The 288,358-nt window shown below is 42.1% G+C and overlaps 2 long non-coding RNA genes across 5 annotated transcripts; one reads left to right on the forward strand and one right to left on the reverse strand.

Annotated features, from left to right (window-relative positions):
- Positions 1–10,679: 10,679 nt before the first annotated feature.
- LOC132209496 (uncharacterized) lies at positions 10,680–167,109 on the forward strand. The gene is made up of 3 exons (XR_009445608.1): positions 10,680–10,791; positions 35,481–35,560; positions 165,182–167,109. It is a non-coding gene; the product is annotated as an uncharacterized LOC132209496 (long non-coding RNA).
- On the reverse strand, positions 81,123–213,250 carry LOC125459377 (uncharacterized). Of its 4 annotated transcripts, XR_007249004.2 has the most exons (7): positions 212,792–213,250; positions 184,472–184,692; positions 170,078–170,162; positions 145,889–146,034; positions 130,124–130,170; positions 89,000–89,258; positions 81,123–81,839 (listed from the first exon to the last, which is right to left on the reverse strand). It is a non-coding gene; the product is annotated as an uncharacterized LOC125459377 (long non-coding RNA). The 4 variants fall into 4 exon arrangements; XR_009445605.1 differs by lacking the exon at positions 130,124–130,170; XR_009445607.1 differs by lacking the exons at positions 130,124–130,170; positions 184,472–184,692.
- Positions 213,251–288,358: the final 75,108 nt, after the last annotated feature.

Here is a 288,358-nt window from a genome sequence, read left to right on the forward strand (position 1 = left end):
CAGGAACAGCAACTCATATTCCACTTGGGAACCCTGCAGCCCAATGGTATCAATGTGGATTTCACCAGCTTCAAAATCTCCCCTTCCCCCACCGCATCCCAAAACCAACCCAGTTTGTCCCCTCCCCCCATTGCACCACACAACCAGCCCAGCTCTTCCCCTCCACCCACTGCATCCCAAAACCAGTCCAACCTGTCTCTGCCTCCCTAACCTGTTCTTCCTCTCACCCATCCCTTCCTCCCACCCCAAGCCGCACCTCCATCTCCTACCTACTAACCTCATCCCACCTCCTTGACCTGTCCGTCTTCCTGGACTGACCTATCCCCTCCCTACCTCCCCACCTATACTCTCCTCTCCACCTATCTTCTTTTCTCTCCATCTTCGGTCCGCCTCCCCCTCTTTCCCTATTAATTCCAGAACCCTCACCCCGTCCCCCTCTCTGATGAAGGGTCTCGGCCCGAAACGTCAGCTTTTGTGCTCCTGAGATGCTGCTGGGCCTGTTGTGTTCATCCAGCCTCACATTTTATTATCAACTACAAAGTAAGTGACTGATCTTTTTAAAGAAGAATTGAGACTAAATGTATCACAAGTTCTTGTGATTACTTTCGGAGATAATTCTTGAAAACGTCACTTTAATATATATTTGAAACATATTTTAATATTTTTGACCAGTCTCTGCTGTGACTGTTTTCTCTTGTATGGAACCATCTATCTGCACTTGAGCTATTTTTTGCACTTCTTGGACACCGACATTCATATAATATCATAATTACCCTGTAGATGCAGATAGAGTAAAAAGCTAAGAAAATTCATCCAGTTTGTCTTTAATTCACCAACTTAAATGCCAATTTTGTTTTTCTGATGATGACCTGAAAGCAATTTTTTAGGTTGGAATTTTTAAAAAATAATGTGACTTATTTATTCAGTTGGATTCATGCCTTAGCTGCTGACAGGTTGCGTTGATAACCTGCATCCAGATTCAACATCAATGTTCCCTTTAGATGGTTGCTAGGAGATATATTTCAGTATCAAAGCTGATCTGATTTCCCTTCCTCCGCCTTGGCATACACAGCTCTGCTTGATACTTCCCCATTGCATGTCTTTCAAGTTGAAAACTGATTAGACCTACAGCCGCCATGATAACAAACATTGGCACAGCACACGTTACCTTCACCCAAACCACCAAACCGCGCAGCAATTTGCAGCTTAAGTATAAAAACTTCCAGTTTTTTGTGCTTGCTAAAAATTGCTTTGTAAATGCTTAGATAGAATCACTGCATTTGAAATAGTGAATGCCACTTCATTGGTATATTTGCTATTCCTTAGATTCACTTTTATTGAGAGCTGTGGCTAGAATGCACTTATTTGAGGCTAGAATTTTCTGTACATTCCAATGTAGGCAGGAAACAAGAATCATGAAAATTTGAAGACTGCTTCTTGTTGCAGGTGTTCTGTGGAAAATTCTATCTGCTCTTAATGAGCCATGTTTTCCCAAAGTAATTTGCAAAGTTGAAAAGTAAGAATTTTCATTGTGGATTTTGTGTCCTTTCACCACAATAATCATAAAACATATTCAGAAATATCTACAAGATGCTCATAATAAAATATAAGAAGTTAGGGTGGGCAGAGGCTTACAGACTTTTCTGACACACCAGATTAAGAAAAAAATCATAGGGAAAATGCTGGAGAGAGATAAAATAACTGCACAACTTCAAATAGGCATCAATATGATTCACATGTGTAGAGATCAGTTGAACATTTGGTAATATTGTTTGACTAACTTGGGATTTTTAGTTTTGGGAGGGTATTTGCTATGTACTGACTTCACCACTTCCTGACAACAATAACAATAAGATATCTGATATCATTTTGTAAGAGGTAAGATACTTTAATCTCAATATAAATTTTATGTTAGAAAAAAATTACAAAATTAATTGATTAAATGAATGGCTAATGCTAACATTTTGAATTGAGTTTTGGAAATGTGAAATTTGTGTTGCAAGATATAAAAAATAGATCTGAATATTTTCCAATTGGCGAGAAGATTGAAATTGTGGAGAGGCAAAAAGATTTATGGGTTCAACTTTAGAAATTATTAAAAATATTGGATAGCCACAAAATATCTTTAAAATGGCAAATAAAATGTTGGCCTTTATCGCAAAGGGCAGAATATAAGATGTTAGGGAGAAATTCAAAGGCATTTAACAAATACATTATGGACAAAAGAGAACCAAAGGAGAGAATAGGGTTTCTTAAAGATCAGCACAACCCCTGTGTATGGAACTGCAGGAGATGGAGGAGATCCTAAACAAATATTTTGTATCAGTGTTTACTACAGAGAAGAATATCGAAGACATGGGGAAATAGATAACAACATCTTGAAAAATGTCCATATCACACAGGAGGAGGTTCTGGATGTCTTAGAATTCTTAAAGGTGGATAAACCCCCTGGACCTGATCAGGTGTAGACTAGAACTATGGGAAGCTAGGGAAGTGATTGCTGGGCCCCTTGCTGAGATATTTGTATTATCAATAGCCACAGGCGAGGTGCTGGAAAACTGGGCATTGTTTATGGGCAACACGGTGGCTCAGTGGTTAGCACTGCAGCCTCACAAGGCCAGGAGCCCGGGTTTGATTCCAGCCTTGGGCAAATGTCTGTGTGGAGTCTGTACATTCTCCCTGTGTCTGAGTGGGTTTTCACCAGGTGCTGCGGTTTCCTCCCACAGTCCAAAGATGTGCAAGCTAGGTGGATTGGCCATGCTAAAAATTGCCCGTAGTGTTCAGGGGTGTGTAGGTTATAGAGGGATGGTTCTGGGTGGGATGTTCTAAGGGGCAGGGTAGACTTGTTGGGCCAAAGGGCCTGTTCCCACGCTGTAGGGAATCTAATCTAATGTGGAGCCACTATTTACGAAAGGTGGTAAGGAAAAGCCAGATAACTCTAGACTGATGAGCCTGACATCATTGGTGGGCAGATTATTAAAGGGGTTCCTGAGGGACATGATTTACATATATTTGGAAAGGCAAGGACTGATTATGGATAGTCAACATGGCTTTGTGCATGGCAAATTGTGTCTCACTAACTTGATCGAGTTTTTTGAAGAAATAATGATGAGGATTGATGAAGGCAGAGTAGTGGATGTGATCTACATGGACTTCAGTGAGGCATTTGACAAGATTCCTCATGGTAGAACTGGTTCAGCACAATGGGCTGAATGCCCTTCTGCTGTGTTGTACCATTTCTGTGATTCTGTGAGCACTGTGGAACAACCTATACCAAATGCAGTGTTTCAAAAAAGCAGCTCACACCATCGTGTGAAGGAGAATTTAGGGGGTGAGCACCAAGTGCTGGTCTAGCTTACAATGCCTTTCCTCCCCTAAAAAAGCTTAAGAAAATGGACAATGCAGCAAAATTGAAATATGAACTGCAGGGAGAGTTTGGGAAAAACAATGCGGTGGAAAATTGGATCCTGAACGGAAACAAATAAGTAGTGTGCATGTATGGATTCATTCCCTAGAACAAAACAAACCAAGTTAAGAATATATATATTTAATGTTCAGTGGCATAAATAGAAAATCACACAATACGTTCAGATTGTTGCATAGCTTTGGGGAATTGCATTCTTAAATTGCTCATCCTGGTATTCCACAAACAAACTTGTTGATATATTTTGTCAAACGTTGCAGAATTACAGGCAGCATGCTTCTCAAGGGTTAAGATATGAAAACATGTATAATAGCTTTCACAATTTTACAACAGTTGTTCTGTTTCAGCATTTAAATCCTATCAATCACTTTCCTCTGAGTGGTGGGCACAATTTTTTTTTGCCTAAGTGAGGATTGTGTGCAAAAAAAACACTATTTAATGGAGCTATATAGCCTTGCCACATTGCATAACCAGGCTATGTGAAAAGTCAAAGTGGCTCCTTATGCTTCTCAAACACTTTAATTGCCCAATTATTTTTGACCATCTCATTCACAATTCGAAAGAGGACAAAACTGCTTTGCATAGGCACAGTTATTACAAAGACATGATCGTTACACTGGGAAGATAAATCAAGCTAAAAATATTGCAATGTACAGAAATTGTATTTGCTCTGTGGATGATGAAAATTGAACATGTGTCACCACGGCAGCAACTCCTGCAAATTGATTTACATTGGCTGTAAGCAGGATTTCATTGTAATGTGGAATACTTAAACATTTGTTATCTTCATTTAATCAACAATTTTTTTTGCTTGTATTGAATGCACAGAACAACAGAAATAATGGGTGGAATTTAATGGGCTCTCCAACCATTCGGAGCCAGGGTGGATTTACTAGGCATAGAGACCTCTCTATGGTCTCTATGTCAATCCCTCTCTCTAACAGATGTGTTGTTTTTGATATGTTTGAAGGGGTTTGCAATTTCTCAAAGGATAGCAAAGACAAGCTGAGTCCATGATACCATGTGTGGCTCTGGTGCAGAAGATGGGAGGAAGAAGTGCGAACTGGGCCAAAGCGATAGTGGAGTTAATTGTAAGCAGAACAGACAGTGGAGACTCCAACAGCTACCCAGAATACACCTCCTCTCACCCACCTTCCTGCACGAATGCCATCCCCTATTCCCACTTACTTCAGCTCCGCCACATCTGCTCCCAAGATGAGGCGTTTCACTCCCGGACACCCCAGATGTCCTCGTTTTTCCAGGACCGCAATTTCTCCTCCACAGTGATTGAAATGTCCTCGACCGCATCTCTTGCCTTTCCCGCACCTCAGCCCTCACAACCACTGCCTGCAATAACAATGAAGACAGAATTCCCCTTGTCCTCATGTATCACCCCATCAACCTCTGGATTCAACACATCATTCTCCCCCACTTCTGCAATCTGACCCCACTACCAAGGATATATTTCCATCCCTACCCTTATCTGCCTTCCAGAGGGACCGCTCTCTTTGTGATTCCCTCATCCGCTCCACACTTTCCATTAGCCCCACCACCCTTGGCACTTTTCCCTGCAACTGCAGGAGGTGCTACACCTGCCTCCTCACCTCCATCCCAGGCCCCAAGAAAGCCTTCCACATTAAACAGATTTTCACCTGCACATCTGCTGTTGTGCTATATTGTATCCGCTGTTCCTGATGTGGCCTCCTCTACATCGGAGAAACCAAGCGGAGGCTTGAGGACCACATTGTGCAGCACCTATGCTTGGTTTGTGACAAACAATAATACCTTCCAGTCACAAACCACTTCAACACCCCTTCCCATTCCTTGGAGGACATGTCCATCCCGGGCCTCCTCCGGTGCCACAACACTGCCACCCAAAGTCTGGAGGAACTGCACCTCATATTCTGCCTGGGAACCCTGTAGCCCAATGGTCTAAATGTAGATTTTATAAGCTTCAAAATATCCCCGCCCCGACCTCATCCCTCGGCCACCCCTGCCTCCTTGACCTGTCCTTCTTTTCTCCCACCTATCTGCTCCTCCCACCTCACTGACCAACCCCCACCCCAACCTCACTTTCTACTATTAGCCTCATCCCCACCTCCTTGACCTGTCCTTCTTTTCTCCCACCTATCTGCTCCTCCCACCTCACTGACCAACCCCCACCCCCAATCCCACTTCCTACTATTAGCCTCATCCCCACCTCCTTGACCTGTCCGTCTTCCCTTCCACATACCCACCCCTCCCTCCTCACTGACCAACCCCCAACCAAACTCCCTACGTACACTCACCTTTACTGGCTCCATCCCCACCTCCTTGACCTGTCCGTCTTCTCTCCACCTATCTGCTCCTCAATCCACCTTCTATCATTGCCTCCCATCTGTCTATTTATTTCAGAGACCCCTTCTCCTCGCCCATTTCTGAAGAAGTATCCAGACCTGAATTGTCAGCTTTCCTGCTCCTCTGATGCTGCCTGGCCTGCTGTGTTCATCCAGCTCTACACCTTGTTATCACAAGAATGGTAAGTTGCCTTAAAAAGTTTACCTCAAAGATAGTACTCTCAGTATTATTACTGGTACCATGTGCAGGTGAGAATAGAAATAATGGGATAAACCAGACAAATACATGTCTGGAGAAATGGTACAGGAGGGAAGGAGGGATCACCACAATTAAGTGTTGTATCTGGCTTGGGGAGATTGGGGTGGGTGATGAATCTACTAGTGCTGTTAGGGAAGTTTTAAACTAAAGTATGTTTTCGGGGAGGAAATGGTATTTTTGCACCTATCTCTGCATTCCTACAGCAAATTATGTGTGTCAGTGTATATTCAAATATAAGACCATGTTTTACACTTGCCTCTTTTTCTTACATTTCTTTTAATCATTTCCATGGAGCAAAATATCAACCCTTTTTTGGGAAATGGGAATGAGTCTGATTTGGGGATATGGGCACATTTTGGTTCAACAATTATTTTGTTTTATGTAGTGAATAGTTTGTAGACTCATCTAGAAATTGATGCTCTTTAATAGAAAACTCTGTTTCTTGCTCTTTCGGTAGAATTTAAGGATGATTTTTGATGCCTCGATGCTGCAAGCTTTTTAAATTTTGAAATTTTCCATGAACAATGAATAGCTTGGTCTATGAAGGTAAAAAAGCAGGATAGTGGGCTTTCGCATAGCTACCACTGGCATTTCCCCAGAATCAATTCTTGGCCACTTCTAATTTTTGATCTCCATGTTGGATCTTTGCAACATTATCTGAAAGTATGTTTCTACATGCATGCTGAGACACCCAGCTCTACCTCACTTCTAACTCCAACATGATTCCATCACTGGCAAATTCTTGATGTTGAACCAGACAGTTCATAATGTCACATTTGTAATCCGACTGGAAGCGAACTTCCTCCTACATTTTCAATATCATTATAGGTGGTATGGTAGCACTGCTGCTGTACAGCATCAGGCTCCCAGGTTTGATTTTGCCCTCGTGTGACCGTCTGTGTGAATTTTGCACATTCTCTCTTTGTCTGCGTGGGTTTCTGCTGGGTGCTCTGGTTTCCTCCCACAGCCCAAAGATGTGCAGGTCAAGTGGATTGGCCATGCTAAATTGCCCATAATTTCAGGTTCGGTGGGTTAGCCGTGGGAAGTGCAGGGTTACAGGGATAGGTTATGGGGTTGGGTCTGCGTGGGAAGCTCTTTAGAGGGTCAGTGTGGACTCGATGGGCCAAATGGGTTGCTTCCACACTGCAGGGGTTCTATGATTCTAATTGTTGGAGCTGTGGTCGATAAAGTCCCCAATTCCTGTCGGATTCCATTGTAGGATCTTAAAAAAAGTGACTTGTGAGATAAATTAAAATTTTCTAAAACTCCTTTGATTTGGAGAAAACCCTACTAGATTGGATAGAAGGTGTAACTCCTTTGTTCAAAAAGGGAGGGAGACAGAAGGCAGGAAACTACAGATGAACTAGATTACCACCAGTCATTGCAAAAATGTTAGAAGCCTTTATTAAAGAAATTGCAGTAGGCACCTGAACAAGACGATTAGGCAATGAAGATAATCAGGCAGAGTTAGCATCTAACAACCAATCTACCCGAATTATTTGAACAAGCAGCGTGCCGTGGAACTGGTATATGTACTGTACTTAGATATCAAAAAGGCACTTGATGAAGTATTACAGAAATGCTATTGGGAAAAACAAAATGGTGTGGGAGTTGCAACTTGTAATGGATGGAAGATTGGCTGACTGACAGGAAGCTAAGGTAGGTATAGGTCTTCTTCAAATTTGTAAGATATAACAAGTGATATACTACCAGGAACAATGTTGGACAATGTTGAACAAGGAATTCAACTGTTTACAATTTATATAAATGACCTGGGTGAAAGAATGGAAGATACAATTGTCACATTTTCTGATGACACAAGTTGGGCAAGAAAGTAAACTATGACGATGATATAGGAGGCAAAAATTTATAAATTAATGTTGAATAGGTGATAAATTAAAAAGCAGTGTTGGCTTGAAAGGCCGAATAACCTAATCAGAAACCTTGTATATATGTTTGTATGGTCTTGCCCCTCTTACCTCTGCAATTTTCCAACCCCTTTACCTACACATAAATAAACATTTCTGATTCTGCACCAAAGAATTGCGGGTCAGGTGCTAAATACTTCATTACAAGTATACTTGAAAGATGAAGAAGGAAAGGCAGTGTACTGATTGTAATGAGGTCAGCCTGTTGGACAGTGTAGAATATGAGTTCCTGATTGGATCTGTTAATCTCGTCCAATCAGGGAGATCTGGCTGACATAAACAGGTTGAATATCAAAAATACTGATACTCTAGTGCCTGACTTCATATAGTCTATAGTCAAGGACTGTTGATATATGTTTCTGTGGAGTTATTTTAGTCAGGTTTCATGAATGATTCAGAATGTTAACATTGTTGATTACAGAGGATGTCCCGGAGGATGAAGTCCATTTGTTTAAGCTAAGAAGCAAAATAGGTGCATTACATTGCTAGGTATATTCAACAGCCTACAAAGGAGTGGAAGTCACATGTAGGTCAGACCAGGTATAGATGGCAGAGATAGTAAGAACTGCCAATGCTAGAGACTGAGATAACACAGTGAGGAACTGGAGGAACACAGCAGGCCAGGCAGCATCAGAGGAGCAGGAAAGCTGACACTTCAGGTCAGGACCCTTCTTCAGAAAATGCTGAGTTTCTCCAGCACCACACTGTTATCTCAGGTATGTTTGGAAGATCTCCTTTCCTAAAGGACATTAGTGAATCAGCTGGGCTTTTAAGTCATTCAGTAATAGTTTCATGGTCACCTTAATAGAAGTCGGGGTGGTTACAATTTCAAAATGGAATTAATTGCAATGATGGAATAATAATACCCATCTGTCTCACCTACCAACCTCAAAAGTTATGATAGAGTAATAGGACATGGAAATAAGCCCCTTCAGCCCAAACTGGTCCATGCTGACCATGGCGCCTACTCAGCTAGTTCCAATTATCCGTATTTGGTCCATATCACTCTGAACCATTCCCATCCATGTACCTATCCAAATATTTCTTAAATAAGGCATGTACAATAACAACATTTTAGGAAAAATCATTTGGATAGGTACATGGATGGTTAGGGTTTAGAGAGATAAGGATCAAATGCAGGCAATTGGAAATAGCTGAGTGGGCACCATGGTCAGCATGGACCAGTTGGGGCCTAACAGCCTGTTTCCATGCTGTACTACTCTATAATAACTTCTGAGGTTGGTAACTGAGACAGATGGGTATATGACTTCAATGAGATGAGAATGAGTGGAGCGGTGGCAGTTCAGTGGGATGTGGAGATGTGTCTTAAGAGGAAAGAATAGGTGAAGCTGCAAGATGTGTTTGTCTGTAAAATACTCCACATGATTCTGATCAAAGTACTGTATGGAAAAATCTTCCTTAAATTTGCATTCATTCTGACACTAATATTAAGAGTGCATTGATAAATCAAACTTCATGACTCCAAAAGCCATACCAAAAGTGCAAGTGTCTTATTTAATCATCAAAATGATCTTTCTCTATATCACTGTTAGCTAGAACCAAAAGACTTTTACAGGTTTATTCAAGTAATTTAAAAATTATCGACAAAACATGTTACATTGTACATGGATGTGAGGCTGGAAAAGCCCAGCAGGTCACACAGCTTCTCAGGACCTCAGATGCTGTCTGACCTGCTGTGCTTTTTCATTTTCACATCTATAGACTCTAGCTTCCAGTATCTGTAGTCATTATTGTCTCCATGTTGCATTATACACCTCTCTATCTCTTCTTTCAGTTCTCAATTTAGTATGCTTCTTGTTGTCAGCCTGCATTGCAGAGTAAATCCCACAGTCTAATCCACTCTAATTTTCAGATATTAAATTAAAAAGTCAAATGCATTGTATAAAACAAAAATTGGACATATTACTTTAAAATGAAGATAGAATTATCCCAAGATAATAAAATGTGAGGCTGGATGAACACAGCAGGCCAAGCAGCATCTCAGGAGCACAAAAGCTGACGTTTCGGGCCTAGACCCTTCATCAGAAAACCAGTCCAACCTGTCTCTGCCTCCCTAACCGGTTCTTCCTCTCACCCATCCCTTCCTCCCACCCCCAGCCGCACCCCCAGCTACCTACTAACCTCATCCCACCTCCTTGACCTGTCCGTCTTCCCTGGACTGACCTATCCCCTCCCTACCTCCCCACCTACACTCTCTCCACCTATCTTCTTTGCTCTCCATCTTCGGTCCGCCTCCCCCTCTCTCCCTATTTATTCCAGTTCCCTCCCCCCATCCCCCTCTCTGATGAAGGGTCTAGGCCCGAAACGTCAGCTTTTGTGCTCCTGAGATGCTGCTTGGCCTGCTGTGTTCATCCAGCCTCACATTTTATTATCTTGGAATCTCCAGCATCTGCAGTTCCCATTATCTCTGATAGAATTATCCCTTTGCTTTCTGATTGACTAACTGCCCACTTCACCTCAAAACAACACTCAGTGTGCTAAGTGACAAGAACTACTAACAATGCATGAGGTTCCTTGCATCTATTACATTATCCTGCTTGTTAAATATATTTTCTGCACCGTGTTTCTTCCCCTGAGTCTGTCACTGTCTGTCACGTCTGAGTCACAAAAACAGAAAACTCTCAATTCTGTATGTAACACTAGGTGGCAATGTTTCACCTCAAAATTTCAACAATAGCTCTGGTTTTTACTGAGAAAACACTGTGGAGCTGGAGGAACACAACATGCCAGACAGCATCAGAGGAGCGGGAGATTACTAGAGGGTTGCAGTGGGAGACAGATTCACTGAGGACTTTCTGGAGGGAGGAAGACAACTTCTTCAAGGTGGGCATACTTTGAGGAGACTTTGCAGTGGGGTTATAAATTACTCAGAGACAGTAAGAACTGCAGATCCTGAAGTCAGAGATGCTGCCAGGCCTGTTGCGTTCCTCCAGCTCCACACTGTGTTGTCTCTGACTCCAGCATCTGCAGTTCCTGCTATCTCTGGTTTTTACTGAGTTTTTTTTAATTAACAAGACAGCTTTTAGTGGGTGTAAGATTTGCTTAAGTTAAAATTTGGGATTATAAGTAATCTTTTCAGTTTAATGCTGGTTCCTACAACAGGAAACAACATTTCTGCTTATCTTATTCCCCTGAGGTCAGGTTGGATTTGAGGCTTTTAGCTAATGTGGATTTTCTCTTCTCATGTCTGATTTCTCATTTTTGTCAATCATGACAGCCGCTGCCTCTAACCATCTACCTGCTTCATTTAACAATTCTCAGTTTTACAGCAATATGTTTGCTGCCACTGAGACAAGCTTTGGGCTCCCAACTTCAGATTATCCATTGATAGCAAGGTGTAGAGCTGGATAAACACAGCAGGCCAAACAGCATCAGAGGAGCAGGAAGGCTCACATTTTGGGCCTAGACCCTTCTTCAGAAAGAATTCTGAAGAAGGATCTAGGCCCCAAATGTCAGCCTTCCTGCTTCTCTAGTGCTGCTTGTCCTGGTGTGTTCATCCAGCTCTACACCTTGTTATCTCAGATTCTCCAGCATCTGCAGTTCCTACTTACTTCAGATTATTCATTGTCATCTTTGCTCTCTTAGCAATGTTATGCCAGTTGTAATTAGGACTTATATGTTGTATTGCCATGTGAGGCTTTGGACTTCTCACTTTGGTCCATCTTTCCAACTTCCAGAAAACAAAATTCAATAGTGCTGGTGTCAGCCATTTATTTAGATATTAGAACATAAGATGTATGAACTGATGGAGTCCATTCAACCTATTGAGGTCAAAACTAATGTGTTTGCATTACATAGTACAAAGCTAGAATATTTAGGTCATGCAGTTACCACCCTTTTATTTACTGCATCTCAGATCTCATTCTCAGATTTTAACAATTCACGGAGTGTTATTACAAATAGCATCCACTACATTTGCCACAGGTATAGTAGCTCTGAACATACACAGCCTCAAGCTAGAGATTCCACATTAATATGCAAATAATTCATTATCTTAGTCATTTCCCCGTTTCTAATTAGTGAGTAATTTTAGTTGACTGGTTTAAAAATGTTCAATCATTTTTTCTAGCTTTCATTTTCCTACACCCCAAACTTGCAACGTTCCTCTCAACTTCCACCTTGTCTTGCAGCCTTGTTACATACTTCAGTCTCTCTCTCTCTAGCTTGCAACCTTATCACTCTGCATCGTTGCAATGTCTGTCTCTCACTCGTTCCCTTGCAACTCCTGTTCTAATTTTTCCCCACCCCACACCATGTAGCCTCTCTCTCTCTTCCCCTCCTTGCAGCCTTTCTCTCTTTCTTCGTTTACAGCCTTACTCCTTCTCTCTCCTTCCCTGCAGCCTTCCTTATTTTTACCCTTGTTACCTGAAAAGAAGTGCTCAAACATTTTACCCCAGGCATTGCTCCCTTGTGAGATAGACAAAAGACAGGGAGTCGACTCAGATTTTAATTAAATAAAATCTTTTTTATTAAGCTTTTTAGGTTACAATACTCAATATAAAACTTACATTCATTGCAACATATTTTTTTCCTTTACATTCAACAAATGTGGGTGTCACTGGCAAGGCCAGCATTTATTGCCTATCCCTAATTGTCCAGAAAACAGTTAAGAGTCAATCACATTGCTGTGGGTCTGGAATCATATGTAGGCAGACCAGATGATCTAGTTGTCTTTTTCGGACAATCAACAATAATTTTGTGGTTATTCTTAATTCCAGATTTTTTTCATTGAAGTCAAATCCCCTACAATCTGCCATGGTAGGATTTGAACTCTTATCCCAAGAACTTTAGCTGAGTTTCTGGATTAATAGTCTAATGATAATACCATACACCTTTGCCTCCCTGTTGCCTCTGCATTTCATTTATCTTAACTTCAACTTTAACTCACTTCATTTAACTTCTGCTTACCTTACATTAACTTAATTCACATTTAACTCTAACACTAACTTTAATCCTGTAAGTTTGGCTTGAAACAAACGCCATCCCAATTCAAGGGAAATGGCCAATTTTTGTTCCTGATGTAGATCTTGCCTTGTGCTCTTCATCTCTCTGAAGATAATTTCAAACCTCTCAAATCTTGATCTCAAATGGTTGCTCCTACAAAATTCTTTGTGCTGTTAACTTCTATCCCAAAGTCTGGTCATTTCACAGAACCTTCTCTGGCACTCAGCCAAGGAATTGACCAAAACCTGATCAGGTTTGATTCCAGCCAATGCAGTTCACTGGTAAACAATTTGCAAATGTTTATATGCAGTTATAAACATCCACATACCATGGTCCATATAATGTAATAGTGGTGCCAATATGTCGAACAGACAACCATGACACCTCCCTTATTTAGTCAACACAGGAAATCAAAAGTCACAGCTTACAGGACAGGTCACAACATGTCTTGGTTGCAGTTTTAGCCTAGGTCAGAGTTTTAACCAGCTTGATCAACGATTCCAATATGCCCTCATGGGCCCTAGTTATGCCTGTCTCTTTGTGGGGTATGTGGAACATTCCTTGTTCCAGTCCTATTCCGACCACCACCCACAACTCTTTCTCCGATGCATCGATGATATCATCGGCGCTGCTCCCCTTTCTCGTCTGGAATTGGAAAACGTCATCAATTTTGCCTCCAGTTTCCATCTGCCCTCACTTTTACCTGGTCTGTCTCTGACTCCTTCCTTTCCTTCCTCTACATTTCTGTTTCCATTTCTGGGGATAGCCTAGCCACTAATATCCATTACAAATCAACTGACTCCCACAGCTACCTGGACTATACATCCTCACACCCCACTTCCTGTAAAGACTCCATCCCAGTCTCTCAGATCCTCTGTTTCTGTCACATATGTTCAGATGAGGCCAACTTTGACAAGGGAGCCCCCCAAATGTCCATCTTTTTCCTCAACCAAGGATTCCCAACTCCCTCGTCGACAGGACCCTTAACCAGGTCCGACCCATCTGCTGCACTTCCACCCTCACCCCTTCTCTTCCCCCCCCGCAACAGCGATAGGGTTCGCCTTATCCTCACCTAGCATCTCACCAGCATCCACATCCAGAAGATCATCAGACACCATTTCTGCCACCTCCAGCAAGATTCCACCACCAGACATGTATTTTCCTCCCCTTCCTTGCCCGCCTTCCATAGGGACTGTTCCCTCTGGGACACCCTGGTCCACACTTCCTTCACTCCCAACACCTCCCCGCAGCCCTAAGGTACCTTGCCCTGTAACTGGCGAAGGTGCAACACCTGCCCATGTACCTCCTCCCTTCCCAGTATCCAAGGGCCCAAACATACCTTTCAGGTGAAGCAACACTTCACCTGCACTTCCCAGAATCTAGTCTACTACATTCACTGCTCACGGTATGCTTTCCTCTACATTGGGCAACCGCTTTGCACAACATCTACGTTCTGCTCGCAAAAAAGACCCTGAACTACTTGTTTCCTGCCACTTAAATGCACCACCCTGTTCCCTAGCCAACATCTCTGTCTCTGGCTAGCTGCAGTGTTCCAGTGAAGCCCAACACAAGCTGGAGGAACAACACCTCATTTTCTGCTTGGGGATCCAACTGCCCTCCAGACTCAAAATTGAGATCAATAATTTTTGTGCCTAAACTCTCGCTTGTCCCAGGCCCCTACCCCACATACCTCACCTTGTTACCACAAAGCCTTGCCATTACACACCCCTGTTGTTAGTCACTAACAGTCCTCATTAATAACTATTCACCCTCCCAGCCTGATCGTTAGTTTGTCTATCCAACTGTCTTTCTCTCTCTTTGGGCTCTATCCTATCGTTTACTCCCTACCTCACTCACCTTCCTATTTTCTGCATATAAACTGACGTTTTCCCAGCCACCATCAGTTCTGAGGAAGGGTCACTGGACCCAAAATGTTAACTTTGTTTTCTCCTTCACAGATGCTGCCAGACCTGCTGAGCTTTTCCAGTAACTTTGTTCTTGTTCCCAATATGCTTGATTGTAGCTCTTAATCAGTCTCGTAGCCATTTCCAATGCTGGCCAGAGACTATATCTTCTCTTTCTTCCCTGTAGCCTTTGTCCAATCCATTTTCTGCCCTTCTGCAAGCTTCCCCTTCTGTCAGTCTTCCCCCTTCCTGACCCTCTTAGCATCCTTTTCTCTTCTACTCCACCCTGCGGCTAACCTGTCTCTTAGATGGAATAGTGAACGTACTGTACAGGAACAAGCCTTTTGGCCCACCATGTCTGTCCCGTCCATGATGCTATTCTAAACTGTACCCATCTGCCTTCACATGGTCCATATGCCTATTTTCTCTGCCTGTTCATACATCTGTCTAAATGCCTCTTAAATTTTGCTGATGTTTCTTCTTTTACCACCTCCCCTTAACACCTTCTATGTAAAAATCCTCCCTCTCAACTCCTTTAAACTTTTCTCCTCTCACCATGAACCTATGTCCCCTATCCAGCCTATCACTGCCTCTCATATTTTGTACACATATCAGGTCACCCCTCACCCTCAAAGCTCTGGAAAAAAAGACTATCCAAGTTTGTCCAGACTCTCTTTTTAGATAATACACTCTCTTCCCCAAATATAGCTGATCTATAGCACTGGTTACATCCCACATTTGCTGCTGATAAGTGCAGGAGTGAATATATCGCAGCAAGCAGTCTCTGATATAAGGGGAAGTTCCTCAGAGATTTTATCCATGCAACCAATGGGACCCCATAATTATATTTTCCTGGGCTTTTCATGGCAAATTTGACTTCTGTCCCCATATGTTTTAAGAGCTGCTCTGCAGGCTATAGCATGGGTCTCAGCAATAGACATGTTATCACCCTCTTTTCAAGGCCCTGTGCCTGATCCTCGGATCCTTTATCGGACAAGAAGAATCACATTAAGAATCACCACAGTTTGAGCTCTTCATGTTTCATTATTCCCAACCTGTGTGCACATGTGACACCAATAGGACAGTTGTCACTTTCTCTTTATAGCTAGACTGCCCAGCCCTCATCAGCTTTCACTGGTCATTCTACCGCTTCTCCAGGGATCTCCATTGCCTCATCTTTGACTGCTGTGGGAGATCTGAGGTCAGGTGATTCTCCTTCTACGTTTCTTTTCTCCTAGATATGAAAGTGCAGAGTTAATGACATGTCCACTAAAACCTAATTCACATGTCTGCGTTGCATCCCAGCTCAAACATGGTCTTATCAATCATACGTTATATTTAAGTGCACACAAAAAGCAAACTTCCACATGCACTGGCCTCAATTGCCATGTGGCCTTAAAGCTGATACACATTTACTTCTGTGGCATAGCTGCTCACTTGCACATGCACATTTTTGATGACCACACATGAGGCACTCCTGTTAAAGACGCAACTGTTCCGACTACAGTTCCATGTTAAAGTGGGTCATTGATGCTCTTCCTACACAGGATCCAGCTTTAACATATTACTCCACAATTACTATCCTCTACTGCTCTCTCTACCTGGGCTGCTTTAGTCTGGTGAGACAGCCACATGATGTCACTTTCAGCAAAGAGCATTTCCCACCATCCAGTCACAGCCTGGGAGGAGAATGTTCAGGAAGACATCACCGAGCCATAGGATATAGGAACATAGGAGTTAGGAGCTGGAGTAGGCAATTCATCCATTTGAACCTGCTCCACCATTTAGCATGATCATGGCTGACCTTATCCTTGTCTCAACTCCACTTTCCCATCTACACCCCGAAGTCTTTTATCCTGCTTTTCATCAGAAACATACCTATTTCTTTCTTGAATCTGTTGATTCTGTCTCCTCTGCACTCTGGGGTAATGAATTTCACAGATTCATAGCCCTCTGAAAGTAGTTTCTCCTCATCTCTTTGGGGTGGCACAGTGGCTCAGTGGTTAGCATTGCAGCCTCACAGTGCTAGGGACCTGGGTTCAATTCCAGCCTTGGGCAACTGTCTGTGTGGAATTTTCACGTTTTTCCTGTGCCTGCATGGGTTTCCTCCAGGTGCTCCAGTTTCCTCCCACAGTCCAAAGATGTGCAGGCTAGGTGGATTGGCCATGCTAAATTGCATGTAGTGTTCAGGGGTTTGTGGGTTATAGGGGGATGGATCTGGGTGGGATGCTTCAATGGGTGGTGTGGACTTGTTAGGCCAAAGGGCCTGTTTCCACACTGTAGGGAATTGAATTGAGTTGAATCCAATCTAATCTCAGTTTTGAACCTACCTCCTCTCACTCTGTATCAATGACCTCTTGTTCTAGATTGCCCCACAAAGAGGAACAACTGTCCAACATCTAACTTATAAATCTCCTTTAGTGTTTCATACACCTCAATCAGATCCCTCCTCATTTTTCTGAACTCCTGCAAGTACAAGCCCAAGCTATTCAACAGCTTCACCTATGACAGCATTTGCATCCCTGGAATTAATCTGGTGAACCACCGCTGAACTGCTTCCAGTACCACAACATCTTTCCTCAAATAAGGGGACCAAAACTGGACACAATATTCCAGGTGTGGTCTCACCAACACCTTATGTAATTGCAACAACACTTCTTTACATCTATAATTGAGACTTTTGCAATAAATGCCAAGATTCCATTTGCGTTTCTCATGCTGAAAAGTTCTAACCTGATGGGCAATCATCTCTTCTAATGGTTGTGGAGCATCCTGGCAGTGAAAGCAGCCTCCCTGTTTGACCAGGGGATTCTTTAATAAGCATAGATGCAACATGATCAGCTGATAGCAGGTTTCACTGGTGAAAAGTTTGCACTGTTGCTAAGTCAAACTGGCATGCCACTGGCACTTAGAATTTTAATAATAAACACTTGGAAAAGGACAAAAGGAAAGAAAGCAGAGGGGTGCACAGTTTTGATTATATTGGGAGTGATACACCTTTGCAAAATTTAAATACGCAAAATATCCACATGAATGAAAAAATAAGTTCCATATTCTGCTTCTTATTTGAACAAACCAACATCAAATATATGCATATGTAAAGTCCATGTGCAAAAGCTGTGAGAATATGGCCACTGAAATCACATACCCAATGATGGCGTTGAGTACTTGTTCCTATTAATCAGAAATGTAATACGTCGCATCTGGATTCCTGGTTATTGGCAAACATATGACATCACATAAAAACCAAAAGAACTGTGGATGCTGTTCTGAGGAAGGGTGACCAGACCCGAAACATTAACTCTGTTTTCTCCTCCACAGATGCTGCCAGATCTGCTGAGTTTTCCAGCAACATTGTTTTTGATACGACATCACACATTATAATGAGGAATGGTGCATGAGAAATGAATTGTCACTTCTTTTGATGATTTATTTCTCCTTGTTTATAAAAAGACATCAGGGCAGTGAGTGATGCCACCTCAACTTAAATTGATAAAGCCAGAAACTATCATACATTAGAATTGGAGTGGAGCACAAATCTTCTAAAATTGTATAAGAGTTTGTGTTGTCCAGCAGTGGGTCATTCAGCCTGTCTTGTTCAGATCAGCTTTCTGTAACAGCAAACCAATGAGTTCCACACTCCCAGCTCTTTCTCATTGCCTGCAAATTTTCTTTATTTTGGTGTTTATCCAGTTTCCTTTCTAAAACCAGGATTGAATTTGTCTCTATTACACATACTGTGAGTGTGTTCCACATTTCAACTATTCACTGGTTTGATTTTTCACGCCTCTAATGGTTTTTTAAAAGAAAATCATTTGTGGGATGTGGGTGTCGATGGCTGACCAGCTTTATTGCCCATCTCTAGTTGCCCTTGAGAAGGTGGTGGTATGCTGCCGTCTTGAACCATTGCAGTCCACCTGCTGTGGATAGATCCACAATTCCACAAAGGAGGAATTCCAGGATACTAACCAACGACAGGAATGGTGATATATTTCCAAGTCAGGTTGGTGAGTTGTTCGGATGGGGTCTTGAAGGTGGTAGTATTCCCATATATTTGCTGCCCTTCTCCTTCTAGATGGAACTGGTCATGCGCTTCAAAGGTGCTGTCTGAGACTATTTGACATATTTAGAATTTGCAACAGTGTGTCATTCCCAATGTAGCCAGAACTGTGTACCTCTCTGTTTTCTTTTTTCTTTGTCCTTTTCCGAGTGATTATTATTAAAGTTCTAAATGCCAGTGGCATGAAAGTATGATTTAGCAGCAGGGCAAGCTTTTGGTGAATTTCTGATGTGCATCTTGTAGATATGGAGCGTTAGTGGTGGAGGGAATGGATGCTTATGGATGTGGTGCCAATTATGCATGTTGCTTTATGATGAATGGTGTCAAGCTTCTTGACTGTTATTGGAGCTTCACCCATCCAGGTAAGTGGGGAGTATTCCATTATACTCCTCACTTGTGCCTTATAGATAGTGGACAGGCTTTTGGGATTTAGGAGGTGAGTTACTCAGCACAGTATTCCTAACCTTTTACCTGCTCTTGTAGCCACTGTGTTTATGTGGCAAGTCCACTTCTGGTCAATGGTAACCCCCTGGATCTTGATAGAGGGGGATTCAGTGTTGTGGCAGGACTGCAAAACTTTGATCTGATCTCTTAGCTCTATCACTTGCTGCTTCTGTTGTTTGGCAGGTAAGTAGTCCTGTTTGGTAGCTTCACCAAGTTAACAGTTCATTTTTAGCTATGCTTGGTGCTGCTCCTGCCATGCCTCTTGCACCCTCCATTGAACCAAGGTTGATCCCCTGGCTTAATGGTAATGCTTGAGTAGGGATAGACCAGGCCATGAGGTTACAGATTGTGCTGGAGTACTTTTCTGCTGCTGTTGATGGCCCACGGTGCCCAGTCTTGAGTTGCTGGATCTGTTTAAAGTCTGGAGCTGGAGGAACACAGCAGGCCAGGCAGCATCTGAGGAGCAGAAAAGCTGACATTTCAGGTCAGGACCCGTCTTCAGAAATGGGGGAGGGGAAAGGGACCTCTGAAATAACTAGAGAGAGGAGGGGTGGAGCAGGAGAAGGTAGGTAGGCTGGTGATAAGTGAGTGCAGGTAGACAGTGGTGGAGATTGGTCAGTGAGGTGGGAGGAGCAGATAGGTGGGAGAGAAGATGGACAGGTTGTGTCAGGCCAAGAACGTGAGGATGAGAGGGAGGGTTGTTCATGGGATGAGGCTGGGGGTGGGGAGAGGTTTCAGTGTGAACTTTACTAGCTTCAAAATCTCCCCATCCTGGCCTCATCCCAACGCTCTGTCTCATTCCCCCCTCCTTGACCTGCCTGTCTTCTCTCCCAACTATCCGTTCCTCCCACTGAACTGACCAATCCCCACCACTACCTACCTGCACTCACCTATCGCCGTCCCACCCAACTTCCCCAGCCCCTCTCATCCCCACCTCCTTGATCTGTCCCGCCTATCTGGTCTTCCGACCTCATTGACCAATCCCCACCACTGCCTACCTGCACTCACCTATCACCATCCCACCCACCTTCCCCAGCCCAACCCCTCCTCTCTCTATTTCAAAGTTCCTTTCCCTGTTCCCCATTTCTGAAGAAGGACCTGACCTGAAGTGTTAGCTTTCCTGCTTCTCTGATGTTGCCTGACCTGCTGTGTTATTTCTGACTTCAGCATCACCAGTTCTTACTATGTCTGTTTGAGGTCTGCCCCTTTTGGCACAGTGATAGTACCATGCAACATTATTGAGAGTTTTCTCAATATGAAGGTAGGACTTCATTTCCACAAGGACTGTGTGGTGGTCACTTTTACCAATTCATTCATGAACAGATACATCTGCAGCTGGCAGATTGGTGAGGATGAAGTCAAGTATGTTTTTCTGTCTTTTGGCTGCATCACCACCAGTTGCAGACCCAGTCAAACATGTTTCCCCTTTAGGACCTGACCAGCTCGATTCGTAATACTGCTGCTGAGCCACTCTTGGTGGTGGGCTTTGAAATCTCCTACCCAGAGTACTTGTTGTGCCCTTGCACTCTTCAGTGCTACCTCCAACTGTTGTTCAACATGGAAGAGTTTAAATTCATCAGTTGATGAATGATGATGCATGGTAATCAGCAGGAAGTTTCCTTTCCGTTGTTTAACCTGGAGCCATATGACTTCACAGGGTCTGGGTTCAATGTTGAAGACCCCCAGAGCAACTCCCTCCTGACTGTGTACTACTGTGCAGCCACCTCTGCCGGCTCTGTCATGTTAGTGGGACTGGACATATCCATGGATGGTGATGGTAGTGTCTGGGACATTGACTGTAAGATATAATTCTGTGATTATAATTATGTTAGGCTGTTGTTTGACTAGCCTGTGAGACACCTGTCCCAATTTTGGCACATCCCCCCCCCAAATGTTGGTTAAGTGGACTTTGTCGTGTTGACAGGTCTGTTTCTACCATTGTCTTTTCTGATGCCTAGTTTGCTGTCAGGTGATCCATCTGGTTTCATTTATCTGTCTTTTTGCCATTCATCTTATACCTGTGGTCTTCACCCTTGCAACAATGGGAACAGTTATCATCTTGTATTTTGTGTGGACCATTCATGATTTCTTCTTGGTGTTCTTTTCTATTTGAAGGATATTCCTTATCCCTGAAATCATGCTTGTTTATAATTCCCTAGAATTAGCCACAATTCTTGTGTTGAAAATGAACCAGTTTTTCACAACAGGTTATCATAACTTCCCTGATTTTGCCTGATGCCCTTATTTATAAAACCCAGGATCCCATGTACCTTTCTTACCACTCTCTCAAACTGCCCTGCCACCTACAATTATTTGTGTGCATACATTCCCAAATCTCTCTGTTTCGGCAGCCCATTACAAATCATATCCTTCATTTTTGTAATGCCTGTCCTCATTCTGTCGTAGATTTAATCAGCCATGTGTCCACCAATCAGTCCAACTATCACCTTGAGAAGTCTATCGCTATCCTCCACATAGTTCACAATACTTCTGAATATTATGTCAACAGCTAACTTTAAAATTGTGCCCTACAGATTCAAGTCTAAGCAGTTAATAGAAATAGTGCTCCTTGTTTTTGCAGCTGGGATACTCTTGCTTTGATTCCTCCATTCAGAAAAAACGACAACTGTTTACCACTGTTACTCAACCTGTTACTGTATCTATTCAGCCACTGTCCCTTTTGTTCCATCAGCTTTAATTTTGCTGGCCAGCACATTAATTCGTACTAATTAAGTACTTTTATTATAGATTGATCCCTGTTGTTAACTACAAGTTATGAAAATCCCTTGACTAGACTTCAAATAATGATCCCTGCAGTTGACATTTCGTTACAACTCTGCCTTTCTGGGACTTGAAGCTTGACCTAAGGAAAAACCCGGCAGTGGGGAATACTAGCATTATTGTATTTAACAACAAGCCTCTGTATGCTATTTTAATGCAGGTGTTAATCCTATTCATATCTCCCATTCCTTTTTATTGTAGATCCATTTCATCAACACTAACTATAAAGGTGACTATGTAAACCTGGACTCCACTGCTGCCTAAACAACAAATAATTTAAAATGATTTCTAGATTTTCTTAAACAAACTAAATGTAGTTGGTGCTGAGGGCTATTCTCTATTCCTAAACTCTCGTACCCAGGGTATTTATTGAACAGCACTTTTTTAGATTCTGTATTGAACCCAATTTTAGTGAAACCAGTTCAACCTCAATCCTTTCTCATTTAATTTTGCATATCATAGCACTAAAATATTATGTGCAATAGCAAGAAGTAATTAACCAGAGCAGGAGAATGTATAAGAAGAATTAAGATTGAATCTCATGATAGGAGATTGACGTCACTGGCAAATATTTATAGCAAACAATCAGAATGAAAGGTGCAGGGACAAACTCAATTAATAGCCTTAACTTTGCAAGAGGTCATTTATTGACAAACACATAAAGATCCCCCAAGAAAATTATCTAACAAACTGGTGAGGAAAATAAAGACGAATTGTAAAGTATTCTTTAGGTATGTGTTCAGGAAAATATTAGCCAGGGAAGATGTGCGGATAATAGGACAGGTGGGGACAACAGAATTTTATCGTGGAGATTGGTAAACAGTGGAGAAACAGAACAATTTCTTTGCAATTGTGGCATGGATGAGTGGGACCGAAGGTTTTGTTTCCATGTTGTTTGACTTTATGACTCCATAAATATTGGGCAACAAAGAGATTTGTTAAAGTGAGGAACTGAAATAAATTAGTTTCAGTAAAGAGATAGCATTTGAAAAGTTAAATGGATTAAAGTTTGATGAATCCTCTGGACCAGCTGTGCTTTATCCTAGATTTTTGCAGGAGGTAGCTAGGGAGGCAATGGTCATGTTGATGGTTATCTTTCAACATCCTGTAGATTGTGGGAAGATTCTCACTGTCTATAATTAGGAAATGTAACTCCACTATTTAAGAAGGCGGGGGGGGGTACGTGTGGTGTGTACGGCCAGGCATTGGTTTGGGGGGAGAAGGAGAATGAAACATTTCAGACTTGCTAATTTGATGTCAGTCAGAGGGAGTGTGTTGAAAAATGTTTACAGCAACAATCAGAATGAAAGGTGCAGGACCATACTCAATTAATAGCCTTAACTTTCCAAGAGGATAAAGGACTCGACGTTTGGAAAACAATGGTAAAATTAGCAATGTTGACACAGAGTTCTGAAAGAAAATCATTTTTGACAATTTGTTGGAGTTGTTTTGAGGATATTAGCACTGATACAGTGAACCAGTCTAAGTGGAAATGGTGCATTGGATTTTCGGGAGGCTTTTCATAAGGTCCTATGCAGGACAAAGGGATTTTTTGTGCTGTGGGGAAAATATAATGGTATGGATTGAGTATCAGTTACCAGGCTCAGAGGTGAGGTTATGAATAAATTGAACATTCTCAGGATGGCTGGTTGTTACTAATGGGGTGGTGAGATGTTATTGGGATAACATCCCATTGATTTCTATACGTCTATAAATCAATGCCCTTTACCTGCTCACACAGAGGTATGCAGACACTGCCTTAAAACTTCCTGCCCAACTAGAATTAGTTGTAAAACTTTGAAACTCCTTATCTTCCTGCACATAGGTATGCAGACATTGCCTTAAGCTTCCTGCCTGAATAGAATTAGAGATAAACTGTGCAAATCTTTATCTTCCTGCATGGGGGTATGTGGAAACTGTCTCAAATAAGGTTAAGTGAGGAGCATTTGTAAAGGTGGTAGACTTCTGAAGTAAATAACTCCTGTTCTGAGAAAGGGGCCGGAGCACTGACTTTTGTTTAAGCTACACACTTCGGCGGCTTGAAATTACATTCTGCCACTTTGGCGACTTGAAATCGCCTCCTGTCATTAGCAGTCACATTGTGAACAATCGATACTTTATACTGCTGTCTTTATGTTTTCGATGTAGTAATTGTTTTGTATCATGTCATTGTCTGTTGTAGTGATTGTTTCATGAATCATGTCATTGTGAGATGTAAAATCGCTTTATGTATTATGCACTTGATAAGATGTAAAAAGTGGGGACTGTCCGCTGCTTGGGGAGAATTGCTTACGAGACTCTGCACTCTGTGCCAGGTTGAGTACAGTGATCCTCCACAGTTTGTACTTGCTTTGTAATAAAGGATTTGTGTTTTTCTAAACAGGTCAGTGTCTTGTTATTGCAGCAAGTCCGTGAGGGTCTCTGAAAACGACTCTAACAGTGGCACTAAGAAAAATTGTTCAATTAATCTATGTAAATAGTTATCATGCAGGTGCATCAAACATTGATAATAACAAAGGTTATGTAATCCTATATTGCAAGGAGATTTGAGTACGGTGCAAAGGTGTCTTTCTGCAGCTGTTTCGAGCTTTTGTGAGACCTTGTCCGGGGTATTCTGTGCAGATGTGGTCCCCTTATTTAAGGAACAATAAATTTGATATGAAGATTTTGAACCGAGGTTCATCAGATTATCCCTGGGATGGTGGGAGATTGAGGACACTTGGTGCATGTTGTCCAGAGTTTCAAGAATGACCTCATTGAAACCTACAGAATTCTTAAAAGGCATGGCGGTGTGGATATAGATAAGATGTATTCTCTGGCTGTTGAGTTCAGAGCCAGTGGACATGATCTCAGGATAAGGAATACATCAATTAAGGCTGAGACGAAAAGGACTTTCTTCCCATCAGAGTGTGGTGAATCTTTGAAATTTTTGACCCTGTGGACCTTACAAGCTCAATAATTGAGCAGGTTTACATATGGTCAATTTGAATCACTATGTGAACTCTGTCAGAAGACCCAAGGCCTTTACTTGCATTCAAGTGGTATGTCCCAAAAGGAATGGACAACATGCATTGTATTTCAAAATTTGACATTAATGCAAATATCAATCCTTTTAAATCAAATAGCTCAATTTGAAATATGCTGTTCATTGACTATTTCATGATTGATTTTCCTTACAAATGTTGCTGACTCTCATAGTCTGAGCAGTCTTCATGTATTGATTACCATAGAAAGCATTTGTACCAAACATTTTCAGTCACAAGTTCACATTTCATTGACAATGTGAAACATATTTCTTATGCCAACATAACCAATTCTGTTACAGTGGATTCTGATTTTTGTTTAGGTTCCACTATTAGTGTAGAGAGCCCCATGAAATCTTCTACTTCACCCTACCACCTTCAATAATACACTCTTGAGGGAGAAAATATTGAAATCCTATGAGGAAACGGCATGAGAATGCAACCAACTAAATTATGTTTGATGGGACAGTGTACATGCAATGGACCAAAATGGTCTCCTCTCTTATTTTATGATTCAATGAGGCATATCTCAACTTTCAGATAATTTTGTTCCATTTTTATGCTTTCCATAAGCGATGTGGCAAGATTCTAGGAGTCTTTTAACACAGACACAAAGGCAAGCAGCTTGTCATGCTTGTCAGTATTGAGTATTCCAGTGAGCTCAGGAGGCATCTTGCTGTTTGGCACACAGCAATAACAATGTAACACCAAAAGCATGTCCCAGAGTGTAGCAAATACTGCATACACATACACAATACTGCAGCACAAGCAGTCTTGTGTATCATCAGCTGCTAATACAATGATTAGGGGCCTGGTCAGTCATGTTTTTCTGCCAATTATTGAAGTTTATCAGAGAACTGGGGAAATGCAGTCAATCAATATTTCAGAAGGCTTCATGGTTGAAGGCCTGTATGAGTGCTGGGGCGATTATCACTGATAGAAGGGGCAAGGGAGATAGGCTTGGGGAGGCAAACAGAGACTTTGATATTGATGAGGATAAGGCTTGCAATGGGGTTAGGTGGAGAATCTCAAGATGAATGGGGAAGTTTAGAGCAGTGTCAGGGCAAGATAGGCTATAGGAGGGGTTTATTGACTCTGACTACTACCGTGGCCTCAACACAACTCAAATTTAGCCAAAAGAAAATGTAAGATTCAACCTATATAAGCAACTGGGACCCAAATATGCCAATATTCCTCTCATCACAGGTAACCCGTGAGTATCTTATTGTAACTAACAAGTTGCAGCTTGCCAGAGCAAGAACAACGAGCTTATTCCTACTCTGTTTTCTGCCTCTTTGCCAAAGCTTAATCCATGGCAGTGCATCACCTCCTATACCATGTTCTTCAATTTTGCTAACAAACCTCCTGTGGAGGATATTATGGAAAGCCCTCTGACAACCCAAATACATACTTTCCATCAATTACCCTTTTTTGATTTTAGTAATATCCTGAATAAACTCGAAGTTACGCAAACATAATTTCCCATTTGCAATTCTATACTGACTGTGGCCAATCAAATAATTATCCAAGTGTTTATTTATCACTTTGTTTATAATGGATTCAAACATTTCCCCCAGTGCTGATGTAAGGATGGCAGGTCTGTTATTTCCTCTTCCTTTCTCACTTCCTTCTGAAATAATTGGAAGACATTTGCAAGCTTCCAGTCTACAGGAATCATTCCAGAATCGAAACAATTATGAATGATTACCTATTTTCTCTAAAACCTTCTCCTTCACTCTTTTTAATGTAAAATATTAAATCTTGGGGATGAATCAACTTTCAGCCCCATTAATTTCTTCAAAGTTATCTTCTTACTAATGCTAATTACCCTTACCTCCTCTATCTCCCTAGTCACTTCGATGTCTAATTCTGGAAGACTTTTTGTATTTTCCACAACAAAACATTTTAATGCATTTTCTAATTTCACCTTTCATGAGATCAACCTCCTCTCAGCCCACTTACGGACTATATGACTGAACAAACTGTAATCAGCCTCTGCAACAATTTGAAAGAATTGTGCATCTTCAATTGACAGCTTTCGAAAATGTTTCAGTGCAGTTTGCTGTGAGTGGTGAAGTGGACTGCACTCAGTTCTGAATCAGAACATTGTGGGTTGATCTCAAAATACCACAGTAAACAATATGCTGCATAGTGTCAGAGCTGCTGTCTTTTGAATGAAACTTAAAATGGAAGCTCCCTCTGACCTCTCCGTTAGCTGTAAATATCCTGAAGTGCTCATTAGAACAAAAGCTTTAGGTTCTCTGATGTCCTCGCCAATATTGTTCCTTCAATAACATTGCTAAAAAAATATATTAGACCATTATCAAATTGTTATTTTTGGTATCTTGCTGTGTACAAGTTATCTTTTTTTCCAATATTATGAGATTGACTACATTTCAAAAGTTTAATTGGCTGTACTGAGGTTTGGGTTATCCTGAGGTCATGAAAGGAATTATGGTTTATGTAATGTTTTTGTTTGATTTTAGTAATGTTTTCATCAAGGCCCCTTATGGCTGGCTCATCCAGAAGATTAAGATGCATGGGATCCACAGTGACTTTGTCACATGGATTCAGAATTGACTTGCCTATAGAAGGCAGAGGGTAGTACAGAAGAGTGTTTTTCTAGCTAGAGGTCCATGATTAGTGGTATTCTGCAGGCAGCTATACTGGGACCTCTGCTGTTTGTGATACTTATAAATGACTTGGCTGAATATGTAGACAGATGGATTAGTAAGTTTGCAGATGATACAAAGGTCAGTGGAATTGTGGACAACTTAAAAGGTTGACAAAGGATACAGCAGGAAATAGATCAGTTGCAGATATAGGCAGAAAATGGCAGATGGAGTTTAATCTGGGTAAGTGTGAGTTGCTGCATTTTGGGAGATCAAATGTTAAGGAAAAGTGTACAGTTAATGGCAGGACCCTGAACAACATTGATGTACAGAGGGATCTTGGGATCCAAGCCTATATCTCCCTGAAAGTGTCCACGCAAGTAGATAGGGTGGTAAAGAAGACATTGGCATGCTCGCATTTATTGGTCAGGAATTGAGTGCCAGAGTCAGGGTGTCATGTTGCAGCTTTATAAGACTTTAGTTAGACCACGCTTAGGGTATTGTGTTCAATTCTGATTGCCACATTACAGGAAGGATGTGGAGGCTTTGGAGAGGGTGCAGAAGAGGTTTACCAGGATGCTGCCTGGATTAGAGGGTATGAGCTACAAGGAGAGGCTAGAAAAACCTGGGTTCTTTTCTCTGGAGTGGCTGAGGCTGAGGGGAGACTTGATAAAAGTCTATAAAATTATAAGATGCGCAAATAGGGTTGATTGTCAGAATCTTTTTCCCAGGGTTGAAATGTCTAAAACTAGGAGGCATACATTTAAGGGAAGGTAGGGGGATGTTTAAAGGAGATTTGAGGGGCAAGAGAGTGTTAGGAGTCTAGAACATGCTGCCAAGGGCAGTAGTGAAGGAAGATATGATGTTCAAGGGACTCCTAGATAAGCACATGAATATTCAAGGAATGGAGGGTTATGGACCAAGGGCAGACAGAAGGGATTAGTTTAATTTAGTGCCATGCTCAGCACAACATAGTGGGCCAAAGGGCCTGTTCCTGTGCTGTTCAGTTTTATGTCCTATGTTAATAGGAAGTGTGAAAATCAATGTTATACTTATCTCAATGATGAAGATGGCACAACACAGTCCACTGCTGTGATGCTCACAGCTATCAATAGTTGCTTTAATGAACTGTGCATGAACATTGTCTGCAAAAGTGATAACAAAAGTTTCCATTGATAAGACCAGATGTTGCATAAAGAATTTTCTTTGAGCATTAATGAAACCATTGTTTAAAAAAAATACATAGATGACATCTTGGACTTAAATATATTGACTGCCTGGATTGCTAAGATTTGAATGGATGCTGAATAATTGGATGTACTATTTAATACATTTTCCTTTTAAACAACACTTCAATACTTTTTCTCACCTACTTTTTGCGTTTACTCCCACACACTACGTTCACTGTACGGGTCACCAGGCAACCATTGATTTTCAAACTTTCCAAGAGGAACAAACTTTGACATTTACCAGCGCTTACTTCTGTTATATTCCGTTTCTCCCATCACCCACTGCCATTTTCTCCAATTCGACTAAACAACTGATTCTGACTGGTAGTTCGTTCTGATGGGAATTGAGAGCACTTGCCTGTGTGAAACATATCTCATAATGAGATATGGTGAGGTCTTTTGCACAATTAAGTTTTAAAAATTGTATTGTTCAGAGTGAGAATTGATTAGAAATCCTTTGATTGTATATTTTACATGTAACTAGTTATGTCACAATTATTTAATGAGATCACGTTTTGACAATATAGTTTAATTTAAAAATGGCTCAATTATTATTGGGAATCTGATATTTTGTGAGGTGATGACTTACTCTGTATTAAACATGGCTGACACATTCAGGAGCACCACACTAGTCAGGCAGTCTCTGCAGATTTGGAGTCAGTCAGCTGTGCAAGTAAAGGATTTGCTGGCTCCTGTTTTCTCTGGGAGACCCCTTAGCAGGCTGAGCTCTCCGTTTCTCCTTGTCCCTTCCAATATTCTTCTAAACAGTCAGTCTTTGCAGTTCACTGCTATCAGCAATGGTCTCCCAGGTGTCTGTGTTGATGTCTGTCATCTTATGTTTCATTTCTGGGTGTTCTTGTCACCAGTGGCCAGTTCATTTCACAGTTGGATAGTTGTCATATATCTGATGAAAATGGCTGAGCCAGTGTCAATGTCATCAGCTTACAATGAGTGCATGCTGATGGAATTAAATACCCAAGATCTCTGATTTGAAGACTTTGCCTGCTAAGATTCAGTGAAGGCAAAGACAGTGAATGTGGAAATTCAGTCTTTTCAATCTTTTCTCCTGATTAACGTTAGCAAGCAAGACTTCCTACCAAAAAGGAATATTGAGGATTCAGCATGGTAGGTTCACAGATCGATATTCTCAGTAAATTTGTAATTGTTCCACTCTTTCTTTCTTAGCTGTACCTAGAGCAGCACCTTTTTCAATGCATGTGTAATTTCAGTGTCAAGTGATAGAACATTAGTCGTTGTGGAGCTTAGATGTGTGTCAGTATCACATTGACAATGCTGATTGATAGTGACATTGCAATGTCCTGGACCTTTACCTTCTTTATGTTGTTGCTGAAACCAAACTCATTATAATCATGAGAATCTATTCATTTGATGCCAAAGCATCCCTAGTTATGAAATATTAGTAATGTCATGAAAATAAGCTTGTATCAAATAAGTTTTTAATCCATCAGTTGATAACATAAATTGAGCACTTCAGAAAAAAGACTTTTAAACTTATGGAGTAAAGTGACTGAAACCATATTTAACAATGTAATGACCAATTTTTTTGCATGTTGCTCAATGAGGGATAGATATTTGTCCAAGAAATTTGCAATTTGCCAGTGCAGTAAACAGCCTCTGAAATTTTGTATACTTATGCAAGTCTATGGAGATGAACTGAAATCCTCTGATTACTTATGATGATTTCTAGTTTTATTTCTAGCAGTCACTCTATTTTACTTCTGTGTTTATATTTTGCTTATTACTGATATAAGACCTGATCTTGTAATTGTCCTTCTTTGGGCATATATCACCATTTACTGGTTCAGTGTGTAGACATTAGCTATCTACCTGTATTGTTGCAGCATTATTATAGAATCATCTAGCAATAAATGCAATAAATGTGGCCTTGTTAATATCACTGAAATCTTGAACTCCAGAAAGAATGTATGGGGGTAAGAATTATACAGACTAACTAAAATACAGTTTCAAGGCCTATCTACTTTTCAACTTTCCAAATATATCCTTTAAATGATTTTGATTTCAACTTGGAGATAATGGTGCATTTCTGCATAAAACAGAGTTGACAGTTGTGGTTTTGAATGTCCCATTACTTCAATCTACTGGTACAAATGGAAAACACTTGCACATTACCTTTGACAATTTCAGGTCTGGCAGAAACACTTTACAATCAATGAGTATTTCTTAAAAGAAATCACTGTTGCAAAGAATTTTGTTTGCAGCAATTTCACAAAAGTAGGATTGAAATAAATGATGAGGTGATAAGAAAATATTAAGCATGATAAACACTGGCAGGACACTGAGAAAAGTTACCCTTTTTTTCTGAATATTACTATGGCAATTTAAGTTTCCACTTGCGAAAATCAAAAATCAAAGAATGGTTACACAGTCGGTCAGAAAGAAATCTCATTGAAAAAAAATAACTCTCACTTCTGTACACTGACTACATTGAGGATGACTAGGTAACCAACAGGACACTTCATAACTCTAAGAGGCCCTTGACCCTAACTCTCAGAAGGACCAAGATCAGTTTGATGAAAGTGATGAGGGAATCCAGAGGCAGAGACATTGTTTCTACAAGTCATCACAATCCAAACACAATTTCAACAAATGTCCACAGGACTGTCCAATGCAAGCTCAGAGAATTGCAAAACATTTGGTTAAATCAGAAAACAGATAAACCTCAGGCATTTGCAACTCATAAAGGCTCTCAAATCTGTTTATGAGAATAAATCTGTTGGGTCATCATCAATCTTTGATGCTGACAGATGCTGACCTTGAGACAAAAGCCAATTCTAGAAAAATAGAGTATTTTAATCATCTGTTCACTTTGCCTTCGTCTCTCAATGAAGAAACAATCCACAAGATGGAACAGGTTGGAATCAACTGCTCTCTTGATGACCTTTCTTCAGGAACTGATGCTATTCCAACTGATTTCTACAAAGCCAGAATTCAATACTTGGTCAGGAAGTTCACTGAATTCATTCAATTTGCATGGGAGCAAGAACACAAAGATGTTTCCACTGTCAACCTGTTCAACAGAAAGGAATTCGCTAATCCTGCAACAATCATGGAGGACTCCCAATCCTCTCCATTGTCAGCAATTACTTTGCCTGAATCCTTCTGAAACACCTACGGTAAAATTTCAACCCAGGCCTGCTGCAAAAGAGTCAAGACGGTTTCAGAAAAGGTTGAGGAACTACTGACCTAATGTTTGTGGTTATAGAGCTCCAAAGAAAATGCGAAGAACAGAACATGGACCTCTGCACCAAGTTTTTGACTATGCCAAGGACTTTGTCTCAGTCTCTCTAAGAACTTTTGAAAGCTAATGAACAATTCGGCCTCCCTGAGAAACCTATCACAATGTGCTGACAATTCCTTGACAGCATGCTCATACTTCTCCTGCATGGTGGTGAGCCTTCTGGCCCATTCCAGGTCACTGTTGGTGTTAAAAAGATCTAAGTGCAAGCACCAACCCCTTTTAGCATGTATTTTCTCTACTATGCTCTCCAATGCATTTCATAATTCTGATGCTGGCATCAAAATCAGATATCAAATGGTCAGAAAACTGCTTAGTCTGAGTCGACTCAAAACAAAGTCTCCAAGGACATACGTACAATTTATTGATTGCCATTGACTATGCACTAGCTGCTGGTTCAGTGCTGGACGTGCAATATAACATGGATTGATTCTCCAGTTAATGGGACATCTTCAACCTTACAATTAGTACAAACATACCTGAAGTAATGTACCAGCCTGCCCTATGAAAGCCCATCATAATGCTAAGACTTCAGTCCACGTACAGAACATTATCTCAATATCACATTCTCTTGATGTCTTTGATGACACCTATGCAAGAACTGTCAAATTAAGTGTAGCCTTCAATAGGCATCAAACACCAATCTTGGAACGAAGGTAAATAAGACTATGTTGACATGAAAGTCTATGAAGCAAAAATATCGCCCACTGTGTCGACATGAAAGTCTATGAAGCAAAAATATCGCCCACTGTGATTGGATTGCTGACCAACATCTTGCCAAGCAGCAGCTCAGTTAATTACAATTTAGCTGCCTTCAGAAGCTTCTGATAATCAAATAACAGAATAAAACCAAAAACAAACTTTAGGAAAATAATTAACTGAGGAATACCAAAGATTGTCCTTTGGACTCAATTGGCTAACTGGCTCTGAAGTCAGTCTATAAATAGAAACCGGAACAAAAGTTCCATGCTGGCTGTTATGTTCTGGAAATACATTGTGAATCATTCTGAATTTTGACAACAGTACTTCATTTCGATGGAGATGCTTTATAGGTGGCTGAATTCCAATGAATTACATTATCACCAAAAGTCAAATTACCCTCATTCATCCTGATATGCTTTCTATCCTATTATTAACAGCTTAAAAAAAACCTACCACTCCTGGAAGGATCTGGTTTTCCAGTGTTTACACTGTGGACAAAATAATCATTATCTTCATGTTGTAATACAAAAAAGAATTGTGATTTTAAAAATAAAGCAAGACATTGTCAAACATTGGAAGAATCATAGTATTATAAAAGCTGGATGTTGCTGGGTGTGAAGGTTTGAGTTATAAGGACAGGTTGGATAGGCTTGGACTTTTTTCGCTGGAGCATAAGAGGTTGAAAAGTGACTCGTTAGAAGTTTAGAACAATGAGGGATACAGATAGAGTTGAGGGTAGTTGTCTTTTCCCTAAAATGGGAAATTTCAAGATTAGGGGACATATTTTTAAGATGAGATGAGAGATTTTAAAAAAGACGTAAGAGTCAAACTTTTTACACCTAGGGTAGTTTGTGTGTTTAATGAACTTCCGGATGAAAACAGTGGATCCGGGTACAATTACAATATTTAAAAGACATTTGGATGGATATAGGCCAGGAACAGGCAGGTGAATCTAGTTTAGTTTGGGATTATGCTCAGCATGGACTATTGGACAAAAGGGTCTGTTTCCATGCTGTATGCCTTTATAACTCTCTGACCGTATAAACTAACACAGAAACAACATTGGCCATTATGCCTCAGTTGACTACCACAGTACCTCAGAGCAGATTTCAACTCTCTTTTTTTACTCTTCCCCCATCCCAATTTTGCTTGTAGTCTCTATTTTAAATATTTAAAGATTCATTTCTCTGATATGAATCAATTGTTTCTATCCTTTCAAAACCATTTTCACTCTCTGTCCCTGAAATCTTGCTCCCATATCCAAGTTTCCTTTCCCCTCCGATGACCTTGAAATATTGTTGTCTACCTAGTCCTAGCTCATCTTTCCTGCAACTTCATCCTTAAATCTCTTCAATTTGATTACTTCTCTTATCATAGCTCTGATTGGCCTCCAGTCAAAATCACAAATCAGAGTTGCTCCAGTGCAAACAGATGCCGTTCAGCCAATTGTGTCTGCACTGACTCTCTGATCATTTTGACTTAGTGTCAATCTATTACCTTTTCCTCAAACCATTGCACATTGTTTATATTTAAATAGTTATTCAAAAGCCTTCTGGAATACCTCAATTGAAGTTGCTTCCACCACTGCTGGTTGGTTAGAAAATATCAAAAAATTTCCAGGTTAGATCCTAGTGTGTTCTGTTGGTAAAAGGCATAGGTAGAATAGACCTCAAAGTAAGAGAAAACTTCTCACATTTCCCTCCTGTTTACTGCCATGAGTAACTTCTGCTACCAATGTGTTTATTCTGAAACCAAATTGGAATGAGATTAGGATCAATTAGGATCAGTCTGTTTAAGTGAGCTGAAATTCATAGCGTATAGGCTCACAAATGAAAATTGACCACTTGAGTAATGTGCAAGAGAATAACAAAAGCACACATCAGCAAGAAATCACACATCTCAGGAGCACAATGCTGCTTGGCCTGCTGTGTCATCCAGCTTCACACTTTATTATCTTGGATTCTCCAGCATCTGCAGTTCCCATTATCACTTATATCTTTACTAGTCTCTTTGGCACCCTCTTACATCTCTACCTCTAGGCCTTGTGATATAGAGGACCTGGGTTCAAATCTCACCTGCTCCAGAGTTCTGTCATAACATGCCTGAACAAGTTGATTAAAACTAATTACATTCCTACTTAGAGTTGTATCATCATTAAGCTTAGATATATTATTCCCTTGCTCTTCTTCAGAGCCATGAATATTTAGGACATATAACCGTGGCCCCTGCATGGTCCTGTGGCACTTTACTTGTCATAGTCCGCCAATCAGACCCCGCAAGCAGCTCTTTATCCATGTCAACTTATTGCCACAAACTCATTAGCCCTCATCTCGCATATTAGCATTTTGATCTTATTGACCATTTGCTTGGTACGTTACTGACCATCTTTTGAAAATTCAGGTATACTACATTTGCTGGTTCCCCTTTATCTGCCTCATTTGTTGCATCTTTAAAAACATTCAATAAATGTGTTCATTATTTTTAATCATACTGTGATTAATTCCCTGCTTTCTCTCTTCCTCCTTTTCTTTGGCAGTAATGGATTTGCTAACTTTCAAACCTGTTCCAGAATCCAGGAGAATTTTGCAAAATTATTGACAGTGTACTCAATTCAAGGTAAGGATGTGCAGAGTTTGTAATGCTTACTGTAACCCCTGCTCAGCATCATTGTTGTCACCTTAGTTTCATGGATGCTTGGCAAACAGTCCTTACCTTGTTTGTGTGTGGAGGAGCCCGAGCCATTTTGTTGTAGATGCATTGCTTGAGACATTGTGGGGGTATCAATTGACTATTATGTCTGTAGGAGAACCAAATGACTAGCTTTAGCACATTGACAATGACAATTTAGTTTAAAATAATTTAAGAAATTAAAGTTGTTTTATCCTGTGAATAAATATATAATGTTCTCATTCAGTTGTAAGGGTGGCCGGAACAGTTTGGGTCTAAGGGCTTTGGGTAACATCACTGATAAAAACTTCAGTTTTAGCTGTTGATTATCAAGGGGATTGAGGGTTATGGGGAGAAAGTTGGAGAATGGGGTTGAGGAAGTTATCAGCCATGATTGAATGGGAGAGCAGACTCAATGGGCCGATTGGCCTAATTTCTGCTCCTATGACTTATGGTCTTATTCCCATTGTAGATCAAAGACAGTAAATAGCAGCCCTATGTACAAGCTGCTGTTGACCAGCCAGTGGCAAAGAACATTTGCAGTTGTGAAAAGACTTCATAATGTCTCGCAATAATTTAAATTGCAGCAGGATGGACAAAGTGTGGGACATCTTTTGGTCTGTCTGCATCAGTGATGTAAAATGAGTCAAAACAAATTGACAGCCTGGTTTAAGTCCCCCAAGAAAACTAGGTAGAATGTCAAATGCACTAGTAATTCATCATGACCAGAGACCACTTTCATCCTTAACATGTCACTGGAGGAGCATTGATAATATCAAATGTACGTGCCCAGAATACTAAAGAAGAAAGTTGCACTGAATGCTACAGAATAACAGTGTAACAAGGTCACTTGTTTTCTAATGTGTTATCAGATGACTCTTGAACCTGAGTTGGCAATATTTTAAAATTTATCATTGCTCCCAATGACTAGCATAACAATTATTTAGTTTTTGTAGTCCTCTCAAAAATATTAATTTCTCAAGACATTCAGTAGAACTTGATAGAATTACCATAACAAGGAATGAAACCCTAAATAAGGCAAAATAATCCCTTAGTACTTTATCCAATCAACTTAATAGAAAAGAGACGTCATGTTTTTTCAAAAACTGAAATTTCACCTTTGGCCCTTTGTTGTGCCTTAATCTAAAGCTCACATACACATCTTTCTTTGAGCTATTTGAAACCTTATGTCATAACTACTCAGGAACTGATCTAATGGCTACAGAGGTAATTTCAGAGGGTTAAGCTCAGAGAGAATGGCATTTGAAAACTCAAAGACCAGTTGTTGACATAATTTCACCCTGAACAGCTATGATTTGTGTTTGCTTCTCTTCTAATTCTTTTGTGATTGGATTATTTCTTCAGTGTATTTAGAGCACGTATAAAGGTTGTGCTTGTTCATGAATCGGTCATCATATTTATTACACGAGTATTTCAATAATTTTTGCATCAAGGTCTAAGGCTGATACAAGCCAAAGATTTGTTGCTGACATCTTGTTCTTTTTGGTCTGAAAGAAATTCACACTCATTGTAGGAATATTTATTGAACAGAAGATTTCCCTGGTGCCTTTGTTAGTCACTGGGAAACAAATTACATAATGTTTTCACAATAGCTAACTAACGGAAGAGAAGATGAGAATACTTTGCTGCCAAAGAGTTATAGGCATTAGGCCTTATTTCATGTCAGTACTAGTCAAAGCTGCCCTACTTTCCTCATCACTGGCTCTGTCCTTGAGATCAGTTCCAAAAATAAATAGTAAATGGGTTAATATACCCACTTAGGCAATGGGAAATAGGGAATAAGAAATGCAAGCTTGTGATTTATAGGCCAGCAGTCTCAATAGAGATTTAGATGACCAAATTTCTAGGAATTTGTAATATTATCTAATTCTTCAGATGAAATTACAGTCCCTTGTAATAACTTTAAGCAGTCTATTGCTTTGATATAAAATAGAAAACAACCTGGAAAACCGGCAAAAACTGAACAGCAATTTCAAACAAGCTGACACAGCTCGAAAATTGCTCATAAATCAGTGACAGCCTTGATCATCAGCCTCTAACTGAAAAAACAAATAACTAACCAGGACTGTTACATAAACTGTAGTTATGTATAAGAACCCCAAAAATCCACAGAGCTAATAACAAGATTGTGCTTTAGGTTAGGACATTAGGCAGTCAGCGATCAATACTTCTGATACCACCATGAGAATATACATAATTTTACTTACATTGTGAATAGTCTTTGAAGCAAAGGGAACTAATATTTTACTAGACGTATAGCTCTTAAGCAGGAGTGTGAGAAGCTTAGTGATGGCAGGTTACATGGAATTGGAACCTGGGTCTGTTCCAGAAGATGTCCTCTCTTTCTTTTCCTTGTATGTGGCCCTGTTCAACAAAACCTGTTAGTATTCACTCATCAGAGTGTAGACCAGATCTTACTACATGATGGCAATAGCAACTAGATGCAGGAATGAAGGCAGGAGGGAAGTAGCACATAAAGTGAAGTCTGACAGTGCTACAAGTGAAAGGTAAAGCCAAGCCTGCAATCAAACCAAGGAAAATTGATATAAAATTGAAACCAGCCGAGTGACAGTAAAGTTGAAAGGGCAAAGGGCTTTATGGCCAATCTGATCGCTGGGCCAGACTACAAAATCTACCACTGCAGATAGTGCTGTGAGAAACAGACTTTAACTTGAGTAAGCCATGAATTCTGCCCTAACCCACCCCAGACCTTCTAGCTGATACATACTGAATGAACAAGAACAGAGTTGCCATAGAGGATACAAAACTTAAGGGGTACTCTGACAGCAATATGGGGATGCCACTAGCTGTCATTTTGCAGACCTCCCTAGGTGGCATGAAGAAAGTCCACGGGTTGGAAGATGACTTCACATAAATGATAGCCAGTTTTCATAGAATCCCTACAGTGTGGAAACAGGCTGTTTGGCCCAATGAGTCCACACCGACCCTCAGAGCATCCCAACTAATCTATACATCCATGAACAAAACAGGAAATTTATATGACCAATCCACATAGCCTGCACATCTTTGGACTGTGGGAGGAAACCAGAACACCCAGAGGAAATCCACGCAGTCACAGAGAATGTGCAAACTCCACACAGACAGTTGCTGGAGAGTGGAATCTTACCTGGGCCCCTGGCACCATAAGGCAGCAGTGCTAACCACTGAGCCACTGTGCCGTAAAAGACAATGCTTCTTTTTCATTACAGAAGAAAGTATGATGGAAAGAAAACTTTGTATCAAAGGCAAACTGGAACTGCAAGACGTTTCTCTTAGTGAAATCATAGTCAAGGATGGTTAATACTGAAACATTGCCATCACTGTCAATGGCTCCTGCCTACACGTTAAACTCTACACAGGGGCTGTAGTCATGGTTCTGTCAGAGAGCCTTGGATAGCTGTAGACGTTTACCCCCCAGCCTTCACCTATCCAGCTGCAGTGCCCGAGAAAACCAGCCTCAAGGTCAAAGCCCACCTGCAGACAATATTAAGGTACAGACAAAGAAATTGGTGAAATGCTATATGCTAAGAAAATATATGATGGCACTTTTAAAAGGTATGCATGGAAATGCAAGAAGTACAGCAAATAAAACTGAGCTGAGGGGACAGATGCTTATGACTGCACATGACAGTATGACATTACTACAAAATGAGAAATTAGCTTGTATACAGCCAAAAATAGCAGCTTAATAGCTCTAGATTTTCAGGCAGGATAGAGAGTGGGATAAAAAGGTGGGGACTCATTATTGTTTAAGAAACCAATTACACCTGTGGGGAGGGATTATCTATTAAATGATTCATCAAGCGAGCTTATATGGATTGAGCTCAGAAATAAATAGAGAGCCAAATGTTAGAAGTATACGATGGACACCCAATTAATAGAAGGGAAATAGAACAGCAAATATTTAGGCACATGTCTGAGTTCATAAACAATAATAATTAGTCATTTCAATTATCCTAATGAGCAGGATTTTCTGAGGAGAGCTAACTGTTGTGATTGTAACAAAATCAGCCAGATGGACCTCGTAGAATGTGTTTTCCGAGTGGGTATACTGATCGGACAGATTGGACTGCACTCTAGAGAACTGCTTTAAGCCAACACAGAATAAGCCTCATGAAAGGGGCTTTAGGAAGTGAAACTGAACAAGTGAATGAAGTGGCTGTGGATGACTATCATGGTGATAGTGTCCATAATAGGATCAATCACAGAATCCCTACAGCGTGGAAACAGGCCTTTTGGCCCAGTAAGTCCACACCAATCCTCAGAGCATTCCATCCAGACCTATCCCCCTATAACCCACCTAAGCTACACATCCCTGAACACTATGGGCAATTTAGCATGGCCAATCCACCTAACCTGCACATCTTTGGACTGTGGGAGGAAACCAGAGCACTTGGAGGGAACCCACACAGACAGGGAGAAGAATGTGCAAACTCCACACAGACAGGTGGCTGAGGGTGGAATTGTACCCTGGTCCCTGGTGCTGTGGGGCAACAGTGCTAACCACTGAGCCACCATGCTCTTGTATCATTATGGAAAAAGATATAGCGGGAAGACAAATTTTATGAAAATGATCCTCCGCGTTAGTTTCTCAAAAAAATTCAGTTTAATAATACATACTTCCCTTTACAAAATCAGATTGATTATCCTTGATCAACCTATCCTTTCGAAGTAATAAAAGTGTTTCTCAGAATTGATTCTCATGATTTGCCCACCACTGAAATCAGTGATCTGGTGAAATTGGATTGGTTAGGATTGCTTGAAGGAAAATCAGTAATAAATCAGTGGGAGGTATTCAAAGGTGGGATTCTATAGTCAGACAAATCACCACAATGAATATGAATGGTACAGACAAATGTGGAGTTTGCTGGTTGTCCAGAAGCATATAGGATAAGATAGAATCACAATCACAAAATATTATAGAAAGCTGAAGGAATATAGAAAGATACTGAGTTGAAATAATAAGGAAGGTAGGAAGGCAAAAGGACGATATATAAAACAAAACTGCAAAGTAAAATCAATGAAAACCCAAAGATGTTTTATCAGTCCATCAAGAACAGAGGACAACTGGAAAAAAGGTAGGGTCCTTATCAGTAGTGTGCACCATAATTTGTGCATGAAAGCAGAATATATAAGTTATGTTCCTAATGAGCACTTTGCATCTGTCTGCACAAAGCAGTTAAATGATGCAGACTTTCTAGTTAAAGGGGAGGATTGTGAAATAGTATCTATGATAAGCTTAATGTGAGAATAAACACTGGAGGGACCAACCTCCTTAAAGGCGGATTAAATATAGAGCTGAATGGCTTCTATCCCAAGCTGTTCAAGGAACCATGGAGGAAATGATAGATGCTCTGAGAATAATTGTAGGTCTGCAATCATTGCACCATTTAAAAAAAGAACTGAGGTATAGGTCAAATAATTATTAGCTTGACAATCTGACTTCCAAATTTTCCAGTATCACATCTATTTTGGTTTTGCTATCATTGACAATTTGATTCATGATTTTGTTACACAACCTAAGTACACTAAGGTATCATCTGGTGAAAGCTGTGAAACCACACAAAATGATCCAGCACACAACTTCGCAGTGGAGCCTGCACATAAAGATTCATTGCCATCTGCCTAGTATTACACAAACCCATCAATAGTGGTATGGTGACCAGCTGAGAACAAGAAGGGGAAGGAGGATGAAGAGGATGCAGGAGCAATCAAGACAATTCCTTCTGCTCACACTGTCTGTGAATGCCTCATGCAGCTGAATCTTTTACTACACAATTAGCCTCTCCAGGCTATTTAGCATTTAATGAAATTATGGCTGACCTGTAATCTATTTCTCTTAACTTGCCTTGGTCCCATATCCCCTACTAACTTTTGTTAATGAAATTCTGTTTATCTTGTCCTTAAAAATAATTGAATTAACACCAATTCTTATTTGGAGAAGAGCACTACAAAATGCCATGACCCTTTGAACTTTAAGATTTTCCTGTTTTCATTCTTGTCATGTCTAATTCCACATTTTAGACAATGCTCCCTCATCCTTGACTGCCCAACGAGCACAAGCAATTTCTTTTCCTATTTTATCTATACCCTGCAATATCTCAAACTTTGATCAAGTCACTTCTAAACTAGCTAAATTCCAGGGAATAGAGCTCACATTTTTCTAACCTTCCCTCAGTTTAATTCACAGAATCCAGGCATCATCTTGGAGCCCTAAGCCCCTCTGAGGTCACCATATTCTTCCAAACATATGGTGCCCAGAGTACTCTAGATGATATCCAACCAGTGTTTGTAATACTGCAACATGACTACTGTTTTGATCTTCAAGGCATGTTCATGATGTGTGAAACCTGGACAGCCAAGAGTCTTCAGAAGTCCACTGTTTCTAACATTTCAGTTTTTTATGAAATGTCCCATTCTATTCTTTTTAGGTCCAATGTGAACCACCTCATATTTTCCTACATTGTAATGTAATTACTAGTCTTGTCCATTAACATACCTTTTTAATCTCCAATTGCAAAGCTGCTCTTTCATCTAGATTGAACAAAGGTAGTTGGCATCTTTGACAATTGGCAAATTTGGACATGCAGCTTTTTAATCTCATCAGTGTTGATAAATATAGTGAGCATTTAATTTCACTGCTTTTTGTCAATTATACATATGATTTGTATGTGAATATAAGATGAAGAGTTAATATGTTCGCAGATGACATCAAAATTGGTGGTGGAGTGGACAGTGAGGAAGTTTATTTCAAAGTACAGTGGTACCTTGATCAAATGTGCTGATGGGCTAAGGAATGGCAGATGGAGTTTTATTCAGATAAATGAGGTGTTGCATTTAGAGAAGACAAATTAGGGCAAGATGTAGACACTTAATGATAAGGTCCTGGGGAGTGTTGCTGATGAGCAAATAAACGTTGGGGTACAGGTTTATAGTTCCTTGAAATTGGAGTTGCGGGTAGACAGGGTGGTGAAGAAGGCATTTGGTATACTTGCCTATCTTGGACAGTGCATTGAGTATAATAGTTGGAATGTCATGTTGTAGCTGTACAGGACATTGGTTAAGCCACTTTTGGAAAATTGCGTTCAATTCTGGTCTCCCTGCTAAGGGAAAGATGTTGTTATAACTTAAAAGGATTCAGAAAAGATTTACTAGGATGTTGCTGGGGTTGGATGGTTTGAGTTCTGGGGAAAGACTGAATAGACTGGGCTACTTTCTCTGGAATATCAGAGGCTGCGGGGTGACCTTAGGGAGATTTATAAAATCATGAGGGGCATGGACAGGGTGAATAGCCAAGGTCTTTTTATAAGGGTTGGTGAGCCCGAAATTAGACAGTATAGGTTTAAGGTGAGAGGGGAAAGATGTAAAAAGAGGCCTGAGTGGTAATCTTATCATGCAGAGGATGGTGCATGTATAAAACAAGCTGCCAGAGGAAGTGGTGGAGGCTGGTACAACTACAACATTTAAAAACCACCTATATGGGCACATTAATAAAAAGGGCTCAGAGAGATATGGGCTAAATGCTGGCAAATGGGACCAAATTAATTTAGGACAGCTGGTCAGTGTGGATGAGTTGGACCAAAGGTTCTGTTTCCATAGTGTGCATTTCTATTCTCAACGTGCTTAGTTGCAACATACGGTGTGTCCTTTCCTGCAACTGGAGTATTTGCCCATTTTCTCTACTCTTTATACAGCTGCTCAATTACATTTCTAACCCAGGTCAATCAGATGATCTCAGTTTTTCAGAGTTGGAACAGCCAGTTGTATGACTTTATCAAACCTCTTCTAAAGTCCACTTGAAAGAACAGCTGTAAACATTCCACAGTCCATTCCTTTAGTCATCTGTTTAGATGCAACTCAACCACATTCATCAGGCATAATCTATCTTTTAGAAATCCATACTGGTTTTCTATAAAAGCTTGAAGTTTGAGAACGTTCAGACATCCTATTCTTAATAATTGATTCTAATAATTCTCCAAAAGCAGATGTTTAGCTAACTGCTCTGTAATTCCCTTGTATGTTCTTTGTTTAACCTTGTGATGAATAATGGTCTGCTATGCGTGATATTCCAGATTAAAAAGAACAGTCGCTAAACTACGAGAACTTTGGAAGATTATCATAGAATGCCTTACAGTGTGGAAATAGGCCCTTCGGCCCAACAAATCCACACTGACCCTCAGAGTATCCCACCCTGACCCATACTACTCCAACTCACCTAATCTACACATTCCCGAACACTACGGGCAATTTAACCTGACCAATTCACCTAGCCTACACATCTTTGAACTGTGGGAGGAAACTGGAGCATCCAGAAAAAACCCATGCAGACCCAGGGAGGAGGCCCCTGGCACTATGAGGCAGCAGTGCGAACCTCTGAGCCACTGTCCTGCCCCTAATTATAGTCAGCATATCTGTGTTGTCCCCCCTGCTTTCTATAAAAGCCAGGAAATAAACCATTTATTTGATGTGAAGATTCACAGAATGTTAGCGCTATTATTGTCTACATGCATTAATTTGCGTGAGTTCAAGATGTTTCTTTATTTTCGCTTATCATATCTGCTCTGATTCATTCTCCATTATGTAATGTATTACTGAATTCTTCTTCATTGTCCTTCTTGTTAACCAGATTATAAAAGCCCGATACACGTTGTTTGAATTTTATTTCTTTTTCCATTTTGTCAATAGTTTCTGACTAGTTTGTTTTGAGGCACTTGAAATCCCTATGGTTTTTAACATATTCAATTCATGAATTTATTTGCATATTTCATCCTCTTCTTCCAGTCACTGTTAGTTATTCTATAAATTATCCCTAAGATTTCTCCTTTGTTGTCTCTTACACATGGATCTATTTCTGTGTTACTGATAGCTGTCTTACTTTTTCTGCTGCCTGCATGTTATCTCATATACGAACTGTCCACTGCCCTGTCTTCTTTTACAATCCTTTTTATATTATGCAATTGTTAATTCTCAGATTTCAAAGTCACCAATGTTGGGTTGACCTAAAAAACACAGAGCTGGGAAGTATGAGACTAATTGCAAGCAATTAACCATCAACTTCCTGTCACTGTGAAAGACATGGTGGACCAATGGCTTCACGTTGGCAGAAGTCATGGAGCAGTGCTTGCCCTCTCCACTGCCTTAATCCTTTGAGGAACGCTGGTTCATGATTAACCTTCCAGCCTCTTGCCTGACCTTTGTAGAATAGCATGTGGACAAAATATGTTTTTCTCAAATTTGGATGCTCGATTACAGTAGTAGACAGTGATACCGCAGTACAGTACAGTGTGATATCAAGATTGCACTGATTGAAAGCCTTTTTTTTTAATTTTAAAAACATACTTTGTTCTTAAAAATATCTCTTTGTATAGATACATAGTCACAAGTGCAGTTTGGTTCTGTACAATAGCATATCCAGGCTAAGCAATCTGGTACAATCTGGACAATTGCAGTGTGTATATTTGATGCATTGAACCCTCAGAAAGGAGTTCTAATTCTCTGTAATGCCATCAAGGTTAGGATGACCGGCCTATAATTGCATTTGTCCATTTCTCCTTTTTGTTTTGAACAACAATATGACACATGCTAATCTCCAGACCTCTGGCATCATCCAATTTTCAAACAGGATTGAAAGGTTGTGGTCAAAGCCTGAAATAATTTGCACCCTTACCTCCCTCATTAATTTACGCAATACAGCGATGACTTTCCTACTTTGAATATGTCCAACCTTTATGTACGTCCTGTTTATGGAATTCTGATGCATTCAATGTCATTGTGAACTTCTTTGGAGCAATTTTGCAAAATACTTGTCTTGAGTGGAGACGGATGCATGTTTTCATTTCATACCACAGTGCAAGTAGTTTTAGTTTCTATAATGAGAAATTTTGTTTGACATGGATAACAAGTTCGTCAATTATTCTTAGAATGACTAAAATACACCTGACTCAATTATGCAAGTCATGACTGTGGGTTTTAAAATAATTTCAACACATCTAAAAACAATATTCAGCACCCAGATGACCAAAATCTCTTTTTTGTATTCAAGTAGTGTCGTAGAAACAGGAATATTCTGCTTTGTGTGATAAAATCTGAATATGTTGTACTTTATTTCTAATTATTTAATAAAAATATTGAGATCATTTATTTATTAAAGCAAAAAGCTGATGAAATACTTGATACGAAAATAAATTGTCAATGTTACATGGTCTCCTTTCGAGATCATTATTAATGATTGGTGACATAAATTGTCATCTAGTAACAGGATAAACTGATCATCTCTGAAATTTCTTTTAAAAGGGATTAGCAAACGCTTTACTTTAAGATTAAAATGAATGCTTTCCAGATTGTTTTCCATCACTTACTAAACTGCCTTTGATAATTAATTCTGAGTCACCAGACAACTATATATAATAGAGAAAGAGAGAGAGCACAAACCAAATAGATATATCTCTTGTTAACTGAAGTGGTTATGTAGTGCTGGTAGTATTATCTATCAGATCAGACATTAAACTGAGGCCCTGTCTGCTCTCCCAGGTGGACTCAACCAGCTCAGTTAGAAATACTGCTGCCAAGCCACACTCGGTGGTAAACATTTAAATCCCCCACTCAGAGTACATTTGGTGCCCCTGCAACCTCTGCTGGGTCTAACCTGCCAATGGGACAGCAAAAATTCAGGGAGCGTAATGGTGGTGTCTGGGGCATTGTCTGTAAATTATGAGTCCATGAGTATGACTATGACTAATCTGTGACAAAGTTCTCCCAACTTTGGCACAATACCCCAAATGTTAGCCAGGAGGATATTGTAGGGTTAACAGAACCATTTTTTGGCATTATCATTTTCAGTGCTTAGGTTATGTCAGATGACCCATCCAGTTTACTTTTAAAACATTTTTAGACAACGGATTTCAGATTTCAGTTTACATCTGAAATACACAAAAGCACACTATGATGGCATAGTGGCTTAGTGGTTGGCAACAGTTGCCTCACAGTGCCAGGGACTTGGGTTCAATTCCACCTTTGGATGATTGTCAGTGTGGACTTTACACATTTTCCCTGTCTGTGTGAGTTATCTTGCAGAGTCCAAAGAGATGGAGGTTAGGTGAGTTGGTCATACTAAATTGTCTGCAGTGTCCAGGGATTTGTAAGTTAAGTGGATTGGCTATGGGGCATGTTGGGTTACAGGGAGGGGTAGGTCTGCGTGTGAAGTCAGTATGAACTTGATGGGCTGAATGGCCTGATTCTATGCTGTAGGGATTCTATGATTGAGCTGCAATCTCCCTTTTATGTGCTTTAGAATTACAGTAATCCTCTGTGGACTGTAAATGAGTGTACCTACCTCCTGATAACAAAATATACTTTACATCCTCAACTTACTGCATTGTCCTTCTAATTCTGAAGGTTTCTTTATGACATACTTTTTGAAAATACAGTAGACTTTCCAAACAATTTACTTCTATCTGGAATCTGATTTCACACCTGAGTTAAGAAAATTATGTGAAGAATGCTTACAAAGAATATGCCACTTCATGATTTCCATGTATTATATCTTTTGCTTTTTAAAGTGTCTCATTAAATCATACTCCATATGTTCCACTGTTGATAAAATATTATTGGACCCATTTATTTCTGTCTATAGCCTAAAGTTACCATGAAATAACACCATGAATACCAGTATCCCATTGTCAAGTCACTCTTTATTTGCACATGCACTGTACATGACACAGACCCAACTAGTTCAGAGCACGATCCTGGAGTGAACAGAACTCCTGACACTGCTGTTTGTATCTGTCAGCCAGTACTCCCTGATTGGACCAGTTTAACAGCCCCAATCGGGAAACTCGTATTCTAGGCAGTTCACCTGGCTGTCTTGTTCCAGTCACAATATCCCTCCCTCTCTAAGTCCTGGGATGTAGACCCATTCTTTTTCCTGTAGCTTATTTTGTGGCTTTCTCGCACCAAGTCCGGTTCCTTCGACTCTGCCTCGGTTACTGACGGTTTGTACCTGACCCTAACCTGCCTCTTGCACCAGGAGCATCTCTGCAAAAATTCATCTTCTTCAAGCAGTAATGGCATAGAGTCTGTGAAATTTGTCATATCCATTTTCTCTTCAGAAGTTTCTTCAATGCTAGACAGAGGTGTAGATAACCCACGGATTTTGACAGCCTTGCTGGATATTCTAAGGGATCAGGTACATTTTGCTGGTGTCCCATTTGCAAGGTTGAAACTTTCAAGTTGTCTACATCCTTATTCAGGACTGTCTCTCATACAAGAACTTCGCACATTATGGGACCAGACCTAGTGTCAACCATGTCATTTACCCATGTAGTGCTATTCTTGTGGTTTTGACACCAAATTTTGTTCCCTGAAGTAAACTGCCCTGTCTCACTTTGAGGCGTCTTGTGTCTGGTGGTGGGATTCCAGATGTTGTTTCACTCTCCTCCCCAGGTATGGGAATATGAGATTTAATCTGGTACAGAGTCTGTTCTCTGTGAGCAACCCTGCTGGAGTTGTCTCTGTAGTTGTGAGAGGTGATCCTTTCATCAAACAGGAACTGGACAGCCTGGTATCAAGTGAAGCTGTAGGCTGCTTCTTTAAGCATGTCTTCAAAGCTTGGACTGCTCTTTCTACCAGACCATTAGACGATGGATGATACAGTGCTGTCCTTGCATGCCAAATGCCATTCAACTTTAGGAAATACTCAAATTCCCTTCTGGTAAATGATGGACTTTTAGTATGTAACCAACACCTCTGGGAGATTGTATATTGCCAAAGGTCTCAAATTTTCGATCCATCCCAAGTTGGATGAATTAACTCTATGCAAATGCAATTGCTTCGAATGGGCGTCCACAATGATTAAAAACATGGAGTCTATGAAAGGACTGGCACAGACAACGTGTAACTGAGTCCAGGGTTTACCTGGTCATTCCCACGAATGTCGGAAACTGCTAGTGGTAATTTTTGTCCATGTTGGCACTCTCAGCACAGCCCTACCAATGTGTTTATGTCTGCATGCAATCCTGACACTAGACAGAACTTCTGACCAACATTGTCATTTTGGGAAACTCCTGGATGAACCTGTAGATTTCATCCAGTATTGGCAGCCACCTTCACTTGGTGCAATCGTTCGTGCTCCCACTATGGTGATCTGGCCTCGCCAGGTCCAGAAAACTTTCAATCCTAATGTGATGTCCCATTTGTTTTCATCACCATCAGCTGTTTTAGTTTTGCCAAGACAGGATCTTTTTGTGTTGACAGCCTGCTCTTGTCAGCAGTGACCAGAAAGATGTCTCAAGTGTCAAACTAGAAAAACCTCACCTAGGAGATGACACCACCAGTGGTGTATCTGCCAGTGGGAGGCAGGTCAAGACTTCCACATTTGCCACATAGCTGTCGGATGGTGTTCCAACTTGTAATTGTATGCACTCGGAATGAGAGCCTACCATTGAATTTGATCTGAAGTATGGAAGGGCAGCACATCTCTGTCCTCTTTAAATAGCCCTAGCATGGATTTGTACTATTACAACTTACATATGTAAAGGTATTGGTGGAACTTTCTCACACTAAAGATGACTGCCAAACTTTCCTTCACTGTCTTGGCGTGCCTTCGGCATCAGCCAAAGCCCAGGAAGCATACATTATCGGGCATCCCTCTCTACTAGGCCACCAGTGAGCCACCTCTACCCAGTACCCTATGAGGAAGCATCGCATATCAGCACCGAATCTCACTTGGGACTGTGGTGTGCCATTACCTCAGTCAAAGGTAACTGCTTCTTTGACTACTCTAATGGCTAGATCATGGCTGCGAGATCATTTCCAAGGCTGACACTTTCTCAACAGCACATGCAAGCATACCATTTTCTGTGACAATTCACCCACTTAAGGAAAGGTGTGGGAGACAGGACACCTTTGATCAGCCTCACTTTATCTTCCAATGGATGTAACCCAGTCTTTTTGACTCACTTGGGGTTCCTGGAACACATTTTTCTCTCCTAAGGTGTATACCTGCCTTGGAAAAATGTTTAAGCACTGTGTCCAAGTTCTCTAAATGCTCTTTATTGGTCTTCTGGTTATTAGCACATCCTTCAAATAAATGGTGACCTGGGTAGACCTTGTAAAATGTTCTCCATTGTCTGCTGGAAAAAGGCACAGGCTGACTATACCTCAAATGGTGGTCTTATATATTGGTTCAAACTGTTTGTGTATTAATTGTGGCATACTTTTGGGAATCCTCATCCAGACATAATTGCAAGTTCACATAGTTCATGTCCAGCTTCGTGAAGGACAGTCTCCCTGCCAGTTTAGTGTATGAGTCCTCTATGTGAGACATGTAGCTGAGAGAAATGGTTTACCATTTTTCTGAAATCCCCTCAAAAGTTAACCAACCCATCAAGCTTCATAATTGGTATGACCAATGTCCATTCCGCAAACTGTACTGGTTTGATTTTTTTTTCACTTTCCACCCTCCTGATTTCTGCCCCTGTTTTTGCACGTAAATCCAATGGCATTGGACAGGCCTAGCAGAATCATGGAATTACTTCTTGGTCATAATGTAAGAGGGCTTTGTCCCCTTTGATAGTCCTGAGACCTTCCTGAAAAACCTGTAGGTATTTGTTTAGGACATGACTCAAACGACATTTTCTGATCGAAATATGTTGAGCCAATCAAATTGAATCTTTCTCAGAAAATAAGGTGTAGAGCTGGATGAACATAGCAGGCCAAGCAGCATCAGAGGTGCAGGAAAGCTGACGTTTCGGGCCTAGACCCTTCTTCAGAGATTTAGGCCTGAAACGTCAGCCTTCCTGCTCTTCTGATGCTACTTGGCCTGCTATGTTCATCCAGTTCTACAACTTGTTGTCTCAGAGTCTCCAGCATCTGCAGTTCCTACCATCTTTGAATCTTTCTCAACCAGTTTTGTCCTAGCAAACTTGGGCCTAAATCTTTTACTACAAACAGCAGTAACTAAACTAGCTGCTTCTCATAAGAGACCAGAACCAAAGTTGTAGCCTTTAGGGGTTTCCCCAGTAAAGGTTGTCAGTCTGGCTAAGGTCTTGCACAAACTTAAGGGTTGGAGTCCAGAGTGAATTTTTGTCAAAAACTTGTACTATAATCACTGATACAGCCTCACTGGTATCGACCTCTATTAGGACTGGATGACTATTTAACCAGGCATTTATTTTGACTGGTTCTGATTTGGATGTTGCTAAGTAATTTAAATGTTCTAAACCAGGTGTAGGTGGACTTTCCAGGGTGGGTGCTGTCCTGGATACCGGCCCATGAGTTCTCTTCCTCAATTCAGGCCTAGAGGGACACTTTTGCTGTCTTGAATCCCCATACCCATAACAAGTATAATGTCCTGCTGGAGCAGATCCTCAAGACCCTTTTGGCTGAGGCTTGGCTTTGTTTTGGGGTTTTGTTGTGGACTGACCTAGAGTCCCTCTGTACAGGCTATGTCCAAGTTCAGTCCTGATGAGGATGTCCAATTCCATTGAAGTTCCACTTGCTGCATTTTCTATTGACAAAGCCTATTTAAAACCCAGGTGGGCTTCAGCTAGTAGGAATTTTTGAATGGTCACATCAATAATCTCATGTACCAAATAATCTCTTAGCATCTCACTTAGGGTTAAACAAAAATCACATATCTCTGCCAGTCATCTTAACCTTGTTAATAATCCCAAAAAATATTCCCCTGGTTCTGAAATGTCAAGCAAATCCGATTGAATTAGAGGAAGATTACCTGGCTGATCGCATTCCAAACACTGCAATCCATTCACTCTTATCATGACTTTTCTTAATCTTTTCTAAATTCCAATTTGTTTCCAAACTTCTTCAAGAAAATGATCTTGCTTAGCCTGAGGGTTATTTTTGATGTCATATTCTTGACATTTTTGTGGGTTTTTCCACATTATCTTAGGAAAATTAATTAAGGGCTCAGAATAAATCAAAAACAACTGTCCTTCTTATAGTTTTTAGATCATTACAAGCCAATAAGAAATAATCACAGTTATGGTTTGTTGAATGCAATACTGCTTCGACATCACCAGAAGTTCATGGTTTCCATTAAGTATTTGTTAAGGGCAGCAGTAGATTGTTTGTTTATTGAAAAACTGAAAGGATCAAAATTTAAAGTAAACTTTGGCATTTTTTGCAACAAAAATGTTATTATTTAGAATGAAATAGAGCATTTTTTAAATGCTTCTTCATTCATGTGTATATTCTTTGCTGTCTGCACAGCATTCACTTGACTTGGCCATGCATAAATATATCAAAATCTGTCTTGTAAGAAATCAAAGATCCAGCCAGTACACGCACATGCACACATACACATACCTGGTTCACTAACACCCTATATGGTGGAAACTGTCTCATTTCCCTGGTCTGTCCTACATGTGAATCCAGACCCACAGAAATGTGGGAGCAAATTACTGCAGATGCTGGAATCTGTACTGAAAACAATAAATGTAGGAGATCACAATGGGTCAGACCGCATCCATGGAGAGAGGCCAAGTTAATGTTTTGAGTCTAGATGACTCTTCATCAGGTATGTGGTTGATTTTGGCCCTGGGAAATCAGAAATAGCTAGCCAGTCATGCCCTCATCCTATGAATTGATAGTTTGAAAAATTAGCTTCATTACTAATGATATATTAATATCTAGAAATACATAAAAGTATCACTTTAACAAATGAGAATGAAGCACTTTGTATTTGTTAATTATTCAAATAAATGTCATATAATGTGAGATGATATTCTTGCCGATGGTAAATTACAAAAAAACTAAACTCAACTTTTCTTTAAGATCACTAAACATAATGAACCAGTCTCTGAAATTCAAGGATCCATATTGACATAAAATTGATATTGTTCATCATAGCTGCATGAATTTATGCAAAGATTTTACATTTGAAGACATTGAAAACAAATTCTAAGATATCAGAAAATGAATTACTTCTGGCAAGGCAAAAGTGAAGGTGAAGGCAAAGTAGCATATAATAAAATGAGGTCCAAATATGTTACGGAAATCCTGAGAAACTGAAAAATTTACTCCCAGAGATTCAATGTACAATGACCAAAACAGGGTTACGTGTACATGTAAACTCAAATTAAGCTGTCGTTTTGTGGAAATACATTAGATACATTTGAATATGTTGTTCATGGCATTTTGTTTCTTCATCACCTTACAAATAAGTGTATAATATCATTAATTCACCTAAAGAAACAACAGGTTACTTAGTCCCAGCATCTTCCTTTGTTGAGTGCGATACATCCCATATATCACAGGCAATATGTTTATGCGGCAGTTTCAAGATCGGCTGTGGTTGCCATGGTGTGATAGCGAGCACGCTGATTTCTGAACCCTGTGATCTGAGTTGAAGTCTAAGTGAAGCCTTCTTTATGCCTCACAGTGCCAGGGACCCGGGTTCAATTCCATCCTTGGGCGACTGTCTGTGTGGAGTTTGTACATTCTCCCTGTCTCTTTGTGGGTTTCCTCCGGGTACTCCGATTTCCCCCCACAGTCCAAAGATATGCAGGTTAGGTGGATTGGCTAAGCTAAATTTCCCACAGTGTTCAGGGAAGTGTAGAATAGGTGGGTTATAGGGGAATGGATCTGGGTGGGATGCTCCAAGGGTCAGTGTGGACTTGCTGGGCTGAAGAACCTGTTTCCACACTGTAGGGATTCTATGATTAGTCTGGACCTTTCACAGCCCACGATTATCCCAGATTCTAACAATGGTAAATATCTTCATTTGTACATTAGTAATTTAAAATAAATCCGTTGGATATTTGGGAATTCTAATATCTAGCACATTTGGCAGCACACTATAGCTTTATCTGCATATCAAACTAATGCAGGTAAAATGTTGCCTGAAGTGTGACTTAGAATATAACTGCTCAGGTTGCTCAAGATATCTGCAGAATTTTGTAAAAATGTATAAGGAAATCTGGAGTCTGTGTCAATGCACTGAACTATCTACAGTTGTTAGGTTATTATTATTATTTGATTATTGCTCATTTTTCTGACCTGAAAGTTTGAAAATGCAAAGCCGTAAACAGGATGTGTGAATATTGGTTAACACAGTCATTAATGAGGTGGGAAATGTAATTTGTGCAGAACAATATGATGACGCATTTAGGACAAAAGGCAATGAATGGGACTGTATACTCATTGAAAAGGTTTTGAAGAATGTGATTGTTCAAGTCTTAGATTCTCAGTCCTTATGCTTTATGCTATTTGTGGTGTTGTGAAGATGAGTGTAAAGTATACAAAAAAGTTTGGAATGTTAAGTTTGCAGAGAACAATTGTTAGGTCACAGTTGGAATATTGAGTGAAATTTGGTCACCTTACTCCAAAAAAACCATTGACAGATTTGAGTGAGTATTAAAATTATGAAGGATTTAGGTAGACACTTACCTTTAATTGAGGATATAGTGTTGATGAAGCTTTAATTTATAATAAGCACTAATAGCATGTGGAATGAGGCTGGGAAAGAAAAAGATTTGTATCTAAGATGTAACTTCATGTCCGTAGGAAATCGTTAAGAGCTTTAAAACTAATCAAATATTTCTGAAATATAGGTTCTGCCATAGTGTATAAAAATGGGGCAATCATTGTGTGCACAAGGAGGTGAATAGCATCCAAAACAGATTTGTCTGTTCCTGCATCCACTTTGAAATTGTATCCCTTTATATATGTTAACTCTCATCTTCCAATCAAAATGTATCACATAAATTTTGATCTGTCAAATATCATCCCAACTCACTGCTGCAATTTTTAATTTTGCTTCATCACTAATCTTCAAAATGATACCGGCATATTTAATTCAGGTCATGAAATCCAGGTCATAAACAAAGTGATTTATGGTAATCCTGGAGAAAGCAAGAACTGCAGATGCCGGAATCAGAGACAACAGTGTGGAGTTGGAGGAGGACAGCAGGCCAGGCAGCATCAGAGGAGCTGGAAAGTTGACGTCTCAGGTCGGGTACATTCTTTCCTGCTCATTTTGATGCTGCCTGGCCTGTTGTGTTCTCCAGCTCCACCTGTGTCTCGGGGTGATCCACTTAGTTTCAGAAAAGTAATTGTCTACCACTTCCTTTTCATTGATGAAAATTTTATGTACTTACATTTCGTTCCCCTTCTTAATTTTATGGGCTTCAGTTTGCTGACAAGCCTATCATGTGATATTTATTCATGTGCATTTTGAAAGTCATATATGCAATATCAATTGCACTACCCTCATCGATTCTTCGAGTTTGTCTGATGTAATTTGCTTTCAACAAACTGAACCATCATTTATTAACTCATGCTTCTCCATGTGATAATTAATCTTGTCCTTGATTGTGGAGCTGGATTTTAATTTTCAAGAATGCATAGATTGAACCAAATAAAGACCATGAATATCTGCAAGATTGAAAGTGCATTGAAAATTCAGCAGCTAGCTGCCAAGCCTTGGGCTTTGTTGTAGTGTGTTAGGTTGTGTGTACCAAATACCCTCAAGAAGTGTGTTATTGATTAATAGATATGAATCATTCAATTAACATTGATTTTTCACTTGAAAGCAATACAAGAAATTTTGCAGCATTTGAGGCAATCTGATATTTGCAACACATAATCAATTCTCCCAGGTTCTCTTTCAAATGTTAATGAACACTGTGATGGTGCACCCTCAGACATTTGACTTCTTGGGAGGAGTCAACTTCAACAACCTCAAGCACACGAGACTGGCCATGTGGGTGTTAAATCTTATTATCTCCAAGCAGCCTGTGTTGTAACTTTTAGGAGCATTGGAAATTAAGCAGGAGTAGGCCTGTTCTGTCAATCTTTTGTTTTTTATTCACTTGTGGGAACATCGACATTATCGACTGGCTAGCGTTTAGTTCCCTTCCCTAGTTGCCCTTGAGATGGTGGTGGTCAGCTGCCTTCTTGAACTATTGCAGCTTACATGTTGTAGGTTGACCCACAATGTCCATAAGGAGGAAATTCCAGGATATTGACCTAGCAAAACAGTGATATATTTTCAAGTTAGAATGGCTTGGGGGCGATGCTTGCAGCTGGTGATGTTCCCAGAGATCTGCTGCCCTTGGAAGTGGAAGTGGTTGAGTGTTTGGAAAGTGCTGTCGAAAGAGCCTTGGTGAGTTTCTGTATTGCATCTTAAAGATAGTACACATTGCCACTACTGAGTGTCAGCAGTGGTAGGAGTGGATGTGGTGCCAATCAAATGGATTGCATTGTCCTGGATGATGTCAAGCTTCTTGAGTGTCCTTGGAGCTGCACCCATTCACACAAGTGAGAGTGCTGATTTGTGCCTTGTAATAGTGCATAGGCTTTTGGGGGGTGGGGGTGGGGTGTGGTTAGGAGATGTGTTACACACTGCAGTATTCCTAGCCTCTGACCAGCTCTTGTACTTCTCTGGTGAGTCCAGTTGAGCTTTTGGTCATTGGTAACCCAAAGGAGGTTGATAGTGGGGGATTCAGTGATGGTAAAACCATTGAATGTCAAGGGATGGGTTTAAGTGACTCTTATTTAAGATGGTCATTGCTTAGAATTTCTGTGGTGCATAGATTAGCTTGATCATAGCGATCATCTACTTCAATGTCTTTGTCTTTTTCCCCACATTATTCCTGTATTCTTTTAAGGCATTCCTATTTTGAAATATGCAAATCTCAGCTTTAAACGTTTTGAATAGCTGAGCTTCCACAGCATTGTAGGTAAGGAATTTCAAAAATTCATAACTCTCTTAGTAACAAGGTTTCTCCTCATTGTGGTCCTAAGTGGCTTTCCCTTATTTTGAAATTGTGATTTGGTAGTGCAGAACTTAATTATTACCGAAAAAAGCAGATTTTGTTGAAAATTTTCATTTGTACTCATTGTCACAATGTGAAACAACACCAATTCAAGGGATAACCAACATTCATACTGAATGTGAGAAGAATACTGATGAGTTGGCAAAGTGGATTCAGATTGATCAGGAAGTTGCCATGGAGAATGCAATAATTAATGATGACTGACAGTTTAACGGTTGGGCTTTGTTTAAATTTTGAATAAAGGCTGGTTAACCCTGATTTATTTGGGAATTGTCCTGAGTGATGAACCAGTGAATGACTATTTTGTTGAGCTGAAATTGTCCCACAGTCCAAAGATGTGCAGGGTAGGTGGATTGGCCATGGTAAATTGCCCATAGTGTTCAGGGATGTGTAGATTAGGTGGGTTATAGGGAAATGGGTCTAGGTGGGATGCTCTGATGTTCGGTGTGGACTTGTTGGGCTGAAGGGTTTGTTTCCACACTGTAGGGATTCAATTGCAATGCATGTACATGTTCTTTCTGTCTCCCAGGCCCTTTTATTTGCAAGTAGACTCCAGTTGTCAGAAGTCCCTTTGTATACCTGCACTTTGTAAACATTTACCATTTAAGAAGTACTCTGCACATCTAATCCTCCTACCAATATGGATAATCTTACATTTTTCCACAATACATTCTATTACTATGTTCTTGTCCAATCAATAAGTCTATCCAAATTCTCTTGAAGATTCTGTGCATCTGCCGCACAGCACATATTCCAAATTAGATTTGTGTCATCTGTGAATTTTGAAATATTACATTTGGTCCCCACAAACAAATCATTGGTATGTATCATGAATAGTTTGTGCTGATTCTTGTGGTACAGCAAAATTACAGCATGCCAACGTGAGAATGGCTGATTTATTCATATGTTTGTTTTCCATCCATTAGTCAACTATTAATCTATGTCACTGCGTTACCTGATGACCCAAGTAGCTTAATTCTTCTGAACAACATCATGTGAGGGACTTTATCAAGAGACTTCTGAAAATCCAAATATGCTAATCCACCAATTGATTTTGTTAGTAACATCCTCAAAAAATCTCCAACAGGTTTGTCAGTTCACAGATGTATTATAATCATGAATATGATCATATCTAACTTGCTGTTGACGTTAAGTCACTGTGACTGAATGTTGCATGACATACAACTGTCTGATATTTACTTCAGTCACTGGATAGCTGGGAATTTCCCTTTGTTCATCCCCAGTGGCCGGGGTACTGAGAATCTGCCAATTTCCAAATCCTCTCCCTGCCCACTGTGAATAAATGTTAGAGGTTCAGTGTTTAAAAATCAGGATTGTCCATTTAAAATGGAGGTGAGTCGTCTTTTTCTTTCCTGATGGTTGAGTCTTTGAAACTCTCTTCTCAAAAAAAAGATCAAAGCAGAAGCCTTGCGTATAAATTTTAAAGCAAAGGTAGGTAGATTCTTGTTAAGCCAGGGTGAAAGGTTTTCAGGGGAAGGGGGAAACTGCAGGATTGAAAATAAAATCAGATCAGCCATGATCTTATTGAAGGGGATTCAAGAAGCTGAATAGCCTTCTCCTGGTCCTAATTTTTATGCTTGTATGTTATCACTTGATCTCCATCTTTTCTTTTTCTATCTTCTCTTCTGCTAGGAGAGAAAGGAATCTGCATGCGAGCATAATGACATATTTATCTAATACGTGGAGAACATTTATTAGTGATGACTGTAGGATGGGTATTGTCATGAATAAGGTCAAGTGCGAGTAGGAGTGATAGAATAGACACCTGTAAGAAAGTGCATAACAGAAGGGAAAATTGCACTTTTGAGGTAAGGGTTTGAGGATTGGTGTACTGAATTTGTCCTGAGAAGACACTGCGAAGGAATAGGAGCAACATGCGCGTTAGGTTGTAGGTGAAATGCTGTCCCCTTTCATGCCTTTGTTCCTTCACCAAACACCTTCTTAAATTGGGCTCAGTAAGCTTCCAATGATGGCTTCTTCTGTGGCATCTTCTTGATTTCCCAAATAGGTTTCTTCCTCCTTTTTGGTGTGGAAGGAGTTGAAAGGGTAGAGATTTTGGGGTCTCACAGCTGCAATAGTATATGCAGGAAGGCACCTGGGAAGTTGGGCAGAGCCTTTGAACGCCTCCCTTCCATTTCTGATTGCCTCTCTTCCTTCCAACTTCAGCTCCTTTAACTTGTGAATTTGGATTGTGCTTTTAAACATCAGAGTTCAGATCACATTGTATATTAGATTGACATACCTGACAACACTGGTTATGCAGAAATAAAACTAAATTCAAATTGAACTGCTGTGTTAAAAAAAATCATTGCAATATGTTTAACTGATTTTCAGATTTCCTAAACGACGATTCGCTCCCAACACGAACTCTAAAGTGAGGAAAAAAAAATCTTGAATTTATGTTGTCTCAATATCTCAGGAGTGATTTACAGCAAATGAGGCAATTTTGAATTTCAGCCAATGTGTACACAGCAATCTCCCATGAGCAATTAATCTTACTGTCTTGATCATCTTTTACCATAATGTTGATTGAGGGAGAAATATTGTTCAGGACAATGAGTATTCCAATGCTCTTTTTTCAAGTCGTGCCAGGAGATCTTTTACAACAACCTGAGAAGGAAGTCAAAGCTTAATGTCTGATTCAAAGACAGCGCCCTGACAGTGCAACTCTCATGCCCACCACACTGGCCTTGCTTCTTATTTCCAAGTCCTGCAGTGAGACTTGAACCTAAAAACTTCCGACTCAGGTGCAATGACTATAGCTTGCACATAACTGCCTGGTGGGTAATACTTCTGACCCGGCAGCTCTGTTGGACCACCTGTATATCATGAAATAGTGTGATCAGGGTCTCTGTCATTTCAACCATTATTTGCTACAAAATCCTATGATGCATTTCAAATCAGACTGAGTGAATACTACCAACCTATCAAGCACCTTAATTTTGTCAACTTTTATCCACCAATTTCTCCAAGTGATCTCTGGTATTACGATGTTGGCCACTATCCACTTTTGTGAAGACAAAATCTAGGCACTCATTTAATACCTCAGTTATAGCATCTGCCCTCACAAGAGATTTATCCTTCTCACCCCTGATGGCCTCCACTTCCACTCTCTTTTCAAAGTTTATACATTAGACAATACTTTGAACTCCCTATTATGGTTCTGACTAATCTTACATCATGCTGTCTCTTTATCTTCTTTCATTTTCAGTTCTCCTTTTCACTCTGCATTCTGCTTGATTCCCTCCTCAATAATAACTTGACTACTTAACATGAGTCTCCATGATCTGTTTAATTTTTATCTCATTACCTTTAATCCTCCAGGGAGCTATGGGTTTGGCTTTTTCTCTCTGGGAAGGCTTTTAGTCTCCGTCAAAACAATATTCTTTCTTGAAGGCTCATTTACTGTTTGCTGGCAATTTTTGTTTAATTCTATTTGGTCAGACACCTTGCAATTTTACTTTAACTAGCTCACTTCCTGTACATGTTTGATTGTTTCATGGCCCTTTGTATAAACTCAAAGTCTAATGATATCATGAACACTGTATCCCCAGGGGTCTCTAACTGAACCATGTTCCACTTTTCAACTTCAAATGCAATTGGTCTTGTATCTGTGAATATGCAGTCTAAAGTAGCACATACTTAGCACTTCATTAATGCATATTGCTATATTACTTCTGGGAGACATAAACGGTTTGGATTATTAAAGTCAGCATTACAGATATAATGGATGCTGAACTCAAATGCGCACTTCTTTTCAAATTAACACATGAGTATGCAATGAGCCTCATAGGATCTACCAGTCAGTGTTTGTATATATTTTCTGATCAACTAGGGTGGCACAGTGGTTCACACTGATGCCACACTGTGACAAGGACCTGGGTTTGACTCCAGCCTCAGCTGACTACCTGTCTGTGTGGAGTTTGTGCAGTCTCCCTGTGTCTATGTGGGTTTCCACCAGATCTCTAGTTTCCTCCCACAGTCCAAAAATGTGATTAAGTGATTTGATTGTTCGAAATTACCCATAATATTCAGGGATATCCAGGCCATGTGGATTAGTCATGAGAAATACAGAGATAAAGGGAAGGGGTGGGGGGAATGCTCTTTGGAGGGTTGGTTATGGACTCAGTGGGCCAAAAGACCTGCTTCCATACTCTAGGGGTACTATGATAACTTGTTGAGAAATTTTATTACATGTTTCTGGACCAGCTTGAACTTGATATACAATTCTAAAGGGGATTAACCAAATAGAAGTAGAAAGAATGTTTCCTCTTTAGGGGCATTTGAAATAAGAGATTATTGATTTAGAATAAGAGATAGTGATTCAAAACAGAGACGAGGAAAAAAGTTACTTCTCCCAAAGAATTGTGAATTTAATGGTTTCTGATTTAAAGGAACCCACAGAATCTACTATCCCAGAGTATGGTGGATGCCTGTACATTGAGTAAACTGAAGGAGGAGTGAGAGATTTTTAATTAGTAAAATAGTGAAGAGCTAAAGGAAATAATAGGAGGTTGGAGTTGAGACCAAGATGAGATCAACCATTAAAAAAATGCGCAACTGCTAGGATTGAGAAGCATAAGCAGAAATTGCTGGGAAAACTCAGCAGGTCAGGAGCCATCTGTGGACAGAAAGTAGTGTGAACGTTTGCACTCAGTAACCCTTCTTTAGAACTGGTTGTAGCTAGGAAAAGGTTGGTAGGAGAGAGGCGATGAGCAAACAATAGGTGCAGATGAAGCCTGGAGAGAGAGAGAGAAAATAACAATTGGACAAAAGAATGTGTCTCGAACAGCCAGGGAAAATCAATGCCTGCTAATTAGGACCATTGTCATCTGATAATGGGATGATTGTGGTTGGGGTCCATGTGATGATAAGTCCTGTGAATCAGGGTTGGGATAAGGACATGTGTGATGATGATCAGAGCCTAAAATGATTGAACTCTATATTGAATCCAATGTTAGGGACCCCAAACGGAAAATGAAATGCTGCTTTTGCAGCTTGCATTGAGTTTCACCGGAGCACTACAGCAAGCCTGAGACAGAGATGGTGGCAAGGGAACACACAAATGTATTGAAGTATATGAAGGACATATATCTCACCTCAACATCCACACACATACTAAACCTTTCCCTAGATACAATCATAGAGTTATAGAGTCATATAGTACATAAACAGGCCCTTTGACCTAGGTAGTTCCATTTGCCTTCATTTGACAAATATCTCTCTAAACTTTCCCTATCCATGTACCTGTCCAAATGTCTTTATAATTTTGTAATTGTACCTGCCTCTACCACTTCCTCTGGCAGCTCGTTCCACATAACCATCACCATCTGCGTTTTAAAAAAAGTTGCCCCTCATGTCCTGTTTAAATCTTTCCCCTCACACCTTATACTTCTTTGGAGAGGGTGCAGAGGAGGTTCACCAGGATGTTGCCTGGTATGGAGGGTGCTAGCTATGAAGAAAGGTTGAGTAATTAGGATTATTTTCATTAGAAAGACGGAGATTGAGGGGGGACCTAATTGAGGTCTACAGAATCATGAGGGGTATAGACAAGGTGGATAGCAAGAAGCTTTTTCCCAGAGTGGGGGACTCACTTACCAGGGGTCATGAGTTCAAAGTGAGAGGAGGAAGGTTTGTGGGAGATATGCGTGGAAAGTTCTTTACGCGGAGGGTGGTGAGTGCCTGGAACGCGTTGCCAGTAGGGATGGTAGACGCAGACACGATAGTGTCTTTTAAGATGTATGTCGACAGGTACGTGGATGGGCAGGGAGCAAAGGGATACAGACCCTTAGAAAATAGGTGACAGGTTTAGACAGAGGATCTCGATCGGCGCAGGCTTGGAGGGCTGAAGGGCATGTTCCTGTGCTGTCATTTTGTTTGTTGTTTGTTCTTTGTTCTTTATAGAACATAGAAAAGTACAGCACAGTACAGGCCCTTCGGCCCACGATGTTGTGCCGTGGAATAATCCTAATCCAAAAATAAAATAACCTAACCTACATTCCCCTCAATTCACTGCTGTCCATGTGCATGTCCAGCAATCGCTTAAGTGTCACTAATGACTCTGCTTCCACGACTAATAGAACATAGAACACATGCCCTTTAGTTTTGGACTACCCCACCCTGGGAAACAAATCATGGCTATGCCCTTCATGATCTTATAAACCTCTATAATGTCCCCCCTCAACCTCCTAGCATTCCAGCGAAAAGGTCCTAGCTCTCCTTATAACTCAATCCTTCTAGTCTCTAACATCCTTGTAAGTGTTTTTTATGCCCTATCCAGTTTAATAGCATGCTTCCTGTAGCAGGGTGACCAAAATCGTACACAGCACTCCAAATGTGGGCTCACCAATGTCTTGTACAGCTGTATCATAAATTCTGAAGAAGGGTCACTGCACCTGAAATGTTAACTCGGCTTTTTTTTTCCATCGATGCTGCCAGATCTGCTTAGTTTTCCCAGTAATTTTTGTTTTTATTGATGAGGCCAACCTTAATCATCTATATAGTGATTGTAATGCGGTCAGATAAGTAGACCTCACAGAATGAGTTCCCTGATTAAGACTGTTAATCTGGTCCAATCAAGGAGCCCTCACTGACAGATAAGATCAGTAGATTCAGACGTTCTGTCACCCTGACAGGAGGCTTTGAGGCAGCTGGATCAGAGTCGATGACTTTCCATGTGTAACTAACAAGTGACTTGGTGATAGGATACCGGCCTCTGGAATTATTTTAGAGACAACAAGTGCAAAACGCGCTCCTGAAGAAATTCACTCACAACATCCATGTTTGAGTTGGGATAAACATTTCTGACATCACACCATTATTTGGGAAGCTTGACTCTTGATCCTGCTGTCAAAGACTGTGGCCAGTGGAAATACTGCTTCATTTTTTGGGGCAAATGACATTGGGACAGAAGAAAAGCAACAGTAATTCACCTGATAGCTTGTGGGCTTGCAGCTTTTTTGGTTATAGAACATAGAACATAGAACATAGAACAGTACAGCACAGAACAGGCCCTTCAGCCCACAATGTTGTGCCGACCATTGATCCTCATGTATGCACCCTCAAATTTCTGTGACCATATACATGTCCAGCAGTCTCTTAAATGACCCCAATGACCTTGCTTCCACAACTGCTGCTGGCAACGCATTCCATGCTCTCACAACTCTCTGCGTAAAGAACCTGCCTCTGACATCCCCTCTATACTTTCCACCAACCAGTTTAAAACTATGACCCCTCGTGCTAGCCATTTCTGCCCTGGGAAATAGTCTCTGGCTATCAACTCTATCTATGCCTCTCATTATCTTGTATACCTCAATTAGGTCCCCTCTCCTCCTCCTTTTCTCCAATGAAAAGAGACCGAGCTCAGTCAACCTCTCTTCATAAGATAAGCCCTCCAGTCCAGGCAGCATCCTGGTAAACCTCCTCTGAACCCTCTCCAAAGCATCCACATCTTTCCTATAATAGGGCGCCCAGAACTGGACGCAGTATTCCAAGTGCGGTCTAACCAAAGTTTAATAGAGCTGCAACAAGATCTCACGACTCGTAAACTCAATCCCCCTGTTAATGAAAGCCAAAACACCATATGCTTTCTTAACAACCCTGTCCACTTGGGTGGCCATTTTAAGGGATCTATGTATCTGTACACCAAGATCCCTCTGTTCCTCCACGCTGCCAAGAATCCTATCCTTAATCCTGTACTCAGCTTTTAACCACTAGACAATAAAACCTTTCAAAAATTGACAGATATAGTTAAGGAATTTTATAACTGCAAGTCTCTCTAAATCTGAGATGCTGTTTTTTTAACTCAACAATTCAAGTACTTAGATGACTCTTCATTAGAGCTGATATGAAGTGTGGACCTGGCAGAATTTATGCTACATTTGGAGATGGGGTGGGGTGTAGAGTGCTAGGGGAGAAAGGATGTTGATAGTTCAGATTAAGCAATCAGAATGTGAGAATGGCAGAACAATGGTGTGTCTAACTGCCAGACTTGAAAGAACACAACTCCACTGGGCTAGGGTTAGAGGAGAGAGGAAATGGTGACATAGAATGTAATAAGTAAAGCTAAAAGGGAAGGAAATGAATGGGAGTTGGTTCACAATTTGAAGGTGTTGAACCCAATACTAAGTCCAGAATGTTGTAAACTGCCTATTCTGAAGAAGGGATGCTGTTCCTCCTGTTTGCGATGTGATTGACGGGAGCACTGCAGCACGTTGAAGACAGACATGTGAGCATGTGAGCAGGGCGTTATGTTAAGATGGCTGGCTATGGGAATCGGGGTCGTGCTTGTGCCCAAACCAGAAGTGTTCTGCAAAACATCCACCTGGTGTGCATTTAGTTTCTCCAATTTACAGTAGGCCACTTTGAGTGCAGCGAATACAACACACAAAATTGGGGGAGGTACAGGTGAAATGCTGCTTTACCTAGAAAGACTATTTAGGCTCTTGGATAGTGAGAAAGGACATGAAGGGGCAGGTGTTGCACCTTCTGTGGTTGCATGGGAAGTGCGGTTTGGTGTTAGTGGCTGATTGAATGGATGAGGTTCTCGTAGAGGAAACAGTCCCTGCAAAATGCAAACAGGGGAGGAAGGAGAATACATTTGGTGGTAGCATTCTGCTGGAGTTGTCTGAAATGGTGGAGAATGAACGTTTGAATTTGGAGGCTGGTGGGATGAAAAGTAAGGACAAGTGGAATCCAATCACACTGTTCTGAGTGAAGGGCAAAAGCATGGGTGATAAGTCAGATGTGGTTGAGGACCCTGTCAAACACAGTGGATGGGAAGCCAAGGTTATGGAAGAAGGAAGCCGTATCAGAAGCACTGCTTTGGAAGGTGGAATTTTCTGAATAGATGTGACTTAGGCGAAGGAACTGGGAAAATGAAATGGAATCCTTGCAGGACATGGGGTGAGAAGAGATGTAGTGAAGGTAGCTATGTGTGTCAATGACTTCATAGTGGATGTCAGGGGATAGTTTATTTTCCACATGGAGCCAGAAAGATCAAGGAGAGGAACGGAAATGTTGAAAATGGATAAAGTGAAAGTTGTAGAAGAGTAGAAATTAGAGACAATGTGAACAAATTTTTCAAGTTCCTGGCTGGGGAATGAAGCGGAATTCAAACAGTCATCGTTGTACTGGAGAAAGAGTTATGGGAGGGGTCCAGTGTAGGACTGGAATGAACTATTAAGAGGCAGGCATAACTGGGACTCATGTGGTTGCCCATTGCCATTCCTTTGATTAGACATAAGTGAGATGAATTAAAGGAGAAATTGTTCAGTGAGACAAAAAATTCAGCCAAGAAGAGAAGAGTGGTGGTGGATGGGGATTATTCAGGCCTTTGGTTGAGGAAGAAGTTGAGAGCTCTGAAACCATTCTGGTGGGGAATAGAGGGATTGGACAGCCATGATGAACAGGAGGCAGTTAGGGCCAGGGAATTGGAAATTGTCAATAAGGTGGAGGGCATCAGAGGAATTATGGATAGAAGTGGGCAGGGTCTGGACAAGTGGAGAGAGGATGGAGTCAAGGTAGTAAGAAATGAACTCACTGGGGCTGGAACAGGCTAATATGATTGGCCTACCAGGGCAGTCTGGCTCGTAGATTTTATGAAGCAGGCTGTCCTATAGAGTGGGGGGTGGTAGGTGGTGCAAATCTCTGGACGTAGGTTCAGATGACTTGCAAAGGCATGTGACTTTAGTTTCATCCTTAATTTCGTATGTGAGATTAATGATGTAACCATGCAAAAGGACTTACTAGCTGAAGTCCAACTGGACTTCAAACAGGCACTACAACTGGCTTTGACATTGAAAATATGCAAGTGGAACATATGAGTTCCAGGGTATTCTGATAGAAGGAGATATCTGACTGAGTTTGGGGAACACCACTTGAGTGAATGCAATTGCATAGCCTCACTCAGGACATATCCTTTAGAGATGGACTCTAGGTTAGTCAACAGCAAAGCCCCAAAATAAAGCCAAGTTTCAGTCAAACAATTTAAATTTTCTTCAGGATCCAGCCAGCAAACCATTGTAGTTCCTGCTTGTATGTGGACTTGAGATATCAAAAGAGTCCCACCAAACCTAAACTGAGTAAGAGAACTCACAGGCCAGTATCCAGGACAGTGCACCCCCTGGAAGGTCCACCTACATCTGGTTTGGAACAGTTGGGTTGCTTAGCAAAATCCAAATCCGAACCAGTCAAAATAAATGCCTTGTTTTAGAGTAGATTTCCTTCAATGTGGAAACAGGCCCTTTGGCCCAACAAGTCCACATTGCCCCTTGAAGCATCCCACCCAGACCCATCATCCTGTAACCCACACAGCCCTGAACACTCTGGGCAATTTAGCATGGCCAATCCACCTAGCCTGCACATCTTTGGACAGTGGGAGGAAACCGGAGCACCCAGAGGAAACAGACACGGGGAGAATGTGCAAACTCCACACAGTTGCCCGTGGCTGGAATCGAACCTGGGTCCCTGGTGCTGTGAGGCTGCAGTGCTAACCACTGAGCCACCGTGCCTCCTTGTTAAATGTGTATCTGGTTTTAATGGAGGTCAGTATCAGCATGGTCATTTCAGTGATTGTAGACCCAGCCTTTAACAAAATTTGATTTGGACTCAAATCCTTAAATTTGCACAAGACTTCAGATAGACTGAGAATCCTTATCGGGGAACCGTTACAGATTAAAGGTACAACTTTGGTTATACTTTCTTATGAGAAGTAGCTGATAGTAGTGAAAGGCTCAGGCACAATTTTGATGGGGCAAAATTGTTTGAGGAAGATTCACCTGGATTGGCTCAACATTTTTCAATTAGAAATGGCTGCTGGTGAGAAGTCTTAAATAAATACCCAGAATGTTTTTGGAAAGTCCTAGGGACTATCAAAGGAGTCAAAGCCACCTTACATGTTGACCAGGAAGCAATTCCACAATTCTGCAAGGCCTACAAGTGCCATTTGTCTTATAGACAAAAGTAGAGGCAGAAATCAGAAGGCTGAAAAGTGAAGGAATCATTGACCATAGATAACACGGTGTGAAGCTGGATGAACACAGCAGGCCAAGCAGCATCAGAGGAGCAGGAAAGTTGATGTTTCAGGTCGAAGTTCTTCTTCAGAAATGTATTCTTCAGTTTTCTGAACAACCTGAAACGTTAACTTTCCTGCTCCTGTGATGCTGCTTGGCCTGCTGTGTTCATCCAGCTTCACATCGTATTATCTCAGATTCTCCAGCATCAGCAGTTCATACTATCTCTGAATCATTGACCATACCAATTTTTCAGAATTAGCAGCACTGATTTTGTGGATTGTGAAGCCCGATGTGGTGGTTTACCATTGTGTGGATTTTAAACAAATGATAAACTGATTTTTGCAGCTGGATAAATATCCAATGCCTCACTTAGAGGAATTAGGTGCAAAGCTGATGGGGTGCTGTCCTTCACAACACTAGACATGAGCCATACATACTTGCAATTGTCGTTAGATGTGGATTCTAAGAAGTATGCCACAATTAATACCCATATGGGTTTGTACCAATGTATGAGATTGCCGTTTGGGGTATCATCAGCCTGTGCAATTTTCAGCGGATGATGGAGAACATTTACACCAAATAACCATTTATTCATGTTGCGGATAATTGGGAAGACTAATAAGGAGGACTCAGAGAACTTAGACATATTCCTTAGACATTTGTCCCAGGTGGGCGTATGCCTTAGAAGGGAAAAATGTGTGTTCCAGACACCCCCAGTGATCTATTTGGGCTACAGAGCTGCCAAGATTGGGTTACACCTGTTGGAAGATAATGTGAGGGTGATCATAGGTGTCCTGGATCCCACATCAGTACCAGAGCTCAGGGCAGGTAGATTATTATGGAAAATTCATACAAAACCAGGTCTCCATCCTGGCACCTTTGCATCACCTCCTAAAAATGGGTCAGCGTAGGAAGTAGTCATTTAGCTAAGCCATAGCTTTCAAGGAAATGTAGAAACAGTTATTATTCTCTAAGGTGTTGGCATGCTATCATCCGAAGTGAGACCTGGTATTAACATGTGATGCCTCCCCATAAGGCACCGGGGTAGTATTAGGTCATAGGTGGCCCAGTGAGCAGGAATACCCAATAGCGTATGCATTGTGGACTTCAGCTAATGCAGGTAGAGAAGGAAGGCTTTGGTGGTCATATTTGAAGCCAGGAAGTTCCACTGATACCTTTAAGGATGTAAACACAAATCCATGCTAGGTCTACTTAAAGAGGACACGGCAATGCCACCCATAGCCTCGGGCTGAGTTCAGCAGCCGGCTCTAAGTCTAAGCACATATAATTACAAGTTGGAACACCATCCAGGAGGCTAAGTAATGAAAGTAGATTCACATCGAGACACCTCCCACTGGCAGATACACCACTGGTACCACCACTAGAGGAGTCTGTAATTTTATCATCAGACTTACAGTCGCAGCTGATGATATCAGACTTTGGATGCAGAGGATCTGGTCCTGATAAAATTTAAAATGCTGGTGAGGACAATCAAAGAGCTGTCACAACCAGAATTGAAACTTTTCTGGACCCAGAAAGACCACATCACAGGAGAGGGTGGTAAATTATTAAAGGAAACAAAAGTGATTGTCTCGAGCAAAGGTCACTTCCAGATACTGGCTGAAATCCACTATCGTTATCCAAGGGTTTCCAAAATGATGATGTCGGTGAGAAAGTATGTCTAGTAGCCAGGATTGGATGCAGACATTGAGATTGGGTCCTCACATTGTGAGGCAGCAGTACTAACCACTGTGCCACCCCAATTCTTGGATCACTAGATTTCTGAATCCAATTCTGAACCCTAATATTAATTGGGATTGTCATTAGTGTAAGGGGTTTAGAGGAGGGAGATTTTGTGAAATATGTACGGGAAAGTATTTTTATAGAAATATGTAGATGGTTCCTGCAAGGAGCAATGCTGGACCTAATTATGGGGAATGAGGATGGACAAGTGCTCAAGGTGGCAATGGGGGAGCGTTTCAGTGATACTGACCACATCATCACATGTTTTAGATTTGTTATGGAAAAAGAGAAAGATGATCTGCAAAAGAGTGTTTCAAACTGCGGCCTGGCAGTTTTTATCAAAACAAAGCATCCAAAGTCTGATATCATCAGCTGTGACTGTAAGTCTGTTGATAAAATTACAGACTCCTCTAGTGGTGGCCAGAATTGACTGGGCAAATCTAGTGCAGAGCAGTCAGAGATGTTCAAAAGGTCCCTGGAGGGAGTACAGACCTAACATCTTCCCTTTATGGTGAAATACAGGCTCAACAAGCCCAGAGAACCACAGATGTCTGAAAAGAGAAGTATAAAGCAGGTACAAAGGGAGCAACATGTGTGAGCCCAGAGGAGTACAGAAGAGTATACAAGAAAGCATTTAAAAGAGAAAAGAGGGAATGAAAAGATGCTGGTGTGCAAGTTTAGGGAGCGTTTCAAGATATTCTATAAGTATATCATGGAAGAGAATATCCATGGAAAGAGTAAGCCATATTAGGGACCAATGTGTACATAAATCCACAGGATGTTGGTAGAATGTTAAGTGAGGAGTTGACCATTGTCTTTTCTCTAGAGAAGGAGGATTCAAATATAGAAGTCAAGAAAAGGTACTTGAGCAGATTGATATCAAAAGCAAGGAGGCATTGGAGATTTTGCTTAATTTAAAAGTGAACAAATTCCCAGATCTAAATGAGTTATATCTCAAGTTGCTGTGGGAGAAAAGGAAGGAAATTACAAACTTTGTGGATGACACAATGACTGTGTGGTAGAAGTGAGTAGGAGGGTGTTATCTTTCAGGAGGATATAAACAAATTGGTCAAATGGGCATTTCAGTGGCAGAAGAAACTTAACCCTGATAAACATGAGGTGGTGCACTTTAGAAGGAGGAATAAGACAGGGGAGGACTGAAAGAAAGGCAAGACACTAGGAAGCTCAAGAACTGAATGATTCAGGAATACTTATCTGCAGGTCATTGAAGGTGGCAGGGCAGGTTAAAAGGCTGAATAAGAAGGATTTGAGATGCTTGCCTTTATCAGTTGTGATATACACTACAAGAGCAGGGAGGTCATGTTGGAGCTGTACAGAACTTAGGCCACAGCTGGAATACTGTGTGCAGATCTAGTCATCATGCTATAAGTAGAATATGATTGCTCTGGAGAAAGTGCAAATGCAATTCACCAGGATGCTGCCTGGGATATAATATTTCAGTTATGAGGAGAAATTGTTTTCTTTGGAGCAGAGAATGTTGAAGAGGAACTTGATAAAGTTGTATTAGATAATAAGGGAATGGGCAAGGTGAATGGAAAGCAGATATTCTCCTTACTTAAAGGGTTAATAACAAATTTTCACCCAGAGGGAGGAATGCACTGCCTGGGAGGGTGGCTGTGGTGGGAAGCCTTGGAACCTTTGAAAAGTACTTGGATGAGAGCTTGAAGAATCGTAACACTCCAGATCATGGGTCTAGTGGGAGAAAGTAGGACTTCTGTAGGTAATAGTATATTTTTGATGGTACAGACCCGATAGGCCGAAGGCCCTCTTCTATTCTGTATTATCCTATGATTCTATGAACATGGACAATTTCGCTGCATTGAGGGGCATTCCTGAACCACATGAAGTTTTTGTCAGTTGACTCTTGCAAATTTCTGGGAAGGTCTTGGCAATTGATGGCTGCCAATATGCCCCACTGATGATCTTATGAAAGTACCAATGCTCAACAAAGGAAACATAAGTTGGGAGGATATGTAACTGTTTGATCAAAGATTCAAAACCGACATGAGGGGGAGAATGGCCCCATTTGGTGTTGCAAATCTCAGTGCTTCATATTTCTGAGCCAACATCAGTATCTGTGCTGATATGCTGGTTAAGATCAGCTTATTCAAAATAGTCTGAAGACTCTACCTGGGACCTTTATATTCTGTGTATTCATTCAATTGTCAGTGAAATTATTGGTATTGCTCTTTAATATCTTGGCTGCATCCAAAAATTCTGACATTCAGTAATAACAATATTCCGGCATAAAGCTTGCTTTCAAATTAGTTATCTTTAGCCTCATCAATGACCCAGCAGTCAAATATAAACCATGTATGTACTACAAATCAATCCACAACAATGGAAGGATAAAGGAGTCATGTTTGTGCCTTCCTCTACTGAGTTTTTAACAGTTGTGCTGTGTTCTTACTCTGACAGTTTTATTTTCCCAATGAATATTTAGCCGAGAAATAACAATTTTATAGCTATCAAGGTTTTAACTGACCGCTTATAATGTCATTACCAATATGTGAACACGCAATTGAATTTTTCCTGAACTTGTGATACATCTTCCCTACTGTTCACACTGGGAGCTATCAATGGTATAGCAGAGTCAATAATCGCATCCAACAGCTTCAAGCCATGCGAAGCAGGTAGCGAAAGCTCAAATAACACACCAGGGACAAGCTCAGCTGTGAATTTCCTACAGATTACAAGAAATCTTATCCTTGAAATGCTTTGGATGCACTGAGGAAACCTTAAGGAAATAAGGAAGAAACAGGATTGTTGAACAATGAGATCAATACTCCAATCAAGTCATGGAAGAGCTTGGCTTCTGCCTCACTGAAAGGCAAAGGCTCATGCAGGAAGACACTAAACACATTGAGAGGCTTCATGCTGAACACAGAGGTGAAATTGAGGCATCAGAAGGAGTAGGTAATCCTTTAAACAACTTATTCACCCAACCCTTCAACCAATAACTGCCCCACATGTAGCGGGGTGGGGGGGCATGTAGTGCATTACTGATTAAAGAGAATAGCTTCATAAGAGAGGACATCTTTGAAGGTGCGTTCATCAAAACCGCATGAGTAGAACTCAGGAGAATGAAAGGTGTAATAACTATGATGATTATTATATTAGGCATCATAATAGCCAGTGCGAGGTAGAGGAAACAGATATGTAGGCAGATCATGGAAAGATGTTAAAGCAACAGGTTGTTATAGTGGGTGATTTAACTTCCCCATCATTGGCTGGGACTCCCTTAGTGCTCAGGGCTTAGAATCAGAGAATATGGAATTATAGAAGAAGGGCATTCGACCCATCATGCCCTTACCAGCTCCCAAAAGAGCTACCCACCTAGTTTCACTCTTCAGCCCTAAATCCATAGCCCTCTAAATTCATCACTTTCAAATGTATAATCTGCTCTATTTTGAAACAGCCTGCGGAATCTGCCTCCACTGCTCTGCTAAGCAGCACACTCCAAAGCCTAACAATGCTCTGAGCAAAGGTTTCTCCTCATCTCATTCCTAGCTCTATTTCTGACAAAAATTTCTGTCGACAGCTCTGCAATTTGCTCCCTTACCTCTCTCAGCAATCTAGGATGCATCCCACCCAGGCCTGGCAACATCTCTACTTGGAGTGCTGCCAGCCTTGTTAGCACCTCTTCATTACCTATCACGACACTGCTTAGTTGCTCAACACCCTCATTGTCAACTGGGCTATTGTCACCATTTTCTGATTTGATAAAGACAGGAGTAAAGCACTCATTTAGAATCTCTGCCATACCCTTTGCTGCTCCTTTGCAACAAAAGTGTTAGTCACATTCAGGAAGCTTTCTTGAAATAATAGTCCAACTAGAGAAGGGACTATATTAAACATTGTATTGCCGAATAAGCCAGGCATTTGAAGTTTCAGTGGGAAAGCATTTTGGAGATAGTGGTCATAATTCTGTAAGTGTTAACATAATTTTGGATAAGGATAAGGCTGGTTCTTGGGCGAAAATAGTAAACTGAGGGAAGGCTAATTTTTTTTTCTGAAGAAGGGTCCCAACCCATCAGCGTTCCTGCTCCTCTGATGCTGCCTGGCCTGCTGTATTCATCCAGCTCTACACCTTGTTATCTCAGATTCTTCAGCATCGGCAGTTCCTACTATCTCTGGAAGGCTAATTAGAACAGTATAAGGCAAGAACTGGAGAAATCAGATTTGGGGTGGCTGTTTGAGTGTAAATCGACATCTGACATGTGGGAGTATTGATCTGGGTTCAATACTAGCCTTGGGCGACTGGCTGTGTGGAGTTTGCATTTGACCAAGTATCGCATCAAGGATCCCTAGCAAGACAGGAATCAATACAAATCAAGGTAAAATTCTCTGTTGGTTTGAGTCATACCTAACGTAAAGGAAGATGGTGTGGCTATTGGAGGTCAGCTTCAGCATATCTTTGCTGGATTTCCTCAAGGTAGCATTTTAGGCCAAACCATCTTCAGCTGCTTCATCGATGACCTTCCCTCCATTGTAAGTTCAGAAGTATGAATGTTCACCAGTGATTGAACAATGTTCAGTATCATTCATAGACTTCTTCAGTAGCTGAGGAGCCATGTTCAAATGCACCAAGACCTGGACAATGTATGGAGATAATGGCAACTGCAGATGCTGGAGAATCCAAGATAACAAAGTGCGGGCCTGGATGAACACAGCAGGCCAAGCAGCATCTTAGGAGCACAAAAGCTGATGTTTCGGGCCTAGACCCTTCATCAGAAAAGGGGGATGGGGAGAGGACTCGGAAATAAATAGGGAGACAGGGGGAGGCGGACTGAGGATAGATAGAGGAGAAGATAGGTGCAGAGGAGAGTATGGGTGGGGAGGTAAGGAGGGGATAGGTCAGTCCGGGGAGGATGGACAGGCCAAGGGGGCGGGAAGAGGTTAGTAGGTGTTGGGTTGATAACTGGCAAATAGCATTCAAGTTCCAGACAATAGCCATCTCCAACAGAAAATCTAATCATTGTCCTTTGATATTAAATGATGTTATTATCATTTAATTCTCCACTATCAACATCTCGATATTATTGACCAGGAACTGAACCGTACCGGTTAGAAATTCAGTGGTTGCAAGAGCAGGCAGAGGCTAGGAATTCTGCAGTAAGTAACTCACCACATGTCTGCCCAAAGATTGTCTGAAACCTATGAGATACAAATCAGGTGCGTGATGGAATATTCCCCACTTGCCTCCAACAGGACATAAGAAGTTTGACATCATTCAGGGCATAGTTTCCTGCGCGATTGGCATCTCTACCATAACCTTCAACATTGACTCGCTTCAATACCAACAAAACAGTGGTAAGTGTGTATCGCCTGCCAGATGTACTGCATAATTTGCAAAGGCTCCTCTGACAGCACTTTCCAAGTTCCAACTTCTAACACCCAAAAGGACTGCAGCAGCAGATTCATGGGGGCACTACTACCTGAATGTTTCCTTCTGGATTACATGTCAATTTGACTTGGAACTATATCGCCAGTCCTTCACTGCCACTTGGTCAAAAGTCTATAATTCCCTTCCAAACAGTGCCGTTGATATCCCTACAGTCCAAGGGCTGTAGTGATTCAAGAAGGCAGGACAATTTGGAATAAGGAATAAATGCTGGCCAGTGACAGCCAATCCCATGAATAAATTACCAAAAGAGGAAGCTGCCATCAAACTGAATAGAAGGCTCAGGAGCTGAGTATCTGACCATAACTATTGATTGTAGTTGTCGTATTGTGCATTCAGCCTGCTTTTGTGTACTCACAAATCTTTTGAGATATATTTCCTTGATGTTAGCAAGAATGGAAATGATTCATTTTGCACAACACCTCTAGAACTTGGACCATGAAGATTCCCATGAAATTCTACCTGCAATCTATCAGACTAAAAGCAGCATGAGAGAATAGCCTTAGGAGTAGGAATTTTGCACAGGACAGTATTTTACTCTTTGAATGACATTTCAATCTGTTAGAAATTGTCAATTGTTGACATCATTAAAACGCTTCCTAAGCCTTTTATTCCATGAAGACAAATATTAGAAGCAATTACAAGTATAAATAATTATTTCTTAGTTGTAAGTATTATAAGTCAAAAGACAAAAACTAGTAAACATTTAATAACTAATACTCCAGCTTTAACTACTTTTTAAATATAAAATCTTCAGAAGCTTTGAACTGCTTTATCAGTTGGAAATGTCAGCAGACTGGTAAAGGGCAAGACATCAGGAATCAGTATAACGCTTCTGTTTGTGGCTGTTTAACTCAGTTGCTGCACTACCATGTCACATCTGAGTTTTCTGTTCAGCTACCATTAGCAGGCTTAATGCTGACTTACATGTGGAATCCGGCGTGGAATCTTCAGCTCCTGGATGTTCAACTTGGAGACAGGAAGGGCACTTAAATATCCGGGGTGGTGGCAGAGCCAAACTCTACTGCTTTCTCACTCTCCCAGACTTAAGTTCTTTGTGGAAAACCCATGATCAACTTTCCAATCCTTGTGACAACTCAGGATTTAAGTAGCCAATCTGATCTGATATGCCACTGCTGGAAATAAGGCGGTGGCAGAGGATCTGTAACCTCTAGTATGGGGGAATGGAGGGATTCCACAGTCCATAAGACCATAAGACATGGGAGCAGAAATTAAGCCATTCGGCCCATCGAGTCTGTTCAGCCATGCAATCATGGCTGACAAGTTCCTCAAATCCCATTCTCCCACTTTCTCCCTGCAACCCTTGATTCCCTTGATAATCAAGAATCTACCTACCTCAGACTTAAATGTATTCAATGACCTGGCCTCCAGCCTTCTGCGGCTGTGAATTCCATAGATTCACCACTCTCTGGCTGAAGAAGGTCCTCCTTATCTCTGTTCTAAAGGGTATTCCCTTTACTCAGTAACTTCACTCAGTAAGTCAGTAACTTGTATGTGAAACAACATATATCATGGCATTGAATACTGTTTCTAAATGTGTAGATACATTAAAATGGGGCTCTTAAAGAAAAAGTTGCATTGGAACTAGAGAGACAAAACATATCTTTCAGGCTAATTCAGAAGTCATTAGGAAGATATCATAACTGGTCAGTCAGAAACAGTATGTTTAACTTACTAGCTGTCCTGTGAATGCAGTATGGCATTATTCTGTGGTTGCATTGACTCTATAGAGCCTCACTGAGGGTCAACATGTTTGGGACATCAGGAACTTTGGCAAGTTTGTTTGATTTCCAATTAATGAGGAAAGGTCTGCAGCTGAAAAGCCTAAGAATTGGCTAAATAAAACTTTTCAAGATGAAAGTTTTTCAGACCGTAGATACAGAAACAATATTCTACCTGGTGTGTGGATCAATAATCCAGAGGTCAAACAGTTAAACTAATTGGCAAAAGATCTCAAAGAGAGATGAAGATATGATATTACTCTTAGAAATCTTATGGAATCTGGGACACGCCATTTGACAAATAAACCGATTCTGTAACTAAAATAATAACTTGAGGGTGTGGCAATTTTAAAAAAAAGAAAATAAAACAAAGAAATAGATACAAGAGCAGCAATGACAGGCAGCACTGTGGTCCAGTGGTCAGCACTGCGGTTCAGTGGTCAGCACTGCTGTCTCAAAGCCAGGAACCTGGGTTCAATTCCAACTTTGGGTGACTCTGTCTGAAGTTTGCACATTCTCCCTGTGTTTTCGTCAGTTTCTGCTGGATGCTCTGGTTTCCTCCCACAGTCCAAAGACATGCAGGTCAGGTGGATTGGCCATGCTAATTTGTCCATAGTGTCCAGGCATTTTCAGGTTTAAGTGGATTAGCCATGGTAATTGCAGGGCTAAGGGAATAGGGTAGGCTGTTTGTTTTGGATGCGATGCTCTTTGGAGGGTCAATGAAGATTCAATGGGTCAAAGATCTTCTTTCCTCACTGTAGGGATTCTATAATTCTACTCTTTCAAAGAAATAACACAAATGTGAGAGGCCAAACATCTTTCTGTATGGTTCAACATTTACTGGGGCATGTTCCACAAGTCAGTGGTAGTAGTTTTGGCCCACAGAATGATTCCTTTGATTAAAGGGAGAAAACTCATTACAGCCCCACCACCCTCTCCCACAAGTTATTCTCATTGACAAACTTGATTTCTTAATTCCATGAACTGTCTGGAATAGCCACAACTGCAGATACAGGTTTTCAATATTTTTTAACTGGAAAATATGGAGTGGAAGCTTTTAAGAAACCTATTCCTGTTGGCCAGGCTATTCACTAAAGAACTTGTTTCAAGTGGGAGGCCAATGCTAATCGTAAGAAGGTTTTAATGTGTATTGTGTCGTGAGACATGTACTGCGTATTGGGAAGATCTGCAGAATTTTTCTTCAATATAAATTGGCAATAAATGAACCTGCAATGTTCTTGATTTCAGAAACATATTGATCCTCAGTGAGGCTCTATAGAGTTATTGCAAACATAGAATACTGCCAACCTGCCTTCACAGGACAGCTAGTGAGTTAAACTTGCCATTTCTGACTGACCAGCTATGATGTCTTCTAATGATGTCTGAATTAACTTGAAAGACAGATATTGAGTCTCTAGTTTTAATGCAGTTTTCTATTTATAAATCCTATTTAATGCACGTACATCTCGATAGATAGGTGTCAATTATAAAGATTTCACCATCCAAATCTTTAAATGCAATTCTAAAGAGTTACATTTGTGTACATATATATAATATATAGAACATAGAACAATACAGCGCAGAACAGGCCCTTCAGCCCTCAATGTTGCACCGACCTGTGAACTAATCTAAGCCCTCCCCCAACACTATCCCATCATTATCCATATACTTATCTAAGGACTGTTTAAATGCCCCTAATGTGGGTGAGTTCACTACATTGGCAGGCAGGGCGTTCCACGCCCTTATCACTCTCTGAGTAAAGAACCTGCATCTGACATCCGTCTTAAATCTATCACCCCTCAATTTGTAGCTATGCCCCCTTGTACAAGCTGAAGTCATCATCCTCGGAAAAAGACTCTCACTGTCCACCCTATCTAATCCTCTGATCATCTTGTATGTCTCTATTAAATCCCCTCTTAGCCTCCTTCTCTCCAATGAGAACAAACCCAAGTCCCTCAGCCTTTCTTCATAGGGTCTGTGCTCCAGACCAGGCAACATCCTGGTAAATCTCCGCTGCACCTTCTCCAATGCTTCCACATCCTTCCTGTTATGGGGCGACCAGAACTGCACGCAATATTCCAAATGAGGCCGCACTAGTGTTTTGTACAGTTGCAGCATGACATCATGGCTCTGGAATTCAATCCCTCTACCAATAAAACCTAACACACCGTAAGCCTTCTTAACAGCCCTATCAACCTGGGTGGCAACTTTCAGGGATCTATGTACATGGACACCAAGATCCCACTGCACATCCACACTACCAAGAATCTTTCAATTGACCTGGTATTCTGCCTTCCTATTATTCCTCCCAAAGTGAATCACTTCACATTTATCCATATTAAACTCCATTTGCCACCTTTTGGCCCAATTCTACAGTTTACCCGAGTCTCTCTGCAACCTGTATTATAGTAAAACACTTAGCCACTTATTACTGCTGTGAGGGTATAAAATGATGTAAATAATTAGTGAAACAATTTGATCAGTACAATCAGGTAAAAACTCATTAAAATAAAGCCCTAAACAGTTTCTATTGTTGTGTAATTGTGCATCATTTGCCCACTACAGATCAATGCAAAGTCTTCCCACTAACATTATTAGAACAATTATTGATTTTTTTAAATGCAGGATTCTCATGGGTTACAGAATGCATTACAGTTAAACTGTAGTGTCTTTATTTAACATTGAAACAAGGAGCAGAAGTAGACCATTTGGCCCTTTGAGCTTCATTGTTCAGTAAGACGATGATTAATCTTCTATCTCAATCCCATATTCTTGCTTCCTCCCCTTTAGCCTTGATGCTTTTAAAATCTAAAAATGTATCTCTGCCTTTCTTGAATTGATTAGATGACTTGGTCTCCACGGTCTTCTGTGGTACAGAACTCACCAGGTTCACTACTTTTGAGTGAAGAAATGTTTCTTCATCTCAGCCCCAAATAGTCTACCCAATATCTAGACTCCTCAACAAGGGGAAACATTCTCCCTGCATCTAGTCTGTCTGGTCCTGTTATAATTTTATACATTTCAATAGTTGCCCTCTCATCCTTCTAACCTCTAGTTAGTACAGGTCCAGTCAAACCAATTCCTCCTCATAGGACAATCTTGCCAAGCCTGGTCACAGCTTGGTGAACCTCTGTTGCACTCCTGCTAATTAATGTCAATATGTTTAATTATTCACTTTCTAATACTTCATATGTTATAATTTCATCTCAGATTTTTATAAAGAGAAACTTAACCTGCCTGTGTATTAACTTCTCATTTGAAACAAAACCTGAACTATCTGGAAAATCTCAGAAGATTTGGCAGCATCTGTGGAGAGCAGAGTCAACGATTTGATCTGGAGATACTTCTTCAGAACTGATTGCAAGCTTGGAAAAGATTGGTGCGTATGCTGATGATGGTGGAATTTATAGCGGGGAACAGTAATCAATAGGTGAGGTTGGAGCTGAGACAGAGAGAACAGCAGTTGGGCAGACAAATGAATGGAAAATGGTGAGCTGGGGAGAAAGTAAAGCTTCTAATGGGGACCATCAGTGTGTGAAAATGGGTTGGTTTTGGTGAAAGCAGCCCCTGTGATGACAAAGCCAAGTGTGTGGGGTTGGGGTAAAGGCATGGGAGAAGGTGTTCAGGCGTTCAAATTATTGAACTTGATATTGAACCCTGAAGGCTGCAGGATTCCCAAACAGAAAGTGACATGCTGTTTTTCTGGCTTGTACTGAACTTCACAGGAACATCACAGCAAACCCTAGGCAGTGTTACCCAGGGAACATGGTGGTCTGTTCAAATGATAGGCACCCAGGTGCTCAGGGTAATTTTTGCTGGCAGAATTGAGGTGTTCTGCTAAGCAGTCATCCAGTCTGTGTTTCATCATATTATGACCACGTTATGAGCAGTAAATACAGTGGACTTGATTGAGTGAAGTGCACGTAAATTGCTGTTTTACCTGGAAGGTATATCTGGGGCCTTGGTTAGTGAGGAAGGTGGAGCTAAATGAGCATATGTAACATGTGAAGGTGCTGTGGGTGTGTGGGGACGTTGGGAGTGAAGGAGGAGTAAGTCATGGTATCGCAGAGGGAAGGTTGACAAGGGAGGGGAGGGGAATATGTATTTAATCATGGCATCACACAGGAGGTGATGGAAATGGCTGTTTATGATCCCTTGGATGTGAATACTGGTACGATAAAAAGTGAAGACCGGGGAGGCTGTCGGTGTTGTGGGAGGGAATAGAACAAGTGAGGACTAAAGTGTAGGAAATGGGTTGGATTTTGGCTAAGGCTCCTGTCGACCCTGGTAGTAGGGAATCCTTGTTTGAGGAAGAAGGTGGATATTTCCAGTGATCCCCTCCCCACCTATGAGACGTGGCATCGTTAGATCAGCTGCATTGGAGATAGAGAAACTGGGAGAATGCAATGGAGTCTTTACAGCAAGTGGGATTTGAGGATGCACAGTCCGCCTAACCATGGGAGTCGGTGAGATTCTAGGGCAAGGCTACTAGACCTGAAATGTTGACTCTGTTTTCTCTCCACAGATGCTGCCAGTCCTTCTGAGATCCTCCAGCTATTTTGGTTTTTGTTTAAAATATCCAGAAGCTGCAATTCTTTGTTATTTTTTTAAATTCAAGTTTGAATTATTTTCTTCTTGTGCTTGATTATCTGGATTTGATTAATTAATAATTAAATGGGCAATAGTACAGAAGTATATTTTACGACATATTTTAACAGTAGACCTTAAAATCCCGATTCATGCACAGTCTCAATTCAAAACATTTATTTGGTAAGTGATTTTTGTCATATGAAAATTCAATTAGATACATTTTTGTTTTCTCTTTGTCGCCTGTAGCTGAGTTTTAAAACGGGAATCTTCACAATTATAGTGGAATATTTAGCCCTTTGTAACTGCATTGATTATTAAATAGGTGGTTCAACATAAAATCTGTGATTTATTCTTTATAGAATGAAGAAATAAGAATTATTCATTCCTATTCATCAGCACCCTATCATTTTCATGTTTTATCAAGTAGCACAGGACCTGAACAGCTAGGCCTGAAACCAGAATGGGCAACCTTTGAGCTGCCAGGCCCAATGAGACTTTCAGGATATATCAATACAAATTATCCACACAAGACAAAGTCAGGCAAACAAGTCTGGACTTGACCTGGTAAATGAGAATGATTTTGTATGTATTGGAGTATGGTAAGCAAACTTGCTGGTATCCCAGGTTCCAGCCATGGCCATATGTGAAAATGGTTGTACCCTTGACACTTTGGAGGATGAATAGCAAAGGTAATCCAGCATCTTCCATACACGATACTGAGAGCTTATTGGGCACTGTCATCTTGACGTGGAAGATTGATTGGCTGAGAGTCGGTGAACATTCTGAAAGAATGCAGCTGGGAGGGATAAGAAGGAAACCTGACAGCTATTCCTTTTCCAAAGATTCAATCTGGCCCAGCAGCACAGCTCGGATCACCTGGAGGGAGAGAGAGAAAATACAACCACGAATGAGACCAATCTTACCAAGTTCATCAGAGCTGTTACACAGCCTAGCCACATTTAACTACACAGGGAATACCTCATTCTAGTCTGGTAGCCAGTAGTAGCTTAGATAAGGATTGCGACAAAGGCGTAATATTACAATTGATAGAGTAATTAATGTAAGAATCAGGACTGTTATCATTGAAGAACAGGATTTTAGATAATATTCGGCAATATTCCAGCATGTGAAACTCTATTGCACTGAGAAACTGAAATTTGTTTCCTTTATCATCCTTCTACACTCTTAACTGGCATGTGTTCCACCAAGGTTTTCAGGTTAGAAATCTAGGCTAACCCTGTCATTGTGTAGCAGACAAGAGAGGATAGATAAACTGAATTATTCAGAATTGTTGTATTTCTTGTGTTATTTCTTGTTTATTTCTTGTGTTATTGATTAAGTTCAGTTCACATGAAAATCTCACATATGCTTACTTAAAAGCTCAGAATACAACTTTTCAGTTACAGATGTTGCAAGAACTACAAACGCTGGAGTCAGACAACACAGTATGGAGCTGGAGGAGCACAGCAGGTCAGGCAGCGTTAGAGGACAGGAAAGTTGACGTCAACCCAAAACGTCAACTTTTCTGCTCCTCTAATATACCTGACCTTCTGTGTTCCTCCGGCTGCATACTGTGTTGTCTTTGCAATTACAAATAACTATGTGCATGCAATCTAAATGTAGCTTGCTTCTGCTGGGCTGCAGAATCACATCCACAGCAACAAGCCTGGTTATGGTACATGGAGAAGATTACATCCTTCTGACAGAATCCCTCTCCAAATTTCCCATTGTTTGACAATTTAGCAATACAATGAGAGCAAGCATTGCTGACACAATGATAGCTATTTTCAGTTCATTCCAAGTACTGGAACAGAGTTTTTTGACAATGGACTGCAGTTCACTGGAAAAGCATTTCAAGACATACATGCTAAATTGGCAATGATCCATATCATATCGTAATCCCAATATTATCACTCAAACATTCTAGCAGAACATACGGTACTATCAAATCAATGATCATCAAGCATCAGAACAAAGTTTTTTGCATTGCTTTTCTGTGTTTTTGAGCGACATTACTGGAGGAGGCACTACCATCCCCTGTGCGACTTATGCTCAAAAGCTATTGTAAATTGCCTTGCCTGGCAACAACAGTCTTAACATTGTGAGATGTGGCAACAAAGATAAATAAAAGTGCTAAAAGGTCAACAAGCAGATAAACTACAAAAATATCCACGAGGCAGAGAATGTGAGTCAGAAATCTAATTAAAAATACAGTAAACTTACTTTTAACTAGGATTTTATGAATCAGATCTCTCAATAAACCTGGAACACTTCAAACACTGGAATTTTACTATATTATCACCACGTCTGAGTAGTCAGCTGAGGGTGTGATTCAGAAGGATCTCAGCTGGTTAATTTTATTTAAGGCAAAGTTGCATTATTAAAGTGATTTATACTGTCAGTAACATATAACAGTGATGTCTATATCCATAAGTCTCTGCTGCTCAATGTGTGCTTTCATATTGATTATGCGGACACCTTGATCAACTGGAATATTTGATCAACTGGCGCACTCTTGGTCCCATAGGTTTTGGGTAATAAAAAAACAAGCTTGAATCCTAAAAAGTCATCACTGATTAAGGTGCAACAATGTGAAGGAACAAAATCCAGCTTAGGTTGATGTACAATATGCTGATCAGGCACAAAGTGAAGAAGATTTGGTAATGATTATGAGGTGTCTTTGAGTGACAACAACCAGAGCACGACAATTATGTAAACAACCAAGAACAATGAAGGAAAACATGTACCTCTCCAGCTGGGAATAATTTCACCAGATTTAAATAAATCTTCAAACCTTCAAAGCATCACATTGAAGCTTGTATTTTTAATCTTATGAATGTTTTAGAGACTGCATTTTCATAATTATCAAATTGATAATGTGCTCATGTGCCATCTTTGAATTTTCTGATCTTTGGAAAAATTGGAGTGTTGTAAGTCTTGCAGCTAGTTTGCAGTAGAGACATGCTCATGATATTTTCATTGTACTGCACTATGTGACCTAATGATATAAAGGTCTTAGATCCTATCTTAACTCGGGCCACTTGAAGCATGACATACTCACATGCTAGATTAATATTAGCCCAGACCCTGAAGTATCAACTACTGTAATATATGTTTATCAGGGCTTCAATAAACATTGTTGAATTTTTCAGTACCATGTTACCCATCTTATGTTAAAGACCTAACATAAACATCGTCTCAGCAGGTACAAATGTTCTGTTGAATGTAAAGCCCACATTACAATGGCATATCATAGATCATTTGTCTTTGCTTCTGAAAAGACCCATTCAAGCTAGGAATGTAGTTGGAGATAGTTTCAGGATATTGACCTTTCTCAGTCACAAATGGATCTCAACAATTTTCTGCAATATGATTTCCACAGAAGCTTGCTTGTCATGTCGAGGAGGCGGGCCCTGTGGATGACTTTTCCAAGCATGGACTTTCTGGAAGATTTAAGGAAGAAACCACAACTGCTACTTGACCTTAAAGAGTCCTTTAGAATTATAAAATACTTTTATAGAGGCTACCATAGAAGCACAATTCATCTTTGAAGTTACAAATAGGGTATACCTTTACTGGGCATAGCAATATCCTTTTACAAGTGACAGAAAGTGGTAAATACTGGAACAGAATTCTGGTAGAGCTGTTTATTTCCCCTTTTAATCATCCCCATAGGCCAAACTGTTTTTATTTTGCCTTCAACTGGACTTTCAGGTTGTGTTAATATGCCACTAATTGGATTTGAACATAAAATAAATACTTTACTACCATCTGCAAAACAGATAACAACTGATTCCAATGAAACAACTCGTCTCTCAGATCCAAAATGGACAGATAAAAGGATCATTAACCCAAGTTACCTCATTCAAGATATGTATTCTGATCAGATGCCAACACAATTTTTCACTAGCCTGACTTCTTTTATTAATAGATTGGCTTGATTAAATACCATCCATAGCTGGAAAGGAAAGGTCTCTTTTCCCATTTAGAGAAATATTTCCCCAATTCCTTTGAAGTCATTTAATTTATGCCACTGTGAGTCATAACTGAGTTTTTGTTACAAATAAGAAAATGGCAGAATGCAAATACTCACCAGTAATATTTATAGCTGCAACAATGATTGAATGTTCCATTGTTCTAAGTAATTTGCTGAGCATTCAGATAAAATATATTGAAAATATAGGAAATAGGAAAGATGTGGATGCTTTGGAGAGGGTTCAGAGGAGGTTTACCAGGATGCTGCCTGGACTGGAGGGCTTATCTTATGAAGAGAGGTTGACTGAGCTCGGTCTCTTTTCATTGGAGAAAAGGAGGAGGAGAGGGGACCTAATTGAGGTATGCAAGATAATGAGAGGCATAGATAGAGTTGATAGCCAGAGACTATTTCCCAGGGCAGAAATGGCTAGCACGAGGGGTCATAGTTTTAAGCTGGTTGGTGGAAAGTATAGAGGGGATGTCAGAGGCAGGTTCTTTACGCAGAGAGTTGTGAGAGCATGGAATGCGTTGCCAGCAGCAGTTGTGGAAGCAAGGTCATTGGGGTCATTTAAGAGACTGCTGGACATGTATATGGTCACAGAAATTTGAGGGTGCATACATGAGGATCAATGGTCGGCACAACATTGTGGGCTGAAGGGTCTGTTCTGTGCTGTACTGTTCTATGTTCTATGTTCTATGTTCTATGATTGAGACCATCTCATTAATTTACCACCTGCATTACACCAACAATGTAATTGAACAGAAGTTTTCAAATCACTGAGGTCTTTACAGCAAGCCAAAGAAATTAATATGGCTCCTTTCTTAAAAAAAATTGTGTGTAGCTCACACTTAAGATAGCTGTCAATCATTTCTTCTATCACTTTCCTCATCATGACTTGTGACTGCTTATTTGAGGCAAAATTGCCTTCTTACCATAAAAACCAAAGAACTGTGGATGGTGGAAACCTGAAACAAAAACTGAAGTTGCTGGACCAAACTCAGCAGGACTGTTAGCATTTGTGCAGAAAAAGCAGAGTTAGCTTTTGGTCCAGTGACTCTTCTTAAGATTAGTAGGATCAATGGACCCACAATGTTAACTCTGCTTTCTCTCCGGAGATACGGCCATACCTGCTGAGTTTCTCCAGCAATTTCTGTTTTTGCCTCCTTATCATGTCAACTAAGCAAATGGGATCAGACAAAAGCACTTAAAAGCAGGACCTAAGATTTCCATTACACAAACGTATTCCCGAGCTGGCATTGGAAGTTAATGCTTATAAGAGCCACATTTACAAACTGAACTAGAACTACACAAAAGCATGCTCTTGAATGTAGATAGAAGGCTTTCCTTTAGGTGGGGAACTGTCATGTTGGCTTACTGGCAAAATTCTACTTTTCCCTTTCTATAATTAGAAATTTGGTTATGCAGCCCAAATCAAATAAGATGGCACACCTCAGAGCCCTTTATGGGAAGCCTCCATACCACGCTGTGAGGGCACAATGTGAGACTTCATTATGATGGATGTGTGGGCTCATGGGTTTTTTCAATAACATTGTGCTGTCTTTCTGACTTTCTCCAAAGATTACCTGTTTCTGTACTTCACATTAAGATCACCATGGTTGGAGTCACTGAAGCCTTGGTGCAATTCCAAAGAAAACATAAAAGAAATGTTTCTTTAACTATCTGAAAACAGTGCAAGTGCACACTAAAGAGATACCAGGCCACTGTCACCAAATTGTGTCTTCTGCTGGAACAGATCTCTCTCAAAGGGAATGAGAGTCAATCTCATTTTGGTAGCTGTCAAGGTCACAGCTGCACTGAAGTTTTGTAACAGCAATTTGTCTCAAGGAGAACTTGGGGAAAGGTGTGATATCTCTCCATTCTTAACAAATAAATGCAACTAGAATATTAATAACGTCATTTTCCTATAGCAGAATTGTTCATATCCTTCCTCCTTGACAAGTAGAGTTAAACAGCTTTGACAGTGAGATTCTCCAAATTTGGAGGCCTACATCAGATGTCCTGGGCCCTGCCATGACTCTTATGTACTGAAGCTCTCAGGTTCCTGCATCCTTCTGAAATCCTTGAGCCACACAGAAAAGGAATACATGTTCCAAACATATCGCTTAGATCCTTTATGAAACTTCAGACTGAAGCAGAATGAAGATACAATGCTGCTCACACTTCCACCAACATCGCCATCTTAAAATTAGGCTTTGATACCTGGAGCTTTGCAGTATAGGCCATGGTCTGACTCACAAGACATGTGTGAGTGTAGAATAATGTGTGTAGGCCGGCACTAGCACAATCCTTGCAAATTGTACTTAGCCACAATGTTGTCGACATTAAAGTGCCTTTTCATAGAGTCACAGAGGTATACAGTATGGAAACAGGCCCTCCGGCCCAACTCGTCCATTCTGACCAGGTACCCTGAACCAAACTAGTCCAACTTGCCAGCATTTGGCCCATATCCCTCTAAAGCTTTCCTATCCATGTGCCTGTCAAAATATCTTTTAAATGTTATGATTATGTCCACCTCTACCACTTCATCTAGTACCTCATTCCATACATGCACCACCCTCTGTGTGAAAAAGTTGCCCCTCAGGTTCCTTTTAAATCTTTTCTCTCTCACCTTAACCCTTCCAACTTGCCAGCATTTAGCCCTTATCCCTCTAAAGCTTTCCTATCCATGTGCCTGTCAAAATATCTTTTAAATGTTATAATTATATCCACCTCTATCACTTCATCTAGTACCTCATTCCATACATGCACCACCCTCTGTGTGAAAAAGTTGCCCCTCAGGTTCCTTTTAAATCTTTTCTCTCTCACCTTAAACCTATGACCTCTAGTTTTGGACTGCCCTAGCCTGGGGAAAAGGTGTTGGCTATTCAACCCTATTCAACCTTGGGGTTCAAAAAACCTCTAGAAGGTCATTCCTGGGCCTTCAACAGTCAGGGAAAAAAGCCCCAGCCTATTCAGCCTCTCCATATAACTCAAATCCTCTAGTCCTGACAACATCCTTGGAAATCTTTTCAGCACCCTCTCAAGTTTAGCATAATCCTTCCTACAGAAGGACAACCGGAATTGTACACAGTATTCTAAAAGTGACATCACTAACTGAATTTCAGAGGTGAATTCCAGAGGTGTGGTGAGGTGATAGTGACAGTCCTTGACATCAAGGCTGTATTCAACTGAATATGGTATCAAAAAGCCCTAGCAAAACTGAAATCAATGGGTATTGACGGGGGGAAAACTCATGTATGATTGGTGTCGTACGGGGCATATAGGAAGATGGTTGTGGTTGTTGGAGGTCAGTCATCTCAGCTCCAGGCCATTTCTGCAAGAGTTTCTCAGATCGTGTCCTAGGCTCTACCATCTCCAGCTACCTCATCAACAATGTTCTTTTCATCATAGAATCTATACAGTGTGGAAATAGACAATTCGGCCCAACAAGCCCACACAAATTCACCTCGCTACTCTGTAACCTTACATTTCCCATAGCTAAACCACCTAAGCTACACATCCCTGGACACCAAGGGCAATTTAGCATGGCCAATCCACCTGACCTGCACATCTTTGCACTGTGGGAGGAGGCCAAAGCACCCAGCGGAAAACCAGGCAGACACTGGGAGAACGTGTATACACAGACAGTTGCCCAAGGAAGGAATTAAACCCAAGTCCCTGGTGTTGTGAAGCAGCAGTGCTAACCATTGTGCCATTCCATCAGAAGTGGGCATGTTTGCCAATAATTGCACAATGTTCAGGATCATTTGTGACTCTTCAGATACTGAAACAATTCATGTTCAAATGTAACAAGATCTAGGCTTTGGCTGGCAAATGGCAAACAATATTTTCACCACACAAATGCTAGGCTATGATCATTGCCAATAAGAGACAATCTAAACACCCCCCCTTGACATTCAATGGTATTACCATCACTGAATTCCCCACTATCAGCGTCCTAGGAATTATCATCGACAAGAAATTGAACTGGATTTGCCACATAAACACAACGGTTGCAAGAGCAGGTCAGATGCTGGGAATACTGTGGCAAATAACTCACCTCCTAATTCCCCAAAGCTTGTCCATCATCCAAAAGGCACAGGTCAGGAGTGTGATGGAATACACCCCACTTGGTTGGATGGGTGCAGCTCCAACAGCATTCAAGAAGCTTGACACCATCCGGGACAAAGCAACCTGCTTGATTGGCAGTACATCCGCAATCATCCACTCCCTCTAGCACTGACACTCAGTAGCAGCAATGTGTACTATCTACAAGATGCATTGTAGAAATTCACCAAAGATCCTCAGACTGCACCTCCCTAGAAGAAAGAAAATGTAGTTTCATTATTTCAAATGTTATATTGCATGTTTGAGAAAAGCACTACCAATCATAAAAACATGCCTCAACAGCGCTTGACAAGTTGGGCTCTTCCAACAGGTTTATGCAGCTTTTTCTCTTAATCCAATGGGTATCTAATGCTCCTCCCCAAAGGGTGTTGATGTTTCTCACCATCCCTGCCCCTCCAAAGGATGTTTTAATCTACAGCACATTGTGACATCATTGATCATTGTTTGTCAAGTTGACTTGCAGTTGAATGTGGAACAATCAATGAAGGAGAATAACAGCAAAGTATGTGCTAGGGTGGGATGATCTAGAAGTATGGAGGGCTACTGTGAGAGTGGATCAATCACAGATGAGGGTGTGTAAGACAGTCATTCAGGCATGGAAGATCTTAGGGAAGGAGAGCTCTTAAAAGGAGAAAGAACTGTATCAAACATTAGTTAAGCCTCAGCTAGAGTACCACAATCTAATCACTACATTACAGGAAGGATGTTATTACAATATAACAGTGCCATACCTGTCTATTGTTAACTTTTGTTGAAAACCATCTGCTAATTTTTGAAACGTACTGTCAACAAACAAATAACCAACCAGGGACAGAAACATTTTCCAGCCACCTTCTGTGCTGAAGGTATTAATTTTGACAAGTCTCATTGCTCAACCTATATCTCAGAAAGTGCTGCTTTCAAACAACATAGCCTGGGTGTTGATCCGGTTTAACCAGCTTCAAAATCTCCCCTTCCCCCACTGCATCCCAAAACCAGCCCAGTTCGTCCCCTCCCCCCACTGCACCACACAACCAGCCCAGCTCTTCCCCTCCACCCACTGCATCCCAAAACCAGTCCAACCAGTCTCTGCCTCCCTAACCTGTTCTTCCTCTCACCCATCCCTTCCTCCCACCCCAAGCCGCACCTCCATCTCCTACCTACTAACCTCATCCCACCTCCTTGACCTGTCCGTCTTCCCTGGACTGACCTATCCCCTCCCTACCTCTCCACCTATACTCTCCTCCCCACCTATCTTCTTTTCTCTCCATCTTCGGTCCGCCTCCCACTCTCTCCCTATTTATTCCAGAACCCTCACCCCATCCCCCTCTCTGATGAAGGGTCTGGGCCCGAAACGTCAGCTTTTGTGCTCCTGAGATGCTGCTGGGCCTGCTGTGTTCATCCAGCCTCACATTTTATTAGCCTGGGTGTTATTTGTTATGAGCAAATGGCCATATATATGACATTCCTGGACTCATAGTTTGAATGAATTGTCATATAAAACACCAACAAAGGAAAAATAAATGACTTTTGCCAGCTGGTATTAACAGTAATTTTCAGGCTTATAATTAAAATAGCTAGCAGGTAGCAGGTAGCAATACACCTCCTTGCAAAACACAGTGGTTAACTAGGCAGTGGTGGTAATACTTAGATTGATATATATTGGCCAGACCTTTCATTTAAAATGGAAGCAATGATGAAATAACTCCAAAGAGACAGGTATCCTGTCACAAAGTCACCTTTTATTTACACTTACATCGTACAAGAACTCTGATTGGCTCGCATAGAGCCAGTCCCGAGAATGAGTAAAACCTCTGAAACTCTTGTTTCTTTTTCATTCTGTTTCTTTTTCTTTTACTCCCCCACACTACTGCCGCTTAGCGGTAGTGATTATTTTTTCCCACTGCACCTGTATTGTGTATGTGTGGGAACTCAGTGAAAACACCATTGCATAAATAATTTTATTCAATATTTCCATCACCAGCTAAAATACCCATGTTGCCAGGGAACCAGTAACAAGCAAGGCCCAATAGGAGCAATGCTTATGTTAAAAAAGTGAAGGGGGAGGGTGGGAGTTAAATCAAAATAGAGTTGGACGAGGGAATGGAGCACTCCACCCTGGCAGTGAGAGTCCTGTTTACGTTTTTAATCTTACAGGAACTACCCTCACAATATATTGGCTGTGGGCAGCCAGCTCAGAGTCAGTACCCTGATATGTGGAAATTCTAAATCCCATGTTTATATATTTTTTGGTAACCCCCACACTACTGTTATATTTTATCCCATATTACCCATACTGTGCATGTAAGTGCAGGGACCCAGTGAAAGCACCATTGTGCAAAATAATTTTATTCAATATTTTCACCCTCAAGAAAAACACCCATGAGGCCAGGGAACTAGAAACAAACAAGGCCCGAAAGGACAATGCTGACATGTAGAAAAACAAAGAGAAGGGGGTGCGGTGTATAGGGATTAAATCAAAATAGAGTTGGAGGGGGAATTAAAGCACTCCACCAGCTGCCCCCACCCCCGCCCCCCACGCAGTGGCATTCCTGTTTATGTCTGTCAACCAGGGTTCCCTGCTTGGTCGAGGTTAACAAATCCCAGTCAGGGATTCATGAAAGGTCTAGGCCTGAAATGTCAGCTTCTGTGCTCCTAAGATGCTGCTTGGCCTGCTGTGTTCGTCCAGCTCCACACTTTGTTATCAGGGATTCATACTTGACCTGATCCATAGGGCCCTGGTTGCAATCACTACAAATGAGTTCTTACATTTATGCTTTAATTTTGCTAGTTGCTCTACTATTTTTTCTACATTTGCATGAAGCTTGCAAATTTCCATTTACTGAATGATTGTTTGCTTGGCGAATAATTTGTAAGTTTTAGGTAAGGAGTAGTGCTGACATTGCTCAAGGTTCATAGATGTTAGCAATGTTTCAAAATCCATCCATGCCAGTGACAGTAGTTTGTCAGCTAGAAGAAAAGTGTGTCTAATTGGGTAAGACACATTTGAATAAGTGTGATTAGATCATCCAACTATGTGACTGCCACAAATCCTATTGTAAAACCCATGCAGTAGCTATGGTGACTGTGACTGATTATTCAGAAAAATGGACCTGGTATCAGCAAGGACAAGGCAAGAAAGGATTTAGCATTTTTAAAACAGTAAACCCAATTGCAACTCCCTTGCAGCATACACAGTTCTGGTTTAATGAAGGAAATCCAAAGAGACGTGACTAACTGGCTCTCTGAAAGCCGATCCTATTTCAAATATTGTAATGAGGCTGTGTGGCTCAGATTTAAGCTGTTTTAACTTTATTGGCTATGGGTGAAGTTTCTCAAGGTCTATTAAAATCATAAAGCAAAGGCAAGCAAGAATAGCTATCTCTGACTGGTCAATGCCCTTGGAGGACCGCTGGTGCACCGCAAGGAGCGGCAGTTATCTATCCCAGGCCACCCCAAAACTTGTCTCTCTTCCTCTACAACCACAAAACCCTCTCCACATTCAGAGCCCTCATGAGCAAATTCCTTTTTACCATCCACAGCACACCACCCCAATTCCTCCAATCCCTGGCAAAGCTCTCAGATTTCCCCTCCTTCAAATCAGTTGGAACACAATTTAAGTATGCCATTTCTATGCCTACAAATCCTCGTGCCCTTCCTCAAGTCATAACTAAGGAAAATATGTTGGTTGTGATTATTGGAACTGAATTATTTTAGCCTGAGAACATTATTGTAGGAGTTCCTCAGGGTAATATCCTGGGCCCAAACATCTTCCACTGCTCCAACAATGACTATCCTTCCATCATAATTGTCAGAAGTGGGAATATTCACTAATTATTATGTAGAGAATAAAGAATAAAGAACAATACAGCACAGAAACAGGCTCTTCAGCTGTCCAAGCCTACATTGACACATTTTGCCCTTCTAGACTACAACTGTCGTCACTTAAAATATCCCTCTATTCCTCCTATTCATGTATTCATCCAGGTGCTCCTTGAATGCTGCCATTGTGTCTACTTCCTCCACCTGCTGTGGCAAGGCATTCCAGGCACTCAATCAACCTTTGTGTGACAAACCTGTCTTGCAACAGTTTTCAGAAGCATGCAAACCTCTTAGATATTGAAACAGTCTGTGCCCATTTGCAACAAGCTATGTGCAACATCTGGTCTTGTTATAAGTGACAAATAGCATTCACATCACTCAATTGTCAAACAATGATTATTTCCAACAATAGAAAATCTAACCGTTGATCCTGAAATTCAATGGCATTTCCATCACTGAATCCCCCAGAACCAATATCTTGAGAGATTGACCAGAAACTGAACTGGACCAGCCATATAAATACAGAAACAAAAACAAAGTTGCTGGAAAAGCTCAGCAGGCCTGGCAGCATCTGTGGAGGAGAAAACAGAGTTAATGTTTTGGGTCCAGTGACCCTTCCTTAGCCATGTAAATACTTTGGCTAAAAAAGCAGGTCAGATACTGGGAATTCAATGGAGAGTAAATCATCTCCTGTCTTCACATTGCTGTCCACCTTCTACTAAGGCACAGCAGTGACTCACCAAGTCTCCTCTGACAGCATCTTCCAATTTGGGACATCTACTACCTAAAAGAACAAGAGCAGCAGCTGCATGGAAACACCACTGTTTGCAAGTTCCCTTCCAAGTTATACATTATGCTGACTTTGAACTAAATTGCCAAGCCTTCACTGTTACTTGGTAAAAGCCCCAGAACTCCATACCTAGTAGCATTATAAGTATACCTACACTACATGGACTGCAGCAGTTTAAGAAAGCAGCTCACTACCAAATTCCCCAGAACAATTAGGGATGGGCAATCAATGCTGGCCTTGGTAGCAACACCCACATCCCATAAACAAATAAACAAAAATTCTGTTCATCCTCCATATCTTGGAATCAAAAGTATAAGTAGCCTAGACATGAAATTCATTAAGACATCAGGGAAGCTCACAGTTCCAACTTTCCCAATTGTTAGTTTCTTTTTGTGATCTCACTATCTCTCCGTAAATGTCTTGGCCAAAAAAATGTTAGAAACAGTTAGATTTATATTTGATACTGTAACTCTATTTCTTTCAGATCTTTTGTGCACATTCTGAGTATTTGCATCTCCACAGCAGGAGCATGTCAAATGAAATAGAACATGTATTTTCAATTTAGTTTATACAGTTAACACCAATATGATAAACTGCGCATTGTGTATTTAAATCAAAACATGAGTTGATTTGCAACTTACATATTGCTGAGATTAGATGTTTGTCTAAATATGAGCGCTGAGTTAATATTTTACCTTGCCAATCTTGTAATTCTAAAACGGGATAAGTTCTGAAGAAAATTCATTTCCTGGTTAAAAAACAGTACTGAGTTTTCCCAGGCCCTGAATGACATCATCAATGATGATTTAGTTCAAAAAATATGATGAGAACAGAAAACTAAGGGTGTCAGTTTTCAATTCAAGGTAATAATGGCTGGATGAGAACTGTGCTAGTGAATAGTGATGGGCATATTTACATGCATTATTAACACCTCATTATTACCTCATCCCATCTCATTTATATGTAGCCTCCTATTTTCCCGGCAGGGGGAGGAAACCAGATGATGACAATTCCTGAAATGAAGTCAGAACAGGCACCTGGTGACTGCAGCTTTCTGGCATATTCTCTGGGCGGCCATTGTGGCCAACACCTCTGGGCACCTTCCATGGGCAGTCACTGCCTGCAACCTCTGTCCATGGAGATAGACACTGGCCCTTTGAGACTCAGTTAGAAAACAGTTCAGCACTTCAATACTATTCTTTGGAGCTCACTGACACCCTACATCATACGTGGACAGAGAGAAGCAGAGTGAACATTTCAAGTTCACGCTGACACTTCCTCAGAACCTTATATTGCGACAGTGCTGCCAGCTGGTACTCATCACAAACTTTAGAACAGAATGTACCTCAGAGGCCATAATTTACTTTCTTATTGCTCATGTATTTTGTGCTAGTTTGGATGCATGCAACATCTCTGTCTTGCCTTGCCTTTAGTGTAGAAATATAGCCAGTTTTCATGATTGGTAGCAATGAACATTCAAGGGACTGTAGAGCAGGTGTGCCAATAGTCAAGGTCATGAGGCTTTCTGGTTTTGAAACTTTGTTCATGAGATGCAGATGTTGATAGCTAGGTCAGCATTTATTTTCTATCTCTATTTGTCTGGAGTGCATTTAAGTGTCAACCACAGTGCTGTGAGTCTGGAGGCACATGTAGGCCATACTAGGTATGGACAACAGATTTCCTTCCCTGAAGTAGTGAACCAGATAAATGTTTCCAACAATTGACAATGGTTTCATGATCATCTGCAGACTCTTAACTCTAGATTTTCATTGGATTCAAATTCAACCATCTGACATGGAGGGCATTTGAATCCATCTCCCCAGTATATTACCTGTGTCTCTGGATTGATAATCTGGCAATAATACCACTAAGCCATTGTTTTCCCTGAATGAGTGAGTTGGAAGTGCAGAGGACAGGAAGGGTTAGTGGTTGGGAATGATGGGATGGACGATAGCCCTCAAAACAAGATGCTGCATGTGGTATTGGGAGTGATAGATCATGAGCCTCTGTGGAGGGTGTGTGTAATGGTAGAGTTGGAGTGAAGATGTAGCACTACCCTTGTGAAGCACAGGTCATTGAACTTCTTGTGGTACAGCTTGTGGTCCTCCAGGCTGCAAACACTTCAGGCCAGGCAGAAAGCATTTGTCATAGCATGCAGCTGGCATCTGTGGCATGAACACTGAAAGACCTGGCACTGGTGAGCATTTCCCCACTGCCATACACAACATAGGAAGGCACTGTACGCAAATGATGCATATTTAATGAGATCAGCAGATAAAACTGGAGGATAAAAGTTGCTAAGGCTCACAAGAGGAAACCTTCTGTGACCACTTCTAAAATTGGCAGTTAGCTGATTTTTGGGCAAATTCTGCTCATTTATTTCGTTTTTCTCTCCATAGATGCTGCCTGACTATTTGCAACACTTCTTTACTTTTCACTCATCTAGCATTGTTAGTATTTTGCTTCTATTTCTCTGTTAGATGAATTCTATTACTTTGTAACACAGGGACAGATTTTATGACCTTTCCTGCTCCTCTCCCACTCTAAAAATGTTGTATTTGGGAGTGATAGAGCTTGTAAAGTAAACTAACCCAACTGCCTTCAGGCACACACTTGACCTTTCTTCCATATTGTGTCGAGTAAGGGGATGATCTGGCAGCCTGTCTATCTTTGTTAAGGCTTGCAGATGGCTAATTAATAGTTTCACTTGTGTCCTCATTTCACCTCTGCTATTATTTTATTATGTGGCAGGGAGAGGTAGAAAGGCTAGCATCTTTCACCGTAAAGTCTGCTGCTGGTCAGGAAGGAGAAAGGTCTCTTTTGGACATTCTCCTGTGCCAGCAGGTGAACATTCCCAAGGTCATACCCACCTCCTTTAATCATCTCTCTTTGATCTTTCATTCCCTCACTCCTTGGCTAGGGTCTGCCAGCTGGGTCAATTCAAAGTTCTGAGATTACCATTATGGCTGGTGCCCAGTGCCTTTCTAGTAGTCCCAGCAATGGCCTCTGCTCAAGTTTGGTGCTGCTGGCACCTCAGAGTCCCTAAGGTGGTTCTCACCATGAATTAATTAAGGTTGCATCTGGGCTTTAGTGTGGGTGGTTTCACAACCCTTGTTTTGTTGAGTTTAACAGGAATGTGGTGTCACGTATCATCCAGCATATGGTTTTAAAATGTTCTTTCAGTGATTTTGTGTCACCGGTAAAACCAGCATCTGTTGTTCATTTCAAATTGGCCTTGAATTAATAGGCTTGATCCTCTTGTGAAGTCTCGTCTCTACTATGTTGCTGTGGGTCAAAGCCAGGCCAGGTGATGACAACAAATGTCCTTCCCTGAAGGACATTTATGAATTAGAAGTATTTTTACATCAATCAAGTTTCCAGATCACCATGAATGACACTACCTTTCAATTCTCGATTTATTCACCCAATTTAAATACTACCAGTTACCATGATGGGAATGTGAACCTCCTAAATCAATATGTAGAGGGTCCTACTTGGGAGGGTGCAACACTGTACTTCGTCTTAGGAAACGAGGTTGGACAAGTGGCTGAAGGGTCATTCGGAGACCATTTTGTGCTCAGTGACCATAACTCTTTTAGTTTTAACATTGTTATGGAAAAAGATAGGATTGGTCCACAGGTTGAGGTCCTAAACTGGAGCAGAGCCAATTCTGGGGCCATTAGGTAGGATCTAGCAGAGGTCGATTGGGTGAGTCTGTTTGAAGGAAAAGGAATGACCGGCAAATGGGAGGTTTTTAACAGTGTGATTTCAAGAGTCCAGGGACAGTATGTCCCTGTTAGGGTGAAGGGAAAAGCTGGCAGGTTTAGGGATCCCTGGCTGACGAGGGATATTGAGTCTCTGGTCAGGAAAAAGAAGAACACATAAACTGGGTTTAAGCTATCCGGCTCATGTGAATCCCTAGATGACTATGAAAAGTGAGGGAGCACACTTAAGAGGGAAATCAGAAGAGCAGAAAGAGGGTATAGGATGGATCTGGCAGGTAAGGTTAAAGATAATCCCATGAAGTACCATAGCTATATTAAGAGTAAAGGGGTGGATAGGGAGAAAATAGTCTGCCTTGATGATCAGCATGGCTGCCTATGTGTGGAACTGTAGGAGATGGGGGAGATTTTTAATGAATATTTCTTCTCAGTGTTTACTGAAGACAAAATCGTGTATGTTAAAGAAATAAAGTAAACAAGTGGCAATATTTTGGGCCACACACACATTACCAGAGTGGAGGTGTTTGCATGCCATAAAGCACATTAAGGTGGATAAATCAACTGGGTTTGATCAAGTTCATTCTCAGACGCTATGGGAGGCCAGGGAAGATATTGCAGAGGCCCTTGCAGAGACTTTTAATTTCATCTTTAGGAACTACAGGCCAGACAGCCTGACATCAGCAGTAGGCAAGTTATTGGTGAGGTTACTAAGGGACAGGATCAACCAACATTGGAATAGTCAAGGTCTGATTAGGGATAGTCAGCATGGATTTGTGCACAGGAAGTCGTGTCTGACAAATCCTTGAGAGTTTTTTGAAGAGGTAACCAAGAGGATGGATGAGGGTAGGTCAGTGGATGTTGTTCAAATGGACTTTAGTAAGGCCTTTGACAAGATACCGCATGACAAGCTAGTCATGAAAGTTAGGTTGCATGTGATTCATGGAGACCTAGCTAATTGGATTCAAAGTTGGCTCGATGGTAGGAAGCAGAGGGTGATGGTTGAAGGTTGTTTCTTGGACTGGAGGCCTGTGACTAGCGGTGTGCCACAGGGGTTGGTTTGTTATTTAGAAAAATGATCTGGACATGAATATACAAGGCGTGATTAGTAAGGTTGCGGATGATACAAAATTAGGAGCTAATCATTGATAGCGAAGAAAGTTATCAAATATTACGGAGGGAAAATGCAATTCAAAAAGTAGTTTGTTGAAAGCGGCATCACTGGTGGACAGGGTGGTGAAGAAGGCATTTAGCATGTTGGCCTTTATTGGTCAAGGCATTGAGTATAGTAGCTGTACAAGTCGTTGATGAGGCCACACTTGGAATCTTGTGTACAGTTTTGGTCACCTTGTTATAGGAAAGACATAGTTAAACTGGACTCTGTGCAAAGAGGATTTACGAGGATGTTGCCGGGAATAGTGCCAGATGACTGGAGGATAGCAAATGTGGTTCCCCTGTTCAAGAAGGGGATTAGAGACAACCCTGGTAATTATAGACCAGTTAGCCTTACCTCAGTTGTTGGTAAAGTGTTGGAAAAGGTTATAAGGAATAGGATTTATAATCATCTAGAAAAGAATAAATTGATTAGGGATAGTCAGCACGGTTTTGTGAAGGGAAGGTCGTGCCTCACAAACCTTATTGAGTTCTTTGAGAAGGTGACCAAACAGGTAGATGAGAGTAAACCGGTTGATGTGGTGTATATGGATTTCAGCAAGGCGTTCGATAAGGTTCTCCACAGTAGGCTATTGTACAAAATGCGGAGGAATGGAATTGTGGGAGATATAGCAGTTTGGATCGGAAATTGGCTTGCTGAAAGAAGACAGAGGGTGGTAGTTGATAGGAAATGTTCATCCTGGAGACCAGTTACTAGTGGTGAACCGCAAGGGTCGGTGTTGGGTCCACTGCTGTTTGTCATTTTTATAAATGACCTGGATGAGGGCGTAGAAGGATGGGTTAGTAAATTTGCAGACGACACTAAGGTTGGTGGAGTTGTGGATAGTGACGAAGGATGCTGTAGGTTGCAGAGAGGCATAGATAAGCTGCAGAGCTGGGCTGAGAGGTGGCAAATGGAGTTTAATGCAGACAAGTGTGAGGTGATGCACTTTGGTAGGAGTAACCGGAAGGCAAAGTACTAGGCTAATGGTAAGATTCTTAGCAGTGTAGATGAGCAGAGAGATCTCGGTGTCCATGTACACAGATCCTTGAAAGTTGCCACCCAGGTTGACAAGGCTGTTAAGAAGGCATACAGTGTTTTAGCTTTTATTAATAGAGGGATTGAGTTCCGGAACCAAGAGGTTATGGTGAAGCTGTACAAAACTCTGATGTGGCCGCACTTGGAGTATTGTGTACAGTTCTGGTCACCACATTATAAGAAGGATGTGGAAGCTTTGGAAAGGGTGCAGAGGAGATTTGCTAGGATGTTGCCTGGTATGGAGGGAAGGTCTTACGAGGAAAGGCTGAGGGACTTGAGGCTGTTTTCATTAGAGAGAAGAAGGTTGAGAGGTGACTTAATTGAAACATATAAAATAATCAGAGGGTTAGTTAGGGTGGATGGGGAGAGCCTTTTTCCTAGGATGGTGATGGCGAGCATGAGGGGGCATAGCTTTAAATTGAGGGGTGAAAGATATAGGACAGATGTCAGAGGTAGTTTCTTTACTCAGAGAGTAGTAAGGGAATGGAACGCTTTGCCTGCAACGGTAGTAGATTCGCTAACTTTAGGTACATTTAAATCGTCATTGGACAAGCATATGGACGTACATGGAATAGTGTAGGTTAGATGGGCTTGAGATCGGTATGACAGGTCGGCACAACATCGAGGCCTGAAGGGCCTGTACTGCACTGTAATGTTCTATGTCCTATGTTCTATTAGCAGGCCTGAGTTATAGGGAGAAGTTGGCCAGGATAGGACTTTATTACTCGGAATGTAGGAGAATGAGAGGTGGCCTTATTGAGGTGTATAAATTCATGAATGGCATGGATAGGATGAATGCATATAGTCTTTTTCCCAGGGTTGGGGAATTGAAAAGTATGGGCCATAGGTTAAAGGTAAGAGGGAAGACAGATTTAAGAAGGACCTGAGGGGCAACTTCTTCACACAAAGAATGGTGCATATATGGAATGAGCTGCCAGAGAGACTGGTTGAGGCAGGTACAAAAACAGTTACAATACATAGAACATAGAACATTACAGCACAGTAAAGGCCCTTCGGCCCTCGATGTTAAACATAGTTTAAAAAACATTTGGATAGGCACATGGATGAGAAGGGTTTCGAGGGATTTGGATCAAATGCAAGTGATTGGAATTAGCTGAGTGTGTGCCATGGTCAGCATGGACCAGTTTGGGCTGAAGGGCTTGTTTCCATGCTGTATTACTCTATGACTCTGTCACAATAGCATTATTAAGCTGGTCCTCTGACTTCTCATCTGGTGACATTGCCACTAAACCATTGTTTCCTCATGGTGTCGCCAATACAACTTTAAATAACAAGAAGAAAATAATCCTCAAATACTTCTCATCTACAAAGTACATTCTATCCTTGGCCTATTGTCTGGTGTTTAGGGAAATAAGGGGCTGTCATTTTGCTTGGTTTTAATTAGGTGTATGCATCTTTTTATGGGCTGGTGATGAACTGCATTCTAACATTCTGAAATTGTCAAGCATCTTTAAAAATAATTATTTTTGTCTTCCTACTTTAGGCCAGCTTCACATATATAACTTGGATGAGATTGTCAAAGTGTTGTTTGCATTTCATAAATAAACATGAGCCAGGAAGAATAGGGATACATTCCCCCACCACTAATTCCAAATTAAACTGTATCCACAGCCACCTTTCCATCAGACCTCACAGTGACTGTAACTCCCACCTCCAAACTCTCCCATCCATGAAGTTGTCCCCTACAATTGTGATCATGCTTGCTTCCAGGTGGATACCCTGCTGAATACATAACAAGCAAAGTGTGGAGTAAATATCACTTGGATAAATATGTCCCTAACCTGGAGTTTCTGAACAAGGAAGCGCCAGTTAGAACAGTTGATACAGTGCCAAATCATGCACAGAAAGCCGAAAAAAGAAAGAAAGAAAGTGGCAGATAAAGTAGAACATGGAAAAGTGTGAAGTCATGCACTTCAGTAAGAAGAATAACAGCATGGACTATTTTCTAAATGGGGAGAAAATTCAGAAGTTTGAAGTGCAAAGAGACTTGGGAGTTCTAGTCCAGGATTCTCTCAAGGTAAACTTGCAGGTTGAGTCAGTAGTCAGGAAGGCAAATGCAATGTTGGCATTTATTTTGAGAGGATTTAAATATAAAAGCAGGGATCTACTAATGAGGCCTTATAAGGTGCTGGTCAGGCCATATTTGGAGTATTGTGTGTGGTTTTGGGCCCCATATCTCAGGAAGGATGTACTGGCCCTGGAGCGGGTTCAGAGGAGGTTCACGAGAATGGTATCAGGAATGAAAAGCTTAACATATGAGGAACGTTTGAAGACTCTGGGTCTATACTCATTGGAGTTTAGAAGGTTGAGCCGGGATCTCATTGAAACTAACAGAATACTGAATGGCCTAGACAGAGTGTATGTTGGGAAGATTCTTCCATTGTTAGGAGAGATTAGGACTTGAGGGCACAGCCTTAGAGTAAAGGGAAGATCTTTTAGAACGGAGGTAAGGAGGAACTTCTCCCACCAGACAGTGGTGAATCTATGGAATTTACTGCCGCAGAAGGCTGTGGAGGCCAGGTCATTGCGCACATTTAAGACTGAGATAGATAGGTTCTTAATTATCAAGGGCATCATGGTTCTGGGGAAAAAGCGGGAGAATGGGGTTGAGAAACTTATCAACCATGATTGAATGTGGAGTAGACTCGATGGGCCAAATGCTCCTATGTCTTATGGTCTTATGGTCTAATGGAATTAAAGACAGATAAAGGAGGCGGAAAGAGCTTCCTTAAATTGAAATTTTTAAAATAACTAATATCTGAAGGGACGGAACTCCGTTAAAGTTCATTTTCAGTCCCAATCATGTTGTACGGCAGTAAGTAGCCCAGCATCAAAAATTTTATGACTTTGAAGTCAACATGCCTGAACTTGCTCTAGCAAGTTTAGGGGATATCTATCATGTAAGTACATGATCATACATGGTTTCAGGTGAAAAATATTGGATAAAAATTGGACCAGAATTAAGTAACAAAGCTACTGTTTTTTTTTAACATAATTGATATGTACTTCTATACATAAAAAGCAATCACCCTAAATACATCTTCCTCATAGATTGATGAGGTCATAGTGTGTTTGTTTTGATCGCGTAAGCACAAATTTTGAATATGTTTAAAGGATCAGTTAGTACCGTTTTTATACATTGAAAATTTCAATGTAACGATTAACACAGTGTTAATCATGATGGCATCTACAATAATCTTCCCTATGTAGTAATTCCTCAACATTTCCAATGACTGTCTCACCCACTCCCCTTATGATACCTGTGTTCTTCAGTCCCCTTCTGGCCTGCCTGTCACCCCTGCACTAACATTTTTCCAGTTCCTTATCTCCTTTCAGTTGCTTTGTCTCCATCCAGGTTCCTGGTGCTCCCCTACCTCTCAGAAACCATTGGTGCCTTTATACCTCCCACAATCTATCTCCTCATAGCCCCCCACATAGTCTGCCCAGTCCCAGTGTGATACCTGTCTCTCCCAGGCCCCTGAAATCCACTTGTCACCTCTACCCAATCTTATGCAGTCCCCTTTTCACCCCGCCAGTCCGCTTGCAGCCTTCTTCCTACCCCTTAGCTCTCCCCTGCATCACCCTATGGCAAAAGTGATGTTTCTGCACTCCAAGTCAGCTCTCAAAAAAAATGATGGCTGTCTCCCAAACTTCATCTTCCCCAGACAATCAGTGAACTCATCAATAGCAAGCACAGAAAAGAATGTTTCTATAATTGGAGCAGCTCCTCACCCTTATCTTAACTTTTTTCTGTTTGGTCAGCTCCAGGACTGGATTTTACAGGTTAATTTAGAGATTCGAGGCTGGACTGACTTCTGCCCCCATTTATTTTTGGCATTGGTGTGAGTTAATTTTTAATCACCATCCTTGCACTCACTTTTTGCAAATGTCTGCAGTGAAAGTTAATATTTGAACTTGCAGACCAGAGTTAAATTGAGAATACTGTGAAGCACCATCTAAAGTTGCTCCCACTGAAAGGACAGGAGCCTTTTACAAACTATGCTGCAGCTAGTGTAGAATAGCAGAATAACATTAGATCAGTCAACGGCACCCTCACGTGGTTTCTGACCCATTGTAATGGCACTTCACGAGATTTCTGCTGCTATTTGACAATGACCTCCATTTCCCACTGTATCCCGTCACATGCACATTGCCTTTCATCACAGCTGGTTGGCATCTGAAAGCCCAATAAAACCATACACCATTCATAAAATAAAAAATCAGTATAAAATTCCAGCCTATTGCCTTTAAATTCAAGTGAAGTGCCTCTAAAGTACGTCAATTGATGTACTAAATATACACAGAAAGCATTGGAAAAACTCAACAGGTCTTGCAGCATCTGTAGGGAGAGATAGGATTATGGTTATGTTGGCATTTTTAGACCTGTATTACTGTTCATCAGAAACAATTAATGTACTGTGTATTGTTGTTAAAAATCTTCATTCCATCTTTCCTGTTGCTTGTAAAATTTGGAAGTGATGTCATGACTTCGGTCTGACTGCATTTTTAACCATCTCCCTCCAACAACCCTAATCCTACAGATGTGGTAATATTCTGGCCATTGCTTCTGGCTATCAGAAAGAATCCTTGAAGTCTAGGTGTATAAGAGCTCCTGCTGATGCCTTTCCTTCCCTTCATTCTCCTCCAGCTTCAACCAGAATCTGGCTTTCCTTTGTGTTACCTCTATAATCTTTACTTCACACAAAGCGGATCATAATGATAGTTCCTGTAACCATTGGAAAGTGATTTGACCAGAACACTTGGAGCCAGAACTAAAGCTTTAACTACATGAAGCATCCTTCCATGAAGTTGTTGTCTGATACATGCTTAAATAACAGTTGATGCTGATATTGCCTCTGGTATGTTTAATGCAAAGTCCTGACCAATATTTATAAAGACCTTTTATGACTAACTGCCGCATTTGTCAGGACACTTTTTTCTTGTAGCACAGAGAGTCTCAAATTGTCAATATAGCCAGTTCCTTCTTTATGGCAGCAATGGAGATTTACATGGGACCATCATGACGTCAGCTCCAAAGCCGATTGACATGCTTTCCTGCTTTGCCTTGGTCTGGACTGCATGGTCCGAAAGAAATCAGCTCTGGAGCCCAACTGTTCCTTCCAACAAAACCTGAAAAAATGGTTGCTGTAAAAACAATCACTTCCTGTCTCTTATTTAGCATTCTCCTTGATGATGCTTTCACAGCCCAAGCCTCTTCCTCTGAAAGATTTAAACACCACAACATTTTCAACATCCCCGAGTAACACCTCCCATAGCAATTCTGAGACTCTCAGCTCTATTTTCTCTCTCACTCATCTCACTCTGAAGTCATACCATTTTTTCAAACTTCAAAGTTAGTCACAGTGTGGCTCAGTGGTTCGCATTGCTGTCTCACAGACCAGGGACACAAGGTCAATTCCAGCATTAGGAAACTGTCTGTGTGGAGTTTGCATATTCTCTCTGTGTCTGCATGGGTTTGCTCTGGTTACTTCCCACAGCCCAAAGATGTGCAGGCTCAGTGGATTAGCCATAGAAATTCAGGGTTAAGTGTTGGGGAAGAGTGTGGAATGATCTTCAGAGTGTCAGTGTGGACTTGATGAGCTGAATGGCCTGTTTCCACTGTCGGGATTCTATGAAGAACTGTCATATGATATAATGTGTTGGAATAAATAGTCCTTCTCTTATCTTTTGTTTTGTTCCCTCTTCTATACATTCTCTATCATAAAGAGAATATTTTTGAAATATATTCTTTTTTGTATCTAAATTAATCTATGTTGAAAATGCTGAATTACATGGAGTTTACATCACGAAGAGAGCATGTTGGTTTCAGAGAAGACTTCTCCAATTGCCCTTTTATCTATCCTTATCATGTACTCAAATAACTAGGTGCTTCTCTGTCCCTTGCATTTAACTAATGTTTCTTTAAACATATCTGTGCTACTTACCTCAAATATTTTGCATTTTAGTCATTCCTTGGATAAAAAAAACAAGTTGAAGAGCATATCCCTTTAGTGTGGTTGACTCATTAGTGTTGATCTATTCTGAGATACAAAGTCCTTTGCACATTCTCAGAGAACTCTTTTTCAATTCAGTTCACAGAGACACAACTCTGGGCCGAAATGACAAGCATAAGCTCAGATATTCAGGACAGGCTGAGACTAGAAGTAAAATCTTTAACGAAAGCCTTAAAACAGACAAAAGACAGTTCAACTGATAAATGGATTTGCATTATTACTGCAATGTAAGTTTAAAAAAAAGTACAATGGAAATTTCGCTTATTGGGAAAAAATGGAGCTTTAAAATAATTTCTGAAAACATTTTGAGTGATTTGTAGGATGACACTACAAAGATAGACACACACTGTGAGCTTTTGGGCATTGGACCATGTGGCTTTTGTAACACAGAAAATAGCTGTCACAATGCCTTTTTTTAAAAGAAAGTAATAATGAAGCAAGCTATGAAAAATAAGGAAACATTATAAATCTAAAATTTCTCTAAAGTTTCAAAGCTGAAGGAATGAAGTCCATACTTGGTAGTTGTTTACTTTTGATATCAGAGTGATTGGCCAGTACTTATTAACAAGAATTACGGCATGGAAGGTTATTTATCCCCATACTTAACTTACCAAGAAATTTTCACCAGAAATTTATGTCTTCAGAGAGAAATATTATTTTTACAAAGCTATTACTGAATATCACAACTGAAGTTGCAATTTTTTTGTGTTTATGTTTCGAATCTATTGCATGAAAATAGTGTCGTAGACGGGTTGCTTAGCTTCAATGGTTAGTTTGCAATGCAAAATATGCCAACAGAGCAGGTTCAATTCCTGCACTGCTTGAGGTGACCTTGAAGGCCTCCCTTTCTCAATCTTTTCTCTCACCCCATGGCAACCCTTGGTTAAACCATCACCAGATGTTTCTCCCCAATGAAAGAGCATCCTATGGTCTTCTGGGGAGCTTAAGGGTCAATTAGCTCAGTTGGCTGGACAACTGATAGTGCAATGTAGAGTGATACCACTGTAATTTAAATCCTTTTACTTGCTGAGGTTACCATGAAAGGCCCTCCTTCTTAGCCTCTCCACTCACCTGAGGTGCAGTGACCCTCAGGTTAAGTCACCACTAGTTGTCTCTCTCAAAAGAGAGTGCAGGGCTATGATCTGTTAAGACTATGGTGACTTTACATTTCACATGAATACAATATCATTGCACACAAAGCAAAATGGGAAAAAAGCAAAACTGTTATGAAAATTCTAGATTTAGTAAGGATGGAACAGAAACTGACCACAGAAAACTGGGCGAATGTATGCACGAAGACAAAACATAAAAGGAAAGTGTTTAAAAATAATTTAGCACAATACACAGCCTGCTTACATTAATACAAGATGTCATTCATCAAAAAAATTATCAATATGTAATCATGTAAGGAAAAACACCAAACTAAAGTAAAAAGCAGACAAGATCTTGACAAATATGAGAGATTAAAGTAGCTAAGACTAACAAAGCAAATCATTAGAACAGAGAGGCAGAATTTAGATCTCAGCATAGCTAGTGTAATTGAAAGGAAAAATTATCTTTAAGTCCAGTAATTTGAAGCCAAATATGAAATTATGTAAGATCAAAGAAAAAGACTTTAAACAGTGACAGCAGAGATTGGGCAGAAGCAATGCCTTTCTTCATTTACCTCAGCACAAAAATGTGGCCTCAAAAGGCCAGAAATCTGAGGATAGATCTGAAAGAGTCCACGACCAAGTCTTTTCCAGGTCTTCACTGAAGCAGACATGGTCGATTAGAGGATCACATTTGAACCATCAGACAATAAACTTGAGGTTTGGTGTAAAATGCACCCCACAGACATGTTTGACCAACACACCCCAAAAGTAGGTTACGCCTACCAACAGTGGCAGATTGAGTGACACTAGAACAATGTCAGACTGCAAATCGCATGCACCTCAACCGTGGCACATCCCAGCAGTGACAGACATAAGTGACACCTTAACAGTGACAGACCCGAGAAATACACCCCAATAGCGACAGGTCTGAGTGCCACACCTTAATGTGACAGACTGAGAGACACACATCAACAGTGACAGATACCAGTGCCATGTCCCATTAATGACAGATCTAAGCGATGCATTGTCATCATAGCTGGTTCGTCAAAATCAATTTTGTTGTAAGTAACGTACAATGTGCAGGGTGACTAATTGAGGTGAGAAGGTGACAACTTTTTCCTCTATCCATTAGAGGAATGCGGCATTTTTGTTGTACAAGGTCATAGTTCTGAAAATGTTACTATTAGAGACTGCATTAAGCTCCACCCAATCTGATGACATCATACAGTATTCAGTGGGGAATGTTGGAGAATAGTTCTGGATCTCATCTTAATAATGATATCTAACTTCTTAATTAGCTTGTACCCAGTTGCTATTATTACACGTGCTACTTCTTGGTGAGACATGAGCTTCATCTGATCAGAAATTGGCTTGTCTGGTATCTCAACGATTCATCCTGCAGGAGGACATCAGTAGTTTAAGATGGCAGCTCACCACGGCCTTTCAAGGGCAACTAGTGTCAGGAAATAGATAATGACATGCCAGCAATGCCCATGTCCTGTGAACGATTATTAAAAAAAGAACAAGTGTCTCACAGCAGTCCACATCATGCTGAAGAGGAATCAGTGTGGCCCTGTTATCAGTGCATACACTCCTCCATTTGATTCAACAGAAATGACCAAGGCGAGGTTCTACACTGATTTTGAATATTTCCTAACCCAAGTCCCAGGAGGTAACAAATGATCTACCTCAGGGATTTCAATACCAGAGTAAGAAGGCTAAAGGTCTCTGGAAGGGGTTTAGAAGGAAAGAATTGGAAAAACACATTCTGATAGAGTGTCTTCTTAACAATCTGTCGAGAGTATGGACTAGTTATAACTAATGTCCTGTCCCATCAGTGACAGAAGAACATGCTCTTATGACAACACCCAACACCTTAACATTGGCATTTATTCAACCACATCACCATATGAGGATCACAGACATATTAACATCACCAGCTCCTGGCCAGGTATTGGAGAAGGCTGGACCAGTCATCGCCTTATCTGGAGAGGAGAAAGAGGGATGCTGAGTGGATAAGCTATTTTGGATGAGGGAGAATAGAGAGATGGGGAAAAAGACAAGGATAGGCAAGGGTAAAGAAGATATCAGAGCTAGATGTTTGAAGACAACAGGGAGCAGAGGAAAGATGATGGCAGATAAAAGACAATAAAAGGTGGAACGAGATGGAGAGGTGCAGGGGAATTGGAAGAGACAGAAGGGGAACCACATAATTCAAAAATGGATGATTCTAATCTGCCTATAAACTGTAAAAAATCAAAATGTTAATAGAAGCCTTAACAAGGAGTTCAAAGAATGCTTTCAAAATTCTTTCTTAGAAAGAATGTTCTGGAACTGACCAGAAAGTAGAATGTAAAATAGAGTGTTGACAGCATTAATTAATAAATTCAGAGGAAAGACACTCCTAAGTAACAGCAAGCACTATATGATTGAATTTCATATCTAGATTGAAAGGGAGAAGAGTGGGTCCAAAATTAATGTTTTAAGCTTAATATGAAAAACTACGTGAGCATGAAAGCTTGATAATAAAATGTGAGGCTGGATGAACACTGCAGGCCCAGCAGCATCTCAGGAGCACAAAAGCTGACGTTTCGGGCCTAGACCCTTCATCAGAGAGGGGGATGGGGTGAGGGTTCTGGAATAAATAGGGAGAGAGGGGGAGGCGGACCGAAGATGGAGAGAAAAGAAGATAGGTGGAGAGGAGAGTATAGGTGGGGAGGTAGGGAGGGGATAGGTCAGTCCAGGGAAGACGGACAGGTCAAGGAGGTAGGATGAGGTTAGTAGGTAGGAGACGGAGGTACGACTTGGGGTGGGAGGAAGGGATGGGTAAGAGGAAGAACAGGTTAGGGAGGCAGAGACAGGTTGGACTGGTTTTGGGATGCAGTGGGTGGAGGGGAAGAGCTGGGCTGGTTGTGTGGTGCAGTGGGTGGAGGGGACGAACTGGGCTGGTTTTGGGATGCGGTGGGGGAAGGGGAGATTTTGAAGCTGGTGAAGTCCACATTGATGCCATTGGGCTGCAGGGTTCCCAAGCGGAATATGAGTTGCTGTTCCTGCAACCTTCGGGTGGCATCATTGTGGCACTGCAGGAGGCCCATGATGGACATGTCATCTAAAGAATGGGAGGGGGAGTGGAAATGGTTTGCGACTGGGATGTGCAGTTGTTTATTGCGAACCGAGCGAAGGTGTTCTGCAAAGCGATCCCCAAGCCTCCGCTTGGTTTCCCCAATGTAGAGGAAGCCACACCGGGTACAGTGGATGCAGTATACCACATTGGCAGATGTGCAGGTGAACCTCTGCTTAATGTGGAAAGTCATCTTGGGGCCTGGGATAGGGGTGAGGGAGGAGGTGTGGGAGCAAGTGTAGCATTTCCTGCGGTTGCAGGGGAAGGTGCCGGGTGTGGTGGGGTTGGAGGGCAGTGTGGAGCGAACAAGGTAGTCACGGAGAGAGTGGTCTCTCCGGAAAGCAGACAGGGGTGGGGATGGAAAAATGCCTTGGGTGGTGGGGTCGGATTGTAGATGGCGGAAGTGTCGGAGCATGAAAGCTAAGCTGGCTGATCTGAATTGGGATAATAGGCTAAGAGATAGATTGGTAGAGAAGCGGTGGAGGATATTTAAAGGGATATTAGAGAATACTCAAAATACTTACCTTTCTACTATGAACAATAATTCCAAAGGGAGAACTCATCATTTGTGGTTAACAAAAGAAGATATTAGAATTGATCATTAAGAAGGTTATAACTGAGTATTTGGGAAAAACTCAAGGTAACAGGGAAGAGCTTGCATGACTTTGTGTAAGGGAAATCAATGTTGAAGGCTGAAGTCTGTAAAGTAGATGAGCTGGAAGATAAAAGGTTGTTTCTCCAGCTTGCACTGATCCTCACTGAAGCACTGTAATAGGCTTGAGACAGGAACATCAGCATGGGAACACAATGAAGTGGCATGCAACTGGAAGCCGAAGTCACCTTTATGGATATAGCAGAGGTGTTAGGCAAAGCAGTCACTCAGTCTGCATTTTATCGCCCCAGTGTTGCCGAGTCCATATTGTGAGCAATAAATAGAATAGCCACAGCTGAGGGCCTTGTTGATCACAGTCCAACATTTACTTTTTGGATCTCTGTAGATTTTGTTTTCTTTTCACTTTGCTTGATCCCACTCTTCCCATTTCACTCTTTGTCATGTTTTCAATATTGTGACTGACCTTCCTTTTCTACCCCAACATTCAGTTCTCAGAATAAATCTGAAGCCTTTGCTATCTAAAACCGCACATCAATGAATGTTGAGTTTGGAACGGTGCTGAGCATTTCTTCTACTTCGTGGCTATAAGTTGACATTAGGACTTAATGTTGATTTCTCTTTCACAAAACTATCCAACTCCTCCCAGTCACCTTGAGTTTTTCCAAGCATCTTATTAATGATCAATTCCAATAGCTGTTTCATTTTGGACCTCTTCTCCCATTTTTAGGACACATTTCACCTGTACCCCTCTCTCGCTTCTCTAATCCTATTGAAATCTTTTCATTAAGAACTACCAGTATGAAATCAGCCATCATATTTTTTCACTTGCTCTAATCTATTTTCCTCTGAAGTTATAGCCCCCTCAACTTCAGTTATCACAATGCCATCAACCCTGCTGACCGTGTGATGCTCTTGTCATTTGATGAGCCAATCCAACAGGCTTCCTGAACCTTCTCCTGGGCCATAACCCCACAATAATCATAAAGCTTTTGTTTTCAAGATTGTAGGAATCTGAGTTTCTACAAGGTCTTTTCTTTATGGCCTCTTATCTCCAAGTCCTGCAACCTGAGCAACTCTCTTCTTCCTCTCTACCAATCCTGAAGGGCTCACCTTCATTCCCCGCACCTAAGTAACCAAATTCTGCACACATCTCAATGTTGAGTTCTTTTTCCACCGCCTCTATCTCTGCGCCTATTTCTTTGAACAGGAATCCAACCCACCCTTTGGCGGCACCTTCTCCTGCCTCCAGCAAACTCCATCCTTTGTCTGCCTTGGATTCTGGCATCTGCAGTATTTTTTATCTCTAGTCCATCCTGGCCATCCACCCTCCCTCGACCTCTTCATCTCAACCTGCTGCCATGATATCAATTGCATGGATGTCTCCACCCTTCCCACTTACTCCAACCTCTCCCCAGTGAAATGTACAATCCTCCACTCCCTTTGGTCCAACCCCAAAATCACTGCTACACCTGCTGATAAGTTGTGGGGCAGGTGCAGTGGTAGTATGGTGAACTGACCTCTACATTGCTGAGGCCAAATGCCAACTCCCTGGCACCTCTTTCTACCATCCCCTCAATCACGACCCGACCTCTGATCACCAAGCCATTATCTCCCTGACCATTAGCAACCTCATCACCTTGGGAGATCTCCTGACCACAGCCTCCAACATGATAGTTCCTCAACCCTGCACCGCCCATTTCTATCTCTTAACCAAGATCTATAAACCTGACTGCCCCAGTTGACCCATTGTCTCTGCCTGCTCCTCCCCAATTGAACTTATCTCCTGCTATCTTGACTCTGCTCTTTCACCTTTGGTCCAGGAGCTCCCCACCTACATTTGTGGCACAGCCCACGCCCTCCAACGTTTCCAAAACTTACCATTTCCCGACCTCCAACACCTTATCTTCACCCTTGACATACAGTTCCTCCCACTCCTACAAACCAAGGGTACCCACAAGGGCCCAAATTATGTCTGCTTCTTTGTAGGATTTGTGGAATAGTCCCTCTTCCATAACTACAACAGCACTATCCCTCATCTTTTTCTCCATTATATTGATGAATATATCGGTGCCACTTTGTACCCCCATGACGAGCTCGAGCATTTTATTTACATTCCTAACACCTTTCACCCTGCCCTCAAATTCACCTGGACCATTTCTGACATCTCCCCCCCCCCCATCCTGGATCTATCTGTCTCCATTTCCTGAAACTGACTTACTACCGACATCCATTTCAAACTCACTGACTCCCACAACTACCTTGACTACACCTCCTCTCGCCCACCCTCCTGCAAAAATGTTGTCCCATACTCTCAATTCCTCTGCTTCTGCTTCATCTTCTCCCAAGATGAGGCATTGTATTCCAGAACATCCCAGATATCCTCCTACTTTAGCTTCCCCTCATCTGCAATTAAGGATGGGCCCTCAACTGCATCTTCCCCATATCCCACATTTCTGCCCTCAAACTCCTTCCCCACAACAATGTTAGAGTCCTCTTTGTCCTCACATACTACCAAACAACCTTCAAATCCAACGCATCATCCTCCAACATTCCCATCATCTACAATCAGACCCCACACCAGAAAGATATTTCCTTCCACACCCCGTCTGTTTTCTGCAGGGATCATTCACTTTGCAACTCCCTCATCAGCTCTATACTCCCTCATCAGCTCTATACTCCCCACCAGCCTCTCCATCATACCCAGTACCTTTCCCTGCAACCACAAAAGGTACAACACTTGTCCTCACACCTCCCCCTCAGCGTTGCCAAAGGCCCCAGACAATCCTTCCAGATCTGGCAGAGATTTACCTGCACTACATCTGATCTTACTTATTGCATTCGTTGCTCCTGATGTGGTCTCCTTTATATTGGGAAGATCAAACACAGACTCGGGGACTGCTTTGTGGATTATCTGTGCTCTGCATGCACAAACGAACCCGGCCTTCCAGTGGCCATCAATTTTGTTTCCTCCTCCCACTCCTCTGGCAACATGTCCATCCTTGGCCACCAACACTGTTGGAGTGAAGCCACACGTAAACTGGAAGAACAACACCTGATATTTTGCCTTGGGAGCTTACAGCCCAAGGGCCTGAATATCGATTTCACCAGCTTTGAAGTCCCTCCACCCCCGGCCTAATCCCATGACCAACCTCCCTGACCTGTCCTAACCAGTCCATCTTCCTACTCTCCTATCTGCTCCACCCTTCCCACTGACCAATCACAATAACCCCCTACCTGCATCCACCTATCACCATCCCACCTCTTTTCTCCAGATCCACCTTCCTCCCTCGATTTATTTCTGGGCTCCCCTCCCCCTCCTTAGTCCTGATGAAGGGTTTCGGCCCAAAATATTGACTTCTCTGCTCTGATGCTGCCTGACCTGCCATGTTTGTCCAGCTCCATGTTTATTGACACTGGCTTCCAGCATCTACAGTCCTTACTGTCTCCAAGTCATTAAAAATGATTGTTGGTTCTTTTTCATTCAGACCCTGAAAACTATTCTAAGTAGAATTGTTGCCAAATAAAGTGCTTTCACCCAGGTTGACGTGGAGGTTCACTCGGATGCAAAGCAACAGCAGGAATATTTCTCTGTCCAATTTGTCATGTTATTTCTCATTTCTTGCTTCTGGCTATTCTTGTTTCTTCAACTGCCTAATTGCAGCATTGACTGTACCAAATGTCAATGATGTAGATGAAAACTGCTCAATAATTCAGATTAATTTCCACCATACTCCTCTATAAATTGTTGCAATGTGCACTGTAAAATTACTTGTTTGTACCATTGACAATAACACAATTACTTGCCAAGTGACTCCATCTACCCCCACAAAATGTGCTGTTTTTGATCTCAGTGTGAGAATGTAGAACAAAATGCAACAGTCTGGCCTGGTTGTTCTCTGAAATTGCCTATGGAGTTTCATTGCAAAGCTTCAATTATTGACTAACTGAGCAGTATCTTTTTCAAATGTGACACTTGTGGCAAATTTTTGTTCCACAACGGGTAATATGCTCACTGGTGTTTATGACATCTAGTTTCATTAGTATAATATTTCATTCACAAATGAATAGCAGTAGTGGTTCCCCAAGGAAATTTCTCTTTCATTTTTGCATTTACCATTAGTCCTTCATTGTTCTCCTAACAATAATTAATATGAATTATGATATAATTATTTGCATATAATTTTGTATAATTTATATTATTTTTATATAATGCCTCCTCCAATTTTTCAATCTCCTCATCTCAGTGCAAGATTCAAACTTGGGCACCCTTCCACAGGCAATGGCAGCTGAAAGGTTGCTTGTAGAAATACCCCATTGTAATTACTTTTCACGCGTAACCTGTGCCTGCAAGCAATTCAATTGCTGCAACATCATAGTGGTTCCAGATTTCTGCCTTAAAAAGAGGGGTGTCTTGGATGATTTCCTCGCACCTGTTGGCAACACTCCTCCAACTCCTTAACCCTTAACACATAACTCTCAAATCTTAACCTCCAAGTTCAATCGCAAACTGCCAACCTCCTAACCCTCAACTGCCTAATCCCCAACACCAGAACTCCAACCCTAATGCTATCCATCCAAATCGCTGAATCGAACTCCAAGCATGAAACTATACTCCCCAAACCTTAATCCTAATCCCTAAACTCTAACTCCAAATCCCCAACACTAGTTCTAACCATAACCCCCAAACCCTAACAGCCTAAACCCCAAACCTAACTCCGAACACCAGCCCTAACCGTAACTCCCAACCCCTAACTCTAACCGTAATCTCCAACTCTAACAACCTAACCCAATAATCTTAACGTTGATTGCCAAACCCCAACACTGATCTGTAACCCTTCTCCCCAACTTCAAACACAAACCATCAAACTCCGAACACTACCCCACAACTCCCTAAACCTTTAACTCCTGACCCTAAACTTTGCCCTAACCCTGACACTGACACTAGCTGTCAAATTCCTAAATGCAACTCCACCCAACTGTAATCCCTAACTCCCTAAACCCTAATTCACAAACCTGTAATCCTAACCCAAACCATAACCCCAAACCTTCAAACCCCAATCCCAAACCATAATCATACCTGTAACCTGAATCTCCCAACACCCTAACCCCTTACACAGTAAGCCTACCCCAAGATGTTAAGTTTAATAAGGAGAAGGTATAAGGAGGTATTTTAACGAGCATAAAGGTAAATAAACCCCCCAAGTTCTGTTGAGACACATCCTAGGCTGCTGTGGAAGACAAGGGAGGAGATTGCTGGGTCTCTGATGGAGATATTTAGTACTTCACTGGCCACAGGTGAAGTGGTGGATAACAGGAGCGGAACTAATACTGTTTCTTTGTTCAAAGTAATTACAGGCAATTACAGACTAGTAGCTTAATGTCAGTAATAGGGAAATCATTGGAAATAATTCTGAGAGACAGGAATAATCAACACTTGGAAATGATTAGCAATAGTTGGCAAGGAATTTTTGGAGGGACATCCTGCTTGATTAATTTAATTGAGTTTCTTTTTTGTAAAAGTTTCCAAATGTATTAATGGGGCCAATGCTGTTGGTGTGGTTTACATGGATTTTAGTAAGGCCTTTGACAAGGTCCCACAAGAAAAGCTGGGCCAAAAGATAAGGGTCCATGGAATTCAGCAGCAGTTTGCAAACTGGATTTAAAATTGACTTGCAAATAAGAAGGAAAATGCAATGTTGCGGGGTTAGTTTTTGTGGTTGGAAGCCTGTGACCAGCAATGGATTTGTGCTAGGACTCTTGTTGTTTCTTATGTGCATTAACAGCTTGGATGTGAACGTAGAAGGTAAAATTAGTGAGCCTGCGGATGACACAAAAATTGGCGATGTTGTTGATAATGAGGAGGATGGTCTTAGGCTACAGTTTGGTATTGATCAGCTGGTTAATGGACAGAGCAACGGCAGATGGAATTTAATCCTGGTAAGTATAAATTATTTTTGGAGGTCAGCTAAGGGAAATGATAGTCACAATGAATGATGTCCTGAGAGAATACTGAGGAACAAAGAGATCTTGGTGTACATGTACATGTAAAGATCCCTAACGTTGTCGGCACAGGCTGATAGTGTAGTGGAGAAGGCAGATAGGACTTTTGTGTTCATTAGCCAGGGCATAGAATAAAGAAGCAGGAATGTCTTGTTGCAACTTTGTGGGGCATTAGTTAGGCCACAGATGGAGTACTGTGTGCAGTTCTGGTCACCCAAAGATTGTGTGAATCTTTGCCCCTTGGCAGATGTGTCTAAGACCAGAAGGCATAAACTTAATATGGGGCGTATGTTGTTGAGAGGAAGTCTGAGGAAACTTTTTTTTAATCCAAAGTGAGTTGTAAGCATGGAATGAGCTGCTGGAGAGTATCTGGCAGAGGCAGATACTCTCACAATATTCAAGAAGCATCTGGACAAACACTTAAAATGCTAAGGCATAGTAAGCTATGGACTGAGTGCAGGTAAATAGAATTAATATAGTTTGCTATTTGTTGATTGGCATAGACATGGTGGGTTGAGGGCTTGTTTTTATGCTGTATGACTCTATTACTGTAAACCTAACACTAATTGCCAAACCCTAACTCCACCACTCACACCGCCCCCAAACTCAGTCCCAACTCTCAACCCCTTTTCTTGCATACTTTTTTTAGATTAGATTCCCTACAGTTTGAAAACAGGCCCTTCAACCCAACAAGTCCACACCACCGCTTGGATCATCCCACCCAGACCCATCCCCCTATAACCCACATATCCCTGAACAGTAAAGGCAATTTAGCATGGCCAATCCACCTAGCCTGCACATCTTTTGACTGTGGGAGGAAACCGGAGCACCTGGAGAAAACCTGCATAGACGTGGGGAGAATGTGCAAACTCCGCACAGACCGTTGCCTGAGGCTAAAATCGAACCCAGTTCCCTGGCGCTGTGAGGCGACAGTACTAACCATTGAGCCACCGTGCTGCACTGAAAGCCCTGAAAGTCATTAATTGATGGAAAATTTGAGGCCTTCCATTGTTGATGCCTCTGACCCTAACTACTTCCTCCAAACTTTTCCCGCAAGCCCCAAATTACACTCCAAAATCCAACTCCCAATCTCCAACAAGCCAATCTTACGCATCCCCAACACCCCAGACTACCATCACCACAAACCCCATCCCTGACCATAACACCCAAACCCTAGACTTAACATAAGCCTAAAACCTGACACCCTAACCCCATACCCACTCACCCTAAATCTAGTCTTAACCCTCAAACCTGAAATCCCACTACTAATCCTTACACATGAACCAAAGCCCTCAAACCCTAACCATAGTCCCATCACCTAAAAATCTAACCTCCCAAACCAAACCCTAACCATAGCCACCAACCTCAATACCTGAACACTAAGTCCTCTAACCCTACTCTATCACGCTTCGAACATTAGCACTAAGCCCAAACCTAGTGCTAACCTAGACCTAGCCCAAACACTAACTCAAGCCTCAGAACTAACCCTAGCCCTAACACTATCCCTATCCATAACATTAACCATAGCCCTAACCCTAGTCTTAATGATAGCCCTAATGTTAGATTTAGACCAAACACTAGGCCTAAACCAAATTCAAATTCTGACAATAATCCTAACCCTAGCCCTAACACTGGACTGAGTGCAAGCCATAGCCTTAACTCAAAGCCTAATTTTAACGCTAGCACTAGCCATAGATATAGTCCTGATCTGAGACACACCCCACCAACCCTATGCTTAACTCTAGCACTAATCCTAACACTAGTTCTAAACCTAACACTGGCCTTAAACCAAGACCTAAACAAAGCCTTGACCTAACCTTAGTCCTAGCTCTAACCCTAGCCCTAACAATAGTCCAAACCTAGCTCTAGACCGAATGCTAACTTTAGTCCTAAACAGTCATAGCCCTAACCTCAAACCTAACTTGATTCCTGGCCCAAACCATGGGCCTAGCTCGAATAATAACACTATGACTAACACTAACGCTAATAATAATAATCCTAGCCTTAATGCTAGCCCCAGGCACGACCTTAGATCGAAACACGCTAACTCTAATGTAAACAGACTAGCTGTAACCCTAACACTATTTGTAACTGTAACGCTAATCCTAAATTTAACTCTAATCTAATGCTGACTGTAATCTTACTTATCTGAGCACTAGAGGAGGGAATGGCCTCATGGAATAACCACAGTACTGTTAAACCAAAGACTCAGGCAATGCTTCAGCGACCTGGCTTCAAATTCAACCATGGCCAGATTGTGGAATTTAAATAAATATTTGAAAGTAAGAGTCTCATGGTGATCATAAATCCATTGTTGATTGTCAGGAAAATCCTATCTGGTTCACTAACCAGATGAAACTGCTCTCCTTACCTGGTAACCATCCCTAATATGTGGTTCCAGATCCACATCAATGTGACCAACTCTTAACTTTTTCCTGGGCAATTAGGGATGAGCAGTTAATGCAGACCTATCCAGCAATGCCCTCATCCAATAAATAAGGAAACAAAAAACTATTTTTAACCATTGTTATCACTAGCCCAAGCTCAAAACCTAACCCTAATCTTCACTCTACTTTAAACCAAGATCTAGTTGTAGTCCTAACTCTAAACCTAATAGTGGCCCAATCACAAACCTAGCCTGAAACAAAGCCTAACCCTAACTCTAACCCTACCCCTAATGTTAACCCACTAACTGTAATCCAAATCCTCAAAACAAAACCTAACCCTAAACTTCCATCCGAAATACTAAGCACTTAAATCTAACCACTGTCCCTAACACTACAGCCTAATCCTAACTTAACCTTAATGCTAACTCTAACCTGAACCTTATACCCAAATACCACCTCCCTAACCCATAATCCAACACTAATTAAAACCCCCTAAACCTAACACTAACACAAAAAGTGTTAACCCCCAATCCTTAACAAGACAATAAATGCCAAACCCAACATGTGGGGCGGCACAGTGGCTCAGTGGTTAGCACTGCTGTCTCACAGTGCTAGGGACCCGGGTTCAATTCCACCCTTGGGTGAGTGTCTGTGTGGAGTTTGCACATTCTCCCTCTGTCTGTGTGGGTTTAGTCCAGGTGCTCTGGTTTCCTCCCATAGTCCAAAGATAGGTGGATTGGCCATGCTAAAAATGCTGGTTGTTTTCAGGATTGTGTAGATTAGATGGGTTATAGAGGGATTGGTTTGGGTGGGTGCTCTGAGGGTTGGTGTGGACTTGTTGGGCCAAATGGCCTGTTTCCACACTCTAGGGATTCTATGTATGTAAACCATCAGTCCCAAACTATTTACTCTGAACCCAACCCCCAATCCTCACCCTAACCCTAACTCTATCCTATCACACTATCTCTAGCTAGAGTTCAAAGAAAATCTGGAACTAAGATGCTAATGATGACCACTTTGATTATTAGGGGGAAGAAAAGAAAATTGGCTTCACCATATAAAAAAATATGCCCCCTAGTTTTGAACTCCCCCACTCTAGGGGAAAGACCCTTGACATTCACCTTTGCTATGCTCTCACAAGTTTATCAACTTCAATACGGTCACCCCTCAACCTCTGATGCTCCTGTGAAAGAATTTGCAGACTTCCCAGTCTATTTTTATATCACAAACCCTCCATTCCTGGCAACATTCTGGTAAATCTTTTCTGAACCCTTTCCAGTTTAATAATTTCTTGCTGCACCTGCATGTTAAATGATTCACATACAAGAAAACCCAGATTCTTCAATCTTTCAACATTTAAAATTATGTTCTACTTTTCTGTTCATCTTGCCAATATGGACAACCTCACATTATCACAATTACACTGCATCTGCCCAATTTTTGTTCACTCACTTATCTAAATTCTTTTGCAATTTTGTTTTATTCTCCACCTACATGCTTTCATATAAAATTTGTAACCAAATAGACGAGTCAGTCACTTCATTCAAGTCTTCAGCATGTCTACAAATAGTTCAGACTCCAATACTAATCCCATACACTGGTTAAGTTTGCTAATTTGAAAAAAATGACCTACTTATCTCAACTCTGCTGCTATTACGAGAACAATAAGTGCTAGCAAAATTCAACAGGTCTGGTGGCATCTGTGAAGGGAGAAACAGATATTGGACGGAGTTTTCCCATCCTACATCCTAAGCCACTAAACATTAATCTAGCCCTTTAGCCCACTAAATCTAATCCAAAACCCTACCCCCATCCCTAAACCTAACCATAATCGTAGACCTAAACAAAGCCTAAACCTAACCTTAGCCCTAGCAGCAATCTTTTCCTGAACCCTATCCCAAGCCCTTAATCTAAGTCTAACCTTGGCTCAATCCTTATCTCTAAGCATAAGACAAACCGTCAGTCTAACCTTAACCATAATCCTAATCTTCACCACTAACCTAATCCTTTACATAACAATAAACCAACAGCATCTCTCACCTGAGCCCTAACCCTAACACTAAAACTATTCCTAAACTAAACCCTAGCTCCAACCACAATGATAGTACAAATGCTAGCCATAACCTGAGCCCTAGTGATAACAGTAGCCCCAACCCTAGCATGAGCACTAACCCAAACCCTAACTTGGACACTAGCCTAAACCTAAGTCTAAATCTAACACTAACTATAGCATCAACTCTTTCCCCAAACTTAGCCCTAAACTGAAACCTAACCCTAACTCTAATTGTAACCCAGAGCCTCGCATCAACAATATCTCCAACCCCAAATCCAAATCTAACCATTACTCAAACTCAATCCTAACCCTGGCAATAACCCAACCCTAGATCTAACACTAACCCTAATACACATCCTATCGCTATACCTCAATTTCATCGTCTAAACCCGAACCCTAGTCCATCCCTTTAGCAAAAGCCCTAACCTCCAACACCTAAGACCAACTACTAAACACTAATCACTATTCACTAAACCTAACCTCCAACACCTAAATCTATGCTAACCTAATGTTAACCCTATACCTATTTTTAAACTCAACTTCCAACATTCTCACCATAACCCTGATCTTTATCCATAACCCCTAACACTAACCTTCATCTCTGACACTAATAAACCCAACCACTGTTCCGAACTCTAAAGGCCAACTCCTAAACCTAATCCAAACCTTAACAAAAACATTATCCTAATCCAAAACCCTAACCCTATCTCTCTAACCCTTATGATAACCCTAACCCTAAACACGGGCAGCATGGTGGGATGCTCTTCAAAGGATTGGTGTGGACTTGAATGGCTGAATGATTTGCTTCCACGATGTGATTCTATGAAATAACACTTTATCTCTAACTGTAACCTTAACCCAATCTTATTCTGCTAACTCCCAATGTCTGATCCTAACCTTACCTCTAATGCTCAAACTCCTGTAACATAACTCTAATCTCCAAACTATTAACGCTGAAGCCCTAACTCTAACCAAACACTAACAAACAACTCCTACCATTCATTCTTTAAACACTTAATCACCTTTGTCCTCAAGGTGACCCCATCCTCTTACCCTAACCATAAACCCAGTCCTCAAACCTAACCCGCACCCTAAAGTGAACCTTAACCTTACTCTAATACCTAACCCTAACTCTAGACATTGCCCTAGTCCTAAACCTAGGATGAAACAAAAATTAACACTGATATTAACCTTAGTCGAAGCAGTAATCATTCCCCTTATGCTAACCTGAGGCCTAGTCCTAACCCTAGCCTTAGCCCTCGCTCTAAGCCTAATCCTAACATCATCCTTAACTTCAACCCTATTCTTTACCCCAATTCTAAATCTTAGCCTAGCCCTAAACCTAGCATTAAACATATCCATAGACCTAACACTAAGCATAACTCATCTCTAATTGTAACCCTAACCATAACCAAACCCCTTGACCTAGCCCAATGCTTGGCACTAGCCCTGAACCTAATTCCAACCTTAACACAAGACCTAACCCAAAACCCAACACGAACCCTCTCCCTAAACTCAGCACTAAACTGAACCCTACACCTAATTGTCACTCAAACCTAACTCTAACCCTAAATCTAAACTGAATCCTAAACCTGGCTCGAGCACCAACCTTAACCCTACACCAAACTCTAGCCCTAATCCTAATGCAAGCCAAAACCCTCGCCCTAACCCTCAACCTAATACTATTCCTAGCAGTAATCTCAGTTCTCACCTGAACCTTTGCATTAACACTAGCCTTTGGCCTAACCCTAGCACAAACCTGAACCTAAACTCTAACATCATGTTGTTCCTTTGCTTAAAAAATCCAGGAAATTTGAGACCGGTGAGCCTTATATCAGTATTACGCAAATTATTGGAGAAGATACTTAGGGACAGGATTTACTCATATTTGGAAAACAGTGGACATATTAGGAATAGACAACCTGCCTTTGTGTGGGTTAGATCTTGTCTCACAAATTTGCTTGAGATTTTTGAGGACAAAGGTGATTAAGTGTAGAGCACTTGATGTTGTCTACATGGACTTTACTGAAACATTTGTCAAGAAGCCTCGTGGTAGGTAGATCCGGTAGATTAAGTGACATGGAATCCACTGTGAGATGCAAAGAGGATACAAATTTAGCGTGGTCATCGAAGACAAAATATAGTTGTAGAGTGGTGTTTTTCTGACAGGAGCTCTGCGACCAGCAATGTTCCACAAGGATCAGTGCTGCCACCTCTGTTATTTTTAATACATGTATAAATTATTTGGACGAAAATGTAGATGGTCTGATTAATAAGATTGCAGATGATGCAACAAATCTTTGGAGTCGTGGATAGTGAGAAAGGTTGTCAAAGAATACAGCAAGACAGACCAATTGGAAAATTGGGTGGAAAAATTGCAAATGCAAAATCCAAAAAAGTGTGAGGTCAGATGCAAAAAGAAAATATATAATAAATGGCAGGGCCCTCAGGGGCATTAATACACAGAGGGATCTTGCAAACCCATAGCTCTTTGAAAGTGGCAACACATGTGGGTTAGCGAGTAAAAAAAGTTGTACAGCATGCTTGCTTTCATCATTTGGGGCATTGATTATTGATATTGGCAAGTCATTTTGCAGCTATATCAAACTTTAGTTAGGAGTTTTGTGTGTACTTATAGTTACCAACCTATGGGAAGGTTTTGGACGTTTTTGAAAGGGCCCAAAAGAGATTTACTTTCTAATGAAGGGTGTAGGCCCAAAACATTAGCTGTTGTGCTCCAAAGGTGCTGCTTGGCCTGCTGTGCTCATCCAGCTCAACACTTTGTTATCTCTTTACTAGAATGTTGGCTAGTTTGGAGTGTCTTAGGTCAATGGGAGTTTGGACAAACTTTGATTGTTTTCACGAGAGTGTTAGAGGCGGAGGAGTGACTTGATAGAAGTAAACAAAATTATGTGAGGCATGGGTAGGGTCTATAGAGTGTTTTTCCGTGGACGAAAACATCACATACCAGGGGGCATAGATTGAAGATGAGAGAGGGAAAGTTTAAAGGAGATGTGCTAGGCTTTTTTTTATGCAAAGGGTCTTTTGTGCCTGGTGGGCGCACCCACAGGAGGTGGTAGAAGAAGGTATGATAGCAAAATTTAAGAAATATTCAGAATGACACATGAACAGTCAGGGAAGAGAGGGATTTGAACCATGTGAAGGCAAATGGGATTAGTTTAGAATGGCATCATGGTTGGCACAGACATGGTGCCGAAGAGTCTGTACCTGTGCTGTTAAATTCTAAAATCTATGTTTTTGCACTAGCCCTAACCTTAACATCCTTAACCCTAGCTGTAACTCAAAAGATAACCCTGTCACATCCCTAACCTGAAACATAACACTAGAAATTACCCTAACCCCTTTGCCCAACCTTAAGCCTAACCCTAACGTGAGTCCTTACGGAACACTTCTAACCTTAACCCTAAAACTGGTCCTAATCCAAACCCTAGCTGCTGATATTAACCCCATTCCTAGCAAGAACCTGAGCCCTGTTGCTAACAGTAGCACCAGCGCTAACCTAAGCACTAACTCTAGCCCTAGCTATGAGTTTAGCCCTAAAACTAAGACTAATGCTAACAATAGACTTAATGTCAACTCTTGCCCTTACATTAACCCTGACCCTAATCTGAAACTGAGCAATAACAATAGTTCCAGCCCTAACCTTAACCCTATTCCAAGTCTTAACCCTAACCCTTAACCCAAGTGCTAACCTGAACACCAATTCTAATTCTATCCCTAACCCTCACATTAATCTTAACTCCAAAATAATCTTTCCCGCAATGCTAACAGTTATCCAAGCCGTAACACAAACCCTAGCCATAATCCGAGCCCTAAAAATGGCTATTACCTGAACCCTAGTCCTAACCATAGCCCTAGACCTAACTTAGCTCTAAACTTAGCCCTAGACCTAAACATACCCTTAAACAAAACCTAATCCTCACCTCAATTGGGCGGCATGTGGCTCAGTGGTTAGCAATGCAGCCTCACAGCGCCAGTGACCCGGGTTCAATTCCAGCTTCGGACGCTGTTTGTACAAAGTTTGCACATTCTCCCTGTGTCTGCGTGGGTTTCCTGCGGGTGCTCCAGCTTCCTCCCACATTCCAAAGTTGTGCAGGCTAGGTGAATTGGCCATGCTAAATTGCCCATAGTGTTCAGGGGTGAGTGAGTTATAGGGGGATGGGTCTGGGTGGGATTCTTTCAAGGGGCGGTGTGGACTTGTTGGGCCGAAGGCCTGTTTCCACACTGTAGGGCATCTAATCAATCCTAGCAATAATTGTAAATTTAAAACTAATCCTAACCTACCACTATGCCCAACTCTAGTCCTGAACAAAGCCTAGTCCTATTCCTAACCTTAACCTACAAACCCTAAACCCCAATTTCAAATTCGATCCCAGCCTCGGGCAAATTTCTGTGCAGAGTTTGCACATTCTACCCGTGTCTGTGTGGGTTTTCTCTGGGTGCTCTGGTTTCCTTCCACAGTCCAAAGATGTGCAGGCTAGGTGGATTGGCCATGCTAAAATTGCCCATAGTATTCAGGGGTGTGTGTGTTATAGGGGGATGGGTCTGGGTGGAATGCTCCAAGGGGTGGTGTGGACTTGTTGGGCTGAGGGCCTGTTTCCACACTGTATGAAATCTAATCTAATCCAATCAATGCCAACCTTCTAGCCTGGTACCTAATTCTATACGCTAACACAAATAGAAATTGCTGGAAAAGTTCTGGCAGCATCTGCGGGGAGAAATCGGAGTTAACGTTTTTGGTTGAGTGACCCTGCCTCAGAACTGCTCCACTAATCCCTAATCCACTAACCCTGTCTCCAACCCACAAACACCACCCTGAGACAAAACCACTGACCCCAAACCTCCTAGCCCTAAACGTAACCCTAACCTATTAGCCTTAATTCTAATCCTGATCCTAACCCCAAAATAACTCCTATAACTAGCCCTAAAACATATCCCTTGGCCCCTAACACTGGGCCTATCCCTAACCTGAATCTCAGTCCTCTAACTCTAATACTAACCCTATCCCTAAGCCCCTATTCCATACCCCTAAACCTAACACCAAAACTCTAACCCCAGCCCAAACCCTAACCCCAACCATTAGCTCTAATCCTGACTTCCAACCTTAAACATTAGCCACTAAAGCACAGCCCTATCCCTAACCCTAACGGCTGATGCTACATCTAACCTTAACGGTAATATTAGCCTTAAACCTACACCCAAATCTGTTGCACTAAAACCAGCCTTAACCCTAAAATTAACCCAAAAGCATTAACCCCAATCCTTAATTCTAACCACAAACTGTTAAATCTCAACCCTCACCTTAACGTTAAACCCAACACCCAACCCCAATCCCAAATCAAGGTCAGATATCGCTTGTTGACTGAATTTTCACTGATCTATGGTTGATACTAGATTCTCAAAGGCCTAATACAGTATGATCACAGGACTAACATAAAGTAGGCTGTAAGCTTTTGTTTTACAATGAAAGTAAACATATTTTGAGCATGAGAATTTTTAAAAGTTGGAAAACTTTAATAATAGTAGGAATTGCAGATGCTGGAGAATCTGAGATAACAAGGTGTAGAACTGAGTGAACAGAGCAGGCAAAGCATCAGAGGAACAGGAAAGCTGATGTTTTGGGTCTAGAACCTTCTTCAGAAATGGAGGAGGGGTAAGGGATTCTGAAATAAATAGGGAGAGAGGGGGAGGCGGATAGAAGGTAGATAAAGGAGAAGATACGTGGAGAGGAGACAGAAAGGTCAAGTAGACAGGGTTGGAGCCAATAAAGATCAGTCTAGGTGGGGAGTTAGGGAGACGATAGGTTGGCCCAGGAAGGACAGACAGGTCAAAGATGTGGGATGAGGATAGTGGGTAGGAGATGGGGTGGGGCTTGAGGTGGGAGGAGTAGACAGTTGGGAGGACAGGATGAGGAGGCGGGTATGGGCTGGGCTGGTTTTCAGATTTTGAAGCTTTTGAAGTCCACATTGATACCATTGGGCTGCAGGGTTCCCAAGCAAAATATGAGATGTTGTTCCAGCAACCTTCGGGTGGATTCATTGTGGCACAGCAGGAGGCCCAGGATGGACATGTCGTCCAAGGAGTGGGAGTGCAAGTTGAAATGGTTTGCGACAGGGAGGTGCAGTTGTTTGTTGCAAATGGAGCGTAGGTGTTCCACGAAGCAGTTCCCAAGCCTCTGCTTGGTTTCCCTGATGCAGAGGAGGCCATAACAGGAACAGCTGATACAGTATACCACATTAGCAGATGTGCAGGTGAACATCTGTTTGATGTGGACGGTCCGCTTAGGACCTGGGATGAGAGTGAGGGGGGGAGGTGTAGGGGCAGGTGTAGCACTTCCTGCGGTTGCAGGGTAAAGTGCCAAGTGTGGTGGGGCTGGAGGGGAGCATGGAGCGGACAAGGGAGTCACAGAGAGAGTGATCTCTCCGGAAAGCAGATCAGGGTGGGGAGGGAAAAATGTCTTTGGTAGTGGGGTCAGATTGTAGATGGTGGAAGTGCCAACCCTTAAAACAGAATCCCCCTCGTCCTCACATACAACCCCACCAGCCTCTGGATCCAACGTATCATCCTCCGATAATTCTGCCACCTGCAATCTGAACCCACTATAAAGACAGTTTTTCCTCCCCACCCTTATCTGCCTTCTGGAGGAACCACTCTCTCTGTGACTCCCTTATCTGCTTCACACTCCCCACTACCCCCACGACTCCCGGCATTTTTCCCTGCAACTGCAGGAAGTGCTACACCCGCCCCTACACTTCCCCCTTCACTCTCATCCCAGGCCCTAGGAAGACCTTCCACATCAAATAGATGTTCACCTGCACATCTGCTAATGTGGTGTACTGTATCAGCTGTTCCTGTTATGGCCTCCTCTACATCAGGGAAACCAAGCAGAGGCTTGGGAACTGCTTCGTGGAACACCTACGCTCAGTTTGCAACAAACAACTGCACCTCCCAGTCGTGAACCATTTCAACTCCCCCTCCCACTCCTTGGAAGACATGTCCATCCTAGGCCTACTGCAGTGCCACAACGAATCCACCCAAAGGTTGCTGGAACAGCATCTCATATTTCACATGGGAACCCTGCAGCCCAATGGTATCAATGTGAACTCCACAAGCTTCAAAATCTCCCTTCCCCTGACTGCATCCCAAAACCAGCCCAGCTCATACCCGTCTCCCTAACCTGCCCTCCCACCTATCCACTCCTCCCACCTCAAGCACCACCTCCATCTCCTATCTACTAACCTCATCCCGTCCCCTTGACCTGTCCATCCTCTCTGGACCGACCTATCCCCTCCCTAACTCCCCACCTACACTCATCTTTACTAGCTCCAACCCTGTCTCCTTGACCTGTCTATCTCTTCTCCCCCTATCTTCTACTTTATCCATCTTCTATCCACGTCTCCCTCTCTCCGTCTTTATTTCAGAATCCCCTTCCCCTCCCCCATTTCTGAAGAAAGGTATAGACCCAAAACGCCAGCTTTCTTGCTCTTCTGATGCTGCTTGACCTGCTGCGTTCATCCACCTCTACACTTTGTTATCACAGATTCTCCAGCATCGGCAGTTCCTATTATCTCTGCATTGACTTCAGTTGCCATTTTTGGGCTCAAGACTAGTAGAAATATGCTTTGACTGTGATCCATATGATATCAGTAATTTGTCCAATTGAAGAGGGGCTCAAAATTTCATTTTTAATTTAGTTTTCATAGGATTACGAACTTGAAGTTGAGCAAAAATGCTCCATTCAGCTCTACAGAAATTACCAGGGTTGCAAGGCCTTCACCTGGATATACAATTGCGTGGACTCAGAGGCTTGTTATGTCAATCCATAATACGGTGTTTCGGAGGCAATTAATTTTTCCGGCAATTTGTACAACTAGCCGAAGCCCATTTTCCTTATGTAAATGAGGACTCACCTTCAAAATAATCTGGGTCCTCTGTTGCATCTGTCAAGAAGCTGCTAAATGTGTGCTGATTATGGACTGCCTGAAAACTGCAACTCCATTGTTTTTGCTGTTGGCATTAATTCAACACAGTCAGGGTTGGATTCTATGAATTCTCTGAAACAGTGCTTTCCAAATTGCTTTTGATGTGACCTTATTTTCATATTTCACAGTGATACTGGGTGAAAATTTCACTCAGGTGGGGGAGCTTCAGTTGTTGCAGTGGGAATGAAATAACGTGAGCATGCTTCTATCTCCACACCCCTTCACCCCCATCTCCCCTTGCATTTCCCCCTTCATCCCCTACCTTCTTTCTCACTTCCTTGTGGGACAGTTGATAAAAAGATAGGCAAAATGAATGCCTACCTGGTCACACAGTAACTTGCAAAGCACGAATCAGGCCACAATGAATAGTTGATTAGGCCACACTCTCTGTCAGAAAAACTGTGTATTTTAAAGGGATCATGCGGCTATCAGGGATCTGCCAAGCTGCGTGACAACCATTGCTGCATTGGAATTTGCAAGCTGAAAATCTAGCTTGTGACTCCCAGCGCAGGTTGTGAGCCAAAATTTGGAAACTCTGTTCAATAAGGTACAATTTCACATTGATATTGTATATTTGTGCTGAACAATTGGAATGCTCTTTATCCTTGGCAGAGGTACTCATAAATTGCACTGTTTGAAATGGTAAATGAACCTATAACCTGAGAGATGTCAAACAGACTGTTAATAGATGTTATATTTGGCCTTTCTTCAAATTTCCATTTTGGCAGCATTGCTGACACACAGTTCACCACACACTGGGAGAATATATCAGGGTAGGTTCACATTCCTGCAGTCAAGCAAGTACGGGTCAGATGTAGATCTATAGTACCATAGCCTGATTCTCTGACCTGTCAACTCATCTTACCACAGGGAATTCAGAAACTCTCAAATACTCCAGTCAGGAGATGGCAAACCAAGCTTTGTGCTGGAAACAGTGAAAACACATTATCCTTCCTCTCAAAAGGCTGTTTTTTTACCATAAATAACATAGAAAGTTCTGATGAGTGTCTTACATGAATTTCTGCTCACCTTTAATGAATTATTTTTTAGTTAAACCGTTCTGAAGCGTTAAATAAACATTCAGCATAGCGAGTTTTGAGAAGATTTGTAGTTCAGGTTGAGGTTCTGGGTGTGAGTTTGCTCGCTGAGCTGGAAGGTTCGTTTTCAGACATTTCGTCACATATTTTTATTTGAAAAAAACATAATTTATTCATAAGATGTACAAAAAATAAAACATTTATACACCTACCCAGTCATGCAAGCCACTCCAGGTTACCCAGGGGGTACATACACCAACTAAAGGAAAAAAAACAAAGAAGAAATAAAAACAAAGCAAAGAAAATACCCTGGCAGTCATCACCCCGCACAGTCCCAGTTGGCCCCCTGACCAGTTGGGGAAGGCGCCAGCTGGGCCCAGTTACCAGATCGGACCCTTTTTTCTATTCTGGACGAGGGGTTTCATACCGTGGTCTTTCCCCACTGCGCCTTGGCAGCGGCTGCCCCAAGCTTTAGCGCGTCCCTCAGCACGTAGTCCTGGACCTTGGAGTGCGCCAGTCTGCAACATTCGGTCGGGGTCAGTTCTTTCAGGTGGCAGACCAGCAAGTTGCCGGCAGACCAAAGAGCGTCTTTCACCGCATTGATGGTCCTCCAGGCACAGTTGATGTTGGTCTCAGTTTGCGTCCCGGGAAACAGCCCGTAGAGCACGGAGTCCCACGTCACGGAGCTGCTCGGGACGAACCTCAACAAATACCACTGCATCCCCCTCCAGACCTCCTGCACATAGGCACACTCCAGAAGGAGGTGATCGACAGTCTCGTCCCCCCCCGCAGCCATCTCGAGGGCAGCGTGCGGTGGCACAGAAATTCCGGGCATGCATAAAGGATCTCACTGGCAGAGCCCCTCTCACCGCCAGCCAAGCAATGTCCTTGTGCTTGTTTGAAAGTTCTGGTGATGAGGCATTCTGCCAAACGACTTTGGCACTCTGCGTGGGGAACCACACGACGGGATCCACCCTCTACTTTTCCCGAAGGGTCTCGAGGATACTATGTGCTAACCACTGCCTGATGGCCTTGTGGTCAAAGGTGTTTCCTTTCAAAAATTTCTCTACGAAGGACAGGTGGTACGGAACAGTCCAACTACTCGGAGCGTTCTGCGGCAACGAGGCCACGCCCATCCTTCGCAACACCGGGGACAGGTCGAACCTCAGTAAGTAGTGACACTTGGTGTTTGCGTACTGAGGATCTACGCGCCGCTTGATGCAGCCGCACACAAAGGTAGCCGTCAGGGCGATGGTGGTGTTCGGTACGCCATTTCCCCCATTTTCCAGGTCTTTGTACAGGGTGTCCCTGCGGACCCGGTCCATCCTCGACCCCCAAATGAAGTGGAAGATGGCCCGGGTGACCGCAGCGGCGCAGGTCCAGGGAATAGGCCAGGCCTGCGCCACATACAACAGTACCGAAAGCCCCTCGCACCTGACAACCAGGTTCTTACCCGCGATGGAGAGGGACCGGAGCGTCCACCTGCCCAGCTTCTGCTTCAATTTGGTGATATGCTCCTCCCAAGTCTTAGTGCACGCTCCTGCTCCACCTAACCAAACACCCAGCACCTTCAGGTAGTCTGTCCTGACGGTGAAGGGGATGAAGGAGCAGTCGTCCCAGTTCCCGAAGAACATGACCTCGCTCTTACCCCTATTGACTTTGGCACCCGAGGCCTGTTCAAACTGGTCGCAGATGTCCGTCAGTCCACTCACCGACTGACGATCGGTGCAGAAGACGGCGACATCGTCCACGTACAGTGAGGTCTTGTCCTGAAGGCCTCTGCTGCCTGGGACAGTCACGCCCTTCAGGCTCACATCCTTCCTGATGGATGCGGCGAAGGGCTCCACACAGCACACAAACAAGGCAGGAGAGAGCGGGCAGCCCTGCCTGACTCCAGATCTGACGGGAAAACTGTCCGATTCCCACCCGTTGATCGAGACTGCACTAACGATGTTGGTGTAGAGCAGCCGGATCCAATTGTGGATGCCCTCCCCGAACCCCAATTTGGAGAGGACGTCCCTCATGTAAGCATGAGAGACCCCGTCAAAGGCCTTCTCCTGGTCCAGGCTGACGAGGCAGGTGTCCACCCGCCTGTCTTGTACATAGGTGATCGTATCCCTGATGAGCGCGAGGCTCTCAGCGATCTTCCTGTCCGGCACAGCACAGGTTTGGTCGGGGTGAATCACCGACTCCAGGACAGACCTGACCCGGTTGGCTGTGACCTTGGCCAGGATTTTGTAGTCCACGTTCAATAGTGAAATGGGACGCCAATTCTTAATTTCTTCCCTCTCCCACTTCCTCTTGTAAATGAGGGTGATGATGCCCTTCCTTATGGACTTGCACATTTCCCCTGCCCGAAGCGCACTATCATACACCTCCAGCAGGTCCTGGCCGACCGCGTCCCACAGAGTGGAATACAGCTTGACCAGTAAGCCATCGCTCCCGGGAGTCCTATTCCTTTCCAAGGACTTGAGGGCTCTGGTCAGCTCATCCAGGGATATCGGCCGGTCCAGCCACTCCCTCGTGCCGTCGTCTAAGACCTCCATGATAGACGACAGGAACGACTCGGAGGCCGTGCTGTCCGTGGGCTTCATGTCGTACAGTCCGGCATAGAAGGATCTGCTGATCCTCAAAATGTCGGGCTGAGACGACGTCACCGAGCAGTCGTCCTCCTTCAGCCGGCTAAGCACAGAGCTCTCTTTGTGCACATTCTGAAAGAAGAAACGCGAGCACGTCTCGTCCTGCTCCACTGAGCGGACCCTGGACCAGAAGATTATCCTGGAGGCCTCCGCGGCGAAGAGCGAGGCTTGCTGGCCCCTCACCTCGCAGAGGTCCTCCGTGACATCGACCCCCATCAACTGCAGAAGGAGGAGGCTCTGCACCCTTTTCTGGAGTCGCAACAGCTTTCCCTGCCTCTCTCTCGCCTTCCGAACACCCTTGAGGACAAAGAACCTCTTGATGTTCTCCTTCACCGTCTCCCACCAGTCGCCCGGAGACTCAAAGAGGGGTTTCACGGTTCTCCAACCGGTGTACTCCCTCTTAAGCTCGTTGATGTTCTCTGGGGTCAACGGAGTCGTGTTGAGCTTCCACGTCCCCTTGCCGGCCGGCTGGTCGTCCTGTAAGTGACAGTCAGCCTGCAGGAGGCAGTGGTCAGAGAAGAACACCGGCTCGACGCCGGTGGACCTGACCGAGAACGCCCGTGACACAAACAGGAAGTCTATCCTTGAGCGAATAGACCTGTCTGGCCGTGACCAGGTGTACCTCCGCTGCACTCTGCAGGGGCGCTGAAGACGTCGAGCAGCTTGGCGTCCTTCACCGTGCCCATCAGGAATCTGGGCTTGACGTCCAGTTGACTCCCCCCACCTGCTGTCCCCACGCCGGATCTTCCATGTGCATCGATGATGCAGTTGAAGTCCCTGCCTAGGATGACCAGCCTGGACGTAGCCAGCAGGGGTGGAAGCCGCTGCAGAACGGCCAACCGCTCACTCCGTACCGCTGGGACGTACACGTTGATCAGCCTCAGGGGAGCGTTCCTGTAGGTGACGTCAGCCACTAGGAGGCGCCCCCCCACCACCTCCTGAACTTGAGAGATGGTGAAGTTGCGCCACTGCAGCAGATTAGCCAGGCCTGAGGAGCAGCAGTCGTTACCCCCCCACCAGATCGAAGGCCCATAGGTCCAGGCGCTGGACCATTTCCCATATCTGCTGAGGTGCGGTATCCCGCACTCCTGCAGAAACAGGAGATCTGCCCTGATGGTGGTCAGGTAGGCCAATGTGGACACACATCTTGCAGTTGACTTGATGCTGCGCACATTAATGCTCGCAACTCGTACCCCCATTGTGGGCAGTGACCGCAGTACCCTCCTCAAGTCCAAGGTCCAGCCTCTTTATTTGTCCCTTCATGCCCATTGCTCGGGCTAACTGCTGGACGCTCTCCGGGCTCAGGAAACCGTCCGTGCTGCCTTCCGGGTGGCATCCCCCCGTCAGGGGTACGGAGGCAGGAGAGTCCGGCTCTGGGTCAGGCTGGGAACGCGCTGTTTCCTCCTTCCCGCCTGGAAGTTCCGGGGGGCCCTCCAAGTGCCCCAGTGGCATGTGACTGGGTGTCGGACGGAGCCTCAGGACACCTCCCGTCACCTGGAAGCGTGGTGCTGCTTTCCTTCTCCCTCGAGATGTTTAACTTCTGCTTCGGGCAGGCCCTCTCTGAATCCCCCTTCTCAGAGGAGCTCTTATAGCCCCCCTGTAGCTGCCTCTTCCCGCCTGATGGTTGCAGTTCCTGGGCCTGCCGACGCACCTTCCTCCTCACTTTCCGGACCGTCGTCCACTCCCCTGGGTCGCCTGTCGCCGCCTCCATCGACTCCGGGTTGTCGGGGGGGAGCGGAGCCTGCAGGGGCGCTTTGCTGGCCTCGGGCCCATCCTGTGGGGCTGGGCCCTCCTGCACAACCTGGCCCTCCTGCACATTAGTGGGGTCCTTGCAGGGCCCTGGTGCCTTCCTCTCCTCCGGGGGTCTGGCCCCGCATTGCCCCTGCTGGCGACCTGGGCGTAGGTGGTCCCCCGCTGCGGGCATGCCCTATAGAGGTGGCCCGCTTCCCCGCAAAGGTTGCAGCTTTTCTCTTGTGGGCAATTCTTTGCAAGGTGTCCCTCCCCCCTGCAGTTCCTGCAGATGGTGGCTTTGCAGTCGGCCGCCACGTGATCTGACCTACCACAGGCATGGCAGATTTTAGGTTGCCCTGCATATGTCAGGTAGCCCTTGCTCCCGCCAATCGCGAAGCTGGACGGTGGGTGTACGACGTTCCCGTCCGCGCCCATCCTCAGCGTCACCTTGACCTGCCTCTTACTGGTCCAGATGCCAAAGGGGTCCATGATGTCAGTTAGGTCCCCTTCCACCTTCACGTGCCTTCCAAGGAAGGTCAGGACATCAACTGCTGGCACATGCGGGTTGTACATGTGTACAGTCACCATACGGCTCCTCTGCGCTGGCATCACAAACAGTGGGACAGCGGTCAATACAGAGACGGGGCCCTCACCTCCTTTCTCCTTGAAAACCTCCAGGAAGCGCTCGCAAAGCTTGGCTCTCCTGAAGGTCACATCGTAAAAATCTCCTCCGGGGAAATCCTGCAGGCAGTAAATGTCCGCAGCAGCGAACCCACAACAGTCCAGCAGGACCCTCTTCACAAAGAAGGTGCGGTCCACAGGTGCACCTTCATCCACCTTCTTCACGGAAACACAGATGGTGTTCCGGATCCCCTGACCTGGGGCACGAGCACTTGCCGCAGCCATCGTTGCAGGTTGGCTGCTCCCCTGAACCAGCGTTAGGCCAAAGCCAGCATTAAGATCCACCGGTTGCAAGGGTGCACAGCCAACCCGACGTCTTCCTTCCACCTCCAACACAGCGCTCTCCTCCTCTCGGTCCACAAGAGAGTGGGTCTTTATTTTGTTCCAGATGTAAGCTGGTTCACTGAGCTTGAAGGTGTGTTCCCAGACAATCAGTCACCATTCTAGGTAACATCAACAGTGAGCCTCTGACAAAGCGTTGGTGTTATGTCCCGCTTTCTATTTATCTGGTTAGGTTTCCTTGGGCTGGTGATGTCATTTCCTGCATTGGTGATGCCATTTCCTGTTCTTTTTCTCAGGGGGTGGTAGATTGGCTCCAAATCAACACATTGCAGAGAGGGGTACCTCACAAAAACAAGCACAATTATGCTACTCAGCAGGCAGACACATTTGTTCTAGTAGGACTGCTGGGAGAGATTACAATAGGACAGAGGTTTGGCTCCACAATGGTAACAGTTGAACCCAAGGAAATCTAACCAGATAAATAGAAAGCGGAACATAACACCAGCGCTTCGTCGGAGCCTCACTGATGATGTTACCTAGAATGGTGACGAAACGTCTGAAAACGAACCTTCCAGCTCAGCGAGCAAACTCACACCCAGAACATTCAGCATGATTGAAATAAACTCAGAAGTGAAATGAATTCTACATGAGATAAAAATGCACTGCATAGAACGTTTTGGGCTCTTCTGATCTGCTTTCATTAAGGCCTCTGTTGACCTTCTGCCAATAATGAGAGGTCAGAAGAGCAACGTGGAAATTCAAGGCCATATTCCCATCGGCACTAGAATTAAAAATCTGTTAAAGTCTCTTTTCCATAACATGTTTCAGCTCAATCTTCCAACATTTTCCACCTTCTCTCTTTTGATGAATTAACTCCACAATGTCTACACCAATGCCTTGATGGTTAGCCTTGGCTCATTGACAGAACTCCCCTCTCTGAGTTTGGAGAGTAGGACTGCTAGGAGAGATTACGAGGACAGAGGTTTGGCTCCACAATGGTAACAGTTGAAGTGTAAGTAGACTAGATGTCACAGGAGGACAAGACCAGACTCTAATAATTTCCCTTATCACAGCAATCACCCCACATCAAAAGAATTTACAGTTTCAACCCCTTCAAAATGAATTTCAGGACTCTCCTTAATAAATCTATCTGTGACAAATTTTCTGTCTTACCACTATTATTGTCCCTGAATTCCTGTGCTATGACAAAGGTATCTATACTCTGAATGAGTATCTATAGAAGGAAACAACATGTTAGATGCACCTGGTTTGGCAAAGGTAAATCAGAAGAATGCAGAGTTTATGGGGTTAGCTTCATCATTAAAAAAGTGCGCTCATAACAAATCTATAAATAGAGAGCAGTACTAAGCTGAAAGCTCACAATACCCAAGAGATGGTGCAGGCATCACCTCACAGCTAAGGAGGAGGTGACATTGAAATTGCTGCATGACTTCACAGCGGAGTATTGGCAATAGTGAGACCAGAAACCAAGAACAGATCATGTGACAGCTCTATAACTAAGAATTGGAAGGATTAGCAGCTAATTGTCAACTTGTTGAAATGTATCATGAGTGCTCCTTACATGGCCAACAACTCCTAGAATTGGATTTAAATGGAGAGCTTTACAGAAGAGGAAGGGATATCATCTATTAACACACAAGAACTCTCCTTAGGTGAATGAGCTGAAGAAGACGTGTGCACATTGTGACCTTGGCTTGTTGACTGCTGCCTGCCTTTCTAAGGTCCTGCAGTGGCCAACCCATAAAGAAGAAATATTCAGTTATCACAAGCCTTTTGCTGCAGAGAGGGGTACCTCACAAAAACAAGCACCATTATGCTACTCAGCAGGCAGACACACTTGTTCTAGTAGGACTGCTAGGAGAGATTACTAGGACAGAGGTTTGGCTCCACAATGGTAACAGTTGAAGTGTAAGTGGGCTAGATGTCAAAATTGGATCTGAGCAGGGGCCACTGGATGAGCAGCACTTCATTGGTGAACAGGAAGAACAGACTGAAGCAGATCGTGTGGACATTCCCATCAGACAGACAGATACAACCATGTTTCTCTGGTGCAAGGTGTTGGGCCTTGGGTGTCAAAATAATGGAGAGCTTTGCTGGAGCCTTTAGGTGCAGATCACTTTTCCATTTTCAGAGATCACTGAAGCATTATGGAGCCTCAGGAAGCCAATGTGCTTGTGGGGAATTGAATGCATGAGCTCAATTCCGTAGGAATGGGCAAAAATCCACATTATCTAAAATACTGGACCAAAACCCCGGTCTTTCAAAAACTTTTAAAAATAAAAAGACAGCTGGGCTTTGCTCTGGGAAAAATACACAGACACAGAGATAACAACCTGGAATCATTGTTCAGCCCGAAAATCTAATTCACACCTCGACTCTAAAAGAGCTCTAACACTCTAGACCGAAAACTAACCCTTTTACACCTTGCGCTACAAACCCAGATGTTTTGGAACCTATACAGATACTGGATATTCAACTTCAATCAATATTCATTCATGCAGGTATCAGACATTCAACTCCAATCAAAATACATTTACACATGCTCTTAACTGTCAGGAGGCCAACTGACCTCAAAGGGGACACCAATGACACAATGGCAAGTGCGGATTTGGTGTGAGGATAAAAGACCCATAATTAGCATAATTGCAGGCTCCAATCTCACCTAAAAGAGCTATCTCCACTGCTATCTCCAGAAAAGAGATCCTGACAGCAATTGCAAAACCTACTAACTCAGGCCTGTTCCAAATCAGGGGAACCAATGGCAACTGCCCACATCCAGCAGACCTGAGAGCTAACAACCTTCAAAAACAACCAATCCAACTGACACCACAAGGCCTCAGATACTTCCTGAGGTGAAAATTGGCTCACAAAACCACCAGAAAGTAAGGAAAATTAAGCACTCACCTGATAAAGCCACTATTTGTCCTACCGCATCAGCAGACTCAACCTAGACTGAAGGCCCACACCATCTGATGTCTTCATCGAGGCACCGGCTATGGCAAGCGGGAACAGCCAACTGTGTTTCAAAATTGTGCTTTTCTCCACTGGTGAGCTTAACTCCCAAGACCCCAAAATGTCCAACCTAGCTTGCAGGGATGGGCAGGTGTTTGGTGATGGTGCAGGGAACCCCAAGGGTAGGAAGCCTGATTAAAGTTTCTATGATATAACTACTGGATTTGTTGGTTGATTCATTGAGCTGACTAGTTTTCATGCAAACATTTCATCTCCTTTCTAGGTGACATCATCTGCAGTCTAGCCTCCATTGAAGCGCTATTGTTCCGTCCGTTCTGAATTTATATGGCCTGGTCTGTCGTGGTGGGCAGTCTTGTTTCTGGGTTTAGGCCGTGGTGGTATGTAGATGGGGTCTATTTCAACATGTTTGTTAATCACATCAGTGGTTGAAAGCCAGGCCTCCAGGAATTCTTGTGCTTGTCTTTGTTTATCTTGTCCTAGTACTACAACTTTGTCCCAGTTAAATTGATGCCGTTTTGCAGCAAAACAACATCAATTTAACTGGGACAAAGTTATAGTACTAGGACAAGATAAACAAAGACAAGCACAAGAATTCCTGGAGGCCTGGCTTTCAATAACCAATGTGAAATAGCAAATATATTGAAATAAATCCCATCTACATACCACTATGGTACAACACCTGAAACAGACTGTCCACCATAACAGACTGGGCCATATAAATTCAAAGCGGGACAGAAGAACGGTGCTTCAACAGAAGCTAGACAGCACCGACAATGCATGAAAACCAGTCAGCTCGACGAACCAACCAACGACTCTAGCCATCACCTGAGCTACAGATCTTTGTTAAAACATTAAATTAACACTACTGTTTAGCTCCTAATAGAGTTTAACCTGTCATCTGTACAACTGTGTTAATTTCAGTATTTATTGCAGTTGGCTTTTTTTTTATATTTACCTTTTTGTATTTAAATAAACACAGGTTCTTTTGCCCTGAAGCACTTGTGTACTGCCTTCTTCATTTCACATTCTTAAACAAGACCAGTATCAGAACCAGGAATCTGGGGGTGATCTGAACTACCTAAAAATCAGTAAATTACTGATTACAAACTAGAACCCTACAATTCAGAGAATGACCACCCTTTTAGTGTGTGAAAGGTAACACCATTCTATGTGGATTTAAGAACAGCGTGCACACAAAGTGTGAGGGTCTCTGATGCAATGACACTGACATACATGAAGTGGGTGCCAGCTGCGTACCAACAGGTGGTCTTGTGTGGCATGCAAATATGCCATGATAATACCGAGGTAGTCAAAGAGGCTGAAGGGGGGGGGGCCACTGATTGGCCAAAAAGGAAGTCATCCCTCACCTCTTCAGCCCCTTTGACACATGAATAATCCTGATCCATGGCTGTATGACAGGGGCTGTCTCTGAATGACTCAGGTGTAACAAACTATAAAGAATTTCCATCAGTCACCTCCAAGATAAAGGCAGAACCTGTTGGCACTTCAGTTGGATGCAGATACAATGGAGCATCCTGTCTCCACTGAGGCTGTTGCTCCACCTCATGGCAGGAAGTGGGACCAAAAAGGAATGTGCATGAAGAGGTCCACCCATGGAATCTTGATGTTAACTCGAGAACTGTGGCACTTGGCAGGAATCTTACTGCCCCGAAAGAGAAGATTAACTTGCTAGAGGCACTGCCTGTCATCACAGGGATATGGGATATTGATCTGATTGTCTGGTCTGTTGGTGCCTTAATGATGGTGCAGGTATATTCAATGATGTCCTGAAAGTAGAGGATGCCATTGATGGCATAAAAATTAATTGCCCTCTGCACCTGCACTGGCCCATCTGTCTGAAAATGAATCTCACCCTCAACTTCAGAAAGAGGACACCTGCTAGATGGTGTGATAAGCTTCTGAATATGAGATGCCAACTAAGTTCAAGGTTGATCACTGGACAAACTCTGATGCATAAAACCTCAAGGTGATCATGTATGTGACTGTTAGGAAGGCCACATGGCATTAGGTCACTGTGGACAAGAGTGCGCATGTTTGAGACCAACTGTCTGCGTGGACACAACATTCTCCAGTACTGGCATTCTGACATCTGACAGCTGACTCCTGGGCAATACACCTGATGTCGAGAGTAGACCATTCTTCCTTTGTAGCCATTCTCTGTGCTCCACTGGCCTGCTTCTGATGGGAGGCATGCCTCTATTCAGAGCAATGTCAGAAGACACTGCTCCCATCTCTACTCACTGAGCTGCCAATGGTTTGTGTGGCAGTGCTTCCTCTGCCAACATCTGTTACCCAAGCATTGCCAGTGGACTAATGCAACTCTCAGAATTCCATCTCTGATTGTTGAAAAGCAATAGCAACCCTGTGCCACTGATTGAGCAGCTGAATATGATTGTCGGCCTTTTGAGCAAAATTATCAATTTTTTTTAATGAGTTGGCCAGTGCCTCCATTAGCCCAGAAGGCTTCCTGATGTGTGCAAGTTCAGTTCATCCTAACCTTTCTCAGACCGTGTATTCTGTGTGTTCCTTGTGGCTGCAAATCGAAAGTCTGAAATGAACTAGTGAGGCCTTTAAGCAGTTCCATATTAGCTTAAAAGGCATTTGTTTAGAGGCATGGCTATTTTTATTCATGTCCTTTGCCTTTCCGTGGAAAAGTATACTTCATTCTAGAGGCAGATGAATCTAGTGCTGCCTTCCAGCTTGCCTCTTCCTGCCCCCAAACATCAATTGAAATTTCAGCCCCTTTGAGGACCTAGTGTTTGATCTGGGAATACTATTTAAACAATTAAAACAATTTTGGGTCAGAACGAAATGTTGTGATATGAAGATCTAGTTGGTTAAATTTGGTAAAATATCTAGTAAGGTGGATTGCTTATTTGGGAGGAGGACTATGTCATGTATTCATTTGATTGCAGTATATTTTATCTTGAATCAATGCAGAGATGCCTGTAGTTCTAGATCTCAACAACTATTTATAAAGCTTAAAAATATCTCAGAACTTAGAAGATTCTTAATGCAGACACATATACAGCTCAGACTTCAGATTCTTTCTAGGACTTTCCTTGCCATGGTGGCAATAGGTAATTCACCAGCTCTGCTAGTGGGCTTAATCAATCAGCAGTGTGCGAGGATCAGTTACCAGACTAACATAATCAAACAGATGAGAAAAACCATTTGAACACTGCAGAATGATTCAATCGTATTTTTGTTTCCTATATTTTCATGTACTGTTATTCATTGTTACTCATTATTATGTTAAGAACAAAATGCGTATGTATATTATTGAAATAGGTTATCTTCTCTTAAGCAGTAAAATGTGTTGAAGAATGGCCCACGTATTGTAGAAACTACCTAAAGTTTATTTATTTTATTTAAATTGCTGCAATGAAAATTGAACACGTTAGGTGATTCACTGCACCAAAATATAATGTATAAAGTGAAGATAAAACTTTTTTTTTTCAAGTTATGTCTTGATGTTGTTGGAAGCTGAACTATTTGAATGCTATTTTTAATCAAATTCCACCTTGGCAGTCATCTCAGCTAGCTCCAGAAATCTACTGGAGTGAAACTGGGATCTTGACAATGTTCTATATAATTTTTATATTATTCCAATTTAACTTCCTCAATACTGAACAATTTTAACAAAATTGCTTTAATATTACAAAATGTACAAAAATGTCATGATGTGGATGTTTGGAGAAAGCCAATTACATCATTCATAGTGCAATTAGTGAGTTTATCATATCAAGTGCCAATACAGATCATTCAGAACCTTATATTCGATTCCACAGAAGCTGCCAGGTTGGATTTTTTGTTCACTTTGCCCTACTTAAAGACAATTTTCCTTTCAGCTCACCTATTCCTACAACACTTTATCCATTGCAGTTCATTCTGCTTTTTTATGGCTCTGCAAAACTACATATCCTTGAATTTCCTCCTTTTCTGGATTTACAAGTTGTTAATTTGCAATGTCATTAACAGAATGAGAACCTCCATAAATATGCTGACATAATTTCTGTCCTCCTTCTCTCCTGATACTCTACAATCAGACTGATAACCCAACCCTAATTAAGTCGTGAATAAGATGAGCATAAAATTACTTTAGTTAAATATTAAGACACCCCCCAACACCCAGAGAGAACAGGAAGAATAATAGTCTTATCTTCTGCAGTTTTTGGACAGGAGGTTCTTTGACTCAGAGGACTAGAAATAGAACTTGGCCCTGAAATGTGATTCGCCCCCAAAGTGCGATTTCTGCACAAGCTGGGCCAAGTCTGTATCAAATCTGATAGGAGCGCCTAAACACATTTATCTGTGTTAACTATGGATACTGATCACTGGTTTGCTAAAAGTCAATTTGGACCAGCTGTGACAGTAGCCCTCAGGAGGTCTGGGCAGGGTGAGAAAATGAGAGGGGAGGGAAAAGGTTGGTTGGCAGTGAGCCCTCTTACTCCTTCCTGGTCCTAAATTCACATCCATAAAGAAAAAAACTCTCTTCAAGTGCCCAGTGGTCCCTTTGAGGACCCTTGACTAGGTTACTGTAAGACCAGAAACATTGAGTAGACCATAGAATGTCCATGTACAGACCAAAGATTTTTTAAAAAATGATATACGAAACTGAAGGTTGGAACTCCCAAGAATAGCACCAGGGTCGGTATTCTTATGTACACTCCCAGGGTTGACATCTCCACATAGATACTAGATACAAAAAGGATGTTGGGAAAGAAGAGTGTTAAAAGAGGGCTGTGTGGGGAGAAGGGAACTGCAGGGGATTGTATTGAATACTTTGTTAATTGTTCATTTTAAATCTGAGATTGAGATCTGCGGTACAATAAAAAGAGTAAGAACTGTATTGTTAAGACAATCCAGCTTTGTGTCTAGTGACCTCACCGTTCTGAGGAAATGTGCTGAGGGTGAAATTATTTTGTACATAGCAGCGTATTAATAATATTGAAAAACAAGATTTTGTTGCTAAATTATGCTTGTTGCTTTTAACAGTTTAAATATGGTGGCATTTAGGAAATGAATGTTTCCTTTGTGTGATATGTCTTTACGATTATTGGAGAGTTGACTATTACGAGAATCTTGATGAAGTCTTCTAATTTAGTTTCTCCATGAGTCTAAACTCCCCAAATCTCAACACATGCAATGTTAACTATAGTTATTTGCTGACTATATCACCTAATTTGGGGCAGCCCGGTGGCTCAGTGGTTAGCACTGCAGCCTCACAGCGCTAGGGGCCCAGGTTCAATTCCAGCCTCAGGTAACTGTCTGTGTGGAGTTTGCACATTCTCCCCATGTCTGCATGGGTTTCCTCTGGGTGCTGTGGTTTCCTCCCACAGTCCAAAGATGTGCAGGCTGGGTGAATTAGCCATGCTAAATTGCCGATAGTGTTCAGGGGTGTGTGGGTTATAGGATGAATGGGTTTGGGTGGGATGGTCCAAAGGGCAGTGTGGACTTGTTGGGCCAAAGGGCCTGTTTCCACACAGTAGGGAATCTAATCTAATCTAATTAATGACTGGGTCTGAATGAATAACAGCTCCCAAAAGCCAAAAGGTGGCCCAGAGAAAATCATATGAGAAGTCACAGAAGAAAGAAATTATTTTGTTCCTGGAATATTTATAAACAGACTCAGGGTCAAAATCCCTATGTACAGTTGCAGAGCTAGAATTCCCATCTAAAGACCCACAGTTAGAATCCTAATATACAGACATAGGGTGAGAATCCCCATATGCAGACCGGGGATTAGAATCCCCATTTCTAGGCACAGGGGCAGAATGTGCAAAGTCACAGTTAGATTCCTCATGTGTATAACTGGGATTGGAATCAACATGTAGAGGTCCAGTGTTGGAATTCTCAAGTACAGTATTAGGAGCAGAAATTCTCATATATAGTATCATGGTTAGCAGCCTATGTACAGTCACAGGGTTAGCAACCCACGCACTGTGACAAGGTAAGGAGCATATGTGCAGTTGTAGGGACTTAGACTCTTACCAATTTTTCTCCTCTGTGTCATCAGAAATTGTGTCTCAGTGATTAGCACTGCTGTCTCAAAGTGCCAGGGACTTGGGTTTGATGCCATCCTTGAGTGACTGTCTGTGTGGTATTTACACATTCTTCTGTGCTCTGGTTTCCTCCCACAGTCCAAATGATGTGCATGTTAGATGGATTGGCTATGCTAAATTTATCACGGTTCCCAGGGAGGTGCAGGCTTGGTGGATTAGCTATGGACAATGCAAGGTTGTAGGGTAGAGGAGTGGATCAGGTGGGATGCTCTTCAGAAGACTGGTGTACACTTACTTGGCCAAATGGCTTGCTTCAAGCTGTAGGGATTCTATTCTGGCAGGTATTAGAACAATGATTTGTCATGATGATTGATTACAGAACTAACATTTGCTTTAAGACTGCAACACTGATATTCAAATGCCCCTGGACAGATCAGTTCTTGGATATTGCTGCCAAAAATTAGTTACAGACTACATCCAGGAATTGGATGTGCTGCAATCTGTTTCTACCCAAATATCTAGTTTTGTAATTCAGTATGCCCTGAAACAGATAAAGTATGAAACTGCTTCACTTCTTTCATGTAATAATATATCTGTTCTTTTTGAAATGGGAGTCACAATGACATAGTTTTAGTGCAGAAAATGGCTTGATAATATTTTAAATAATAGTCTCTGTGGATGTGTTAATGACAAATAGAAGTGTTATAGTAGAGACATCTATATAATATGCTGTAATCTCCTTAAAGAAATTGCTGCTAATTTGTACAATTTTCATTAACTCTGTTCCAGTTGTCATTGGCTGTGGTTGCATAGAATATTTTAATTGGTTAGTTTGTGTCACCATTGGTAACAATCTAGTTGCTGATGCAACGATTGTGGTTTCATACATGATTTTAGTTGCTTTTGGGTGAAAATAAATCAAATGCCCTAAATTCAAATACTAAAGTATGCAAATAATTGATTTTGCTAGGCCATATTTAGGTCAATTTGTTTAAAAAGAAATACTTCACCGGAGAACTGTGAATTGCATAATTTATTTGAGCAAGATGACTAAGTGGTATAAAACCAGGATTCTCTTGGGTACAGTATGAACGGGAACACATCTGTATCCAAAATGTAGAAATCTGAAAGGTTGCATGTCTAGGTGACAGTAAAGTAAAGAAAAAATGGTCCAAGATGAATGATAGCAGAAAGGGGATGTATAAGTGATAGACTTGAGAATGCATGTGTGGGTGTAAGTCAGGTTAGGTAAGTAAAGCAGAAATTAGGAGAGTGGCTAGGCCTGATAAGAGGACAGTTAGGAAATTACAGGAAATCCCATACAATTGATAGACAGGGCCCTACTGTCTTGGAGTATTGCCAAACCAATACCTGGGTTTGAACCAAGAGCTTTTCAAGGTGGAGTATCAATGGGTCCAGTGCTGGATATTGTCTAGTAAAAATAATGAGATGAGTAGAAAACAAAGATTCGATCAATCGATGCTGAATAAAAAGGCAAAAATGCAGCTGTTGGAAATGTGAAAACAAAACAGAATTATTACAAATTCTCAGCAGCCAGTCAGCATCTGTGGAGAGAAATGGTCAAAATTCAAACACATTCCCATTTTTGATAAAAGTTATTTACCTGCTGAGTGTTTCCTGAATTTACTGCTTTTATTACAGTAGATACCAGGTACTTATTTTACCAATGGAATCGTGAAGCGTCCCCTGGTGTCAACAGTGAGCCTTAACAGGTCTGATATTCCAGCAGAGAATCAAGAAGCAGTGAGACTAAAGGAGTGCAAGAAGAACATTTACATAATCAAAGCAGATAAGGAAACTTTTCCAAAAAACAGATGTCAGAGGGCAAGAAGTACATACGATCAGAACTGGTAGGTGTGGCTTGTGGAGCTTGTGCAATCAGTTCAGCAAAGGGAGATTAAGGTGTTCTGAAGGACAGGTGGAGGCAGCAACAAGCAGAAGGGAGCAAAGCAGAGATTGTTCAGCAACAAGGGCAAAGAAGTCAGAGCAGGATGGAAATCAATAGCAACCAATCAGACTAAGCATGAAAAAGCACAGTAAAATAATTCACAATAAGCTGTGTCAGGGCTGGGATCTGCTCAGGTCACTTTAAACCAGCAGCTCAATCTTGAAATTTGTGCTAATATCTACTGAAAATACAAAATAACATGGATTTTTTGTCATAATGACAAAGGAAAAGCACAGAATTTCTGGCAGACTGATGAACTTCAAAGAAATTATGGAGATTTTGAATAATATTAATTGTGGACAGCCTTCTATATTTTGCTGGCATTCCACTGGTCTACCAGTAGGAAATCAGGAGAACACCCAGGGGAACACTTCTTCATGGTGGTACAGAAACACTGAAACAAGCAAAAGCAAGCAGTGAGCCAATTTAGCTATTGGCAATACTTGAGGTAAATAGTGCTTCTTAAAATTAATTTTTAAATATTCTCCATTATTGTCTGTCGATTTAGTTAGAAATATTATCTTTCTATTCCAAATGAATGTTAAGTGGAGAATGTAATTAATTCCTTGAATGTTTTATTGCCTTTCAGAACCACAAAATATAATTGATAGGTTTACAGGTTGTTTGAAAGGACTGATGAAACCATCAGCAATTGATATTTTTCTAGATTTTTTAAAATCCTGCCAAATCTCAAGGAGTTTAGCCTTTGATCCAAATATAGCACTTCCTTTGCCCTTTTGTCCTTCTAAACAGAAAGAAAATATTGTTTCTAATAATGGTTCGAAAAGGATCCCGTCAGATAATGGTGCAAGTAACACTATATCTATTGATTTTCAGGAACTGTCTTGTTTCCTCATAAACATTACTCACAAATGTAGCATCCTGCAGAAGGGATATATTATACTTCTAACTATGCTTCTGATTATAACATTGACTAGGGAGCAATAGCTGGGTTCAACACACTTGGGTCATAGTCCAATAATTTGCAAGCTTATGAATGAATCTGGTGTTGCTGCACTGCATCTTTTAACAGATATCAATTGTTTAGTACTCTGCAGAGAGCTGCCTGAGGCCATAAAAGAATATCATTAGCCTGATTACATGAACAGGGTCCTTTCACTGTCAATATTCCCTTTTATCCTTTTACTTCAGTATCCTCTGCACTATCCATTGCACCTGTATTATACTATCCATTATGCTAAATTTAGATTGCTCCAGATGATGTAGCCTAGCATTTAACCAAAAAGACACCTTGCGGTTTGAAGATATGAGATTACACTTCATAGGACTGGTACAATGGTTAATCAAGCACATACAATTGACAGTAAGACATTGTGTAAAGTTGAATTCCAAATATTCCAGTTGGACTTTTTTTTTCAGATTTGAAGTGACATTAAACTAACAATAGAAACAAAAATTGCTGGAAAAATTCAGCATGTCTGGTGTCTGTGTGGAGAAAGCAGAATTAATGTTTTGGGTCCCACATCTGCTGACTTTTTCAGCATTTTCTGTTTCTGTTTCTGATTTCCAGCATCGGCAGTTCTTTGATTTCTTTGCTTAGTGTTAAACCGACATTCGTTTTCTTTGTTTTGTTTTGGTGTTTGCAGATGTAAAACAAAAGAATAATATCCATGACGCTGGAATGCAATCATAAGTTGGTTGTAAAGATGTTGGCAATGGTGTTCGCAGAATGTGACAGTATTGGGATGGAACAGATGACTTATGTGAAGCCATCTTGGTTAATTTGATGTTATAGAGTTCTGGAATATAGAATCACTGGAGTTTGTGGATGTTTTGCTGCTGCTTTTTATTCTGTTCCTTCACTTGCTGCTCAAGTAATGGTAAACTCAGTCTCTCAATATCGTGAAGTTATATGGTATGCAGCAAATTACCACAATTTTGAAAGCACAAACAGGGGTAATATTAAAGAACTCCTCCCAGAAGCTCCAGAGAGCAGAGGTGTTGCTTTGACATACTAATTGTCAATGCAGTAATATTTCTGATTTGACATGACTCTTGTTGCAGACAAATTCTGCACTTGTGCCAGATTTCTGACAGCATTCATGGTCTTTTGTTGAAGAAGGTAGCTTTTGTTGCTGTATAACTACCCCATAACTGGCCTGCTAAGAATACAGATGACACAGAAGCTGAATGACTAATGAACATTGCCAGGAGACCAGCTGTAGATCTGTGATTGTAAACTGGGATTCAGTGATCCCTTTCCATTCAGAAAGATGCCAAGCTGTTTCTTGAAAGCATGCAGGACAATGATGATACAGTCAATGCAACCTCAAAGCCTTGAGTTTTCTACAGTGCAGACAAAACATAATGTCCTCTTATTCTATGTTGCTTTGTTCATTGGAATGCAATAATTTCTCTGATTGAACATGCACGAGGTAATAAGTGCAGCCACCAATGTCATCTGCTGCAGTTTTGAATGAGCCTATGGTGTAAAACATGATCTTGACAACTAAGGGCAATAAAGCCATGTGTTTTGAGGCTCAGATTGTGGCTGCAATGGGTAGCATAATTTGGCGACAGCTTTTTTGGTGTAGCGAAGATGCCTCACATATTATTCTTTGGTATTATTTCAAGGTGTTGATATTTTTGGAAATCTCTTAAAAATGGGGATAATTTTCTTAGCGGCCAGATAGAAAACTGGCAGAATGATATTGGAAAATTGAACGGGAAGTAGAACAAAAATCTGTCCTTCTATCATTCACTTTTCCTCACCCTCTCTGACATAGCAAATTAGACTTATATGCCTGTGCTGAATATTACTTGCTAAATCTAAGTTAATTTTTTAAAATAAAATTGTCAATAGCAACAAAAGAACAGAAACAGTTGGTGATTTGTTTTGTAATATTCTGTTACGCTGTACGCCAGCAAATCTAGAAAATAAACACAATTTTTTATTTTTCAATATAGGTTTAATGGAGCAGGGTACATTTCCATGAATACAAACACTTATGTTGTACCAAGCAACATTCACACCAGAACACTACTGTGCAATTGCACAACAGTTATGCATAGCAGCACAAGTGTGCCTTATCACTGGAGAGAAAGCCTTTGGGGAACCATGTAACATATCCATTAAAAATGGATCAGCTTCTCATTGAATGGATTAGAAAGAAAGAGCTAGAAAGTTCAATTTTACCCATAAACCAGCATAGTGATTATAATACAGGATTATCCCAAAACCTGCTTGAGGCGCTGCAAGCAATTTACAAATGTTGTCCTTCCTGCTCATTCCAATGAATGAATGTGTCATCCATTGTAAAACACATTGCAGATGGCTACAAGGTCAGGAGGAGTTAGCAGAACTTACATCTAGCCTGTACTTCCTAAAGGCAGCCTACCCCTCTTCAAAGTTAAAAACATTCAGGCCACTCACACTGGTGCAACTGTTAAAGTCTTTTGAAGGAAGGAAAAAACAATTAGTTTGCAAGGTTAGATCACACAGAATACAGGGAGAACTAGCCATTTGGTTACAGAACGGGCTCAAGGTAGCAGACACACAGTGATGGTGGAGGGTTGCTTTTCAGACTGGAGGCCTGTGACCAGCAGTGTGTCTCAAGGGTCAGTGCTAGGTCCACTGTTTTTCATCATTTATATAGATGATTTGGATGTGAACGTAGGAGGTATGGTTGGGAAATTTGGAGATCACTAAAATTGGAGGTGTACTGGACAGCAAAGAAGGGATCTTGATCAGATCTGCCAATGGGCCGAGATGTGTGATAGGGTTAGGGTTAGAGTTAGGGAGTTTAATTTGGATAAATGTGAGATACTGCGTTTTGGAAAGGCAAATCAGGGCAGAACTTATACACTTAATGGTAAGGTTCTGGAGAGTGTTGCTGAACTAAGAGACCTTGGCTGCAGGTTCATAGTTCTTTGAAAGTGCAGTCGCAGGTATACAGGATAGTGAAGAAGGCATTTGGTAGGCTTGCTTTATAAGATAGTATATTGAGTATGGGAGTTGGGAGGCCATGTTGCAGCTGTAAAGGGCATTGTTTAGGCTCTAACTGTGGGAAGAAAATGAAGAGACCAGGTGATTGCGCAGCATTTGGCCTCAGCAACTGTTGTTGTCAGGGGCTGCAAATCTGAAGTCTGAATATTGGAACCTCCACTTCTGTGCTGGTGCAGCAGGTGGCAGTCCTGCCTTCAGCCCCTGCACCATGCCTCAGGCAGCACGGTGGCTCAGTGGTTAGCATTACTGCCTCACAGTGCCAGGGAACAGGGCTCGATTCCAGCCTTTAGTGACTGACTGTGTGGAGTTTGCACATTCTTCCCTTGTCTGCATGGGTTTCCTCCGTGTGCTCCTGTTTCCTCCCACAGTCCAAAGATGTGCAGGCTAGGTGTATTGGCCATGCTACATTGCCCATAGTGTCCAGAGATGTTTTAGTTAGGCAGGCAAAATTAGGGACATGAAGAGCCTGTTTCCACACTGTAGGGATTCTATGATTCTATGAACTAAACTGCCCTGAAAACTATGTTGGTGAGCACTGCCAATATGAAAATCCAGTATTTGTCTTTGAACCCTATCATAAACTCAATTCTCCACTAATCTACTCCATCTCTCTCCCTGGCAAACAACTGAGTCTGAAGACCTTTTGCTCCATTGAAATCATATGTTACACAGAGATGAGCTGACAATCACATAACTGCAACATCACCAAGAGTGTCTACTTTAATCACCGTAACAATAGCCTAACACTGGCCCTCTGTCAAGTTCATTCACATATGAACTGACTGTTCAGTTCTGAGGAAGATACATCTTTTTAATTCAAGCTGTTAGCTCCGTTTCTCTCTCTACAAACCTGAGCATTTTCAGAATGCTCTGTTTCTTTTATGGAAATACCATGTTTATTATTGGCCCTCAATTGCAAGAAATCTTCTTTTTGATATGACATTATTGATATGATTAGGTTTTATGGATTGTAATAAGTTGTGTTTTTCTTTGGACCAACAAATACATTATTTCATTTAATTATTTTTATTTGGTCTTTTCTGAAGGTAGTGTGTTGACTTAATTACAGTCAGCAACTTATGGTCTTTATGTTCGGAACGTAAGAGCCACACTCACTTGCCTGCAGGGTCATTTCCATTCAGTTAAGCACTAAATTTATAGCTTCAATGAACTTACTGCTAGATTCAATCAAAACAAGCCTTGCTTTTATGCAGTGTCTTTCATGACCTCAAGACATCCAAAAGCATTTTTCCAGCCAATGCAGTACTTTTGAAAAGCAGTCATTGTAACGTAAGTAATGTGGCTGCCAGTGCGTGTGTATTAACTGCAATTTTATAATGATCAGATAATCTGTTTTGGAAGGTATTTGAACAGTTAATACTGACCATGGAGAACTCTGCTGCTTTGAAATTGAGGCAAAGGATCTTTTCTAGCAGTTTGAGAGGATTTACCTCATCCAAAAGGCAGTACACCACTCTGTTACAAATTCCAGTATCTACATAGATTTTACCTTTAAGGTTTTTTACAAAGGACTTGAACACACAGCTTTCAAATTTAGAAGCAAATATTCTACTAATTGTGCTATAGCTGTTACTGTGCAAACTTGCTCCACTGCCTAGGATAAGCCTTGCTAGAATGGACTGCAAGTTATCATTTATTACCAGGGGTATGATTGCTGAGTAGCAGCATCACAAAGCCACACAGGAGACAATCATTGACCATTCTCTTTCTCGTTTAACCTTATATTATGAGAATTAAGCTATCCTTCGAATTTGATGTCTGTGAAAATTTAGCACTGAAAACTCAAAAATAATATCAATTCCAAACAAACAAAATCTGAAGTGATCAAGCTATACACATTGAATACAAAGTAGCTGATTTGGGCTTTTTTTACAGGATAAGCCAGCTTTGATTTGGAAAATTGAGGGTTATGGATATAAGGTGGGGTGTAGATCTGGTTGGGATGTTCTTTGGAGAGTTGGTGTGGACTCGATGAGCCAAATGATCTAATTCCATGCTGTAGGATTTGATGATTCTAACACATCATTTGCCTTCTTTATCGCCTGCTGCATCTGTATGTTTAAATTCAGAACTGATATATGAATCATGCAAAACTTCTACAAAGCTATGAAAAGTAATAGCAAAAATGTTGTGTATTGGGGTTAAATACAAATTGGAGGTCTTCATGCTTCAGTCGTAAAATGTCTTGGTGAGACCCAATCTAGGCTACTAATTCCAATAATCAGGCACTACAGCAGGAAGATTACATTGAATTTAGGAGTACAGTGCAAGTTAACTATATTTTAGAATTTTAATGGGTTAAATTATGGAGTCAGTTCTTTTTTGCTTGTTTTCCCCCATGCTTGTTTAGGTTAAAGGTGCCACAGCACATGGAGTGAAAATGGGAGCAGGGAACTGAGTGGAATGATGAGCCATGATCATATTGAAGAGCAGGCTTGAAGGGTCAAGTGGCCGATTCCTGTTCATATTTTCTATGTTTTAGTTACTCGGTTTAGAAGGACGAAGTGTGATCTAATAGAGAGTTTAATATGATACGGGATTCAATAGGCTACATACAAGAATAGCTATTTCTTCTGGTAAGTAAATTTAAAGTAAGGGGATAAGCCTTAATATTAGAAGAATGTCATTAAAAATTAAATTTAAGAAACATTTTTAATATAAAGGGTAGTTATATTCTGATATTGTCTCCCTCAAAAGACTGTTGATACCAATTGAAATTTTCAAGGTTGAGACTGACTGATTTTTATTTGATGAAGTTGTGTAGATCTCATCAACTATCTTTCAGCCCATTGAAAGGCCACCTGGCAATGACAATGGGAAACTGCGGTTTCAGGGCCTGGGACAGCAGATGTGCAGATGCTGAGTTACTATCTGCCGTAAAGTCACCTGTAGCAAGGCTGCAGCATAAAACAGTCAGCCATGGCCTGATACTTGACTTCACATCATGGGCTTGTATGACTGCTGAGGTGCTGACAAATGGAAGGTGGCATAAAAAGCAATATTTTATACAGCACAGTTTTCAGCAACCATCAAAAAGGAGGCAAGATGTTGGGGTTTCACATGCTTGCAGACTCATACCCACAACAAGCAGTTACTTTTCCTTCTGAGTAACCAACAAGCACACAGACCAGGACTTTAAACCTTAGGTAATTCTTTGCAGGGTATGGGATTGTTGTGATGTGGGCTGCTGTTGTGAGGTCAGGAAATGAGGGAAAATGCAGTTCTAAATATCCTGTAGTTTTTAAAAGCGGATCTCCTTTACGTATTTCCATTTTGGTTTCTGTCCACAGGGAGCAGGCCATAGGGTATGAATCCTGCAGTGAATAACATCCTGGTTCCCCAATGCCTGCACCCCATTAACAAGGCATAAATCAAGAGCGTGAAAATCATAGAATCATGTAGTACAGAATAGGCCCTTCAGTCCATTGAGTCTGCACCAAGAAAATATACTCTAAATCTATAATAGTCCCACTTTTAAGCACTTGGCCCAAAGGCTTGTTAAGACATTTAGTATGACGTTTCAAATGCTCAATCCAAGTATTATTTTAAATGTTGGATTATGGACCAGAATCCTAATTTGCCCTTCAATACTCCTTTCAGTAATGAACATCAGGCCTTCAGGAAATTCTTGGATGATGGGTTGTAGTACAGTCACTTAGGTCTGTATATCTTTGTCACCAGTCCATGCAAACAGCTTTTACAGATCTCTAGTCTTTTTGTTTATTTCTCACGACTGGGATTCTTTGCTCAGAAATTTCAAAAAGTCAATAACTGGAGAATAACTAGAGAGAGCAAAACCAAATAAAAGCTTCCAGGTCTAGCAGCTTCTTAAGCAAAACTGTCTCCTTCCCAGTCAGAGCCAGTTGACTGTTTTCTTTTTCTTTTTCAACGGTGTGGTTGGCTGACTGGCACTGTCCTTCACTTGATTGACAAATTCAAAATCCATCTAGCTGCCAATCCCTGAGCAGAACAAGATCACAGTGCCAAATTATCTGCAGTGTCCTTTGAGCAGTAATTGAATTGCTTTGTCTTTCCAGGCCAGTTCCCAACAACAAACATCAATCTTTTCTTTTGCCTTCTTTTAAACACAAGCTGCTGATGGAAGTTCAAGTTCACATCTCAATTGCAGCTCACAGTTCCAAAAACAAGAAACATAGAAGAAAAATAGTGATGGTCTCAATACTTTGTTACACTACACCTCATGCATACACCAGATATATGTGTTGGCTGAGGACGCAGATTTGGTTGAGGACACAGGCTGGTTTTTGAGATCTTGCATCGTTTCAGAATGAAATAAAGGTGTTACCTGTTTCTGCAGACAATTGAAATTATTTTTCTTGAATTACTAAAATTTGAACAAATTAATCCATTGGATCTTAGGCACAGCCATGATGGATTTTTGCTTCCCTGTTCCGTGAGCAGATGATCATAGTTACCAGGTCCACAGGGATACTAATACTATATCCAACAGCTTTAAAAATGTAACAACTCACTTCAGAGGTCAAGTGTCTACCTTCCCTTAAGTTTCAGGAAACAAAATTTTCTGCTTTTTTTGAAGTGGATTTTACTGAATCCCCACTCCAAGGTGGAAGAAATCACAAATCCTGAGTTTTATATGTGTGTGCTGTTAATTGGCTTGAGCACAGATTGGGCATTAGAGACAGGACTGATGGAGAGTGGATTCAATTGAAATCCATTCAGAGAGCGATTTCAGAGATTTGTTTGCTGTACTACTTAGGAGCATGACTATGTGGAAGTGTTTGAAAGCAGAGGTCACCAAGTGGAGCACAGCTTTGAGTGGATCACTGGAGTGTTACAGCTATAACATTTTGCATTTTTGAGCACCACTTAAATGTTGACACTGGAAGACCTTCGAAGTGTAAACTACTCTTTATTTATGGTGATAGAGGATTAAAAAAATAAGTGAAGTAGGGCAGGAAAGCATGGCTCTACAAACAGTAACATTTTTTTAACATAAAGTGCCTATTTACTGCAACAACAGATTCCAGTTGTTTTGGACCTTCATGCTAACTTGAACTGCCTACTTCTGCCAAACAGTTTTCAAATGTGTAAGTGTCGTATCAACCTTAGAGTATCATAGACACTTGGCAATTTATGGGTACAGTTCCTGTGACATTCACCTCGAGCATTAAGGAGACATACTAAATTAGTGAAGTTGTGTAACTGTTAAACCAAAAGGTGCAATCTTGCTGAAATGCAGACAGTTACTTACTATAGCTGATCAATGCCTGAGTAACTACTTCAACCTGTGCTAGAAAGTTACAAAGTGGTTATACCATACACAGTATTTTAGTTTGTGTTATCTCCCTTACTAAATTATTGTAACCCAAAACAAATAGTTGGGTGCCTATGATCCTGAGTTGGGGATCATTGATAACGTTTCTAAAGAATTTTTGTTCTTCTCAAGTTTTCTGCTGTCAGTGCAGAGTTATTGGAAATTTTACCTGTTGGACAAATAATTGTACTGGGATTCATTCAGACTAAATAGGAAGCTTAGCAGTTCCTCAATCAGTGCAGTGAGGTTCTTAAATTGTTCTTAAAATAATTTTTTTTTAAAGAAACAAATCTGATCAGTATTGTATTGAGTATCTTTGTGGCTGGTTCCTAATTGTTGTGATTTTCATCAGCCGTTAGCCCTAATAGGTATGTTGTACGTTTTTAACACCCATTTTCACTAGAAGGCCCAAGGCTGAGATTGATTAAGAACATTAATGGGCAAAGACGGGGAGTGATCTGTGTGCTTTATTTTCCCATGTGCCTTACCTGATCTGGGAGTGTTTGTTTTCTGTTTACAGTGCAGCCATTCCTTATATTGCCAGGCAGCATTATCCATTTAAACACATTGTACATTTCAGGCTTCTATAACGTTCTTTTGGTGATATGATTTGTACAAACACTGGAAACCTTAAAAGCAAAATTATTGGGAACACTCACCTTTCTGCAGAAGCATTACAGTAATGTCTTGAGAAGAAAAAGAATTTAAGTCTTGAGTTCATTTCTGACCAGAGGGAATCACAATGCTTTTTTAAAACTAATAAATGAACTATATTTCAGTTCTAACAATTTGCTGAGCTCCTCTTCACAACCAGAAAGCAAAATCAAGATTTATAGTAGTGTTTGGTAAGCAACACTGCTTAATTGGTATTTTGATTTACGATTTAGAGTTTGTATCTTATAACAATCCATTACAATAGAAGGTAGTTTGAGGAAGATTTTGCAGATAAATCAATTTAAAAATTAATAACTGTATCACAACCAAAACAGCTGTGTGAAGTTGGATCATGCGCCCTTAAATGTGTGACAGTAATAACTAAACCCCAGAGTTATATGATGGTGTATAATGAAAAGTGCAAGATGTGCCAATAAGAACATATTTTTTAATGTCTTAGGGCTTATTCTCCTGTCATTCTGGGCTCTACACCCTTCACTGTACATTGAAGGCCAAATTGCACTTCCCTTATTAAAATTATTAACTTCCCATTTTAAGAAAGGAAAATCCTATAAGTAATTCATGTTTGGTTACAGCCTGTTCTGTTTCTTTAGCTTGTCACCATTACCAATACACATCACATCTGAGTATGGTGATTTTTCCTGGGAACACCAAGACCAACAGGAAGAAGTGTGCTGTTCAGTTTTAGAAAGCTCCAGAAATTGGAAAGTTTATGTTACATGCAAATTTGTGTACCACATTTTACAACATTGAGCTTATTCAACCCTAAATACATAGTAATATGGAGTAAAGAAATGGGAGTCAAGCACTCAGCCCTTCAGTCCTGTTCTGCCAGAAAATTAGATCATTACTGATGTAGCATATTTTGGAGGCTTTGATAAATATTGGCCAATTGAACTGGACGTACTGCACCTATAGATGACTGCTATTAACTGAAGACTTAAGTCCGATTTTACATTGCTGAGATGTAATTGTATGATGGTCACATCTTGACCTAGGACCTTATTCTCATTTAAGTTCTCTGCATGATATTAAACATTATAGTAAGTGAAAGAGTTTGGCTTACTGGAAGTTTAAACTGTGTTTTTGCTGACTTGGAGCTTGAATTTGTTTTATTGTTTTTGGTACTTTTATACTTTTGGATATGGCACTCCCCAAGTTGTGTGTGATAATGTTAATTTGTTCTTCAATCTCTCTTCCCTGCTGAAACCTGCACCCCCTTTCATAATATTCAGGAACTCAATGGGCTGGTCTGAATGACACTCATCACTAGGGTTTCCTGTTAATAGACTAGGGCATTTTTTTTTCTACTTCTCTGAAAGCCTAGTTATTGTAGTATCCTAAGTTGTGCATTACTAATCAATCACAAGACGTGTGGCCAGTGTCAAAAGAATTAATTGGTTGACTAAACAAGCTGCAAGTGAGGAGGTCAGAAATTCCAATGTAGATACATTTCTTTATTGTTATTGCATGGAAGCTTTCTATCAGAATTAATATGCTAAAGTACTGAAAAAGTCTCAAGACTATCTAGATTCAAGAACTGAATGCTCCACAAAATGCTACAAATAGTTGTGCTTTTATTTTGCTACATGTGATGTAAGCCCTTCTGCCAGAACACTAGTGAATCAGACATTATCTTTTTAAACTCCATAGGTTTACTTGAAAATTAATCTGAACGTTTCACTTTGTAAACACATTAGTATCCATACAGTTGTGAAAATGATTTTATTTAATGTTGACATGCGTTTCCAGTTTTGTGCAGTGGTCCAAATCATTCTGTCAAGGCTGATGTCATGTTCTGATGTAGTTAAAGTATTAGCATTTGTGCAATGGCAGGGATTTTGGTTTGCATTTATCAAAGCATTTGCTGTGGTTTCAGACTGATGACCATTTATTATAGCTGTATAAAGACTCTGAGACACAGCATCTTTTTACATCTCAGTTTTCAGGAATAAGGACTTTATATTTTCACTACTGAATGCTCTTTGTAGATGGACGTACATGGAATAGTGTAGATTTTATGGGCTTGAGATCGGGATGACAGGTCGGCACAACATCAAGGGCTGAAGGGCCTGTACTGTGCTGTAACGTTCTATGTTCTATGTTCTATGTTCTAGTGCAAACTCTGGACAGATGTATCTTTGTCATTGGCAGTGGAAGTCTGCTCCAGGGTGTTTCTTCAATGGAGTGTGGAGCTGGATGAACACAGCAGGCCAAGCATCATCTCAGGAGCACAAAAGCTGACGTTTCGGGCCTAGACCCTTCATCAGAGAGGGGGATGGGGAGAGGGAACTGGAATAAATAGGGAAAGAGGGGGAGGCGGACCGAAGATGGAGAGAAAAGAAGATAGGTAGAGAGGGGAGTATAGGTGAGGAGGTAGGGAGGGGATAGGTCAGTCCAGGGAAGACAGACAGGTCAAGGAGGCAGGATGAGGTGGTAGGTAGGAAATGGAGGTGCGGTTTGAGGTGGGAGGAAGGGATGGGTGAGAGGAAGAACAGGTTAGGGAAACGGAGACAGGCTGGGCTGGTTTTGGGATGCAGTGGGGGGAGGGGAAGAACTGAGCTGGTTTTGGGATGCAGTGGGGGAAGGGGAGATTTTGAAACTTGTGAAGTCCACATTGATACCATTGGGCTGCAGGGTTCCCAAGCGGAATATGAGTTGCTGTTCTTGCAACCTGCGGGTGGCATCATTGTGGCACTGCAGGAGGCCTATGATGGACGTCGTCTACGGAATGGGAGGGGCGTTCAAATGGTTTGCGACTGGGAGGTGCAGTTGTTTGCTGTGAACCGAGCGGAGGTGTTCTGCAAAGCGGTCCCCAAGCCTCCGCTTGGTTTCCCCAATGTAGAGGAGGCCACAACGGTACAATGGATACACTGACTCCCACAGCTACCTAGAATAGACCTCCTCCCACCCACCCGCCTGCAAAAATTCCATCCCATATTCCCAATTCCTCCACCTCCGCCACATCTGCTCCCAGGATGAGGCATTCCACTCCCGCACATCCCAGATGTCCATGTTCTTCAAGGACCGCAACTTTCCCCCCACAGTGGTCGAGAACGCCCTTGACAGTGCCTCCCGCATTTCCCGCAACACATCCCTCACACCCCGCCCCCACCACAACCGCCCCCAGAGGACCCCCCTCGTTCTCACATACCGTCCCACCAACCTCCGGATACAACGCATCATCCTCCGACACTTCCGCCATCTACAATCTGACCACACCACCCAAGCTATTTTTCCATCCCCACCCTTGTCTGCCTTCAGGAGAAACCACTCTCTCCGCAACTCCCTTGTCCGCTCCACACTCCCCTCCAACCCTACCACACCTGGCACCTTTCCCTGCAACCGCAAGAAGTGCTACACTTCAACCCACACCTCCTCCCTCGCCCCTATCCCAAGCCCCAAGATGACCTTCCATATCAAGCAGATGTTCACCTGCACATCTGCCAATGTGGTATATTGTATCCATTGTACCTGTTGTGGCTTTCCCTACATTGGGGAAACCAAGCGGCGGCTTGGTGGCCGCTTTGCAGAAAACCTCCGCTCGGTTCGCAACAAACAACTGCACCTCCCAGTCGCGAACCATTTGAACTACCCCTCCCATTCCCCAGACGACATGTCCATCATGGGCCTCCTGCAGTGCCACAATGATGCCACCCGCAGGTTGCAAGAACAGCAACTCATATTCCGCTTGGGAACCCTGCAGCCCAATGGTATCAATGTGGACTTCACAAGCTTCAAAATCTCCCCTTCCCCCACTGCATCCCAAAACCAGCTCAGTTCTTCCCCTCCCCCCACTGCATCCCAAAACCAGCCCAGCCTGTCTCTGCTTCCCTAACCTGTTCTTCCTCTCACCCATCGCTTCCTCCCACCTCAAACCGCACCTCCATTTCCTACCTACCACCTCATCCCACCTCCTTGACCTGTCCGTCTTCCCTGGACTGACCTATTCCCTCCCTACCTCCTTACCTGTACTCTCCTCTCTACCTATCTTCTTTTCTCTCCATCTTCGGTCCGCCTCCCCCTCTTTCCCTATTTATTCCAGTTCCCTCTCCCCATCCCCCTCTCTGATGAAGGGTCTAGGCCCGAAACGTGCTCCTGAGATGCTGCTTGGCCTGCTGTGTTCATCCAGCTCCACACTTTGTTATCTTGGATTCTCCAGCACCTGCAGTTCCCATTATCACTGTTTCTTCAATGGAAGTGTTTTCACAGTTGACGCAAAATGAGAATGAGACTATGCTATCTTAATGGGCCAGAGAGATTCAGCTAAAGTGAGCCTGAAAGAGATGATCAATGACATTAAAACACCCTAACGAGATCCTTGAGTACTCACCAGGGCACAGTCAGCCAATCATTTTAAATTATTGCTCTTTGGTTTTCAGCCCTTCTGTAATGGGAACAGTTTCCTTTCAGATTTCAAACTCCTCTATTAAGTCTCCAAACAAATTTCTTTTCTCCAGAAGAAGGAATTGTGCTTCACTAATTATTCCTGTAAATGAAGTCTTGAATCTTGGAATTACTGTTCTTATAAATCTTTCACGTATGGTCTTTAATATATTCATAACCCTTTTAATGTACACAGTTCAGATATGGTCAAAATACTCAAGTTAAGAAAGCCTAAGCTAGTAGTTTATAAAGGCTCACTACAAATTCATGGTTTTCATATTCTGTGTTTCTATTTAAAAAAGGTTCAGAAGTCCAGATGTTTTCACTTTCTCGACCTGCAAAACGAGTATTAAAAAGTTATTCAAATGTATCACCCACAAAGTTGATTGAGTTCTTTGACAGTGTGGCACAGACATTGAGGCCATTGCTGTAGATGTTGTATTATTACATTTCAGAAAGCATTTGAGGTGGTGCCACATGGCATGTTGGTTAGCAAATTAGAAATGTTTGGGATTGTGGGTCCTTGGCAGCTTGGATTAGAAATTGGATAAAAGATGGGATTAAGAACAACTTTGACAGGGTAAAAAAAAGGATATTCTGTTTCAACTAATAAGCATGATTGTAACTAGGAGTCATGATCTCAAGATTGTCAGCAAGAGCACTAGGAGTGAGATGACGAGAAATGTCTTTACTCAGAGAGAGTTGTTAGGATTTAGAATGCACTGCCAGGGATTATGGTGAAGGTGGATTCCACATGATGTTTTAAAAGAAAGCTCTATATTTATTTGAAAGTACTAAAGTTAGGGGTCTATGGAGGTAGGGCTGGAGATTGAGACCAGCTGGGTAGCAATTTCAGGACCTAATGGGTTGAATCACCTCTTTCTGTACTGTAAGATTCCATGATTCTACATCCCCAATCCCTCTAGTCCTGTATCTCTTTTAGAATTGCATCCACAATTGTAGATATATTCTTTCTGCAAGCTTCCTATATATGTTCCTTCCTAGCTGACTGTGTTAAATTGCATCAGTTTCTTGTCCATCCATTCTAGTTATGCCTTCTAGAGTTATATCAATATTTTTTTCACAGACCATAACACTTCCAAGGTTTGAGTTATCTGCAAACATTGCAAATTGTGCTCTGTACACCCAAACTAGGTCACTAATACAGATCAAGAAAAACAGTGACCTAGTATCAACCCCCAGTGAGCCCCACTGTATGTCACTCTAGGGTCTGAAAAATAATCATTCACCACTACCCTTTGCCTGTTGCTAGACAAAATTCTTATCCATGTTGACTCTATCCTTTTTGTTCACTAAAGTAGCAAGTGCTGGGTCTAGATCCGAAATGTCGGCTTTCCTGCTCCTCTGATGCTGCTTGACCTGCCGTGTTCATCCAGCTCTACATCTTGTTATCTTAGCTTTAAACTAATCAGTTTGGACATGTTATGCAACACAGATGTGGAAGGTGGAGCTTAAACCTGGATCTTCTGGTTTAATATGTGGGGACAGTTATACCTAGCTTCAACTCTGTTGACAAGCCTGTACATGGCACTTTATCAAATGCCTTTTAGATTTTTTATTGAAATCAACCTGTTTAGAGAAGTTACTATACACCTCTGGAGAAAAAGGTGAGATTTGAAGCCAAGCTATCTGGGTCAGAGTTAAGGACACTATTTCTTCATGGCCAGAGCATTTCCAGTTCCTTTTGGGAATTTTAGGAGAGAATACATATCTCCATCAGCTACATTACCCTCACTAACCTTCTATTACTTCATCAAAAAGTCAATTAAATGAATTAAAATGTCAGGAGCTCCAAGTTAGCCTTCACTAAGTAACCCTGATTTGTTGAAATCCAACATCAAGAGATAACACATTAAAATTAAACCATCTGTCTATTTATCAGTTCAATCTGTGCTTACTGCCTCGGGCTGGTGGATTGGCTTTCTTTTCCAGTTCATTTTTAATCAATTGTTTAATTGTAATATTGATACATCATTGTCATCACATCATCAGGAAACATTTGCTATTTAGATTTAGTTGATGTAACCAAATTTGTGCACATCTAAAATAATACTCTTGACAAAAGCTTCTAATTCCCAAATATTATTTGCAAGTAAAATTAAGGATTTCCGTGATGAAATAAACATTCATCCAATAAAAAAATGAGTGATTTTTTTCGTCCACAAATGAGTTGTTTATTCTTGGTGAACATTGCCTTAAATTCCACTTAAGACTCTGAAAAAATAATACAATATAGTCTCGTTCTAGTTGGACAGTTGTGAATGTGCTGAGATGCCGGTGATGTGGGTGACCTAAATACGTCATGTGGCCGTTATTTTTAGCCTAGCTGGTTTGAGGGTGTCCTTATTATAAAATGGGCTGCTGTCATCAAATCAATGATAGTTATTTAGCTAAGAAAAAAATGTGGTTGGATTTTAAAGTAAGATTTTATTTCTAATTTTAGCTCTTCATTTGTTCCCATTATAATAAATTGTCCGTTGTCTAATCCTTGTCTTACCTATGGTGAAGGAGGCATTTGCAAATGTCCAGAGACATTGAGAGAGAATAAGACTGCATGGTGCCTGATTTACAAAAGCTGGGTGGCTTCCAAATGCTGCAAATTGGCATCCAAAAAGTACTTGCAGAACACTGACAGGATATGTACCATCATAGAAAAGAATGCATCCATATTCCTGAAGAGTGTTTGCAGTGTAAATGAGACATAAATCATTGGACAATGCTGAGTTGACATTAATGCTATAATATTTCATCATTATGTTCTCTTCTGTCCTCTTTTGTAATCCCACACAGCTGCACAGCATGATCTATGACATAAAGTGTTCTAACCGCCTACCCAGCCCTAGATCTAGGTTCATTCCTGGATTAGTTCTTGTAACTGCCACTATGCTGATCTGGACTTTTCCTATAATTGGCCATACTCTATAAGGAATTGTATCATTCATTCAATGTTAGGCATAACCCATAGGGAGCAAAGGTATTTCTCTGTGTTTTAGAGTGAAAGACAAGTCCTCAAAACTTGTGATGCAAAGCTCCATATGAAATTATTCTGACCTCTCACTCTTACTGTCTGCTAATGGTATTAAAAAAGTTAGCAAGTTGATTTGTTCATTCTATGGCCAACATGTACTGGAGGAGAGCTTGAACACAAAGCTTCTGAATCAGAGACAGTGGCACTACCACTGAGCCACAAGACCTCGCACACAGTTAACGGAGTCCACCTTCTCTGCTGTGTGAAACAATATGTCGTGAGGAGATGGTGTTGCTATTGCTATTGGTTCTCCCTGTGTTTTTCTTTCTGTTCTTCATGACGTATTCAAGTACAACTAATGTGCTGCAGGAAAGCCAGATAGCTCAAGATGAGTCAAATCCAAGGTGGGTGAAATGACTTAAACAGATTCAAAATCATGGCCAGAATTCTCATCTCACCAGCATTTGCTTTAGGTCAGAAATCCACCCTGGGTGAAATTCAGTCACCTTGACAACTTGTGTGAGATTATTAATTGTCTTGTACTGTAACCTTCTTAGAACAGAAGTCAAGTTTGACCTTTGAATAAGTTGTTTGAGGAGACATCCGGCACTACTGAGGATACAGGGCATCATTCCTTTGCACCTCTCCCACTAACGAATCAAGTGTATTGATTGAAAACAGAGATAATGGGAACTGCAGATGCTGGAGAATCCAAGATAACAAAGAGTGAAGCTGGATGAACACAGCAGGCCAAGCAGCATCTTAGGAGCACAAAAGCTGACGTTTCAGGCCTAGACCCTTCATCAGAGAGGGGGGTTGGGAGAGGGTTCTGAAATAAATAGGGAGAGAGGGGATGGTGGATCAAAGATAGATAGAGGAGAAGATAGGTGGAGAGGAGAGTATAGGTGGGGAGGTGGGGAGGGGTTAGGTCAGTCTGGGGAGGACAGACAGGTCAAGGAGGCGGGATGAGGTTAGTAGGTAGGAAATGGAGGTGCGGCTTGAGGTGAGAGGAGGGGATAGGTGAGAGGAAGAACAGGTTAGGGAGGTGGGGACGAGCTGTTCTGGTGTTGGAATGCAGTGGGGGAGAGGTCTGCAACTCATATTCCGCTTGGGAACCTTGCAGCCCAATGATATCAATGTGGACTTCACAAGCTTCAAAATCTCCCCTTCCCCTACTACACCACAAAACCAGCCCAGTTCGTCCCTGCCTCCCTAACCTGTTCTTCCTCTCACCTATCCCCTCCTCCCACCTCAAGCCGCACCTCCATTTCTTACCCACTAACCTCATCCCGCCTCCTTGACCTGTCCGTCCTCCCTGGACTGACCTTTCCCCTTCCTACCTCCCCACCTATATTCTCCTCTCCACCTATCTTCTCCTCTATCCATCTTCGGTCCGCCTACCCCTCTCTCCCTATTTATTTCAGAACCCTCTCCCCATCCCCCTCTATGATGAAGGGTCTAGGCCCGAAACGTCAGCTTTTGTGCTCCTAAAATGCTGCTTGGCCTGCTCTATTGAATGAAAACATTTGTTTTTCCTCTCTTGTACATAAATCATTGGTCAATTTATCACAATGTATACTGACTCCCACTATTCTTTCATCATTCTTTTAACAGTTGCAGACTGCCTTTAAGCAATTCAAGTCACTCATGATGTTGGTATCCTGTTGATGCATGCAGAGAATGAACAGCAGGAGAGCATGGGCTATATGCTGCAACCATGTACAAGAAGAGCAAGGGCTAAATAAATCTGCTGCCTGTGATGCCATAAATGTGCACTATAAACCCAACACTTGTTTTAGGGGTGAGCTAATTTCTCCCCTCAAAATGCTGATTGTTTAAGTAATTATTTCAATTCTATGCTTAAATCTATGGTTATTTCTATTAAAAATTCTTGCTGTCACTTTCATTCACTGCCAACTACCATTCTGGTCTAAGTATGTGGGAAATGTTGAGATCGAATTTGTGAGATGCAAATGAACACATGAACCTTTTTGAATGCAAATTGTTTGTCAACTGAACTTTCTTAAATTGATTGCAAATTAGTTTCTTTTGTCATCTAACAGACCAACATAACAATAAATGACACTTAAGGACAGATTTTTAAAGATCTTAGTCATCTTGAGGGGCCTTTAAAGTTGATAGTTGAGACCTAGATACTGACATTTTGTACAAACTCCCCTTTATGGTGGCAGGAGAAGGCATGGGTTGTGAATCATATAGGTAGGAAGTCTGAACTCAGCAAGACCGTTTGACAGTAGGCCTGAATGCAAATAAGTCCTACTTTTGCTGATACGGAGTGTCAACTCAGTGTGGGAATCAAACATGTTGAAGCAGATTTAAAAGTTTGTGAAGGATGGAAATGCCTATTTAAAAGTCATGATTTGATGTTTTCACAATTCAACATCTTATAAACATAAAGTTACAGTAGTACTTAGAGCTTTTTAAAAAATATTCTGCTGGACTGCTTTGATGTCAGACCACATAGTTTAGTTTCAATAAAATCACATCAGTTAAAATAATTTTAATAGTATTCTTTGTTCATATTTTCCAAGAGCTGTTATTGCAGTGGAGATTGTTATAAATTCTTTGCTTAGTTACAAAAAGTCAGAAGCATGCCATTTTTCATGCAGAGGAGCTCAATTTACATTTTGACAATTTAAAGAGGCTGTTAAAGGATTACATGTTGCTCTAAAGATGAGATTTTATAAAATTGTCCTGGTCTTTAATTTAAGATATAGTGAAGGGAGGCCCTTCACTGAGACCTTCTGAAGTCTGCCTGGCATCAAGTTTGGTTCATGTGGCTGTTAAAGATTGAAGGGACGATCAAGGTGTTTGCTGCAAAGAAGGAATAAGCTGTTCATACTTGGAGGCAATGACAGCGGCATTGGTATTTATTTGTAATGATCTGCTGATTGATTTCTACATGCGTATAACGGCCATGTGATTTGCAGTCTCATGAAAATGGGCTTCGAAAACATCCCAGAAACTTCCAGACAAAACTGGTTTCCCTCTTAGAAAGGGAGCAGCTAGAGGCTAAAATTTTCCATGGTTCACTGCTCAGGAATGCATATGGAAACTAGCATTTGGACTGAAAAGATCAAATTTATGAGGACATAAATAGGTCAGAAAGATTCACCTGGCTTGTGCTAGGGAGCAAGTCATCAGGGAAATCCCTCAAACTGAAAGGCACTTGTGGGTTTAAAGTTACCAGGCAGAAAAAGGAAAAAAAAAATGGAAAAAAAACATTTTATGGGGTCCAGGAAAACTGAATATAAAGGAAAAGCCCTGTTTGGTAGTTTAAAATATAAGTTGCCTATAACAGAAGGGCTTTAGTTTGTTTGTAAAAGTTGTAAAACACTAAATATCATTACATTATCCTTTTAGCAGCCAACAGAAATTTTGATTTTTAAAAAAAATTTAATGAAGTTACCATGTTTTACAGCTATTATAATTCTGCCATTGATCTGGTAACTGAATAAACTTTGTTTCTGTAACAGATATTATGCTTAAGGAGACTTAACATGGATGGGGCCTTTTTGGCTTTATAAACGGGGGATATTTTGAGTATTGAACGTAAGTATATGAAACTGCTTTTAGATTGTTTGAAGCTTGATTTTTATGCCTCCTGTCCGTAGCGAACATGAGGGCAAGGGCAATGGAGATGGTATGAGGGTAGGAGGTGGAAAAGCAGGCACACAGAGTGGGAATAAAATGACATTGACGGGAGTTGGGGCTATAAGTGAAATAGAGACTGGCGGAAGCATAAATCGATATGGAGGGGATATGTTGATATGAAGGGAGATGGGAGTGGTTGGGACATTAATTGCCTTGGAGAGTATGGGATGTGAGAGGGGTTGTATTTTGCATGGAGAGGCATGAGAAATGGCTGGAGGTGATGATATGAATTGTTAGTACTAGAGTGTCTAACAGCTTCTAAAAGAATGTATGAAAGGGGCTGAATTTTTTGAGAATCTGCCAGAAAGGAAATTGATACTGTACCAAATGACAGTCCCACAGTGATAACGTGGTATGGGTGGCCTTAAGCAAGTCGGGGTTTGACATCTGCCCTTCAGTGGGAGGGAGTTTGGCCTCAAGAACTGCTAAAGAACCTAATGAGCTGGTAGCTTTAGCAGTCCAAGCAGCACCAGATCTCAGGAGTGGATGCTACAAGAGGGCAACAAATTACCATGTAAGGCAGTTTCCATTCTAATTTTGTAAGAGGAATGCATTAAATAAGTATTTTGCCAATTCAGCATTTCATCTGACATGCACCTTCCATGATGCAATGGCCCAATAACAAGAAAAATTTCCAATTTGCGCTTTTAATGTAGGAGAATTGCTGAAGATGTTTCATAATGGCATGAATGAACAAAAATGCAGACTACAAAAAAAGACAGAGAGAGAGATGTTATGACAGTTGTGCAGCTCAGTAGGAATGAAACTAGAAGCTGTTCAAGAAGCAGTTTATCATTGAATAGTTTTAGTTTTGGAGAGGCAATTGTCTTGTGGTTTTGTCACTAGATAGTAATCCAGAGATCCAGGCTAATACTCTGAGGACAGGGTTTGAACCCCATCATGACAGATGGTGAAATATGAATCACCAAAAATTTGGAATTAATTAAAAGCTGGCCAAATGCTGGCCACATAACAATTGTCAATTGTAAAACCCAACTGGGCCACTAATGCCCTTTCGGGAAGGAAATCTGCCATTCTTATCTGGCCTTGCTGATGTGTGAGTCCAGATGCATTGCAAAGTAGTTGACACTTAATTACTCTTGAACAGGCCCTAGCAAGCCAATCAGTTCAAATGGCAATAATAATGGGCAATAAATGTTGGCCCAGGCAATGATGCCTGCATCCCAAGAACAATCTAAAAGAAGTCCCTAGAAACCAGCTTGGAAACAAAAAAATCTGTCCAGGACCTAACACAGTGGGATACAAATGTAATGCCAACAGTTGACTGACACACTGTCCTGAAGTTTAACAGATATGAGAACAATTGGAGTTGAAAGTGACTGAGTGGAAGAACAGAATCTCAGAACCTTTGGCTCACTGTTTACTCAAGAAGGGCACTGTATTCCTGATGATAACATTTTCCAGGGCCTCAGTTTAGTAGAAACCCTGATTGTGACTCTGAGGAAATTCTGGATTCAAAAGTCTTGGATGGTCATAGTTTCAGCTCTGGTAAAAGGGGATGCAACAAAATGGCAACTCATGAGTAAATATATGGAAAAAACAGTCAGATTTATGTAATGACAATGCAACATTTTAACCTGAGTGAGTGCTACTAAATGGTTATACCAATTCTTGCCGAAGTTGGTAATGACGGTTTTCAAGTCATTAAAACATGAACAACAATTACAAAGTATTGAGTCTATATACAAATTTATTTCCACATAAGCAAACCATATTTTTCATATTCAGAAACTTGTGCTAATCAAAATACTTGGGTTAAGTATGAATGAAAAAGTTGATACACACTGAATTTGAAAGACAGATGGCGTAAATGAGGTTGCAGGCTCACCATAACATTGAAATGTTGAACTCCTGTTAGAAATGACAATCTGTTTTGAATTCCATCTGATGAATTTGATTAACTTGAACTAGGTCATCTGTGTGAAGCTGAGAAAACTAAATGAGAGGGTGCACATTTCTTTCCACTCAGCTGGACTTGACACATGGATTAAATTTAATGTGATCTGTGCAAACGCATTTGAGATGAAATACCTAGGGATTCATTTTGACTTTGGAGTCAGGGTAAAATGGGTCAAGTCAGCTTGGTTGCTCATTTATCACATCTCCTGACTTTTGTTTCCGCAATGGTGTTGAATTTTGAGGTGCTATTATCACCAATTTCAGGGAATGAAAAATTTGCGTTAAGTAGATGGATAAAATAAAAGCAGCAAAAATAAAAATAAGGGATGAAATGAATTGTATTAGGTCATTGTTTCAATGAGAAGACAAACTTCAACTTAATACCATGAAGACACTATATCATTGCTTAGTTATAAAAGCCAATAATTATCTTCTGGCTGCAGATGTGACCTAAAATGAGATAGCTAGGATTTTAGCCCACCCTGTGACTCTAACTGCAACACCAGTCTTTTTTTTATGGTCATGGCCATTTGAATACACTTGGCAGATCATCTGCCTGAAGTGGAAGTGAACAAACTGGTGGCATTAGTACTTGCAGAAATTTAAAATGGTTTAAGTGTAATTTTTGAATCTCCAGCTCTATGCTCAATTGTAGTAGTCAAGGCAGCCCTTGAAATATTAAATGCCAATGTGAGCCAAAAGTAACTGAGAATACTGGGAATGGGTCACATTCCTTGTACTCAATAACAAATAAATTGTATTTAAAATAACATAGTGTTTCTTGGATGCATTATAAAACAAAATATATGAAGATGCTCATAAGGCCAGAACAAAGACACACAGATAATAAAACAGGTGGCTGTAGAATTTGAGGCAACTACCGAGAAAGCTATGATTTTTAGAAGTGCCACCTACCTTGGTACAAAGAGCGTGCATGCACAAAGAGAAAGCTGCATCACTGGCAAATCATGGAAAGCTGCAGCCAGTCTTAAAGATGGTACTGTGGGAAATATGTGTTCAGAAAAGTTCTTCAGTTGTAGAATTATTTTTCATTAAAACTAGTGCACAAAATAGACAAGCGGAGGCTGGCTTCCTTCACCTCTGGTGCAGGGCTATTCTACCCTTCCCCACCCCCCACCCACTCCACTCCTAATCTTGACACTGGAATTTGTACCTGGTACTATTGGATCCCCAGCTGATCCTTGCACCCAGCCTCCTCATCATTTGGGCTAATGAAGACATCACTGCACTCAGAGCTGAGTGCATCCTACCTGGTCATTGCCAGCAGATGTGATGAATCATGTCTGTACAGCCAGTTTAGCATTGCAGATAATCACTCAGTCCATAGTGAACACCAGGCCAAGGGCAATGGAGATGGCATGAGAGTGTGAGGTGGAATAGCAGGCACACGGAATGAGCATAACATGACATCGAAGGAACATGTGGCTATAAGACAATAGAAACTCATGGAAGCATAAATTAGTATGAGGACGTTACATGAGTAGTTGAGGCATGAGTTGCCATGGGGAGTGTGGCATGAGAGTGGGATTATATTATGGCATGGAGAGACATAGGAAATGGCTAGATGTGACAATATGAATTGTGAAGGTGAGAGTGTCTAACAGTTTCTAAAAAAAAACTGAGCAACATTAGATTAGATTCCCTACAATGTGGAAACAGGCCCTTTGGCCCAACAAATCCGCACTGCCCCTTGAAGGATCCCACCCAGACCCATCCCCATATAACCCACACACCCCTGAACACTGTGGGAAATTTAGCATGGCTGATCCACCTAGCCTGCACATCTTTTGACTGTGGGAGGAAACTGGAGCACCTGGACGAAACCCATGCAGACACAGGGAGAATGTGCAAACTCCACACAGACAGTCGCCTGAGGCTGGAATTGAACATAGGTCCCTGGTGCTGTGAGGCTGCAGTGCTAACTACTGAGCCACTGTGCTGCCACATGTGCTGACATAAATTCAAATCCTTCAAAAACAATTCTCCCTGCAACTCCTCAAACACACACTCTCAGCAATGTGTCGGCATCTCCTGGCACTACAATCAAGCCTACTCCAGCTCAGAGTCTCCCTCTCCCAGGCCTGCAAAGGACCACTCCTCTTTTTCATTTTTCGCAGGATCCACAATCTCAACTCATGATTCTACCCTGCCTTACTGAGCACTAAAAACTGTAAGTACACTAAATTTACTGGTGCCTGCCACCCAACACAGGCCTCTTCCAACCCTCAAATACCCAACCCTACCCGGGAACCTTCCCCACAATGTGCCCACCGCTAATGGCCATGTGGCCACTTTTGGGGCACCCGCAGATTCCAAGAATGATGTTGCATCCGCTGCCGCTGGGTACGCCACTTCCAGTACAGCGAACGCCATCGACACCACTGCTGATGCTGCCACCTCCATTTCCGAGACCAACACCACCGACACCGAAGACGCAACTGGCGATGCCACTGCCACCAACATCCAGGACTTACCTGCCGACACCGCTCTGCCCACCACTGACGCTGTCTCTGCTCTGGCCACTGCCTAATCTGCTCTGCACACCACTAGTACGATGCTGCTCCACCCACTGCTGACACCACTCCACCCACCTCTGACATTGTCCCTCCTACCACCGACACCAATGTTGTTCTGCCCACCACCGACGCCACTCTGCCCACCGCCTCCACAGCCAGCAGCTCCAGAAGAGACAGTAGCACCCAGTCCTGCTGGAACTTCACCATCTTGCCAGATCTCCCCCTCATTGAGGACGAATGGTCAGTCCTCAGTAAAACGCTCAAATTATCCCCCTCCACCCTAACATCAACGAATACCGCTCACACTTGGACATTGAAATGCTTTTCCACCGCCTCCGCCTCCGCGCTTACTTCTTCAACTGTGAGCCTAACCCCCCTTCTACTGACCCCTTCTCCCTCCTCCAACACACCTGCCTCCTGCTGGACACCACCCCAAGGCCTCCTACACTCTCTCGGCCTTTTCATCTCCAACTGCCATGGTGACATCAATCGCCTCAATCTCTCCACCTCTCACCCACTCCAACCTCTACCCCACAGAATGTGCAGCCCTCTGCTCCAACCCCAACTTCATGATAAAACTTGCGGACAAGGGAGGTGCAGTTGTAGTTTGGTGCGCTGACCTCTACATCACTGACGCCAAATGCCAGCTCTCTGACACCTCCTCCTACTACCTCCTTGATCATGACCCAACCCCCAACCACCAAACCATTATGTCCCAAACCATCCACAACCTCATCACTTCAGATGGCCTCCCACCCACAGCCTCCAAACTCATTGTTCCCCAAATGCTCACCACCTGTTTCTATCTCCTTCTCAAAATCCTCAAACCTGACTGCCCTGGTCAACCCATTGTCTCCACCTGCTTCTGCCCCACCGAACTTATCTCCAATTATCTCGAGTCCATTTTCTCCCCCTTGGTCCAGGAACTCCCCACGTAAGTCCGTGACACCACCCACACCTTCCACCTCCTCCAAAACTTCTGATTCCCTGATACACAACACCTCATCTTGACCATGGATGGCCAGTCCCTATATATTTGCACTCCCTATGCAGATGGCCTAAAGGCCCTCTGCTTCTTCCTGTCCCGCAGGCCCAACCAGTCCCCCTCCACTGACACCCTCATCAGCTTTGCTGAAATTGTCCTCACCCTTAACAATATCTCCTTTCACTCCTTCCACTTCCTACAGACAAATAGGATGGCCATGGGTACGTGCATGGGCCCAAGCTATGTCTACCTCTTTGGGGGATACGTGGAACAATCCCTCTTCCGAAGCTACACTGGCCTTGTCCCCACCTCTTCGTCCATTACGTTGATGACTGTATCGGCGCCGCCTCGTGCTCCCACGTGGAGCTCGAACAGTTCATCTACTTCACTAACACCTTCCACCCAAACCTCAAGTTTACCTGGACTCCCTCAAGTTCACTCAGCCCACCGACTCTCACAGCTAGCTAGAATACACCTCATCTCACCCACCTTCCTGCAAAAATGCCATCCCCTATTCCTAATACCTTTGTCTCCGCTACCTCTGCTCCCGAGATGAGACATTCCACTCCCGGACACCCCAGATGTCCTCGTTTTACAAGGACCACAATTTCCTCTCCACAGTGGTCAAAACCACCCTAGACCATGTTTCCCACAACTCATCTCCCACGCTCCATCCCCACAATAACAAACAAAACAGAATCCCCCTTGTCTTCATGTACCACCCCACCAACCTTCGAATCCAACGCATCATCCTCCGGCGCTTCCGCCATCTGCAATCTGAACCCACTACTAAAGACATTTTTCCCTCCCTGCCCTTATCTGCGTTTCAAACAAAGAACAAAGAAAGAAAATTACAGCACAGGAACAGACCCTTCGGCCTTCCAAGCCTGCGCCAATCGAGATCCTCTGACTAAACCTGTCATCTATTTTCTAAGGGTTTGCATCCCTTTGCTCACTGCCCATCCATGTACCTGTCTAGATACATCTCAAAAGACACTAACGTGTCTGCATCTACCACCTCTCCTGGCAACGCGTTCAAGGCACTCACCACCCTCTGCGTAAAGAACTTTTCACACATATCTTCCATAAACTTTCCTCTTCTCACTTTGAACTCATGACCCCTAGTAATTGAGTCCCCCAGTCTGGGAAAAAGCTTCTGGCTATCCACCTTGTCTATAACCCTCATGATTTTGTAAACCTCAAATCAGGTCCCCCCCCCCCTCAATCTCCGTCTTTCTAATGAAAATAATCCTAATCTCCTCAGTTTCGAAGAGACAACTCTCTCTGTGACTCCCCTGTCTGCTCCACACTCCCCACTAGCCCGACCACCTCTGGCACTCATCCCTGCAACCACAGGAAGTGCTACACCTGGCCCTTCACTAAACCTCTCACCCCCATCCCAGGCCCCAAAAAAACCTTCCACATCAAACAGATGTTCACCTGCACATCTGTTAATGTGGTATACTGTATCCACTGTACCTGGTGTGGCTTCCTCTACATTGGGGAAACCAAGCGGAAGCTTGGGGACTGCTTTGCAGAACACCTCCGCTCGGTTCGCAATCAACAACTACACCTCCCAGTCGTGAGCCATTTTAACTCCCCCTCCCATTCCTTAGACGACATGTCCATCATGGGCCTCCTGCAGTGCCACAACGAATCCACCCGAAGGTTGCAGGAACAGCAACTCATATTTCACTTGGGAAGCCTACAGCCTAATGGTATCAATGTGGACTTCACAAGCTTCAAAATCTCCCCACCCCCAACTGCATCCCAAAATCAATTCATCTCTAGCCTGTGATAACAAAGTGTGGAGCTGGATGAAAACTGCAGGCCAAACAGCATCCAGCTCCACACTTTGTTATCTCGGATTCTCCAGCATCTGCAGGTCCCTGCTCTAACCTGCCCATCCTTTCTCCCACCTATCGACTCCTCCCACCTCAAGCCCCACCCCCACCTCCTACCTCCCAGCCTCATCCTTGCCCCCATGACCTGTCTGTCTTCCCTGGGTTGACCAACTCCCACCCTGACTCCGCACCTACACTCATCTTTACTGGCTCCATCCCCACCTCTTTGACCCGTCTGTTTCCTCTTCACTTATCTGCTCCTTTATCCATCTTCCATCAACCTCCCACTCTCTTTCTATTTATTTCAGAATCCCTTTCCCCTCCCCCATTTCTGAAGAAGGGCCCAGACCCGAAATGTCAGCATTCCTGCTTCTCTGATGCTGCTTGGCCTGGTGTGTTCATCCAGCTCCACACCAGTTATAAGATAATAAAATGTGAGGCTGGATGAACACAGCAGGGCCAGCAGCATCTCAGGAGCACAAAAGCTGACGTTTCGGGCCTAGACCCTTTATCAGAATGGTCTAGGCCCGAAATGTCAGCTTTTGTGCTCCTGAAATGCTGCTGGCCCCCTGCTGTGTTCATCCAGCCTCACATTTTATTATCTTGGATTCTCCAGCATCTGCAGTTCCCATTATCACTCCCACACCAGTTATCCTTGACTATGATTAATTAGGTAAGAATGTGTCCAGGCAACTTTGTGGAGGAAGGTGGTGTGAGCAATGATTTTGAAGACACTAGACAGATTAAATAGGATCAGGGTTTCTTTTTGTCTTTGTCAACAGCATCATTTTTGAGTTTGATAGAGTTATTAGAATCAGCATTCCTGGTCATTTTTTTTGTGAACTTCTGAGGTCACTGGATGCCAGAAGCCGATGCTGCAAAAAGTGTCAGCATGTCAATCACAATGCATGGTCCCTTGGAGTGCTGAGCATTCATACAATCACGTAGCTCAGAGGGAACAATGGATACAATACATTTCCCGGGTCTGAAATCTGATTACAGGAATTTCAACATGGAGTTCTTATGGGATAACAGAGGATATATGGCAGAGAAACTGGATATCTGGCCTTACGAGGCCATGCTGGTTTTACATGAACTTACACCCATCTTTTCCCATTTCATCTCCTTCTCCTTCATATGTTCGTATAGTTATCCTTTAAATTTGCAACTACACTCTATGGTAGCAAATTTCATCATTGTACCACTCATTAGCTGAAGAATACTTTTTTGAATTCCTATTGGATTTCCTCATGGCTTATTCAGTATTGATGGCCTCTAATTTTGTTCTCCATTAAAGGAAACATTTTCTATATATCTGTGGAGCCAGAGGAACACACTAGGCCAGGCAGCATCAGATGAGCAGGAAAGTTGATGTTTTGGGGGTTGGGATTCTTTTTGTGAAGAAAGGTCCCAACCCGAAACATCAACTTTCCTGCTCCTCTGATGCTGCCTGGCCTGCTATGTTCCTCCAGCTCTACACTCTGTTATCTCTGACTCCAGCATCTGCTGTTCTTACTATCTCTGATTTTCTATACATCTACTCAGTTCAAACGTTTCAGAATTTAAAAACATCTATTCAGCTATCCCTTAAACTCCCTTGTGCAAGATAGAAGAGACATAGCCTGTTGATCCTTCCCTAATATATACACCCATTTGTTTCTGGTATTAGTGTTTGGTATTTCCTCTAAACACGGTACTTTTTCATAATATGGCAACAGCATGTGGTCTGCATGCGTGGTCTAACAAAGGTTCAGGACAGATTTGACATAATGTCATTACTTCTCAATTTTATCCTTCCAGAATAAATATCTAGTATTTGTTTCCATTTTCACTTCTTTCCTAACCTGCGGCAAAACTTTTTAGTTACTGATGATTCTCCGATGATTGTCCCTTTGTTCCTCCACTTTGCTTAAGCTTGTATCTTCCAAGAATTGAGATACCTCCCCATTCTTCCTGTCAAAATGTGCTACGTCATACTTAATTGTGCTGATACTTATTTTCTAAATTATCTGTTTATTTTACATATAATAGCCTCTGATAATTTATTGCAACCCTTCTCATATTGGCTACATACCTCCTGTTAAGTGTTATTCTTGAATTTAAAAATTGTATTTCTGATTCCTAAATCTAAATGGTTCTGGGAAAAGTGGGTACATATTTGAAAGCTGACAGCACATTCAAGGATTTTAGAAAGGAGGGAGAAGTTGGAGATGGGGTTGGTAACTTGCACAAATGGAATGTGAAAGTGATTCTTTGAAGAGAGTGGTGATGATGATGATGATGATGATAATGATGGTATTTATAATGATGATGACGCAAAACCTTGAAAATTATCATGCAATATGGAAGGCAGGAATGGAAGCTGGATAACCAGTGGTTTCATGCAAATAAGAGATCAAGATTCAGGAATAAGTGTCAAATATAAGGTGAATTTGGACAGGTTATGGGGGGAAATAAATGGGAAGATAGGGACAGTTCAGGGGTGAGAACAAGGGATACCCAGCATAGTTATAGTGTAATTGACAGATTGCCATATGAAATATTCCTGTGATTACCATCCTATTATAATACATCCCCCCATTTTCAGACATTGTGAGAGGCAAGTGAAGCAGTCTGAACATGACCCAACTGACTTTCCATTGCCAACAATCACAGATTTACCTAAAACGTGGTCTACATGTTTATGTTCCAGGATGCATTTAAAAAAAAATCTTGAGTCTAGATTAGACTAGTCTGGATTGCACTGAGGGTGAATGTGACAAAAGTGCCTTAAACTCTGGTTTTTATTGGAATATGCCCAAGTCTCAATTTTGGTAAGTATTGTGGAAGGTTTCTTTCAATGAGCTGTGCTGAATTTTCTCATACTATATTATGAAAATCACCTTATTACCTACTCAGCACACTCTTATGGCTCCTCTCTTGTCGTATTCTCACACTCAGTGCAGATTGAAGTCCTTTCGTATTCTGAGATGTCGATTATTATGCTCTGGTGATTTTTCAGCCCATTTTTATTTTTCCATTAATTCCCCAGTGTCAGTCTCTTAGTATTATTGATTCCCCTTAGTTCAAATCTATTCCTATATCCTATATTCCCTAGCATTTCAGGAAGGTTACTTGTACTGCTTTTGCTTTCATTTTCGATGGAATTCTACTACCATTTCTTTACTCCCCATTATAATTACCCTGGCTTCTGACTGCAATGGGACTATACGTGTCATTATTAATCTTTTTCTCTTCACATATTTATTGAAGCTATTATGGTCAGTGTTATGTTCCTTGCAATTTTACACTGTTATTCTATTTTCAAGCTTTTGATCAAACTTTGTGAATTCTAAAATCTTCTCAATCCTCAGGCATGTTGCTTTTTCTAGTAATTTATGTCTCGTGTTTAGACCTAATCCAATCCTTAATTTATTTCATAAGCTGTGATTAAGTCACCTTTTTTTAAAATTTTATTTTAGCATCAAACAGGAATGAATAATTGCAATTCATGCACACATTATTTAAATTAGAAACCTGGCCTATCTACCATTACTTGTTTTGGTAAAGTTCCCCGATCTATCTTTGCCAATTTGTGCATCACCCCCTCATAGTACTTTTTATTCATTCTCCACCTTAATGAAGAATTCTATCATGCTATGGCACTGGGGACCTTGCACAGTAAATTGCTAATTAATCCTTTATCATAGCAGAGTACGCAGTTCAGAATCGCATGTTCTCTGGATGGTTCTTTAATGTATTGGCCTGAAGAAAAGCATTGCCTATATAATCCAAAATACTCCTTTCCAAAGCCATTGGTGGCTTCATTTGTTCAATCTATGTTTAAATTAAAGTCATCCAGTAGTATCCTTATTGCATGCATCTCTGATTTCTTGTTTAATGCCTTTCCTTACATTCTTATTGCTGTTTGGGGCCTGTAGATGACACCCAACATTTTTTTTTTGCCCATTAGTTTCTTATTTCCACTCACATTGATTCCGCTAGACCCTTTGTTTTTTTACTAACAATGTTATTCCACCTTCTTTCCCTATTTTGTCCATCCTTCCTAAATAGTGAATATATTGAATGTTCAATTTCCATCCTTAGTCATCCCGTAGTCAAAACTCTTTAACCACAACTATATCATGACAATTTATATCTATTTGCATTGCTAATTCATCCATCCCATTGTAAATGCACCAAGCATTAAGGTACAAAGCCTTTAGACTTGTCATTTTAAACTTATCAGTCATTTTAGCTTTGTTGTGCATTGTGGCCCCATTTGATTTGTAGTTTTTTTCTCTGCCTTTCACTTTTGTATCTTAACTTCTGCCTGTTGTTTCTAGCCTTGTTTCTTCCTGATCAGTCTCCCTGCTCACCTACCCTGCTTTTCTAACTTAAACCCTCCTCATCAGCTTTGGTCCTACCCCTGCCCAGATGTTTGTTTATACCTTCCCCAGAACCAGCTCCAGTGTCCCAGGAATCTGAATCCCTTCTTCATACATCTCTCTAGTCATGTATTCGTCTGATGTATACTGTTAATTTTACTCTCAATAAGACATGGCGCTGGTAGCAATTCTAAGATTGATATCTTTGCTGTTCTACTTTTTAATTTTCATCCTAACTCCCTACATTCTACTTGTAGGACCTCACCCTTTTATTACTTACATTGTTAGTACCAATATATACTGCAACCACTGGATGTTCACCCTTCCTCTCAGATTGCCCTGCAGCCGCACTGGCACATCCTTGACCCTGGTACCAGGGAGACAACATGCCATTCTGGAGGTTCTTTCATGGCCTCAGAAAGGCCTGCCAGTTCCCCTTACTAATGAATCCCCTATCACTATAGCCCTGTCTCTCTTTATCCTTTCCTCTTACGCACCAGAGCCACCCATGGTGCATGACCCTAATTCCTGTCACTATTCCTAACAAATACCCACTTCTATGAGGACTCAGTATACTACGCCTATTAAGGAGACGGTTAGAGCAGGGGATGCCAGTACGTCGTGTCTTTCTCTGCTCTGCCTGGGGGTCACTTTTGCCTGTTCAGTGTTTACCTGTAGTGTGACCACGTCACTGTATGTGCAGAGTATCACAGATGCTTCCCAGTGAGTCCGCCCACCACTCCAGCTCAGAGATGCGATAAGCTAGTGGCTGCATCTGAACACACTTCTTGCATACATGGTTACCAGGGACACAAGAAGTATTCATTACTTCTCCCATAGCTCAAGAATTTGTGGACGATTCTAATATCAATTTAAGGTGATTAGCAAAAGAACCAGAGGTGCCATAAGGAAAATCTTTGGTAAATAGAGAATGAGATCTGGAATGTACTAGCCTGAGTGTGCAGTGGAGATGGATTCAATCATGGAGATGTAAATATTAAATTAGTTAAGTATGCGAACAGAATGGAACTTAAACGGTTGCAGGTATAGGCTAGAGGGTATGAAACTTATATGTGTGCAATATGTGATTTAATTATTTCTGAACATTTCATCACTTGACTTAACCTCACACTTCATCATAAAATGGACCTGAACATCCATTCTTTTTAACATATCAACTTCTTGTGCCAATTCTTGCATTTTCCAAGGAAATTATTTTTTCAATATGCATCAGCATTGGTGTCATATGGGTTTCTGATCTAGCATGACTTTTTTTTAAGGAGGTCTGACATGTTCTTTGAAGAAAATATAAATTTTTAATAGCTTAGTCTTGAAGTCCCTCAAGATTGTCCTGGCTTGTCTCCATCATTTTGCTAGAAGATAATGAGAAGCCTCAGATGAGCAAGGTGTAAGTGGCCTTTTGCGGCTATTTATGCATTCCCAAAGCTTCACTAAAGTTTGAAAAATTCGAGTAATTTATTCTCTATATTTCCAACATTTTGGAATAGTCAACGTCCAAATGCATAAATGTTTTCTCTGATATAGATGAATATGTTCATTTTCTGATTGAGCTCTTTGGCTGGAGCAGTTCAGACTATGGAGCTACAATGTTCGTTATCTGCAGGGAGACAGGTCGCAAATCCACCACAATCAAAACTGGGATTGAACCCCATGTTGTTTGCATCAATTTGATCCATGCTCGCTGCCCAAACAACTGAGTCAAACAGTTACCCAAGGAGTCCACATTGTTGTGGCAACATACACTCTCACATTGATCTTATGGGCTGAAGCTATATAAAGTGGTGGTAAAGGCTCCACATTTCTTTCCCATTACATGATACCTATGCTTCAAAATGAAAAAGTGGCATTGCATTTAGACAGGATAGTGAAGAAGGCATTTGGTATGCTTTCCTTTATTGGTCAGTGCATTGAGTATCGGAGTTGGTGGCCATGCTGAGGCTAAACATGACAATATTTAGGCCACTTTTGGAATACAGTGTTCAGTTCTGGACTCCCTGACATAGGAAGGATGTTTTTGAAACTTGAAAGGGTTCTGAAAAGATTTACAAAGGTGTTGCCAGTGTTGGAGAGTTTGAGCTATTAGGAGAGGCTGAATAGGCTAGGGCTATTTTCACTGGACTGTTGGAATCTGAGGGGGTGACCTTATAGAAGTTTATAAAATCATGAGGGGCATGGATAAGGTGAATAGCCAAGGTCTTTTCCATGGGGTAGGAGAGCCCAAAACCAAAAGGCATAGGTTTAAAGTGAGAGGGAAAGATCTAAAAGGTACCTAAGGGGCAACTTTTTCATGTAGAGGGTGGTGTGTGTATGAGTCATAGAGCTGTACAGCATGGAAACAGACCTTTCAGTCCAACACATTCATGCTGACAAGATATCCTAAATTAATCTAATCCATGTGCCAGCATTTGGCCCATCTCCCTCTCAACCCTTCTTATTCATTTACCCATCCAGATGCCTGTTAAATGTTATCATTGTACCAACCTCCACCAATTCCTCTGGCAGCTCATTCCATAAATGCTCCAGCCTCTGTGTGTAAATGTTCCCCCTTAAGTCCCCTTTTAATCTTTCCCCTGTTGCGAAGTTGTGTTGAGTACTTATGGATTAGAAGGGAGGATGTTAGAATTTGGTGTCTGTAAAACATTGGCGTCTGTAAAATGCTAGGGTGAAAAGCAGTGTGTGGTCCCTTTAAAAGATGGTATGTATTTCTATGCTTAGAGATTCAAAAAGGATGTCTATGGGCAGCAACTTGTGGGTTTGGAAGTGCACAGAACACTTGAATTGAAACATTTGTACGAAAAGGCTTTATAGTTAACAGGCCAAGCAGCTGTTTCATTTTGTTATGAAGACAGTAAATTTTGATTTTAGCCAATCAATTTGTATCAGACACACAGATACTAAAAAACAATTAAATTAAAATCTGACAGCTTTGACCACATAAGGGTGAATCCTACTGTAAGAATTTGATGTGTCATCAAGGTTAGAATAGGAGAGAGCAGTTGGAAAAAAATCACAAGAATTAACTGCCATCTGATAGAGCTAATAGCTCTCAGCTCATAAGAGAGAATGACTGACTCTTACAGTTTTCCCTCAGCATTGGAGAAAGCACCATCTCAATCAAAGGTACCTACGGCACAAATAGTAAATATTCTTTACAGGGTGTTGGAAGGTGTTTCTGACAGAAAATTCGACAAAGAAGGCATAGAACATTCTGGAAGGCATGTAACCTGGCTGTAATTTTGAAAGAGTAAAGTCTGTGTTCTTTTCATTTTATGTAAGTGGTACTTCTTTTGCTGGAGCATAATACCATTAGAATCTTGTTTTATTTTAGAATAGTTAGTAGTCAGAAGGGGTCTATTTACTTTGGCTATTTACCATGTCCACATCCCTCATTATTTTATAAGCCTCTATAAAGTCACCCCTCAGCCTCCAATGCTTCAGAGCAAATAGCACCAGCCTATTCAGTCTCTCCCAATAGCTCAAACCCTCCAACCCTGGCTGCGTCGTCATTAATTTTTTCTGAACCTTTTCAGGTTTCACAAAATACTTCCTATAGCAACCATGATAAAAGCAGCAGCTTTCAGTTTATTCAGCTGGGTAGGCAGTTATTGCTGAGTATAATGGAGGTTGCTCAATCCCTGGTGTAGACATATTTGTTGAGGTATCCTGTAATACATATGTAAATATTCTCACCTATATGAAAATAATCTACTTTTAATTTACCAATCCTGCATATGTGATTCATGAATTTGCATAAAGAAGCCAGAAATGCAACAAAAGATCCAAGGCTCATGACATGGAAAATATAGGCTGAATTAAATACCTCCAAAAGTAAAAATTAAATGGATTTGTGAACTATTCCTGGTGTATTCTCCACTGTGGCTTTATTCACCAGCTTGCAGACATGCATGTCCACAGCAGTGTCACATTAACTGATAACAATTAGGTTTGGTCAACAGAAATCCATTTGTAAAGCTAAATACTTTGCAGGCTACTTAGGGTGTGATATAAATTTCTGCTTTTACTACTGGTTTAAAAGATAATCCCCAAATTCGATCACAGACAGTGTCCTGGACAATGAATAAGTTTCTTACTGAATCTACCAAGCAGAAAATTTAAAAATCCTGATTTTTTTTATTGCGAAAATCAATGTCACACACCACTTCAGAATAAATTGCATAGTATTTTTTGTTGATTCAACATGAAACACATTCCCTTGAGGAACAGAATGGATAGCATGCATCCTTTGGCTAATTTTAGTAAAAGAGTTGATGTGAATGCAGAATATGATATCCCATTTTGCTATCAAACCAACTTTTACACCAAGATTATTGAGAAGTTGTTACTCCATAGAATACAGTAGTGATTTGCATTATTCCTTAATTCACCAAACATCATCATGAAATATTTGAATGAGACTAGACCAGATATCTGACATTGTTTATCAGGATTATCCTGCCTTGCAAATTATCTACAGCTATCAGCATCTGTTACATTACTAGAGCGGTTAGTACTGATAGCATGTTTGTACAGTGATGAAGCTGTTGCCGTTTAAGTTTACAGGTTAGAAATTCATTTGGGCATCAAGCCTTATTAGGCATCTTTAACTCTGAAATATCCGAGGCCAAACATGTGTTTTTCAGGTGACCAAGGGGTTGAATACATTGGCCCCTCACAGTTGGGCCTTGATAAATTTGGGTCTGGTAAAATAGATGTAGCAAGTCCAAGTTTGCAGCTGCAAACCCAATTTAGAAGTACTGGGGCAACTCTGATGCTACTGTTTGGATAAGGTTCTGATCACCAATAATTTTAAAAAAAGAGGATTTGAATTCCCAGTGACCAGCAGAAAAGAATTGAATAACAAGATTTCAAGATTTAAAAGTTTTACTGTAACAAACAATCTAAAATTAACATAAACCAACCATAATGTAGTGCGTAAGTAATACACTAAACTATGTTTATAATCCTATGCTGCATTCATACATTACAGCCTACCCTTTACAGATTTGCAGCATTTACAACAGCCGCACCAAAATTACTACAAACTTCCACAGGTTTGTTTCTTCATGGTTTGCTAAGCAGTAACATCTGTTGACTGTCAATTGTCTTTCACTTAGATTTCCAGACCTCAACTAACCGGAAACATCATGGCTCACACCAATGAATCCTTCCTCTGGCCATGCCTAGATAAACCTTTCAGTTTAAATTTCCATGGGTTCCATCGTTTTGAGATAAAACACTTTTTAAATTCTTTGTTGGCCACGGTATGTGCTGGCCACAATAGCTGTTACACCTGTCTATTTCTCTGGGACTCACTCCTATATCCAGTATTGTTTAATCAGTTAGCCTGGGAGCATATGGGTAGAACCTTATGGGGTCTGAGTAACAATGTCAATGGTGAGATTTGCAGAAGAATTATGGGAGAAGTGGGCTGAGGCCTATCTCAACATGAGGAGCAACTCAATGCTTCTTTCATACATTTGTCGAGGGGTGGGGTAAGTTTCTCACTTGACAGTGGCAAGATTAAGGTGCTTATTCATTATTAATCCACATCTCACCTCTTTAATATACGATTTCCTGTCTTGAAAATACACCAAACAATCTTGGTGTCACGAATTCTGGACATGAAAATTGGAGCTGGTATCTGGTAACTTTAGCTTGCTGCTTGCTCCAACAGATCTTAATGTTGGTTATCAGGCACCGGCCTCCGAGGGCACACTCCAAAGTTAAAAGCCATATGCACTCCATAACCAAAACAGTATGAGCCTGGTATCTCTAGCTGAGGAAGCAAAGCACACAAAATGAAGGTAAGTCACAACAAGGCAGGGGTGCCACGAGCAGCCAGATAGGCTAAAGACAAGTCAGCGCTTGTATGGACATTGACATCTGATATGGCACATCTCTGATCTCTATGGTGTAGTCTACACTTCAATGCTGGACCTCAGGGTGCAATAGCAAATATCATTGTAACGCAGCCGAAAGGGCACTTTCATGGGCAGGAACAGGAACTCAGCTCATTGACGTGGCCAGGTTGCATCTCTCGACTCTTCACTTGATCTCTTAGCAGTCACATGTGGCGAGGTGAGATTCTCACCAGGGCAGTGGCAATGGCAATTACTACTTGTTAAATTGTTGGCCCAACTTATCTCATTATCAGACTGCCCACCAGGGCTGCTTCCTTGACCTCTCAACTCGCATCCACCTGGCGTCAACCTAGCATGCCCTCTGTGCCATGCAGTGCTAATTAATGTAAGCATACAATCAGGTAACTACTTTGTAATAGTTGTCAGTCAAGGGCACATATGTCAGTCTAATCACTGAACCAATAGCATTCATGCCAAACTCACTGTACCAGCAGCAAACAGTGCAATATATCTGAGTGGAGTAGTCAGCAGTGGGGTCGGGGGGACATCCATTGATCAGGGGGTAGTCATCGCAGTTAGTGAAATGTCGCCTCCCTTAACAGTCCTTGGTTTCAGCTGTAGTCAGGTGCCCAACAGGGTGGCTTTGTAGTTGTCAACTATACTTCTATGCTCCAGGGAGCAGGTCTCAATCGATTTGTTGTCTACCTGGGGGCCAGTGCAGGGGAGAGGTTTGCTGCAGTCAGTGACTAGTGCAGTGACCAGTCAGAGACTTGGGCTGGCACTGACAGGTTGTTTGAGAAATGGATCATGCCATTCTCATCACCCTAATTTGCAGAAGATAAGGAGAAAGGACAGGATGATTGTAGGGGAGCGGTAGGCAGGTTTTTATACATGTACACGGCTTGACTGGTGACCTAGAAAAGAGTGAAGCCTTTGGCACTCATGGAATGGGCAAAGGCAGGTGAGGGTGATGTTGGGTTTCTCAGTGACACACTAACACTGAAGTGGAAAGGCAATGGCAGAGAACTGCTCATGGTCATTTCCATCGTGAAGGACATAGAATGTGTATAACGTTCAGGAGAGTATTTAAGGGAATGTTGAAGAGAATAGTCATTAACTCACTTTCACTAGGCAAGGTAAATGAGCTAATGTGTGAAATAGGGGATTGCATCTTCACCCAGCCACTGGACATTCACAAAGGAAGAACAGAGGTGTTGCAAAAAAAGTATGTTCACGACACAGGTATTCACGGTGTCTAATTCTGTGAATCTCCTGCAGCATTGATCCTCTTTGTTTGTTCAGTTCACTGTCACTCATGAGGAACTGCCTGATATATATATTCCTGTGCACACAGCTGGCTGAACAGTACATGATATTGAGGGGTGGGGGGTGGGGTCTAAGGTGTTTATGTAAGCCAATGTTATGTAGACACATTTCTACCCCTGGTTCTATATGATGTAATTGGCACTCATGGTAGACCTTGCACCATTTCAAGGTTTTTACTTCACAAGGCGTAATGCCACTGGATGCAATGATAGAATCAGGTCCTACACAGACACAGGGACAATCTCACAAACCATGAAAAGCAAAAGCTAATGAACGAATCAAACCAATTATTTAACAGTCAATCATTGCCTTCATGTGCTTCTTTCTGTTCACCCTCCCAAGGGGCAGTACGGGCCACTCTTTTCTGCAGATTGGGTGGAGGGAACCTGCACCATAGCAGAGGTCATTGGCCAAGAAGTTTACTTGGGCAATGCCAACTGCGTTCTGGTTATGTGGGCCATATATACTGAAGGTCTTCTTGCAAGAGGTACATTAAATCTTCTTGGAACGAACTTCCAAGGGTTGGAGAAAGTAAGCAGGGTGGAGATTGAGAGCACAGCCAGCCCCGCAGTGTCATGCGATAGGTGTGAGACCAATGTCTTAGTGTGCAACTCATCAAGATGTCCTCCCCCAAGCCCTGAATAGATTTGCACTGACAAATAGCCAGTTTGTGTTGATTTCATAGAATCCCTATAGTATGCAAACAGGCCCCACGGCCCAACAAATCCACACCAATCCTCAGAGAATCCCACCCAGACTCGTCCCCCATAACCCACCTAACCTATACATTCCTGAATACTATGGGCAATTTAGCATGGCCAATCCACCTAACGTGCACATCTTTGGACTGTGGGATGAAACTGGAGCACCCAGAGGAAACCCACACAGACACAGAGAGAATATGCAAACTCCACACAGACAGTCACCCAAGGGTGGAATCAAACCTAGGCATCGCTGATGCTGCGAGGCACCACTGAGCCACCATGCCATTCTGTGTGTCAATGCAAAAGAGCTTGTCAAAATGGCAATACAACTAGCCTTTAGCTCTGGCTGAAGTGCCATTGCTCTACCTGGTAAAGCATCGGTGGAGGGGCGGGGGGGGGCGGGGGGCGTTAGGCATGGCAAATTATTTTGTGAGTTTGTAGATAGACTCTAAGTGAACAAACACAAAGAGAACAAATGAGCTGCATCCTAAGGTGCAGCCTCATCTAATCTGTGAGATGGGTGCTTGCCCCTGTGTGCAAAGTGTCCCTGCTGCTGGTTTTCATTGGTAGTTCAGTATGCTCTGCAATGAAAATCTACGCCTGAACGTGGACTGGAAAGGTACCATGATAGTTCTTTGAGGAAGTCACGAGACAGGTTGACGAGGGTCGAGCAGTGGATGTGGTGTACATGGACTTCAGCAAGGCATTTGATAAGGTTCCCCACGGCAGGCTCATTCATAAAGTCAGGAGGTATGGGATACAGGGTGATTTGGCTGTCTGGATTCAGAATTGGTTGGCTGACAGGAGGCAGAGAGTGGTTTTAGATGGTAAGTATTCTGCCTGGAGGTCAGTGCTGAGTGGTGTCCCGCAGGGCTCTGTTCTTGGGCCTCTGCTCTTTGTAGTTTTTATAAATGACTTGGATGAGGAGGTTGAGGGGAGGGTTAGTATGTTTGCTGATGACACAAAGGTTGGAGGTGCCGTTGATAGTATCGAGGGCTATTGCAGGCTTCAGCGAGACATTGACAGAATACAGAGCTGGGCTGAGAAATGGCAGATGGAGTTCAACCTGGATAAATGCGAAGTGATGCATTTTGGAAGGGCGAACTTAAATGCTGAATACAGGATTAAAGGCAGGATTCTCGGCAGTGTGGAGGAACAGCGGGATCTTGGTGTTCAAGTGCATAGCTCCCTCAAAGTTGCCAGCCAGGTGGATAAGGTTGTTAAGAAAGCATATGGTGTTTTGGCTTTTATTAACGGGAATTGAGTTTAAGAGCAGCGAGGTTATGCTGCAGCTCTACAAAACCCTGGTGAGATCACACTTGGAATATTGTGTCCAGTTCTGGTCGTCCTATTATAGGAAAGATGTGGAGGCTTTGGAGAGGGTGCAAAGGAGGTTTACCAGGATGCTGCCTGGACTGGAGGGCTTGTCTTACGAGGAGAGGTTGACTGAGCTCGGACTTTTCTCTCTGGAGAGAAGGAGGAAGAGAGGTGACCTGATCGAGGTGTACAATGAAATGAGAGGCATGGATAGAGTTGATAGCCAGAGACTTTTCCCCAGGGCAGGATTGACTGCCACAAGGGGTCATAGTTTTAAGGTGTTAGGAGGAAGGTATAGAGGAGACGTCAGAGGGAGGTTCTTCTCTCAGAGAGTTGTGAGCGCGTGGAATAGTTTACCAGTGGTAGTCGTGGAAGCGGAGTCATTAGTGACATTTAAGTGACTGCTGGACATGCACATGGACAGCAGTGAATTGAGGGGAATGTAGGTTAGGTTATTTTATTTTTGGATTAGGATTATTTCATGGCACAACATTGTGGGCTGAAGGGCCTGTACTGTGCTGTACTTTTCTATGTCCTGTGGTCCTGAAAGTTTGGAAATTGTTGGATGCCAAATTGAGTCCAAACCGCATCATGCCTAGAGATTGTGTTCGGTGCTATTCGAAGCAGAAGCTTCTTGCAGCAGGGATGAGCTTAGGTCAATAGGTGCTGCCTCTGTTGAGTTTTCTTAATGCCTAGCTTGTTGGCACATTTAGTAAGATAAGAAATTGAATATACAGTAAATAAATTGGGCTATTAGCAAGATTTTTAATAAACTAAAATTCCCCTTACTTGACAAATTGTTATGTCTTAGCAATAAGCCCTTAGCAACATGCTCCTGATATCAAGATGAGTCACACTGGACACCTTGTCCGATTCTGCCATAAATCTTACTGTTGCTCACATAGCTCAGGTTCCTGTAAAATTCTGCAGAGTTGCTGCAGTACATCTTGTACATATTCCACTTACAGTGCATCAGTGGTGGCGAAGCTAGAAATTAAGCCCAATGGCCGAGGATCAAATCAAGTGAACTGCTCTGCCCGGTTAAATTCTTGTAGCTCCACACATTCAGACTATTTGCAAATATTCCACTTCAGATTTGAGCTGTGCAGATAGTGAAGAGGCTTTGAGAGACCAAAGGCTATCCAGGCTCTGTCTTACTCTTTCAGGCTTGAATTAAAAAAAATACTGGAAATGTCTGTCACAACCTCCAATACTTTTCAACTATTGAAATACAGTAAATGCTCAATTTTGGACAATCTCGCAAAGAACTTTCACACAGAATCCTGCATCAAGAAATTAGAAAATGAACAGTTGCTTTCTTTAATAGTATTGTTTGAAGGATAAATATTGTCCAGGACACATTGAGAATACCTTTGCCGTTGTTCAATAATTTGATGGGATTTTTTATTTCCACTTGAGGGGGAAGGGTATATTCTCTGTGTACTGGTGAATATTTATCTATTAAAGTGAGAGTACAGCATTCTCAATAAGATCATGAGGATTGATCTAATGCTAACAATGTGAGATTTGAGCCAAGGCTGACATATGTAGACACATATTTTCACTGAGACTTAAACAAAATGGTGTCGGAGCCCATTCCAGATTTGGCAACCATGAACCAGCAGCCATAATTTTCAATGAGGTTGGGGCTGTAAACAGGGACTGGTTATAGTTTTCAAATACATATTTCACAGAGGCAGTAATACATCTACATGCACAGCAACCTTAAAACAAGTCCAACTTTAGTTGGTGGAATATGAAAAAAAACTGACTTAAGGGATTTAGGCATTTGAGCAAAAGGTCTAAAACAGCTGGAGTAATTTGAAGAAGTCAGTCCACTTTTGGAAAGGTCTCAGGGCCACTTCACAATGGGTCAAGTTCCCTTTGTGAGAGGTCATGTCCTTTTGAGTTTTTAAAAGTAGACATGGATGTGCATAAAAAGTGGGTAGGCTCACTGGAAATTTGAAGCTTTTAAATCCCAAGCTAGCAGTATCTCGAGAAAGTTTTCTTCTGTAGTACACACTCTGGAAACCAGCCAATTGACATTCTGAAGTCAAGGACACATAGACAAAGAATAATCGCAATCTTTTGAGGTTAACTAGAAATTAATATGTGCCACCAGATTAGTTCCAGCTTTAATTTTCTCATCACACCAGATAGGGAATAGAAAGACTTCCAATGTTATTTTTGAAGCAATTGTGAAAACCAACATGAAAGATGTTCTCTCATCATTTTTAATATACATGTTGATTAGTATGAACTAAAAATAAGTTCACCAAGCCAGTCACTCAGCAGTGAATCCACTTGGGATATCACCTGAATGGTGTCCTCACTGTCTTTTTCACTGACATTGCTGAAATTGCATATATCCTAGAAATAAGATCCAGTATAGAATGAGGGAATGCCAAAGTTTATGTGTTTTAGATATTTTATTAGATTGTAAGTTCTATTATATGCTCCAGAAATTTAGGGGAGTGTTAAAAAATCAAAGAAGTGTAGAAAATGACCTAATGCCTAGACTACAATTTTTCCCCTGACCAAGATGTGGAGGTGCCAGTGTTGGACTGGGGTGGACAAAGTCCGAAGTCACATGACACCAGGTTGTAGTCCAACTGGTTTATTTGAAATCACAAGTTTTCAAAGCACTGCTCCTTCATTAGGTCCTAAAGGAGCAGTGCTCCGAAACCTGTTAGACGGTAACCTGGTGTCTTATGACTTCTGACCCAATTCAACTAAACATTGATAAATTGGGCATTCCTTAACATTTTGTTAATGAGACTTTGTAGCATCTAAAACACTTTGGGGTCATACATGCAACAAAATTAATTTCACTTTCATTAACGTTAAATACTTGCAAAGCATTCCCAGGGTACAATCATGCGTTTTATATACACTTTTTATGTATCGTTCGAGAATCAGACTTGGATGTAAAATGTGGAATTGGAAAAGGCAGGTAATTTTAATGGGCACTTTGCAACAAATTTCAAAGTAGAAGACACTACTATCATTCACCAATGCTAAACAGTTGAGAGATATAAGTGGTAAGGGTATATAAGCAATTACTATTGTTAGAAAAAAAATTACTAAACAAACCAATACGGCTAAAGACCCATAAGTTTTTATTGGACCTGATGGAATTCAGGATAGGATATTAAATGAAGTAACTGCAGGGATATTTGATACACAGCTAGTAATTCTTGAGGAATTTTAAACTTCTGGAAAAGTCCCAAAGAATTGGAAAACTGCCAACATAGCATCTTACTTCAAAGAGAGTGATACAAAAATAAACAGATAAGTTAGCCTAACACTTGCCATTGGAAAATGTTAGAGCATATTACAAAGGATGTAATAACAGAGCTTTTAGAAATGCACAACATAATCAAACAGAGTCAGGATAGCTTCATGAATTGGAAATAATGTCACATAAATTTATTGGGTTTCTTTGAGAAAGTAGCAAACAGGATAGACAAAGGGGAATCAGTGGATGTAACATATTTAAATATCCAAAAGGTTTTTGAAAAGATACCATATGTTAGGCTACTTCATAATGTGAGAACCCATGGTGTTAGATGTTATGTGTTTGTATGGATAGGGAATGGCTAACTACTAGAAGATGCAGAGTGGGGATGGGGGAGGGATATTTTCCGGTCAGCAACTCATAAGTGGAGGAGCGCCACAGGGGTCACTGACTCAGCCACAATTATTTACAATATAAATTAATAATGACTTGTGCAAGCAAAGTGCGCTATTCCCAAGTTTACAGATGACACACAGTTATATAAGATAAAGTACTGAGGATGACAAAAAGATTCTATAGTGTGATCTAGGCACATTAAGTGAATATGCAAAATCTTAACAGAAGTGGAAAGATGTGAGGTTACATACTTTGGCAGGAAGAGTTGAAGAGCTGAACAATATTTAAAAGGGAAAAGAATACAGAAACTGATAAACTGAGAGATTTGGGAGATCCTCACACATAAATTACAAAAAGCTGATATATAGGTTTAGCAGATATGATAGAAGGAAACTCAATGTTAGCCTTTATTTCAAATGGAATGGAATATAAAAATAGGAATCTGCTAAAGCAATGCTAGACACTAGTTTGACCACACCAACGTTTCTGTGAACAGTCTTGGTCTCCTTATTTAGGGAACAACATTGAAGGTCGTCCAGATGAGGTGTACTAATTTGATCTTGGATATGGAAGGATATTCCTACGATGAAAGAATGAGTAGATTGGGCTAGTATGCATTGAAGTTTACAAGAATAAGAGAGGAATGAATTGAGACATACAAGATTCTTAGTAGGCTTCACAGGATAAACACAGAGAGGTTATCTCCCTTGTGAGAGAGTTTAGGACCGTAGGCCATTTAAGGGGTATGTCATCAAATATAGAGCTGTGGAGGAATTTCTTCCCTCAGAGGGTAGTGAACCTGTAGAATCCTTTATCATACAAAAACTGCTGAGGCTAGGTTATTTTCAAAGCTGCATTTTTTGCAGCAGCAGCAGCAGCAACAGGAGCAGTGAGAGTGAGGACCAGGGGCTTGCCGGGAGGTGAGTTTCGCAGTTAAAAACTTACCTTGTGCAATCAGTGGCCTCCATTCTTTGCAGCAGCAGAAGCAGGAGCAGTGAGAGCGAGGACCGGGGTCTCAGGTAGGTAAGTTCTTCATTTTGGCAGCGGAGCTGAGTGAGAGAGGTTGAATAGCTCTCTTGGAACGTGAGTGTGCTGATATATTTGGGCAGTGGCTAAACCCGAGACACTACATGTGTAGTGTCTCCTGCCCGCCCTCCTCCTCTGACCAAAGAAAAGACGTTGGTATGTTGAGAAGGTAAGTGTTCTTCTTTTTCTTATTTTTATAATGTGCTGGTAAGCAGAGTGATTTGGTACAATTGTTTTCATTTCATTTATCTATTATTCGATATTATAGTAGGACTAAGTTAAGTTTAAGAGTAAAAATGGCAGGAGTGTTATGTTCCTCTTGCTCAACGTGGGAGTTCAGGGATGTGGCTGATGTCCCTGACTCCTGTACGTGCAGGAAGTGTGTCCACCTGCACATCTTGTTGGACCGCATGACAGCCCTGGAGCTGCAGATGGACTCACTTTGGAGCATCCGCGATACTGAGGAAGTCATGAATAGCAATTTGAGCAAATTGTTTACACCGCAGATTAGGATTGCTGAGGGAGAAAGGGAATGGGTGACCGAAAGGCAGAAAAAAGTTGGAAGGCAGTGCTGGTGTCCCCTGCGGTCATCTCCCTCCAAAACAGGTACACCATTTTGGATTCAGCTGCGGGAGATGGCTCACCGGGGAAGGCAGCAGTAACCAGGTTCATGGCACCATGGCTGGCTCTGCTGTACAGAAGGGCAGGAAAAAGAGTGGAAGGGCTATAGTCATAGGAGATTCGATTGTAAGGGGAGTAGATAAGCGGTTCTGTCGTCGAAAACGAGACTCCCGAATGGTATGTTGCCTCGCAGGTGCAGGGGTCAGGGATGTCTCAGATCGACTGCAGGACATTCTGAAGGGGGATGGTGAATAGCCAGCTGTCATGGTGCATATAGGCACCAATGATATAGGTAAAAAATGGGATGAGGTCCTACAAGCAGAATTTAGGGAGTTAGGAGTCAAGTTAAAAAGTAGGACCTCAGAGGTAGTAATGTCAGGATTGCTACCAGTGCCACGTCCTAGTCAGAGTAGAAATGAAAGAATAGGCAGGATAAATGGTGGCTTGAGAGATGGTACAGGAGGGAGGGGTTCAAATTTTTGGGACATTGGGACTGGTTTTGGGGGAGGTGGGACTATTATAAATCGGGTGGTCTACACCTGGGCAGGACTGGAACAAATGACTTAGGGGCTGCTTTTGCTAATGCTGTTGGGGATGGTTTAAACTAATGTGGCAGGGGAATGGGAGCCAATGAGGAGGGCTAGTGGACAGTAAAGAGGTAATAAGTAAAGCCTGTAAGGATCTAGATAATGAAATCAGTGTGACTATGGGGAAGAGTAGGCAGAGAGCAAATGATGAATGCAAAGGGACAGTTGGTCTGGGGTGCATTTGTCTTAATGTGAGAAGTGTAGTAGGTAAGGTAGATGAACGTAGGGCTTAGATTAGTACCTGGCAGTATGATGTTATTGCTATTACTCAGACTTGGTTGAGGGAAGGGCAAGATTGGCAACTAAATATCCCAGGATATAGATGCTTTAGGCGGGATAGAGAGGGAGGTAAAAGGGGTGGAGGAGTTACATTACTGATCAAAGAGGATATCACAGCTGTGCTGAAGGAGGGCACTATGGATGATATGAGCAGTGAGGCAATATGGGCAGAGCTCAGAAATAGGAAGGGTGCATTAACAATGTTGGGGCTGCACTACAGGTCTCCCAAGAGTGAGCGTGAGATACAGGCACAAATAACCAAGCGGAGGCTTGGGGAATACTGCATCCATTGTACCCAGTGTGGCTTCATCTACATTGGGGAAACCAAGTGGAGGCTTGGGGACCGCTTTGCAGAACACCTCCGCTCGGTTCACAATAAACAACTGCACCTCCCAGTCGCAAACCATTTCCACTACCCCTCCTATTCTTTAGATGACATGTCCATCATGGGCCTCCTGCAGTGCCACAATGATGCCACCTGAAGGTTGCAGGAACAGCAACTCATATTCCGCTTGGGAACCCTGCAGCCCAATGGTATCAATGTGGACTTCACCAGCTTCAAAATCTCCCCTTCCCCCAGCGCATCCCAAAACCAGCCCAGTTCGTCCCCTCCCCCCACTGCACCACACAACCAGCCCAGCTCTTCCCCTCCAACCACTGCATCCCAAAACCAGTCCAACCTGTCTCTGCCTCCCTAACCTGTTCTTCCTCTCACCCATCCCTTCCTCCCACCCCAAGCCACACCTCCATCTCCTACCTACTAACCTCATCCCACCTCCTTGACCTGTCCGTCTTCCCTGGACTGACCTATCCCCTCCCTACCTCCCCACCTATACTCTCCTCTCCACCTATCTTCTTTTCTCTCCATCTTCGGTCCACCTCCCCCTCTCTCCCTATTTATTCCAGAACCCTCACCCCATCCCCCTCTCTGATGAAGGGTCTAGGCCTGAAACGTCAGCTTTTGTGCTCCTGAGATGCTGCTGGGCCTGCTGTGTTCATCCAGCCTCACATTTTATTATCTTGGATTCTCCAGCATCTGCAGTTCCCATTCTCACAGGCACAAATATGTAGTCAGATTATGGAAAGATTTAGGAGCAACAGGGTGGTGTTGATGGGAGATTTTACCCAACATTGACTGGGATTCACTTAGTGTTAGGGGTTTAGATGGAGTAGAATTTGTAAAGAGCATCCAGGAGGGTTTTCTAGAGTAGAACGTAAATAGTCCAACTCGGAAAGGGGCCATACTAGACCTGGTGTTGGTGAATGAGCTGTCCAGGTGGTTGAAGTTTCAGTAGGGAATTACTTTAGGAATAGTGATCACAATTCCATAAGATTTAGAATAGTGGGATGGACAAAGATGAGAGTGGTCCTAAAAGAAGAGTGCTGAATTTGCGGAAGGCCAACTATAGCAAAATCCAGCAGGAGCTGGGGAGTGTGGATTGGGAGCAGCTGTTTGAGGGTAAACCTACATTTGATTTATGGGAGACTTTTAAAGAGAGATTGATTAGAGTGCAGGACAGACATGTCCCTGTGAAAGTGAGGGATAGAAAAGGCAAGATTAGGGAACCATGGATGACTGGTGAAATTGTGAGACTAGCAAAGAGGAAGAAGGAAGCATACATAAGGTCTAGGCAACTGAAAACAGATGAAGCTTTGGAAGAATATCAGGAAAGTCGGACAAATCTGAAACAAGGAATTAAGAGGGCTAAAAGGGGTCATGAAATATCTTTACGAAACAGGGTTAAGGAAATTCCCAAAGCCTTTTATTCATACATAAGGAGCAAATGGGTAACTAGAGAAAGGGTTGGCCCACTCAAGGACAAAGGACGGAAGTTATACGAGGAGTCAGAGAAAATGAGAGAGATTCTTAATGAGTACTTAGCTTCGGTATTCATTGAGGTGAGGGACATGACGGGTGTTGAGATTAGGGATAGATGTTTGATTACTCTAGGTCAAGTCAGCATAAGGAGGGGGGAAGTGTTGCGTATTCTAAAAGGCATTAGGGTGGACAAGTCCCCAGGTCCAGATGGAATCTATCCTAGATTCCTGAGGAAAGTGAGACAGGAAATAGCTTAACAGATATCTTTGCAGCATCCTTGAGCACTGGTGAGGTTTTGGAGGACTGGAGAATTGCTAATGTTGTCCCCTTGTTTAAGACGGGTAATAAGGATAATCCAGGTAATTAGATTCCCTACAGTGTGGGAACAGGCCCTTTGGCCCAACAAGCCCACACCGCCCCTTGAAGCATCCCACCCAGACCCGTTCCCCTTTAACCCACACACCTCTGAACACTACGGGCAATTTAGCATGGCCGATCCACCTAGTCTGCACATCTTTGGACTGTGGGAGGAAACTGGAGCACCTGGAGGAAACCTATGCAGACATGGGGAGAATGTGCAAACTCCATACAGACAGTTGCCTGAGGCTGGAATTGAACCTGGGTCCCTGGTGCTGTGAGGCTGTAGTGCTAACCACTGAGCCACCGTGCTGCCCCAAAGATTATATACTGGTGACCCTGATGTCAGTGGTGGGGAAGCTGCTGGAGAAGATACTGAGGGATAGGATCTATTTACATTTGGAAGAAAATGGGCTTATTAGTGATAGGCAGCATGGTTTTGTGTAGGGAAGGTTATGTCTTACCAACTTGATGGAATTGTTTGAGGAAGTGACAAAGTTGACAGATGAGGGAAGGGCTGTAGATGTCATATACACGGACTTCAGTAAGGCATTTGATAAGTTTCCCCACGGTAGGCTGATGGAGAAAGTGAAATCGTATGGGATCTAGGCTGTACTAGCTAGATGGATAGAGAACTGGCTCGGCAACAGGAGACACAGTTGTAGTGGAAGGGAGTTTCTCAACATGAAGAACTGTGACCAGTGGTATTCCACAGGGATCTGCATTGGGACCACTGTTGCTTGTGATATACATAAATGATGTGGAGGAAGGTATAGATGGTCTGATTAGCAAGTTTGCAGATGACACTAAGATTGGTGGAGTAGCAGACAGTGAAGGGGACTGTCGGAGAATGCAGCAGAATATAGATAGTTTGGAGAGTTGGGCGGAGAAATGGCAGATGGAGTTCAATCCGAGCAAATGCGAGGTGATGCATTTTGGAGGATCCAATTCAAGGGCGAACTATACAGTAAATGGAAATGCCCTGAGGAAAATTGATGCACAGAGAGATCTGGGTCTTCAGGTCCATTGTACCCTGAAAGTGGCAACACAAATGGATAGAGTGGTCAAGAAGGCATATGGCATGTTTTCATTCATCGGACGGGGTATTGAGTACCAGAGTTGGCAGGTCAAGTTACAGTTGTATAGGACTTTGGTTTGACCACATTTGGAATACTGCGTACAGTTCTGGCCGCCAAAATTACCAAAAGGATGTAGATGATTTGGAGAGGGTGCAGAGGAGGTTCACCAGGATGTTGCCTGGTATGGAGGGCGCTGGCTATGAAGAAAGGTTGAGTAGATTAAGATTATTTACATTAGAAAGATGGAGGTTGGGGGGGACCTGATTGAGGTCTACAAAATCATGAGAGGTATAGACAAGGTAGATAGCAAGAAGCTTTTTCCCAGAGTGGGGTATTCAATTACTAGGGGTCATGATTTCAAAGTGAGAAGGGAAAAGTTTAAGGGAGATATGTGTGGAAAGTTCTTTACGCACAGGGTGGTGGGTGCCTGAAATGCATTGTCATCGGATGTGGTAGGCGGGCACGATAGCATCGTTTAAGACGTATCTAGGCAGATACACAAAAGGGCAGGGAGCAGAGGGATACAGATGCTTGGGAAATAGGCGACAGGTCTAGATAGAGGATTTGGATTGGAACAGGCATGGATGGCTGAAGGGCCTGTTCCTGTGCTGTAATTTTCTTTGTTCTTTGTTCTGATTTAATTAGCAATCATATGTGAGGTAGAAAAGGCAGGAAAGTTGAGGAATATCAGGTATTAAGAGAAATGGAGTTAAGCCACAGATCAGCCATAATCTATTTGAATGTTGGAATAGACTTGACAGGCTGAATGGCCTACTTCTGATCCTATGTTTCATATGTTCCTATCAGTCATGATCTCATTGAATGGCAGAGTAGATTGAATGGTCCAAATGGCCTAGTTCTGCTCCTACATCTTATGCGCTAAACTTAGCTGATTTCAGGAGTTAGATGACAGCCTGATTGTATGCAACATGAATCACATGGAAAAGTGACGACATAGTGGTATTATTGCTAAACTAATAACCAAGTATTCCAGGTAATGTTCTGGGGTCCCAGGTTTGAATCCTGCCATGGGAGATAGTGGGATTTGAATTCAATAAAAATCTGTAATTCAGGGTCAAATCTAGAATTAAGAGTCAAATGGAGAATCATAGAATCTCAACCGTGTGAAAAGAGGTCATTTGGCCCTGATCCTGCACCGCCCCTCCAAACAGCATCCTACCCAGATCCAGCCTTCTACATTATCTCTGTAACCTCACATTTCCCATGGCTAATCCGCCTAGTCTACACATCCCTGGACACTATAGGTAATTTAGCATGGCCAATCCACCTAATCTGTACATCTTTAGACTGAGGAAGGAAACCTGAGCACCCAACAGAATCAGACGTAGACACAGGGAAAATGTGAAGCATCTACATAGATGACCACCCCCAGGCTAGAATCAAATCCACACCCCTGGCACAGTGAAGCAGCAGTGCTAACCGCTGAGCCACCATGCCACTCATCAGCTGTTTGTCGGAAGAAGAAACATTTGATTCATTAATGCTCTTTCAGGAGGGGAAACTGCTGTTTTTATCAGGTCTTGCCTAGATGTGATTCCAATCCAAAACAATGTGATTTACTCTTAGCACCCATCTGAGGAATAAATGCTGGCCTGACCATTGATACCAACATCCTGTGGATCAAATTTAAAAAAAACTAAGTATGAGGATGTGGAGGCCCAAGTGATTTTCACGACAGGGTCTCATTTAGATAATCTTTGTTGGATTGCTCTGAACCTCCGAACAGTTTAAGTGCAAGACCGGTGGTGTGGAGTGAGAAACTGTTGATAGGAGGCCTCTGTCATGAAACAGTCCACTGCAGTCAGTCAGTAGAGCAGATTCTTACTGTGAACTGAAGTCTCCAATTGCTTCAAGAAGACCATCATCATCCTGGCACCAAAGAAAACTCATGCAGTGTGCTTCAATGACTACTGCCCTGTCTGCCTGATGTCCATAATAATGAAGTACTTTGAGAGGTTATTCATGGCTCCTAGCAGCTCTAGCCTCCCCGTCTGCCATTACAATTTGCCTAATGTTGCAACAGGTCCATGGCAGATGCCATCTCCTTGGCCCTACACTCATCCCTGGGAAATTTGGATTACAAGGCTACTACGTCAGTTTTCTTATTGACTACAATCTACCTTCAAAAGTATAATTCCAATCAAACTAATCTTCAAGCTCCAAGTCCTAGTTGACTGCTCCACCCACTGTAACTGAATCTTTGACTTCTTGACTCACAGACCACAATCAATGAGAATAAGCAACAACACCTCCTCCTCAATAATCCTCAACACCTGCACCCCACAGGGCTTCATACTCAGCCCCTCACTATACTCCCTATACACTCGTGACTGCGTGTCCAAATTTTATCCTAACTCCATCTACAGATCATTGATGCCACCACTGTTGTAGGCTGGATCTCAGGAAAAATGAGATTGAATACAGGACAGAGAGAGAGTGTTTGGTAACATGCTGTTAAGATAACAAGCTGTCCCTCAATGTCAGCAAAACGAAAGAAGTGGTCGTTGACTTCAGTAAACAAGGTGGAGGGCATACTGCTATCTACATCAATGAAGCTGAAGTGGAAATGGTTGAGAGCATCAAGTTCCTAGGAGTGATGATGACCAACAATTTGTCCTGTTCCACCTACATTGATGTGACAGTAAAGAAAGCAGTGCAATACCTCCACTTCGTTGGGTGGCTAAAGATATTTGGCTTGTCTGGAAAGACTCTTATGAATTTTTATAGATGCACCATAGAAAGCATTCTCTCTGGTTGCATCATAACTTGTTATGGCAGGTGGGCTGGCCAGGACCTTAAGACAATTGTGAACATTGCCCAGTCCATCACGCAAGTGAACCTTTGACTCCATTTATATTTCTTGCTGCTTCAGGAAGGCAGCCAACAAAAGTAAGCACCCCTCTCTCCTGGTTATAATCTCTTCTAACCTCTTTCGTCGGGTGGAAGCTACAAAAGCTTAAACACATGTACCAACAGATTCGAGAACAGCTTGTTCCCTGCAGTTATTAGATTTCTGAATAGACCTCTCAAATATTAAAGTTAATGTTAATCTCATTCTTTTGCACCTTTGTTGCAGTGGTAACATTGTATTCCTCACTCTGTTCTATTACCCTTATGCACTTTGTATGGTATGATCTGCTGTACCCCATGCAAAAAAAACTTTCACTGTACCTAGCTACATATGACTAAAATAAATGAAATGAAATCAAATCAAACCCCTCGCCTTATCAGAGGGATAGACCAGCTTTCATTCCTGAATGAAAATTGCACGGATGCCAGGGGAGTTTCAATACCACCATTCAGCAGGTACGCTCTGGCTAGACTACAAAGGATTCAAATGAAGGTAATATTTCTCCTTCTGGCCAGTCATCTCTTTTTGATTTGTTACAATTACCAAGCAACAGATCATGAATTTACATGGAGCTATCATGCTATCATTGAGTCGTCTATATCAGACAGCCCCATTTGCTTTTAAGCAGGAGCCTTGCCTAAAGCAGAATCTCCTTCATAAATGTTATGGCAGCCAGAAACACAACGGGATTATGATGTGGCCTCGATTGCTAGGATGTTAACCCCTTGCCTGATCATTTGTTGCCCATCAGGATAGCATGAGAAGGCTGTGCAAGGAAACATAATTGAGGTATTTCTTTCTCTCTTTTAACTACATTTGAAAAAAGATTATTTGAAATGGTTATTCCACTATAAATAAAGAATTAGAAATAATGCAACACACATGAAATAAAAACCACAAGGGTCAAAACTGTCTCAGTTGCTTTAAAAATAATTTGCTCGAAATGGTTTTCAAGATGCCTTCAGTGTACACATGACTAAGTGATTGTAATGAGGGTCAGCCGGTTGGACGCCATAGAATATGAGTTCCCTGATTGGGGCTATTAATCTGGTCCAATCAGGGAGGCCTGACGGATATAAGCAGGGATGTCAGATGTCTGTTCACTCTAACAGCTAGGTCAGAGGAAAAGGACTCACCACATGTAAATAAAGGGTAATTTGATGATGGGATACTCTGCGGAGTTATTACAGTGACAAAGGGAACAGTGAAAGATCTAGTTATTGACTCAAGCTTTAAATTTACGACTGGAAATCAATTCTTGTGAGGTAAAGTGAAAGGATTAGTTCTGCTCAAGGTTACAGTTAAAATGGAGGAAGGGTAGTTGCTGTTTGACTGAGGACATTTAACCTGAGAAAATTTCAAATATGATAAACACATAAACAGTGATTGATCATTATTAGTCCTGACAATGTGAAACTGACATTAAGCAAACAATTTTCTTGTGGAAAGATAACATCAAAATAACTAATCAACATGTGGAAATACAGTCTCCTTTATATTAGTTACAATTGGTGCGTGGGTGGAATGAATGATTATATTTAGATTTAGATTTATTGTCATGTATGTATAAAAATACAGTTAAAAGTGGTTTTTCGTCTGTTATATGCAAAGTGTGGCCATGATCCTGTCCCATCTTGAAACATTGAATACGATGCAAGATATTACTGTGATGGGATTCATCTTCCCTGCTTTTTCTCGTTCCTCCTTCTCTGGTCTTCCACTTGCTGCTTGACATTATCCAGGGCTTCTTAAAAGGGTTCTGGGGTCTTGGCTAAATGTCTGTGCCATCAACAACCCCATGACTGCTGCGTCTGAGCTGGAAGCATAGGTCATTCCAGCTGTTCTCAGCCCTCTCGATGGTTTTCCTCTCTCTGTGCCTCAGAATGGACAGACCCTACTCTAGGATGTTGATAGGGACAGCGTGGCTACTTTGGGGTGGCCTTAGTCAGTCCTCATGGCAAGACACTCTTGCTCACCACATACATAAAGAACATCTCTCCATCCCACATTAGCAGATGCTGCATGATTTAATAATGGTTGGTGACCATACATGTAACACATTTGCAAAACAAGCTGCTCTAACATTTAATACTAAATTATGGAGAAGTGAGGAAGTTGTAATGATATATTTACACTTCATATAGAGGCACCTGAAATAAAACCCAATCTTCTCTTCTGAGGGTCTCTAGATCAACCACCTTGTTTTGGGAACATGGACCAAGAGAAAGTTTTTTTTTCTAGTACATGTTCTTACTGGGAGGCCAACACGGTTTCACCTGGCAATCTCCCCTTGTGTTGCTATCCTTTGCTGACACAGGAAAAATGCCAACAGGAGTGTAAAGTGCCCATAATTGGCACTTATGTGACTCCACAGGCTGCCTGGTATTTAGGTCTGCCACTAAGGTTCCTGCTTGTAATATGCCATGGTAGAGAGAAGACATTTAGAACTTCTACTATCTTATCAGTTGCTCTGTCTTCCTGCTGTTTCCTGTAGGGTTGGCGATGCTTAAACTTCTGTTTCTCTCTGCCCAACCTGCTGAGAATTTGCAGATATTTTTTGCTTTTATAATACATGAACATAACCTTTCCAAATTGATGGAGAGAGAGGAATAAGGAAGTGAAGAGGAAAAGACATAATCACTCTATCTTGTCTGCCAGCTTTGAAAATGATATTTACACAAATTAAGAGTGTGAGGAATCTGAATGTGGCATTAGGTACAGTGCAAAGAAACCAGAATAGAGCTAGGGTTGGGAATGGAGAATAATTGAGATTCCAGTCCATCTGAGGGACAGGTTTCCTGCAGAGTACTCTAATAAGGGCTTTGATTGGACAGGATACCAAGAGAAGGTGAAAAGGTTTACATATCCAAATTCTTGGTGTACTGGTTTTCCCTAAATTTCATCCAGATTATCTTCCGTTTGGAGGAAGCAGCCACCTGACAAGCTGTTGCCTGGCACAGAATGCTCCCTGCCTCTGATCACATGTGATGTGAGCTATTTCTATAGGCTGGCAGTTTACATGGTATCAATTATCTATTTGAATCCTTCCATCCAATGGAGATGGGATAATTAATCATGATGTCAGGAAAACCACTTCCCTTTGTTCCACTTTTACTGAAGATGAGTTTTCATTCATTTTGGGAAAAACACTATTATTTTGATAATAGGATACATACGAGGTAATATAGTTCTTTGATATGAACTAATGGTGGTCCTTATTTGTGACATTGCTAGTCTTTATTGTTATCTTCCTTCTGTCCTTGTTTATTAGAAATTGCTCATGCTTGGGAAAAGGAAATTGTTCAGTTACAACAGTTAGAAGAATTGTGATGCTACGTGGAGAATACTAGAAAAAAAATCTATTTTAAAGGGACCCCAATTTCCAAGACCAATCAGAAAATCTGTCTCTGATTACAGAGCCCAGAGGACTTCAACTCCAAATTGGCATGTGGTCTTATGACACTGAAGTTCATTCTTTGTAATAGAAAAAGGGTGATCACTTCCATCAGTGCTTCCATCGGGCCCATTGTGAGATAATGCCTGACAGCAAATGTAACAATTTGCGTTGTGACCCTGACAGCTTCTGTTAATGTATGGTAGTATATTGATAATGTATGGTAATGTATGATCACACAATTCAAAATGGCTTATAGGGTATCTGATAGTTCATCAACCTCTTTTCAACAGATCAGTAGGATTGCTGAGGTGTTACTCTGGGACAGTGGCAGAGGTTCCATGGAGGCTTAACATGCTTTTTTTTTGATAATCATATAACATCTGCTTCCAACTTGGTGCTTTGCTAGTGCCTTTCCTGCTGCCTGTTTCCAGCCAGCCCAAGATGAGATGGTGCAGACTGAAGTCATTTCAGTCCTTGAATGTCCCAGGTCTTAAAATAAGAACATGCAAGCAGAAAATTGATAGTTCATGTTTTACTGTAATTCTATTATAACACATTTCCATCACAAGAATGGAGCATGAGTGATATTTCTCCTTGCTTAAGATAAACATGTTAAAAAAAGTCACAATGGAAACTTAACAAAAATTGGGACAACACATAAATATTCTGCTCACCTATGTCCGTGACACGACCCATGCCCCCACCTCCTCCAAAACTTCCAATTACCCAGTCCCCAACACTTCATCTTTACTACGGACAACTAGTCCCTATAGACCTGCATTCCCCATGCAGATGGCCAAAAGGCCCTCTGCTTCTGCATGTCCAGCAGGCCTGACCAGTCCCCCTCCACTGACACCCTCCTCCACTTAGCCGAACTTGTCCTCACCCTCAACAAATTCTCTTTCAATTCCTCCCACTTCCTACAGACAAAGGGAGTGGCCATGGGTACCTGCATGGGCCCAAGCTATGCCTGCCTCTTTGTAGGTTATGTGGAGCACTCCCTATTCTGTACCTACACTGGGCCGAAACCCCACCTCTTCCTCCGCTATATTGATGACTAAATCTGCACTGCCTCGTACTCCCCTAGGGAGCTCGAACAGTTCATCCACTTCACCAACACCTTCCACCCCAGCCTTAAGTTCACCTGGACCATCTCTGATACCTCTCTCTCCTTCCTGGATCTCTCAATTTTCATCTCTGGTAACCACCTGGAAACTGATATCCATTTCAAGCCCACTGACTCCCACAGCTACCTAGAATACACCTTCTCCCATCCACCTTCCTGCAAAAATGCCATCCCCTGTTCCCAATTACTTCGCCTCTGCCGCATCTGCTCCCAGGATGAGGTATTCCACTCCCGTACATCTCAGATGTCCTCATTTAGCAAGGACCACAACATCCCCCCTCAGTGGTTGAGAACGCCCTTGACCGCGTCTCCCGCATTTCACGCAACTCATCCCTCACACTCCCTAACTGCAATAACAATGAAAACAGAATCCCCCTCGTCTTCATGTACCACATCACCAACCTCCGGATCCAACGCATCATCATCCGACACATCTGCCATCTGCAATCCGACCCCACCATCAAAGACATTTTTCCCTCCCCACCCTTATCTGCTTTCCGGAGGAACCACTCTCTCTGGTACTCCCTGTCCGCTCCACACTCTTCTCCAAACCCACCACACCTAGCACTTTTCCCTGCAACCAAAGCAAGTGCCCCTACAAACCAAACCTGCCCCTACACCTCTCCCCTCACCCCCATCCCAGGCTCCAAGAAGACATTCCACATCAAGCAGATGTTCACCTGCGCACCTGCTAATGTGGTATACTGTATCCGCTGTTCCCGTTGTGGCCTCCTCTATATTGGGGAAACCAAGCAGACGCCTGGGGACCGCTTTTCAGAACACCTATGATCAGTTCGAAGAAGGGTCCCGACCCAAAACGTCAAGCTTTCCTGCTCCTCTGATGCTGGTTGGCCTGCTGTGTTCATCCAGCCTCACACCGTGTTATCTCTGCCTTCATGTCAACTCACTATTGCATAAGCATTTTATTATCCAAAGTCAGGTCTTGTTTCATGCAAACAAAAGAAACAAATGCCCATTTACACCATAGCTTATTGTCATTATTGTTTCCTTCATCCTGTCAGGGAATAGTTAATCATATCCTTGATGTTACTGTTTTTAACCATCTTCTGTCAGTGTCTGTCACCTGCTGTCTCTAAGTCTCTTCTGACTTCGAATCCTCTCTAGAAATTAACATTAACTTCAATTTGTACAAGATTGCTTACAGAATCTCAGTGACACGGGTTTCTAGGATAAATAAGTTATCTGTGTGGTACAAGGTTCATGGGAAGTCACTAATTAATCTTCCTGTGAAGCTCTTTGAGTATGAGTTCCCATGGCAATAGGCAATGGGGCTGCTGAGCTGGAATTCACCACCTTTATGAAGCAGACCCGGAAATGGGTCTGCAGAACTGTCTGTTCCAGCCTGGGGCTAGCCTATGTACATCATGAGCAGTGGCTCTATTTTGTTGTTCAACAATAAATTATGTTCCTTTCCAGTCAGACCTCCTGAATTATTACATTGATGACGAGAGTAAATATAGGTTTCAGACAGGCTTTCCTTTCAATATACCGGATAAGACCGTAACAGGGAAATTTAGAAATGAGAGAACAAGGTGTAGAGCTGGATGAACACAGCAGGCCAAGTGGCATCAGAGGAGCAGGAAAGCTGACGTTTCGGGCCTAGACACTCCTTTATTTCTGAATAAGGGAGGCACTGTGGCTCAGTGGTTAGCACTGCAACCTCACAGTGCAAGGGACCCAGGTTCAATTCCAGCCTTGGGCGACTGTCTGTGTGGGTTTACTTTGGGTGCTCCAGTTTCCTCCCACATTCAGACATGCAGGCTAAGTGGATTGGCAGTACTAAATTGCCCGATGTGTTCAGGGATGGGTCTGGGTGGGATGCTTCAAGGGGTGGTGTGGACTTGTTGGGCCAAAGGGCCTGTTTCCACACTGTAGGGAATCTAATCTCTGAAACAAATTTAGAAATGTCACTGTTTAGGAAACTGGAGGCTTATGTTGTGAGTGTGGAGAATTGGTCCCAATACACCAAAAGAATGAGCCTTTTTTTTCAGACAAACAGGATCAAATGGACCACCAAAGGAAAGTCATTCTCCTGACCGCTTATGGAGCCCTTTATCTTAGCTGACAGCCTCAAAGTCATAATCTTTTAAACCGATCATAATCATAAACCGATAGATATGGCAGTGGACCATTACAACACCAAACCATGTATAATATTGCAGCATTACAGGTTTAACGTAGCAAGCAGATGTCCTGGAGAACCAGTTACTGAATTCTTGATGAGACTGGGGAAATTGGCAGAATTTCGAGGAATGTTAAGGAATCGCTTAGTTTAGGAATTAATAATATTGTGACCCAAAGCAGATCTGGACCTCAAGAACTGGTGCTTCCCACGAAAATGGGGGGTGTGGGTGTTGGGGGTGGGGGGAAGGGTCTCGGATGTTTAGGGGTCCATTTATGGTACTGTCCTCAGCCTTAGGCTAGCCCCATACTGTACAGTCAAGTTTCAATACTCACAGCTCCCATTGGTTGACAAGTAAGGGAAATTTGAATCAGAGCTGCAAGACTTCAGAAGTTCTTCCACAATGCAGTTAGGAGCAAGAATGTTGCATTGAAGTCATGGGGGCCGCTCTGGACCAGTCTGTTAAAACAGACAAACGTGCACCGGCCAGGCTAAAGGACAAAGTAACCTCAAGACGGGGTTCAGTCCAGGGCTAAGGAATTAACACTGCTAAGATCACATTGCTACTCCCAAAGTAGCCCCAGTTAAAACTCCAGATAAACAGCCATTCCCTAGGCATGGAGGTAGACACAGGTATCACTGTATTTATTGGTGGGGTGGGGGGGGGGCAAACCTTTCGGAAACTGTGATAGGGAATTTACCTTTAAGCCCACGAGATGGCACAATTAGATTGGCTGCAAGCACTGGGGAGCCCTGACATATTATTGGGGCTATTGTAACCTAGGTTACGCAGGGCCAGCAAACAATCAAAAGGTGAAGTCACATGATATCCAGGGTGAGCTGGCAAGATGGATACAGAATTGGCTTAGACATAGGACACAAAGAGGGTAGTGGTGGAAAGATGCTTTTCAGAAAGGAGGACTGTGACTAGTAGTGTTCCACTTCCAGGACCTCTGCTGTTTGTGGTCAACATAAATGAATTAGACGAAAATGTGGCTGAAATAGTTATTAAGTTTGCAAACGACACCAAGATTAGTGGAGTTGTGGATAGGGAGGAGGATTGTCAGAGGATACAGCAGGATATTGGTTAGTTGGAGGCATGGGCAGAAAAGGACAGGTGAAGTTTAATCTAGATAAATGTGAGGTGATACATTTTGGAAGGTCAAATATAAGTGGAAACTGTACAGTGAGTAGCAGAATGCTTCGGAGTATTGACATGCGGAGCGATCTGGATGTGTAGCTCTAAAGATCACTGAAGGCGGTGGCGTAGGTAGATAAAGTAGGAAAAAAGGCCAATGGCATGCTTGTCTTCATTGGAAAGGGCATTGAGTATAAGAGTAAGCAAGTTACGCTGTAGCTTTATAGATTAGATTCGATTCCCTACAGTGTGGAAACAGGCCCTTCTGCCCAACAAGTCCACACCGCCCCTTCAAGAATCCCACCCAACTTTAGTTAGGCCACACTTGGAATATTGCGGGCAGTTCTGGTTACCACATTACCAGAAGTGTGGATGCTTTGCAGAGGGTACAGAAAAGATTTACCGGGATACTGCCTGGTATGGGGGATTTTAACTATGAAGAAAGGTTGGATAGAGAGTTTAATTTTTACTGGAATGCAGGAGGTTGAGTGGGGGCATGGTAGATGTTTATAAGCTTGTAAATGATATGGATAGAGTGGAAAGTATGAAACTTTTCCCATGGTGTGGTGGGGGAGGGGAGGTGGAGGAGGGTGGGGTGTCTAAAAAAGGATATGCAAGGAAATCTTTTTGCACAAAGGGTGGTGACTGACTGGAACACACTGCCAGAAGAGGTATTGGACCCAGACACAATAGCAGCATGCAAGAAGCACCTGGACAAATACATAAGGGTGGCATGTTGGCTCAGTGGTTAGCACTGCTGCCTCAGCACCAGGGACCCAGGTTTGATTCCAGCCTCGGGTGACTGTCTGTGTTGAGTTTGCACATTCTACCCATGTCTGTGAGGGTTTCCTCCCACAGTACACTGATGTGCAGGTGAGGTGAATTGGCCATGCTAAATTCCCCGTAGTGTTCAGGGATGTGTAGTTTGGGGGGGATTGGTCTGGGTGGGATGCTCCGAATGTCGGTGTGGACTTGTTGGGCCGAAAGGCCTGTTTCCATACTGTAGGGATTCTATGAATAAGAAGAGAATAGATGGATATGGATGCTGTAAGATAAGATAGTTTTAGTATGGAAGGCTAAAAGCACAGACTTGGAGTGCTGAAGGACCCATTTCTGTGCAGTATTGTTCTTTGTTCTTTAGTCTGACTCCGTTAGTGGTGCAAAGGCCAGGCCCCAACCTTCTGGAAAGGCACAATAGAAAATCTGCCTGGATTGTTAACAGATCTTTAAAATAGATATTGGAAATCTGAATGGAATCATTGGGAAATATACTGAAGTGTTTCAGGAGGCCCTGAGGAAGATAAAGGATACCAGGTCCAAAATTTGTACATACCCAGAGCCCCAGCCTAAATACTTGGAGGCAAGACCAGTTCTCTATGCCCCATGCACCAGACTAAAAGCCAAATTGGAACATCTAGAGGAACTAAGCATCATAAGCCCAGTACAATTTGCTAAATAGGTCATACCAGTGGTTCCATTTGTAAAACCTCAAAACTAGGCGTGTCTCTGTGGAAATTATGAGTTGACAGCCAACAAAGCTTTCTGCTTATATAGATACCCTATGCCATATACAGAAAACATGGACGGAAAGTTGGCTGGGGCCACACATTATCTAACTTGAATGTGATGAGTCATGCCTGTGTTCAACTGGAGTTTGAGCAGTCATCCAGGAAGAATGTTACTATAAATACTCACAAAGGACTGTATGAATACTTTCACTTAATCTTTAGAATATCTTTATTTTGTGCCATTTTTCAAAACGTAATGGAGACTATCCTCCAAGGGATGCCTAGTTTAACAGTCTATCTGGATGACATTTTAATCTTAGCAGCAACTGCAAAGAAACCTGTGGGCAGTTTGGAGGAGGTCTTATGCCATTTTTCTGAGGCTGGGATCCAGCTAAAATGGAAAAAAGTATGTGTTTCCGGTAAGTGAGGCTACAGAGTTGAGAAGGACAGATTACACCATGTTGAAGAGAAGGAGAAAGCCAAATAAAAAAGGGGATCCAACTCCAAGGAACACAGAGTCAAAGTTATTCCTAAAACCTCAAAAATTGCCAGGGTGAAAATAGATCCATGAAAAGAACTTCAGAGTTAGCTGTCCAGGGATCCTAAGAGTTGTCCTTAAAAAAACAGGATTAGTATTTTACATGGTCAAAATCAGGGAGAAGATTGTAAAAAAAAACACACACATCAACCACATCCAGCAGGAATCCTCAACAGAAGCAAATTTTTTGACAGACACGCTTCACAGATGATAGCCTCTGCAATGATTCTTGGACAGCCTTCATGGAAGAGACATTTGCCTAGTTACTTTATGCCCTTGGCCAAACCTGGAAAGCAACAAGAATAGGGCCATGGGCAAAACAACACAGGAGGCACCATCATCACAACAGTGAGGGGATCTCTCGGATCCAGAGGGGAAAGTGTGTGATAACCCCTATAAGGCTCACAAATTTAAAAAATCAGTGGGAACTCAACAATTAATCTCCTTGTAGAGCTTGATGAATATGTTTCCTTGGTAACAGGCAATGGCCCGCCCAGTGAGAACTCATCATCCAAGCTCTTTATGTAGATACTCTCTTCATTGATATATTCAATTGGCATCTTGGGTGATTTACTGGTGCCGGTTGATAGATAAAAACAAAACAAAGTCTCAGTAATTTGTTGACAGGAAAAAAATATTTAGTTGCGCATATGAACACTTCTAGATACGAAAAGAAAGAAAAATCAAATTATACAGTTCCAGGGCAATTGCAGCTCCCTTTTAATTACCTCAAATATCTTTTGTTGTGGTTTTTGGTTGCACTTCAGCCCCACAATCCTGATCTTTGGGCAAATTGGAGGACCTCCACCTGGGTCTGCTCTTGGGCCTGACCAAGCTGGCTATTAACTGGTTCAAGAAAGGACTGTGGAGTGGGTCCTTTCTGCTGATCACCTGCTCCTGTTCCATGGCTACTTTGTGTCTGGTGTCCTTGGAGAGGGTGTGTGCAGTGTTACCAATGTTCTTTATGCCTTTCGAGAGATGTGAGCACCACAGTTGGCACAGTTCATTGCCTGCAACAGGCTTGCATGTAAAATTCAGTTGGCTACAGGGGTGATTTAGTGGCGTTGGTTAATAGTTAAAAGCAAATAAAAAAAGTTACGGTGATGGTGGAAAGTAGTATCCAGTTGTATGTCAGAGCACTTCTAGATATATGTGAAAAAAGTGGACTCTGCGATGGGCCTGCACAACTATCTGATCTGGCTTGGGCATAGCCAATGGTGTCAGACAGGAAGAGGAAGTGGGCTGTTGCTGCCCAGGGTGATTACAGCCCCTTTTTAGTTATTTAGAAAATCTTTTGTTGCGTTTTGGTTGCACTTCAGTCCCATGCTTGAGATCATTGGTCATCGTGTGCAGCAGGGTATGGGCAAATTTGAGAACCTCCTTGTGGGTCTGCTCTTGCGCCTAGCCAAGTTGGCTATTAACCAGTCAAGGAAAAGGACTGTGGAGGGGCTTACTTCTGTTGACTGCCTGCTCTCTTCCATGACTACATTTGTGCCTGGGTGTCTTTGGAGAGGGAGTACACGGTGTCTGCCAGTACTCTCAAAACCTTCAGTGAGAGGTGGGCACCACAAGGGATAAAGCACTTTGTTTTCTTCTCCGACTCCATTTTGATTTAGCCCCCCCTCCCTACTTCCTCCTCACCTTTTGTTCGTTTACTTTTCCTGTAATGAGCTTTGAAAGTAAATATCAAATTGGCTATAAAGGTGATGTATTGGTGGTGGTTAGTAGTTAAAAACAAAAAAAGCCACAGCTATTTGGTGATGGGAAGAAACATTGTTTGGCTATATGTAAGAGCACTTCTGGATACAAAAAAAGAGCAGGCTCAAAGATGTCCCAGCCTGGCACTAGCCTGTGTATGCCATGAGTAATGTGGCTCTGTTTTGTTGTTCAACAATAAATTATGTTCTTTTCTAGTCAGACTATCAGAATTATTACAGCCTGGCACAAGATTGACTAATTGATGTTTGCACTTTACTTTTACCACTAAAATCTTTACTTAACTCTTACATTCTAAATTGTCTCTAAAAGCTAGCAATTTTTTAGGTCATTGGAGATGCAAATCCTGGAATGTTCTAGCTTTGGCAAATGCTTCTGCTGCTGGTAAGCACAAGATAGTGTGAAAGCAGGGTCATGCAGATTGATGTGCATGTAATAAGGTGATAAGGTGAGGAAACTCACTGGAGCTCACAGAGACAAACCCTCTGTGAAACCTCCTGAAATTGACAGCAAGTTGATGTTTGCTAAAATGTAAGTAGCAGTCACCCCATAATGTTGCTGAGTACAGAGAAATATGATTCTGTTAGTGTGATTCATTTTCAGGTATATCATGGTTGCAATTCACGCTTCTAATTATCAAATGTATCATTCAAAAATTACAATGTTGCATTCAAGTTATGAATATTCATCCTCTGAAAATCTGTAATCAAATTAAGCACAAGATAACATAAATTAACAGTCACAAATGATAAAAAAAAAGCTCCTGCTGCCCATCTCGACAGAGGTTTAAGAAAAAAAGTCAATATTCATTGAAATGGATTACTTACTGTTAAAAGCAAAAAGCCCCAGGATTTTTGGCACCATTCAGCAATATCTCCGCTAAAAATGCACCGCGGGTATTAAAGTAGGTACTGGAAAGCATACCAAGGAGTTTCCGCACCTTGGTTGACGGTATAGAGTCCATTTCAGTAATATTTCACAGTCTCCCTTAGAACTGTTTCCACCTCCAGCAATGTTCCGGCATCACCATGACAACAAGAGTCTATGTTCAAAGCCTTTGCAGCTTTAATGGAAGCTCATATGTTGTTTTGTAGGCTGTGTGGAGAAATGCATTTACACAGAGTACACCATGAGTTGCATAATCGTGTGACCTCCCATAGAGTTAATGTCAGTGTAGAAGTAGAAGCCATTAAAACCAGGATACAAAGTCAGATGTGTGCAACTGAAATTGTGTGGATTTTGAGCCATAGGATAACCTGCAATTGTAAGGAACAACAAGGAATAATTAGCACTTCATCTGCAACACACTGCTACTGGTTGAGTCAAAATCCCTTTGAAATTTCTAGACAGTGCCCTTGTGGAGATGAAAGGCATAATTGGAACTTCTTCTAGCCTCAATAGCAAAATTATGAGCTAAGCATAGAGCTGAATTGAAAATATGGAAAAGAAGTGAGTGGCAACTCAGTTATCAGTGCAGGAGAAAGAAGTATTGCAAGCGATGGCATAGTGGTATTATTGCTAGACTAATAATCCAGAAACTCAGCTGATGTATGAAATCATTGCCAATTGTCAGAAGAAAAAACATCTGGTTCACTAATGTCCTTTAGGGGAGGAAATCTGCCACCCTCGTCTGATCTGGCCTACATGTGACTCCAGACCCACAGCAATGTGGTTGACTCTGAACTGGCCTAGCAAGCCACTCTGTTGTACCAATCACTACAAAGACTCAAAGAAATGAACCCGGAAGGATCACCTGGCATCGGCCTAGGCACTGGAAAAGACAATGGAGGATCAGACCTGTCGACCATTCTATGTCCCCTTCACCAACATCTGGGAGTTAGTACCAAAATTTGGAGAGCTGTCTCACAGGCTAGTCAAGGAACAGCCTGATATAGCCATACTCACAGAATCATACCTTACAAACAATGTCCCAGACACCACCATCACCATCCCTGGATGTGTCCTGTCTCACTGGCAGGACAGATCCAGCAGAGAGGTGGCACAGTGATATATAATCAGGAGGGTTCTTCTCTAGGAGCCCCCAACATGAAGTCTCATGGCTTAAGTTTAAACATGAGCAAGGAAATCTCCTGCTGATTACCACGTACTGTCCTTCCTCAGCTGATAAATCAGTACTCCTGAATGTTGAACAACAGTTAGATGAAGCACTAAAGATGACAAGGGTTCAAAATGTATTCTGGGTGGGGATTTCAATGTTCACCACCAAGAATCTTCCTGATTGAGCTGGTGGGTCCTAAAGGGAATAGCTGTTAGACTGGGTCTGCAGCAGGTGATGAGCGAACCAACAAGAGGGAAAAACACACTTGACCTCATCCCTGCTAATCTGCCAGACGCAGTTGCATCTCTCCATGACAGTTTCGGTAAGAGTAACCATCGCACAGTCCTTGAAGAGACGAAATCATACCTTCACATTGAGAACAAGCTCCATGTGGCATGATCACCATGCTAAATGGGACAGGCTTCGCACAGATCTAGCAACTCAAGACTGGGCATCCATGAGGCACTGTGGACCATCAACAACAGCAGAATTGTACTCCAACACAATCTGTAACCTCATGGCCTCGCATATCCCGCACTCAGCCATTACCATCAAGCCAGGGGACCAACCCTGGTTCAACCCTGGTGCAGGAGGGCCAGCTAGGAGCAGCACCAGGCATACCTGAAGATAAGGTATCAACCTGGTGAATCTACCAAACAGGACTAATTGCACACCGAACAGCGAAGGCAGCAAGTAATAAACAGAGCTAAGTGATCCCACAACCAACGGATCAGTCTTGCCACATCCAGTTGTGAATGATGGTGGACAATTAAACAACTCACTGGAGGAGGATGTTCCACAAACATCCCCATCCTCAATGATGGAAAAGCCCAGCACATCAGTTCAAAAGATAAGGCTGAAGCATTTGCAGCAATCTTCAGCTAGAAGTGCCAAGTGGACGATCCATCTTGGCCTCCTCCAGTCTTCAGCCAATTCGATTCACTCCATGTGATGTCAAGGAACGGTTGGAGACACCGGATAATGCAAAGGCTACAGCCCTGACAACATTTTGGCAATAGTACCGAAGACTTGTGCTCAGAATTTGCCGCTCTCTTAGCCAAGCTGTTCCAGTTCAGTAACAACACTGGTATTTACCCGACAATATGGAACATCGCCCAAGTACGCCCTGCACGTAAAAAGCAAGACAAATCCAACTCGGCCATTTACCACATCATTCAGTCTCCTCTCAATTATCAGTAAACTGATGCAAAGTGTCATCAACAGTACTATTCAGCAGCACCTGCTCAGAAATAACCTGCTCAGTGATGCTAAGTTTGGGTTCCGCCAGGGCCACTCAGCTCCTGACCTCATTACGACCTTGATTCAAACAAGGACAAAAGAGCTGAACTCCAGAGGTGAGGTGAGAGTGACAGCACTTGATATCAAGGCTGCGGTTGACCGAGTGTGGCATCAAGAAGCTCTAGCAAAACTGAAATCAATGGGTATCAGGGGACAAAAGTTCCAGTGGTTGGAGTCGTACCTGACACATAGGAAGATGGTTGTGGTTGTGAGAGGTTAATCATCTCAACTCCAGGACATCTCTGCAGGAGTTCCTAAGGATAGTGTCCTAGGCCCAACCATCTTCAATTACTTCATCAACGACCTTCCCTCCATCATAAGGTCAGAGGTGGAAATGTTCACCGATGATTGCACAAAGTTCAGCACCATTTGTGACTCCTCAGATACTGAAGCAGTCCTTGTTCAATGCAAGAAGATCTGACAATATCCAATCTTGGGCTGACAAGTGGCAACTGACATTTGTGCCAAACAAATACTGGGCTATGACCAACACCAGTAAGAGACAATCTAACACCACCCCTTGACATTCAATGGTGTTACCATCACTGAATCCCCCCCAGTCAACATCCTGGGGGTTACCATTTACCAGAAACTTAACTAAACTTACCACATTAACAGAGTGGCTATAAGAGCAGGCCAGAAGCTGGGAATATAGTGGCAAGTAACTCATTTCCTGACTCCTCAAAGCCTGTACACCATCTACAAGGTACAAGTCAGCAGTGTGATGGAACACATTTGCCTGGATTAGAGCAGCCCCAACGAAGCTCAAGAAGCTTGACACCATCTAGGACAAAGCAGCCTACTTGATTGGCACTACATCCATAAGCATTCACTCCCTCCACCACCGATGCCCAGTAGAAGCAGTGTGTACTATCTACAAGATGCACTACAGAAATTCACCAAAGATCTTCAGACAGCACTTTTGAAACCCATGACTACTTCCATCTAGAAGGACAAGGGTAGCAGACATATGGGAACACCACCACCTCCAAGACACTCACCATCCTGACTTGGAAATATATCACCCTTCCTTCACTGTCGCTGGGTCAAAATCCTGGAGTTCCCTCCCTAATAGCATTGTGGGTCAATCCACAGCAGGAGGACCGCAGCAGTTCAAGAAGGTAGCTCACCACCACATTTGCAAGGGCAACTAGGGATAGGCAAGAAATGCTGGCCAGCCAGTGATGCTCACATCCTACAAAATGAACAGAAAACAAACATGATTCTTATTGCTTAAATCATCATCTGCTGCAATACCAAGATAGATTACACTGTACAGAGCACACAGTAGAAGTGATTTTTCCTGGGCAATAATGAATGATTTTTGATAACTCAGTCATGAAATGTGAACATCTCAGGTTAGGTCAGCATTTATTGCCCATCCAAATGGGGAAGGCTTTGGCCTAGTGGTATTATCGCTGGCGTGTTAATCCAGAGGCCCAGATATCATTCTAGGGGCCCAGTTTCAAATCCTAACATGGTAGATAGTGGAAATTGAATTCAATAAATATCTGGAATTCAGAGTCTATTGATGACCGTGAATCAATTGTCAATTGTTGGGGGAAAACCCACCTGGTTCACTATTGTCCTTTAGGGAGAGAAACTGCCATTCTTACCTGGTCTGGCCGACATGTGACTTCAGACCCACACCAATGTGGTTGACTCTTAACTGCCATCCAGGCAATTAGGCATGGGCAATATGTGTTGCCTAACCAACGACACCCTCATCCCGTGAATGAATAAGGAAAAAAAAAGCCCTTGGGGAGTTGATGCCCTGCCTTCTTGAACCTATGCAGTCCATGTCCTGTAGGTACATTCACAGAGCTATTTGGAGTATGTTAAGGGGAATTTTGAACCAGTGACAGTGGTGTATTTGTAGATGGTACAAGTTGAACATTTGGAAAGTGATGTCAGGGGTTTTACTTCCCTCCTGGCATTCCATATTCTCACTGCTCTTGCTGAACCCCATTTCAATATTGTGTTTCATCTCTGCACATGTGCAGTGTGGCTTGTGCTTATGACTTCACGACATATCAGATGGTGCAGTTGCAGACACTGCCTTAAAAAACATGTCCAGGAAAAATTAGCCCATTTGACCAGCAGGCATCGACCAATTCAAAGGGTATGTCAAAATTTTCAAATTTCCTTCTTAAAGCACTGTAGATATATTTACATCAAAAGGATTCCAATGATTCAACAAAGTAGTTCATACCAAACAGCAATTAGGGAGAGGCAACAAAAGCTGGCCTTGCCTGAGATACTCACTTCCCATACTAGAATTATAAAAAAAACTCAGATACTAAGAGTTAGAGATTGCTTTTCAGATGTTAATGTTTTTCCCAGTTTTCTTGAAAATTCACATCCAAATGCATACTCTTTGACAGGTTAAAATTGTCCCAATGATTTCCTTTGAATCTTTCCCTTTCTTACACCCTTGACAAAATTTTACGACCTAATTTGGCCTGGTGAAAGTATACTATATGATTTCTTTACGCTTTACCGGACACATGCATGATCTAAGTCTGTTCTATAGTATGTGATTTTATGCGTCAAGTTTGAATGCTTGCATTTCTTTTGACTTGATCTCAGTTCTCTTAGATTCTTTCTCATAAGCATCTTGTTGTGAATGAATTATTTAAGTTCCTTTGATGATCAAAGTTTTCCTGAGCTTTGTTTGTACGAGCTGGCATACATTCAAATGTTCTTCAGATACTCATGGTATCATTAAAACATTTTCTTCAAAGTTAAAATAGGATATTTTGATCTTCGAGAAAATTTCAGATATTGAGTTTAGAACTCAATTGTCAACACAAAAATCAACCAATGTCAGGTGTTGCAGTCACGAGGTAGTTAGCATTGTGTTTTCTTAACATTGAAGAGTGGATGTAAATGAATTTTAAGAAATATAGTAGCTCCGCTGTTTTTTGATGCATTTACTGAAGAACAATTACAGGTAGAGAGATATAATTATCGCTTGTGGCCAATAAAGTATCACTATGATGTTTCTTTGTCCCTAATGTAATAAATGTGAATTTTGAAAAAAAATGTTCACAGGAATTGATGTTGCTCGCTATGCTGACATTTATTGCCCATTGTTATTTATCCAGAGGAAAGTTAAGAGTAAACCACTTTCCTGTGAGCCTGGAGTCACATCTAGGCCAGCTGGGTAAGGACAGCAAATTTCCTTTCCTAAAGGACATTAACAAATCAGATAAATTAGGCAGTGGTTTCACAGTCCTCATTAGGTGAGCTCTTTATTCTGGATTGTTTTTATTGAATTAAAATTTCTCTATCTGCCATGATGGTATTCAAAATTTGTGCTGGGATTCTGGATTGCTCGCCCAGAGGCAATGTCGTTATGCTAGCCCCTACCTTTCACTTAAAGTTAGTTCAATTATAATATAGTTAGTTAGGAAGCTTGCCTGGACATAAAGTGTCATGGACCATTTAGAGGCTCAGCATCTTAGAAGGATGTGCTGCAGATTCTACACTAATATCTTTCATAATCAAAAAGGCTGCCATTGTCAAAGCCTATTATGTAAAATCATTTTTACAAGATGCAGAAGTGTGGCTAACACCCACGGAATTCAATCTCAATGCAAGTCAGCAACTTCAGGGGTGACACAGATAAAACAAATCAAAACTCAATTGATTTTTAAAACAGTTTTACTGTGTCAACTAATACCTTGCATAATAATTTGGCAAATTTTCATCAATGGAAGTAATTTAAGACTGTGGAACAAGTGAAGCTCCATAACTGAAAATTATATCAATTGAAAACTTTAGCTGAAATAAATGATTTGCTGTAATTATACAGGCCCACTCAGATGTTGACATCCATGGGATCTGTTATTTATAAGCAAAAATATAGTATTTAGCTTGCAAGTTGTGCGACAACCATTTCCACCTAGGAGGACAAGGGCAGCAGATAAATGGGAACACCACCAGGTTAAAGTTTCCCTCCAAGACACTTACCATCATGACTTGGAAATATATCACCATTCCCTTACTATTGCTGGGTCAAAATTCCTGGAATTCCCTTCCTAATGGCATTGTGGCACAACCTACAGCAGGTGGACTGCAGCAGTTCAAGAAGGTAGCTCACAATCACCTTCTGAAGGGCAAATAGGGACAGGCAATAAATGTTGACCAGCCAGCAATGCCAACATCCCTCAAATGAGTTGAAAGAAAAAGCTATATAGAGTTTTATTATAAATATTTACAGAATTTGTCTCATAATTCCCAAACTGAACCCAATATCGAAGGCTTTGGAGTAGTTTTGTAGCTCGCGTTGTGGGTGTTGAGGTTGTTGAAGTTGGTTGGTACGCTGAGCTGGTTTCTTGTTTCGCAGATGTTTCATTACCATGCTTGGTAACATCCTCAGTGCAGCATTTGATGAAGTGTCGGTGTGTTTTCCTGCCTTGTTTTTAAACTCTGGGGTCTGTTGAGACGGATTGCCTGACTTCCAGGTTTCCTTCATCGTGGAATGTATTTGGGGTTGAGTTCAACTTGTTTATTAATAGCATGCTTTGTGGAGTGCCATGCTTCTAGGAATTCTCATGCCTGTCTCTGCCTAGCCTGTCCTAGGATCTTGGTGTCGTCCCAGCCAAAGTGGTGGTTCTCCTTGTCCATATGGATCGAGATGAGTGACAATGTGTTCATCAAGCTTCTTGAGTGTTGTGGAGCTGCACCCACCTGGGCAAACGGGAGTATTCCATTGCACTCCTGAATTGTGCCTGAGGATGAAGAGGCATTGCTGTGCATTCTTCACTGTGGCCTCTAAATGGGAAGTACAACACAGGTTGTCGCTTATCGTCACTTCCAGGAACTTGATTCTCTCTACCCTCTCAACCTCAGCTCCATTGATTTAGACAGGGGCAAGATTTCCTCCTTTCTTTCTTAAAGAGTTCTTTAGTTTTGAGGTGTTAGTTGAGACAGAGGTTGTTCTCATTGGACCACGTCACCAAGCCCTCTATCTCTTTTCCGTATTCTGACTTCTCATTGTTAGGGGGCTTAGGACATATGCTTGGTGCCCTCCAGCGTTGAGTGTTATCGTGGAGGAGTTACAGTTGTCTATCTTCACTGATTACCGTCAGTGGGTCAGAAAGCTGAGGATCCAGTTGCAGAGGCCAGAAAGGAGGCCAAGGTCTCGGAGTTTTGAGATCAGACTAGAGAGCATAATGGTGTTGAAAACAGAGTTGTAGTCAATGTGCAGGAGGCTGACACATGTGTCATTGTTGTCCAGATGTTCCAGGTCTAGCAAAATGGCATCTGCTATGGACCTGTTATGTCAATAGTCAAGCTGCAGGGGATTGAGGCAGGCTGGAAAACTGTGTGGTCCATGTCCAGCCTCTTGAACGCTTCATGATTATGGAGGCCAGAACTACTGGGCGGAAGCCATGAAGGCACATTGCGTCTGCTTTCTTAGGTACTAGGATGATGGTCTTCTTGAAGCAGTTGGGGATATCGGCTTGAAGGAAGGAGGGTTGAAGATGTTGGTGAATATCTCTGTCAGTTGGTCCACATGGGATCCGAGTGCTAGGCTGGGGACTCCATATTGGCCTGTTGCTTTCCTTGGGTTGAATTCTAGGAAGACTGATCTGACATCTGCAGTGGTGACGGTGGGCACAGATGCATCCATGGCTGTCGGCAGCAGGTGACATCATGCAGCTGATATTCTGCTTGAATCAAGCATACGAAGCATTGAGTGCATCAGGGAGGGATGTGTGTTTCTCCAATATCTTTCTTTGCTTCATTTTGTATCCTGTAATGTTGTTTAGGCCTTGCCATAGGTAGCGGGAGTCTGTTTGGTTGGTTTGGGCCTCTAACTTGCTCTGGTACTACCTCTTGACATCCCTGATGGCCTTGCAGAGGTCATATCTGGATCAACTGTACAGGTTTGGGTCATCTGACTTGGATGCTGCACATCTGGTCTTCAGTAGAGAGTGGATTTCCTAGTTTATCCAATGTTTCCAATTGTGGAACACTTGGATTGACTTCTTTGGTACACAGTCTTCCAGGTATTTGCTAATGAAGTCTGTGATGGTGGTGGTGTACTCATCTGGGTTTTCTGCTGAGTATTTTGAATATGGTTCAGTCCACCAATTCCAAGCAGTCTTGGAGAGAGTCTTCCCCTGTCTCAGACAACATTGTAATCAGTGGGGTTGGAGAGGAGTGTGGAGCGGACAAGGGAGTCATGGAGAGAGTGGTTTCTCCGGAAAGCAGACAAGGGTGGGGTAGGAAAAATGACTTTAGTGGTGGGGTCGGATTGTAGATGGTGGAAGTGTCGGAGGATGATGCATTGTATCCGGAGGTTGGTGGGGTGGTATGTGAGGACTAGGGCGATTCTCTTTTGGCGGTTATTGCGGGGGTGGGGTGTGAGGGATGAGGTGCAGGAAATTCAGGAGACGCGGTCAAGGGTGTTCTCGACTACTGCGGGGCTGGGAGGGGGCATGTGGCAGTCCTTGAAGAATGAGGACATCTGTGATGTACGGGAGTGGAATGCACTTACTTTTGTAAAGGGTCCTCATGCTTCAGCTTCAGCTTGTAATCTGGGAGGAGGAATACAGCGTTGCTTTCTGATTTTTTGAAGTGCAGAGATATCCTGGAACTGAGATGACTGACCTCCAACAATTACAACCATCTTCTTGTGTGCCTGGTATGATTCCATCCAATAGAGAATTTGCTTCCTGATTTCCATTGATTCCAGTTTTGCTTGGGCTCCTTGATGCCACACACTTGGGAATGACTCAGCCTTGATGTCAAGAGCTATAACTCTCACTTCATATCTCACATCAGATTGACATTTTGGTGAGACTACCACTATTTTTCTTTTATTTTTCATATTTTCTTTTTGATTTGGAACTTTGAACAGCTGCTTGTTTTATAGAAGAAGAGTATCAAGGCAGATGTTTGCTATTGGGAACACAACTGGAAGATAATATAACTTAAATACTGTCCTAAGGACACTGTAACAAATCAGCAACAAGCAATCGTTATGTTTCAGGCTGGCAGTTGGTTGGATGTTAAATTGATCAATCAAGGGAGGACTGAAGCTCACAAGACAACCACTGGGAATGTTGATTAAAAAGGAAAAAGGGAGATAACTGGTACAGATGGCAATTTTACAGGAGGCAGAGTGATTTTATAAGCTTCTGAACTGGTTGTTCTGTTTTGCTCTCACTAGGTTTCTCTCCAGTTACTGGACATTTAGTGTTCTGAGAAAAGGAATCCCCATCTGTAAAAAATAAATAGATATTTCTGGAAGCCTGCTGAAACCGTTTGCAATAACCAGCAACAACAAATTTGAGCAAGATAAGCAGTATAACATGTCCATCAACAACTCATTGTTTAAGGTTTCATGAAGCCCAGTGCTTTTTATTTGCAGCTGTTCTATTTTGAACTGGAAAATTACAATTGTCAGACTTTGATTTTAATTTATCCCTTAACTGTGTCTGCCTATCCGCCTGTCAGTGTGAGTGGGGGTCATTTATAGAATATTATTCAGATAAGATTGTGCTTGATTTCATAGATATTGATTATATTACCTTGTTATTTATCTTTGTTCTACTCAAGTTAACTCAATAATAAATTGTTAATTTTTCTTTAAGTTATAAACTTAGGGACCAAGATCTGTCATTTGTAAAATCTAGTTGGGAACAATTGGACAGTTTTGAGGATCATTAAATTTTTTAATTTCACAATCTGGTGAATCCAATGGTAGTGAGGCTATTTTGGTTTGCTTGCTGTCCCTAACTCTTTTCCAACTCACTCAAGAGTCATCAAGCCGACATTTATCTTTCAGTGACTCCACGTGTTGTAGGCATCCAACACCATCAACACAGCTGCGAAGCTGTAACACTTGATGTCCACAGTAGTATGATTCACAATTTCTACAAGTGAGATATACGAAAGGTGTCATGTACAAAGGATGTCTTATGTACAGAAACACTACCCTGAAACTAATTAACATGTGTAAAGTGTGAACTGCAAACTAAAGCTATCCTTCAGCAGCTCCCACTGTTGCTGGTGACATCCAGGCATATCATTCTGGCTGCAGATTTCAACTGCATCATCAATGCAGATGAACAATCCAGATGAGCTGACAGTAAACTGGGATTCACATCCAGATTCCAGACGAAAAGTCACCAAGCTGCATGACATCTTCGGCACTCCTGCAGACAGAGAGCACAATGTAGATACACCTGGTCATGACCAGATGGATCTATCCTCTCAAGGACAGATTTCCTGTTTGCATCCTGCATGTTCTTGGTCAGATCCACTGCCATCAAGCAGGCATTCTTGTCTGACCACTGCTTTCTGCTGGCCAACTGTCACCTACAAGATGACCAATGGGCTGGCAAGAGTACGTGCAAGCTGAAAGTGAAACTGTTAACCCCGGAAAATATTGAGGAGCTCAAAAGGGATTTCACAAGTTGCAGGATTCTTTATCCTCAAAAATGTTCAGAAGGCAAGAGAAGTGGGAAAACTATTCAAAGTCCAGAAAAGCATGCAGAATCAACTCCTGCTGCAGGTGATAAGGATCAATGTCATGGAGGATTTCCAGAAGGTGAAGAGCCAGAAAACCTCACTCTTTGCCTCTGAGGCCTCCGAGATAATCTTCTAGTTCAAGGTCCACATGCGTCGCAGGATGAGATAGCTCGCATTTCTTCTTCCAGAGCACAAGGAGAATATATTTCTGAAATTTTAAAAAAAAGTTCTTTCACCGGTATTGATATCTAAATGTGAAGCAAAGGATTAATTATACCCTTATTCTAGGAAAATCTACTGAAAATATGCGAAACCAGCTATGCAATATATTGAACCGAAGGCTGTGTATGTAACATGCCAGTAGAATGTTCTCTCTTACCAGGCCTTGTAAATAGTTACATTTAATAAAGCTCTTCTCTTAAGAGTGTGAAATTTACATTGCTACATGGTGGCAGTGGTGACAGATCCACAGAATGAGACACAAGTGACATGAAATAACTGAAGAGGAGCCTAGTGATCATGACCAGTTTTGGAAGGCATTGACATTGATCTATTCACTGGAGCTATCTGCAAACTAACATAGACAGCATTACAGGGGACTGACTACAACTCAACTGGGCAATAAATTTGGTCCTGAGCGCTGACAAACATTTCTGATGCTTTGGGGCCCCATACAGGGTGAACGAGGACAGATTCAGCATAAAATGTAAAAAAAAAGTAGCAGTTCAGCTGCAATTTCAAAGTACTACACAGAAAAGATGCCAATGTCATTTTGTAAGGAGGTTTTTGAAAGTCACTGTGCATGTTGGAGATTTTTTTAAACAGGCTTCGTAGAAATCTCATGACTACTGATAACTGCTAGCTTTGCTGTTGGCCCCTGCTGGGACTGTTTGAACAGTGATTAGCCTGAAGAGTGTCTTATTCACATTTTCAGTTGGAGACAAGAAATCTGCAAGGAAAGGCTGCCTAGTGATCTCTTCCATTTCTGAAAATAAGTCCCTAGTTGAGTTCAGCACAAAACCTATTTGTTATTCTGAAAGGGTGATTAAACAAACATCTCAATATTGAATTTCCTGAGCAAGCTGTGTCTTCAAAGTCTCCAGAGCCAACCATGTATGATGAATGACTTGACCATTTGTGCCAGAATATCAGGACAGTAGACTATGGAACATTCTACACTTCAAACTTTTGTGTTCAAGAATAAGTCATAGATCAAAGTCTCTCTCTGCAAAGAACTCCATTGTTTCTCTCTCTTCCCAAAGAGTGCATGCATGTGTGTGTTTTGGGGATATTTAGAGAAAAGGCATTTATATTTCTATAATATTGACTTTGTATGTAAGAAATTAATACATCCTCATTGAACAAGTTTGGTTTTGATAATGAATTAATAATTGTGGTTATTAAGAAATATGTTTGACAGATTATTTAAAAATAGGTACTGTATTGATTTGACCATCTAGGTGGCTGGAGAAACTCATTTTATTTTAGTGACCAGTGATGTAGTGGGACTAGAGCAACAGTGTACTGTTTCACCCTCAGTTATGGAAACATAGAAGATGGAGGAGGCCATTTAGCCCTTCGAGGCTACTCCACTATTCTGCTGATCATCCAACTCAATAGCCTGATCCTGCTTTCTCCACATAACTTTTGACCTCTTTTACCCCAAGTGCTATATCTAGCCGCCTAATGAATACATGTATTGTTTTGGCATCAACTACTTCCTGTGGTAATGAACTCCAGGCTTACCACTCTTTGAGTGAAGACATGTATCTTCTCTGCATCCTAAATGTTCTATTCCGAATCCACAGACTGACCCCTGGGTCTGGACACACCCACTATCGGGAGCTTCGAGAGAGCCTGTAGAACCATAAACCTCAACCGTATAACGCCAGACAAGCAAATGATTTTATCCAACAAAATCCTAAATCAAACTTTAAAGGTCTGCGGAATGAAACACTGTGTATCACATCCTTCTAAAGACATGTGCCAAATCTAATGTTGTTCACATGCAGAGAAGTGCCAAACCCACGAGAGGAGATTGAAGGGCATTACTTCAAAAACCATATAACTTACCATGTGATATTTTGTTTTGGAGTCAATTATGGAACCAAATAAGTCCATTTGAATGTGTGTTAATAAATACATTTGACCAAGGCAGGACATTGAGAGATAAATCCAGTGGGGCCTATAGATGAGAACTGAGCTAAACTTAAAATCAACAGTCTTCATCAAACTCTATGCAAATTACAGATGCAGGTCCCGGCAGTGGGCATTTGCCAAGGACTCTAAACTACTAGTTGTGTTCATAAAACAGCATGGACAAGTTTGTTTTAATCACCTGCCTTTTGGCGTCCTATCTGGATCCCCCATTTTCCAGTGGATGATGTCCAACAAATCAGAAGTATTAAAGGTGTCTTGTGCCACATGGATGACATTGTCACCCATGGATCCCCTAAAACTGAACATGAAAACAGAGTAAGGACAGTCTTGAGTAATTTACAAGATGTTGAAATGACATTCAATGTCAATTGTGAATTCTTAAAGCTAATTATAAAATTTCTAGGCTACATTGTTCAGACAACAGGGATCAAGAAACACACGCAGAAGGCAATCCATCAGATCGTTTCAGCTACCCAAGAATATTACAGAACTCCAATGATTCCTCAGGATAATGAACTAGATAAGAAAAATTGTACCTCACTTATCCAGGGTTAATGAGTTTGTCATGTAACATTCAAGGCAGGAACATGTGGGGCCTTGTATGTGTGTTACACACCAATCTCCATATGTTAAATTAAACAACAAAAGATTTTGAGGAATTACGATGGTTTTAGTGTAAACTTAGACAGACACACTATAGAAGTTTGGGAGCAAGTATGGTCAAATTAGATACGGAAGTTAGTGGACTTATTGAAAACAAGTTGACTGCCTATTCCCAGAAATGAAAACTGAAATGTCAAGGGAAGGAAGTGAAGAGTCGGAGATGGCCTATGTGAGAGCAAGGAAGGAAAAGCAAGAACAAGTGAGGGGCAGCATGGTGGCTCAGTGGTTAGCATTGCTGCCTCTTAGTGCCAGGGAACTGGGTTCAATTCCAGCCTTGGGTGACTGGCTGTGTGGAGTTTGCACATTCTCCCCATGTCTGCATGGGTTTCCTCTGGGTGCTCTGATTCCCCCCCAAAACCCAAAGATGTGCAGTTGAGGCAAATCGGCCATGCTGAATTGCCCATAGAGTTCAGGGATATGTAGGTTAAGGTGTGTTTTAGGGGGATGGGCATGAGTGGCATGCCCTGAGCATCAGTGTGGACATGTTGGGCCAAGGGGCCTGTTTCAACACTGTAGGGAATCTTAAAAAAATTAGAAGTAGAAGCAAAGTTGTTCAAATTTTCCAATTCACAGCATGTGCAGGAAATGATACAAATAATGTAACTGACGTGCAAGCAAAAGCCTGCATTAGGACTGAAAAGAAATGTTTTATGTATCTCACAAAAAGACTGGACTCATAAGGGTTTCTATGGGAATGGCGTTTCTTTGGAGGAAGCAGAATGAAAACTAAACCTGTCCCATGTGAGAACAAGTTCAGCCAGGTGGCAATGGTTTCTGATGGATTGGGACTGGTTGATCTCTATTCGAGGAAGAAATAGAGAATCCCAGGTCATCCTGGTTAGGTTGAGATTGAGAAAGATTAGATGTCCACGGTGAAAAGGACACTATTTGGGCCAAAGAAACTGCAAACTGTTAAAGTTCCAGAGAATGTTTAAAGGATAGTGCACATGATCAGGCAGCATGGTGGCTCAGTGGTTAACACTGCTGGCTCACAACGTGAGGGACCCGGGTTAGATTCTACTCTTGGGTGACTGTCTGTGTGGAATTTGCACATTTTCCCCGTGTCTACATGGATTTCTTCCAGATGTTCTGGCTTCTTCCCACCATTTCTTCCAAAAATGTGCAGGGTTGTTTGATTGGCCATGCTAAATTGTCTCGTAGTGTCCAGGGATATGCAGGCTAATTGGGTAAGCCATTGGAAATGCAGGGTTACAAAGCGAGGGTAGTGGGTGGGGCTGGGTGGGATAGTCTTCAGAGTTGGTGTCGACTCAATGGACCAGTTAGCCTCTTTCTGCACAGTAGGGATTCTATGATTCCATGAGTAAGAAGAAACTGGACAAGGAGGGAATCAGGCACATTTGAAACAGGAAGTAATCAGTTCTGAGAGGGAAAAACAAGCTGAAATCATTCACCATGACCATGAGGACACGGCCGGAGACCCCACCGATGACGTCACATCCGCCTCCGCTGGCCACACCACTTCCGGGACCGCTGCTGCAGTCACCGCCTCCACTTCCAGTTACAACACCTCACACACCACCCTCACCGCAGCTGCTGCCGCCCATCCCGCTCCTCCAACCGCCGACGGAACCCCACCCACGGCTGACGCCGACGGAACCCCGCACACGGCCGACACCGACGGAACCCCGCACACGGCCGACACCGACGGAACCCCGCCCACAGCTGACGACCTCATCGCTCCGCCCACAACCTCCACAGCCAGCAACCCCAGAGAAGACAGCCATGCTGAACCCTGCCGCATCTTCACCTTCCCCCCAGACCTCCCACTAACTGAGGACAAACGGTCAGTCCTTAGTAAGGGGCTCACCTTTGTCCCCCTACAACCACACATCAACGAATACCAGTCACGTTTGGACATAGAACAGTTTTTCCGCCTCCTTCGCCTCCACGCCTACTTCTTCAACCGGGAGCCTAACCCTCCCTCCACTGACCCCTTCTCCCACTTCCAACACAAGTCCTCCTCCTGGACACCACCCCCAGGCCTCCTACCTTCCCTCAACCTCTTCATCTCTAAATGCTGTCGAGACATTAACCGCCTCAACCTCTCCACCCCTCTCACCCACTCCAACCTCTCCCCCACAGAACGGGCAGCCCTCCGCTCCCTCCGCTCCAACCCCAACCTCACCATCAAACCCACAGACAAGGGAGGCGCAGTGGTAGTATGGCGCACTGACATCTACATCACCGAGGCCAAACGTCAACTCTCCGACACCACCTCCTACCGCCCCCTCGATCATGACCCCACACCCGAGCACCAAACCATCATCTCCAACACCATTCATGACCTCATCACCTCAGGGGACCTCCCAACCACAGCATCCAACCTCATTGTTCCCCAACCCCGCATGGCCTGTTTCTATCTCCTTCCCAAAATCCACAAACCTGCCTGCCCTGGTCGACCCATCATCTCAGCCTGCTCCTGCCTCACCGAACTCATCTCGACCTATCTGGACTCCATTTTCTCCCCTTTGGTCCAGGAACTTCCTACCTACGTCCGTGACACCACCCACGCCCTCCACCTCCTCCAGGACTTCCAATTCCCTGGCCCCCAACACCTCATTTTCACCATGGACGTCCAGTCCCTATACACCTGTATTCCGCATGCAGATGGCCTCAAGGCCCTCCGTTTCTTCCTGTCCCGCAGGCCTAACCAGTCCCCCTCCACCGACACCCTCATCCGCCTAGCCGAACTCGTCCTCACCCTCAACAACTTCTCTTTCGATTCCTCCCACTTCCTACAGACTAACGGGGTGGCCATGGGCACCTGCATGGGCCCCAGCTATGCCTGCCACTTTGTAGGTTACGTGGAACAGTCCTTCTTCCGCACCTACACAGGCCCCAAACCCCACCTCTTCCTCCGTTACATTGATAACTGTATCGACGCCGCCTCTTGCTCCCCAGAGGAGCTCGAACAGTTCATTCACTTCACCAACACCTTCCACCCCAACCTTCAGTTCACCTGGGCCATCTCCAGCACATCCCTCACCTTCCTGGACCTCTCAGTCTCCATCTCAGGCAACCAGCTTGTAACTGATGTCCATTTCAAGCCCACCGACTCCCACAGCTACCCAGAATACACCTCCTCCCACCCACCCTCCTGTAAAAATTCCATCCCCTATTCCCAATTCCTCTGCCTCCGCCGCATCTGCTCCCAAGGTGAGGCATTCCACTCCCGCACATCCCAAATGTCCAAGTTCTTCAAGGACCGCGACATTCCCCCCACAGTGGTCGAGAACGCCCTTGAGTGCATCTCCCGCATTTCCCACAACACACCCCTCACACCCCGCCCCCGCCACAACCGCCCAAAGAGGATCCCCCTCGTTCTCACACACCACCCCACCAACCTCCGGATACAACGCATCATCCTCCGACACTTCCGCCATCTACAATCCGATCCCACCACCCAAGGCATTTTTCCATCCCCACCCCTGTCTGCTTTCCGGAGAGACCACTCTCTCCATGACTCCCTTGTTCGCTCCACACTGCCCTCCAACCCCACCACACCCGGCACCTTTCCCTGCAACCGCAGGAAATGCTATACTTGCGCCCACATCTCCTCCCTCACCCCTATCCCAGGCCCCAAGAAGACTTTCCATATTAAGCAGAGGTTCACCTGCACATCTGCCAATGTGGTATACTGCACCCATTGTACCCGGTGTGGCTTTCTCTACATTGGGGAAACCAAGTGGAGGCTTGGGAACCGCTTTGCAGAACACCTCCACTCGGTTCGCAATAAACAACTGCACCTCCCAGTCGCAAACCATTTCCACTCCCCCTCCCATTCTTTAGATGACATGTCCATCATGGGCCTCCTGCAGTGCCACAATGATGCCACCCGAAGGTTGCAGGAACAGCAACTCATATTCCGCTTGGGAACCCTGCAGCCCAATGGTATCAATGTGGACTTTACCAGCTTCAAAATCTCCCCTTCCCCCACCGCATCCCAAAACCAGCCCAGTTCGTCCCCTCCACCCACTGCACCACACAACCAGCCCAGCTCTTCCCCTCCACCCACTGCATCCCAAAACCAGTCCAACCTGTCTCTGCCTCCCTAACCTGTTCTTCCTCTTACCCATCCCTTCCTCCCACCCCAAGTCGCACCTCCGTCTCCTACCTACTAACCTCATCCCACCTCCTTGACCTGTCCGTCTTCCCTGGACTGACCTACCCCCTCCCTACCTCCCCACCTATACTCTCCTCCCCACCTATCTTCTTTTCTCTCCATCCTCGGTCCGCCTCCCCCTCTCTCCCTATTTATTCCAGAACCCCCACCCCATCCCCCTCTCTGATGAAGGGTCTAGGCCCGAAACGTCAGCTTTTGTGCTCCTGAGATGCTGCTGGGCCCGCTGTGTTCATCCAGCCTCACATTTCATTATCTTGGATTCTCCAGCATCTGCAGTTCCCATTATCACTGAAATCATTCACTTATCAGCTGCTGAATATTTCCAGTGCTTTTTAATGTCATTTCCAATGTGTAGTTTTTTTAAATGTCTGCATTGCTTAATTGCTGTCAGTGTTAAGTGATCTTTTTAGAATAGCATTTCCTCACATTTCCCTTTATTTCATTTTAATGAATTGATTATTCTTCCTTGTTGGCAATCAGCAAAAAAATGCAGTATGTATCTTAAAAGCTGCCTATCTAGCAGTAATTGAAAGTGAGTGTCAGGAATCCATAGTTAAACTGAAAGGGTAAATGGTTGCATTATCTTGATTGCCAATTCCCCAATCTGGTATCTGACTCGAACAAGAGAAAGACTCAGTTCGACAATTAAATGATACTCCTTTACTCTGTAATTATTTGATTGATGTTTATTTCAAAACAGATATTTGTTGTATTACTGCAATATACTCACAAGCATGATTGTTCTTTAAACACAAGTTTCTGCATTATAATTTTGGTAAATTTTTGTAAAGTGCTGCTTATTCATCTCTACAAGCTACGCAACCTTTAGAGCAATCATTGTTCCCATCCCTTCATGTTACACCATCTATCTGGAGGTTGAAATCTCCTTGAATATATTATTTATTCCTTGTTGTTTTGCTCCGCTGTAGGAGATCTTTCCATTTCTTTCAGACAATTATAGAATTGCTAAACTATAGCAGGCTTCTAGATGGAATGGCGCAGTCATTAATTTACCATACTTGAGATTGACAGTTTAATATTCAGTTGAAGCATTTCTCAGGAATCAATTCCATGATTATAATCCACATGTACAACAGATGTTTCTAATGGGACTGTCAGCCAGAAACCAAGGCTAATTACATTGCAGTTCTATGCAGTGAGATCCACTGTAATGTGATGTCAGTATTATGGTAATGTGTTATTAATATTTTAGCATTAGACTGATGTGGGAACATGCAAATTTGTTCTGTTTTCTCGAATATTGCTCAGCCCAACTAACAGTTGCTTCCTGAAGAGCCTATGTAGTGTATCCTCATGAAAGGGCACCTGCATAGGCACTCCACCAGTCGTTTTGATGCTGGACATCCTTAATTGGATCACAAAGCCCATTAAACTATTTGCATATCTCTATAAACATCAAGGGTTGTGCTACAAGATGGGATCAACATCAACGTGACTTAAAGAGCCAGGCATCTAACTGACAGCAAATGTAATTTTAACAAGCAGTGCCTGGAAGTGTTTTAGGGTGTTTCCAGAGGTGTTGTGCTGAATTCCTGAACTTGAACTAGACTTTTATTGCATCCTTTGAGATTAGCAAATCTGCACAAAGGCTGAAACCAATATAAGATAGCTCTTCTGAAACTGTAGTCACAACAGGAAATGGAACTGTGCGGAGGACAAGATCTGAGCAAGGCCTTTTGCCACGTTGGACTCAAATAAATAAAATGTGAAGAAGATTAACTGGGAATGCAGTGAGACCTTGGTCAACTGGGCCAATGGACTGAAGAATGGCAGTTGGAGGTTAATTTTGATAAATGCAAGGTGCTGTGTTTTATAGAACATAGAACATAGAACATAGAAAAGTACAGCACAGTACAGGCCCTTCGGCCCACGATGTTGTGACGTGGAATATTCCTAATCCAAAAACAAAATAACCTAACCAACATTGCCCTCAATTCACTGCTGTCCATGTGCATGTCCAGCAGTCGCTTAAATGTCACTAATGACTCTGCTTCCACGACTACCACTGGTAAACTATTCCATGCGCTCACAACTCTTTGGGTGAAGGACCTCCCTCTGATGTCTCCTCTATGCCTTCCTCCTAACACCGATGACCCCTCGTGGCAGTCAGTCCTGCCCTGGGGAAAAGTCTCTGGCTATCAACTCTATCCATGCATCTCATTACCTTGTACACCTTTGGAAGGGCAAACCAGGACAGAACTTAGAGAATCAATGGTAGGGCCTTGGGGGAGTGTTATAGTACAAAGAGATCTAGGGGTAGCTCCTTGAAAATGGATTCACAGGCAGGCAGAGCAGTGAACATAAGAACTAGGAGCAGGAGTAGGCCGTCTGGCCCCTTGAGCCTGTCCTGCCATTTAATAAGATCATGGCTGATCTTTCTGAGACTCAGCTCCACTTACCCACCCAGTCACCACAACCCTTAATTCTTTTACGGTTCAAAAATTTATCTAGCCTTGCCTTAAAAACATTCAGTGAGGTAGCTTCAACCACTTCACTGAAGAAGGCTTTTGCTGTGCTAGCTTTCATCAGTCAGAGCACTGAGTATAGGAGCTGGGACATCTCATCACAGCTTTGCAAGTCATTGGTGAGGACACATTTAGAGTACTGTGTGCAGTTCTGGTTGACTTACTATAGAAAGGATATTATTAAACTAGAAAGAGTGCAGAAATGGATGCTACCTGGATTGGAAGGTTTGAATTATAAGGACAAGTTGGATAGGCTGGGACTGTTTTCACTGGAGCCTAGGATGGGATAGCTATGAAGGGATATGGACCAAATGCAGGCAAATGGGGCTAGTTTAAATGGTGAAAACTGGGCGGCATTGACAAATTGGGTTGAAGGGCCTGTTTTCTTGCTGCAGTCCTCCATGACTCTAAAAAGATAACCAAGCAAATTAGAGGACAAAATGAAGTGGTATAACACGTAGACACAAAACATTCATTAAGAATCCGTCACTGTTCAAGAGAAGAGGGGTGCATTGCAGATCATGTTGTTAATGGTTAAACATTGAATTGAATTAATATAGTGAGAGAGCAAATGTTAACAGGTTTAGCATCTTTAAAAACTGATTAATCCCTACATAAAATATATCCCAAGCTGTTAAGAAAATAATGTGGAAAATCCAGAAAAGCACAATAATGGTCTAATCCCTTTTGCCTATAAATGTGGTGCCTGAGGACTGCTGATCTGCTACAATTAATTATTTCATTAATTTAACTAAACACTAGTCGGCCTTTCCATAGTGGTGGTGAAATTACTGTCAAAAATTCTGAAGGAAACTTTAGTGTCAGTTAGAAAGGGATCATTTAATCAATGCTTTGCTGAGGTAAAGTTGTATCTGACTAACTTAAATGAATTCTTGAAGAGGTAACAAGGAGAGTTGATAAAGGTAAAGTCATTTTGACATTTGATAAAGGCTAAATGGATTTTTAGCAAGGCTTTTAACAAGGCCCCACATGATAAACTGATCAGAAATGCAAGAGCCCATGGGATCCAAGAGAAAATGAACATTTGGATTCCAAATATTCTCAGTGACAAGAAGCAAAACCTAATGGCTAGTGGATGTTTTTGGGAAAAGTCATTTCCACTAGGATTCTGCTGGTTTCAGATCCAGGTCCCTTGCTTTACGTGATAAACATACATATGTTTTGGATTTAAATTCTAATTCTAATGATCCAAAACTCAACCATGTGTTTGATGGTGAAAAAGAAGGCTGTAGACTGCAAAAAGCAATCACTGGACCGTTCGGGAGGGCAGGATATTGTCAAATGGAATTGAATCCGGGAGTTATGTCGGCAAGAAACTATACAATTAATGGTAAGATTCTGAAAAGCATAGAGAAAAGAGAAATATTTTAGGGTGCACATTAGCAGAAATCCAAAGGTAACAAGAAGTGAAATAATCATTCATTCATTGGTGGTGCCTCTCAGAGGAGGATGATTCTCTTTCACTCTCAGAGTGAGATCATTCGTGCAGCTACTGCAGACTGTGTTACACTTGGCATAGAAGGTTGTCATGGGAAGGCGTGGGTGGGGCATTCTTTTGCTATTTTTGCTTGGCTTCTGCTTTTTCCTGTTGGCAAGTCTCAAGGCACTCGATGCCTTCCCAGGGGCTCCTTCACTTTGGAGAGTCTCGGGCCAGTGATTCCCAGCTGTCTGTGGGGATGCCACACTTCGCCAGTGAGGCCCTGAGTGTATCAATGAAGCACTTTATCCACCTAAGGCTTGCCTGCCATTTTGAAGCTGGGAGTGGAGCACCTGCATGGGGAGTCTTGTGTTGGTCATGCCGACAACATGTCTAACTGATCATAGCTGATTAAGGGTGGTTAGTGCCTCAATGCTAGGGATGTTGGCCTGGTCAAGTACTCTGCTTTTGTGCATATTTCCTCCCAGCAGATTTGCAAGATCTTGCGCAGGCAGCATTGGTGGTATTTCCCCAGTGCCTTGAGGTGTCTGCTGTAGACGTCCATGTCTCAGAGCCAAATAGGAGGGCAAGAACCACCACAGCTCTGTAAACCATAACTTAGGTATTGAATCTATGCTGTCATCCTCTAACATGCTTTTCTTCAGGCAGCCAAAGGCTGCGATGGCAAATTGGAGGCGGTACTGGATCTCTTCTTCAATAGCTGCTTTGGCTGACAGGACACTAAAGGTATTGGAAGTGGTCAATGTTCTCTATGGCCTCCCTATGGACCTTGATGATCAGTTCACAATGCCTGGGCAGGTTGGTGGAGGACCTTCATCTTGCAGATGGCTAGGGTGAAGTCCATCCTCTCATATACCTCCATAAAGCTTCTGATGATGGTCTAGTGTACATCCTGTGCAATGGCACATATGCAAGCATCATCTGTATATTACAGTTCGATGACACTGGTTGGGATGACGTTAATTTTGGCTTGAAGGCAGCAGTAGCTAATTTCCCCTAGGTTCTGTAAGTTAGGTCGACTCCAGTGGGGAGTTTGTTGTCAGTGACGTGAGGCATTGTACTAGAAATAATAAGACTACACTAGAATATATGATTATGATGATGTTTAATGATGTAATGTAATTGGAAGGGAGTCTCCCAAAAGTTTGGTAGAATATATGCATTACTATCTTGTAAGCAATAGGTTGTTTTTAAATGGAAAGCACCAAGTACTTATGAACCAGCAGTTGTGAGCCTAATCCTAACGTTATTTCAGTTAGCTCAACAGACATGATTAAACGTACAATAGAGAAATCAACAAAGAATTACAACAGGCATCAGGTGCAACTTTTGAAGTGAACCTCACGTCACTAATAAATAAAATGTTTTCAAAAATCGCCAGTACCTAGGCAGACATTTCAGAAGAATGGATTTGGAGACCAGAAAGCAGTGAGCACTTACCTAATGCAGTAGACAGTAAGATAACCACAGCCATAGTTGAAGGAGCAGCTCCAGAGCTCAAGCCAAGCATGGGAGATAATCTGCCACGCCCAAAGTTCTTCAAGGTGATAGTTCGCAAAAGAGGGTTTACAGAGTAAAAAACAGATTTAGGCTTGGACAAAAACAGAGCAGAAGACCAGCTAAAAATTTTTCTGTGCACTGCAGGGACCATCATGAAACCGATAGTTGTAAGAGGACATAAATGAAAATACTGCTTCATATGAGGTGCACTTTTCATGAGGAGAAATTTAGCAAAAGAACATATAAAATGTAATCAAAGAAAGCTGAGGAATGGGGAAAGCATGGATTAATTCACAAATGAATTTTACTGTTTAAGATATGAGTTAATTGACATCGTCAGGATATAAAGAACTGAGCGAAGCCAGCTAGTTTAGACCTAAGCAGTGTTCAAGTTCTGTAGTACCAATTGTTGTAATGATTACCTCATGTCACTAGTGTTAATAGATACCTACTCCTAAGGTGAACCCAAAATCTCACAGGAGACCTTCATGCATCTGTGATGTAGTATAATGAATTATTAATTCTAATTAATTCTATGTATAATACTTAACTGAACATTTTGTGCGAGCAACATCCCCACTTAGTGTCAATAGCTAAAATTCGATAATGAAGACAGATGCAAAATACCTGTTCAATTCATCTGTCATTTCTTTCTTACCCAATATTAATTCTCCACTCTCACTTCTATGGGTCCAATGCTCACTTTTTAAAGTTACTTTGTTCTTTAAATACGTATAGAAACATCCATTATCTGCTTTCAAATTTCTAGTTTTCTCTTGTAGTCTGATGCTTTTTTAGTCTAAATTTTGATTTTTTTTGATATTTTGTCCAATGTTCCTACCTGGCATCTGTCTTTATACACTTTTTTTGTTTTAGGTTGATTGTCACTGTCTCATTTGTAGATAATCATGGAGAGTGGGTTTATCTTACGGACTTGTCATTCGTTGAAATGCATCAATTCTGTATATTCTGAAATATTCACTTAAGTGTCTCCCACAGCATCCCGATTAACTGATCCTTTATATTAATTTGCCAACTCACCTTAGCTGTTTGGGCTTCCATGCCCCCTGTAATTACCCTTATTTAAAGTTTTAAAAAATAGTCTCAGACCCATTGCTATCTCTTCCAAACTGAATGTAAAGTTCAATCATATGAGGGAAAGGCTGTAAATGTCATATGCATAGACTTCAGTAAGGCATTTGATAAGGTTCCCCATGGCAGGCTGATGGAGAAAGTGAAGTCACATGGAGTCCTGGGTGAGCTAGCTAGATGGATAAAAAAAAATGGCTAGACAACAGGAGACACAGAGTATTAGTGGAAGGGGGTTTCTCGAATTGGAGACCTGTGACCAGTGGTGTTCCACAAGTATCTGTGCTGGGACCACTGTTGTTTGTGATAAATGATTTGGAGGAAAGTATAGATGGCCTGATTAGCAAGTTTGCAGATGATACGAAGATTGGTGGAGTAGCAGATAGTGAAGGGGAATGTCAGAGATTACAGCAGAATATAGATAGATTGGGCAGATAAATGGCAGATGGAGTTCAATCCAGGCAAATGCGAGGTGATGCATTTTGGAAGATCTAATTCAAGAGCAAACTATACAGTAAATGGAAAAGTCCTGGGGAACATTGATGTACAGAGAGATCTGGGTGTTCAGGTCCATTGTTCCCTGAAGGTGGTAACGCATGTCAATAGAGTGGTCAAGAACACATACGGCATGCTTGCCTTCATCAGATGGGGTATTGAGTACAAGAGTTGGCAGGTCATGGCCACATTTAGAGTACTGCGTACAGTTCTGGTCGCCACATTACCAAAAGGATATAGATACTTTAGAGAGGGTGCAGAGGAGGTTCACCAAGATGTTGGCTGGTATGGAGGGCACTAGGTATGAAGAAAGCTTGAGTAGATTAGGATTATTTTCATTAGAAAGTTGGAGGTTGAGGGGGGACTTGATTGACATCTACAAAATCATGAGGGGTATAGACAAGGTGGATAGCAAGTATCATTGCCCCAGAGTGGGTGACTTAATTATTAGGGGTCATGAGTTCAAAGTGAGAGGAAGAAAGTTTATGGGAGATATGTGTGGAAAGTTCTTTACACACAGAGGGTGGTGGGTGCCTGGAGTGCGTTGCCAGTGGAGTTGGTGGACGCAGAGACGATATTGTCTTTTAAAACGTATCTGGACAGGTACATGGATGGAAAGGGAGAAAACAGATACAGACCCTTAGAAAATAGTTGACAGGTTTAGACAGAGGATCTCAATTGGTGCAGGTTTGGAGGGCCAAAGGGCTTGTTCCTGTGCTGTAATTTTCTTTGTTCTTTGTTCTATATCATAGTCACTGCTACCTGGGTATGCTGAGATCACTTATTAATCCTTTTTTTTTAAACACAATACCAGGTCTAGAATAACTTGTGATCTAGTTAGCTTCAGTACATGCTTTCAGAAACTAACCTAAAAATTTTTGCTGATTTATTATCTCTTTTACCTTTGCCCATCGGACATTCCCAGTCAATGTATAGATTAAAATGTTTCATGATTTCTCCCTTCATAGTTTATACTTCGCCCAACTGTGCAGTTACTGTAAGTAGCCTGTACAGCAATCCCACAATGGACTTCTGCCTTTATCACTTCTCATTTCTCTGCAAATTGCTTCCGCTTCTTGGTTTTCTAAACTTTAGTCTCTATGGTGCAAGAACCATTATTAACTAACTGAGCCACCTTACTTTTCTGCTAACCTGTTATTTTGAAATGCTCTGTGCCCTTCAAGGCTCAGAATTCAATCTACCTGCAAGCATGTTTCTGCTATGGCTCCAGATCATTCTTATTCTTTATTTCAAATGCTGAGCATATTCAAATATAGAGCATTTAGATTTATCATTTTGCTCTGTTTGTAAATTCCAATCCTAACTGTTGGTTGACACTTAGATTCATGGTCTTTATTCATTTCTTTGACAGTTGGTTTATCACTTTGTTTTGGATGTATCTCAGATACATAATTCAAGCTCTGATTGGGGAGAATTCCAAGATATCCTGTAAGCATATCAAGGAGAAAAGGGTAACCAGGGAAAGAATAACGAATTTTAGAGATAAAGGGAACAAGCTGTGCACAGACCTGGAGGATGTTAAATGAGTGAAATGTCTTCACTTTGGAGGAAAATTAGGAAGATGGACTGTGAAGCTCTTGACTAGGGAGTGAGAGGCAGGCTTAAAATTGGACAAATCCACAGGCCAGGATGAATTGTACCCTAGTAGTAGTGGAAGACAAGGGAGGAAATTACAAGAGCATTGAACCAAATTTTTAATTCCTCTCCAGCCATGGGGAAGGTGCCAGAGGATAGCTAATCATAGAATCTCTGTAGTGTGGAAGCAGGCCAACTGGCCCATTGAATCCAAACCTACCCTCTAAAGAGCATCCCACCATGACCCAACTCCACTACCCTACAACCTTGCATTTCTCATGGCTAACCCACCTAACCTACACCTCCTTGGACACTACAGACAATATAGCATGGCTAATCTGCCTAGCTTGCACATCTTTGCACTGTGGCTCTACTTTTCAAGAAGGGTGGTAAGATAAACCAGAAATTACAGGCCAGCGAGTCTCACATCAGTAGCCGGTAAAGTATTGGAGAAAATTCTGAAAGAGAGATTCAGTCTCCACTTAAAGGGACAATGTTTGATCAGCATGGCTTCGTCAGAAGTTTGTCATGCCTAACAACGTTGATTGAATCTTTTGAGCAGGTGACCAGGTATGTAAATGAGGGAAGTGCAGTTAATGTAATTTAGAAGGATTTCAACAAAACCGAGGTTCTACATGGCATACTGAAATAGAAATTCAATAGGATTCAGGTTAACTTGGCAAATTCGATCCAAAATTGGCTTACTGGTAGAAACAGTGGATGGTGCTAGAAGGCACTGTGTGTGACTAGAGGCTGGTATTCAGTGGTATACTAGAGGGATAAGTGCTGGGTCCATTATTGTTAGTAATGTGTACAAATGACATAGAAGAAAATGTGTTGATTCGGGCAATAAGTAAATGTGCAGGTGACAAAATTGTCTGGGCACTTGACAGAAAGAAAGGAGGTCTTAGATTACAGGAGGATGGATTGGTCACGTGGGAAGATCATTGATAGATATAATTTCAACGTGAAAAGTGTGAAGTGATGCATTATAGTTGAATTAACAAAACAAGAAAGTACTCAATAAATGACAGAACACTTGGAACTTAAGAGAAACAGGGGCGTTTTGAGGTACTGGTCCACAGATCAGCAAGAGGCTGTTCACATTTGAAGCTGATTAGTTCCCAGTTAACCGAGCAGGATGGAACAAGCAAGTCACAGAGATACAGACACACAAAGAGAATGACACAAAAGTGTGTGCTGTTGTTCTCCACCGCTGTAAAACTACTCAGTTTAAACTTGAAGAATACCGGTTGCCTTTCCTGCAGAAATTGATGCAAGCCTACACTTTTGAATAGATAAATCAGAAACATTTTTGAAGTAAATCAATTACTCTGTACTTATAAACCAGTGGAAGCTTCCAGAGGAAAATAAGTGGCTACCCAAAACCTGGGTAGCTGCAATAGGATCATCTCAATATCAGAATCATGAAGCAAAGATCACAGAACTTACTTTCCATTTTTTATTTGCCCCCACCAATAATCTGTTTTCACTGTCCGTGTGTGTGTAAGGTGAGTAGACTTTTAGTTAAGATGTCATATATCAATGGTTTATATCTATTTACTTGTAACTATAATTGAATTACTTCTATTAAATAATAAACTTTGAGTAGTACACAAACGTGGTCCATGCTTTCTATCAACCATGATCTGGAACTCAGATAAATTGAGGTACTGTGAATTGATACAACTCCAGGAACAGTGGGGCTCAATGGGGACCCCGTGAGTCATAACAGTTTGAGTATCTCCCAGACTGGGCTTGTTACATTGTAATTTTACAATAACATCCCTGCCAGGAGTGCACCAGAATTCAAATATAATTTTGAACTTCATATGATTCATTATCACTTAAACGAAAGAAAAGAAAATTGGAAGATGTCTGTTGTGATAGCATGGTAATCCTCTCTGCATTCCCACTAAAGGATGCCTTACACTTAAAATCTACGAATGAAATTCTGCATTATTATATTTGTAAGAAATATCCACAGGAGAACCTCTCACTCGATTTAAATTTAAATATGCCATGCATTTTGAATATTTGTTTGACTAGCTTAATTTGAGTTGGTGCTACAATTTAAATTTCCTTTTTCCTGGTGAAGTTTTCAAAGTATCAATAATATGATCCAAAAACAGTCATGTTCAGCTTTGCTTCACCTGCTGTGCCAACATTGGCAGGGCTTTTGTAATTCTCCAATAAACCACCTATCGCATAGAAACCTCTGCCAGTGTTGTAAAATCTCAGAAAATAGTTCTTTGGAAGCAATCAATGGTATTGCGTTACGTTACAGTGATTCAAAGAGTAGTCAACAGCAAACTGCAACATTGACCATGCCATCAGATTCAGTTCATTTTGAATCTAGTCACAACAAACCTGACATAATTACTAATCAAGAATAGTGAGGAGCATTCCTTATTTGAATTCTGAGTTTTCTATCAATTGAACAACTTTTTGGCCAAGCAAGGACACATTTCACTGCAAGAAATCAATGGAAATATGTCTGCAACATAAGTTAAAAATGCAACAGTTCCAAAGGGTTCTTACAATCACCTTTATTATATAGGTGAAATTAATGAATGTTTTGTATATGGTGGGGTCCCACTAGGTAAATTGCTGAGTTAATCTATTTTGAATATATTGACTGAGGGAAGAACATCACCCAGGACTTTGCAATAACTGTTATTCTTTCACAAAACTTTTACTGAACTATTAAAGCCATCTGAACTGGAACAAGCAAACAAATTCTGGCTTACTGTCTCATCTGAACAAAGACGTTTTAATAATTGAGCAATCCCACGCTGTAACACTGAAATGTCAACCTAAATTATGTGCTGAAGCCCTGGGGTCTGTCTTTATTCTACACATTTCAGATTTAGAGACAAAATTATCCTAACTAAGCTAAAATCACTTATGCATGTTAAAACTATAACACCTAACTTGTTATAATACAACAAAAATAGAAATTACTTGTGAAATTAAGTGATAAGGTTAGGGTGAGAGTTTGGTGTCCTGATTAAGGGCCACTAGACCTGAAACATTAACTCATTTTCTGTGCACAGATGCTGACAGATCTGATAAGTTTTTCCAATAATTTCTGTTTTTATTTCAGATTTCCAGCATCCATAGTTCTTTGTTTTATATTATGCGTAATGGAAGCTTGTATGCGAATCTTAGGATTCAAGTATCAGAGAAATACTATAAAATGAACTAGATCCAGCTATTGTTTAATGAAGTTGATAGGAAGAAAGCTCAGGTGTCTGAACTAAAATTGATTTTGGGAAACTGCTTTTAAATTATTCATGTTAAGTCTTGCAAATGCATAGAAATTTGTCTACACTTTGTTGTTATTTGACTTGGTTAAAATCAGAAAGAGATTTTAACTCTGCACCTGATGGTTTTGGAGAATTGGGATTGTTGGAACCAAAACACATTGATTCAATTCCTCTGGCTATTTGGAAGTTGTTCATATTTTGCAAGATTTCTGATGCTTGTCTAAAGTTTAAAGACTTTGCAGGTGGAGGTCTGAATAGTTCTGAAGTACTTTCCAAGTTATTTAAAGGCATGTGCTGAAACATGTTACCGACATGGACATTCTGGCAGACTTTTCTCTGGGAATGGAACATGAGCATGGAAAGTGGCCAAGTAATGCTTAGCCAGCTGTATTTTTTAGTACATTTCTGTATAAATGAGGTTATTCCACATAAATATAATCACTTCATTCTTAGAACAATACAAAAACACAATGGCTACTGGAATTTTGAAACATAAACAGAAAATACTGCGCATATTTCACACGACAGGCAACATCTAATGATAGCGATACAGAGCTAACATTTCAAGTCTGTAACTTTAATGTTAACTGTACCTCTAATATTATGCCCAAGATGTTGCCAAACCTGCTGAGTATTCCCAGCCCTTTTGATTTTTGTTTCAGTCTATTCATACTTGCCAGAGACAAGGAGACAGAGGAAGTGCCAGGGTTTGCACAGTTTATGGGCTTTGCTGTGGTGCAGGTTCACCTTAGAGAAAATACACATTTCCCTCCATGTGCCTCATTTGAACTCAGCTATTTTCATGAACTGAAAGAATTTCCACTCACTCAATATACTGTTGGTGTGTTAGATCAGGCAGCTTATTCCATCTGTGAATGCCCATTGTCTTTGAAACAGCCATGATTTCTTTATTGTGCAACAGTCCTCTGACGTATTTCACCACCTCAGCAAGCGAAAGGCTGTTTACCCCTAGGCAAAGGTGATTCATCAAAGGTATGCCTCATGACTCTTCTGGAAGCCAGGTACAGGCACTTGACAGGTAAACAGTAAAAACCTTACTGCTACTAACAACATGATATAGAGCATACTACTGGCATCCTCAAGAAGTATTCTTGTTGCCAGGTCAGCTCAGGAGGAATCCTGCAGGACTCAGCTAAGTGAATATTGATTTTTGTAGCTATATCATGAATGCTTCACAACCTTGTCATTATGAGAGTAACATCAATAAAACAGGTAAGGGGAGAAGGAGCAAGAGAAGTAGGCAGTGCAACAGGAAATAGAACCACATGGACTTTAAAAAAATCACAAAATGCATATTTTGATCAACTGAATAAATTGAAATATGATGAAACATACATAAATGTACACTACTTGCCCGAGGAATTTTCTTAATTTCAGTCTTCCTAGTGCCTTTGTGTTTTGTGCTGTTGCCTTGTGACAGCAGCAAGGATGTTGAAAGGATCCTTACCTTGAACTGAAGAGGCTGGAGAACCGATGTGAGCAGCTCTGGGCTTAGATGACCAGTTTCAGATGACAGCATCTTCACCCAATCTTCTGCAAATGAAATTGAGTAAGTTTAGAAATATGAAGTCATGTGAGAAAATATACACAAGTTGACTTCTTCTAACTTTTGGTGTGTAAAACACAATTGTTTTCAGTAACTCACTTGTGGGTGAAATAATATATTTGGCTCTTACTACAGCAATTTAAGCCTTTACTCAAGTCCACCAGATGCCCTTCCTACAAAATAGATGTGATTTTGAAAGAAACCTGCAGAAGATGAAAAGCAATTTCTTAACTAAACTAACAATAAATACTTGTGAGTCAAAAACTTTGAAAGGTTGCATCAGGCCATACTTAAAAATAATTCCAGTTACTCAAGGTAAGGCTTACTGGCTAACAGGACACAACAAGGTGGGGTGGTAGAGGTTGGTGCAGAAATACTACATTCAATAAGAGCATAGTTTGAGGCAAACCCTTCCTTAACTAGCAACAATTGAGCAGTAGCTCCTAAGCATGAGCATAAATAGCATATATTGTGATGATGTCACATAGCATGGAATTGAGATCTGTTGGAAGAAAGCACTAGAGAAGTCTTTTCCACAATTCTTCTCTACGTGGTTTTATAGTTCATAAATGTTACTAATTTGCACAAATATTGCATCAGGCTCCCAAGAACTGCTAAAGACATGGGTGGGATGCTCTTCAAAAGATCAGTGTAGACTCAATGCCAAATGGCCTCTTTTCACATTGTATGGATTCTATTCTGTGTGCAGTTCTGATTGCCACATCATTGGAAGAACATGATTGTACTTGGGATGAAGCGAACAAAGGAGATTCACCAGGATATTGCCTGGGATGGAAAGCGTCAATTATGGGGAGAGACTGGATAGGCTGCATTTGATTTCCTTGGAGCAGAGGATGCTGAGGGAGGATCTGATTGAGGTATACAAATTATGAGAGTCGTTGAGTCATTCAGCACAGAAACAGATCCTTCTGTTCAATTTGTTCATGCTGACCAATTTTCTCAAACTGAAACTAGTCCCATTTGCAGCATTTGCCCATATCCCTCTAAAATTTCCCTATTCATATATCTGTCCTTTTAAATGTTGCAACTGTACCTGCATTGGCCACTTCCTCCAGCAGTTCATTCTATAATAGAATATATGTATTCTGTGTGAAAAAATGTCAATTTTAAATCTTTCTCCTCGCATCTTAAAAATTTGTTTAATTTTGATCGCTGCTACTGTATTCTTCTTATCTATGCCCCTCAACCTCCTACACTCCAGTGAAAAAAGAAATCCTATCCAGTTTCTCCTTATAACTCAAATTCTCCAGTCCCAGCAACATCCTTGTAAATTTCTTCTAAATCCTCTCCAATTTAGTAGTTTCCTTCCTATAGCAGAGCAAGCAGAATTGTACTTTAAAAGTGACCTCACCAATGTCCTGTACAGCCTCAACATGTTGTCTCAACTTCTGTACCTAATGGCCTGATCAAAGGCATGCAGAGTAGATTGCGAGAATCTCTTTCCTAGCAGATGTGCTAAGGCCAGAAGGCATATGTTTAAGGTGATAACACAATGTGAAAGTGGAGGAACAAGGCAGACCAGGCAGCATCAGAGGAGTAGGAAAGTTGACGTTTAGGGCTAGGACCGTTCTTCAGATTTATCTCTGTTATGTCTGACTCCAGTATTAACAGTTCTTACTATCTCTGATATGTTTAAGGTGAGTGCTTTAGAGGAGATCTCAAAGATTTTGTTCACCTGGAGGGTGGTAGAAATATGAAATGTGCTGCCAAAAAGAATGGTGGAGATAGATACTCTCACGAAACATCTGGATGAACACAATCACAGACACCATCACAGGGGACATAAAGCTCAACACAGGTTGAGCAATGACATTTACTTTTCAACACACAGCAACCTTACAAAATTGACTGGACCTGAAAGGCTGAACAAGAGCAGTGGTGGAGTAAAGTATTGCGAGGCATTCAAATTAAAGGATACAAAACTGGAAGTGATAGCAACCAGTGAAGCTAGCAGAAAAGGCACCAACCACCACTTTGTAATGATCCCACTGTGGCAAGAGAAAAAGGCTCCATCCAAACGGCCAAATGGCATGGTTGCAGCAATTCGATTGTTTTCAAATAGTGAGTCGCTCAAAAAAGCCTGCAATGCATACGATAAAATCCTTTAAGGGAAGGCCTTTGCAGGAATCTTGGGCACCAGACATGAAATCCCTTTTCTTTAAATGGATAAATTGAAGCCAAAGATGAGGGGCCGTCTCAAAATAAGGGGCATTGATAGGATGAATGCATATAGTCATTTTCCCAGAGATGGTAAATTGAAAACTAGAAAGCATAGGTTTAAGGTGAGAGGGGAGTGATTTAAAGAGGTCCTGAGGGGCAACTTCTTCATGTAGAGAGTAATGCTTGTATGGAACGGGCTGCCAGAGAAAGTGATTGAGGCAGATATAATAGCAACATGTAAAAAAACATTTTAATTGGTACATGGATGGGAAGGGTTTGAGGGATATGGACCAAAAGTGCATAATTGGAACTAGCTGAGTGGGCACTAATTTGGATGGAAATTTCAAAATTTCTTCTGGATTCTTTCCAGTTTAATAACATCCTTCCTATAGCCAAGTGAACAAAACTAAACACAATACTCCAAGTCCATTAGCATGGACTAATTTGGGCCAAAGGGCCTGCTTCCATGTATTAATCTATGAATCTATAAAATAGTGATTGTAGAGGAAAACTGTATGTTCATTGGTTAGTAATAGCTGCTAATTTTATAATTTGTCACAGGATACTTTCAGGTTGAACATAAGTAGGAGAAATGTTTTATAGATTACAAACTAAAAGACTAGTAGGAATGAAAAATAAACAAATTAATAACTAAATAAGTAAAATAGTCAGGCTGAGTGTTGTACCTGCATGATGTGGGCCCCATTATGGTTCATTCTGACCACATTTGTAGCAAGTATTGGTTGCTTGAGGAATTTACTCAGATTTGATGAGCTGGGGACTGAGCTGCGAACCATGTGGCACATCAAGGAGGGGGAGATTTAACTGGACACTCTGTTTCAGGAGGCAGTCATACCCCTTAGATCAACTATCTCAAATTTGGCCAATTGTCATAGAGTCATACAGCCAGAGACAGGCCCTTTAGGCCAAACTGGTCCATGCAGACTAAAATGTCCATCTGCGCTAACCCCATTTCCCTGAACTTGGCCCATATCTTTCTAAACCTTTCATATCACAGTATTTGTCTAAATGCATTTTAAAATGTCATTATAGTACCCGCCTCAACCACTTTTGCTGGCAGCTCATTCCATGTGTGTACCACCTTCGATGTACAAAAGTTGTCCCACAAGTTCCCATGTATTCTTTCCTCTCTTACCTTAAACTGATGCCCTCTAGTCTCAATTCCCCAGCCCTGGGAAAAAGATTGAGTGCATTCATCCGAAACATGTCTCTCATGATCCTATACATTGCTATAAGATCCCTCCTCAGTCTCCTACCCTCTAACCAAATATGTCCTAGCTTGACCAACCTCTCCCTGTAACTCAGTCTCTTGGGTCCTGGCAATATCCTTGCAAAATTTCTTCTGGATTCTTTCCAGTTTAATAACATCCTTCCTATAGCCAAGTGACCAAAACTAAACACAATACTCCAAGTGCGGCTTCACCAACATGCTGTACAACTGCAACATAATTTCCCAACTTCTATACCCAATGTCCTGACTGATGAAGTACAACGTGCCAGAAACATTCTTCTCTGCCCTGTCTACCTGTGACTCCACTTTCAGAGAACTGTGCACCTGAACTCTAAGGTCCCTCAGTTCCACTACACTCCCTAAGGCCCTACCATTCGTCATGAAACTCCAGCTTGATTTGACTTTCCAAAATGCAATGCCTCACACTCATCTATATTAAACTCCATTTGCCATTTCTCGGCCCACTTCCCCAGCTGAGCAAGATTCTGCTGCATTCCTGATAACTTTCCTCACTGTCCACGATATCACCTATTTTAGTGTCATCCACAAAGATGCCTTGTACATTTTTATCCAAACAGTAGTGGGACTAATACTGACCCTGAGGCAGACAGCTAAGTCACAGGCCTCCAGTCCAATAAGCATCCTTCCACTAATACTCTCTGCTTCCTACTATCAAGCTAATCATGTATCCAATTTGCTAACTTTCCCTGAATTCAATATGATCTAACCTTCCAGAGCAGCCTACTATTTGGAACCTTTTCAAAGGCCTCACTGAAATCCATATAGATTACGTCTTCCGCCATGCCCTCATCAACTTTCCTGGTCACTTCATCGAAGAACTCTAACAAATTTGTGAGGCATTATCTCCCACGCATAAAGCCATGCTGACTACTCCTAGTCAAATCCTGTCTTTCTAAATGCATGTATATCTTATCCTTCGGAATCTTCTCCTGTAACTTACCTACCACAAATGTTAAGCTTACTAGTCTATAATTCTCAGATTTTGATTTGCAGCCCTTCTTGAATAAGTACACAACATTTGCTATCCTCCAGTCTCCTGGGACCTCACCTGTGGCTAATGATGTAAATATATCAGCCAAGGTCCCTGCAATTTCTTCTGTAGCCTCTTTCAGGGATCATATCTGATCAGGATCAGGAGATTTATCTACCTTCATACATTCTAATATTTCCAACACCTCCTCTACTGTGGTATAGACTGCCTCCAAGATATCGCCACTAACTTTCCAAGTTCCCAAGTCTTCATGTCTTTCTCTGCATAAACACAGTGGAGAAATATTCATTGAGGTTTTCACACATCTGCGGTTCCACACATAACATATCCAATCTGATCATTGAGGGGCCCTATACTCTCTCTAGTTATTCTTTTCCCTTTAATATACTAAAAGAATCTCTTTGGATTCATCCTGATCTTCTCAGCCAAAGCCATCTTGTGCCCCCTTTTCACCCTCCTGATTTCCTTCTTTAGTAAACTCCTGCATCCTCTATATACCTCCAGAGAGTCCCTTGATCCCAGGTGCCTGTTCGTGAGCTATGTCTCTTTTGTTTTCTGGTCAAAGCCTCAATATCTCTTATCATTCAAGGTTCTCTATTCCTGCCAACCTTGCCCTTCACCCTCACAGGAACATATAGACCTTGAACTCTAGCCGTCACACTTTTAAAGGCCTCCCACTTGCCAGAGGTCCCCTTGCCCGCAAACAAACTACATCAATCAACCCCTGCAGGCTCTTGTCTAATTCCATCAAAATTTGCCTTGCCCCAATTTATAACTTGAACCTCTGGACCACTTTTGCCCTTCTCCATAACTATTTTAAAGTTAATAGAACTATGGTCACTGGTGCCTAAGTGCAACCCCACCGACACCTCAGCCACCCTGTCCTGCCCTACTTCCTAGGAGTAGATTGGATTTTTCCCCTTCTGAGTAGGAGCCTTTATGTACTGTTTGAGGAAACTTTCCTGAATACATTTACAAATTCCACTCCACCCAAGCCCTTAACAGAATAGCAGTTCCAGTCTATATTAGGAAAATTAAAGCACCCCTTTATGACAAGTCTATTTATCCTGCAAGTCTCTGCAATCTTCCTGCATACTTATTCCTCTAATTCCTGTTGATTATTTGGGGGCCTATAGCGCAACCCCAACAACATCACCATGCCCTTATTTCTTAGCTCTACCTATAAAGCCTCAATAGGGATCCCTCGGTTATTTCATCTCTGACTATTGCTGTGATAATCCCCTCCCCTCTTTTCTCCACCTCCGTCCTGCCTAAAGCCCCCGTGACCTGGCACATTAAGCTGCCAGTCCTGCCCCTCCCTTAGCCATGTTTCTGGAATGGCTTTAATATTCCAGCCCCACGTACCTATTGATGCTCTGAGTTCATCACCCTTACTTGTCAGCCCTGTTGCACTAGAATAGGCTCAATTTAACTCAACAGGCATTCCTCGTTCCCTGTCCTGTTCCAGTCTGACCTGTCCCTTGAACTTGCTATTTCTGATTACTGTATCTCGTTCCAGTATTGCACTTGCCTCCCTGCTGTTGATAATCCAAACTCCTGCCAATCGAGTTTAAACCCTCCCTTACAACAGCACTAGCAAACCTGCCCACCAGGATATTGGTCTCCCTTCAGTTCAGTGCAACCATTTCCTCTTGAACAGGTCACAGCTACCCTAGAAAAGATCTCAATGATCCAGGAATCTGAATCCCTGCCCCCTGTACCAATTCTTTAACCATGCATTAATCTGCTATATCCTTCTGCTCTTATCCTTACCAGCAAGTGACACTGGAAGTGATCCAGAAATTGCCATCATTGATGTCCTGGTTTTTACCTTTTACCTAGCTCTCTATAATCAATCCGCAGGATCTCATCCCTATTTCTACATTTGTCACTTGTGCCAATGTGCACAGTGACTTCTGGCTGCTCACCCTCCCCCTTCAGAATGCTCTGCAGCCACTCCAAAGCATCCTGGATCCTGGCATCTGGGAAGCAACACACCATCCTACCACTAAGGTCCTGTTACCTTTACCCTTTTCTGCTGTGCCCCAGAGCCAGTCATAGTGCCACTCTGCTGGCTAATGCAGCTTTCCCTTGAACAGTCATCCTCCTAACAGTATCCAAAATGGTATACTTGTTTAAGGGGAATGGCCGCAGGGGATTCCTGCAATATCTGCCTACTCCCTTTGTCTTTTCTGGTGGTCACCCAGCTACTCCCTGCCTGCACCTTAGGTGTGACAAACCCACCAAAACACTTACCTATGATGCGCTCAGTATCGCAAAAGATCCTGAGTGCATTCAGCTCCAGTTCCAGCTCACTAACACAGTCTCCTAGGAATTGCAGCTGGAACCAATTCCATATTCTGACTGACTCTGTTCAGTAAAGTATTTATCTATCTCAGCCTCCACTGCTCTCTTGGGAAAATATTACTGATACTGTAGGACTATACAGCTTAAGAAATTGGAGCAAAATTGGGCAATTTGACCTACTGAGTCTGCTCCGCTGTTAGATCATGCTTGGCATGTTTCTCAATACAATTCTGCCTTCTTACTGTAACTCTTATTAATCAAAACTTATTTATTTCCATCTTAAAGACACAACTGTGTCTGTGTCTCTATATGTCTGTATGTGAGTGGGTGTTTCTGTGTATTTCTGGTTAAATCGCAGGACACAGGGTGGTTGTGGAGAGTTTTTTTTCAGACAGAGTTGATAAATATGAGGTGCTACATTTTGGAAAGGCAAATCAGGGCAGGACTTATTCACTTAATGGTAAGATCCTGAGGAATATTACTAAACAAAGAGACCTTGGAATGCACGTTCATAGCTACTTGAAAGTGAAGTTGCAGGGGAAATAGGATAATGAAGGTGATGTTTGTTATGCTTGCCTTTATTGGTCAGTGCATTGAGTATAGGAGTTGGGAGGTCATGTTGAGGCTGTACAGGATATTGGTTAGGCCACTTTTGTATTACTGTGTGCACTTCTAGTCTCCATGCTTTGAGAATGTTGTTGTGAAATTTGAAAGGGTTCAGAAAAGATGCTACCAGGTTTGGAGGTTTTAAACTATAGAGACAGGCTGGACAGGCTGGGGCTATTTTCCATGCAGCTTCAGAGGCTGAGGGGTGACCCTTACAGAGGTTTACAAAATCATGAGGGGCATGAGTAAGGTGAATAGACAAGGTCTTTTCTTCGGGGTGGAATGAGCCCAAAACTAGATGACGCAGGTTTGACGTGAGAGGGGAAGGATTTAAAGGTGACCTAGGGAGCAAAGTTTTCACACAGAGGGTTGTGCATGCATGGAATGAGCTGTCACTGGAAGTGGTGGACGCTGGTGCAAATTACAACATTTAAGAGGCAACTGAATGGGTCTATGAATAGAAAAGGTTGAGAGGGATCTGGACCAAATGCTGACAATGGGACTCTGCTTATCTAGGATATCTGGTCGGCATGGACGAGTTGGGCTGGAGAGTCTGTTTCTGTGCTGTATATCTCTATGACTCTGTTTCTAAATGATAGGATTGATTGTTACAAGGAACCACAGAAGTGTGGAGAAACCCGCTAATAGAACTAACTTAAATGTTTTTATATCTTAATGTACAAAGTATTCAGAATAAGATAAATGAATTACTTCTACAAATAGAGGACAATTGACGTCACAAGGTCCTTAAACTAGTCTGGGAAGTCTTTAAACTGGTGAGGGCACACAGGAGGTAATTAAAGTTTCTAGAACAAGTAAAAGGACAGACAGCATGGAAAGTCTAAAGAATCTAACTTCAGGCACAGTGTATAAGGAGATAACTATTAGAAGGGGACAGTTAAATGGAGGATGAGGGTGTTACACTTAAATGCACACTGTGGACGAAACAAGGTAAATAAGCTTGTGGCACAGATTAAAATTGACAGGCACAATGTTATGGGTGCCACAAAGACATGGCTGGAGAGGATCAGGGCTTGCAACTAAATGTCAAAGGAAATGCATCCTGTTGATAGTGCAGGCAGATTGGCAGAGAAGGCAGGGTTGCTTTGAGAGTAAGTAAGGAATGAAATTAATTCAATAGTAAGAAACAATATTGGGTTGGAAGACCTCAAACCTGTGTGAGTAAAGTTGAAGAATTATACAGGAGAAATGACCATGATGGGAGTTATGTGTAGACCCCCTAAAAGTAGTCAGGATGTGGAGAAGAAATTAAATCAGAAGATGGAAAAGGTAAGTGAGAAAGCCACTAGGGCAATAAGCGTGGGGAACTTCAATAGGCAAATGGGCTGGAAAAATCATGTTCATAGCGGATCCCAAGCAAAGGAATTTGTAGAATGTCTGAAAGATTATTTTGGGGGGCAGCTGGTCCTGAATTTGCCGATGTGTAAAGAGGCAGGCTTGATAAGGAGCTTAAGGTAAAGGAACCCCTAAGGAAAAGTGACTATAATATGATAGAATTCTATCATTTGAGAGGAACAAGTTGGAATCAAATGCAACAATATTACAAATGAGTAAAGGTAACTACAAAAACATGAGGGAGGATCTAGCCAGAGTTGATTGGGAGGGAAGCCTAGAAGGCATGATGATGGAGCAGCAATGGCTGGAGTTTCTGGAGGTAATTTTGGAGGCACAGCAGAAATTCTTCCCAAGGAAGAAGCAGCATACTAAGGGGAAGTTGAGACAACCATGGTAGGTAGGGCAAGTTAGGGATAGCATAAAGGCAAAATGAACAGTATACAGTGTGAAGATTAGTAGGAAGCCTGAGAATTGGGAAGAGTTAAAAAATCAACTGAGAGCAATCAAAAATGCAATAAGTCGGGAGAAGATGAAATATGAGAGCAAGCCAGCTTGGAATATAAAAGATGATTGCAAGAGTTCTTATAAGTTATACAAAAGGTGAGAGGACACAACAGAGGACATTGGACTGCTAGAAAATGAGATTGGAAAAATAGTAATTGAAACAAAAGTGGCTGAGGATCTAAACAGGTACTTCACATTATTCTTCACAGTGGAAGACACCAGTAGCATTTCACAAATTCAATAGAGTGGGACAGTGGTGAGTGTAGAAAAGAGAAGGTGCTGGAGAAGCTGAAAGGTCTGAAGGTGGATAAATATTTTTTGGCGAGATGGATTATTCCACAGGCATCTGCAGGAAATAGCTGAGGAGATTGGGGGGGCAATGGTGGCGATTTTTCAGGAATCACTGAAGTCAGGGAGGGTCACAGAGGACTGGAAAATGGTTCATGTAATAACCCTGTTTAAGAAGGGAGGGAGGCAGAAGACAGAAAATTATTGGCTGGTTAGCCTGACCTCGGTCATTTGCAAGATTTTAGAATCCATAATTAAGCATGAGATTATGGAGTACATAGTAAATAGGATTGAATCTGTATGACTTCATTAAGGGGACATGATGCCTGACAAGTCTGATTAATTCTTTGAGGAGGTAATGAACAAGTTAGACAAAGGAGAGCTAATTGGAATTTGGAATTCCAGAAGGCCTTTGACAGGAAGCTGCTAAATGAGATGAGTCAATAGTGTTAGGGGCAAGGTATTGGCATAGGTAGAGGATTACCTGACTGGCAGAAGAATAGGGATAAAGGAGTCTTTTTCAGGATAGCAGCCAGTGACTAATGGACCTTTTGCAGGGTCAGTGTTGGGACCACGATTGTTAACATTATACATTAATCATCTAGAGAAAGAAACTGGGGGGATTGTTGTGAAGTTTTCAGATGACATAAAGATAGTTGGATGGAGAGGTAAGCATAGAGACTTTCAATGGAGTTTAGAAGGATCAAGGGGAATCTCATTGAAACTTGCAGAATACTGAGATACCTGGATGGAGTGGATATTGAGAAGATGTTTCCACAAGTAGGAGAGACTAGGACCTGAGTGCACAGCCTCAGAGTGTATGGATGACCTTTTAGAACTGAGCTAAGGAGAAATTTGTTCAGCCAGACAGTGATGAGTCTTTGGAACTCATTGCCACAGAAGGCTGTGAAGGCCAAGTCATTGAGGACATTTAAGACAGAGATACGTAGGTTCTCAATTAGTGAGGGATCAAAGATTATGGGGAGAAGGCAGGAGAATGAGGTTGAGAAACATATTAGCCATGATTGAATTGCACAGCAGACTTGATGGACGAATTTACTTGCCTACTTTATGGTCTAATGTTCACTGGAGAAATCACTGAGTATGGGAACCAATACTAGCATGCTAATATTGAAGACATAGACAAAATACAGACCTTGCATTTCAAGTTAGAGCTGGAATCACCATTCTATCAATATGGGCTTTGACAGATATGAAAAGTAACCCTGGAGCCTTCATTTATCCAAAATCGAAGTCCAAGCAGAATCACCCTGAAAGACAAAGGTCATCTTCATGCAATATTAAAGTACATGGACAGAGAATTCTCAGAAACACGGCATGTTATCTAGAACTAGACATGCTCGCTGCTAAGCGATCTCATTCTTAAAATGGAAGAAGTGCACAATCAGGAACAAGTAAATCAAATTAGAAAACAATTTCCAAATCTGATCAGAGGGCTGTGAAGGCTAGAAATACACAACACACTGAAAATAGATTCAAGGCCCAGGAAAGTGGCTCACCCGCTTCTAAAATGCAGGAAAAGTGGGATTGTGGCAATACTTCACGATGTAAGCGAGTTTTGAGAAGATTTGTAGCTCAGGTTGAGGTTCTGGATGTAAGTTTGCTCACTGAGCTGGAAGGTTTGTTTTTAGACGTTTCATCACCATTCTAGGTAACATCATCAGTGAGCTTCCGACGAAGCGCTGGTGTTATGTCCCGCTTTCTATTTATCTGTTTAGGTTTCCTTGGGTTGGTGATGTCATTTCCTGCGTTGGTGATGTCATTCCCTGTTTTTTTTTCTCAGAGGGTGGTAGATGGGCTCCAAATCAATGTGTTTGTTGATGGAGTTTCGGTTGGAATGCCATGCTTCTAGGAATTCTCGTGAGTGTCTCTGTTTGGCTTGTCCTAGGATAGATGTGTTATCCCAGGCTGAAAGCTAGCCACCAGGATACATGAACATCAACTAGCCACAAAAAGATATGACCCACTATCACTAGTATCCTTATATACAAATGAGGAAGGGCACGACTTTTATTGGGACAACACATCCATCCTAGGACAAGCCAAACAGAGACACGCACATGAATTCCTAGAAGCATGGCATTCCAACCGGAACTCCATCAACAAACACATTGATTGGAGCCCATCTACCACCCTCTGAGAAAAAGAACAGGAAATGACATCACCAATGCAGGAAATGGCATCACCAACCCAAGGAAAACTAAACAGATAAATAGAAAGCGGGACATAACACCGGCGCTTCGTCGGAGGCTCACTGATGATGTTACCTAGAATGGTGATGAAACGTCTAAAAACGAACCTTCCAGCTCAGTGAGCCAACTTACATTCAGAAATTCAATGTGTATTTTTTTTGTCAGTTACAGAACGGACCATATGGTGTTCTGTTTGTGGTATCAGTTCCCAGACCAAATGGATCCAATAACATTTGTGTTGACTTAGAACATTAGAATAAGGTAGCACAGTGAGCAGTACAGCTCTTGTGGTACAGTAAGTCGTACCCTTGGATCAGGAAGCCTGGGTTCCAATCCCCACTGGTCGAGAGATATGTGATAGCGACTTTGAACAGTTTGATTAAGAATACTTTTTTTGCACCATCTATAATAGAAGAACCTAGTCAAACCTGGAAACAACAAAATCGCCATCAAACTGAAAGCTAATGATAGTTTGTGATATTTGCCACAAGATGAAGAGTCCAGATTTCTAAGTAACTTAATAACACCCTTTAGAAATTATTGTTTGAACTTGTTTCTTTTATCAGAGATTTTTCAATGTTCAATGGCCAACATACTAGTAGGTATGGAAGTTTCCATCTATTAAATGTACAGATGAAGATGGATCCGCAAAAGAACAACATGACAAAAGAGTGAGTAAAATCAGAAAGTGCTCAAGAAATTTAACAGGTCTGGCAGCATCTGTGGAAAGAAAGCAGATTGAATGTTTTTGGTTCGGTGACCCATCTTCAGAATTGATTCAGTTAGGAAAAGCTTGATACTTATGAGAAGGGGGTAGGGGCTTGGAGTAAATGATAGTTGGAAATGGAACCGAGCCATCTCCCCCATGCTTCCTCCACACCCACACACCAGGCCTTGTTATCATATGGTCTGCTATTATACACAACTAATCATTAGCCACTAATATTTCCCATTAACAGATGCTCATTTTCCTACTGTTATCCACTCCTTTGCCTGTCCAACTGTTTTTCTTTATCTTTCTATCTCCATCTATCATTTACTCCTTAACCCCTCCACTCACACTATCTTCATAAAAACCAACATTTTCCTAGCTGCCATCAGTTCTGAGGAACGGTCAATAGAATCAAAATGTTAACTTTGATTTTTATCCATAAACGCTGCCAGAACTGCTGATCTTTTCCACCAATTTCATTTTTTGTTTCTGATTTCCAACATCCACTGTTCTTTTGGCTTTTTTAATGAGAGAGAACAGTCATTTGGCAGACAAAGGAATGGGTAAAGATCAGCCTGGGAAAATCAATAATTACTAATGGGGCCAACGGGTTGTTTGTGGTGTCAGCCTATGTGATGACAAGGCCTGGTGTGTGGGGTTTGGGATAAGGACATGGATGAAGATGCCCGGACTTTAAAATTATTGAACTTGATATTAAGTCCTGAAGGCTGCAAGGCCTTCAAGCATAAAATGAGATGTTGTTTTTCCAGTTTGTGCTGAGGCTCGCAGGAGCACTGTAGCAAGCCAGAATCAGACATGTTGGCCAGGGAACAGGGTGGTGTGTTAAAATGGCAAGCATCCATGATATTTCTCTGCGTGTTAAACATGTGTTTCTGTACTCAGCCATGACTGACATCATTGGAACAGGGCTCATTAGATGTATGGTCTCCAGCAGTCATTAGAACATCAGAGACCTCAGCAATCCTTCACCAACAAAGTTAAGGACATGTATCTGTGATGTAGTCACCAATTAATGTCCCCAACTGCTCTAGCTAAGGTATCCACTGAGGTGAAAGTTTTGGTTCTGGTGGAGGATGCAGTTGAACATAATGCCAGTGATTACTTTCAAGTGTCATAGATTTCATTCTCAGAGGTGCTTGTGCTGGGCAGCCTCTGCCTACTTTTTCATTTCACGTCTCCTCATGGCCTTCACACCCTCACATTTCCAAAAGCTCGCCATGCTTTGTATAAAGAAGAACTAGGAAGATCAATTTAACTGATCACCAAGATAATGGTTCTTCACAAGCGAACACCCATTAGGATCACAAAGTTGTTCTTTTTAAAGAAAACTTCCATAATTTATACGAATTTATGAACATTTCGTCACCGTTAAGCATTGAATAAATTTTCCCCTAAGGATTTTTTTTATTTTTCCATATGACAAATTCTTTAGACAATTAGAAATAATTTCCTTTGGACAATTTGTACACCCTATGTGACATAGCTGAATGCACAACCTTTTGAAACTGAAACAATTATTTTCTTTCATCTACATGGTAGAAAAATCATGCAACAATTGTGTTTCCCTTAGCAACTGGATTGCCACTAACAAAGAGTATATTTAATGTCACAACTTAAAATATCTTGTGCAACTGCAGTCATGACAATGACTGCAGAACCAATGAAAATAATGTAAATTTTCAGCAGCTATATAAGGAGGCAGCACCACGTTATACAAACTGCTCTTCATAATAACATTTATCAGTATATAGAGCATATCGATTGTCAACACCAGTGAACTGTTATCTGCATTATTACTTTAACTTAGTAGATGCAGTTCCTCCAAAGAAAAAGGACATACTGCATGGTATGCAAACATATGAATCCACAAAATAGACAGATTGCTCCATGCTTTGTTTCAAGATTAAGACATTCTGTACCCAGCAGGAGACATGTAATTTACAGGAAGAATTGGAAAGCTGGGTGGAATGCCATATAGAGAGAAATTTTCCATATTTTTCCTTTCTGGCCATTCAGATAAATATCATAATTTGTAAGATAGGCAAAATCTTTTGCACAATGTGATCTCTGTTTCCAGTCAGAGCTTCAGAAGAGGGAAGGCTGCATGTCTTTTCTTTTAGACAACAATCCTGAAGTTCCACAGAAATTCTTTTAATCTCTGTCTGGAATTTGATTGGAGATTGGCAGAAGCCCCTGAGAAACAACACAAATGACTGAAAATCATTGTCTATATAATTTTCACTTCTCTCCAACTCCCACTATTGTTATATTAAAAGTTGTGGAAGAATAACCTGGTAATCATATCCTTCTGAACAACTAAGTCAGAGAAGTATCTTGGTCATTGATATGCCCAGCGGTGCATTACAAGTAAGCAAAAGATGACCAAGTGCGGATGCAGAAGCTGAAAGTAAGTCACTTCATCTGTTTCAGTTATCTGAAGACAGGGTTAGAATCATAGAATCCCTACAGTGTGGAAACAGGCCCTTCAGCCCAACAAGTCCACACCGAACCTCAGAGCATCCCACTCAGGCCCATCCCCCTGTAACCCACCTTATCCACACATCCCTAAGCATTACAGGCAATTTAGCATGGCCAATCCATCTAACCTGCACGTCTTTGGACTGTGCGAGGAAACCAGAGCACCTGGATGAAACCCACGCAGACACGGCGAGAACATACAAACTCCACACAGACAGTCACCCAAGGCTGAAATCAAACTACAGTCCCTGGTGCTGTGAGGCAGCAGTGCTAACCACTGTGCCACCACACCACCACTGATATCTAGGTTCTGCAGACATGTGCCATTTGTGGTGCCACCTGTATCTGTAGAACTCAGGCTATTTCAGCATTAATGTGAGTTCAGGATCAAGCCTACATCCTAGAAGGATAAGAGTGGAAATTCTTCACAAGGAAGACAGAGTTTTCAGGGACTTTATGGCTGAATTTTACAACCCATACACAATGTGGACTACTGAGCCAATTTGTATAACTGTTCTTTGCTATATCTGTCATTTAATCTGGAAATCATACTTCATAACTAACCACAATTTGCCCAATACTTCATGTTTAACTTACATTGATTCTGTATGTTAGAGAATTAAAGGATATCTAAGATAGTATTTTGTGTTTGCTTTGACTACTGGTTACTAAATCTTCTCCATTAATCCACCTTGTAAAACATACTTTTAACAAGTAACTGGGATTTTGGACATGCCCTGGCAAATGATTCCTGTATTTTCCAGATGTGATAAGGTTGCTCCACAACCTATAAATCCCAAAACAGGCATTTAATTTTTGTTCTTGCTGTGACTTACAAACTGCAAAAAAGTTAATTAATCTAATCTTAATCTATCCTTCTTTCTCTATTATATTTCAAAGTTGCTTCGCCCATAGCTGTACCTATTTACTGTAAGCTATTTGTAACCTGTGATTGTTAAAGAATAACTTTAAAACTTTACATTGTTTGATCAGTGTAATTAATCTACCTGGCAGAAGTACCAGTGCGTCAGACCTTAAAAGATTGAACTTGCATGAAACAGACTACTGAAGATGCAAGAGTTATAATTAAGTCATTTAGCAAACTCCGTGCGCACAGACAAAATTAGATCTTGAAACATTTAAAATGACACAGTGATGAATGTAAGCTTTCCAACCGGATGAAAGTCTTAAAAAAGTAAAATAAGGCAATTTAATTTTAAACAGTAAAAAAAGAATTGGACGGAGGTGGCCTAGGTTATTCTTCTTTGCGATATTACTGGTGAAAGTGGGAGGAATTTCTTAGGAGGAATTTCAGGTCTCAGTGAAATCTACCTGGAAATCTTGTTTCTCTTTCTCAAATTTGATCTTAGAACAAAGGACAAGTCAAGGTACTCTTGGGAGCTCAACATGTAAGAGATCTGTGGAGGGGCATTAGAGAAGATGATGGGGTCAGGCAATATGTTAAAGGGTAGTGGAGACAGTGGAGAGATGGAAGACAAAACATCACAGCTCCAGCTGCAAAAAATGTAGGCCAATGATGTTAAAATCATAAGAAACAACATACCAGAAGAAATATGCCTGAAGATTATACTGAGATTTTAGCCTCTTTAAGCAGTTTTATTGGATCACAAAGGAGAAGGGATGAAACGGTTATTTGAAATGAATGAAAACAATGAATCCTGCATAGTGAAAGGAAACAGCTTGCTCAGTGCCACCTTTACCAATTCACTCACTGCAAATCCACGGTACAATATTATTAATGACAGTCTATCTGATATAAAAAAATGCAGTCAGGCCTTTGTGCAGACGACACAAAGGTCGGAGGTGTCGTTGACAGTGTAGAGGGCTGTTGTAGGCTGCAGCGGGACATTGACAGGATGCAGAGATGGGCTGAGAGGTGGCAGATGGAGTTCAACCTGGATAAATGCGAGGTGATGCATTTTGGAAGGTCGAATTTGAAAGCTGAGTACAGGATTAAGGATAGGATTCTTGGCAGCGTGGAGGAACAGAGGGATCTTGGTGTGCAGATACATAGATCCCTTAAAATGGCCACCCAAGTGGACAGGGTTGTTAAGAAAGCATATGGTGTTTTGGCTTTCATTAACAGGGGGATTGAGTTTAAGAGTCGTGAGATCTTGTTGCAGCTCTATAAAACTTTGGTTAGACCGCACTTGGAATACTGCGTCCAGTTCTGGGCGCCCTATTATAGGAAAGATGTGGATGCTTTGGAGAGGGTTCAGAGGAGGTTTACCAGGATGCTGCCTGGACTGGAGGGCTTATCTTATGAAGAGAGGTTGACTGAGCTCGGTCTCTTTTCATTGGAGAAAAGGACCTTGAGAGGTGACCTAATTGAGGTATACAAGATAATGAGAGGCATGGATAGAGTTGATAGCCAGAGACTATTTCCCAGGGCAGAAATGGCTAGCACGAGGGGTCATAGTTTTAAGCTGGTTGGTGGAAAGTATAGAGGGGATGTCAGAGGCAGGTTCTTTACGCAGAGAGTTGTGAGAGCATGGAATGCGTTGCCAGCAGCAGTTGTGGAAGCAAGGTCATTGGGGTCATTTAAGAGACTGCTGGACATGCATATGGTCACAGAAATTTGAGGGTGCATACATGAGGATCAATGGTCGGCACAACATTGTGGGCTGAAGGGCCTGTTCTGTGCTGTACTGTTCTATGTTCTATGTTCTATGTTCTAACAATGTAAGCTGAGCAGTGTTTTCATGGCTACATTGGCCTGCTGCATTGAACTCATTCTAAAACTTAGCAGAATTGTGATTTGATTTGATTTATTATTGTCATGCGTACCTAAGTATAGACAGAAGTTTTGTTTTGCATGCAGTACTGGCAGATCATACCATACAAAGTGCATTAGAGTAACAGAACAGGGTGAAGAATAACTATTACATCTGTAGAGAAGGTGCACGAAGAGCGGGGTCAGCATCTAAATTTAAAATATGAGAAGTCAATTCAGAAATCTAATAACAGCAGGGAAGAAGCAGGCCTTGAATCTGTTGGCACGTGTATTTAAACTATTTTGTCATAAGCCTGATGAAAGAGGTTTGCAGAGATTATAACCTCAGCAGGAGGGGTCTTTGATTATGTTGGCTGTCTTCTTGAGGCAGCGAGAAGTATAGATGGAGTCTCTGAATGGAAGATTGGCTTGTGTGATGGACTGGGCTGCGTTCGCGACTCCCTATAGTTTCTTATGGTCCTGGGCAGAGTAGTTGCCATACCAAGCTGTGATGCATCCAGATATAATTCTTTCTATGGTGCATCAATAAAAATTGGTAAGAACCTTTACAGACATGCCAGTTCTTAACCTCCTGAGGAAGTAGAGGCGTTGTTGTGCTGTATTGACTATGGCATCAAGTTGAGTTGACCAGGACAGATTGTTGGTCATCATCACTCCTGGAAACTTGATGGTCTCAATGATCTCCACCTCAGCACCATTGTTTTAAATAAGGATACACCCTCCATCTTGATTTCTGAAGTCAATGATCTGTTCTTTAATTTTGCTGACATGGAGGGAGAGATTGTTTTCTTTACACTATGCCACCAAGCACTGTATCTCTTTCCTGTATTCTGCTTTGTCAATGTCTAAGATACTGCCTAGAATAATCGTGTTGTCAGTGAACTTGTAGTTGGAGTTAGCATGAAATTTATCACACAGTCTTGAGTGTAGAGGGAGTGTAGTAAGGGGCTGAGTACACAGCCTTGTAGGGCACTGGCGTTAAAAGTTATCATGGAGGAGGTTTTGTTGCCTATTCTCATTGATTGATGTCCGCGGGTCAGGAAGTCGAGGATCCATTTGCAGTGGCAGACCAGAGACCTAGGTCCCGGCATTTGGAGATTAGTTTGGTTGGAATTATGATGTTGAAGGTGGAGCTGTAGTCAATAAGTAGAAGCCAGATGTACAGAGTCTTGATAATAACTACTTCTTTCTTAGAGAAACTATTAGCCCAACTTGATCTATCTCACTGCATACAACTAAGTAGTCACATAGGAGAAGCTGGTAGACAAAGAAATTCAAGGGGAAGTGCCAGTTGCAGTTTGTTATTCATATTCATTTTTGAATGTCTCTTTGTCCATTGTGAATGCTTCATGTCATATAATTCATTAAAAATATCATAGAAATAATATTGTTTAATTAAAGATAACAAAGTGTAAAGCTGGATGAACACAGCAGGCCAAGCAGCATCTCAGGAGCACAAAAGCTGACATTTCGGGCCCAGACCCTTCATCAGAAAAGGGGGATGGGGAGACGGTTCTGAAATAAATAGGGAGAGAGGGGGAGGCGGACCAAAGATGGATAGAGGAGAAGATAGGTGGAGAGGAGAGTGTAGGTGGGGAGGTAGGGAGGGGATAGGTCAGTCCGAGGAGGACGGACAGGTCAAGGAGGCGGGATGAGTTTGGTAGGTGGGAAATGGAGGTGCGGCTTGAGGTGGGAGAAGGGGATAGGTGAGAGGAAGAACAGGTTAGGGAGGTGGGGACGAGCTGGGCTGGTTTTGTGATGCAGTGGGGGCAGGGGACGAGCTGGGCTGGTTTTGGTTTAATTACCCTTGTTTAACTTTTCCCTTTGTGCTTTTCTAGTCATTTCCTTTGCTTGTTGAGGCACAACTAAGAAATATCTATCCATTTCAAACACCAATCCAGTACCTTTTGAGTCTGAGTGAATATATTAATGCACAAGAGTAAATGACTTGGGAAATCTATGGATGGAAGTTCGTTACCTTATATTTACTGTTGATCAAAGGACCAGAAGAAAGTTGATCTTGGCTGAAGTTTTTGGATCCAGACCTTAGATGTTCTGTATTTTTTTAAGAAGGTTTTTTTTCCAGAGCATTGAACATATTGCACAGACAAATGGTGCTCTGGATTTTACAGCTCCTTGGGCAAGTTGGTAGTCTGGATGTGGCAGTGGCTGTACCATTGATGCCATGTCATAGGTCCAATACAATTTTACCACCAATAGAGGAAGACTTTAGGAGGCCTATTCAGCAGAGGATCAATTGAGCTCTTAATCGGGCATTCAATGGACTTTAAAAAGAATCTGCAAAGTGATCCTCTTTTACTTTATTAATTGCTCTCTTAATCTTACCTGCAATCTTCCATGATTGATGCATATTTGGGGTGGACATAGAAGTGCATTAATAAAATCACTGGACTACCATTCCAGAGATTCAGGCAAATGCTCAGGGGGCAAAGATTCAGATCCCACCATAGCAGCTAGTAAAAATTGAACTCAATTAATTAATTCATCTAAATTTAAAACTTGGTTTAGTAATAATTTCCACAAAACTATTATTGAATATGGTAAAAATCCATCTGGCTCATGAATGCTTTCAGTTAAGGAAATTTGCTGCAGTGATCTGGTCTAGCTTACATGTGACTTAAGACCCACACAATGTGGTTGTAGTAGTAAGCTCAGGTGTATATACAGATTGGTTAACATTAACAGACTGTATTGAACACAATTATATACTATGGGATGGTCACAGAGGACATTTTCTGGATCTAGATATGCAGCTGCAAGTTTGATGTGACTTGACATCATCACTCTTTACTGCGCTCTGAAATAGCCTAGCAAGGCATTCAGTTCAATAGCAATTAGGGATGGATAATAAATGGAGAGTGACACTGGATCAACGTAGCAAGGTCTGACAGACCAAGCAGTTTAATGATCAATATAAATCCAATACATCATCACGCTACGTTGTATGCAGGCTTGTAAACTGAAAAGCACACAAAATAGGAACCAGACATCAAGGAATGTATTTTATGCTCACTACCAGCTGGTTTGAAGTTGGGGGATCACAGAGAATCCAATGGGGTGCCTCTCTGACATTCAACTACCCACCAACCCCACTGCAATTTTACTGATGGATAGAGTGCATTGTGGCAGAGCCTATGTACTAAAGGGTTAATTGAGACCCGTATGTGAGAAATCAACGCGCACTTAAGGGCCTCCTCCTCCTGCTGTTGCTGGGATTTAAGACGGAGTCCAAACCAAGTGTCCAGTCTAGTAGGTTTTTCTGCACTGGCTGGTGACAATGGAGGGAAACGTCATCCTATAGCTAGCCCCCTGGACCAATCAGAGGGCACCCCACATAGTCCTATCTCCATCAGGATTTCCTCCTCCACATAACTACCAACACCACACTTCCTCCAACAACTCCTTTTGCCTAAACATGTCAGAATGACCCAGGGAGACACTTAAATAGTCCTAAACCAGTGCTGCATACCTCCCCAAGTCCCCAAGTGCGGTCCTGGCAGTAAGAGGAGTTCCTGGTGGGACTGCCAGATTGGATAAATGATGACAACTGAATGGCCAGCAGAATTCTGAGGCAGCACTTGTAATAGAACCAATCAACTGTTAAGTTGCTGTGGGTCAACTTTTTTTCTGGTGTACGCATTCCCTCCTCCTGACCTTTAGCTTGGGATGGGGAATTGCAGTATCCATTAAAATCTAATGCCAGAAAACAGAATTTCGCCAGTAATTTTTCATTCATGGGGTGTGGGCATTTCCAAAATATATCACCTTAATTTAATTAACCTTGTGAAAGTTGTGATGAGCCACTTTCTGAAACTGGTGGAATCCATGTGGCTGCCCTCATGGGAGAGATTGTAAGTCAGGGGCACGGTTGAATTTTATTTTGGCTACATGGCATTTTTTCTGTTTTTCACAAAGGGTCTCCCTGTGTGAGGCCAATGAGATTTCTTACCATTTTATCCTGAACCTGCCTTAGTAACTCACCACCATGCCCCTATTTTTACCCTCCTAACTAAAGTTAGCCAGATTCTTCCACTCACTTTATCCAGAAGTTCTCTCCACTCACCAGATGCCGCAGAATAGACTGGCATCCTTGGCTCTTGTGCTATTCTTTAAAGTGTTATTGCACATCCAGATGAGGACTGCCATTCTGAAGCTGCGCAGCATGGTTCCTTACACTTTCTCTGGGCACATCAGATAAGGGAAAATTGGCTCGCTGTTTTGTTGTTGGTGTCAAGAGTATGTTAGTTGATGGGATGGTGCAGAGGAGGGATGTCCTTTTCACCTGGCAGAGGTGGCCATGCCATAACACCCTTCCAGCTGGATGAGTTCTTCACTGGGATCGCTGCAGTTTCCACAATGTTGACGAACATACATCAATGCATTAAGAATTGCCAGGATAAGTGCCACGATATTCTCTCTGCTAATTCACACACGGTCAAGTCTGCTACTGCACCCATTTCCCAACAAGCTTCCTGATCTATCACTCATACAACCGAATGCTTCATTTCCCTTACTTGCTCCTGTCCCTCATGCCCCTTACACCAGCAATCTTGTATGCCTCTGCTCTGCCTAGTCACTCCATCACTCTGTCTCCACCAGCACCAGCACTAACACTTACAGCTGGTGAGTGCACTTTCGGCTCACTCAATCCCTTCCTTTTTTCACTTCGGGAGAAGACAACCCACAATAGGGTAGAAAGGACTCAGACAGAAAGTGGAATGCCTAATATGAGTCTCCTCATGCCACACAAGAACAGAATTCTGGGTCTCACATGAGAAGACCAGCACTGCTTCATTGGGGATGCTGAAGTCAGTGCCTGTTCTTCACTCCAGTGCAGCTCTTACATTAACCCCACTGCCAGTGCTATTCACTGCATACACAACTTGGCTGCAATGCCATCTCCCTTTTGTATCTTGCCATTGTCAAGTGGGGTCTCCCCAACAAGTAACGCCTTTCAGCACCTCTCCAGAAGATGTTCAGAGGCCTCAAAGGAAGTATCATCGAGGCTACCTCCTTAATTCCCCACTAGCTCAGATACTGACACCTCATTAGTTATGTCATTGGAGGTCAGAGTCGTTTACACTTCATGGCCAAAGCTCCATAGCCCTGGGCAGCTGGCACTCAGAAGATTGCCACAGACCTGGCAACTGCTCAGTCCCAGTCAGGAGAGAATCCCATGTTGTCAGCAATCTGGGACTTTGTGAATGTGCACAAGCAGACATAGAAACAATGGCCCTCTTAGCCCTGAGGCTGCAGGACTGCAACAATGCTAATGGGACTCTACTGCCTCAGGCCTGCACATATCTGGCAGCCTTCAATAGCATAGAGTTTTTACAGAATGGAAAGAGGCCCTCCCTGCCACACCAGTCACAAATCATCCATTTAAGTCTCATATTCCAACACTTGACTTGGAGACTTGTGTGCTAAGCCATTTCAGGTGATCGTCTAAATAGTTTTTAAACATCTTAAAACATTTAAATATCTTTACCATTCCTTTATTTTCCTCAAATGCCCTCTACAACATCTGCTCCTTATCTTGTCCATTGACACACACCTCTGAAATTTGAATGCATATTTGAATTTTTATCTCTCCCTGAGTGTTTGAGGGCCTATACCACACACGTAATTGTTTGTCCACCTCTTGGAGTAGTGGAGGCCTGTTCAGTGAGTATTTCTAAAGAGGAGTTAAGATAGATTCTTGATTAACAGCCCGGTTAAAATATATAGGGGTGAGAAAGGAAAATAAATCAGAAGCTACAGATTAACAACGATTTTCTCAAATTACGGAAGCAGGCTCCAGGGGCCGAATGGACAACTCCTACTCCTAATTAACATATTTGTACATTTGTATACTTGTACACAAACCTTGTACCATGTACGTGTTAAATGCTATTGTCATTGTGCAAAAGTGGTACAGGGAGAGAATATTTAAGGTCAGGAATGTGATGGCACTCAAAGGGTTGCTTTGCCATGGATGGTGTCAAGCTTCTTGACTTTTGATGAAATTGCTCACATATGGCAAGCACAACATATTCAATCACACTCCTGACTCGTGCCTTGTAGATGGTGCATGGGCTGTGGAAAGACAAGAGTTGGGTTACTCAGTTCAGTTTATGGCCAAATGTAATTCCCATATTGTTGATGGTGGGGGTTTCTGCAACAGTAATATTGTGGCATGTCAAGAGAAAGTATTAGATTCTCTTTTATTGGCTACGGTCATTGTTCATCGTTTGTGTAGTGCAAAGGAAATAAAACAGCAGCCAGATGACAGTGCACTAACTAACTACCTGCACCTGCTACTAATATTCAACTGAGCAATTCTGCTGACGTAGCAAGAACTGCAGTTGCTGGAGTCAGAGACAACAGTGTGGAGCTGGAGGAATACAGCAGGTCAGGCAGTATCACAGGAGCAGGGAAGTTGACGTTTCAGGTCAGGCCCTTCTTCAGAAATGGGGAGGGGGAAGGAAGCTGAGAAATAAATAGAGAGATGAGGGGTGGGGCTGGGGATTGTAGGTGGGATGGTGATAGGTGAATGCAGGTCGGGGGTGGTGAGGATTGGTCAGCAGGATGGGTGGGGCGGATAGTTGGGAATGAATGGACAGGTTGTGTCAGGTCTAGGAAGCAGGGATGAAAGGCAGGATTGGATATGGGATAAAGCCAAGCATGGGGAGATTGTAAATTCCAAGTTTAATTTTTGATTCCATGTTTAGTCCATCGGGCTGCAAGGTCTCAAGGCAGAACGTGAGGTGTTGCTCCTCTAGTTTGCGGGTGGTGTCATTGTGACACTGGTGGAGGCCCAGGATGGACATGGCACCCAGGGAGTGGAAGGGGGAGTTAAATGGCAGGCAATCGGAAGGTGTTGTCGTTTGTTGCGTACAAAGTGCAGATGCTCTACAAAACGGTCTCCAAGCTTACGTTTGGTTTCACTGATGTCGAGGAGGCCACAATTGGGAGCAATGGATACAGTATACCAAGTTAACGGATGTGCAGGTGAACCCCTGTTTGATATGAAAAGTTTGTTTTGTGCCTTGAATGGAGGTGACAGGGGAGGTGTAGGTGCAAGTGTAGCACTTCCTGCAGTTACAGGGAAAGGTGCAGGGGTTAGTTGGTTTAGTGGGGAGTGTGGAGTGGACAAAGGAGTCGTGGAGAGAGCAGTCCCTATGAAAGGCAGACAGGGTTGGGGAGGGAAATATCTCTTTGGCCGTGGGTTCGGTTTGTAGTGGCAGAAGAAGCTGAGAATGATAGGTTGGATGGAAAAAATAATGGCATGATGTGTGAGGATAAGGGGGGATTCTGTCTTTAATTTTGTTGGGGGAGAGGGGATGTGAGAGCAGACGTGCAGGATACGCAAGAGATGCAGTTGAAGGCATTTTCGATCACCAGAGGTGGGGGTGGCAGTGGGGAGACATTATGGTTCTTGAAATAGAAAGACATCTGGAAGTTCAAGGCAGCCACTAAAGATGGAGGAAAGAGAGGGAGATTTTGGGGATGGTGTATTTGAGGTTGGGGTGAAAGGTGTTAGTAAAGTTCATGAACTGTTCAAGCTCCTCGTGGGAACTCAAGACTGCACCGATACAGACATCGATGTAGCATAGGAAGAGATGGGGGATGGTGCCAGTGTAAAGGGACTTTTCCACATACCCTACAAAGAGGCAGGCATAGCTTAGGCCCAAGCAGGTGCCAGTTGCCAGCCCCTTAGTTGGTAGGATGTGGAAAGAGTTAAAGAAGAAGTTGTTAGGGGTAAGGATGAGTTTTGTTAAGTGGATGAGGGTGTTGGTGGAGGGGGACTGGTTGGGCCTGCAGAAACGGAAGAAGCAGAGGACTTTTAGGCCATCTGTGTGAGGGATATAAATGTACAGAGATTGGATGTCTAGAGTGAAGGTGAGGTGTTATGGGCCAGAGGAACCCACAGGGCCCTAATCAATGCCTGCCTCTTTGTAGGATCCATGGAAGTGTCCCTTTTTCGCTGTTATACTGGCACTATCCACCACCTCTTACTCTATTACATTGATGATTGTATCGGTGCTGTCTTGTGCTCCCACGAGGAACTTAAACAGTTCATCAACTTTACTAATACCCTTCTCCCCAAACTCAAATTCACCTTGACCATCTCCAATACCTCCCTGTACTTCCTGGATCTCTCTGTTGCCATCTCTGGTGACCACCTCAAAACTGATATCAATTTCAAGCTCACTGACTCCCACAGCTAACTGGACTGCACCTCCTCTCTCTCACTCTCCCGCAAGAATGTGATCCCTTACTCCCAGTTCCGCTATGACTGCTCCCAAGTTGGGGCATTTCACTCCTGCATATCCCAGATGTCCTTCTATTACAAGGATCATCTCTAATGGCCAAAGATACCACCATCCCATGAATTAATCAAAAATCTAGCTGCCTAATTATGTGATAGTTCTGCTGTCCATACTTTGAAAATACTGAGACAGGCTTTTTTGTTGCAGGGATTAAAGATGATAAGTGTCACATTCAAATCCCATTCAGCTAATCATAAAACAATGTTGCTCCAATGGCAACTCCCTTTTATCTGTGCAGTTATTTTAGTTCAAACGAATAAATCTGTGAAGATGCAGCCAGACAAACCCAATGGTATGTGGTAACTTCTTGAAATGTTGCCATGAAAACTGTTAACTGGCCTCAGTCCCATAGGTCCCAGTGGCTCGACAAATAGTTATTAAAACCAGCTCAAAGCACAGCTTACAGAAAGACAGCAGGCTTTGCTAATAGGCCAGCAACAGCTGCAGCAGCAGAAAAGAAGAAAAGTCCAATATTTGGTTCTCAATGAATTAAGCTGCTGTGACATGGAGAATAGCAGTACCTGCATTTTGAAAAGGTTAAAATTGTAAAGAAAAGATGTTGATTTAGAGATCAGATGGGTGATTGATAAATGAAGAAAGAGAATTGAAAGTCTGTGTAGTGAAAGGTAATATGCAGCTGTACCTTAGATCTCTGATAAGCAACAAGATGAGTAACATTAGCAACATCACCAGTGGTAGCAGTCACACAACAGCAGCTGCAGACATTTTTCTAGAGGACTACAAGGACAGCTTCAACACACAGAAGGCAATATAGCAAACACAGACGACACTGATAATCAGCTTTGAATGCATACCAGTGTCTTAGGAAGGTCAGACTTTCACAGATAATCAACAGCAGCCGACTGGAAAAAAGACCTCCAATCAAGAGAGATGGGTGGGCACACATTGCCTGTGATAGACAAGGTCATAACTGTCCTGAATTTCTTTCCAGCTTCATCCAGGAATTTGCCGATGACATCTGCACTGCTTCTCAATCTGTTGCACACACATACATCTCCCAAGCAACTGATGCCATATGGTATCTGCTATAGTTTAGTTGGTATCACTCTCACGTCTGAGTCAGATGCTTGCCATAGAATCAGAGATTCAGAGTGACACAGCATGGAAATAGGTCCTTCAGCCGAAACAGATGTCCACTCAGCTAGTTCCATTTGGTCCATATCCTTCTAACCTTTCTCATCCATGTACCAATCCAAATGTGTTTTAAATGTTGCTATTGTACCTGCCTCAACCACTTTCTTCAGCAGCCCATTTCATATATACACCACTCTCTGCATGAAGAAATTGCCCCTCAGAACCTTCTTAAATCTGTCCTCTCTCACATTAAACATATGCCCTTTAGTTTTGAATTCCCCACCCCTGGGAAAAAGATTATATGCATTCATCCTATCTATGCCCCTCATGATTTTATACACCTCAATAAGTCAACCCCTCATTCTCCTATGTTCCAATGCATTAAGTCCTATCCTTGTCAACATCTCCCTATAACTCAGGTTTACCAGTCCTGGCAATGTCCTTGTAAATCTTCTTTGCACACTTTCCAGTTTAACTCTGTCTTTCCAGTACCAGGGTGACAAAAACCACACTCAATACTCCAAGTGTGGCCTCACCAACTACTAATACAACTATAACATTAACACCCCAACTCCTGTACCCAATGCTTCAATCGATGAAGATCAGCATGCCAAATGCCTTCTTCACCACCCTGTCCACCTGTGATGCCACTTTCAACAAACAATGTACTTTTGCTCCTGGGTCCCTCTGCCCCACAACACTCCTTAAGACATTATCACTTACTGTATAAGTCCTGCCCTGGTTCAACTTTCCAAAATGCAGCACCTCACACTTATCTGTATTGAATTGTATTTGCTAATCCTCAGTCCGCTTCCCCATCTGATCAAGATTCTCCATGTAATTTTTGATAACCTCCTTCACTATCAACGACACCTCCTAATTTTGTATCATCTGCAAACTTTCTAATCAAGCCTTGTACATTCACATCCACTTCATTTATGTAAATAACAAATAAATAAACCTCTTTCCAGAATTTAAATATAAAAATCAAGTTTGACCCTCCAGTGCAGAAATGAGAGAGTTTGTGTTTGGTGTTACTGTCATTCTGATGAGATGTTGAACTGGGAGACTGAGTATCATCTTAGACGATGTAAAAGATCTGATAACACTATTTTCGTCTCTTAATCAATGTCAGAAAAAAAAAATCTGGTCGTTATCTCATTACTATCCTGGGACCTTGCTGTGTACCAATTAGCTGTTATGTTTCTTACATATAAATAGCGACTGTGCTTCATTGACTGTAAACCACTTTGGGACATTTTGTGGTCATGAAAAATGACAAAAGTGGCATGGCTTTGCCTCTCTTATAATTGTGAGGGCTGTCACTAACATTCACTTGCTGTTGATTAATCCAGTCTGAATTAAGTCTTTGCTGTTCAGGCTGGATTCCCACAATCATAGAATATGATTTGAGTCAGTGAATGGTTCTTTGGAGATGAGGGATTCCATCTCAGGATGTGCCTGATTCCCTACCACCAACTCAGAGGAAAGGCATAACTAAGCCACAATAGCAAGCCAATAGGTTGTTGAACATGTAACACAAGCCCCTTGGCTGATTGGGGGATATCCATCAATATCCATTGTCTATGGCGCACAAAACAGAAGGAACCTGCTGCACCTTGCAGAATGGGCTGGAGATCCAGAACAGGACATCAATGACTGCTCCTAAAGGACAAAAAGAGGAACCTGATGATGGATAGGTTTCCAGTAGCTGCTTACCTAGATTCAGAGAAACACTCATTATTCAATTCATGGAACATAGAACATAGAACACAAAGAGTACAGCACAGTACAGACCCTTTGGCCCACAATGTTGTGCAGAACGATTTATCCTACTCTAAGATCAAACTACCCTGCATACTATACATTTTACCATCATAAATGTGCCTATCCAAGAGTTGTTGAAATGTCTCTAATGTATCTGACTCTACTACCACCACTGACAGCGCATTCCGCACACCCATCACTTTCTGTGTAAACAACTTACCTCTCACATCTCCCCTATAACTTCTTTCAATCACCTTAAAATCATGCCCTCATGTGATATTCATTTCCATCCTGGGAAAATGTCTCTGACAATCCACTCTCTATGTCTCATCATCTTGTACGCCTCTATCAAGTCACCTCTCATCCGTCCTTGCTTCAATGAGAAAAAGCCCTATCTCCCTCAACCTTTCCTCATCAGACCTGCCCTCCAGTCCAGGCAGCATCCTGGTAAATTCAATTCAATTCAATAATATATGGCAATAAATCTACTTGGAAGACCAATTTGTACCATCGGACACAAACACACCCCAATCCCAAAGAAAGAGCATTCTCCAGTCAATAAATCTGCCATTTTACTGAGAGCCACTACTCGCCTTCTACTCATAGTCCATTTACCACAAGACTGACACTTGGGAAATGTGAGATTACAATGGAGATGACTGGACAAATGGGATTTGGCACAAAATCCAGAGGTACATAATTATTGACAATAGAATTGACAACTCCCTTTGTGACAATACAAAGTCTTCCATTTCCTTTTTCTATTATTATTGCTAGATAGTGCTGCCACTGTCATTTCAACCTACTCCTCATTCCCCTGCTCTGACTGATGAAGATGGCAATGGGGAAGTAAGCAGTATTCAGGATCCTGAGCCTGGGGCTCGTCAGCTGTTCCTTTCTTTGCTTTCCCATTTTTCTGACCTTTTAATCTTGCTCACTTTGTCGTGGAGAGTGTGAAGGAGTGGCATTGCTGTCGACGGCATCAGTGAGGTACCCAGCACGTTGAAGTTGTGTACCTGGCAGTGGTGGCAGTGGAGGGAAGCAGTTTGGGCCCTGTAGGGGTCTGGCAGCATTAGCAGTGGCTGCATTGCTGAGCTCAGCTAAGCGTGGATTCAAGGCGGTGACATGGGCGGAGGCAAATGGTGCCGGAGAATGGCAACTCTGTCCCTGAGGCAGCGGCGCAGCAAGAAGATTTGAGGCTGGATGACTGCTTCGCGCTGTACTGGTCTCAGCATCGGTGTGGAAGGTCCACAGCTTAATACCTAACAAGAATGACTGTAAAATTAGTCTCTACTTTATTTCCTTACTTTTCACTGTTATATTCTATGTCTTGGTTTATTTTCTGAGTTTTAGGATGGCACCAGAGGGTGCAGCAAACCTGACTACCCTGGTCGACCTATTGTCTCTGCCTGCTCCTGCCCCACTGAACTTATCTCCACCTATCTGGATTCCAATTTCTCTCCCTTGGTCCAGGAGCTCCCTACCTACATCCATGACATCCTCCTTTTCCAGAACTTCCAATTCCCTGGTCCCCAATACCTCACTTTTACTATGGACATCCAGTCTCTATACAACTGCATTCACCATGCTGGTGGCCTAAAAGCCCACCGCTTCTTCCTGTCCCGCAGTCCCGACCAGTCCCCCTCCACTGACACTCTCATCCACGAATCCGAACTCGTCCTCACCCTCAACAACTTCTCCTTTAATTCCTTCCACTTCCTACAGACAAAGAGGGTGACCATGGGTACCCACATAGGCCAAAACTATGCCTGCCTCTTTGTAGGGTACGTGGAACAATCCCTCTTCCAAAGCTACACTGGCCCTACCCTCCAGCTCTTCCTCCGTTACATTGATGGCTGTTTCGGCACCACCTCATGCTCCCACCAGGAGCTCGAACAGTTCATCCACTTCACTAACACCTTCCATCCCAACCTTAAGTTTACCTGGACCATCTCTGACATCTCTCTCTCCTTCCTGGACCTCCCTGTCTCCATCTCTGGTATTCATCTGGAAACCGATATCCATTTTAAGCCTACCGACTCCCACAACCACCCAGAATATGCCTCCTCTCACCCACTTTCCAGTAAATATGCCATCCCCTTTTCCCAATTCCTTCACCTCTGCCACATTTGCTCCCGAGATGAGACATTCAACTCCCGAACATCCCAAATGTCCTCTTTTTTCAAGAACTGCAACTTCCCTTCCACAGTGATCGAAAACGCCCTTGTCCGTGTCTCCCGCATTTCCCACAACTCATCCCTCATACCTCCTATCCGCAATAATAACCAGAACAGAATCCCACTCGTCCTCAAGTATCACCCCACCAACCGCCAAATCCAACGCATCATCCTCCGACATTTCCGCCATCTGCAATCTGACTGCACTACCAAAGACATTTTTCCCTCCCCACCCTTATCTGTTTTCCGCAGGGACCACTCTCTCCGTGACTCCCTTTTCCGCTCCACACTCTCCTCCAGCCCCACTGCTCCCGGCCCTTTTCCCTGTAACCAAAGCAAGTGCTACACTTGCCTCTATACCCTCATCCCCATCCCAGGACCTACATCAAACAGTTGTTCACCTGCACACCTGTTAATGTGATATACTGTATCCGCTGTTCCGATTGTGCCCTTCTTTACACTGGGGAAACCAAATGGAGGCTTGGGGACCGCTTTGCGGAACATCTACGCTCAGTTCGCAACAAACAACTATACCTCCCAGTTGCAAACCGTTTCAACTCCCCCCCCACCAACTCCTCGGACGACGTGTCCATCCTGGGCCTCCTGAATTGCCACAATGACGCCACCCGAAAGATGCAGGAACAGCATCTCATATTTCACTTGGGAACCCTGCAGCCCAAGCGTATCAATGTGGACTTCACAAGGTTCAAAATCTCCCCTCCCCCGACCACATGCCAAAACCAGCCCAGCTAGTCCCTGTCTCCCGAACCATTCCTCTCACCTCAAGCCCCACCCCCATCTCCTACCCACTAACCTCAGCCCGCCCCCTTGACCTGTCCGTCCTCCCTGGACTGATCTATCCCCTCCCTAACTCTCCACCTTCACTGTCTCTAATCCGCCTCTTTGACCTGCCTGTCTCTTCTCACCCTATCTTCTCCTTTATCCATCTTCCATTCGCCTCCTCCTGTCTCCCTATTTATTTCAGAATCCCCTTCCCCTCCCGCATTTCTGAAGAAGAGTTCCGACCCGAAACGTCAAACTTTCCTGCTCCTCTGATGCTGCTTGGCCTGTTGTGTTCATCCAGCTTCACACCATGTAATCAAAGTTTTATTCGAGCCTATTTAAGCTGCCTCTTTGAATGTGTAGGCCTCAGATGCCTGTTTTATCTGATGCTCCATGCAATTGGGCTACTCTTTTTATGAGGATAAATATTAGTTCAAAGACCTGAGATATCATGGCGCTCATACCAGAGAATCACATATTTCCTGCCACTCTCTAAGGTAGACCTCTTTATTGTTGACTCCTGTGTTATGTAATCAAAGTGCCATAGAGCCACACAGCATGGAAACAGACACATTCGTCCAACCAGTCTACACTGTCCATGTTCCCAAACTAAACTAGCCCTAATTGCCTGCAGTTGGCCCATTTCCCTCCAAACTTCTCTTTCTCATGTACTTATCCAAACGTCTATTAAATGCTGTAATTGTACCTGCAACCTCTATTTCCTTTGGCAGTTGAGTAAAAAAAGTTGTCCCTCATCCTTTTTAAAACTTTCTCTTCTCACCTTAGGAAACACCCTTTAGTTTTGGACTTCCCCACACGAAGGAAAAGTCCCTGGCTATTCACCTTATCAATGCCTCTCACGATTTTATAAACCTCTATAAGGTCACCACTCAACCTCCTATGGTCCAGTGAAAAGATGTTCCAGACTATTTTCATAACTCAAATCTGCCATTCCCTGCAACATCCGTTCAATCTTTTCTAAACCCTCTCCAAATTAATAATTTTTTTCCTATAACAGGGTGACCTGAACTGTACACAGTACTCCTGAAGAGCCTTGTGCAAATTCGACAAAATTTCCCAACTCGTATGGTCAAAGTTCTGTGCATGAAGCAATGTGGCTCAACATCTGCTTTTAACTCAGCAGGGCATGAAGTATCCTGTGCTCTGTAGCAGATACACTTCACTGCTATCCCTGCTTACAATATTATCTTCTAATCACTTTTGCCTCACCATATAATAGCCCAACCACGTGCCCTAGATGCCCCACATGGTGAGTGCATCTGAGCTGATAGACAATGCATATTAGCGACACGAAGGCATCCTTTTTTAAAAGTCCATGGCATCCCCGGAGGAGTCTTCATCACCCTTCTGCACTAGCTCTTATGTGATGCTTGAACAACCTGTGGGAGATGCAAGACATGAAATAGAACTGACAAGGTGAAAGAATTCAAAGTCATCTTACTGCAGAACATCTTTATTCAGTAGCTGCTACCATCAAGTCTGTGAATGAGTGAGTATGCCATATGGTTGTGTGATATTTAATTCTGTTACCGGGTTGTTTGGAGCCTGCTATGTCAAACGTTGCTAATGACTTTGTACTCTGAGCTTCAGACAGCCTCCACAACAGTTAGGTAGCAATGGCCAGAAAGTCATGTTGGTTTGTTGTCTCACCCAAGTACTCAGCAATGTGTTCTGTGGAAATGAAGTGTATGAAAACTATGGTAGTGAGAAGTGTAATGTGTTGAGAGAATGAAGTGCAACATTTGAGGTGGCTAACCAGGAGGGATGGTAATATGGTGAAGGTGTACTGCATTAGACATTCACATTGTACTGTGAAGAGTTGCTTCAGGAAAGAGGAATCAATGAAGAATGAAGCTGCGTGTTGGGCAGAGGAGCACATGTGCCAGAGAAGGCTGAGAAATTCAGAATGTGGGATTAGCACTAAAATACAGTCTGCTCTGGTGAGACCAAATAACTTCTGGCAGCATGGCATTCAAAAGTGAAGAATCTCATTCTACTGCTCATCTGTTCAGCCACATGCAATCTCAAAATACTAAATGGGACAAATCCTCAGGATCTTATAGTCCACATGTTAGGATTCTAAATTAGAGAGCCATGGAGATAATGGATGTGGTGGTTGATTTTCCATAATTTCCTGGATTATGATATGATTCCTGCAGACTTTGTAGTTAGTAAATGTAAACCGTTGGATAAAAGCAGAGAGACAAAAAAAAGACCAGCTGACCTGACCTGACCTGACAGGGAAGTGCTGGGATCTACTATGAAGAAAGTCTTGAAAAAGACTAGAAAAACTTAATGTGATTTAGACAAGACAGTTTTATGAGTGGGAAATCCTGTTTGAGAAGTTTATTTTACTCTTGTGAGGATATAGTTAGCAGGATAGATAAAGGGAAACAGTAGATATAGAATAATTCAATTTCCAAATTTGTGCCTCATAAAATAATACTACAGAAGTTAAAGGTTCATGGAGTTTGTGTGATATATTAGTATAGGTTGAGTCAGAGAGTCACCTGGAACCAACTCACCTATGCCAACCAAGTTTCCCAAACTAAACCAGTGCCACTCATTTGGCCCATATCCCTCTGAACCTTTCCTATTCATGTACCTGTGCAATCTCTTTTAAACATTGCAACTGTACCTGCATCCATCATTTCCTCTGACAGTTCATTCCACACATCCATGTGAAAAAAAGGCTCTCATGTCCTTTTTAAAATGTTCTCCTCTCACAGTAAAACTATGGCCATAGTTTTGAACACCCCCACCCGAGGGAAAAGACCCTTGCTGTTCATCTTATCTATGCTCCTCATGATTTTGTTAACCTCTATGAGGTTATCCCTCAACCTCCTATGCTCCAGTGGTAAAGTCTCAGCCTATTGAGCTCATTTTTATTACTCAAAATCCCTGTTCCAAGCAACATCCTAGTAAGTCTTTTTTGAGCCATGTCCAATTTAATTATATTCTTCCTACAGCAGGGTGACCAGAACTCCACACAATACTTCAGATGAGGCTTCACGAAGTCCTGACATCACAACTCTTACACTCAAAGCTTTGAGCATTGAAGGCAACTATGCTAAATACCTTCATAACCACCCTGTCTATCTGTGACTCATATTTCAAAGAATTATGTATCTAAAACCCTAGATCTCTCCATTCTGCAACACTGCCCACAGCCCTACTATTAATTGTGTAAGTCCTACTCTTGTTTGTTTTACCATAATACCTTACATTTATCAAAATTGAACTCTAACACTCCTCAGCCCATTGACACAATTGATCAAGATCTCTCTGTAACCTAAAATAATTTTCTTCACTGTCTACTATACCACCAATAAACTTACTCATCCATAAACTAACTATCCTTGTCTCCTATATTCTCATCTAAATCATTTATATAAAAAGCAGTGTTACTTCTTCACCAGATATAACGAGACAGGCATCAAGATGCAAAATTTATAAGTAAAGGATCAAGAAAATCATACAACTGATGTGAATGTCTTGAATAAACTTAAAATGGTCAGCTGACTCCCTATTTAGAAAAGAGATGCAGATTTCAATTGATTAAAATGCAAATCCCAGAATATCCTTCAAGTCACTGCCTTGAGATAACTAAAGGTTTTATTAGTGTACACAAGAGCTAATGTTTCAGGTCGGACAACGCATTTTAGGTGTCAGCCCTTGTTTATAATCTGTCTATGTGCTGTCAGACTGGCTTTATTTCCATGCTCAGTGACTGACTGTGTCTACAAATTGTGTGCTTTTTGAACTAAATAGAATGTATCTGCAAATATAAAACTGCAAATGCAAATTCATCCCAAAGATTTGTGTGTGTGTGTGTGTGTGTGTGTGTGTGTGAATGTGTGAGCGAGAGGGAGAGAGAGACAGAGTATGTGTGTGAGTGTGAGGGTGTTTGTGTGTGAGAGAGTCTGTGTGAATGTGTGTGTCCGCGTGCATGTGTTTGTGTGAGAGTGTGTGTGAGTGTGTGTGAGTGTATAGTGTGATGGGGCCACCTGTAGTGCGACATAACACAAGATCACAGTTGAGGCGGTTCTCATGGGTGCTGAACTTGGCTATCAGCCTCTGCTTAGTGTCTCTGCATTATTGTGTATCCCAAAGTTCGCTTTAGAGGACATTTACCCGAAGATCTGAGGTCAAATGGACTTGACTGCTGAAGTGCTACCTCACTGGAAGGAAACACCTCTGTCTGACAATTGTTATGTGGTGTCCATTCATCTGTTGTCTTGGTATCTGCATGGTTTCACTGATATGCTGTGCTCCAAGGCATCCTTGTCTTCGGTGTATGAGATAGACAACATTGGCTGAGTCATGTGGTTGATGTTGTTCTCACATTCTGATGGTAATATCCATGTCGATGATCTGACATGTCTAGCAGAGGTTGCCATGTCAGAGTTGTATGGTGTTGTAGTCGATGTTGTCCTGAGGGCTGGATAGTTTGCTTCAAACAATGGCCTGTTTAAGATTTCGCTGTTGTTTGAAGGCGAGGAGTGGAGACATAGGGAAGACCTTGGCGAGGTCCTCATTGTCATTGATAATGTGTTGAAGGCAGTGAAGAACATGGCATAGTTTCACTGCTCCGGTGGAGTACTGGACAATGAAGGGTACCCTACCAGTTGTCTGTCTTTGTGGGAAGTCATTACAGTTTCTCATTGTGGTCGGTTGGAACTGGTGATTGATGAGTTGAACATCATATCCCGTTCTTATGAAGGTGCCATTGAACACCTTCAGATGTTCATTGCATTCCTCTTCATCTGAGCAGATCCTGTGTATATGTAGGGCTTGTCTGTAGGGGATGACTAGCTTCCACCCTCAATATATTTAAAAAGTCATCCCCTAAGAACAAACCCTACATATAGACAGGATCTGCTCAGATGAGGAGGAATGCAATGAACGCCTGAAGGTATTCATGGATGCCCTCATAAGAACGGGATACGATGCTTAACATATCCACTACCATCCTCTGCCTCTGACCATTCAGCCATTTTTAAAAGTTTAACAAGTAAGCTCACCGTTAATCCCATGTGATCTATCTTTACTAGAGATAATGGGAACTGCAGATGCTGGAGAATTCCAAGATAATAAAATGTGAGGCTGGATGAACACAGCAGGCCAAGCAGCATCTCAGGAGCACCAAAGCTGACGTTTCGGGCCTCTGATGAAGGGTCTAAGCCCGAAACGTCAGCTTTTGTGCTCCTGAGATGCTGCTTGGCCTGCTGTGTTCATCCAGCCTCACATTTTATTATCTTGATCTATCTTTACTAATTAGTCTACGTGTTGATACAGGATTGGAAATCAAACAGGACAAAGACATAAATGGGGCATTTTCAAAATGGCATTGGAAACCTGCAAGGCTCAATGCTGCTTACATTCCACGTTAATAACTTGGATGAAGAGATTGAGAGTAATACATCTAAGTTTGCTGATAGTACAAGGCTAGGTGGGAATGAAAGATGTAGTGAGTAAACAAAGAGATTGAAAAACAAAGAGGTAGGTTGACTGAGTAGACAACAAAGTGGTAGATGGACTATAACATGGGTAAATGTGAGAATATACGCTTTGGGAGTGAAACTAGAAAAATAAATTTCTTTTTAAATGATGTGAAACTTGTAAACACTGAAGCTCAGAGAGACTTGGATGGACTTATGTGAGGAACACAAAGTATGAGCATGCAGGTATAGCAAGCAATTTGGAAATCTAATGGTGGTTAATCTTTATTGCAAGTGGCTTGGTCTGAAGAATAAAGAAGCATAAGACCATAACATATAGGAGCAGAATTAGGCCATTTGGCCTATCAAGTCCGCTGTGCCATTCAATCCTGGCAGATATGTTTCTCAGCTCCATTAAATTGTGTAATTGTCTTAATTTAATTGTGTGGGATTTTGGTGAGACTACACTTGGAGTAGTGTATACAATTTGGAAAGATATATTTGCATTTGAGACAGTGCAGCAAAGGTTCATTAGATTGATCCCTGTGTTGAGAGAGTTCTCCTATCATGAGGGGCTGAGAAAAATGGATCTATATTCTCCGGTTTTAGAAGAATGGGAGATGATATCATTGATGCATTCAATTGTATGAAGGGGTTTGAAAGAGTAAATTAGAAATTTGGAATAGGTCATCATAGTTTTAGGACCAAGAGTCAATCTACAGAATTGACTTAAGAAATTTTTTAACTCAAAGTGTTGTGAATCTTTGCAATTCACTACTTTGAGAGTTGTGACTTCTCCATAATTGAACATATTTAAGGCTGAGGTAGAAGATAGCTTTCCGGTCTCTCAGGAATTAATCCAAAATAAAGTATGATTAGAAAGCAGAAATATAGTCTGAGATCAACCATGATCAACCATCGTCATACTAATTGTTAAATAGACTCTGAGATAACAAGGTGTAGATCTGGATGAGCACAGCAGGCCAAGCAGCATCAGAGGAGCAGGAAACCTGACATTTCGGGCCTAGACCCTTCTTCAGAAAAAGGGTCATTTTCTGAAGAAGGGACGCGGCTCAAAACATCAGCTTTCCTGCTCTGATGATGTTTGGCCTGTTGTGTTCATCCAGCTTTACACGTTGTTATCTCAGATACTCCAACATCTGCAGTTCCTGCTATATTGGTAAAATAGACTCAATGTCAATATCATCTTGTCCTGCACCCATTTCTTATTTTCTTATGAGTCACCATGGGTGAGTGCCTAGTAAAGATTTTGCAGCCATAGCCTGAATTTAAAGCTTAAAATGTATGAGCATGACAACACATGTTCATGGGCACATTGATCAGGCTGAACGCTTCATGTTAAAAAAGGTGACAAGAAAACCAATCCAATCTTGATCTTTAAAAAAAAACACTTGCTGGATGTGGGCTTTGGTAGCTGGCCAACATTTATTGCCCGTCCTTTGTTGCCCTTGAGAAGGTGGATGGTGCCCTGCCTTCTTGCACCTCTGCACTCCATATGCTGTACGTTGACCTACAATTCCCTTAGGGAGGAAATTCCAGGATTTTGACTCAACGACAGTAAAGAATGGTGATATATTTTCAAATGAGGATGGTGAGTGGCTTGAAGGGGATTTTGCTGGCGGTGGTCTTCCTTTGTATTTGCTGTCCTAGACCTCCTAAATGGAATTGGTTGTGAATTTGGAAGGTACTGTCTAAGGACCTTTGGTGAATTTCTGCAGTACATCTTGTAGATAGTGCACACTGCTGCTACTGAGCATTGCTGGTGGAGGGAGTGGATGCATGTGGATGTGGTGCCATTCAAGCAGCTTGCTTTGTCTGGGGTAGTGTCAAGTTTCTTGAGTGTGGAATGAGCTGCACCCATCCAGACAGGTGAGGAATGTTCCTTCACAGTCTTGTAGTTGACAGACAGGTTTTGGGGAGTCAGGCAGTGAAGTTACCAGCCGCTGTGTTCCTAGCTTCTGACAAGCACTTGTAGCCACTGTGTTTATGCAGAAGTCCAGTTCAGTTCCTGGACAATAGTAATCCACACAAAGTTAGTAGTTGAGGATTCAGTGATGGTAACACCATTGAATTGTCAAGGGGAGGTGGTTGGATTGTCTCTTATTGGACATGATTATTGCCTGGCATTTGTGATGTATAAATCATACTTGCTACTTGTCAGCCTAAGCCAATCTGTTAACTTATGGTGAAGGCAATAAGAATTAGCCTGATAGAAGGGATACTTTATCTTGGTGATAATTTCTTGGTATTTGTACGATGGGCCAGATCAAGAACAAAGTTGAATCTCATTTGTACATTAGTACAATCTTAAGGAATCTAATTAGTAATGAGTGTCCCTTCTGAGTTAACAAACCCTGTACAGAGCAAGAAATAACCATGAGGTATTTGCAATTCTGTAATACACTAAGTCATGCTTGCATAGTGTCTTCAAAATTATTAATATAGCCTTAAATTGTCAGTAGTTCTCTGCATTTTGTCTGTTGGTAAATGATAAGTTTATACCTGCAATACTGACCAGCTACAGAATAATATCAGATTTTATATAAAGTCTGCGGCTGAAGACAATTCAGTGACTCTAAAGAATATTTCATAAACACCGTGTATACATATTGACTGAGGAAGAAGATGCTGAAAAAAAGTATAAGTGGAACCAATGTGAAAATTGTTAAGAAGGATATAATTATGAGGAATGCTATGATTAAATTGAATGATTGTCTGAACTGAATCCATATTACTAAAGAATGTAGGAATGGAGCTAACAGAAGGAGTTGTCATATTTGTTCAACTTTCCCAAATACAACGGAGATGACAAAGGATTTGAGAGTGGTAAATATGACACTCTTTTGTAAGAAAGGACACTCCCAGTTAAGGCAGGCTTCTTAGTTTAACATTATTGATGGGTAAGGTTTTAGAAACAATAATCAGGGAAAAAAATAACAGGCACATTGTAGTGATAGGAACCAGGTTGACCATGAGGTCATTGATTGGCATTGTTAACCTGAGCCAATCAGGAAAATCCTGGCTGACCAACATAACCGGGCTAGCTGGCCACAGCCTGTGTACTGTGCGCAAATAAATAAAGGATGACTTAGTGACAGGGTCCAGACCTGTGGGCAGTTATTCAATTGGTGATGGAAGAAAACAGGATGTGCCTAAAGATCATTTTCCTACAACAGTCATCTTGGAGTTGGGTAAGCATTTCTGGCATCATGCCATTACTTGGGAAGCTTGACTCATCGATCCTGCTGTTGAAGGCTGGGTTATGGGAAGAATGTGATATTTTTTCCTGGCAAATGACATTGGGGCAGATGTAAAATTATGAGTAATCCTTCTGACTGTTTGCTGACCTGCAGCATTTTCAGTCATATGGGGCTAATGTCCCCAGAGGCACCAGGCACTAAACCTTCCAAATGTTGAAGGAGTTGATTAAAGAATATTACAATCCCAATTCTGAGATGCTACTGGTTTTATTTGGCTGTTGGAGAACTGAGGGAATTCATACTGGGATTTTTGATGAGGTTGAGAAGACTGGCAGAGGCTTATGGTTTTGAGTTAACACTGAATGAGATGCTGAGAGACCATTTGGTATGTGGGATTAATGGTGGAACAATTCAGCAGGGACTACCGTCTGATGTCCAACTGGACTTCAAAGAGGTAGTACAACTGGCATTGTTATTAGAAAATGCAGCAAGTGGACCATGGGAGCTACAGGGTGTCCACTTAGAAGTGGGCTCTCACCTCTACAACTGAGTTTGGAGAACATAACTTGAGTGTAGGCTGTTGCACCACCTCGTGCAGGGCATATCCTGAGCAGCGGGACCTAGGCCAGCCCATAGCTGAACCCCACAACTAAGTTGAGACTTGGCCAAGTGGCTAAAAAGTTCTTCAGGATCTGGGCCAGCAAGACATTGTAGTTGCTGCCAATATCACTCTTGTGACAACAAAGGAGTCTTACAAGGCCTGGCTTGAGGAAAAAAACTCGTCGGCTGGTACCCTGGAGAGTGCACACCCTGGAAAGTCCCCTTACATGTGGGTTGGAATAATTAAATTGATCAGTGATGTCCAAATCTGAGCCAATTAAAATTAATGTTTGGTTAACTGGTCAACCAGTTCCTTTGGAGGTTGATGCTGGCGCAGATTTATCTGTGGTTGCAGACATTGTCTTTAACAAGATTCGTTCAGGACATCAACCCCTAAGTTTCCACAAGACATAAGAAGCACAGACAGGGGGTTCTGTGGATGCAACCAGATGAATGGATGATATGGTGCCTCCTGGATGCCAGAGTCCATGATGTCTTGGATCATGTCTTCAAGATCCTTAAGGGGGAGGGTGAGCAACCAGCAGTTATGGTACATATTGGTACCAATGACACAGGTAGAAAAAGGTCAGACAATGTGAGAAAAGAGTAGAGGGAGTTAGGTTAGAAGGTGAAGTCCAGGACAACAGGGTAGTTATCTCTGGATTACTACCAGTGCCACATGATAATGAGGCAAGAAATAGGGAGAGAGTTCAGTGAAACAAATGGCTACAGGGCTGGTGTAGGTGGGAGGGCTTCCATTATGTGGATAATTGGCACACATTCTTGGGGAGGTGGGACCTGTATAGTAAGAACGGGTTGCACCTGAACCAGAAGGCCACAAATATCCAGGTGGAGAGGTTTGCTTGAGCTATACAGAATGGTTTAAACCGGATTGGCAGGGTTGGGGAACCAGATTTGTAATTCAGAGGATGAGGTATTTAGCCTTCCCACAGACTCAGCAGGGAGTGAGGTTGTTAATTAATAAATGCAGTCGATGGAGCGTAATTGTGGACACGGATGGTTTGAAGTGTGTATACTTCAATGATAAAAGAATCAGAAATAAGGTGGATGAACTTAGAGCATGGGTCAGCTTAGAGCATGGAGCTACAATGCTGTGGCCATTACAGAAACTTGGGAAACTCAGGGACAGGAATGGTTGCCAGAAGTTCTGGGCTTTAGATGCTTTAAAAGAAATAGGGAGGGTGGTAAAAGATGCGATGGAGTGGCATTTCTAGTCGGGGCTAGCAGTTACTGAAAGGCAGTCGAGAATGATATGTCTACAGAGTCAACACATTGTGAAGCTGGATGAACACAGCAGGCCAAGCAGCATCAGAGGAGCAGGCAAGTTTCTTGTTTCGGGTCAAGGCCCTCCTTCAGAAATAGGGGAGGGGAAGGAGATGCTGGAATAAATAGGGAGGCCGAGGGAGGCGGATAGAAGATGGATAAAGGAGAAGATATGATGAGAGGAGACAGGCAGGTCAAAGAGGCGGAGTTAGAGCCAGTGAAGGTGAATGTAGGTGGGGAGTTAGCAAGGGTACAGGTCAGTCCATGGAGGAGATGGAGGTGGGGCTTAAGGTGGGAGGAATGGTTAGGGAGGCTGGGGCTAGCTGGGCTGGTTTTGGCATGAGGTCAGGGGAGGGGAGATTTTGAACCTTGTGAAGTCCACATTGATACCCTCGGTCTGCAGGGTTCCTAAACGAAATGAGATGCTGTTCCTGCATCTTTCGGGTGGTGTCATCGTGGCAATGCAGGAGGTCCAGGATGGACATCTCGTCTGAGGATTGCGGGGGCGGGGTGGGAGGGAAAGTTGAAATGGTTTGCAACTGGGAGGTGTAGTTGTTTGTTGTGAACTGAGCGTAGGTGTTCCGCAAAGTGGTCCCCACGCCTCCATTTGGTTTCCCCAATGTAGAGAAGGTCACAATGGGAACAGCGGATACAGTATATCACATTAACAGCTGTTAAAAATTGGTTGCAACAAGATGCTGATTGCTGGCAGGATGAATGTCAAGCCAAAGTTAGAAATCAATATGAAGATGTGAGTTGATGTGCATTCTGGCAGATGGAATAGGACAAGCAACATAGACTGAATGGCACTGTCATAAAGACTATGCAGAGAAAGAGACTTGGGATTCATGTGCATTGATCTTTGATGGTTATAGGATTTATAGAAAGTGCATTTAACAAGGCTTTTGATCTTGGTATTCATACATTGAGTTATTGAGTACCAAGGCAGGGAAGTTATGTTGAATAAAGTTCTGGCTGGCAAACAACTGGAATATTCTGTTCAGTTCTAGTCACAACTCTTTAAGATGAATGAGTAAAATTTAATCATCAACATACCATTGCCAAACATGAGTAGAAAAAGAAACAACTTTGGATATCATATAGGAGGCTAACTCATCTGCAATTCATATGAAAACTTATAGGTGATAATGGGAGCTGCAGATGCTGGAGAATCCAAGATAATAAAGTGTGAAGCTGGATGAATACAGCAGGTCAAGCAACATCTCAGGAGCACAAAAGCTGACGTTTCGGGCCTAGACTCTTCTTCAGAGGAGGGATGGGGTGAGGGTTCTAGAATAAATAGGGAGAGGGGAAGGTGGACCAAAGATGGAGAGAAAAGATAGGTGGAGAGGAGGGTATAGGTAGGGAGGGGATTGGTCAGTCCAGGGAAGACGGACAGTTCAAGGAGGTGGGATGAGGTTAGTAGGTAGGAAATGGAGGTGCGGCTTGGGGTGGGAGGAAGGGATGGGTGAGAGGAAGAACAGGTTAGGGAGGCAGAGACAGGCTGGGCTGGTTTTGGGATGCAGTGGGGGAGGGGAAACCAGCCCAGTTCGTCCCCTCCCCCCACTGCACCACACAACAAGCCCAGCTCTTCTCCTCACTCCACTGCATTCCAAAACCAGCCCAGCCTGTCTCTGCCTCCCTAACCTGTTCTTCCTCTCACCCATCCCTTCCTCCCGCCCCAAGCCACACCTCCATTTCCTACCTACTA

The sequence above is a fragment of the Stegostoma tigrinum genome, chromosome 1 (assembly GCF_030684315.1).
Source record: "Stegostoma tigrinum isolate sSteTig4 chromosome 1, sSteTig4.hap1, whole genome shotgun sequence".
In the NCBI taxonomy this organism is placed as follows: domain Eukaryota; kingdom Metazoa; phylum Chordata; class Chondrichthyes; order Orectolobiformes; family Stegostomatidae; genus Stegostoma; species Stegostoma tigrinum.